The following is a 275,731-nucleotide window of genomic DNA, read 5'->3' on the forward strand; positions in this document are numbered from 1 at the left end:
AGTCCATGGGGTCACAGTGTCAGACACAGGTGAGCGACCGAGCACACACATAGTTACAGAGCAAGAGGTGACTGGATGACAGGTAAATGGGCCTGATGTCTGTGGAGCCTGTCCTATACGATAAGGTCACTGCAGTGATGGTCATTTTGACTTCTTAGAGAAACTCTCTGAAACAGAGAAACTGAGGCTCTGAAAGGAAAGATGGCTTTCTTGAGGTCCCAGACTTCGTAAGTGGATCAGCAGGGATTTGGATTCAGTCTGGGTAAGGCTTCCAATCCCCCTCAGTTCACTTAACCCCAGGGCAGTGAAACTGAGACAACTGCTCTCCAGCTCTCTGACTACTGGTCGGTAAAGAGTCCATCTGCAATGCAGGAGATGCAGGAGATGTGAATTCGATCCCTGGGTTGGGAAGATCCCCTGGAGTAGGAAATGGTAACTCACTCCAGTATTCTTGCCTGGGAAATCCCATGGACAGAGGGGCCTGGCGGGCTACAGTCCATGGGGTCGCAAAGAACAGGGCACAACTGAGCACACATGCATGACCTACCTTTTTCTAGCAAGATCCTGCATAGACTGTAAATGCAAAACAAATATACTGGACACCTCTTTGTATTTTCTGTTTCTTTTCATGAAAAGTCATTTAATTTTAAATATAGCAGTGTGTATATGTCAATCTCAAATTCCCAATCTGACAACCATTTTTATATCATATGATGCTTATTTTTGGTGTAAATTCCAGGTACAACTCCAGGGAACACCCTCTGGGGGCAGGGGGCAGATGAGCAGCTTCTGGCTATGTGACCTTGGGCTTAACATTTACCTTCTCTGAGACTCAGTTTCTCCTCATCCATAAGATAAGGACAGGCACATCAACCTCACAGGGTTGTCATCAGGATCTAACAAGGACGTGTTAGGTAAATGACTTCACACAGCATTTGTGTCTTAGTCACTCAGTCATGTCTGACTCTGTGTTATCCCATGGACTGTAACCCGCCAGGCTCCTCGGTCCATGGGATTTCACAGGCAAGAATACTGGAGTGGGTTGCCGTGCCCTCCTCCAGGGGATCTTCCCCACCCAGGGATCGAACCTGGGTCTCCTGCACTACAGGCAGACACAGTACCCGGCTGCAAAGAAACGTTCAATACATCGAGTATCCCTGACCTTGAACGTTTCAAAGTCAGAGGAGTTTTCTTCCCTCATCCCTCCTGACCCCAGAGACAGACTCCCCAGGGTCACAAGGAGACAGATGCATCCCACCCCCAAGCATCATTTATTTTCACCTCAAAGACTGAGCCCTTTATGCCGGCACTCCTGCAGCCCCTCCGGACAGGAAGGAAGCACAAGTCACAGCCAGTGAGCTTTGCTCACAAATTCCTTCTTCACGACTGACTGAGCCCCGATACCGGAAAGAAACATTCTGTTGAAACATGTAAATCCCCACTCATCTCCAAATTGGGTGCTGGAGTGCCTCGGGGAAGTGATTTTACAAGCTCGCTGACTCCAGCCAAGGTAGATGCCAATTGCTCTTGCGAGATAATTCAGCCTGACCTCCGCTCCCCCCATCCCCCACCCCCCGCCCCAGAAGCAAGATTGAGGGGCTCCCTCCCTTCTCACTAGAGGAATGGCCCCCTGAGCTGCTGGGGAACAGCACCTTCTCCCGGGAGGCAGAAGGAGAGAGGCCATAAGCCGCCTGCTTCTAGCCGCCCTCCCCCAGACTGCACAGCGGGAGTTCAGTGACTCCCGGCTTGCATTGTCACTTGAACAAAGGATCTCTGATACTGGTAGGGAGGGCTATCTTGAGAGAAGGTGTCTGGACTACAAGGTCAAGCTTGCCTGTGCTTTCTCTCATAACCTCCTGGATTTCAGAGGCAGGGGGATGCTATGGTGGACCCAGCCATCATTGCAACTCTGTGCAAGAAAATGCTTTCTAGCCTACTGTGCCTCTGGGGAGAACTGTTTTCTTTTCTTGTACTGCTGCCTTTTTAAAAAATTTATTTCCAGAGCTCACTTTCCCCAATATTCAACTCACAGCCAAGTGAGCTGCATGAAGTGCCCAGCCAGCCCTATGTAACTCAAGATGCTGTATCCACCTCATTATCAATAGCAAGACTACTCACATTAGTTGGAAAGATTATTTCCCTCCTAAGTCTTTGGGAGCCCAAGTCCAATCTAATATTTGGGAGCAAATATTAGAAAATCGGTCAGCAGTTCCACTAATACTCATAATCATAAAAATTACTATACACTTCTGAGAGCTCAGTCTCCAAGGACTTAATAACCACTCTATCATGGGCTTCTTGCTTCCGCTCCAAAAGGTAGCTCTTATTGCCTGCATTTTATACATGCAGAAACAGGTTCAATAATCAAGTAATTTGTTCAAGGTCACACAGCTCATATGTGGCAGAGCTGGGATTTCCATTCTGCCATTGTTGACACTGCTAACCCCTCTGGGGCGAGTTCTCCTCTGACAGCTGTCCACAGGAAAGAGGACCGCCTCATCCAGGCTGGCTAAGTGACAGAGCTTGACTGCCCCAGGCTCAGCCAGAGCCCTCTGGGATCTCCATCCATAGCTCACCTTCTCCAGGTTCTGAGTCAGTTTGGAACTGGCTCTGTCCTCGTGAGCAGATGGTGTCTGGGAATTCTCTTGCAGTCTCTAGGTCACAGTCTGGTTTGATGGGAACCAATGACCTCACCAAACCGCAGTGCCTTCTGTTTTGGTCCAGGCTATGTTCCCTCTGCTCTATGTATCCTGCCCTTGAGGCTGGAGTAGATCAGCAAAAGAATTCCTTACAGAGGATGGAGCCATAGCAGAGACTCCCAGGGGCCTGAGGCTACCAGAATCAACAGATGCTTGCAAATCATCCGTAGTCTCTTTATGACAAGCACAGATGAATGACAGCATTGCCCTTGTCCACAGCTCTGCCCACACACACCCAGCCCCTGAGCTGCCCTGTTCAGCACGAGACACCCTGGGAGCCTGTGACTGCCCTAAGAGCAGACACCTAACCAGAGGCCGGCTCTGATGTGGCCACACCTGGAAAGCTCCACCCAGAGAGAAGTGAGCTGACCAATCAGATTTTCACTCTGGGGAAGCTGAATTAAAAGATGTAAGGAAAATCCAATTATGAGTAGCAGAAACTCAGACAGGTGGGAAGCCAAGAGAAAGGCTGTCACGTAGAACAAGAGACCCTGAAAAACTGATATGACGTGCAGACAAAAGTCATGACGATGTGGAAGTCTGGGTAAGCAGAAGCTGTGAGGAAGACCATAGACAAGTGAGGGAGTGAATTGTTGGCAGAAAGAGAAGCAGAGAGAATCCAGTCCTTGGACACAGCTTAGCTGTGCTAACAACAGAACATAGTATGGACGCCAACCATTCCTTCCAGGAGTTTCTGCAGGGGCCCTGGATCCTGGCCACCACTGGGGGGCCCGGCCACACTCTGGTTCTTCCTCTTAGATTCCCAGGATATCTGCCTCTCTCTCACTGCCAAGCCCATCCTTACCGTGACATCCTGCCCGCTTCCTTCCCTTTTTGACGTTGTCTGCACAATCCTCTTTTCATTACAGCTAAGACAGTGCTGCTAAAACCCCTATCTCTACACACTTGTGTGTGTGCAGGGTAATTGGCTTATTTGTGTTTTATAAGCTTGGAACTTAATAGATGTGAGAATCTGTGGGCATTTGGAAACCAAGAGGCTGCATGTGTGCCCTGCGTGATCAAGGGGAGAGATTATTATGCATGCAGTTGCCTTAGTTTTATCTTTAATTCCAATGCACGCCCTGCTACGTGCTTAGTCGCTCAGTCGTGTCCGACTCTTTGTGACCCCATGGACTGTAGCCCGCCAGTCCCATCTGTGTCCATGGGATTCTCCAGGCAAGAATACTCGAGTGGGTAGCCATTCCCGTCTTCAGGGGGATCTTCCCCATCCAGAGATCGAACCTGGGCCTCCTGCATTGCAGGCGGATTCTTTACCATCTGAACCACCAGGGAAGCACATGCCCTGGTACCCGTGGTTTTTAATTCCACTTTTTTTTTTTTCCCATTTATTTTTATTAGTTGGAGGCTAATTACTTTACAATACTGTAGTGGTGATTTCATGTGGTATGTATCCTGATAAGCTCCTTTATAAAACAAGATAATGTACAAATAAATCTTCAGAAAGGGGTGATATATATACATCAGGGCCCTTGTGGAAGTCAGGATTCAGCTCAGGTCATTCAAAAAGAGAGATCTGAATGACAGGGCCTCTCAGGCAGGGGTGGACAGAGTTGAGGGAACTGATGAGGGTCCGTGAGGCACCTAGAGATTTGCAAGCGCAGGGAGCCAGCATCTCCCAGATGACTGGAGGAAGGGTGAACGCAGAGGGTGTGGGGCTAGGAGGAGGGCGGTGGAGTGCAGTGATGGCAGAACCCCGCTGCTCCAAGCGGGGAGTGGGTCAGGGGAGAAACGCCTGACCTCCTTCTCATCCCACCTCTGGTGTTCCCACTGGCGCTTTTCAACCTGACGATTCAGCCTGTGTAGGTCAGCCTCCCGGGCCCAGAAAAATGCTGAGGAATGCGAGAGTGGGGAGCGGGGGCTGATTCTGGGCAACTGTGACGGACATAAGTTCACAAACAGGAATGAGACCAGGAGGAGTGGGAGGGAATACAGCAGAGTGTTCAGGACCGGTTCTGAGGATGGGGAGCTGGCTCTGGGCTCTCCACACGGCGTGATGGCGGTCCCTGTGGCATGGGGCAACTTCCTCCCAGTTTTCTCTCAGGGCTGGGGTCCTGACCTGACTCCACCCCCACCCCCAACCCCCCCAGAGTCCTGGTGATCTCAGGACGCCTGCAATGCTCTCTCCTTCCAAGCCTACACTCGGCACGTCCAGTTCCCTAGATGCTAGCCGAGGCTCTCAGTTTCACCAGGTCCTGTTGTCGTGCTTTTCACACACTGGAGGAAAGGTGTCTAAGTAACAGCGGCAGCTGGTCCGGAACACGGGCTGTACCTGCTCTCATTGCCACTCTCTCCTTCTTTGGTCCCTGTGCTTGAGAAAGCCTTCTCAGCTCAGCCAAGTGCCTGGGTGGCCTGGAGACTGCACCCCCCAACAAATAGGCTGCATGGTCCAGAGCTGTGGAATTCAGGGAGAGAACTCCCCCTCAGAGAACTTCTGAGTAAGTTCTCCAGAATCCAGGTCCATAGACTCAGAATTTGTGGAAGTGTAGAACCAGGCTCCGTTTAGACTTATTTGTTGCCATCCTTAGGAAAACAAGGGGGCTTATCAGAGTAGAAAGCTGATATTCACTGACCACTCATGAGGTGATAGGTACTTATATATCCCATTTCATTTCATCTTTATGGTTATTCTGTGAGATGGGCTTTGCAGAAACTGAAGATCAGAAAGGTTAAGTAATTTGCCCAAAGTCTCACTTTTGCTGGCCCACAGATGTAAGAGTCAGGCTCTGTCTCTCTGGAGCCAGGGACCATGGTTGTCTCATCAACCCAAGCTGCTGCTTAGCCAAGTGCTGCTCAGGGGATTGACTGGAGAGAGCAGAAGGGCCTGTCTTCCCACGACAACCTGGTTTATGAAAGCAGGATCTTCTGAGCTCCATTACTTGGTATGAAAATAATAGAACCATACTTCCTAAAATAAGTCTATAATGTTCACTATTTAGTTGCTTGGATGAGATTATTCTACCCTACCTCCCCTGTGCTAGGGAAGAGTAAGTCAAATTCACTGTAGGCACACGTGTGCACACACACACGCAACCACACACACACACACATACACGCAACCACACACACACACAACCACACACACACACAACCCCCCCACACGCAACCACACACACACAACCACACACACACACAACCCCCACACACACAACCACACACACACAACCCCCCCCACACATCCACAACCACACACACACAACCACACACACACACATACACACACACATCCACACACAACCACACACACACAACCACACACACTTCCAGCTACCTCCCTTAAGCCCATCCAACGCCACTGCCTTCAGGGCAAATATCTCATGTCCACAAGGGCCAGAATTCACATCCTCTGATTTGAGTTTTGAAGACAGAGATTTACACAGGATTACAATCTTTTTTTTTTTTTTTTTTTGGATTATGGTTGCTTCCGATTTCTATTGTCTGAATCATAGCCATGGAAAAAATTGAATCTTTTCCTAGCATAGAATATATTACTCTTGAAATAGTAGGAAATGTTGATAATTGCCTTTTATTGGACTCACAAATAATTTATAAGTTGGTCCGATTTGAAAAAAAAAATATCATAGTCTTATTTCTTTGGTTTTTTTCCTTGAGGCTAGAAGCAGCCTCCAAAAATAGCTGCCTGTGAAGGGATGGGTCTAGCTCTCCCCCTTGTGGCGACTGTGTGGGATTGCGGACCCAGTAAATGGACCCAAAACTGCAGACACTGGCATATGAATAATTCTTTCTCCCCTAAGTACACACAGAAATCTGATTTATTCTTCACAGTCATGTCTGCATTACAGAGCACTTCTCCTTATAAAGTCCATCTGCTTTGAGGATAAGTAAATGATCAATCCCTCATATACATCATCATGCAGTGAGCACTTCTCTGAGGTAGTAACAGCTTCTGTGGTTTTACCAAATGTCAGGGAAGCTGAGAGTTTCTTCTTTCCTTAAGAAGATACTGAAAAGAAATACAAATTGACCTTTATGTAACTGCTTACTGAGGGAATTAACAAAACGCGAATGTGTATGAGGGGGGAGGGGTGTTAGAGGAGGAAAAAGAAGAAACTGGAGAAATAGAAGGCCATGGGAATGCATTGCTTAGCTTAGAATCCTGGCTCTGCTAAATGGCAACCCACCCCAGTATTCTTGCCTGGGAAATCCCATGGTCAATCCCATGGTCAGAGAAGCCTAATGGGCCACAGTCCATGGGGTCACAAAAGAGTCGGAGGCGACAGAGCAAAAGCTCAGAACCCCGCCTCTGCTTACAAACTGTGGTAGGCAGGGTCCTGAGATGGCCCTCCACTGGGTAACTGACAGTTACTCCCTTTTCCCTTCAGCTCGGAAGAAGACTATTTCCTAGCTTACCTTACGACTGGGAGCTACCCACTGAGTTCTGGCCGATGGGATGCAGGCAGAGTGATAAGCCCATTCAGACCTTACTCCTGAAGCTCCCTAGTGATTTTTGACACTGTCTCTGTATCTACACCACCGGAACAGAACATTCCAGGATGTCAGGGTTAGGGAAGTAAGCCAAAACCGGGAGGCATCTGTTAAGGACACTCACTTAGGAAGAGTACTTGATAGCCTTCAAACTGTGACGTGAGCAAGAAATACATTTACATATGCTAAGCAACCACAATTTGAGAGCTGTGACAACAGCCAGTGTTAATTATCCTTCTAAAGCAAGTCACCTCTTTCAGCCACAGTTTTGTCAACTAAAAATAAAGATAATGTGTGAATATTCAATGAAACAATGTATGTGAAAACATTTGGCACAGGCTTGAAGCTCAATAAATGCTGGTTAAAAAGCAGTTGTTTCTCACATAAGCAATATTTTCATTCTACAAAAGAATTTTTATTGTTATTACACAGGTTTCTATCACAGGCAAAAGATGACCCGACTCCAACTGGCAAGCCAAATGGGGATTTTATCACCTCCCAGAGCTAGAAATTTCAAGTGTAGATTAAGCCTTAGTGCTGATTTAATCTATCCAACAACTCGAGGACCTGTATTTCGTCTGCCTGGTAAATTTAATTTTTTGTTATTGAATTGCAATTGATTTACAATGTTGCATGAGTTTCAGGTGTTCTAAACCCGACTCTCCTGATGGTCAAAGATGGCTGTCAGTAGTCCCCACTACTACGTAATTCTAGTGTACTTTGAGAGCAAGAAGAAGTCTCATTCCAGCATTCTGAGAATCATCTGACTCCTCTGTTTGGACTGGTTTAGATCACATGACCACCACTGAACCAATTGTTGAGGTTAAGGGCATGTACTGATGACCTGTCAATCAAGACCCATACCTGGAACTAGAGGTGGGATCACCTCTACTTTTCCCTACATCACTTGGGCTTATGAGGGAAGAATGAGTGCATACATTTCTTGAAGGAATATTTTCAAGCACAAAAAAAGAGGAAGCAGGGGGAAATGAATGCTAGCTACAAAAAAGCGTGTGCTTAAATTGGTATATTTATTTTCCTTGAAGTAAAAAAAAAAAAAAAAAAGACAAGTTGTAGGAGTAAATGTTATTTTGTGATCACTCAAAGTGATCATCCAACCTTTCAGAAATCTGTAAGTTAACTGGATATTATGGTTTTCAACTTCTAAACCTCTGACAATGAGTTCCCTAAAATATCCTCAGATATTGACTTCTTGAAATATACTTGGATATTGACTTCCTGTCTCTCTTGACAGTGCAGTGTTAAAAAAAAAGTCTCTTAAGAATAATTTAGTTTCTCGCCCTTCTGCCTCCTTTTCCTATCTTTATTTCTTTGCACTTTCCTTTGATTTTGTGCAAGTGTTTTAGAAAGACTAAGATGCTATACCAGTGGGAGGGACTATCCTTTTCATCTGTTCCTCATGCCTAAACTAAATCATATGATGCTCAATCATAAAATAATGAGACTGACTTTTAAACAGACTCCTTAGATGTAAGAATGAGTACTGCACTTCTGAGCAGTCACCTAGAGAAGTGATCTTCACATTCCAGTGATGTAACCATAGCTCAGATTGCATTAATTACACCTCGGTTTTGGCCACAAAAGCACAGTGATGTGTCTAACCATACTCTTCCTCTGATTGGATTCCCAATCCCCTATGAGTTTTCAAAAAGGTGAATCTCTTGAGAGTCCCTTAGGCAGCAAGGAGATCAAACCCCTCAATCCTAAAGAAAATCAACCCTGAATATTCACTGGAAGGACTGATGCTGAAGCTGAAACTCCAATACTTTGGCCACCTGATGTAAAGAGCTGACTCATTGGAAAAGGCCCTGATGCTGGGAAAGATTGAGGGCAAGAGGAGAAGGGGACGACAGAGGATGAGAGGGTTGGATGGCATCACTGACTCAATGGACATGAGTTTGAGCAAGCTCCAGGAGATGGTGAAGGACAGGGAAGCCTGCTGTGCTGCAGTCCATGGGGTCACAAAGGGTGGGACATGGTTGTGACTGGACAACCACAATCCTCCAAAGCAGAGCTGTGCCTTTTCAAATATAGTATCTTGAGCTCTGAAGACAATCACCAGGCCAGAGCATTCCAACCTTATTTTGAATAAATGTAAAATATGAACATCCAGGAGGACACTGGAGTTCCCCACTGGCTTAGTAGGAGGAGAGAGGATCTTGGGGTATTAGACTCTTCCTCTACAATGGAGATCATCTGACTACCACCCTCTTTCAGTCACCCTACAGCTGAATTCCCCAGGCCTCCAGGCTACTCTGAGCTCAGCAGACCCTTCAGGCCTCGAGCTGCCGCTGTGTTCTGCTGTGGCCCCTCTGGTCTGCTTTTCTGCCCAGCCTCTTAGATTCTCTCTGCTCCCTGGGAACATCGGCCCCTCTCCTAAAGCTGAGGTCCGGTGCCTGCCATCGCCTCTCCTGGATGTCCTTTGCCTGCTTTCACTTCATTCTCTCAAGGCTCACTCAAGACCTGGCTCATCTCTCATCTCCTCCAAGAAGTTTTCTAACCCCTTCCATACACACAAAAAGGCACTTTGTTACTCTTTCTCTTTTTTTGATCTTGTAAAAAAAAAAATTGGCCAGTAGGAGGCATGACTGGAGATAGGATGGGAGGAAGGGAGAAACCAGGCTAATTGCCTCCTTTGTAGAGAAGCCCTAGGAGGTAAATGTGCCAGTGGCCATTTCTCTCTCATCTCCTCTGCCTGATCCAGCCCTGAGCCCTGATAACACCACCTCCTCTTTGTTATGACAGCCTAGCGGTTCCCCACTTTTGAGAATCTCTGGGTTTCCTTGTGGTCCTCATTTTGGTCCTATTTCTTCCATCCCTGGTATAACCAGTTCTTTGTGTTAAATCCCTTCTGTTTCAAACATTTAGAGTGATTTCATTTTTCCTAACTGGGTCCTGACTGATCTGAGAATGGTTGGTGAAATGAATGACATCAGTGAATGGATGAACAGACGACCATGTTTACCTGTCATATACAATGTTTACGTTTCTACTTTCTGAGCCACTTTTATGACGCTTCCTGTCACTCTCTTTTTCCTTCTGCCACCCCTAATATTTGTTTTCGAGCCCTATCCACTTTCCCTAGCTGGATTCCCCCACCCTAAACCCCTTGTTCAAGTTTACCCACACTCTAGTCCTGCACGGCCTCTGTGTCGCTGACAGATGGTGAAGACATCGGGTGTAGAGTGAATCATCAGGATGAGAACAGCTGCAGAATCCAGCAAGCCCAGGCTGTTGGCCGGGACCCACAGGACGACGGTGGAGGATTCATAATCTCTCCGCTCTTCAGGTCTGTCTGTGACTTCAGCCAGAGCCAGGCCAATTTACAGTGATTCCCAGAGCCCAGTGCAATTTGCAGATAAAACAGAAGATGCACATTTGTGGCCAAAGTGGAAGATTCAAGTATTAGCCTGGCTGCTAAAATGCTCCCCTGTGCGTGAGACCAGCACACAGCCGGATGGTCTCCTCAGCGCTGCCCAGACCATCATTTTATTGACATGGTCTGGAGGCCAAGTGAATACTACAAACCAGGCATTTGGAAGGGATCTGGGAGTGGGGCAGGTTAATGCTCCTGCTCCAGGAAGAGGCGGGTGCCACCCAACTTCTTGCCCCTTCCTGCCCCGCACAGCATCTCTCAAATCACTTTGACCCCACGTGACTTGGCTGTAAATGAGGCTGACCAGCTGTTGGGAAGAAGCTTAGCTCTCAAGGGAGAAAAGGAAAATAATACAATTTCATGACATCACCCCTGAAAGGTAACACATTTATGGAGGAAACACGTATTGTGGGCCCAGCATTCAGTTGGATACAGAGGATAAAAGTGAATCAGAAACAATCCCTTCCCTCGAAGGTGCTCCCGTCTACTCAGTGGAGACAGACCTGGGGAGAAATGGCCAAAGGCAGTTTATGGGCTGAGCTGTAGCCCCAACAGTCTATGCGGGTCCACACTCAGCACAGAGGAATACGTGCCCTGGGTGAGAAGACTGGGCTAATCCCAGCTCACACACCCCTCAGCCTGGTGACCTGGATCTGTGACTAACTTCACTGAGTCCCAGCTTCCTCATTGTTTTTACAATAAATTTAGTGAAGTTGGAAGAATGAGTTTACACGTGGAAAGTTCTTTCCACCTTGTCTGATTCAAGGTCAGCCTCAGGACACTCGTGTCCTCCTGGGTGGTCACCCTGGGTGGTGGTTCCTCTACCCATTTTATAGGCCCTGGACTTTGCAAGGAGGAGCCAGGGCCGGAAAGGGATCCCTCAATTGATGCCACGTGGTGACTGCAACTGACTCCATCCTGCTTAGTGGACACCTGAGAAGCCCTTTTTGAAGATTCTCAGACATCCCAGAGGGGTAGGGAGTTTGTAGTGGGCTCAGAGATGTTATCCCATGTTTCTACACAGGACTAGTTCTGTAGTCACAGCTGGGTTATAAAGCAAATGATGAGGGAACTGTGGGAACGGAGGTTGAGTATGTCACCATGCCTGAAGTCATCAGGAAAGGCTAGATGCACCAACTCTGGAAGGCTAAAGTGGAGGGGTGCCCAGGTGAATGGCAGGGATGCCAAGGATGGCATTCCAGGAAGAGGAAATGGATTAGGCAAGCATCCAGAAGCGAGAAATAGCTCTGTGGGCCCAGGAATAAACTCTGTATGGCAGTGTGTGGAGTCGAGTGACGGGGCCTGCAGAAGCTCCACGAGGCCAATTCTGAAGCCTGCATGTCCTGGGAGAGTGTCTGAGGCATCGAAGTCAGAGGAGGTTTTTGACGGTGAAGTACATGGTCAGAGGGGCTTCCTTGGTGGCTCAGATGGTAAACAATCTGTCTGCAATGCAGGAGACCTGGGTTCAGTCCTTAATGTTGGGAAGATCCCCTGGAGAAGGGAATGGTTATCCATTCCAGTCTTCTTGCCTGGAGAATTCCTCGGACAGAGGAGCTTGGCAGGCTACAGTCCATGGGGTCACAAAGAGTCAGACACAACTGAGTGAATAACACTTTCACTTTCACTATATGGTCAGATTTGTGATGGGGAAGACCACTCAAGTGCCACTAAGAAAGCTTATCTGCTGGGAGGTGGGATGTTAGAGGCAGTGTCATTAGATTAAGAGTCCTGCTTGTTGCTTGCTACTTACAAAATCAATAGAGTAAGTCCCCTACATACAAATGAGCTCTGTTCTAAGAGTGCATTCATAAGTCCAGTTTGTTATAAATCCAACAAAGTTAGCCTAGGTACCCAGATAACACAATTGGCTATATAATACTGTACTGTAGTAGGTTTATAATACTTTTCACACAAATAACACATAAAAAACAAGGAAGCACACAAAATATTTTTAATACTGAAGTGAAGTGAAGTTGCTCAGTCGTGTCGGACACTTTGCGACCCCATAGACTGTAGCCTACCAGGATCCTCAGTCCATGGGATTTTCCAGGCAAGAGTACTGGAGTGGGTTGCCATTTCCTTCTCCATACAGTACAGCAAACTTACAGGCCAACTAACTTACATGATTGGACGTGCAAACACATCTCTGAAGGTTCACAGCATCTTTTAAAGTTCACAACTTGAAGTTTTGTTTGTAGGGGACTTGCTGTTTTCACAAAAATTGGTAGCAAAGGAAAAGTGCCTTTAATCACAATGCAGGCAATGTGGGGAGATGGCGGACTCAGTGTCCCCCAAAAACTACCTCCAAAGATTCTGCTTGATCATGAAACTTTTATAGGGAAAGAGGAAGTAATCTCCGTTAAGCATTGAGATAGGGGGTCAGACTTATCACCATCCCCGTCTGCATGCAGACTTGTTGACTCCTTGTGATCTTTCTTTAGATGCTGTCTGTTCACACAGTTTGTTAGGGAGATTACTGAAGGGGAAGCTAGGGAAGCGATCTGGTCATTTGTTAACTACTAATTCTTCATTCCTCCTTCTTTCAGTCTATGGAAAGAACTGATAAATTGTTAGGCAAGGTATTATGTGATTAAAAGATTTGAAAGGTGTGCTTGGGCTGGAGATGAATAGAGCCTGGGAGTGCCTGGTTTAAAAGTTACTTACAATATAACTTTGCTAAAGTGACAGGAAAAAGGGCTTCTACAGAGAGAGATTTCATGTAAAGAGCATCTTACAGCAGGGGGACCACCAGCCTAAGCCTCCCTCCTCCCATAATAGGAAATCAGTCAGTTCAGTTCAGTCGCTCAGTCATGTCTGACTCTTTGTGACCCCACGGGCTGCAGCATGCCAGGTTGTCCTGTCCATCACCAACTCCTGGAGCTTGCTCAAACTCATGTCCTTTGAGTTGGTAATGCCATCCAACCATCTCATCTTCTGTTGTCCCCTTCTCCTGCCTTCAATCTTTCCCAGCATCAGGGTCTTTCCCAAGGAGTCAGTTCTTCCCATCAGGTGGCCAAAGTACTGGAGTTTCAGCTTCAGCATCAGTCCTTCCAATGAATATTCAGGACTCATTTTCTTTAGGATTGATTGGTTTGATCTCCTTGCAGTCCAAGGGACTGTCAAGTCTTCTGCAGCACCACAATTCAAAAGCATCAATTCTTCGGCACTTAGCTTTCCTTATGGTCCAAACTCACATCCATACATGACTACTTGGAAAAACCATAGCTCTAACTAGATGGACCTTTGTCAGCAAAGTAATGTCTCTGCTTTTTAACATGCTTTCTAGGTTGGTCACATTTTTTCTACGAAGGAGCAAACGTTTTGTTAAATTTCATTGCTGCCATCACCATCTGCAGTGATTTTAGAGCCCAAGAAAATAAAGTCTGACATTGTTTCCATTGTTTCCCCATCCATTTCCCCTGAAGTGATGGACCAGATGCCATGATCTTAGTTTTCTGAATGCTGAGTTTTAAGCCAACTTTTTCACTCTCCTCTTTCACTTTCATCAAGAGGCACTTTAGTTCTTCTTCACTTTCTGCCTTAAGGGTGGTGTCATCTGCATATCTGAGGTTATTGATATTTCTCCTGGCAATCTTGATTCCAGCTTGTGCTTCATCCAGCCCAGCATTTTGCATGATATACTCTGCCAAAGCCTTTGACTGTGTGGATCACAATAAACTGGAAAATTCTGAAAGAGATGGGAATACCAGACCACCTGACCTGCCTCTTGAGAAACCTGTATGCAGGTCAGGAAGCAACAGTTAGAACTGGACATGGAACAACAGACTGGTTCCAAATCGGAAAAGGAGTACGTCAAGGCTGTATATTGTCACCCTGCTTATTCAACTTATATGCAGAGTACATCATGAGAAATGCTGGGTTGGAAGAAGCACAAGTTGGAATCAAGACTGCCTTGGAAGGAAAATTATGACCAACCTAGATAGCATATTAAAAAGCAGAGACATTACTTTGTCAACAAAGGTCCATCTAGTCAAGGCTATGGTTTTTTCAGTGGTCATGTATGGATGTGAGAGTTGGACCATGAAGAAAGCTGAGTGCTGAAGAATTGATGCTTTTGAACTGTGGTGTTGGAGAAGACTCTTGAGAGTCCCTTGGACTGCAAGGAGATCCAACTAGTCAATCCTAAAGGAGATCAGTCCTGGGTGTTCACTGGAGGGACTGATGTTGAAGTTGAAACTCCAGTACTTTGGCCACCTGATGCGAAGAGCTAACTCATTGGAAAAGACCCTGATGCTGGGAAAGATTGAGGGCAGGAGGAGAAGGGGACGACAATGAGATGGTTGGATGGCATCACTGACTCGATGGACATGAGTTTGAATAAACTCCGGGAGTTGGTGATGGACAGGGAGGCCTGGTGTGCTGCAGTTCATGGGGTGGAAAAGAGTCTGACATGACTGAGTGACTGAACTGAACTGAACTCTTCATAGAAGTTAAATAAGCAGGGAGACATACTTTACGTACTCCTTTCCCAATTTGGAACCAGTCCGTTGTTGCATGTCTGGTTCTAACTGTTGCTTCTTGACCTGCATACAGATTTCTCAGGAGGCTTGTAAGGTGGTCTGGTATTCCCATCTCTTTAAGAATTTTCCATAGTTGTTGTGACCCATATAGTCAAAGGCTCTTTGTGACTCCATGGGCTGTAGCCTGCCAGGCTTCTCTGTCCATGGAATTCTCCAGGCAAGAATACTGGAGTGGATTGCCATTCCTTTCTCCAGGGGATCTTCCCAACCCAGAGATTGAACCCACGTTTCCTGCATTACAGGCAGTTTCTTTACCATCTGAGCCACCTGGGAGGTGATAATAGGAGATGGAGAGAAGAAAACTAGTTGAAGAGACGTTTTTGAGTAGTCTTGTCATTTTCTTAGGTGAAACTAGACTGTAAGCCTCCTGAGGGAAAGGACTGTCCACTTTTGTGCCAGAAAACTTCAACTGCCTCACACCAAAATGAGCACCAAGTAAATACCTGTGAATGTTGCTGAATGAGGCGCAATCAACTGCACTTGAAAAGTGAGGATTGATGGGAGGCAGGAATGGCAAGGTTTCATGAGCTGTTTGTACATTTTGGAGATTAATCCCTTATTGGTTGCTTCATTTGCAAATATTTTATCCCATGTAGCTCAATATTAAAAAAAGTAAAATAACCCGATCAAAAAATGGGCAGAAGATCTAAATAGACATTAAACCAAAGAAGACATACAGATGGCCAAGAAGCATATGAAAAGATTCTTACCATCACTAGTTATTAGAGAAATGCAATCACAACTACAATGAAGTATCACCCACACTGGTCAGAATAACCTTAATCAAAAAGTCTACAAACAATAGTGTTGGAGAGGGTGTAGATGGAATGTAAATTGACACAATCATTATGTAGAACATTATGAAGATTCCTGAAAACGACTAAGGCTTCCCAGGTGACTCAGTGGTAAAGAATACACCTGCCAATGCAGGAGACACAGGAGATGTGGGTTCCATCCCTGGGTCAAGAAGATCCCCTGGAAGAGGAAATGGCAGCCTGCACCAGTATTATTGCCTGGAAAATCCCATGGACAGAGGAGCCTGGCAGGCCACAGTCCATTTGGTCACAGAGAATCAGACATGACTGAGCATGAGTCCCTGAAAACTAAAATAGAGCTACCATATGACCCAGGAATCCTACTCCTGGGCATGTATCCTGAGAAAGCTCTAATTAGAAAAGATACATGTACCTCAATGTTCAGCACTATTTACAATAGCAAAGACATGGAAGAAACCAAAATGTCCACTGACAGATGAAGGAATAAATAAGATGTTACATATATATGTATATATATGTATATATATATGTGTATATATATATATACATATATATACAATGGAATATTACTTAGTCATAGAAAAGAATGAAATAATGCCATTTGCAGCAACATGCATGGGCCTAGAGTTTATCATACTAAGTGAAGTAAGCCAAACAGACAAATATTATATAATATTACTTATATGGGATATCTAAAAATTGATACAAACTTATTTACAGAACAGAAACAGACTCACAGACTTGCAAAACAAACTATTGTTACCAAAGGGAAAGGGGGAGAAGGATAAATTAGGAAGTTGGGATTAACATGTACACACTACTGTATATAAAATAATCAACAAGGACCTACTGTATAGTACAGGGAACTCTACTCAATAATCTGTAATAACCCAAATGGGAAAATAACTTGAAAAAGAACAGGTATATGTACAATTGAATCACTTTGCTGTAGACTTGAAGCTAACAAAGCATGTACATCAGCTATACTCCAATATAAAGTAAAAAGTAAGGTTTCTGCTTTGGGAAGTAGATGAACTTGATACCATTTGAGGGGTTTAGGGGGTCAAGTCACTGGCTTAGTTATGACTGTGTTGAGTATGGGGTGTCTATGGAATGCCCAGGCGAGCAGTCCAGCAGATAGTTGGGTAAGTGGGTCAGTGTTGAGTCCTCAGTATATAGAACAGTGCCTAGCTCAACACACTGAGGAGGTGCTCAATAACTATTTGTGGGGTGAATGAATGAGTGAAGGGGTCTGGCATTCAGTTATGACTTAGACTCTTTGACTACCGTCTGTGAAGTGGGGCTCCTTGTTATTGCACCCCCTGTTGTCTTCCTTCACAGCACTTACGGTGTGAAGCATCAGATGACGATTCACTGGTTTGTTAAATGCCTGACCCCCTCACTGGACTGTGTGTTTTCTTCTCCACTAATGTTTTGGCCTAACCTAGCTCAGAGTCAAGATGAGGTCAGTATTTTTTGATTGAATGCAGGGCTGAGGATATGGATGTGGACACAGGATGTAGGCAGAAGCCAAGGGAAAGGATGGGTCTTGGTGAGCTGGAGCTTCCAGGTTCCAGGTTCAAAGTTACTTGTTTGTAATATTTTTTCTCCAACCTTCTCAATTCCCTCCTCTTCTCCACATGCCACTCCCTCCCAATCTAATCCTGATCAAATCCTTTCAGGTTCTTCTCTGAGCTTCTGTTCCCTCATCTGTATAATGGGGATTTATTATGTGCCCTGGCTGTGAGCACTGAATGAGGTAATTCAATTCAACAAATGTTTATATAGGTGATTAAATGCCATGGTGAGAAGTGCCTTTGAATAAGCACACTGACCTTCATGCTCTGTTCCACCTGGCTTGGGGCAGCCTCCTCTGCTCTGGGAAAGAGTGGGAAACAAGTTCTCTTTGACACATGTCACCCTCCTCCCCAGGAAGCCCTTCATTTCAACCGCAAAAGACTCATCTTGCAACCTGAACAGGGGCCAAATGGCCTGTCCCATCCAACATCCTTGTTCAGACTTGATTGAGGTCTTTCACACGGGGCTGTGCAGGCGGGGGGCCCTGGCTGCAACCCACCTCCCTACAAGCTGCTGCACCAGCTTTTGGCAGCATGGAGCCTGAGGTTCTGGCCACGCTGACAATGTAGTTAGTGAGTGAGAAAATAGCATTAGAGCAGAAAAGAATGTGCCATCATGGGGCTGCTTTCCGGATGATGAAGGGTCAGGAACAGCAACTCCTGAACGTGGAGACCAAGTTTTTTAAGACTTTTCTCCCCACTAAAGGGCCTACTTGGGAGGCTTGATGATTGAAGCCAGGGCTTTGCACAAGGCACTCTCTCCCCCTGCACATCCCCTCCTTGACTACTCTAGGACTAAGATCAAGACTTAGTTTGACCCTGAAGCTTCTTTCCAACCTCTGGGCAGAGATAGATACCTCCTTCTCTATGGAGAGGGAAGAGGGGATGGAACCAGCCTTTACTGAGTGCCTGTTAAGTCTCAACTACTGTGTGTTATTCTTTATATTACCATGTACCATTTCATACCAGAACCATCTGTGGGAGTGAGTTTGTTAGACCCATTTTACAGATCAAAAAACTGAGAGTCAAAGACATGAGTCATTTGATTGAAGGAAAGCTTGTAATTGGCTGAGCCAGGATTGGTCAAAAATCAAATACCCAGTATATTTGCTTTCTCCATATTTCTAATGGGCTATAATTGTGTTTTTTAAACAATTATTTATTTATTTATATTTTATTTTATTTTTTGGCTATTCTTGGTCTTGGTTGCTGTGTGGGCTTTTCTCTAGTTGTGGCAAGTGGGGGCTACTCTCTAGGTGCAGTGCGCGGGCTTCTCATTGCCGTGGCTTCTCTTGTGGAGCATGGGCTCTAGGGCAAGCAGGCCTCAGTAACTGCAGCTTAATAGTTGTGGCACACAGACTTAGCTGCTCCACAGCATGTGGGATCTTCCTGGATTAGGGGTTGAACCCATGTCTCCTATATTGGCAGGTAGATTCCTTCCTTCTGAGCCACCAGGGAAGCCCTAGTTGTGTCTGGTGGATCTGTTCACAAGCGAGTGCCTCTAGGGCCAGAATCCCCTCTCATCCATCTCCCCTCCAGCCCCTGCTATACGCTGAGCAGGTCTAGAGGCCTTTGACCACCAGCCCAGGTCTGCTCAGACCCTTAGCATCTCCCAGCTAAGTAGGAGGCTGGTAGGGGCATCCACACCAGCAGGGGAAGGAGGGCTGGGGCTAATCCTGCTACTCTGGTCTCATGTCCACTGTCTCCTGGCATAGATTTTCTATCACCAGTGTGCTGTTGTGCCTCAGCGGTCTCCCAGCCTTTGCTGTGTGTATCTTCTTCCACTGATTAAACATTTGCCTCTATTCTTGATTTTTGCTCATTTTCTTTCCCTCTGTAAAGCCTTAGACCCTAGTCTGCTTGTCCACTGCCCTAATAAATTTTCTAGATGCTGCACCTTCTTTCCCTAGGTGCTGAAGTCTATCTCAGGATGCTGTCAATAATCCTTTAGCTAACTGATACAGTCCCTCTCCTAGAATCACAGTGATGCCACCTTTGTGAGCTTTAGCTTGGCTACTGCCTATAGCATTGTGATTAATAGCACTTGACTCCAATAGAACAGATGGATTTGAACCAAATTCTGCGTCTTATAGGCTGTGGAAAATAGAGGAAAAATTCTCAGTCTCTTGGTGCCTCAGTTTCTTCATCCATATAAAGGGGATAATGACATCTAACTCCTAAGATTATTGAAAAGACTGAATGGTATATATATTTAATGTACAAAGGAAATTTGATATATGTAGTGACCATTGTGCCTGATACAAAACAAGCACTCAATACATAAAGGGTGCCTGTTGTTATTTCTAACAACCCAGATCATTTAAGCATAGAAATCTGGTCTTCAATTCAATCCTCAAGAAGTTGGCTAAATCCCCCTAAGGATTCGTTTCCTTATTTCCTAACCCAGCTCTTGCTATGTTCTCTTCTTTCCCTACCAGCTCACTTCTGGTTTTACTACAGCTCACTAATAACTGCATTAGTCAGAATAAGATAGGTTATGCAATAGTAACAAATAACCCCCCGATTTTAATAGCTTTATACAGCAAAGGTTTATTTATATCAAAATCTGATGACTACTGGACAGGTCTCCTTAGAAGTTCTCTTAAAAGAACAGACTTTGGGATCCAGGCTCCTTCTGTCTTGTGATTCCACTCTTCTGAGATTACTGCAAAAGGAGAAAAGAGAAAGTGGACCACTGAGCAGGCAGCCCTACAAGTAACATCTACTACTCTACCCACATCCCATCGATGAGAACCTAGTCATCCACCCAAATCTAATTGCAGGGGAGGTTGGAAAATAGAGCTACTCAGATACTCAAGAAAGGGAGAAAGAATTGGGATTTGGTGAATACAAGCATTTTCTCGGCTCATCTTACTCCCTTAGTAAAATAACCTCCATATTATTTAGCTACCAGAAGAGGTAGCTCTATCTTAGAACCTTGAGTCTTCTGTCCCTCCTCCTCCAGGCTCATCAGCACCGTGAGTCTCGTTAATCAGAACTATAGCCGTGCTGACCTCAGTGGACAGTGCTCTTTATTTAACATTTCATCCCAGATGTAGACCAAAGGTGCTTCCTTTTTCACTATTCCAAATCTGAGGCTAAATATCAAATTATATTAGATTTTACCAAAGACTGGGGAATGATATATGAGGAATAAATACAGAGAAATCTACAATTGCTAATTTGCTTTTTTATAACTGGATTTTATGCATCTTCAACTGAGTCTTCCATAGGACCACCTGCCTGCCACACTCCTGTCCTGCAGCCACAGGTCAGGGGCCATCTGACCCATCCTATCCAGGAATGCCATACATGTGTTTCAAGTCCACAAAGTATAAGCCTGGCATTTGTGGGGGAGTGATTAGAGGCAGGGGGATGGGTACATGGGTGGAGGAGAGAAGCTATTCCTCCCTAACTCCTTGCAAGGAAAGCAGATCTATCTCTTACCCTCTGATAGAACTTTCAAATACATGTAAAATCAGCTAACCCAAATTATGATTCATGAGTCATATGCCAATTGACCTGTGACACTCCTAAACCTCAGTACTCCGAGCCTCCGAGTTGCAATCATGTGATAATCCTTTGCCACATGTGGTATTCCACGTGGTATTCCTATGTTTTCCAAGGAAACATGACTAAAGAGAGACAGAGGGTTTCCTGATAGAATTGCCCATCTGAAGAACCCCTTTTCTGGATGATGGGATATGGGCCTGACTGATATTGGGAACAATTTCCTACTTCCAGGCAACCCCTTCTCCTTCCTGCTGAGGAGTGGTATCCTTTGATCTCTACAAGATAAGCAGATCAGAAAAACATATTAATAATTCATCTGAGTGATGCATACATAATGTAACTGGCGTTAATAGAGGAAGATGGCTTCTTTACAAGAGCCTAAAGGGTTGCTATATCTCCAGCTCCAAGCAGAACCTGACATAAACTAGATGCTCAGATTCTTGATAAAATGCTGTTAAAGGGAAAGCAACTTGCCTTAGTCATGTTTGTTAAAGGGAAAGCAACTTGCCTTGGTTGTGTTTATTTAGCATCCTTCAAAAAAGCTCTTACTAAATTATGATATACTATTAAGATGATGACTTAGATAAGCACAAAATTCAGATGTGAGCTTCCTTCCAGAGAAAAGACAAACCATCTGGCTTGTACAGTTTTCACAAACTGGTAGGAAGGAAGCAGACCCTTTGTTGAACCCACATATCTCCTGACATAATTTGAGGTATTTTATCCTTAAATGATTTCCATTTAGATAATTGCATACCTTGTAGTAATCATCTCATAGTTCCACACTGTTCATCAATCCTTTCTGCCTTCCCATCCACCCTGTCCTCTGTATGGCTTTTATCTTTCTGTTTAATCTTCCTATTTTATTTGGCTCTGTATTGCCCAGTCCTTCAAGTCCTTCTGGACGCATCATGGAGGGGAGGAAGAAGCCATGGGTGGAGGTAGAGTAGAGTCAAAACAGAGTCAGACTTGGACTTTGCATGGCTGGGGAATTTGCCTTGACCTTCCTGAGTCTCATGTGCTTCACCTGTCCACCAGAGATAACCTCTCTTATCTCACCATTGTCCGGAGGAACAGAAGAAAATATACGCAAACCATGTAGCTTGTTACACAATGGATTCTCAATAAATTTAAGTTCCCTTCATCTTTCCTTCTCTCCCTTTTGAAAGTAGTCAGGATATAAATTATACATAAATAAATCACACATTGCACTGGAAATCCTCAGAAATGATTAATGTAACCAATAATAATTTTAATATTAATAATGGGTTGCTTCAGCAGTACATCCTGATTCTGACAATCAATCTATGCGCTCCAGCTTTGTCTTCACATCACGAACAGTGCTCAGAGTTTTACCCTAGGAAGAGGTGAATGCACAGCATTTCCCATTTGTGGATATTACTTAAATCTTCCTTTTTTTTTTTTTTTTTAAATATCACAGTATTCTGCTACAAACCATTACTTACAGTGCAAAGTGTAAGCAACATGTTTGCCAAGAAATGAAAAACTAAGACATGAATGGAAACACTAAAAAGCTACAAGCGGTGTCCAGGACTGAAAGTAAGGTTTGGAATCATGAAGAACGTGCTAGAGATACTGATTTCTACTGCTCAGTATGCCCAAGAATGGACAAGACCTCGTTGGTGAGTATGGTCCATTATCCCCACTACAAGGAGGAGCAAACTGAAGATAGGGGCTTGAAAGACAGCAATACTTATAAGATATGGAGCCTAACTTTAGCCCAAGGATCTGCTAAGCTTTCTCAGTAAATGATAAGAGGGTTCAAATAACCCTCCAAGCTCTCAGGTTCTGTGTTTATGAGTCTCTATTTCTCAAGGATGCAAGTGGAAGCATCCAGAGAGGTGGGTGAGTGAGGGGTGGTGAGTATGGGCTCTGGAGCCAGACTGCCTGGATTGCAGTATCTGCTTTCCCATTTGTTAATTGCCTTAGCCTGGATCAGTGACTTTCATCGATCTGTGGCTCATTTTCCTCCACTGGAAGATGAGAATCACAATAAAAAGTAAATAAGGTGACACTTGTAAAGTCTGGGGCACTGTTCTTCAGGAGAGTCTGAACTCGGTCAGTCATTTCCTGCTCCATGATTAAGTGCAGATCACAGTGGGCCACCCACCACCTTGTCGGTATAGGGGGACCCCACAGTTCTTTCTTCAGTTGAATTATTTTTCCTGAAGTGTTCAGTTCAGTCGCTCAGTCGTGTCCAACATTTTGTGACCCCATGGACTGCAGCATGCCAGGTTTCCCTGTCCATCACCAACTTCTGGAGCTTACTCAAACTCATGTCCATTGAGATGGTGATGCCATCCAACCATTTCATCCTCTGTCATCCCCTTCTTCCACCTTCAATGTTTCCCAGCATCAAGGTCTTTTCCAATGAGTCAGTTCTTCTCATCAGGTGGACAAAGTACTGGAGTTTCAGCTTCAGCATCAGTCCTTCCAATGAACAGCCAGGACTTATCTCCTTTAGGATGGACTGGTTGGATCTCCTTGTAGTCCAAGGGACTCTGGTTTTCTCCAACACCATAGTTCAAAAGCATCAATTTTTCGGCACTCAGCTTTCTTTATAGTCCAGCTCTCACATGCACACATGACTGCTGGAAAAACTATAGCCTTGACTAGATGGACCTTTGTTGGCAAAGTAATGTTTCTGCTTTTTAATATGCTGTCTAGGTTTGTCATAGCTTTTCTTCCAAGGAGCAAACAACTTTTAATGTCATGGCTGCAGTCACCATCTGCAGTGATTTTGGAGCCCCCCAAAATAAAGTCTGTCATGGTTTCCATTGTTTTCTCATCTATTTGCCATGAAGTGATGAGATCTAAACTTAGATCAAACCTCAAACTTCACATCCCCAATCCCCCTACCCACAGTGTCTCCACTATGAACCTTCTTTTCTGCCTCTCCCCTCCCACGTAAGCATGTGTGAGTTCTCCTACCAAGCTGAATGCAAGGGCCTGCTTACTCATGGGATGGGGGCTCCCGAGCAAACTGGGATGGTTATAGGGAAATAAAAGTGTTCCTTCATCAGTACATCCAAATGTAGCATGTGCATTTTGACAGTGACATAGCCACCATGAATTGAGGAGAAAAGAAACAAGGAAGAGAGGAACTTTTGGGGGCTTATTTAGCAGTAAGCGCTGTAGAGGTTTTTGCCTGGCACAGTAATCCTCAAGCCAACATTGTCAGCCCTCTTATCTAGTTGTACACACCAGGAACGTACATCCCAGGGGTTTGTTGAGAATCCCAAGGTCAACATCTAGTGGTGAAACTGAGTTTAGCACCTAGAGGATCGTAAGGTAATAACAGGGGATCCTACAGAGTTCCAAGAGTCAGTTCTTAAGCCCACTTCCAAAACACTCCTAACAGCTACCAATGAGTAGTGCCCAAGATATCCTTTGACCTACCACTGTAACTTGTCCTAAACCAAACCAGAAGTACAGAGCTGTCAGTCCTGCCAGGTCCAGAGAGATGAAAGCCCTTCTGACCTACCTACTCCATCCCTCTGTCTTTGTAGGCTGGCCTGAAGCCACCAGGGGGTGCCCTAGCATTAACAGCAAAAGGTATTTGGCAGCCTGTTTATCACCTGGGGTTGGGAGGAGGGTTCCCTTCCTGAGAGCTTCTGCCCATGGTTTCTCATCATATGGTGTAAACAAGTGTGCGAAACAGCCTTGCCTTTGACCTGAGTGAAGGCTGGGCTTGGAGGGACAGTGGCAGAGAACCTTGGGCTTGTACCTCATTTAGCTTGAAGGAGTGGTATCCCCATCTGCTGGTGGGCAGAGCCCACACCACTACAGGTGGAGCAAACTGTGAGTTGTGAAATCAATGGAGTGGGTGAGCTGACCGTTGATTTTTGTTAATTAAATAGCACATCGAAGTCCAGAAAATAGCAAATATCAGTGTGATAACACACAGCAAGAGCAATTATTGTTTTGAAAATTTTTAATTGTAGTGTGTATGTGTCTGTGTTTTGACTCATGAGCTAAAAGGTAGATCTGTGAGCCATTTATTATTAAAACACCTTAACCTAAAAATTTGATTAAAATTCAGATTTCCAGCCCCTAGACCAGAAGACGATGCTCCTGTCTTCCTGTCTGCACTGGGGCCTTGAAGCCTGTAGATTTAACACATTCCCTGGCAGCTGTGATGATCAGCTCGGTATGGGAGCCACCTGTTAGAAGAAAGGGCACTTAAGTGAGTTTTCTCACCTGCTTCCCCGCCCCCCTCTTCCCCTGGACAGGCCAGGACAGGCTTTTCATTTCTTGTGAACTTGGCCTAACAAAGCCAGAGGAGTCACACTGACTGCACTTGAAACAGGGAACAAGCTGCCGGCTGGCCCCCCAACTCCAGGACAGCTGTGAGCTCTGAACAACTAGAGATTGGGTTTCCAGCACCAGCTCTGTCAGAAAACAAACAAAAGCAGGATCACACACACACAAGAAGCCAGAAAAACAAAATCCTTGTAGAATTAGCCAGACCTGTGTTGAAACCCTGAGCCTTCTCCTTACCACCTATGTGACCATGGAGCAGGTTATTGGATCCTGTTTCCTTCCCTCGTTTTAAATGGAATTATGTCTGATTCATGTCAATGTATGACAAAACCCACTGAAATGTGAAGTAATTAGCCTCCAACTAATAAAAATAAATGAAAAAAAAAAATAAAAAAATAAAATGACCCAAAATAAATAAATAAATAAATGGAATTACAAGCCTTCCGAGGGCGGGTGGAAGTTTTGGGTAGAATAATGTATCCACACGCTCAGATAGGGTCTGACCAAAACTGGTACCCCACTCTAACAGCTCTCTTTCTGGCTCCCTGAAATCCCCTGTGAGCTTGGGCGGACTCTGTCCCCTTTGGGCTTTGGTTTCCCCGTTGTTAACCTGAGGGAAAGCAGCCATCCGCAGGGCCGGAGTGGGGCCGAAGTGGGGCCGAAACTGTGACCGAGAAAAATTACATTGTATGGCCTGAGCCTTCTGCCCTAACCCGAGCCCCGCCAGCCCCCTTGTTCACCAACTACTCCCACGAGGGCACAACGTGAACTCCCTGCAAGGCGACGGGCGGACCAGCCTGGGAGAGAACAGAGGGCAGAGACGCTGGCTGAGAAGCGCCAGAGTCTGCGGACCTTTGGACGGAAAGATCCCTCGCCCCCTGGCCCTGCCGGGCCTGCGAACTGGGCGGATGGAGGCCGGCGCGCGCCCCGCCGCGGGCGAGAGCGCTCCAAGCCCAGCCGAGGGAGGAGCCGCCGCCCAGGTGGGACAGGTGCGCAGCCTGAGCCCAGGCGTTTCCGCGGCGGCGGCCAGGGGAAGCGACTGCTCCCTGGCCCGCGCAGGCAGAGCCAAACGGACCCTGGGCCTCAGGATCCAGCTCTGGGAAGCCGGTTTTGTCTGCCAGACTCCACCTCGGAAGAAAGTCATGGAAGCGGTAAGTCGTGCTGGGTTTGGCCGCGGGCTTTCTGGGCGTCCATCTCCTCCCGGGAGAAAGCGTGGGGAGAGGCTGCCTGCGCACCCCGCCTCCTGGAGAGGAATACACTTGGATGCCGTCCAGCTCACACTGGCCTGGCCTGGCGCGGGTGGGGTGGGGGGACGGAAGAGGGGTCTGTCTACCTGTCCTGTGCCACCTTGGAGGCTGAAGGGCAGGGGTCTCAGGAGGGGTGGTGTGAGGGTCTCTACCTCCAGCGCTGTGAGCTAGGCTTCTAACCTCCGCTCCCCCAGCCCCCCAGCCCCCCAGCCTGGGTGACAGTGCGGTCGGTCTCTGTTTGCTTGTCCTTTTGCCCGTCCTCTCGACATTCGAGAGCTTCCTGGTCGGAGGCTGCAGGGGCTCTTCTGTGGCGTGTGGTTTTCCTGCGGGCTCTGCTTCTTATAAGCTGTGTGGCCTGGGGCCAGTAAGTTCATTTTCCTTAGCTCCTGGTTCTTCACTGGTAAAATAGGATTACTACTAGAATAACTAGTGAGATGATTGGAGGTGTTTGTTAAAAAAAAAAAAAAAAAGTGGGGACTTGCCCTGCACCGAGCAGGTGAACATCTCTTCTGCTTGGATGGATGGCCACGTCCTGTTTACATAGTTGGAGAGTTTTTTCACTTGACTGACCATATTTTCCTCTTTTCTAATTCTCCACCGCCTCCCTGCCTCTAAAATAAGTCAGTTTCTCTACAAGGGAGCAGAGCAATGATGGGTTTCACCTTCATTGTCTTCTTTATTATACATCTGGAGTCAAGTCATTTTCTTCTGTGAGTCAGGCGCTTCCTTCCCAGAGATTGGTTCTATGTGGGGACAGAGGACCCATTTTAGAGGTCACCGATCAGAAGAAGCTCCCCTTGGTCCCAGGGCAGTGGACACATGTCTCTCTGTGGTTGACCCTCCATTCCAGCTAGCTGAGTTTTGGAAGAGAGAGCAAAGGCACCCTGGTATGGTTTCTGTCTCCCCTCCTCTGAATTCTCTCCCTATCCTACAGTTTAGCAATTTCTGAGAAACTCCTAATTGATGGGAAAATGTCAGGCTGAATAGATCCAGTGTGGCTGTGAAAAAAAGAAAGAAACTTATATTTTGCCTTCTCTGATATGCCACTAGCTTCCATTGTTTCAGTTTATCTCTGTAACAACACGGTGAGGTCTGAGGTCGAGGTAACACGGTGAGGTCTGAGGTCGAGGTCAGCGCTTTCTGCCCCAGTTCTTACAGGGAGGAAACAGAATGTTGTTCGTTACTCAATATCACACAACTGATAAGCAGCAGAGCCAAAGCACGGGCTGTAATTTGTCAATAACAAATATTGAGTGCCAACTATAAGCCAGGCAGTGCCGGCAAGGATGACAACTGGAAAATGGGTGGAATGTTAGGAAATTGGAGAGAAAAATGTACCAAAGGGCATGTTAGCTCATGGCATTTTTATGGGATAAGATAATGCAATTATGGGATAAGCTGATGTGGTTATGCAATGTTTTCTGCTCAGAGAAAGAGGGGGAAAAAAAGATCAAAAGAGAAATATGGGTTATTTCTTATTTTAAAAGGAGGATTTGTTTTTTGTAAAGCTAACAAAATACCCACTCCGTATGCATAACTAAGCGCCTGCATTGTGTTGTTAGGCCTGTTTCAGGGGCTGCAGATGCAGCAGTGACCCAGCCAGAAATGCCTGCCTTCATACAACTTCTGCTGGTGAAGACACACACACATTAGGTCAAATGGCAGTGAATTCAATGTAGAACCACAGAGTAAGGCAGAGTTTAAGGACTTTGAGGCAGCGAGCAGGAGAGGCTGATATTTTAAATGGGATAGTTTCAAGAAAGGCATCATTACAAGGTGCCATTTGAGCAGAAGCTTGAAGCAGGTAAAGACATTGGTGCTGTGGATCTTTTAGGGAAAAGCACTCTGCAGAGGAATAAGAAAACAAGTGCAAAAAGGCCCTGGGGCAGAAGCTTGTCTGATGTGTTCAAAGGGTCAGTAAGATGCCCAGCATGGAGAGATGAAAGGAGAGCGTGGTAAGAAGAAGAGGTCAGGTCACTTAGGATGCTGGAGGCCATTGTAGGAATTCCAGGTGCTCCTCCGAGTGAGATGGAGAGCTCCTGAGTGTAATGAATGGCAGAAGAGAATGATCCAACTTGCTTTTTAAAAGGATCACCTAGCTGTTTAGAAACCAGATGGTAGAAGAAGCAGGATTAGAAGCTGGCTGACCAGTTAGCAGGCTCTTGCCTAAATTCAAGCAAGAGACTATGGAAGCTCAGGCCAGAGTCTTAGCAATAAAGGTGACTAGAAATGGTTAGGTTCTGGATATGTATTAAAGGTGGATTTAACAAGATTAACTGATGGATGAAACAAAAAATGTGAAAGAAAGTGACTCCAGGGTGTGAAGCCTAAGCACCTTGAAGAATGTGGTTGACATTGAATGAGATGATTTAAAGTGGAACAGGTTTGCAAGAAGACCAGGGGATCACTTTTAGACATAGTAAATTGTAGGTTAAGGGGCTGAGTAGACAGATATTGAGTTTAGAGTTTGAGGGGGAGGCCCAGGCAGGAATATGATTAACATAAAAAATTTTCATTGCTTGGCATAATGCTGGGTGCATAGCAGCATTTAGTATATGTTACTATGGTGGTTTTCAAACTTGGCTACACATTCTCTGACATTCCTCCTGTGAAGACGTGGAGTCTGTGTTCCCTTGCCTTGAATCTGGGCAGAATCATGACTGGTTTGGCCAATAGACTGTGACACAAGCGACATTATGTGACTTTAGAGGCTGTGTCATAAAGGACTATGCAGCTTCTACCTGGTTTGTGAGAACCCTTACTCTTGCAGTCCTTTACCCCCATGTAAGAGGTCTATGGGGACATCTGTCAACCAGCTGCTCTGGTTGACAGTTCACGCTAAACCTAGCCTTCTAGCACTCCTATGTGACAAAGAACCAGGGCTCCACAGACCAGCCCATTTGCTGGTGAGATACCACTGGGGCAATTTCATCACCACCCTGTGGAACAAAAGGGTCACCCTGCTGAACCTAGCCCAAATTCCTATCCCAGCTAAATTGTGAGATAAGGAAAAATGGTTATTGTTTTAGGCCACTCAGTTGTGAGGTGGTCTGTTTTGCAACAGTAGATACCAGAACTAGTAATTTTTTCATTCTTTTAGTTATAAAAGTATTATTCTCCCCCATGGATATAAGGCTCTAGGAAGTTCTGTAAAAATATACTTTGTTACATAGTTCAGAGGTTGATGAAGTTCTACCTTGGTGCCTTCCCTCAGTTGAGTAGTTCCCCAGTCTTGGCAAGAGAGAATCCTAGCATTTTTAAGCTGAGATTGCTTGTCAGTGGGGGAGCTTAGAAAGCGGTACTTGAATTCTTGATGAATGAGCATTGGCATTTGGAGTCCAAATACCTGTATTTATGTTTGCTTCTGCCTCTTACTAGCCAAGTGATTTGGGCCAACCATTGAATAATAAAATGTAGGAGTTGGGAGATTTCTCAAAAACCAGCCAGTCTAATGACTCCCATTTTAGAGATGGGAGACTCAGAGCCCGGGAGGGAAAGGTCACACACTTTGTAACTACTTCTCTGCTGTGCCTCATACAGTGGATGCTCTTAAATGATCTTGTTATTTTCTGAGAGTAAACTCTAGCATCAGATCATTAGGCTCTCCTCTTGCATTGAAGAAAGCTGAGCGCCAAAAAATTGATGCTTTTGAACTGTGGTATTGGAGAAGACTCTTGAGAGTCCCTTGGACTGCAGGGAGATCCAACCACCCATCCTAAAGGAGACCAGTCCTGGGTGTTCATTGGAAGGACTGACGCTGAAGCTGAAACTCTAGTACTTTGCCACCTCATGGAAAGAGTTGACTCATTGGAAAAGACCCTGATGCTGGGAGGGATTGGGGGCAGGAGGAGAAGGGGACGACAGAAGATGAGATGGCTGGATGGCATCACTGACTCGATGGACATGAGTTTGAGTGAACTCTGGGAGTTGGTGATGGACAGGGAGGCCTGGCACGCTGCGATTCATGGGGTCACAGAGTTGGACACGACTGAGTGACTGAACTGAACTGAACTTGCATTGTTCAGCAGAAAATCACCAAACATTTTCTCTGAGCCAGGACCTAGCTTAGAATTTCTGAGGGGGGTTCTATCATACATGTCCTCTAGTTGCTCAGTTTGGCAGGGGAGAGTGTCAAGAAAACAGACAATTGCAGTATTAATGAAAAGTAGGATAATGAAGAAAGGCTCAGGTTTTATCATAAGTACCAAGAATGGGGACCTAACTCTAAGTGGGACAATCCAGGGTCCGTTGGAGGAGCTGGTATCTGAGATGCATGTCAGAGGAAGGATGGAAAGGGAAGGAGGGAGGAGGGAGGGAGGGATGAGGGACAAGGGAAGAGCCAAAATCCCAAGAAGTAAATCGGAGCCAGATATTGAAAGTATCAATATCTGGGTAGCATCACCAACTCAGTGGACATGAGTTTGAGCAAACGCTGGGAGATAGTGAAGAACAAGGAAGCTTGGCGTGCTGCAGTCCATGGGGTTGCAGGGAGTCAGACATGACTTAGTGACTGAACAACAACTGAAGCCCTCAAACACAGATGTACTTCATGCTGGAGACCAAGGGAGCCACTGAGGGCCAACACCTCCCAGATGGGACTAAACCCAGCCCTGTAGTCTTGTCATGCTCTGACGTCATAGGATTGTCCCAAGGTCATAGGTGACTTATTTTTGACAGTTCTGTCTAGAACCCAGGTTCTGAATGCTAAGTGAGACCACTTAGCAAGCCCTCAAGAATGATTTCAGGGGTTTTTCCTGAGTATTCTGATTCTTAATAAATAGGTCATGAGGCAGGGTACCATCTGGAAAGGGATGGGCCCACTGAGAAACATATTGCCATGAAGATGGTCTGTTGTTAATGAGCTTGTCCTTGGACAAGTGGAGTGCACAGGGATTCAGATCAGATGGTTGGGTGAAGCTTCTTGGGAGTTCCAAGAGGTGGTTCCAAGACTGGTCACCTCCCTTCTATCTTTGCAGAGAAGCTGTGCTGCAGAGGCCTCTTGAACAGTGTTGCTTAGTCCTTGACCATGAGACATGAAGTGACCTGCCCCGCTGCAGGGCTGATGTTCAGTCTTAACCAGCAGCTTGTACCCTGGAGTTACCCACTGTTATCTTGACACTGAATCAAGCTTTCTCCTTCCAAAACTAGGCACCCACATCTCTTCACTGGAGACGTGGTTCTAACAGGCAAATTTGATCATGTCACACCCCTGCCAGATGCCCTCAAATTGTCCCCCATTGCCTGTGCAGTAGAGCCCAGGGGCTTCACCTGGCTGACAAGGTCAAGATGCTCCCACTCCAGCCTCCTGGTCCTGCATCCCTTATGCCCCAGCCTGTTCTGCACCATGCTCATTCCTCTTGCTAGAATCTTACTTGTCACTTCATTAATAGTCAGCTCAGCTATCACCTTCCTGAGAAGCCTTCCCTTACTCCTGGGTGGTCATGATTGGTTTTTCTCCAGCTTGCAAGTTCCAAGCCCTTTGACTAGCCCCAGGTCTGGACTGTGAGATCCCAACGGTAGCACAGCCTGAGGCTTAAAGGCATGGGCTCTGTGGCAGCCCAACTGATTTAAGTTTCTGGCTCCACCATTTACTAGCTGTTTGTCTTTGAGCAAGTTACCTATCTCTCTGTGCCCAGTTACCCCATCTGTAAAGGTGAGAATAGAATCTACCTCTCGGCACTCAGCTGAGTTTTATATAAAGAGCTTAGGTCAGCTCAGTGAGGTCACAGGGCAGGTAATTCTACAAGCTAAAATAGTGATATGGTACAGTAAAAGAATCCACCTGCAATGCAGGAGACCTGGGTTCGATCCTTGGGTTGGAAAAATCCCCTGGAGAAGGGAAAGGCTACCCACTCCAGTTTTCTGGCCTGGAGAATTCCATGAACTGTGTAGTCCATGGGGTCGCAAAGAGTTGGACATGAATTAGTGACTTTCACTTCACTTCACTTCACAGTAATAATACATGGACCATTATGAATTGAACTCTGTCTCCTCCCCCAGTCCCGTACGTTGAAGTCTTAACCCCCACTGCCTCGGAAGTTGACCTTATTTGGAGATACAGTCTTTACAGAAGTCACCAAGATAAAGTGAGGTCATTAGGGCAGGTCTAATCCAGTATGACTGACGTCCTTATAAAAAGGAGGGATGGACATGGAGATACACACAAAGGGAGGACAGTGTGAAGATAAAATGAGAACATCTTGTGAACATGAAGATGGCCATCCACAGGCCAAGGAGGAGGGAACAGACCCTTCCCTCGTATCCCTCAGAAGGCACCAAACTGATGACCCTTGATCTTTGACTTCCAGCCTGCAGAACTGTGGGGCAACACATTTCTGTTGTTTGAGTCACACAGTCCGGGGTACCTTTTCAGAGCAGGCCTAGCAAGCTCTTACATGGACCTGACTGGGAAATGAAGAGAACTCACTTGAATACTCAGTGCAGTGCCCTTCTCCCGTCAAACTGGGAAGGATTTTGTGCCATGTTGTTGTTCTGATGATCAAAAAAGACAGCTGTGCTTAGCTCTTCAAAGAAGAAATCTGAGAAGTATTTATTAGCACCTGGCTTGGGAAATGGAGTGAAATGATCTCAGGATCGTGGTCAGTATTCCTTTCTGATCACTGAGCCCTGGGTTTGGCTTTTCTCATCTGTAAAACTCTAAAATACCCAAGTCTTGGGGTGATTTTTCAGAATGAATACTCATGTTTTGTTAGGACATACTAAATACAGGCAAGTTACAAATGATGTGCTTCAGAAAGAATAAGCAGTTTTTGTTTGTTTTTAATTTTTTTTTTTAATTGCTAGATCTTCACTACTGTGCCCAAGCTTTCTCTAGTTGCAGTGAGCAGGGGCTACTGTTTGTGGTGGTAAATGGGCTTCTCCTTGTGGTAGCTTCTCTTGCTGTGGGGCATGGCTCTAGAGTACCCGGACTTCAGTAATTTGTGGCTCAGGGGCTCAGTAATTGTGGTATATGGCCTTAGTTGCTCTGAGGCATGTGGAATCTTCTCAGACCAGGAATTGAACCCATGTCCCTTGCATTGGCAGGCAGATTGCTATCCATTGCACCACCAGGGAAGTCCAGAATAAGCAGTTTTGGATTATAATACCGGAAAAAGTTAGTTTTTATTTCTTACTGTTCACTCTTACTGTTTTCATCTTCTCCATTTTACAGATAAGGCAGACTTAAGATTCAAACTCAGGTATATTTGACTCAGAGTCCCCATCTTGACCCTTGGTTTGGTTCAAGTATGATCATACTGAATGGTTTTTTAGACAGAGATATTTAGAAATTCTTAAAACAGAACCCTTGACCAATTCATGTTGATGTTTAGCAGAAACCAACAAAATTCTGTAAAGCAATAAAAAAAAAAGGAAACCTGAATTCAAGTCTAGGTCTATCATCCCAATCACTCTACTTCTCTGAGACCCAGTGTTCTTATCTCTGTGTCTAATACCTATTTGATATTTTGTCCATCTTTTGTCCATTACATAAGATAATGTATGTAAAGTACTATTGTAAATAATAGAATGCCATAAAAATATTCAGAATTGTTGATATTATCACAATTCCCCATTCCAAAGTTTGAGCAGAGGAAACAATAGAATTCAAAGCACTCTCTACTTTGTGAGAGCCGGTAAAGAGCTCACCTTAAAGATCAGTGTGTGATCTTCGGTAGGAATAAGGAAATCATACTTGGGAACAATGATCAACAATTCGAAGTTGATATACAAGAACAAACCAGCATTTTCCCTTAAGCACTTAAAGGATCGGACAGAGGTGCCATCTTCCACATCCTTAAAAATATCACCCCAAAGTCTCCTGTGTTTTATTTTTTACCCAATGCTGTTTCTGAGTACATGCCTAGGGATGTTCCCCCAAGCTGTGGTACCCAGGAAAGGGCACTGAATTGGGAGTCTGAAGATCATGATCTGAATTTAGTTTCTGTCACTCATGCCTGTGTGCACTGAGGCTGTGTGGTCTGCCGGGGGGGTGGGGGGTCCTCAGTTTCCTCACTTATTCAGCTCAGTTACTTAGTCGTGTCAGATTCTTTGTGACCCCACAGACTGCAGCACACCAGGCCTCCCTGTCCACCAACTCTTGGAGTCTACTCAAACTCATGTCCATTGAGTCGGTGATGCCATCCAACCATCTCATCCTCTGTCGTCCCCTCCTCCTCCTGCCTTCAATCTTTCCCAGAATCAGGGTCTTTTCAAATGAGTCAGTTCTTCCCATCAGATGGCCAAAGTATTGGAGTTTCAGCTTCAACATCAGTCCTTCCAATGAATATTCAGGACTGATTTCCTTTAGGATGGACTGATTGGATTTCCTTGCAGTCCAAAGGACTCTCAAGAGTCTCCTCCAACACCACAGTTCAAAAGCATCAATTCTTTGGCACTCAGCTTTTTTTATAGTCCAACTCTCACATCCATACATGACCACTGGAAAAACTATAACTTTGACTAGACGGACCTTTGTTGTCAAAGTAATGTCTCTGCTTTTTAATATGCTATCTAGGTTGGTCATAACTTTTCTTCCAAGGAGCAAGTGTCTTTTAATTTCATGGCTGCAGTCACCATCCTCACTTACTAACCAGGATTAAATGAATGAGATGACATATTGGAAAAAAAAAAAAGCTAGAATCAAATATATCCATGTGAAAAGTGAAAGTGTTAGCTGCTCTGTCATGTGTGACTCTTTGTGACCCCATGGCCTGTAGCCCACCAGGTTTCTCTGTCCACGGAATTCTCCAGGCAAAAATACTGGAGTGGGTTGCCATTTCCTACTCCACGGGATCTTCCCATCCCAGGGGACAAACCTGGGTCTTCCACATTGCAGGCAGATTCTTTACTATCTAAGTCACCAGGGAAGCCCAATATCCATGTACTCTTAGTCTAACCTGCTATTCACTTTTAAGCTGGGTGGTGGAGACCTTAGGAAGAACTTAAGATATTTCTGCTTCATTCTGGTGTACATGTCACGGACAAGGACCCCAATGCCTGGATCTATAGTTCTCAGAAACAAAGGAATTACCAGTTCTGTGCTAACGAGCTCTGTGCTCTTAATTCCCTTTTAGTGCCAACCCCCATCCCTGCTTAGTGACTATTTTGTTGACCTATAGTCCAGGAAGGAAGAAAGATAATAGTGGGGGAGCACTCACTCTGTGCCACTCCTTGCATCTAGGTGCATTGTTTTGTTCAAACCTCACAAATAATCTGTGAGAAATATCATCCCCATTTCACAGATGAGAAAACAGAAGTTCTCTGGGGTCACGTGGTTTCACTCTTGTCATGATCAACAGTAGCGGCTGACACTGACACTTAGTGCTGCTCATGTGCTTCCTCTCGGCCACTCTCGGATGGGCACTGTCATTAGGCAGGAAGGCACTCCCTGGAGGTCTCCAGTATTACGAGAGACCCAGAGAGGGTGGGCAACTTGCTGAAAGTCACACAGCCAGTTATGGTGGCACTGGGATTCAAACCCAGAAGCTGAAGCTTTGAAGAACACATTCCATAAGAGTTCGTCTCTCCCAGAAACTCTCTAGAATAGTGGTGTCAGGGTGTGAAAAGGACAGAGCTGGCTGAAAACGGGAAGGCCTCCCAATGCCAATGCCAGGAAACCCAAGGACACAAGTAGCCACATTCTCTGCTTAGAAAAACAAAAGCATGTTTGGCAGTATACCACCCCTAGGGGGAATGGCATAGTCGAAACATTCTTACCGTTCCTCCCCCCTCTCTTTCAGGCAAGACATCTCTTCATAGCATGCATTCACAATGAAAACCAGTAAGAAATCTCCTAGCAGAAAAATAGAACCTGGCTACACACTTCATCTGAAAAGTTGTTTCTGAATATGTTGTTTTGAGTGCTTTCCAGTTAACTCCTTAAAATATCAACTGGTGAGGGCGTTCATCTTTGCTTCATGGGGTATAAATCTCCCATATCTTTCCTACTGCCAAAGATAAATTTATATCGACTTTTGGCTTCACAAGTCTGATTTAGGAGAGAATATCCAACTTTTCGACTGTTGGGAACATTTCCTGTGTTTTCCTCCAATCCAGGAATGCAGCGTGAAACTGGGGACTGTATAGGATAAGGAATTCCATTATTGCCTTTCCATGCCACCAGCACTGATGAAGAGAGGGCTGCATCCTCCCAGTGGAGGTGGGGTAGTATAGGTTAAGAACCTGGGCAGGGTTCCAGAGGCTCAAGGCTAAGCTCTGCTCCTTGGGACACTAACTTGATGGACCCGTTTTTCTTCAATCTGAAAAGTTGGAATAATATCTGGATATATCGCATCCTCCACTCAGTTTGGGCTTCCCTGGTGGCTCAAATGGTAAAGGGTCTGCCTGCAATTTGGGAGATTTGGGTTTGATCCCTGGGTTGGGAAGATCCCCTGGAGAAGGAAATGGCTACCCACTCCAGTACTCTTGCCTAGAAAATCCCATGGATGGAGAAGCCTGGTAGGCTACAGTCCATGGGGCTGCAAAGAGTCGGACATGACTGAGCGACGTCACTTTGTTTTTCTTTCTATATCTTATGGAAATGATTCACAGACGTACATGAAATGTCTTTCTCTGCTTCAGTTCTCCCACTCAAAATGTTAGGAAACATGTTGTTTTGAGAAACAGCTTGGCCTTGGGAGGAAATCTATGTAACTGTGGACAAGTCTTCAGTATCTTCATCTGTAAAACGATGGGTGGAATCAGAGTCTTCAGTTACCACTTTGAGACATGTGAATAATTTCTGGTTCATGGGGGAGGTTAAGAGGATTAGTGATGTTTTTCTTCTTCATTATTGGTAAACCCACTGTTTTACCCCAAGTAGAATCTGAAGCAACTTAATGTTGTTTATACTTCTTTATGCTTTTGCATATGCTTTATGCATTTCTTTATGCTTCTCTGGCTAATGAACTCCAAATATAGGATTGTAGTCAATACTGAGCATCTAATAGCTTCAAGTGAAACATTCGGTTCAAATTCTGGCTCTCTGACTTTCAAGTCATGTGTTGAGAGGGTGACATCATGAGTGGTGGGTCCCTCAGTGAGTATGAGGAGCAGAGTCGTTAGCAGCTCTTGTCGAACATGTAGTGTGTGTGTATATGTGTATGTATGAGGGAGAGACCCACCCTGACCTTTATGTTAAGCCACTGAGATTGAGGAGTTGCTTGGTTACAATAAAACCTAGTCTATGCTAAGTGCTGTACACCCCCAAAGCCTTATTTCAGAGCATGTGTGTGTGTTTCCAGATGATAAGGTCGTGGAAGATAAGCATGAACACGACTAATAGCCACACTGGGTCTAGCTCTTCCTTTGAACGGGCTGCGCTAAGTCGCTTTAGTCATGTCCAACTCTTTGCAGCACTATGGACTGAGCCTGCCAGACTCCTCTGTCTGTGGGGTTTTTCAGGTTAGAATACTGGAGTGGGTGGCCATGCCCTTCTCCAGGGGGTCTCCCCATCCCCAGAATTGAACCCAGCAGTCCTACATTGTAGGTGGATTCTTTACTGGTTGAGGCGCCAGGGAAGCCCTTCCTTTGAATAATATAGTCTCATCTGCACAGCAGTCTGGCAAAGATGAGTACCATTACTGTTTCTGTCTTCACCTGGGGAGAGTGGGCTTCAGTGAGTTTAAGTGACTAGCCCCCCAAACCACAAAACTGTTAAACTGATCCCAGAGTTGAATCCATCTGACCCCAGAGATCTTTAACTTAACAGACAAGGTACTGAGGGACCAAAAAGAAAGTTGCTCAGTTGTGTACAACTCTTTGTGGGCCCAAGGACTATACAGTCCATGGAATTCTCCAGGCCAGAGTACTGGAGTGGGTAACCTTTCCCTTCTCCAGGGGGTCTTCCCAACCCAGGGATTGAACCCAGGTCTCCCACATTGCAGGCAGATTCTTTACCAGCTGAGCCACCAGGGAAGCCCAGAAATACTGTGGTGGGTAGCCTATCCCTTCTCCAGTGGATCTTCCCAACCCAGGAATCGAACCGGGGTCTGCTGCTCTGCAGGCGGATTCTTTACCAACTGAGCTATGAGGGAAGCCCGAGGGACCAAACACTCAAACACAATTTAGACCTTCTGCAAATTGCTCAGAGTTTAGTAGAGAAGATCTATAAAAATAGCATGTTTTTAATACAGTGTGACAGTTATAATATGAACAATGACATTATGTTCAAATAACTAAGGGAAAAGAGAGAGGATCTTTTAACTCGACTTGGATGAGGCAGAAAAGCCTCTCCCAAGGGAGGTAACTTCTGATTTTGGCTTTAAAAGATGAAAAGCATTCAGCAGGCAGTGGGATATGGGAGAGGGAAAGGCATTCCAGGCGTGTGTGCGTGCTCAGTCATGTCTGACTGCGCAACCCCATGGACTATAGGCCACCAGGCTCCTCTAGCCATAAAATTTTCCAGGCAAGAGCATTGGAGTGGGTTGCCATTTCCTACTCCAGAGGATCTTCCGACCCATTGATTGAACCCACGTATCCTGCATTGGCAGGTGGATTCTTGACACTGGGAAGCCCTATTCCAGGCATAGGGAATAGCATATATGAAAGAACTGAGGCAGAAAAATGGCATATTTGGGAACAAAGAGACATGAGGCAAAGGAAAACGTGGGGACCTGTGTGCCTCTGTTGAAGACTGCATCCTCCACACAGCGCTGGATAAATACTGGGTGAAGAGGAGGGTGGGGGGTGGGAGGGCAGCAGGAAGAATAGGGCAGATACTGAACTAACTAAGTCCTTCTCCCTTCCTCAAGTTGCTTATGATCCAGTGGGTACGTGGCTAGAGAACTGCTTGTTTCAAGGTTTCAGATAGAGCTTCAGAGAATCATTATAATGAGTCCTGCTTTAAGCCATTCCCCTCTTTTTACCCCATCCCCCCACCTTGAGGTTTATTCATCTGTTCATTAATTTAGTATCTAGTTTTGAGTATCCACCATGTGGCAGGTGCTGTATTGAACACGAATCCATGCTAATTGCTTCTTCTCTTTGGCAAGCCCATTCCAAGGGTTGACTGCTCTTTCTATCTGGAAAATCCTTTTGTGTCAGATCTATGACATTTATATATATTTAATGTCTTAAATCTGTGTTGCATTCCATTTATTTTTTACTTTATTCAAAGTGTCCTTATAATTCATTTTATATGATATTTATAAGAACTTCACAGGGTAGATAGGATAAATACAATTATTTATATTTTAAGTATCACCCCAAAAGGATGCAATTTTATATCTTTAATGGGTCAACAAGTGTTTTAACTAACTTCCTCAAGCCATGAGAAGTACTGTGAGAAACAGTTTCTATATGGTTGAATAAGATTATGATTAACAAAGTTCATGTATGCATATCCCTTTAGTCAATATAAATTTATTAACTGCTTGCTGTGTGATCAGCATCAAATGTTAGACTCGGGATTTCTAACCCTTACAACAAACTTTCAAAATCAAGGGTCCCATTCTGTAGATGAACAAATTGAAACTCTGAGAAACTGAGGGACTTCTCAAAAATCACGGAGTGACATATTCAATCCTAGGCTGATTCAGATATTATTTTTCTATTCAGTTTGACTTCAACAAGTCAAAATCTCACACATTCTTCATAAGGATCCATGGTGTTACACCTTAAAAATCAGCTAGACCACTTCTCTTCTAGTTATCATATTTCTTCTCTTGAAGTTAAGCAGTTGTCGATGATGATTTTTTGTTTGCCAGCATCATTTGTTATTAAAACCTTATTATGTTCTCTTGTCAATAATCCAAAGAAAAATCTCAGTTAATATTCCATTAGGTGCTACATTCCCATCATTCTGCCTTGCAGTTATTTTACCTGTTTCTCAAGATAGTATCCCCGAGCTAAGTGACAGTCTGACCCAGAAATCATGAGATCAGTACAAGGCTCTCTCCATCTAGTTGGCTTGTCATTTTTTTCCTTGCCTAGGTGGCACTAGTGGTAAAGAACCCGCCTGCCAATTCAAGAGACTTAAGAGATGCAGGTTCCATCCCTGGGTCGGGAAGATCCCCTGGAGGAGGGCATGGCAGCACACTCCAGTATTCTCCAGTGCCCAGAAAATCCCATGGATGGACAGAGTAGCCTGGCAGGCTACAGTCTGTGGGGTTGCAGAGAGTCAGACAGGACAGAGCACACACTTACTTACTAGAGAAACCTTCAGGACAGAGTGAAATGTGGATTGAGCATAAGTAAAGCCAAACTGAATATTTGAAGGGGGAGTCTTGTGTTGTCAATTGTTCTGAACTAGTGCGCTGGCTGGGCTGGAGCACAGGTGAAAAATTGTGAGGGATAAGGAGATTGGAGAATCCCATGGACAGAGGAGCCTGGAGGGCTATGGTCCATAGGGTTGCAAAGAGTTGGATACAGCTGAAGTGACTTAGCACACACACACATGGAGATTTCACAGAATGAGGAGAACTAGAACCAAGGGGTAAAAGCCTTGATTCTTCAGGTCGGTGAACAGAGAAGAAGAGGAAGGTCAAAATGGAAGCACTGTTGGAAATTAGAATACCACCTATCAGAAATAATGCAATTTTTCATCTGAAACCAGCAGGACGATTAATTCTGTACATATTTCTTAAGCATGTTCTTTTTGCCACAGACATTCATTTCATCATTGTAAAAATCACCACGATAATCATAGTCATCAACATCAGTGTCCTCTCCTTCCTTCTCTTCATCATCATCATTCTCTCTATTCACATCACAACCCTTCTCATCATAGTGTCATTACTGGAGGCCTCCTTTGTGTCAGGCCCTGGGCCAGTCTTGATGTCCATGGCAGTTCTATGATGTGAATAGTTGTATTTTCAACTTACTCATCCAGAAATAGGGAACAGAGAACTGAGATAGCTTTGTCAAAGTGACAGAGCCATAATTCATGGAGATAGGGTTTTAAGTTAAGACTCCACCCCAAGGCCCATGTGTTTATCCCTATTGCTGCACTTAAGGTAGCTCTTAGTCTAGGAAGGAAAGGGGGAATGTAGAAGACAGTAATTGTAATAAACACTGCAATTGAGAGAAGTACAGGGTTTCTTGGAGCAGAGAGGAGTCAGCACCCTCACTGCATACTTGTTGGAAGGCTTCCTCACGGAGTTGCAAGTGATCTGAGTCAAGCAATATATATGTTCCAGACAAGGAAAGGGGAGAAGAGAATTCCAGGCTGAGGATGAAATGTGTGCAAAAGCATGGATGCCTTCATTCTTTCAACAAATATTTACTGCCTTCTCTGCTTCAGGTACTGTTAGGAAACCCAAGGGTGAATTAAAAAAGAGAGAAATGTATCCAGTGCAATGGATGCACTGGAGAAGATAAGTCTGGAAGCTTCAAGGACAGTAAGAATTTATAGCGGAAAATGAGAAGAAAACAAGCTGTTGATAATATCCTATATTATGATGCCTACAATACTACCTAGTACATAATAGGCACTTGACTAGTGAATGACCGAATGATCTCTGTTGATCTTTACCACAATCCAGTTGCTTATAATAAGTCCCATGAGGACAGAGAACATTTGTTCACCACAATCACCATTTGGATCTGCAGTGGAGCCACTGAGTTGCACATCTCCTGGGGACTCTGTCCACAGGGTAGCCTTTGTGAATGGTCTGTGTGATCATAATGTGATAAATGCCTCTGGGAGTGTGCAGCTTGGCAGCCTGGGTTCACTTCTGCTCTGGGGGATTCATAATTATTGATTGAATTAGCTAACAAATGAAAAAGGCAGGCTCAACAGAGATTAGTGTTCTTCAGCCTCTTAGTTATGTAGAAGGCATTAGTTACCTCTCATGCTGTAAATCAGCATGTCTTATTTCACAGGTGGGGAAGAGATACAGAAAGCCTGTCTCTAAACACACATTTAGGGAGTGTAAGAGCCGAAAGAGGAACCCAGGCTTCCCTTAGTCAGTGTTTTTTTCTACTACAGCGTGCAGTTTCTCTGTAAATCTGTCAGTTCATGGTTTCCTCCAAGGATGCCTCTTTCCTGGGAAACAGCTGGGTTACAGAGAGCGTCCTTGGCCCCCTCCCAATGGAAAGGAAATTGGGAGCTGTGTCAGGAATCAGTGTGTAACTAATTGCTGCTGTAAACCTCTCACAAGAGGCTCTGACTTCGCTAGCTCTTTGAGTAAAGACGATCCTGAGGTTTAGTGAGCAGATTAGTAGAATGCATATTTAGAAAGCATAAAGACTGCTGAGCATCAGTTTGAATGAAGGAATTCTGCCCCAGATGAAGGGCCTTGCAAACCCCCAAAATATAAAGTCAGCCACTGTTTCCACTGTTTCCCTATTTGCCATGAAGTGATGGAACTGGATGCCATGATCTTAGTTTTCTGAATGTTGAACCTAAGCCACCTTTTTCACTCTCCTCTTTCACTTTCATCAAGAGGCTTTTTAGTTCCTCTTCTCTTTCTGCCATAAGGGTGGTGTCATCTGCATATCTGAGGTTATTGATATTTCTCCCGGCAACTCTTTGGTTGCATTTATCTTAACCGTTTTCAGACAAAAATTGAGGCTGCAGTAGTATGCTAGAAAGAACTGGGGGTTGAGGTCTAAAGGTCTAAATCAGTCTTTTATTAGATCTTTGATCTTCTTGGCCCCTCCAGTTTAGTTTCTTCATCTGTAAAATGAAGTTAACCATTTCTCCACTGCAGCATTGTGGGAAACTAAACAAAAGAATGTATGAAGAGGGTCTAACCCAATGTAGTGGAGTGAGAAGAACTTGAATTTTGGAATCAGACTTGATTTTTAAATCCAAATTTACCTCTTTTATAATGATGCAAACTCAACAACATCAGTAACAGTAATAGCAATCATGATAATAGCTAGCATTTATAGGAAACATGCTAGGCATCAGGCACTGTGATAACCTCTTAACAAGGATGGTCTAAATTAATAGGCAACAATAAGGTAAGCTCTACTATTGTCTCCATTTTATTGATGAGAACTCAGCTGATAAAGTTGGACATGGCCTCACTGAGAGTAAAAGGGCACAATCCAAAACAGATTCAGTTCAGTTCAGTCTCTCAGTTGTGTCAGACTCTTTGCGACCCCGTGAATCGCAGCATGCCAGGCCTCCCTGTCCATCACCAACTCCCGGAGTTTACTCAAACTCATGTCCATCGAGTTGGTGATGCCATCCAGCCATCTCATCCTCTGTTGTCCCCTTCTCCTCCTGCCCCCAATCCCTCCCAGCATCAGGGTCTTTTCCAACAAGTCAACAGTTCGCATGAGGTGGCCAAAGTATTGGAGTTTCAGCTTCAACATCAGTCCTTCCAATGAACACCCAGGACTGATCTCCTTTAGGATGGACTGGTTTGATCTCCTTGCAGTGCAAGGGACTCTCAAGAGTCTTCTCCAACACCACAGTTCAAAAGCATCAATTCTTTGGTGCCCAACTTTCTTTATAGTCCAACTCTCACATCCGTACATGACCACTGGAAAAACCATAGCCTTGACTAGATGAATCTTTGTCAGCAAAGTAATGTCTCTGCTTTTTAATATGCTGTCTAGGTTGGTCATAACTTTCCTTCCAAGGAGCAAGCATCTTCTAATTTCATGGCTTCAGTGACCATCTGCAGTAATTTTCGAGCCCCCAAAATATAAAGTCAGCCACTGTTTCCACTGTTTCCCTATTTGCCATGAAGTGATGGAACTGGATGCCATGATCTTAGTTTTCTGAATGTTGAACCTAAGCCACCTTTTTCACTCTCCTCTTTCACTTTCATCAAGAGGCTTTTTAGTTCCTCTTCTCTTTCTGCCATAAGGGTGGTGTCATCTGCATATCTGAGGTTATTGATATTTCTCCCGGCAATCTTGATTCCAGCTTGTGCTTCTTCCCAGCGTTTCTCATGATGTACTCTGCATATAAGTTAAATAAGCAGGGTGACAATATGCAGCCTTGATGTACTCCTTTTCCTATTTGGAACCAGTCTGTTGTTCCATGTCCAGTTCTAACTGTTGCTTCCTGACCTGCATATAGGTTTCTCAAGAGGCAGGTCAGGTTTCTGTTATTCCCATCTCTTTCAGAATTTTCCACAGCTTATTGTGATCCACACAGTCAAAGGCTTTGGCATAGTCAATAAAGCAGAAATAAATGTTTTTCTGGAACTCTCTTGCTTTTTCAATGATCCAGTGGATGTTGGCAATTTGATCTCTGGTTCCTCTGCCTATTCTAAAACCAGCTTGAACATCTGGAAGTTCACGGTTCATGTATTGCTGAAGCCTGGCTTGGAGAATTTTGAGCATTACTTTACTAGTGTATGAGATGAGTGCAGTTGTGTGGTAGTTTGAGCATTCTTTGGCATTACCTTTCTTAGGGATTGGAATGAAAACTGACCTTTTCCGGTCCTGTGGCCACTTCTGAGTATTCCAAATTTGCTGGCATATTGAGACCAGCACTTTCACAGCATCATCTTTCAGGATTTGAAATAGCTCAACTGGAATTCCATCACCTCCACTTGCTTTGTTCGTAGTAATGCTTTCCAAGGCCCACTTGACTTCACATTTCAGGATGTCTGGCTCTAGGTGAGTGATCACACCATCGTGATTATCTGGGTTGTGAAGATCTTTTTTGTACAGTTCTTCTGTGTATTCATAGATTACCTGATGCTAAAGTCCACTATGTGGCTTTTTATTGAAGTATAGTTGATTTACAATAAATATTACATTAGCTTCAGGTATACAGCATAGTGATTCTTTTGCAAATTTATTCCATTATAGGTTATTATAAGATATTGGGTATAATTATCCAGGTTATACAGTAAATCCTTGTTGCTTATATATTTTATGTGCAGTAGTTTATAAGAGTGCAGATAAATACACCTAATGTATCTGTCAGCCCTCCCTCTCCCCTTTGGTAACCATATTTTCTATGTCGGTAAGTTTATGTTTTGTGTATGAATTCATTTGTATTATGTTTTAGACTCTGCATATAGGTAAGTTCAGTTCAGTCGACCAGTCATGTCCTACTCTTTGCATCCCCATGGACTGCAGCACACCAGGCTTCCCTGTCCATCACCAACTTCCAGAGCCTGCTCAAATTCATGTCCATCATGTCAGTGATGCCATCCAACCATCTCATCCACTATCATCCCCTTCTCCTCCTGCCTTCAATATTTCCCAGCATCAGGGTCTTTTCCAATGAGTCAGTTCTTTGCATCAGGTGGCCAAAGTATTGAAGCTTCAGTTTCAGTATCAGGTCTCCCAATGTATATTCAGGATTGATTTCCTTTAGGATTGAGTGGTTTGCTCTCCTTGCTGTCCAAAGGACTCTCAGAGAGTCTTCTCCAATGCTACAGTTCAAAAACATCTATTCGTCGGCACTCTGCCTTCTTTACGGTCCAACTCTCACATCCATACATGACTACTGGAAAAACAATAGCTTTGACTATATGGAGCTTTGTCAGCAAGGTAATGTCTCTGCTTTTTAATATGCTGTCAAGGTTGGTCATAACTTTTCATCCAAGGAGCAAGCGTCTTTTAATTTCATGGCTGCAGTCACCATCTGCAGTGATTTTGGATCCCCTAAAATAAAGTATGTCCTTTGTTTCCCATCTATTTGCCAACTGTTTCCATTGTTTACCATCTATTTGCCATGAAGTGATGGGACCAGATGCCATGATCTTAGTGTTTCAAATGTTGAGTTTTCAGCCAGCTTTTTCACTCTCCTCTTTCACTTTCATCAAGAGGCTCTTTAGTTTTGCATATCTGAGGTTATTGATATTTCTCCCCACAGTCTTGATTCCAGCTTGTGCTTCATCCAGCCTGGCATTTTCCATGATGTACTCTGCATATAAATTAAATAAGCAAGGTGACAATATACAACCCTGACATTCTCCTTTCCCAATTTTGAACCAGCCTGGTTCTAACTGTTACTTCTTGACCTGAATAGAGGTTTCACAGGAGGCAGGTAAGGTGGTCTGGTATTCCCATCTCTTTAAGAATTTTCCAGTTTGTTGTGATCCATGCAGTCAAAGGCTTTAGCATAGTCAAGAAAGCAGAAGTAGATGTTTTTCTGGAATTCTCTTGCTTTTTCAATGACCCAACAGATGTTGGCAATTTCATCTCTGGTTCCTCTGCCTTTTCTAAATCCAGCTTGAACACCTGGAAGTTCTCAGTCACATACTGCTGAAGCTTGTCTTAGAGAATTTTGAGTATTACTTCGCTAGCATGTGAGATGAGTACAATTGTATGGTAGTTTGAACATTCTTTGGCATTGTCCTTCTTTGGGACTAAATTGAAAACTGACCTATAAGTGATACTGTATACTATTTGTCATTCTCTGTCTGACTTACTTTACTTAGAATGATCATCTCTAGGTCCATCCATGTTTCTGCAAATGACAGTATCTCATTCTTTTTATGGCTGAGTAACATTCCATTGTACATACATATCACACCTTCTTAAACTAATTGTATGTTGATGGACACTTAGATTGTTTCCATGTCTTGACTACTATAAACAGTGTTGCTATAAAAATTGTGGTGCATGGACATTTTCAAATTCGAGTTTTCATCTGTTCTGGATATATGCCCAGGAGTGGGATTACAGGATCGTATGGAAACTCTCATTTCTCAAGGAACCTCCATACTAGTCTCCATAGTGGCTGCATGAATTTACATTCCCACCAGCAGTGTAAGAGGGTTCCCTTTTCTTCACACCTTCTCTATTGTTTATTATTTGTAGACTTTTTGATGATAGCCATTTTACCTGATATGAAGTGATACTTCACTACGGTTTTGATTTGCATCTCTCTAATAACTGGTGATCACAGCATGTTTTTTAATCTCCAAACTGTTCTCTCCAAACCTCAGCTTTCTTTTCCATAAAATGGGGATAGTAACACCTGCCCAGCCTGGTTAGTAGAAGGTGATACCTGGAAAGCACCTGTTGCAGGGTTCCAAATAGCTTAATATGTGGTATGGTGATGGGGCCATGGTAGAGGGGATGGTGATACTTGTGAGGATTATTGGTGCTGCAGATCTTCAAGGTGACTTCTATGGCTGTTGTTGGAGAGAGAAGATCCTGGACAGACAGAAAACCAGATAGGAGCTGCTATCTCTTCTTTAAAAAACAAAACAAAATCAATGAACACCTGTAAAATTGCTCCCCGCCCCCCACCCCTCCGTTGCATAGAGAATGCTGTTTTTGACTGTTTCTTTGTGCAGCTGAGACTCTAATATGAAAAGCAAACCTAGGAACTAAAAATGGCTGCGTTGGCAAAGGAGTTTACATCACATGCTGTAGGGTGAACGCTTATAAAGTGACTCAAAGAAGTTATTCAGCCCTTCTCTTTTCGGTGTTCAGTAAATTGCTCCTTGAGTAAAACCATCACAATCCAAAGGACACTGAATGACTGTTCTGCCTGGGGCACGAGAGGGCAGCCCAGAGAGCAGGCGGTGCTCTCAAATAAGGACCCTCTGTGATGGATTTTTCCAACTTGCCGGCAGTCAGTTTCTAGGGAACTTTCCCTGTTCTTGCCCCAAGTTTGAGTGCCAGACGAGCACGGAGAGTGTAATGAGGAGGCCGTAATGGGGTCGTCCAAGGACTGGTCTGCTGGCAGGGTCATACATTTTGACTTCAGGCCCTTATCCCCAGACTATTAACTCAGTCATACATTAGCCCTTCTGCTGGCATCTGAGGACGTATGACCCAAGCTGTCCTCTGAGACCCTCGCCTCCACCACAAAATGCCATTAACAACATTTTGGTATCTTAAAGCAATCTCTAGCCCATTGCCATTTTTCTGTTTTGGTTTAGGTTATTCGTTGTTTTTTTTTTTCTTCTTTTCCTGATTTCCTAAAAGGCATCATAACCTTATTGGTTTGAAATGAATAGCTCTCTCCGTTTTCTTCATCCTGAAGGTTTCTGTTCTGCCGTACCTTGAATGAAGGTATGTGACTTGCAAAATTGATCTCTAACTCACTATTTGCCTGTATAGCCTGTGAAGGTATTTAGAACCATAACAATGCAAACGTATGTTGATGTTTGTTTTTAATGGCTTTCAGGGCCTTTCAGGATGCAGCCTCAGCCCCATTTCTTAACCCTCTTTGCCTCACCTTTCAGCCACGCTCCCCCTTTGGAAACCCACACATGCCAGACTCTCTCAGGCAGCATGCATGCATACCTGCTCGGTTACTGCAGTTGTGTCTGACTCTTTGCGACCCTAAGGACTGTAGCCCTCCAGGCTTCTCTGTCCATGGAATTTCCCAGGCAAGAATTCTGGAGTGGGTTGCCATGCCCTCCTCTAGGGTTTCTTCCCAACCCAGATGTCTAACTTGTGTCTCCTACATTGCAGGCAGATTCTTTACTGCTAGGCCACCAGGAAAAAGCCCTTCTCATGCCTCAGGTCTTATAAATGTGTCCTCTACCTAGAATGCCCCCCACCCTTCTGACAGTCATGCTCCTGTTTGTTCTTCGCACCTGGGTTTCTCCAGCAAAGACTTCATACTCATCAAACCTGGTGTGGTTGTCCCTCTGTCTGCCCTGGTACGGCCTGGTCACAGTGACCCTGGGTGCTGTTATCATCATTGTTTACTTGTCTATCCTTTCTAGAAGACTGTGAACATCATGAAGGCAAGTCCTGTGTCTGTCTTACTCATTTATGTTAACCATTGTAGAAGTGCAGCAAGTAATTGCCGAATGAATTTGGGGAAAGACAAATGAAAGCTTGTCAGAGAGAAAAGGCATGCTATAGCATTGAGTTCATTTGAAAACGTCACAAGGTTTAGCTATTTCCAGTAGACAAGACATGGAAACAAATGTCTATCAACAGATGAATGAATAAAGAATATGCGTACACACACACACAGGAATATTAGTCATAAAAGAGTGAAAGAATTCTATTTGCAACAACATGGATGGATCTAGAGGTTATCATACTAAGTAAGGTAAGCCACACAAAGACAAGTATTATAGGTTATCACTTATATGTGGGAATCTAAACTATGACACAGAAGAACATATCCACAAAACAGAAACAGATTCACAGATATAGTGAACAGACTTTGGTTGCCCAGAGCAGAGAGTGGAGAGGGAAGAACTGGGAGTTTGGGATTTAGCAGATGCAAGCTATTATATATTGGATGGATAAACAACAAGGTCCTACTGTATAACCCAGGGAACTATATTCAATATCCTATGGTAAACTTTAATGGAAAAGACTGAATACACACACACACACACACACACACACACATACACATACATACATACATACATATATATAGACTTCCCTGGTGGCTCAAACGGAAAAGAATCTGCCTGTAGTACAGGAGACCCGGCTTTGATCTCTGAGTCAGGAAGATCCCATGGAGAAGAGAATGGCTACCGATTCTAGTATTCTTGCTGGGAGAATTCCATGGATAGAGGAGCCTGGTGGGCTACAGTCCATGAGGGCACAAAGAGTTGGACATGACTGAGTGACTAACACTTTCATACTTTCACTTTCATGTATATGTATAAACTGAATCACTTTGCTGTACACAGAAAATTTTTTAACAGGGTATTGAGTTTTTTAAGAAACTGAAGGGTAGTTTCTTTACAATGTTGTGTTGTCTCTGCCGTACAACAGCGTGAGTCAGCTCTAAGTATACATATATCCGATCCCTCTGGGGCCTTCTTCCCACCCCCTTCCCCATCCCAGCTCTACAGGTAACCACGGAGCACCAGGCTGAGTTCCCTTGGCCCTGCAGCTGCTTCCTGTTAGCTAGCTGTTTTGCACATATATGTGTCAATGCCAGTGTCTCAGTCTGTCCCACCCTCTCCTTCCCCTCCTGTGTCCACTTGTCTGTTCTCTACATCCACACCTCTATTCCTGTCCTGAAAATTGGTTCACCATGTACTGGAGAAATTAATACAACATTGTAAATCAACTACAGCTCAATATAATTAAAAATAATAATAATGAAATATCATAGGCTTTAATGTCTGGACTGGGTTCTGCCGTTGGCTAAGGTACTCATTAGCTATGTGATCTGAGCCAGCTACCGAAGACTGTGATCCTTGAGTTTTTCCTCATCTTCAGGAGCACAGCTCAGAAGCCCATGATGAGGATTAAAATAATTGAGAGGAATACATGTTGTATGCACCATGCCTGAAAGCATGCTAACATAATAAGGATTCAGCACATCCTTCATATCCTTTTATCTGAAATTACTAACTTTCCCTCAGTTTCCTCCATCTGTAAATACATCTAAATGCTGTCAAATCAGCTCAGTTCAATTCAAAATAACATGTATTGTCCATCTAACCTCAGTGTGCCCAAGCGTAGTGAGGCAAGAATGAGTAGAAAAGAATACATGAAGTCAGGTCTGTGACCTTGAGGGCCTCACAGTGTGAATGGGATGTAAGTAAAGCAGACATAAATATGGAGGTTTTCTGGTTTTTAAAAAAAATAATTCCAGAATTGTTTATTCCTTCTTGAAATTGTTTTAATAAATAGCCTTCTGATTCACAAGTAAAATATCTGTGATTTTATTACTCCTTTCTTAGAACCTTTTAGGAGCTCTTAATAAAATTAAATGGGAAAACAGCAGTAAGCCCAATGTGCCACAGAATGTGGATCAGGTACTGCTAGGGCTTCCCTGGTGGCTCAGTGGTAAAGAACCCATCTGCTAAAACAGGAGATATGGGTTTGATCTCTGGGTTGGGAACATCCCCTGGAGAAGGAAACGACAACCCACTCCAGGATTCTTGCCTGGAAAACCCCATGGACAGAGAAGTCTGGTAGGCTGCAGTCCTTGGGTCTCAAAGAATCAAACATGACTTGGCAACTGAACAACAACAACAACTTCTAGCCTAACGTAAGAATTGGAAGGAGCTTTGGGGATAGATTGATAACTTGGCTAAATCTCAAAAGATGAATAATTTTAGCTGGATGAAGAAGTATTTGGAAGGCATTCCAAGCAGAGGGAACAGCATGGACAAGTGCACGGGGCAAGTTCCGATTTGCTGGAGGGCTTAGATAGAGACAGAGAGTAGGAAATGAAGCTGGTGATGGAGGCAGGAAAAGAACAGAGGGTGGTATGTGGATAGCTCAACAAGGTCTGACTTACCATGAGGACAGTGGGGAACCACTGAAGGATTTTAGCAGGGAGAGATATAATCGGAATTGTATTTTAGATGCATCATTAGCATGAACTTGATTTATAAGTCTCTAAGAAAGACTTTTTTAAAGAGCATCCCCTCTAGATGATTACTCCTGAAAACCTATTTTTTTTTTTTTTAACATTCAGTAGTCATTTGGTAAGTACTTAATGAGTACTTACTGGGAATAAAGTATCATGCTTTATTCCTGTGGGCTCTATAGAGGTACATATGGTTTTCTACCTGTTGTGAAGTTCACAGACTTTTGGGGAAGATGAGGCATCTACTTGAGTAATTGTGTAGTAGGACATGGAATGTAGTAAGAAGCATAAGACCAAAAGAGATATACAGGTAAAATTGTATATATGTTTCCTTGGACCAGATGTAGGCTTCATAATAAACCCTTTGAGATAATTCATAATATGTGGGCTCTCCAGAAATTGTTTTAGTGGGGTAGGTTTAGGATTCCCCAGGACATTCCAGTGCACTGCAAGATTTGAGAACCATTGCCAAAAGGGATCTGATGAAGGAGTGGTTACATTTTAAGGGGGGCCAGTGATGAGGGTTTCATGGCATAGGAAGCATTTGAGCTGTGTCAGAGAGCAAGGAGATGTGGGTTCGATCCCTGGGTTGGGAAGATCCCCTGGAGGAGGAAATGGCAACCCACTCCAGCATTCTTATCTGGAGAATCCCATGGACAGAGGAGCCTGGCGGGCTATGGTTCATAGGTCTCAAAAAGTTGGGCACGACTGAGCGAGCTTATCCTTTCCTAGACAGATGAGTAGAATTTGGACAGTAGATGTCTGGCAAGGCCTTGCCAAGTGGCAAATGAAGCATAGGTTATGGTGGGATTCAGGAAAAGAAAGCACCTGTTGGAAGAGCCCCAAGAGTCCTGCACAACTGTAACAAGAAGGGGTATGATGGTTGTTTGGGGCCAGATTAAGGAGGCAAAGGAGTTAATACTTTAATTGCTAGATAATTATAAAATATTACTAATTTTTCAAAAATGGAAAGGCATAACCAGAACTATATTTGAGATCTATCAGGTCACTGAAAAAGTATCTAAAGTGGCCAGATCACCTGTTAGGAAGTAATTGCAAAAATCTAAGTAGATAAAGATAACCAGCTAGACAAGGGATAATTGGTGGCTCAGTATTTTTGCCTGGAGAATCCCTGTGGACAGAGGAGTCTGGCAGTCAACAGTCTATGGGGTTGAAAAGAGCTGGACATCGCTGAGCAACTAGATGACCAGCTAGACAAGGGATAATTATAGTATCAGCTGCTATTCACTATGCTTGGAGTTAGGATAATTGTTGTGTGTTTTTCTTCTTCTATAAGCCTTGAAAAACTCTCAGAAATGAATAGGAACACGTCTATGATTTCTTAACCATAATTCCAAAATCCAATAAACACTAAAAACCAGTGTTTTTTTTTTTTAAACTCTTTTGGTGTCAGAAACCTATTTGAATCAACACAAGCCATTTTAAAGTCTTTATTTTTGCTATATTAGATGAACATTAATATGTCTTAACAGAGAAATAGTACCATGTTTGAGCACAGCCTGCTACCTCAGACCACATGTATAGAATTTGTAACATAAAACCTTTCTAAAATTGCAAATTTTCTGGATTCCAAAGTACACCTGGACCAAGGGTTTTGTTGTAGAGGGATTGTAGGCCAAATTAGTATTGTCTTATAAAGGTGGAAACTAAATCTGAAAGAACCCAAGTAACTTTCCAAGGAAAGAGAAAGAAAGGGGCCTGAGCTCCTATAAAAGGGAAGGCACAGATGAAAGGACCTTTGCAGAGGTGAGCTAACCTACAAGATTTCATGTTGAACACAAAGGAGATCATTATTTGTGTTGATTCCAAAGTACAATTGAGATTCTGGAATGAAAGGTCAGATGGCTCTGTAATTAGTGATGGTTGAGCAGAAAAGCTCTCACGAAGAAAAGGATGTAGGCAGACAAAGACAGGAAAGCAGCAAGTGGATTGGATATTAAATCCACCAAAAGGCTCTCTGCACCAACATATCATATCTCTCTTATTGTCCATCAAATGCAACTTAAATTGCTTACATCTTTGAGTGAAAACTTTGCAGCACTAAGTAAGAAGGGCTTCAGGGACAAATAATGACTTTCTCCTTCCACTTCACCTGCTCTGTCTACTGGCCTGAAGATTCCATGGCCCACATGCCTCCCGCCTTGGCCTATGCTGTTCCTTTAGCCTTGAATGTCTCCAGAGCCCCACCTCTCTCCCATGAACACCCATTTATACCCTTCAATCTTACCTCCTTGGGAAGGACTCCTTGAACGGACCAGTCCAAACTAATTTTTCACTTCACTGTATTTTCATGAATCGCATACATAGACTTTGTTAGGTTATTGTTTAGTAAGTGCCTTCATTATCCAATGATCGAATGTTTTGAATTGGTCTGTTTAGCTAGCCTAGCTATCAACAGAAGATACAGTGATGGGATGACATGGTCTTTGCCCTGGGAAAAGATTGAATTTAGTGGGAGAGACAGACCAGTAAGCAATTATGATAAGCTGGAGTGTGATAAGCACTGAGACAGACGTCAGCAGAGGGAGGCATTTGGCTTGGAACTGGGAGAGGACAGGAAGTTTGGGAAAACAGTGCCACGAATGAGACTTGAGTGCGTTGGGGTTACCTACTGTGTCTCTTTCCTGCTTGCAGTCTTTAGAGGCTTTCTAGTTCCTACTGAATAAAATCCTAAATCCTTAACTCCAAGTTTCTGCATGCACCCACTCTAATAGAGAATTCCAGTTTTTATACACTGCAAGGTAGGAGCTACCGTGGGTAACTCTAGGTAAAGATAAAGAGTAGAAAGAGAGTTTAACTCGGGAATTCTAGGCACAAATAATGTGAAACGGGAGGGAAGTAAGAGAGATAATATAATATACTCCAGAGTGATTATAGTGCCCATGCATGGGATCTAATTTGAGTATATGGGGGAAATGAAGACAGCAGGAATGACTAGACAGGGAAGAAATATTGGGGTATGAGGATTAATGTGCTGGGGTCAAAGAATTGCTGGAGTTGAGGTACCAGAATAGGCAAGTGGCTGAAATAGGAGATGGTGATGCAAGAATAGGATACTTGAAATTGACATGTTAGAGATGGCCCAGTTATTGGTAAAGACAATTGAAGCCTAGGGTGTATCCATGGAAACCAGTGGCTGAGGTTGGGTGGAGGACAAGGTCATCAGCAATGAATCCAGGGTATTGAAAGGATCATACGGATTCTAAATTTGCTTGTTGTCATAGCTGTCGTAGGGAAGAGAAAGGAGTAAGCCAGCTGCTAAAATCTTCAGTAAAGAAGAGGAATGGCCAGGAGCATTGTAAATGACTTCCATAAGAAGCAGTGGGTTTAGTTTCGTATCCTGTTAGGTGGAGTTGATATCTCTAATGAAGAAGAATGATCTGGAAGCAGCAGTGAGGCGCTAAGAGAACATTTACCCACCTCCTGGCCCAGGAGAAGAAGAGGGTGGCAAAAAACAGCCACACTTGGGAGGGCGTCAAGGGAAACAGGGGTTTGAGTTAGAGCAAAGAGGTGGAGAGCAGGTTCATAAATGAGACTGAGAACCTGAGGAATTTTCCTAACCACTGACTGTGATGTCCCCAGATTGCTTAATGAAAGGATTGGGGAGGTGAGGGAAGGGTGAGAAATGGGATTCAACTGGGGACATTATTAATATAAAGGTCTGTGGGAGATAAGTCCCTGTGTTAATGGACTAGCTTGGCTTTCCAATAATGACCAAGGTAAACAGGGATATAAGCCATGATGGCCTGTTGTTTTAGGAGAAGCTGAGTCATTGGCTAACTATCACCCACAACAGTTTTAAGGATGATGCTTGGGTATAGTGGGGAAGGAAGCAAAGCAGTCTTATTAGGACCCCATGGGACTCTGTGGACTGCTTTTAAAGGCAGCAGTGGGCAGTGTCATGGCTGAAGGAGGAGAGGTTTTACAGGTAGCCTGGGGGAGCTCTAGATGCCTCCTTTTTAGCATGCAGCATATGGGGTTGCAACCAGAGGAGGGGCAGTCTTACCAAGAGCGCCAGCCTGGGGTAGACATTTACCAGGCTCTGTTCCCACTTGACTGAAAGCTTACAGTAGCCCCATGTCACAGGCATTATTAGCCCCATTTTACAGATGCTGAGAGATTTAGTAGCTTACTCAAGATTACACATTAGCAGAGCTGGGCTTCTTGCCCATATTTAACCTGAAGGATGAAAAGTACTGACATTACCTATTGGATAATGAGAGGGTTTGTGCAGGTATTGGTTCTTGTACCTTTATGATGGAAGTTTTAAAAAATTTTTATTTTTTAATTGAAGGAAAATTGCTTTACAATGTTGTGTTGGTTTCTGTTGTACAACAACATGAATCATCTCTAAGTATACATATATCCTTCCTCTTGAACCTCCCCACCCTCCCCACATCCCATCCCTTTAGGTCATCACAGAGCACCGAATTGGGCTCCCTGTGCTGTTTAGCAACTTCTCACTAGCTGTCTATTTGACACCTGGTAGTGGGCATATACCCTGAGAAAACTGTAATTGAAAAAAGACACGTGTACCCCAGTGTCCGTAGCAGCGCTGTTTACAATAACTTGGACATGGAAGCAACCTAGATGTCCATTGACTATGATGGAAGCTTTTAACCTTTTTATTCTGGGTCTGTTCAGAGGGCAGTTGGGAGGACTTTATTTTTTATTTTTTTAATTTTTTCATTTATTTTTATTAGTTGGAGGCTAATTACTTTACAATATTGTAGTGGCTTTTGTCATACATTGACATGAATCAGCCATGGAGTTACATGTATTCCCCATCCCGATCCCCCCTCCCACCTCCCTCTCTACCCGATCCCTCTGGGTCTTCCCAGTGCACCAGGCCCAAGCACTTGTCTCACGCATCCAACCTGGGCTGGTGATCTGTTTCACAATAGATAATATACATGTTTTGATGCTGTTCTCTCGAAACATCCCACCCTCGCCTTCTCCCCCAGAGTCCAAAAGTCTGTTCTGTACATCTGTGTCTCTTTTTCTGTTTTGCATATAGGGTTATCATTACCATCTTTCTAAATTCCATATATATGTGTTAGTATGCTATAATGTTCTTTATCTTTCTGGCTTACTTCACTCTGTATAATGGGCTCCAGTTTCATCCATCTCATTAGAACTGATTCAAATGAATTCTTTTTAATGGTTGAGTAATATTCCATGATGTATATGTACCACAGCTTCTTTATCCATTCATCTGCTGATGGGCATCTAGGTTGCTTCCATGTCGTGGCTATTATAAACAGTGCTGCGATGAACATTGGGGTGCACGTGTCTCTTTCAGATCTGGTTTCCTCAGTGTGTATGCCCAGAAGTGGGATTGCTGGGTCATATGGCAGTTCTATTTCCAGTTTTTTAAGAAATCTCCACACTGTTCTCCATAGCAGCTGTACTAGTTTGCATTCCCACCAACAGTGTAAGAGGGTTCCCTTGGGAGGACTTTAAACAGCACTTTTATGCTCTGTTATCCCTACCCCTTCCTTGGGGGTTTTGGAATCAGTCATTGATATCAAGAACACAGGCCGCTTTTTCCCATTGTTAACAGCTCTTGTAGTATTGAATATTTAATTGAAGCCCTTCTATTTGTGAAGGATGATTCAGGTGCTAATATTAATCAACTTTTGCTTCTTTATTTGTTAGGGATGATTTGACAGCTCTTTTCTTGGGCTTATAATTTCTTGGCTTCTACTGCCTTCCCTGTGCTTCACATTTTGAGTTTGTGTTCTCCTTAAGGATCTTGCATGTGCTTACCAGAAGAATGTTCACTAAAAACTGTTGCCATTGATGTTGGTCACTGTTTCTCCCTGAGGAAGGCACTATTCAGCAGATTTGTAGAAATTGAGGAATGAGTTCACTTTTGTTTTTAAACCAGCATCAAAACTGCCTTCTCCTAATATCCTATGACATCCCTTATGTGTGGAATCTAAAAAGAAGTGATACAAATGAACTTAGTTACAAAAGAGAAACAGACTCAGGGACTTCCAGAAGGAGCTTTTGGTTGCCCTATGGAAGGAAGGGGGGAAGGATAGTTAGGGAGTCTGGGATCATCTTGTAAACAGTGCTGTATTTAAAATGGATAACCAGCAAGGACTGCATAGCGCATGGAGCTCTGCCGAGTGTTATGTAGCAGCCTGGATGAGAGAGGGCTTTGGGGGAGAGCTGATGTATGTATGGTTCAGTCCCTTTGCTGTCCGCCTGAAACTGTCACAACATTGTTAATCAGCTACACCCCAATACAAAATTAAAAAATAAAAAAATTTTTTTAAACCTGTGTTCTCCTTTGGGAACTTATGTATATTCTGATGGTGACTTCCACTTTCTGAGTGACTGTGAATTCACTGAGCACCTGTAGTCGTTCACTGCAGTTTGCCGTGTGTTGGAATGTATGTCATTGTAGATTAAACTCAGGGAGCTGTGATGCAGGAGTGGGTTACCAAGCAGCCTGCCATAGCAGGGCAAACTCCAGACAGGGTGGAGCAGCTCTCTACACCATGTTTTATAAATCAGAAGTCGAGACATGTGACTTGACACAGAAATTATTCTCATTTGCAGATCTCTTTTGAAAGGGTATTTAAATTGTATTTTGTTATCTGGTTCTGCATTTCCTTATCACCTTTTAAACTATGTTAAGTCAGGACTGCCTTGAAAATGCAAGATACATGGACATGGTGTGATATAGTTAAGTGGTTTTTTTATTTCATTGGAGTATAGTTGATTTATGATGTTGTTTTACTTCTGTACAGCAAAGTGATTCATATATATATGTAAAATTTGTGTATATATTCTTCTTCATATTCTTTTCCCTCATGGTTTGCCACAGGATACTGAGTATAGTTCCCTGTATACAGTAGGACCTTGTTTAACCACCCTGTATGTAATGGTTGACCTCTGCTAATCCCAAACTCCCATTTCTTCCCTCCCCTCCCCACCTCTCCCATTGGCAACAAGAAGTCTGTTCGCTTTAACTGCATTGTTGATTTGTATTGTATTTTAGATTCCGCACTTAAATAGTATCATATGATATTTGTCTTTCTCTTTCTGGCTTATCAATACCTAGTATAGTAATCTCTAGATCCTTCCATGTTGAGATATATATATCACGTCTTTTCTATCCATTCGTCTGTCAATGGACATTTACGTTGTTCCCATGTCTTGGCCATTGTGAACAGTGCTCTGGTGAACTCAGGGGTGCTTGTGTCTTCTTGGAGTACAGCTTTGTCTGGGTATGTGCTCAGGAGTGGGATTTCTGGATCATGCAGCAACTCTATTTTTAGTTTTTTGAGGACCCTCCATACTGTTTTCTATCATGGCTGCACTAGTTTATATTTCCACCAATACTGTAGGAGGGTTCCCTTTTCTTCACACCCTCTCCGGCATTGTTGTTTGTAGACTTTTTAATGATGGCCATTCTGACTCATGTGAGGAGGTACCTCTTTGTACTTTTGATTTGCATTTCTCAAATAATTTGTGATGTTGAGGATCTTTTCATGTGCCTGTTGGTCTTCTGTATGTTGTTTTGGAGAAACACCTATTTAGGTCTCCTGCTCATTTTTCAGTTGGGCTGTTTGGTGTATTGTTGTTGTTTAGTTAAGTGTCTAAACAGTGCCTGGCCCATAGTGATGTCATGTAAAGCATGTATACATCAAACAGGCATTTAATGGCTATCTTTGTTATTATTATTATTATTATTGTTATTCTTCCTTAGATTCCTGTAAAATAAATAGTGAGAGAGGTCTGTTTGGAGTTTTCCCCCCTAGTTTGGCTATACATATTCTTGTAGATATAATAATACCACATATAGAGAACTAGGGCTCAGACTTATAACCATCTCATTCTGTTCTCCCTATTCTTCTAGAATATCAAAGTCTTTGTTTTTCTTGGCTGGTGGCTATGTCCTTGATTCCTTGATTAATTTCCATATCAAAGGAATAAATCCCTTGTGTTTAGAGGACACCACTGTCTTTTATCTTAGGTTGTTCCTACAATATCTGGAATTGTTTTGGCTTTGCTTCCCCGGTGAGGTATTTGAGTCTTGTTCCATTAGATTAGAAGTGCCAAGGCTGTCTTCCATGGATATTTTTAGGGTTTTATTCTAACATTATAGCATATAGATAATTTATTTCTGTGTGCATTCTGAGCTGTCTGTGGGGGAAAAAAATAAAATGCTGTAAAGTTATAGTGCATGAATTATGTGAACCCACTAATTTTTCTAAATGTTCTTTTTTTTTTTTTTAAACTAATTTATTCATTCAACAGGGTTTCCCTGGTAGCTCAGCTGGTAAAGAATCTGCCTGCAATGCAGGAGACCCTGGTTCGATTCCCGGATAGGGAAGATCCCCTGGAGAAGGGAAAGGCTACCCACTCTAGTACTCTGGCCTAGAGGATTCCATGGACTTGCAAAGGGTCAGACATGACTGAGCAACTTTCACTTGTATTCATTCAACAAGTGTTTGGTGCTCCCTGGGGCTGGTACTGGGGGTACCAAAATAAATGAGAGACCTTCTCTTGAAAGGATTCTGAAAGACTTGTAAATCAAGAATTCATTCATTCACCTCGTTTTTATTGAGCACCTTATGGGTCAAATATGCTTTTGGCCACTGGTGTTATCGCAGTGAACGCTGACAAAGTGTGTGTGTGCACATGTGCGCGCATGCACGCATACTATAATGCCTGTTCTCAGAGAGTTTACATTCTGATAGAGGGAGTTATGGGGCTTCCCAGATGGCACTAGTGGTAAAGAACCTGCCTGCCAATGCAGGAAATATAAGAGATGCTGGTTTGATTCCTGGATTGGGAAGATCCCCTGGAGGAGGGCATGACAGTCCACTCCAGTATACTTACCTGCAGAATCCCATGGACAGAGGAGCTTGGCGCGCTGCAGTCCATGTGGTCACAAAGAGTCAGACACAACTGAAGCAACTTAGCACTCACGCATGCACAGAGGGAGACAGGTGGTATATTGGGCATTGATTGGCTCTATGAAGAAGCAAAAAACTAAGATGTACTGGTTAGTGGTTTTCATTGTAGACAAAAAAATCTCTGTTGCCATTCTGAGCAGAAAAGTTTTATAATGGGTTATGTTAGGAATCTCCAGAAGGGCCGAGGATGGGCTTGTATGCTATATCTAAGTGAAATGTCCAACATGGGACCGTTCCAGTGGGAACCCATCAATAACTGCTGCCCAGGGCACAACATGGGGATGTCTGTCACAACTCCACGGGGGATCCACTGAAACCCAAAGTGGATGTACTCTCATGTACTTGTTTCCCTTGCCCTGTGGGTGTCTGCGCTTGGCATAATTCAAAAAAAGAGAGCTCTTTGCTTTCCAGGATCTGTACTGGTAAGGCTCAGTAGGAAGAAAAATTAATTTAAAACCTTTGGTGGATATTGAATCCCTTTCTAAGTATTTCCCTCTCCTCTCTTTGCCATGCCTACTTCCTAAAAGAAAAGTTACAGGCTTTTATTTTACTCCCTCCCCTCCCATTCATTCTGGAAGCCATAGCAGCTTTGCTTCTGCCATGATATTCTTTTGCAGTGTCCATGCAGTGGTTTCCATCTTGACAGATTCCACCAGACGCTTTTTCATCTTTATCTTACAGAATTTACCCGCTGCACTTGCCATTGCAGGCACTCGTTCCTCAGGAATACTGCCCAGCCCTTCTCTTTCTCTCCTAACCTCCCACCTCTCTGCTTCTTCTTGGCCTCTGCCATTGTCCCTTGACTCTGATCTCACTGCACATTCTCCTCCATAATCCCCTCCAGTTTCATGGCCTCAACAACCACTTCTAATAGTAACAGCAAGAGTTAATTTAACACTCAATGAGTATTTATTATGCCTTCTAAATGCTTTTTATGTATTTAACAATTTAATCCACATAACAGGTGTGTTAATTTCCTAGGCTGCTTTAACAGATTACCGTGAGTTTAGTAGTTTGCAGTAACACAGAGTGATTATCTTACAGTTCTGGACATGAGATGCCTAAAATCAGTGTTTGCCAATGGCATTGTTTCTGGAGGCTCTAGAGACGACTGTTTCCTTACCTTTTCCACTTCTGGAGACTACCTGCTTTCCTTGACTCATAGACATTTCCTCCATCTTTATGGCCATACGTAGCGTCTTCAACCCCTACCTCCTTATGTCTACTTCTTCTTTTATGACTTTCCTGCTTCCTTCTTATAAGGACCCTTGTTATTACATTAGACCTATCTGGATAATCCAGGATAATCTTCCCATCTGAAGGCCCTTACCTTAATCACATCTGTAAAGTCACAAGGTAACATAGTCACAGATTCCAGGAATGAGGACGTGGACATTTCTGAGGTGCCATTGGCTTCCCTGGTGTCTCAGGTGGTAAGGAGTCCACCTGCAATGCAGGAAACTCAGGTTTGATCCCTGGGTTAGAAAGATCCCCTGGAAAAGGGAATGGCGACCCACTCCGATATTCTTGCCTGGAGAATTCCATGGACAGAGAAGCCTGGTGGGTTACAGTCCATGGGGTTGCAAAGAGTTGGATATTATGACTGAGTCACTAACACTTTCACATTTTCTTTCAGTTTATGTTACCTATGACATCTACCCTTTGAGGAATGCAATTATTATTTCAGATAAGGCAAAAAATACAGTGTAGTTAAGTAATTTGCTCTGAGTCATAAAGCTAATAATTGGCAGAGCTGGCATGTAAGCTTATTTGGACTTCAGGGTCCGTGCTCTTAAGCTCCATGTGAACCAATAAGCCAATAACTCCAAATCTAAGTTTCTATCTCCCTCATATTTCACATATATCAATGCCTATTAGATGGCTTCCCTAAAAATGCAAACCATCACATCCCAAACTGGGCTTGCCCTCTCCTCCCGTATCTGTATCTCCAGTCCTCAGTTTTAGTGTCAGATACTTGGTTCATCTCTCACCCAGTTTATTTTATTTTTTTTATTTTTATTATTATTATTTTTTTTTCCAGTGGGTTTTGTCATACATTAATATGAATCAGCCATGGATTTACATGTATTCCCAATCCCGATCCCCCCTCCCACCTCCCTCTCCACCCGATTCCTCTGGTTCTTCCCAGTGCACCAGGCCGGAGCACTTGTCTCGTGCATCCCACCTGGGCTGGTGATCTGTTTCACCATAGATAGTATACATGCTGTTCTTTTGAAATATCCCACCCTCACATTCTCCCACAAAGTTCAAAAGTCTGTTCTGTATTTCTGTGTCTCTTTTTCTGTTCTGCATATAGGGTTATCGTTATCACCTTTCTAAATTCCATATACATGTGTCAGTATGCTGTAATGTTCTTTATCTTTCTGGCTTACTTCACTCTGTATAATGGGCTCCAGCTTCATCCATCTCATTAGGACTGGTTCAAATGAATTCTTTTTAATGGCTGAGTAATATTCCATGGTGTATATGTACCACAGCTTCCTTATCCATTCATCTGCTGATGGGCATCTAGGTTGCTTCCATGTCCTGGCTATTATAAACAGTGCTGCGATGAACATTGGGGTGCACGTGTCTCTTTCAGATCTGGTTTCCTCAGTGTGTATGCCCAGAAGTGGGATTGCTGGGTCATATGGCAGTTCTATTTCCAGTTTTTTAAGAAATCTCCACACTGTTTTCCATAGCGGCTGTACTAGTTTGCATTCCCACCAACAGTGTAAGAGGGTTCCCTTTTCTCCACACCCTCTCCAGCATTTATTGCTTGTAGACTTTTGGATAGCAGCCATCCTGACTGGCGTGTAATGGTATCTCATTGTGGTTTTGATTTGCATTTCTCTAATAGTGAGTGATGTTGAGCATCTTTTCATGTGTTTGTTAGCCATCTGTATGTCTTCTTTGGAGAAATGTCTGTTTAGTTCTTTGGCCCATTTTTTGATTGGGTCATTTATTTTTCTGGAATTGAGCTGCAGGAGTTGCTTGTATATTTTTGAGATTAATCCTTTGTCTGTTTCTTCATTTGCTATTATTTTCTCCCAATCTGAGGGCTGTCTTTTCACCTTACTTATAGTTTCCTTTGTAGTGCAAAAGCTTTTAAGTTTCATTAGGTCCCATTTGTTTAGTTTTGCTTTTATTTCCAATATTCTGGGAGGTGGGTCATAGAGGATCTTGCTGTGATTTATGTCGGAGAGTGTTTTGCCTATGTTCTCCTCTAGGAGTTTTATAGTTTCTGGTCTTACATTTAGATCTTTAATCCATTTTGAGTTTATTTTTGTGTATGTCTCACCCAGTTTAGAACCTAGGCATCATCCTGGAGTCCTTCCTCCCATTCCTTCAGACCCAGTGGGTCTCCAGGCCCAGGTCATACCACTCTCTGCATATTTTTCTTATCTATTCCCTTCTTCCATGCTCACCAACACTGCCCAAGTCCAGCCTCTCATCATTTTTACTTGACCATTGTAGTGGCCTCCTAATTGGTTTCTGCTGTATAATCAGCATGAAATATAAGCCTAACCATGTCATTGCCCTGTGTAAAACTCATCAGTAGCTCCAGTTACTGTGTAAAACTCTTCATCCACTCTGAAAATTAAGCCCAACTACTTAGAGACTTGACCTCTACTTCCTTCTCCAGCCTTACATACTGAACATTGAGATTCCAATGATAAAGAATTCTTTTCATATATGTCCTCTTATTTCACATGCTCTGCCTCCTTTGCTGATGTCCTTCTCTCATCTTAACTGCCATTCCCACTGTTCTTTGCTTGACTGCCTGCTTTATCTGAGGAGTCAACTCTAGGAAGCCTTCTTTGTACCCCCACCCACCCAAGTGGCCTCATGATATCTTCTCTGTGTTCTAAGAGCAGACTTTATACCTTGTATCTAATAACTTTGCTTTATGCTAGAATGATCAATTTGTCCCTGCTTCCCTCATTCAGCAAGCTCTGAAGGGTCAGGGACTGTTTTTGTTCTTTTTAAAATTGTAGTACAATTGACACAAAACATTATATTAGTTTCAGGTATGTAACATAATGATTTGATAATTATATACACTGTATACAGTTTATACACTGGAAAATGATCACTTCAGTAAGTTTGGAAACATCCACCACCATGCATAGATACAAAATACTTTCCTTGTAATAAGAACTTTTAAGGTTTACTCCCCTGGCAACTTTCAAATATGCAATACAGTGTTATTAACTTAGTCATTATGTGGTACGTTACATACCCATGGCTTATTTACTCTATAACTGGATGTTTGTACCTTTTGACTCTCTTCACCAATTTCTCCTACCTCCCAGCCCCCACCTCTGGCAACCACCAATCTGTTCTCTGTATCTACAAACTTGATGGAGTTTTTGTTTCATTTTGTTTTCACATTCCACATTAAGTGAGATCATACAGTATTTTTCTTTCTCTGTCTGATTTATTTCACTTAGTATAATATCCTTAAGGACTATCCACATTATCAAAAGTGTTAATATTTTCTTCTTCTATGGCTGAATAATACTCCATTGTATATGTGTATATAAAATTTTGTTTATCCATTCATCTATCAACAGGCATTTAAGTTGTTTCCATATGTTGGCTATTGTAAATAATCCTTCAGTGAGCATGGAAGTGCATGTCTTTTTGAGGTACTGTTTTCCTTTTCTTTAGAGAAATAGTCAGAAGTGAAATTGCTAGAGATCATATGGTAGTACTATTTTTAATTTTTTGAGGTATCTCCATACTGTTTTCCACAGTGGCTGTACCAACTAACACTCCCATCAATAGTACACAGGGTTCCCTTTTCTCCACATCTATTCCGCCACTTGTTATTTCTATCTTTCAGATAATAGCCATTCTAACAGCTGTGAGATAATGTATCATTGTGGTTTTGATTTGCGTTTTCCTATTTATTAATAATGTTGAGCACCTTTTCATGTACCTGTTGGCCATCTGTCTGTCTTTTTTGGAAAAAGAGCTATTCAGATCTTTTACCCATTTAAAAATTGGTTTCTCTGTTATATTGCAGTTGAATTGTATGAGTTTTTATATATTTTGGATATTAACCCCTCAAGTGTATGATTTGCAAGTATTTCCATTCTGTTCATTGTCTTTTCGTTTTGTTGTTATTTCCTTGGCTGTGCAGAAGCTGTTTAGTTTGATGTAGTACCGTTTGCCTTTGCTTTTGGAGTCAGATCCAAAAAGGCTGCCACCAAGACTGATATCAAGGAGCCTACCATCTATGTTTTCTTCCGTGAGTTTTATGATTTCGGGTCTTATTGTCAAGTCTTTAATCCATTTTGAGTTGATTTTTGTGTATGGTGTAAGACCGTAGTTTGATTTCATTTTTTACATGTGGTTGTCCAGTTTTCCCAACACTGTTTATTGAAGAGACTGTTCTTTCCCTGTTGTATATTCTGGGTATCTTTGTTGTAAATTAATTGCCTGTATGTGTGAGTTTATTTCTGGGCTCTCTGTTCTGTTCTGCTGATTGAAATCTATGTTCTTATGCTAGTACCATGCTGCTTCGACTACTATAGCTTTGTAATGTTGTTTAAAATTAGGAAGTATGATACTCCAACTTTGTTGTTATTTCTCATTTACTTTAGCTATTTCGGGTCTTCTATGGTTCTGTACAGTCTTCAGAGTTTGTTGAAATTTTTATAGGGATTACATTGAATCTGTAGATTTCTTTGAAATTCTTTCCATTTGTTTGTGTCTTCTTCAATTTCTTTCATTATTAATGTCTTTTTTAAACCTTAATTCTTTTCAAAAAATTTTATTGGAGTATAGTTGATTTACAGTGTTATGTTTAGTTTCTGCTAACACAAAAAAGTGAATCAGTAAAGTCGATCAGTTATACACATATCTATTGTTTTTTAGAGTCTTTCCCCATATAGGCCATTACTGAGTATTGAGTACAATTCCCCATGCTATACAGTAGTTCCCTATAAGTTGTTTATTTTATATATAGTAGTGTGTATATGTCAGTTCCAATCTCCAAATTAAAAAAAAATTTTTTTTAATTTATTTAGTTTTGGCTGTGCTGGGTCTTTGTTGCTACACAGGCTTTTCTCTAGTTGTGGAGAGCAGAGGCTACTCTCTAGTTGCGATATACAGGTTTCTCATTGCAGTGGCTTCTCTTGTTGTGGAGCATGAAGTCTAGGGCATGTGGACTTCAGTAGCTGGGACACAGGGCTCAGTAGCTGTGGCTCCTGGGCTCTAGAGCACAGGCTCAGTAGTTGTAGTCCACAGACTTAGTTGCTCCGTGACATGTGGGTATTCCCAAACCAGGGATCAAACCTGTGTCTCCTGCATCAGCAGGCAGATTCCTTTCCATGAGCACCAGGAAGCCCCCAGTCTCCTAATTTATCCACCCCTCTGTTTTCCCCCTAGTAAACATAAGATTGTTTTCTACATCTATGACAGTATTTTGTAAATAAGTTCATTTTACCATTTTTTTAGATTCCATGTGTAAGTGGTATCATACAATATTTGTTCTTCTCTGTCTGACTTTGCTCCATATGACAAGTTCTAGGTCCATCCATGTCTCTGAAAATTGCATTATTTTGTTCTTTTTTATAGCTGAGTAATATTCCATTGTATGTATGTACCACATTTTCTTTATCCAGTCCTCTGTCATTGGACATTAAGGTTGCTTCCATATCTTATCTATTGTAAATGGTGCTTCAGTGAACATTGGGGTGCATGTATATTTTTGAATTATGGTTTTCTCCGGATGTATGCCCAGGAGTGGGATTGCTGGGCAATATGGTAGTTCTATCATTAGTTGTTTAAAGAACCTCCATACTGTTCTCCATAGGGGTCTACCAATTTACATCCCCACCAGTAGTGTAGAAAGGTTTCTTTTTCTCCACACCTTCTACAGCTTCTATTGTCTGAAAAGTTTTTTAATGATGGCCATTCTGACTGGTGTGAGGTCATACCCATTTTAGTTTTGATTTACATTTCTCTGATAATTAGTGATGTTGAGCACTTTTTCATGGGCTTTTTGATCATCTGTATGTCTCCTTTGGAGAACTGTCTACTTATATCTTACACCAAATTTTTGGCTGGGTTGTTTGGTTTTTGTTATTTAGCTTCATGAGCTGTTTGTATATTTTGGAGATTAATCCCCTGTTGGTCACTTTTTTGCAAATATTTTCTTGCCTTCTGAAGGCATTTGTTTGTGGTTTCCTTTGCTGTGAAAAAACTTTTAAGTTTAATTAGGTCCCATTTGTTTCTTTTTGTTTCTATTTTTATTACTCTAGGAGGTGGATCAAAAAAGATCCTGCTGTAATTTATGTCAAAGAGTGTTCTGCCTCTGTTTTCCTCTAAGAGTTTTATGGTGTCTAGACTTGCATGTTGGTCTTTAATCCATTTTGAGTTTATTTTTGTAAATGGTGTTAGGGAGTATTCCAAATTAGTTCTTTTACACGTAGCTGTCCAGTTTTCCCAGCACCACGTATTGGAGAGACTGTCTTTCCTCTGTTGTATATTCTTGCCTCTTTTGTTATAGATTAGTTGACCGTAGGAGCATGGTTTTATCTTTGGACTTTCTATCTTGTTATATTGATCTATATTTCTGTTTTTGTGTCAATGTCCTATTGCTTTGATTACTTTAACTTTGTGTTGTAGTCTGAAGTCAGGAGCCTGATTTCTATAGCTTTGTTTTTCTCTCTCAAGACTGCTTTGGCTCTTTGGAGTCTTGTGTTTCCCTACAAACCATGCAATTATTTTCTGTAAGACATTTGTAAGAAATTCTATAAGAAATTTGGTAATTTGGTAATCCCATTGATAATCTGATAGGGATTACATTAAATCTATAGATTGCTTTGTACAGTGTACTTATTTTGGTAAAATTGATTCTTCCAATCAAAGAACATGGTATATCTCTCCATTTTTTTGTATCATCTTTGATTTATTTCATCAGAATATCTTTTAATCCAGTGGTCCTGTAACTTTGTTTGACAATCAGTAGTTAGTTCTTATTCACATTAATTCTCTATAGATTTTTTAAAAGTGGTGACAGGCACATAGGTAACCAATATATAGAGCTTATTCAATGAATTTTCATCCTCATTACTATACTATGGACAACTATACCAAATTCACTGAGCTCTAGTAGTTTTCTGGTGGCATCTTCAGGATTTTCTATGTATAGTATCAGGTCATCTGCAGTGACAGTTTTACTTCTTTTCCATTTTGGAGTCATTATATTTATTTTACTTCTCTGATTGTTGTGGCTAGGACTTCCACAAGTTGAATAGAAGTGGAAAGAGTGGACACCCTTCTTTTATTCCTAATCATAGAGGAAAAACTTTTTCACTGTTGAGAATGATATTTGCTGTGGGTTTGTTGTATATAGCCCTTATTATGCCCACTTTTGGAGAAGTTTTTTTTTTTTTTTTTTTTTTTATCATAGATGGATGTTGAATTTTTGTCAAAAGCATTTTCTGAATCTCTTGAGATTTATATGGTTTTTATTCTTCAATTTGTTAGTATGATATATCATGCTGATTAATTTTCATATATTGAAGAATCCTTATATTCTTGGGATAAATCCCATTTGATCATGGTGTATGATCCTTTTAATGTTCTGTTGGATTCTATTTGCTAGTATTTTTTTGAGGATTCTTGTGTCTGTGTTTATGAGTGATATTGATCTATAATTGTCTTCTTTTGTGACTTTGGGATCAAGGTAATGGTGGCCTCATAGAATGAGCCTGGGAGTGTTCTCTGTAATTTTTTGAAAGAGTTTCTAAATGTTCGATAGAATCACCTGTGAAGCCACCTGGTCCTGGACTTTTGTTTGTTGGAAGTATTTAACCAGAGTTCCAATTTCAGTACTTGTGATTGGTCTGTTCATATTTTCCATTTGTTCCTGGTTCATTCTTGTGAAGTTGTATCTTTCTAAGAATTTGTCCATTTCTTCTAGGTTTTCCATTTAATTGGCATATAATTGCTTGTAGTTGTCTCTTACAATTTTTTGTACTTCTTGTTTCAGTTGTAACTGTTTTAATTTTTAATTTCACTGATTTGAGTCCTCTCTCTTTTCTTCTTGAGTCTTGCTAAAGTTTTATCTATTTTGTTTATCTTCTCAAGTAACCAGCTTTAACTAATTTTATTAATTTAATTAATTTCATTGATCTTTGTTGTTTTCTTTGTATCTATTTCATTTATTTCTACTCTGATCTTTATTATTTATTTCCTTCTACTAACCTTGGGTTTTGTTTGTTCTTTTTCTTTAGTTGCTTTAGGTATAAGGTTGGTTGTTTATTTGGCAGTTTTTCTTGTTTCCTGAGGTAAGATTACTATTGTTTATTTCCTCTTTGATTTCTTCAGTAATCCATTGATTGTTTAGTAGCATATTGTTTAGTCTCCATGTGTATCTGTTGTTTTTCACTTTATACATTTTTCCCTGTAATTTATTTCTAATATCACATCATTGTGGTCAGAAAAGAGGTTTGATATGATTTCAGTTTTCTTAACTTTTAATGAGGTTTGATTTGTGGTCCAGTATGTCATCCATCCTGGAGAAGGTTCCATGTGCTCTTGAAAAGGAAGTGTATTCTGCTGCTTTTGGATGGACAGTTCTATAAATATCAATTAAGTTCACATGGCCTAATGTGTTGTTTAAGACCTGTGTTTCCTTATTGATTTTCTGTCTGGATGATCTGTCCATTGATGTAAATGGAGTTTTAATATCCCCCACTATAGTTGTGTTCTGTCAATTTCCCCTTTTATGGCTGTTAGTATTTGGCTCATATTTGTGATGCTCTTAGGTTGGGTGCCTATATATTTACAACTGTTACATTTTCTTCTTGGATTGATCCCCTGATCATTATGTAGTGTCCTTCCTTATCTCTTATAACAGTCTATTTTGTTTGATATAAGTATTGCTGCTTCAGCTTTCTTTTGATTTTAATTTGTACGGGATACCTTTTTCTATCCTCTTACTTTCAATCTGTAGGTGTCTCTAGATCTGAAGTGGGTCTCTTATAGACAGTATAGGCAGGTCTTGTTTATATATGCATTCAGTTAGACTATGTATTTTGGTTGGCACATTTAATCCATTTATACTTAAAGTAATTATTAATATATATGTTCCTGTTGACATTCTTTTAATTGTTTTGGATTTGTTTTTCTAGGTCTTTTTTCTTGCCTTCCTTTTGCTCTCTTGTGATTTGATGACTGTCTTTGGTGTTGTGTTTGGGTTTTTCTTTTGTGTGTGTATGTATCTACTAGATTTTTTTTGGTTTGATATTCCCATGAGGTTTTGATATAACAGTATATGTACAAACATTGTTTTAAGTTGCTGGTCTCTTTCCACTTAGAGAAGTTCCTTTAGCATTTGTTGTGAAGATGTTTTGGTGGTGCTGAATTCTCTTAGCTTTGCTTATCTGTAAATCTTTTGATGTCTCCATCAAATCTGAATGAGACCCTTACTGGTTAGAGTATTCTTGGTTGTAGATATTTCCCTTTCATCACTTGAAATATATTGTGCCACTCCCTTCTGGCCTGCAGAATTTCTACTGAAAAAATCAGCTGATAACCTTATGGGGATTCCCTTGTATATTATTTGTTTCTTTTCTCTTGTTGCTCTTAATACTTTTTCTTTGTCTTTAATTTTTGTCAGTTTGATTAATATGTGTCTTGGTATGTTCCTCCTTGGGTTCATCATGTATGGAATTCTCTGAGCCTCCTGGGACTTGAGTGACTATTTCCTCCCCCGTATTAGGGAAGTTTTTGACTAATCTCTTCAAATACTTTCTCAGGTCCTTTCTCTTTTTATTCTTTTTTGGGGATCCCTATAATGCAAATGCTGGTGCATTTAATGTTGTTCCAGCGGTCTCTGAGACTGTCCTCATTTATTTTCTTTGTTTATTCTTTACTTTGTTCTATGGCAATGATTTCCATCACTCTGACTTCCAGCTTATTCATTCTGCTGCTGCAGTTATTCTGCTATTGATTCTTTCTCATGTATTCTTCATTCCAATTATTGTATTGTTCACTTGTTTCTTTGTTCTTTAAACCTTTTAGCTTCATGTTAAACATTTCTCTCAACTTCTCAATCTGTGTCTCTGTGCTTTTCCCCAAGATTTTGGATCATCTTTACTATCATTAATCTACATTTCTTCAGCGAGATTGCCTATCTCCATTTTGGGGTTGTCATGTTCCTTCATTCGCAACATGTCTTACCTCAATCTTTCTGTTTGTGGTCTCTTTTCTACATGTTGCAGGATCACAGTACCTCTTGCTTCTGGTGTCTGCCCCCTAGTGGTGAGATTGGTCCAGGGGCTTACGCAGGCTTCCCGGTGGAGGGGCTGATGCCTGCCCTCTGGTAGATGGAGCTGGATCTTGTCGGTCTAATGGACAGGGCTGTGTCAAGTGGTGTGTTTTGATGTAGCTGTTGGCTCAGTATGGCTTTAGGCAGCCTGTCTACTGATGGGTGGGACTGTGTTCCTGTCTTGCTGGTTCTTTGGCCTGAGGCATTACAGCTTAGAACCTCTAGGTTGTTGGGGGCGGCCAGGTCTTGGTGCCAAAATGGGGACCTCTGAGGGAGCTCATGCCAATCAATATTCTCTGGGGCCTCTTCCACCAGTGTCCTTGCCCTCACAGTGAGCTACAACCAAACGCCGCCTCCCAGACCCCTAGTTAGGTCTAGCCCCAGTTCATGTGGAGGTACTGCTTTGTGCTGGTTCCCAGTGTATGTGAGACCTTTGCTTCTCCCAGCCCTGTGGAGCTCCTGCATGCAGGCCCTGATGGCCTTCAAAGTCAAATACTCTGAGGGTTTTTCTTTCCAATCCTGACCCTCACACTGCCTTGGAAGGCTGTTTTTTTATATGGGAATGTCCCTGTGTAGTCTCTATGTGTTTTATATTTTTTGATGTGAGGACTGTTTTTAGTGTGGATGTCTACTACCCCTTTCCTCAGTGTATGCTAGCCATTATCCCCTTGATAGGAGATGTGACTGATGTTGTGGTGACCTGAGCCTGTGAGGGATATTGAGCAAAGCACCCCCCCCCACCCCCACTTTCTCTGTGTTGTTACTGCCCTGTCAGGGGCAAGTCTGCTCCCTAGCTTTTGGAGTAGAGGTACCCAGATCTGTCTCTGAGCTGTGTTTCTGATCTGCAGTGTGAGATAGGCAGAGTTGGAGCACTCCCACTGGGAGAAAAGTCACTGTGTTTTCCTCCTCTGGAGCTATTTACCTGTGTGCGTATTCTGTTGTGTCATTTTTCACTTCTTGTGCTGACTCACAAATTACACTATTGTTGGAACTGCTTTCAGCCCCACCTTAACCATGGTTATAGTGGCAATTGTTCCTGGTGTTTCTCAGGCATTGTTTTCACCAAGCCACCAGTGCAGATCCACCAAAGTCATCCTAGGACTGCAGTAGTCATGTGCCTGGATCCACTGTGGGAGTTAATGGAGACAGCTCAGATTCTGACCTGCTCCAGGCCCCTTGTGTATGTGCCCACAAAGCCCACAGCTGCTAAAGCCAGGCCCATCTCAGATGCAGGAGCATTCATCCATTCAGATATTCTGCAGGTGCTAAGTTTTCAAAGCCAGCAGCAGTGGTGTAAATCTATGGTTCTTGCAGCCATGACAAGAGAATCCAGCTCTTCTTCCTTCGCTGCATGGCCCCAGGGGCTTAACTGTGGTTTCAGTCCCACCTCTGCTTGTGGTCCTCCCACCAGCACCTCTACCTGAGACCCCTCTAGGGCCAGTGGGGGTGGAGGCAGCAATGGGCAGGGTGTGCAAGCTCACTGGGGCCAGCAGGGCCAGAGGAGGTATTGGCAGGAGGGAAGTGGGAGCCTGCTAGTGCCCACCAAGGCAGGGAGCAGGGAGGGGGGCACAGTGGTGGCCCTGCCTCTTGTGCACCACTCCACAATGGCATTTTGCTTCTCTGGTGGCCCAGGTTTCTCCCACAAACATTCCTGACTGTGGAACTCCTTATTCCTGCCCCTTCAGATCTGTCTCTTCACAGCCAGCAGCTGTTCTCTTCCTGAGCCCACTCTCCAAACCCTACATTCCAGCACCCAACCGCTTCCCCACCAGTGACTGTGACTCAGGCTGGGGCATGCAGAGCCGCAGCACAGACCATTCATGTAGGTCTTACACTGTCCTGCCTGCCACAGAGCAGTTTCTGTATTTCCTCTCTGTCCCAGCTCTCCCCGGGGGAGAGGGAATGGCAAACTGTTGTTTAATGAATACAGTGCTCCAGTTTTCAAGATGGGAAGAGTCCCGGACATTCACTACAGTGTGAGTGTACTGAACATTACTATACTATACTGTACACTTAAAAATGAGCTATGGTGGTAAATTTAAAGTTAAGTGTATTTTACCACAATTTAAAAAATATTAACCACTGACGTATATGCATCTGTCATCTCATGTGAGCCTTGCAATAACCCTGAACTGTTAGTAGTATATCCCTATTTTATAGTGAGGAGCTTAAGGCTCAGAAAAGTGAAGGAAGTTGTCCAAGGCACATGACTGGAGAATGGCAAAGCTGAGCCTCATCCTAGGATCTCCTGGTTCCATGCCCAATGCTGGCTGCTACCACATCAGGGGAGAGGAAGGTCAATGGAATCAACTCTACTGCTGGTTGAAATATAAGAGATTAACCCTTGGCAGTTTGTGAAGAAAGCTATAAATGTGTGTGTAGGGATATGTATGTGTGCGTGAGTGAAAGAGAGAGAGAGGAGGAAGAGAAGGAAGGGGATGGAGGGAGGGTTGAAGAAAGAGGGAAGAGCATGCAAGCAAGCTTCCAGACACCTGCTTCATAGTCCTTGTTCAATATTCCTCGCTTCCTAAATCTTCAGAGGGCATGTGTGAGTCAACTGTAAACACAGTGAGAAAAGGTGATCCAACAGTTATTCCTTCAGCAGGCAAAACTCCGAAGTTACCTGCATGGAGATTGTCTGTATACCTAAAATTAAGACCCTTAAGATGATCGGGAGAAGTTGGCGGCTGTTACTTTGGAAATGGCTCCATTAGATGTCCTTCTATGCTCTATCTACCCACCATCTCCTCTGAAGACAGAAAATGACAAAATGGATGTACAAAAGTAAATTTAGTGAGGGAAGGGAGGGGTGGGACTGGGAAGAGCACTGCACAGGCAGAGAGCCCAATCCCACCTACATAGACCACCCACTTATGGTATGATCCTGTGCGTGTCCCTTCCTCTGCTCCAAGGGTTGGCCTGCTGTTACTACCACCATTCTCATTCACTGGATTTGAGCAGAATTTAAAGTAGAACACAATCTCCCAAGGAGAGTCAAAAATACAATAGCATCATCTCATCCCTTTTAAGTAGCTTTTATTTACTATGTGCCAGGCACTGTGATAGACTCTTTACATATGGCAGCCCTCATCCTTCTACTGCTTGCAAGTTATTTTTATGATGAGACTGCATTGATGATACCAAGTTTCCCAAAATATTTGCCTAGATGATAAAGAGCGGAGTCAGAAATGGAAAACATACCTGTCAGGTTCCAAAGATTGCTCTTGTTGCCACCCTATGATATTAAGTTCAATAGCCAGGCAACTTGGAGCCAGGGAAGGAGTTAGCCTACCTGTCAGCCACAGGGCAAATCTTGTGGAGAAGGTGGGCATTATTGTTGCAAGAAAGCAGTTGACAAGTAGGTAGGGAGATGCATTGGGGGAGCAGGAACACATAAGCAGAGTCAGGGTGGTAGAGAGTATAAAGTTTCTAGAAACTTGTCAATTATCCTTTTGGTTTCAGTTCAATTCAGTTCAGTTGCTCAGTCGTGTCTGACACTTTGAGACCCCATGGACTGCAGCATGCCAGGCTTCTCTGTCCATCACCAACTCCCAGAGTCCACCCAAACCCATGTCCATTGAGTTGGTGATGCCATCCAACCACCTCATCCTCTGTCGTCCCCTTCTCCTCCTACCTTCAATCTCTCCCAGGATCGGGGTTAAGTGGTGGTTAAGAATCCATCTGCCAATGCAGGAAATGCCAGAGATGTGCGTTCAATCCCTGGGTTGAGAAGATCCCCTGGAGGAGAAAATGGCAATCTACTCCAGTATTTTTGCCAGGAAAATCCCATGGGCAGAAGAGCCTAGAGGGCTATAGTCCATGAGGTCATAGAATCAGACACAACTGAGTGACTAAGCACACACACACATGTTGATCTATGGCTGAGATCATAATCCCACAACTTTTGTTCTTAAATGCCGCATGAAGGGGTTTATTTGGACAGGCAGCAGAGAGCCACCAAAAGTTTATATCAAGGGATTTATCAGTAATTGTTAGTGCTATCTATTTTATAAGCATTCTTTGTATGTTGTGATGAGATTAAGCATAGCTGCAGTGTTTCAAAGAGCACATAGTTGTTTTCACTCTGCCTCACATTACTGATACTACTCAATAGATAAGCAATGGCATTATATCAGCCCCTAGAGCCACTTAGCAAGCACATGAAGTCAACTAATGGTGCTGCTTTTTTCTTTTCTTTTATGCTCTAGGAAGGATTAAGAAACTTCAAGGAACTTCGAGCCAAATTTCAAAATCTTGATGCATCATCTCTTTCAGGACCTATTAAATTCCCAGCAGATGTTTCTCAAAAGGGAGACTTTGGAAGCAGACAGTCCACAAAGACTTTGGCCAGTGGGAAACCCCCCTCATCCAGCCACAATCAGCACTCACCCAACTGTGCCGATGGTGATCCCCAGCCTCTTAAACCCCAGGAAGTGAAGGTGACTCAGAAGAGTGAGACTCAGAAATGTTCTAATTACCTGGAACCTCCAAGTTTTTCTGGTTCTGCAGTAAGTTCACAGAAGGCTTCTCCGCAGTTAGATGTGTATCAGTCAAATGGCGAGATAGCCAGTAAGAAGAAAGTCATGGTGAATGATAGCTTCAGAAACAAGCTCTGGAGCTGGGAGGTTTTATCTCAGAAAAGTGAGACACCATCCATCTTTCTCCCTGCCAGTTGTGGAAGCAGGGCCTTCCATCTAAAAGAGCAGAAAAGTATCAAGCTGACTCCAGAGGAGCCCAGGGAAAAGATGGAAATAAAAGAAGCCCAGTCCCTACCTTCCCACAGGCACCTGATGGCCCAAAGAAGATTGTGTGCCATCTCTGAAGATCCCACCGTTCGACTTTCTCAATGTAGCAGGGAGAGCGGAACAAACTCCAGTCCTGAGAGGAGCCTGACAGGGAGTATCTGTCACCCTGTCTATGACAATGAGCTCACCAGCCAGACCCCAGGTGAGAAATCAAACCCCCACAGGCCTGGGGGAGGGATCACTGTACATTTCTAATTTAGAGCTTACTGGCATGGGCGGTCTCATATGTGGCCTGGGCAGTGTTTGTCCCATACTCTAGCACAGATATTCTAAGCCCATCTGCTAGATTATAATTTCAGGCTTGGATTAAGTGATTAATCTCCTGGAATTATACGGAGAGACAGGTGGGACAAACCCGGATTTGAATCCTTCAGCTCTACTTCTTACAAGATGCCTGAACTGGGGCAGTCTGCTTAACTTCACAAAGCCTGGTTTCCTTTCCTATCAAGCGATCCATTGCCAGTATTCCTTGTCTTAGTAAGTAGCACAACCACCCTCCTATTTGCTCAGGCCAAAAATCTAGGAATCATATTCTATTCCCCTCACCCACCCCACCTCCCTGCCTCTTTGTTTATAATTAATCATTGTTTGCAGCAAGTTCTTGGCTCCGTCACCAAAATACGTTCTGCATCTCCTGACTTGCTTCCATTTCCGCCTTCTGCTCAAGTCTACACCACTATGGACCATCCTTTGCTTGGACCACTGCAAGGTCCAGCTGGTCCCCCTGCTTTCACAGTCTTGCCTTCTTATATTCTATGCTCCTCCTCGCAGGTACAGTGATGCTCTAAAGCATTAACCCAGTCATATCACTCCCCTGCTCATTTCAGCTTTAGCTGTCTTACTGTGGCTCATACAGTTTGCTCCTTGCCAACACCTCGTACTCTCTCCTCTCTCACCACATTGACCTTCTTTCTATTCCTTAGATAACCAAGCTAGTTCCACCCCAGGGCCTTAGTGCTTGCTGCTCTCTCTGTCTGGAACACTTTTCCTGTAGGACTTTGACATCTCACTCCTTCATTTTATCAAGGTCTCTGCTCAGTACCTCCTGCTGTGTGTGGACCTTGTGGATCACTCTATCTGAAATAGCCACCCACCTCCAGCAGTCTTTTTCTTACATTGCTTTCGTTTTCTCTCACTTACCCCTATCTAGTTTGTTATGTATTTGTTTACCTCAGTAAAGTATAAGTTAAGTGAGAATAAAAACTGTCTTCTTTACCGTTGTATCCCCAGAACCTAAAAGAACAAGGCCAGTTGCAATGAGTTCTCAGGAAAATATTTTTTTTGAATAAATGGCTGGCTCGCTGGCTGGCTCTCTTGCTTACAATCCTATTTGGTTTCTCTTTCACTCAGAATAGCATTTAAACTACTTACTACTGACTTCATGGCTCTGTTTCTGTTGGTCCCTGCTTATGTCTCTGACTTACTTCCTGCTGTCTTTCCCAGGTTCACTAGCCTATAGACAACATCCTGGATTTCCTTGCTGTTTTGTGAACAGACTTCATTATGACTCAGGACCTTAGGATTTCTGTTCCCTCTTCCTATACAATACTTAGCTTTGATCTTTCCTTTGTTACCTTCAGGTCTAAGTTCAAATGACACTTTCCCAGATAAGCCTTCCTTAGCCAAAGATCTCTATCTAAAGTCCATTACCTCACCACCAAGAATTCACATTCTTTCGTATCATCCTGTTTTATTTCCTTTATAGAATTAATAGGTTGCTGTGATTTTCTTTTTCTACTTTTTAAAAATTGAAGCATAGTTGATTTACAATGTTTTGTTAGTTTCAGATGTACAGCAAATGATTCAGTTATACATATATATGTATATATATGCTTCTATTCTCTTTTAGGTTCTTTTCCTGTATAGGTTAATACAAGATACTGAGTTTAATTCCCTGTGCTTTTCAGTAGGTCCTTGTTGGTTATCTATTTTATGTATAGTAATGTGTACATGTTAATCTCCAAATCCTTATTTGTCCCCCATCACTGCCCTATTATGGTTTTCTTATCTGTTTATTTGTTTGCATGTTTATCACCAGCCTCCTCCTATTGGAATGAAAATTCTTGAGGGCAGAACTCTATCTTTTCTTGTCCTTAACTCTAGTTCCAGCCCCTGGAACAATGCTTGGAATATAGTAAATAATTGTTGATGAAGGGATAGGGACGAAGAAAGGATGAAGGGGAGCAAGGAGAGATGGGAGGAAAGAAAGGTCTAGATAACCTACCTGACAGAGCTGTTGGGAGGATCAAATGGGATAACCCGTGTAAATTGCTTGGCACAGTGCCTGATAAAAATTAGGAGCCCAGTTAGTAAGTAACTGATCTTTCACTTTTACTGTCTTCTCTATTATTTGATAAAGACTAAAATCTCTGACTTTGAAGCTTATAATTCAAGTCTTAAAAGAAAGGAACTTTGGCCCTAACTATGTAACCCTTGCTAGTAGGGCTAGAAAGACACCAACCCGCCCCCCCCCCCCCCCCGCCCGCCCCCGACTGCAGAGGATAGCAGGGCTGTGAGGAGGTTGCCCTCATGTTTTTGTAAAACACTAGCCAACTTTCTCTAGTTTTACCATGTGGCCAGCCACTGTATTATGTCAACCAAAAGTCAAGACACTTGAATAGTATAAGATTTTGTGCTGTTTTCAGTGTAAAAAACATATGCAATATTTATATATAATGTTGGAATTTCTGTTGGTTGGCTCATCAGTGCCAGAAGAATAAAATACATAAAATTGGGACTATCCTGGAAAATTACAGGATATAGAATCCACAGGTACCCAGGTACCACAAAGCCAGCCTTGAAACCTGTTCTAGATGTTGGAGCCCTGGAAATCAAGAGACCAGTTGTTACTCCTCTTCATGTCCCCCATATTATTTGCCCATCATGAGCGCTTGAAGAATGCTTTCAGGAAATAGTCATTGTCATTGTCCATCTGTCCACTGTCACTGTGCATTTCTGCTGATGCTGGTCCTGTGCTTGGCACTGAGAGGAGATCACTAGGGCCTAGTTCCTTCCCTCTAGGAACCTACATTCAGTGGGAAGATAGACCAGCCCTGCTCATATGTCATAGCACTGATGGAGAGGTGGTAACAGTGTGCTGGTGATACTGAACAAAGAGTGGTTGATTATGAGCTGGTTTTCTGGTAGAAATCTGGACAGGTATCATTGGAGAAGGGTCTTAAAGAATGAGTCAAAGTTCACCAAGGAAGGAGTAAGGGAACAGCATACCAGAACAAGAATGGCATGAACAGTTCAGTTCAGTTCAGTTGCTCAGTCGTGTCCAACTCTTTGCGACCCCATGAACCACAGCATGCCAGGCTTCCCTGTCCATCACCAACTCCCGAAGTCCACCCAAACCCATGTCCGTTGAATCGGTGATGCCATCCAACCATCTCATCCTCTGTCGTCCCCTTCTCCTCCTGCCCTCAATCTTTCCCAGCATCAGGTGGCATAAACAAAATCTTGGATATTTGAGAGCTATTTAAAGCTTTTGAAATCAAATCTGGACTTGTAATAACCTAAAAAGGAATCAGAAAAGGATCTTATATACATATAAAAACTGAGTCATTTTGCTGTGTACCTGAAATGAACACAACTTTATACACATATACACGCACACACAAACGTATGACTCACTATGCCATAAAATTTGTAAAATAACTGTACTTCAAATAAAAAAGTGAATTAAAAATAGAATAAAAATAAAATTTAAAAGGAGAAAAAAAAAACTGCAAAAAACATTTATGAAATCTGGAAAACTGAGAAGCCAGTGGTATGAGCAAAAGATGTTGGGACTGAAGATTGGGGAAGCAGGATGGTAAAATATGGTAAGAAAAAAAAGTGTAGACTGAGGCTGTGTGGTGTTTTAACACCAGAGGATGGAGCGAGTGGACAACAGCTGAGGAGATCGAGCTTCATCCTCTGGGCAGCTGGGATGATGGCAAGCTTGGGTTCACATGTTGATCAGGACACTCTGGTTACTGGTTGGAGAATAGGTGGGAGGGGAGTGAGACTGAGGCAACCATGAGATGGAAACAATAACCTATATTTTGGACTCTTTGTCCCCAGAGGAACAGCCAGATGTCAGGCATCCACAACTCCCCAATATCAAGCCACTGCCTTCCGTCGAGTCCCTGGGTCCTCCTCCCCCAAAGCCGCCAAGGCCCCCAGTCGTGACCCTCCAGGCCTTCCAGAGGCAGGCAGCTGCTCTTTCCAAGCCCGATGGGGAAGGTAAGAAAACACACAGGGCCCGTGCACAGCCAGCCAAGGGGAGTCATGGCTCCCGTGCCCCCATCTCCCCGTCACCTCCCCCCGCTGCATCAACTCCCAGGGGATGGTGCCAAACTGCTTTTCTGTGGGGCTGGACATCCATCACTGCTTATTCTCAAATAGAGGCTGTGGCAGCTTGCCCGTGAAATGACAAATCTGTGGGAATTGGCCCCTTATCACTCCTGGGCCAGCCTGCTTCCCCTGAGAGCTTTGCGTTTGATCACTGGGAATCTGTCCAAGAGGAAGAAAAAGAAAAGTAGCTGAAGAGGGAGGCAGGGAGTCTTTGTTTTCCTACAAAGCCTGTGTTGTCAACACAACCAAGAGGAGTAGGAGAGGGGGAGGGAGTGGAGAGAGGAAACTCAGTGTGAACTTGACCTGGGATCATGATGGGAGTCTCCTGGGCCACTGTGATCCGTGTTCAGGAATGAAGTGAAGGGCCCCCACCCCTGCCCCCACTATCCTCCGTTCCATAAACTGCAGCATCCTTGGTGGGCAGCCTTCTTTCTCTCTCTTCTGTGTTTTCCTCTGCTATGTAAGGGAACCTTCTCACCCCCATCCCCCACCGTAGCCTGATCCCACTGACACTGTAAACACCTTAGCTTACATCTGCTCTAATGAAACACGAGGTGAACATACACTTTGGGGTGATGTGTGGTGCTGTGCTAGCATTTTTCTTACTGTGGCCACGCGCACCAGTGAATGTGCTAACCAGTAAAAGAGCTAATTCTTCATTCGTTTCTTCTTAGCTTGCTGATTGCTCATTTGACTGCTGTGGGCTACCTCAGGGTGAAATTTCTTTAACTCAGTGGTTCTCAAACATCGGCATGCATCAGAATCAACTGGAGGACTTGTTAGAATACAGCTTTCTGGGTCTGAACCCAGAGTTCTGAGTCAGTTGGTCTGGATTTCTGCTTAGTCGCTCAGTCATGTTCGGCTCTGCAACTCTTTGGACTGTAGCCTGTCAGACTCTGTCCGTGGGATTTCTCTGGCAAGAATATTGGAGTGGGCTGCCATTTCCTCTTCCAGGGGATCTTCCAGACCCAGGGATCAAACCTGCATCTCCTTTGTCTCCTGCATTCCGGGTGGCTTCTTTACCCACTAAGCCATTGGGGAACTCTGGTCTGGGTTTGGAGCATTTGAGAATTTACGCTTTTAACAAGTTCACTGGGAGACACTGATGTTGCTGGTCTGGGGGCCATGCTTTGAGAACCACTGTTAAAAGTTACATTAAGTCATATCCTAAAAGGAAATTCTGTAATGAGAAATCGAGCTCTTCTAAGTATACTTTGATAATATGGCTATCTCCATATCAAAGAGGGTGAAGTTTGATTTTTATAAACATTAAATAATTCAGGCCTCAAACCATCTCTCTGAAAGAGAAAAAAGTTGTCAGAGGAACAGAGGACTAAGTTTTGGGGAATAAAATGGGCTCCCCATTTTATTAAATTTTATTAAATCCCAGCTCCCCCATCACTGGCTATTTAGGTTTGGTCATGGGACCCACTGAGGTTCATTGTCCTTATCTGTAAAATGGGGATGATAGTAAGACTCCTCTCGTAGGATGGTTGTAAGGAGAAATGAGATGAGGCCTGGGAAGACTGGACAGTGGCCAGCACAACAGTAAGCGCTCAGTAGAGGCACTCTTATCATTACCTCAGGCATGCCTCGAGCAGCTGCACTCTTCTTTGCCAGACTCTGTGATAGAAACGAGATTAGTTAGAAGTGCTGTTAGAGATAGTGGACATCCGTAGGGCAAAGGGGAAACAAGAACATCAACCTAGGTCTCATACCATTGAGGAAACTGGGTAAAGAGTATATGAGGTCCCTCTGTATTATTTCTTACTACTGCATGTAAACCTACAATTGTCTCAAAGTGGAAAGTTTAATTTAAAATAAATTAAAGAAACAAGAAATTAAGAGATAAATCCCACAGGAGTTTCGGGGCCCAAGGAAGTCAAAGTCTAATATAAAGAGACTGCAGTCATAAATAAGCACCATGAAGTGTGCGTGAATGCTGCATGCAGTCCCTGACAGTCCCTGGGTGCTGGGGTAGGGCGGGTTGGGGCACAGGAGCGCTGCCTCGCTACATTTTCTCTGGTGATGGGAGGGGGTCAGGTCATGTACAAACAGTTCACTTAAACAGACTGCCACTAACATGTCTTTTTTTCGCCCTGCCTCTTGCTCTTACAGAAGCTGCAGAAGAAGGCTACCTGCCTCCAGCGAGGTGAGTACCCATTTCTTAATTGTGCAGCAGTGCAGCCCATCAATGGGGATGCTTAGCCTGCCCCAAAGCAGGCAATAAGCACAGGCCAGGTGTCTGTATTTCTCAGAAGAGTTGGGGGAAGAGGAGATTACAAACTGCAACCGACTGCAGCTTTCAATTAAATGAGAGATTAAATAAACTGCATTTAACAATCGTGCTGATGTTAAGTTGCAAAGATGGGTCTCTGAGGTCCTTTTATTTACGGTACAGTTGGGCTCAGTAAATTGAAACATCAGCCTCCTAGTAACAAATCAGATTAGAGGCTACAGAGTGCTGTGGGCAGCTAGTATGATATTAGGAATCAGTAATGGGACAAAGGACTTTCTGGCTTTGGTGCACTCATTGTAATACTTTTGCCATGGAAGTGTCAGTCTATGTATCATGCCCTCTGATGTGTCATGCGTTGAGCTGACCACTTTATACCAAGGTTCTCATGTCCTCTTCTCAAGAAGGCTGCAAAGTTGCTGGCTCTGTTTTCATTTTATGAAACAGCTAGAGATACTTGGGCTCAGAAAATTTGCCACTTGCAGAACCACAATTCTAACCCACGTGTTCCCAAACTATTTTTTTTTAAGCTGAGATATAATGGATATGTACAACTGTGTAAGTTCGAAATGCACAGTATGTTGGTTCAGTACACATATTTCACAATATTGTTACTGTGGTAGCATTAACTAACACTAGCTAGGACCTTTATCACCTTACATAATTATCATTTCTTTTAAAAACAGTTAAAGTTCTAGTCTCTCAGCAAGTTTAAGTTTATAATACAGCATTTTTTCTTTTACTATAGTCCCTATGTTGTGCATTGAGTCTCCAGAATTTATGTTGCAAGTTTGTACTCTTAACATCTCCAGTTTTCCCACTCCTCAGTCTCTGGTAACCGCCATTCTACCTTCTGCTTTTACAAGTTCAGGTATTTTATTCTTTTAAGATCCCACATATAAGTGATATTACATAGTAGTTGTCTTTTCTCTGACTTATTTAGCATAATGCCCTTGAGGTTCATCCATGTTGCAAATGGCAAGATGACCTTCTTTTTCAAGGCTGAATAATATTCCATATATATGTGTGTGTGTATATATATATATATATCTTTATATATACACATGTCACATTTATAATATATTACATTCATATATCTTTAACATTTGTTATCTATCACATTTACACACATATATATCTACTATATACACATATACATTATATATATATTATATATCTCACACCTTCTTTACCCATTCATCTGTTGATAACCATTTAGGTTGTTTCCATATCTTGGCCATTGTGAGTAATACTGCAGTCTACATAGGAGTACAGGTATCTGAGATCCTGTTTTCGTTTCCTTTGGGTGTATACTGAGGAATAGGATTTCTGGGTCATATGGCACTTCAATTTTTAATTTTTTGAAGAACCACCATGCAGTATTCCATAATAGCTGTACTAATAGCTATGCCCAAACTGTTTTAAGTGTATCACCTTAATTCCTTCACAAAGATGCTCCTGTTCTCAAGCAGGTCAGTCTTAGAAGGAAAACTAAACCTAAAAATTATCATACTACCTATTCACTCATTAAATGTTTATAATAGTAGAATGTATTACATTTTATAATAGAGAAAGTTTTAAGTTTCAGAGGTTGCAAAAATGTGGAGAGCACTTTTCCTTGGGAAGTTTTTGTAGAAAACATATCAGTTAGCTATTACTACAGTAGTACTACGTAATAACAGTATAACATCAATAGTATACACAGTGAGTATGGGTTCAGTTGATGTGGGCTAGGCTCAGCTGACTGGCTCATACGTTGCAGACAATCCAGGCGATTTTGCAAATACCGAGTTAGAGTAGAACAGGGACAGCTTACATGGCAATGGGCAGGGATCCAGGAAGGGATGAGGAGTAGAGGCACTAATTCAATCAACCGAACAGTGAAGATGCAGCATTTGAAATAAGCATTAAGGATAAACATCTGTCAGAAAACACAGGAAAAGACATCATCAGCAGAACCAGAAAGTGTGGCGTATCCTGTCTTCTTTTGGAAACTGAACTAGTTGAGTTAGAATATAGAAAGTATAATGGGAAATGAGAAGAAATGTGTTGTTTGAGGGAGATAGGAACCAAGTAATGAAGGATTCTGTACACCAAGGATTGGATGAGATGGTCTGGTTCAACAAGGAACAAACTGCATGGAGTTAGGTAAAATTCATGTGCTTTAGGAACCCCTAGTTCAATTGCCTATTTGAAAGAGTTCAGTGATGACACAGGGTAAGTCAGCTGCCTTGTATGTGCATTTGTGTGAAGGAGAGAAAGGATTAGACAGCCCAGGAGACGATCTGTACTATGTACTCTATGAACACGGGCCCCGTTGTCGCAGTTTGAGGGGACAGTGGACTTCTGCTGGGCTCTCAGTCAGTCTTGGTTCCCTCCTGCCTTGAATGCTGTGAGCATCTCAGTGTGATCATGAGTGTGCTGTATAGTAGTGTTCAGCTTAATATGCGTTTTCTCTACAGCTTGGCTCTGAACTAAGCTGACTTCTTCTCTGGCATTTTAACCATCCATTTCAACATGCGGGGCGGTGGGGCAAACTTACTGTGATAAGCAAGTATTGGGAAACTGTAGTCAGTCTCCGGAGTGACACCTTCTTGCTAAGGGATTTACAAGCACAGTTTCAGTTTGACTTTAAACAGTTTCCTTTGACTTTAAAACTTAATCTCATCTAAAATGAGACTTGCTATACCTCAGTGATGATATGGGCCATCGTGTCATGAGAGTGAAAGGCAAGAGATGAAGAACGACCATACTTAGGTGTGGCTTCATGGAAGTAAAAAGAACTTGAAACGTATCCTGTGATGATAGGTCAGGATCACATAGGCTTACTTATTTGTTCCCTTTTGTGAGACTCTGTAACTCAGACTGTAAAGAACCTGCCTGCAATGCAGGAGACCTGGGTTTGACTCCTGGGTCAGGAAGATCCCCTGGAAAAGGGAATGGCTACCCACTCCAGTGTTCTTGCCTGAAGAATTCCATGGACAGAGAAGCCCGGCGGGCTATAGTCCATGGGGTGGCAAAGAGTCAGACATGACTGAGCTGCTAGCACTTTCACTTTCTAAGGTAGGTGAAGGTAGAGTATTATTCCCAGAAATAATAACATTCTTGACTTATAGTAGGTAGATGGAAGAATGGATGGCTGGACAGACTGAAGGACAGACCTATGGATATTCACTATAGAGCTAGAACATGATTGAAAGCAAGGTGGTAGAGAAGAAGGTTGCTGATGTGGAAAAGTAAGACATGACATTGAATTCTGAAATACATTAAGTGCCATGCTAAGGGTTTTGAATTTTATGTTGTAATGCTAAGAAATTACTTTGAACAAGTAAATGCCATGATGCTGAGCATTCTTAGATACAACTTCCATGGAAACTGCTGCTTGTTTGGGAAAAACATCTTCCATGTTCATGGTATTAATTATCAATAAAGATATTAGATTAGAAATAGAGTATGTCAGATCTCATTACTGGAAGGGGACCTGGCAATTATTGATGCAACAGGCCATATAGCATAATATCAACAAAAATCTGAGCTTTTAATCTCAGTCTTGCCACTTAACATTTATGTAGTCTTGGACAAATGTTTCAACTTCTGAAAAACTCTGTTTTACTTATGTAAGATGGGATATCAATAGTTCCTAACACATGCAGTTGTGGCATGGGTTAAATGAAATAATAGTTGTAAAGTGTTTAGTGCCTTACCAAGTGTCTAGAGAGTGTTCAGTGAAGTTTGCTTAGCTGTTATATAACCTCTCACCAAGGGCAGGGATTCATGTTCAGAACCTTATTCTCTTCAAAAATCCTTTGATGGGGAGCTTATTGCATGGAAATTTCAGTGTTTTTCTTTTGGGGGGCAGATTTTATTCATTTAACACATATTGGTTGAGCATCTACCATATGCCAAGTCCTCTTATATTGAGAATACATTGAGAATACAGCGGTGTACAAAAAATGTCTTAATGTGCCCACACACACATTTGTTTGTTTATTCGAAAGTCCTTGAAGTTGGGCTGGAAAAGAAATGACTTCCTTATTCTACACACTCAACCATCCATCCCAGATCTATGATTGATACAATGGATGTCGTCTCTACTCCTTTCTTTTAAAAAAAATATTTATCTATTTGGCCACATTGGGTCTTAAGTTGCGGCAGATGGGATCTTCATTGCATCATGCAGATCTTTTGTTTCAGTGGATGACCTTCTAGTTTTGGCGCGAGGGCTTAGTTGCTCAGAGGCATGTGGGACCTTTGTTCCCTGACCAGGTATTGAACCTGCATCCCCTGAAATAAAGAGCTTCTCTTGGTTTTAGTGCCTGAATCAGAGATCCCCTGACTCAGGACTACCCTCTGACTGTTCTTAATAAGAAAAAACCCATAATTATAGCTAATGAGGATTAGTTATAGCTAACTATAACTATAGTTATTCTTAACCACTGAATCAGCAGGGAGGTCCCTTTATTTTTTTCTTTACACGATGTTTTTAAAAATATCTAAGGACTACGTTCTTCCCTAATCTCAAACTCTCATTGTTTTTAACCACTATTCACAAAACAGGGGTCTGTGTTTTTGCTGTATCTCTGTGGATATATTTTGTAATCCTCTTTTTAGGAACTCAGTGCATTTACAATAGCCATTTTTACTTCTAAGCCCCTTTATACTGTGTATTACATATAAGCGGCATTGTGTAATGGAGCAAGCACAGGCCCAGGGTCAAATTAGCACGGGTTCAACCCCGCCTCTAATACAAGTCATTGAACAGCTCAGAGCTTTGATATGCACATCTCTAAAGTGAACATAGTAATATTTACTTCATTGATTATCACAAAGACTAAATGATATAGATTATATAAAGCTCGGGAGTACACAGAAGATGATCAATGAGTCTTAGTTTCTTCAGCCCTTGGCCTCTCCCTTTCTTCTTCTCTCTAGAATATTAATATCACATTAATGAAATGACTCTTTGGAGTTTATTCTTTGTCATCACTCTTTCACACAAACCAAGCTAGCTGGCATGCCTCTTGAATAAGCAGCTTCTATTTGTGTGTGTGAGCAAAGCAGGTTAGTCCCAGGGCAGCAATCAGCCCTGGGTCTATGTCAGTACTTAGCAGAGTTGACTGTTGGCTGATATCTTATTCATTAGCTATAACTATGGGTTTTTTCCTATTAAGAAGAGTCAGAGGGTAGTCTGAGTCAGGAAATCTCTGATTCAGACACTAACGCAGAGAGAAGCTCTTTATTTCAGGAGAATAGATTCAGACAGTACAATGTTTCTCTCATGTGAGGGTCTGTGGGTAGATCTTAGGAGTCCACCATATTCTCTCCCAAACATTTAATTTTGATTTTCATTTTGACAATAGTCTTTAAAAGATAATATAAGCCTGTTTTCAATGTCTGGATGGCCTCCTTCAACCTAGTACTTTGGAACATACTTTTGTGTTTGTGTTTTGGTATTTCTACCCCTCACAGAGTGGGGAATACAGGTGTCTTCTAGGGTTGAGCAGATTATGTGATCGTGTCTAGGGCCTATGTTATGACTAGGAAGAATAGATCCCAGGGAATGAATGCCTTTCCTAAGGCACTCAAGTAAAATAATGATAACAGAGAAATGACACGGTGGTTAAATAAGATACAGCTGTAGTTTTTGAACAGTGGTAAATGCTATGAGGAAGAATATATATATGTAAGTTTTAAAGGTTACACTCCACTTACAGCTACTACAAATATTGGCTATATTCCCTCTGTTGTATAGTATATCATTGTAGCCTACCTTACATCCAATAGTTTGTACCTCCTTCTTCCCCACCTATATATCGACCCTTCCCCTACAACTGGTAACCACTAGTTTGCTTTCTGTATCTGTGAGTCTACTTTTATAAAGAAAAAAATTAAAGCATATTAGGATAATAAAATGGGATTGGAAATGAAACCAAGGAGGTGGAGGACCATCAGGAAAAGCCTTCCTGAGGTGGTGACATTTGGGCTGAGACCTCAATGATGAGGACCCTGTCATGGAGGGTCTAGAAGATGTTCCAAGGGAGAGACAACTGGGGTGCATTCTCAAGGAAGAACCACCCTGATGAGTTTCAAGAACCAAAAAGGCAAAGAGTAGAGCTAAAACAGTGTGCTAGGACAGTGGCGGAGGTGATTCTTAGAAGCCATGGACTGAGTCTGGATTTTGCTCTAAATGCATTGGGAAGCCAGGTAGTGAGCTGACATTTACCTGGGGAAGATCAGTCTGGATGCTGTATAAATAACATATAGTGGAGAAGCAGGTAGAAACAGGCAGATAGCCTAGGGAGCCATTGTGACAACAATGAAACAATGACAGTATTAGAAATAGCAGTCAATGCTGACATAGTGTCCGTTCTAAGTGTGTGAATGATTTCATTTGTGACAATCTTTAAGAAGTAGATACAACTATTATAGATTTTATAAATGAGAAAACTTGAGTCTCAGGCTAAATAACTTGACATGGCCACACTTCTAAGGTGAGGCCTAGTGGTTGAGAGGCAGATGGCCATACAGAAACATTCCAGGAAGCAGGAACAGCATGTGCAAAGTCCTTGATGTAGGAGAGTGGATAGCATCCTTGTAAAACAGAGAGGAGGCCAGTGTGGTTAGAGTGTAATGAGGGAGGAAGAGGGTCGTAGGAAGGAGTTTGGAGAGGTTGCTAGGGCTGAGATCATACAGGTGAGGCATTCAATGGTTTTGTTGTTATTTTTTGTTTAATTAGAAGATAGTTACTTTGTGATATTGTGATGATTTTTGCCATACATCAACGTGAATTAACATTGTTTTGTTGTTTTTAAATTAAGTAGCATAAGCCAGATTGTGACAAGGTCTAAAGCTATCTTTTTAAAAGATCGTCCTGGCTGCTGTGTGGAGAATAGACGGTTGAAGGACCAGAGAAAAATGATACTTAATTAGTGTCTTAAAGAATAAGTAAGAGCTACTGTATAGTAGAGAGAATGCTACTTGATACTCTGTGGTAACCTAAATGGGAAAGAAACCCAAAAAAGAGAGGGTACATGTACATGTGTAGCTGATTCACTTTGCTATACAGTAGAAACTAACACAGCATTGTAAAGCAACTACACTCCAATAAAAAAAGTAATGTAAAAAAAGACCTACCCACTTGTTAGTCGTCATAATAAAAGAAAATTACCAAGCTGGAAAAAAAAAAAAAAAGAATGAGTGAAAGTTTGTGGAAAGGACATTGGAGGTAAGGTTATTACAAGCAGAGGAATCACACATACAAAAGCACAGAGGCAAGAAGCATCCTGGTGTGCTGAGGAGCCACAGTAACTTGTCATAATTAGAATGTACAATGGCAGTCTGTGTAGCATGTAATAATAGTTCAGCCAGTACTGGCTGAATAATATAATGGACTTAGATGGTTCTTAGCTTGAGACTCAATTACTTACAGTCTGTTTTTGTTATTTTCTAGATTCTTGGGTGTAGTTCAGCTCCCTGTCTGAATTATAAATTCTTTGAAAGCGGGGAGGGAATCAAATACTTCTTTCTTACCAGCTACATAACTTTGAGGTTTGTTTAAATTGAACAACACAGCAATACTTGAAAACAAGAAGATCGATGGAATGTGTTCTAAGGAGTTAAGAGCATAGACTTTGCGGTCAGATAGCCTTAGGTTTATATTTTGAGCTCCACACTAGCTGTGTGATCTTAGAAGAGTTATTTAATATCTCTGGGCCTCCGATTTCCTCACATGGGAAAATGGAGAAATCAATAAATCCTACCTTTTTGGGTTGCTGTGAGGATCAAGATATGTATCTATAACTCCACAAAGTTCCCAGCAATGTTGTAAACATTTGATAAATGGCAGCATTTTGTCATGTGTTTGGAGTAGCAGGGTTTGTCTGTAACAAGGTCTAGGGCTGCAGGCAGTGGCTGGCTTCAGGAGGTCTGTTTCCTAGGAAAGCCTGCCAGTAGCTCAGAGGATGACCCTGCCTTTCACTTCTTAAAACAAATGCTCTCAGATGATATCCCACCTCAAAGCAGACACCCTGAAAATTGAAATTCAGGTATTTTAAAGCTTGACCTTAATAATAAAAATGAGGACTTGGGGTTATCTTTTATTCATGTGGCGAAAGTTGCCACTGGATTATTGAGAAATTGCTTAGTGGTTGCATTAGTAGAAGTCAGGGTGCGTTTAAAGAGTCATTCCTAAGTTCATCAGTGATTTCATTGATTCTTTTAAGTAATACTATTAAAGTTAAGTAATACTATTCTTATAAGTGATAATATCAGTCATAGAGAAATATAGTAACTGCCTTGTCACATGTTCCCCATATAATGGCTGCTATATAGAAAAATTGATCTGTAAAACCATTGGATCAACCTAACGAAATTTTGAAAAATATCATCTAAAACCCACTTTTAAGCTCCGTGACCTTCACTATCACTCTGGGCTTCAACATTTTCATTTCTCAGTTTTCCTTGTTCCTGTAGTTCCAAGGAAAAAAGCAATGGACTGGGAATTAGAAGGCCTGTTTTCCTGACCCACAGTGGTACTGTCTTGAGTGAGTTACTGAAGCTCTGCAGGCCTCAGTTTCCACATGTGCAAAATGCCTTGTCATGCTACTGAGAGGATTGAAGGAGAGAACATATATAACATTAGCATGAATAGAGTTTGGTCAAAGAGGGAATGAGGGCATGTGAGTTAGTGAGTGAGAAGTCTCAGCGCTTCTGTACCTCCCCATCTTCAGCACACACGATGGTCTCTCATCATGGCTTTGCTTCACAGTTGGTTTGGTCCTCTTGGGTCCTCTCTGTGGTGTGTGCCAATGACCTCCTCCCGTAATGACTTCCACTGCTGTCGGAGCTGTTCTTGTCTGTTTGACCTCAGCTGGCACTTCCATTTTTCCAAGAAATTCTACAACAGAGTGATTGGGACCCAAGATTCTGCACTCAAATATCTGGCTTCTAATCTCTGCTCTGCTGCTTACTACTGTAACCTAGGTGGTGCCTCAGTTTTCTCATTTGAACATGGAAAAAGTGATAGTATCTTCATAGGGTCAATTAAGAATCAAATAAATTGAGAAATATACTTGGAACAGTGCCTAGCACAAAGTAAGGGAATAAAAGTTATTAGCTATTATTATTGTTGACATGCCCTCCTCATGAATGAGATCAGTGGTTTCACAAAGTAGTTTCAAAGTTAATAATATTACTCCTAAAACTGAGATTACTGTAATAACATTTACGTGGTCATTGTATTAGTAAGGGTTCTTCAGAGGAACAGAACCAGTAAGATATGTATTTTATGTATTTATGCATTACATATTAGATTGCATATATTATATATATAATATTTCATTATTTATTAAGTATGAGGAATTGGCTCACACAGTTATAGAGGCCAAGAGGTCCCATGATCTGCCATCTATAAGCAGAAAAACCAGTGGTGTAATTCCAAGTCCAACAGCCTGAGAACAGGGTAGCCAATGGTATAAATCCCAATCCAAGGGCAGGAGAAGATGAGTTGACATGATCCAGATCAACAGATGAGCCAGGACAAATTGAGTGAATTCCTCTTTCCTCCTCCTTTGTTTCTGTTCAGACCCTGAATGGATTGCATGATGCCTAATTGTATTAGGGAGGGCAGTCTGCTCTACTGAACCCACTGACCCAAATGCTAACTTCATCCAGAAACACCCTCTAAACAGTTCTAGAAATAATATTTATCAGGACACTCTGTGGCCAGTCAAGCTGACACATAAAATTAACCATCCCTTTAGTCACTGTACTTTTGTGACCCTTACGTAAAGAGAGTTGAGTTACCCATTCATGAATTAGAAATAAATACCTAATGTCCAGGGCTGAATGACATTGTTTGTGGTTGATGCTATTGTAGAGTCATAGTAGAATCTGCAAAGTTATGAAACATGCAGGAGTAGGAATTGGGCATGCACACACACATGTGTATACATGTATATGTACATAAACATATATAGGATACATAAAATCATGTATAAAATGATAGTAAAATCAAATACAAAGATGTATACGTAGCGGGGTGTGTGTGTGTGTTCTGTAAAAATGGTAGAAGTGTAAGAACTGGTGGTGGAGGCAGTAGAAGCTGAAGTCCAGGTGGTTGATGTGCGTAGAGGGGGAAATGGTAGTAAGTATTACTGTAAATGGAAGTCGTGAACTCTTTGTACCAAGCACTGTGCTAAATGCAGCATAATGACAATCATCTCATCCTCATCAGAAAGAGGCTTAAAGGAAGAAGAGACTTGGATCCAACTATGTATGCAGGGTCACAGCCAGGTAAAGCTGGCTAGAGGTGTGAAGATTCCACCCTAAAAGCCTCTATTTCCAGAAGTGTGTCTCTCCTTATAGCCATTCTGGTCAACTACTTCATCTTTAACCATTATCTAATATTTAGAAGACAGAGCTTGGAATAGCTTATGAGGAAACATATATTTAAAATTTTTCCATGCAATTTTGTAAACCTGGCACAAATGCATTTTGAGATCCAGTTTAGATAAAATGGATGCCATTGTTTGTAGTCTAATTACCAGTCATTTGATCCAAGAATTAATTCTTTCATTCAGGAATTTCTTAGGGTAAAACCCTACGGGGAGGTTAGTCTTACAAGAAGTATTTATTGGAGATAGAAACTTTTCCACTTTGGGACTTTGGGTAATCGAGAGATCAGATGGTCTCATCCTTGTCACCAGGAACCTGTCTGTCTGTAGAGTGTTACAGGCAGCAGCTGCTGGCTAAGCTACAACTCCTCTTCCTATTTCCAGAACTGGTGGACCATCGAAAAATGGAATAAGTTGGATTTTCAGCTTAGGTCCACATCCCTAATAAACAGATGAAAAGTAGGGCACACTGGTTTTGTTGTGTAAATCTCAGTCTTTCTATTTTAATGCAGGTTCTTTAGATTTTCCAGAACTGTCTTGCAGTGAAAGTTTTTTGACTCATCCTCGTGCAGTGTAGCATAGGAGAAGATGGGCATGGAAATGTACCTGTCAGGCATTTCCCACATGTTAACTCAGTTATTCCACCACTGAACCGCTGCTGACCCGGTGAAGAAGTGAAGGCTCTGAGAAGACAACTGCTCGAGATCACATGACCAGTGAGAGGTGGATGGGATGAATCTAGGTACAGTGTCCAGCATGTCAACAATTAGCAGCTGATCCTGTCATGGAAAACTTCACTGTTTGACCAAGTGAATAGGTGTTTGAATATGCTGTGTGAGCTTCTTCCCTAGTATGTACAGTCTGATACAGAGGTTGCTTAATTATTTTCTTCAAAGGAGAGTGGTGGCCCAGGGGTGGACATGGCAAATGGAAACAACCATGAGAAGAAGTCACAAGTCTGTGTTTCATCCAGAGAGTCCAAAAATCTGTTTAGAAGATAGGTTTCTAAGGGTCCAAATACAGTTGGAAAATACTTGCTTTTATAAGTCATCTTTAACATTTACACTGCATTTACAGAGTTCTTGTCTCTCCAGGAACATAATGTTGAACGTATCATTAAGAAACATTCATGTTTTATTATGTAATATTTAAATTACTAGAGGTTTTCTATAAGAAAGGCAGAAAAGATAAAAACCTGATGCTAAATGCTAGTAATAAAAGGAACTTTCCAAAATGCAAACCTCAACACTTCTTTTTTAAAATACTGTAATTTTAATAGTATAATAAATTTGTAGCACAATTTTGGTGGAATGCCTATATGCAGAGGGCAGATATTTCATTCAGTATCTATAGTATACCTTTCAAGTAAATTTTATTATTACTCTTTTGTGGAGTAGGAAACTGAAGATTTAAGGTATTTATTCAATACTTTTAAAACTAGAAAATGGAAGAGAAAGGATTCAAATTCAAATCTGTCTGACCACGAGCTCCGAGTCTGTCAGTAATTCTGTGTTGCCTCCCAATGACGTCTAAAGTCCTAGATACAGACTGTACACAAATATTTTAATAAATGTGGAAACAAATTCAAGCATAGATATATTTAAATTATAGAATTATTTCTTCCAAGAAATCCAGGTTCATTATATTGACCCATGTCATATTAAATCAAGGTGTATCTCAGATCTTGTTTTAATGGACCAGGAAAAAGATAAAAGACATTCTCAGATGACAGAAAGGGAAGTTTAAATACATGTACAGTGTCATTTTCCCCTTTTACCATAAATCCTAGGACTGCTTCTCTATAATGACAACATCTGAAGATGACTTTTTTTTATGCTCTGTTGAAATTCTTTCTGATTATCTGAAGTCAGATATTTATTCATTTCTGACAAAAGTAGTCCAAGAAATTGATTAGATATCTTCTTTCAACATTTCCACAAATTGTTTCTAATTAATAAAGTTAATTTACCATAGACCCATGGAGATTGTTAGGTCACTGGAGCATAAGATGCATGGCATAGTCTATAATTTAAGAACATTTCTCTCGATTATTTTATGCAGGGAGAGGGGAACAAAATAGTGAGGGGAGAAATTACTGATGCATTAGAGTTCATAATTTTTCCTCTTCAGCAAAATGAACTGTTCATACATATTTTAAAATGTTATAGAGATTATGAGAGAAAAACCTGAAATAACCAAAGTGGTCAAACACAGATGGGGAATTGAGTAGAATATGCTTATAATATAAAATAAATGTAGGGAAACAGAGGAAGAGGTCCACCCTTTCCATTGTCTATAACTATAGGAATGGGGGGGGGAGGGAAACTGGAAGGAGACCAAAATGTGAAGAGCTCACTTGTGTGACAGTGGAAGGATTATGGATGATTTGTCTGTCTCTCTCCTATCCACAGTCCGGGTGAAGAAGTGATTTTCCGTTTGCTGTAGAAACAATCGAAGGAAGCCCTCTTCCTTTCACTCCCTAGTCCTGTTTCTTTCTTCCCAGAGCAACTCCAACTATGAATATTAGAGTGTATCCATTTGTATTTCTTATTCTTCAGCTACAAACTCAGATATCTGTTAAAGATACAGAATTTTACATTTTTGTATAAACAGCATCTTGTTTATCCTTCTGAAACTTGAATTATTTCAAAGCTGTTTTCATATTCTATCTATGCTGATGCATGTACAGCTAGTTTATTCTTTATAATTGCATGCTATATATATTTCATCATGTGAATGTGTCATAATTTGTGTATTTTCTGACTGAGGGACATTGAAATTGTTTTTTATCTTCACATTTTCCAATGATATTGCAGTGATCATCCTCATGTATTTCCAGGTGAATATAAGCAAGTTTCTCTAGGTTATTTACTTAAAGTAGAAATTGCTAAATAATAGTAAATAAGAAACTTCAGTTTTACTATAATAAGTATTTTATCTCCCAAAATGGTTGTCCTCTCAAACCAGTATAAAGAGTTTCTCCGTGTTCTTGCCAAATGTGATGTCCTTTTCCAGTTGGGGAATTCTTGCTAAACTGATGGATGTAAATGAAATTCTCATTGTCTTGACTCCATCTCCCTGTTGACCATAAGACTTCAAATTTACTTTTGTAAACGATTCAATTTTTTTCTTCTGTGATGTCTATCATGTCCTTTTGTTCAATTGTCTATGGATTTGACTTTTTCCTATTTCAGGCATTCCCAATAGAGTTTAGATATCAACTAAAGTTTATTAGACTTCATTTTTAAGTGTGGTATTTGTTGGCATTTAATCTAGTTATAGAGTTTATCTACATGGAAATTTTGTTTATATCTATTAAAATAATTATGAGTTTTTCCCTCTCATTGTTTCAATGTATTCATTGCAGTGATAGATTGTCTGATGTTGAACCGTCCTTGAAGTCTTGGAATAAATTTTAGTTATTCTTAAGTTGATTTTAATACTAATTTATTTAGTACTTAAGTGAGTTTGGGTTAAAGTTTCTTACACGAAACTGAGCTTTATTTTTATTTCATTGTTTGATCTTTTTGTGGTTTTCATATCAAAATTACACTATCCTCTGAAAATGAGTAAAGTAGTTTTTCTCTTTTTCTATCCTCTGAAACTTTGCTAAAATTTTCTCATAAAACATAGTGGAGGAAAAGGAGAGAGACGCATTGAGTGTGGAGGTGGGTGTGAGTACTACTGATTTGAGCCCTTTAATGGTTTGCTGGCCTACTAGTCTTTCTAGTTCTTCAGTCACTGTGATAATTTTATATTTCCCTACTAATTTGCCAAATTTCCCTAAAATTTCAAATTTATTGGCAGAGAGCTGATCTTAATATTTTCTTAGATTTCTAAAAATCTGAAACAAACTATAGTTTTGTCCCCTTTTGTATCTGTAATTTGTGTGTGTGTATGGATATGCATGTGCCTTCCCTCATTGTCTTGATCAGTCATGCTAAAATGTGGTCTGATATTAATAGGCCTACCTAAGCTTTCTTTTGGAAAGTTTGCTTTACACTCTTTCTCCATTGATATGGGAGCTTTGGTTTATCTGGTAGTTTTTAGCAGCATTAGCAAGATTTTTGCAACATCCAGTCAGATACTCTCCATTTTCTTTACAGTAGACTAATCTATGTGCATTTTTTGTGATTCTTGATCAGTCTGGACTTTTTCCTATTTTATGTTTTAGACTTACCATGCAACTCCCTTATGTGCATTCTTTCCTTTCCTGCCTTCTTAATATTTAAGCTTTCTCATTTAGTATTTTCCTTCTACCAGTTAGAAATAGAGAAAACAACAGAATGGGAAAGACTAGAGATCTCTTCAAGGAAATTAGAGATACCAAGGGAACATTTCATGCAAAGATGGGCACAATAAAGGACAGAAATGGTATGGGCCTAACAGAAGCAGAAGATAATAAGAAGAAGTGGCAAGAATACACAGAAGAACTGTACAAAAATGATCTTCATGACCCAGATAATCACGATGGTGTGATCACTCACCTAGAGCCAGACATCCTGGAATGTGAAGTCAAGTGGGCCTTAGGAAGCATCACTATGAACAAAGCTAGTGGAGGTAATGGAATTCCAGTTGAGCTGTTTAAAATCCTAAAAGATGATGCTGTGAAAGTGCTGCACTAAATATGCCAGCAAATTTGGAAAACTCAGCAGTGGCCACAGGACTGGAAAAGGTCCATTTTCATTCCAATCCCAAAGAAAGGCAATGCCAAAGAATGCTCACACTACCACATAATTGCACTTATCTCACACACTAGTAAAGTAATGCTCAAAATTCTCTAAGCCAGGCTTCAACAATATGTGAACCGGGAACTTCTAGATGTTCAAGCTGGTTTTAGAAAAGGCAGAGGAACCAGAGATCAAATTGCCAACATCCACTGGATCATCGAAAAAGCAAGACAGTTCCAGAAAAACATCTATTTCTGCTTTATTGACCATGCCACAGCCTTTGACTCTGTGGATCACCACAAACGGGAAAATTCTGAAAGAGATGGGAATACCAGACCACCTGACCTGCCTCTTGAGAAACCTATATGCAGGTCAGGAAGCAACAGTTAGAACTGGACATGGAACAACAGACTATTTCCAAATAGGAAAAGGAGTATGTCAAGGCTGTATATTGTCACCCTGCTTATTTAACTTATATGCAGAGTACATCATGAGAAACGCTGGGCTAGATGAAGCACAAGCTGGAATCAAGATTGCTGGGAGAATTATCAATAACCTCAGATGACACCACCCTTATGGCAGAAAGTGAAGAAGAACTAAAGAGCCTCTTGATGAAAGGGAAAGAGAGGAGTGAAAATGTTGGTTCAAAGCTCAACATTCAGAAAACTAAGATCATGGCCTCTGGTCCCATCACTTCATGGCGAATAGATGGAGAAACAGTGGAAATAGATGGAAACAGTGGCTGACTTTATTTTTCTGGGCTCCAAAATCACTGCAGATGGTGATTGCAGCCATGAAATTAAAAGACACTTACTCCTTGGAAGGAAAGTTATGACTAACCTAGACAGCATATTAAAAAGCAGAGATAGTACTTTGTCAACAAAGGTCCGTCTAGTGAAGGCTATGGTTTTACCAGTAGTCATGTATGGATATGAGAGCTGGACTAAAGAAAGCTGAGCACTGAAGAATTGATGCTTTTGAACTGTGGTGTTGGAGAAGACTCTTGAGAGTCCCCTAGACTGCAAGGAGATCCAGCCCGTCCATCCTAAATGAAATCAGCCCTGAATATTCATTGGAAGGACTGATGTTGAAGCTGAAACTTCAATACTTTGGCCACCTGATGTGAAAAGCTGACTCATTTGAAAAGACCCTGATGCTGGGAAAGATTGAAGGCAGGAAAAGAAGGGGACGACAGAGGATGAGACAGTTGGATGGCATCACCAACTCAATGGATATGAGTTTGAGTAAACTCCGGGAGTTGGTGATGAAAAGGGAGGCCTGGCATGCTGCAGTCCACGGGGTTGCAAAGAGTCGGACACAACTGAGCAACTGAACTGAACTTCTACCACTTAAGGAGTTAAATATTCTATTTCTATTCTTTTTGTGGTGACAAATTTTGACATCCATAGTTAACTAAGTCTAATGATAATCAAAATCTCTATCCTGCTCCTGAATGGTACCTGAGAATAATTCCCATAGCCCTGTTTCACAATCTTCAATAATTATTATTTAGCATTTTAATTCTACTTTATTCTTTTTTTAATTTATTTTTTAATTGGAAGGTAATTGCTTTACAGTGTTGTGTTGGTTCTTGCTGTAAAACAGTGTGAACCAGCCATAACTCTTTATACATATCCCCTCCCTTGTGAAGATTCCTCCCTTCTCCCTTCCACCCCTCTTGATCACCACAGAGGGCCTGGCTGGGCTCCCTGTATCATATAGCAGCTTTCCAGTAGTTACTGCCCAATAGCCCAGTTGGTAAAGAATCCACCTGCAATGCAGGAGACCCTGGTTCGTTTTCTGGGTCGGAATTTGGCAAATTAATTGGAAAAGATCTGCTGGAGAAGAGGTAGCCTACCCACTCCAGTATACTTGGGCTTCTCTTGTGGTTCAGCTGGTAAAGAATCTGCCTGCAATGTGGGGGACCTGGGTTTGGTCCCTGGGTTGGGAAAACCCCCTGGAGGAAGGAAAGGCCACCCACTCTGGTATTCTGGCCTGGAGAATTCCATGGACTGTATAGTCCATGGGGTCTCAAAGAGTCGGACATGAGTGAGCAACTTTCACTTTCTCATTAGCTATCTGTTTTACACGTGGTAGTGTATATATGTCAATGCTACTTTCTCAATTCATTCTACCGTCTCCTGCTGCTGTGTCCACAAATCTGTTCTTTATGTCTGCATCTCCGTTCCTTCCCTGCAAATATTTTCATCAGTACTATTTTTCTAGTTTCTATATAAGTGTGTCAATATATATTTGTTTTTCTCTTTCTGGCTTACTTCACTCTGAACAACAGGGTCTTCATTTGATCTTTTGACTACCTATAGTGGCTCATCTTCTTGTGTGATTAGCATTTTCCATTATAAGCCTGTTTTGAGTAGAAATTCTTCCTTTGGGGAACCATAGGCACTATTGGGAATGGGAGCATTTTTACAGAATGACTTCAGGTTTCCTTCACAGGGGAGCTGGTGGTGGGGATTTGGCTTCTAACAGCAGGTTGGCTTTGGGTCTCAGGAACACACAGGTAGTATGCATTTAGAGCCCCGTCCCCTCGGTGCTGGGCTGTAGATTTTTTTTTGCCTTCTCTTGGGTGACTCTTGGAGCTACAACTGCCCTCCTCAGATGGGAGGCTTTCCTGCTTGCTCCTTGGGAGAGTGCATGGTTATTACAATTAGTTTTACAGATGGGATGGTGTTTTGTGACCTTGGACCTTATTCTTTTAGCTCAGTTCCAGCTTCCCATTCAGTTGAGGCCTGTGGCTCAGACTGAATTTAAATCCCCAGCCATCCAGTCACTGGGATCTTTTTTTATTTGATCCCAATTTCCCATGGAGTCCCTTGGCTGCAATTCTCACTGACACGTTAATGGCAAATTTCCTCTCTATGTCTGGCACCTGGGGGGTTTTACCTTACTGATTTCTAGGTAAATTATGGGTTCTTTATATAATTCTTTACATTGTTATATTTCATCCAGAAACCTTCTGTATTGAAAGTGGGTATAGTGTGCCTTCCGTATTGGCCGTAGGTCACCACATTGGCCAGACTTACTTATATTACTTCTCTAATGAAGAAAAAAATACCCAGAGTTTGAAAATGTGTTTTAAAAATGTTTTGCTTTAAGTAACCTTTTTTTCTCCACACTTCTCAGTGCTGAATTTGAAGAACCACATAATTATGAGGCAACAATTTCCTATCTGAGACACTCCGGCAGCTCCATTAACTGGTGCACCGCAAAAAAAATTGCCGATTGTAAGTGTGCTAAGCCAATTAATATTGTAACCCTGTATGGTATGAAAATATGTCCAAAATGGTATTTCCCCCGGCTAACTCTGAGTTTAAAAGTTAACAGCCATGCTGCTTTACTGTCACATTTCTCTTCTTTCCCCCTCTTCTAGCCCCTTAAATATATAAATAAACCCAGCTGTGCATCTGTGCTATCTCCCAGCTCCTGGTGCTGCCTTCTCATTACTTTCTTTTTTCCTTCACCAATTTGCTTAGACGCTTTGCCTTTTGTAGATACATGGGAGGGAAAATCAAATTATGGTGATTCACTTTTCTTCCTTCCCCTCTCATGGAAACTTCATCTCTCTTCTCTTGGTGTCTGTGTGGAAGTCCCCTGGTACCTCTGTGTGTGGAGAAGGGAGATAGCTGACTAGAAGAATGAGGTCCTTGTGTTTAACCTGAATAGGAGCAGAGGATTCATTCAATGGATCTGACCACTGGTTCGGAGCTGGGTCTTCCTATCTCTGGTATTACTGACAAAGCTCAGACCTTTCCGTGAAAAAAGAGACTATCTCAGGCAAGATGGTGAATAATCAGAAACTCATAGCATTTCTTCAGGTGTCTGTGTCTTTGTTCTGCCTGTATCAATAGAATCAACCAGTTCTCTACAATAGGCATAAATATGAGTGCTAGAATAAACACTACTACTTACTGAGCTGTGCCGTGGGCCACAGTCCTGTTAAAGGTCCTCTGCGCACATGCCCTTTGATATGGCCATTGTATTCACCCACTCTGATAGACAGAAAACTGAAAGTTAGAGAGACTGAATTGCATAAGGTCACACAAGTAATATGTGGAAGGGCTATACTGTGTAACGGCTCAGACTGCCTCTAAGATCCATGCTTTTCCCAGTTTTATGCTGCTTCTCATTCAAGACTGTTTGACTTCCCTGAAAGGAGAGTTAGAGGTCCCCTGCTGCAACCTCTTTATTGTACAGACAAGAAGCCCAGGGCTCTGGGAGAGGAAGTAATTTGCCTGGGAACACATGCTTAGGAAGTTCATGGGTAAGAGTTAGAACCCACTGAAATTTCCATTCTCCCCCCAGGAAATAACGGGTCAAAGAACTATTGGAAAAACTTTCTCCTAGATTGGATAAGCTCTAGATTCTCCAAACTGGCTTGTGAAATTCTAACATAAAAAGTGGAACTCCTGTCAGCATCAACCCAAAAGGCAGCACTGCCTCGTAGTTTGGGTGCCTGGGCCCCTGCCTTAAAAGCAAGGCTTCTTAAACTCTAATGTTCACATGAATTTTCTGGGCATCTTGTTGTAACGTAGATTCTGGGTCAATTGCTCTGGGTTGGGCCAGAGAGTCTGCATTTCTAAAGGTGCCCTGATGCCACTGGTCCAGACTACACTTTGAATAGAAAGGTTATGAGCCCCATTTGGACTGCATTCCAGCTGCATGTTTTCCTACAAAGCTAAGTACTCACAGGGCCAAGGGGATGCTCCCCTGCAGCTTCCCTCTGGACTTCATGAGACCCCCAGAATGCCCTCCCGCAGGTGGGTCTCTAAGATGCTGCTTGGGTCTCTTCCCTGGGTCCTTCCATCTCAGGACAGATGGAGCTGCAGAGAGATCTGTTTGTGATGGGGCAGGAGAGGATGAGGATGACATAGGCAAGGTCCTTCGTGTGTAGGGTGAAGCTGAGGATTGGAAGGAAGGAAGCTGGACCAGAGGCTTGCATGTGTTCTCTCCAGGCCACAGATGTTCAAGGTGGGTCTGTTGGGGATATCATTTGGGGTACCCAATGAAGGAACCGCTAACCCAGGCCTCTCCTTAGTCTTTCACTAAGGAATCCTTTACATCCCTCAGTGCTGCTGAGGAGACAAGTGTTTATGACTGAAAAGAGAAAGGGCTCAGAAAGTAAGCCGCTGAAGCAATTGAGAGGTAACTGTGCAAAGGATGATAGGAAACGGGGAGAGAGGGAGACGGGCACGGATCGTGAGGCTTCCCCAGCCAGGATGGCATCCTGTGGGGGATAGGCTAGAAGCCTGCCAGGAGATTCTCCGAGGAAGCCAGAGAGCCTTAGGCTGGGATGGAAAGGATGCTGTTTTAGCCCACACTCCTTTTGCTGCTCCTCTCTAAGGAGGCAAGAGATGGTTAACCTATAGGCAAAAAAAGGGAAGGAAATAGGCTATTTTACCCCCACTTGTCCATGTTCATTTGACTTTTCCCCACGTGTTTCATCCTCTTTACACTTACTGTTTGAAAGATGTACAAATCTCAGTTTCTTTATCTACTAAATGGATATAATATCTTCTCTGTGTAACTGTTCCGTGTGTTTGAGAAGGTAATACATGTAAAGTCAAGAGAACTCTGTTCTGAGAGGATAGAGCACATATACTTTTCCCTAGTCCTCCTGCTAAGTACAACTAAAACCCCTAGATATTATATGTTTAAAACAAACATATACATGTATATTTATATTGTATATTTTTATATACAAACATAAGGAAACTAGAACACTGTGAAAAGGTGGAAGGGAGAAGGTAGAGCAGCTAGGCACCTCTGGACCCAAGGAAGGATACGTGGTGAGTTCACTGGGTTTTCTTCTTGCTTCATATATCCCAGCCTTGGAGCTGAAGAAGCTGGCAACCCAGAAACACCCCTGGGCACCGACAAAGCAGCTCCAACAGAGGCCTGCTCTTTCTAGCCACAGGACCAGTAAAAGGGAAGCCTAGAAAAACAGAAAGCCTCTAGACAACAACTACTTTATCCCAGCTAAATGTCACAGAAAATAATAAACTGGCCCCCCCGCCACCAGCCAAGGCTGAGTGGGGAGCCTGGACATCCACCCTCATCAGGCTGTGATGATGCACCCCAACCCTTCTGCTGGTCAAGAAGGTTAAGTAGGGAGCTGGGACTTTCATCCCTGCCAGGGTAACAAACTCCACCTACAGTGAAGGTCAGTGAAGACCACATGTGGGCATGGACTCCAGCCCTCCACCCAGCAATAACAAGGTGTCCCTTCCTCTCCCTGTTGGGATAGGACCAGAGCAGACCTTGTGGAGAGTCAAGACTTTCACGCTCTCTCAGCAAGAAGGTGCCCTCTCCCTGTGGGATCAGTAGAGGCTACGTTGGGAGTGATAACAAGCACTCCCACCCCTCCCAGCCAGAGTGTTCCCAGCAGAAGCTTAGCAGGGAGCCAAAGCACCCACTCCTGCTCAGAAGTGATGAAGAGTCCCTTCCTTACTTGGGTATCAGCAAGACCAAGAAGTGGGGCACCTACACTTCTACCCACCCCTGGCAGAAAAAAGGCAGTCTTCCCCACTCCTGCTACCATGCTAGCTAAAACAGAAGGTTTAAATAGTATCCAGAGTCTCACAACATAATACTCTAAAAGGTCACGGTTCAATCGAAAATCACTTATCATGTCAACAGCCAGGAAAGTCTCAACTTAAAGAGAGATGACTGACAGATGCCAACATTGGGGTGATGGAAGTGTTAGAATTGTCTGACAAAGGCTTTAAAGCAGCTATTATAAACATGCTTCAGTGAGAATTATAAATATGATTAAAACATTGAGAAAAAAAGTCTTATTCCAAAATAGGGGATGTCTCTGCAGAAAAATGGGAGATGTAAAGAAAACATAAATGGAAATTTTAGAACTAAAAAAATAGAGTAAAGAAAAAAAGCTCAATAGCAGAATGGAGGGAACAGAAGAATCAGTAAACTTGGGGGAAAAAATTTAGCTCAGAATGGATTTCTTCCTTCCTGTGCTCACCAAGGGTGAGGAATCTGTAAATACTGCCTTTCTAGGAAGAAGAGGGAGAAGGAAAGAAAGGGAAGGAGGAGGAGTCTTTTGCCATCACCTTTGGATGAGTCTCTTGAACAACGCCAATAAAAACAGAAGGTCACCCCCTCAGGGTGCACAACTCAGCACAGGTGACTTTCTGAAACTTCACCCTTTCATACCGACTGGGTGATGGTAAGCAGGATTTAGGCTGTTCTGCAATCTCTGTGGAATTGTCCTCAGAGCTCATCAGACCAGTGCCTTTCTGACTGTGCTTCCTAGGGCCGAGGGCTGTCCTAAGGGGTCCTGGAAACCCCTGGGAATAACTTCAACCAGAGAAGTTTCGTTTATGCTCCTGTAATATTCTGTTTAAATGAATGAATGATTCCATGGCTAGGAGACAGGTTGAAAGCCATTTCCTAACTGAGAAACCCTGAGCAAGTTACTTCACTTTTCTGAGTGTCTGTTCCTCATCAGTAAATCAGATATAGTAGTGATTATCGTGAAAACAACAACAACAACTGTCAGCTATTTTTTTAAATTATTGTTCTAATATTAGTAATAATTGTCTCACCTCCTGGTGTAAAACATGGGAAAGGGACTTTTCCAAAGTGACGCAGGGAGTTAGAAACTCATGCAGGGAATTTCCCGGTTAGTTAGTCTGGACAAAGAGCTGAGGGTCTGGAAGACATGACCAGGTGTGGTCATGTGTACTAGTGTACCATATTGGAGTACAGGTGGAGGGCTGCTGAAGACCATCTTCTGACATTTGTCATTTTTCTCCCAGATGGGACAAAGCTATTCAGTGGAAAGAATTATATAATTCCCTGTGGAAACTAAGTGAGGGCTCTGATACTTTGGGTTATATTCTCCTATTATAATTCCTAGTCCTTTCCTGACCCCCTGAGGTATGATCGTCTGTACTTTATATTCCTACCTTGGGAGCAAGTTTTGATGGCAACACTTACTGTTGAGAGAACCTCCACTTTGTTTAAATTAAAAAAAAAAAAACAGTATCAAGTTATGAATGCATTATTAATTGTATTATCTTTGTTTATTAGCCTTAGCAAGTAAGTTCTCTCTGGGCCTTGGTTTTCTCATTTCTAAGAATAATAAAATCTCCCTCCCTATCAGGTGATAGGTAGAAGCAAAGATATCGTGATTTATTAATTCTTTTAAAAACACAGAAGGGTGAATAAGTTGAAGGAGGGAGAGAAAAGGAGATTATCATTTTTTAAAATTGGAAAATAAATCCATACTTGAAAAGGATGAGGCCAACTGCATCATAAGCAGATATTCTTAAATGTTTTTAAAGCAAGTAATAGAATAAAATGTGTTGATTCAGAAATTGGCGAAAATAAGTGTATAATTACCAAAGTTGAAGTACAGGTTATTAATCTGCCACACAGAATTTTAGGTCCTTGTGTCAATAATCACATGCAGATAGTCCCTAAAGAGAAACTGATTTCATTTAAATAATTTATGAATGAATTGTATGTGTAGAGTAAAAGTGGCTTAGAAATGTGTGTTGTTGTTTGGTCAGTTCTACAAACTAAACCTTTAGGACTCCAGCAGCAAGAAAGAGAAAAGGAACAGGGTAAATCTTATTTATCATGTATGGGTATTCACTATCAGTAGGTGAAATGTTTATAGAAAACTTTTAAGCAAAGAAAAATTAAATTAGCAATTTTATTTAAAAAATATCATTTTCTATACAATGTCTGGTTCTCTGCTAGGTTTACATTTCTTACATCATCTGCTTTAATCTTCCCATGAACTCTGGAAGGCAGATACCAGTTGGCTCCATTTCACCGATAAGCAATCTGAGGTTCAAAAAAAGGAAGTAAAAGGAAATAATTTGTCTGTAATGCCACAGGTAGGAAGTGGCAGGACTGAGCTCTGAACCCCAATTCTTGCTACTACTTGTATCAATTAATGATTAGATTTGGCATCATGTCATTAAATAAAATCCACAAAACTTATGGAAAAATTGAAAGGTATTTGAGCCTTAGTTGACAGCCGGCTGTACTATAGAAACAAAATGCTTATGGAGCCACTTTTAGGCATACTGTGGAGTTGGGTTTGATGAAGTGGGACCTGGGCTTTTGTGGCCTTATTTCCTTTCCCTTTCCTTTCAAGTCTGCCTTCTGATTGCTACCACTCAATTGCAGTACTTCCGCTTCATAATGAAGTATGAATCTGTTTAACAAAAGGGAAACTGACAGTTCTTTCAAATGTTTTCACTGACTGTACTTTCCATCCTAAAAATCCCCAAAGGAAAGATACCATGATCAATGATCTGAGAATTTCCTAAACCTTGTGGACAAGTTTCCCATACATTGATTGTTCTGAGGGTTGAGAAGATTGAACTCTGCCACCGTCCATAATTGCTTTAATCTGGGGTACTGTATAAGAAATGAATGCTATGAGAAATTGCCTTGAAATAATTGTCTTATGTTTATTTTAGCAACTTATGAAGTCAGAATTGAAGAACTACAAAAGGTATAGTTTCTTTTCTTCTTATCAGCTTCATAGCTAAAGCAAGTGTGCAGAGTTGATTCTGAAGTAGTTTCTTTCATGAGGGAGGAAAGCTCTTTGTTTTGTGTTTCCCTGCAATTTCAGAGGCATTTTTAGACTTTACCTGCTAAGATTCTGAAGTCTGAGCCCTGTATGATCAGTGATAGAAAACGTGTTAGGATGGAGAAGGTGGTAGTAACGCATTCCTGGCACCTGATGTAAGGTGGTCAGTACCAACTGGCCTTTAATAACTGTCCCTTCAGGAGAGAAGAGTTCCTCATCACATGCCAAATTTGTATATCATGTGCTTCCATGGGAATGACCAGACCCTTGAAGGCATATTTTTTGGACTTCTGGCAGGCATAGTGCTAGCAACTTGATTAGGGCCCAAGCAGAATCACGGGCTTTGATTCTGGCTTCTGGCTATGTGAACTGGAGCCTCCATTTCCTCACATGTGGTCATAGGAACACCCCCATCAGAAGTCATTGTGAGAATGAAAGGTAAATTCAGGTAAACAGTTTAATAGTAAGTGCTGGAATCTATCCCAGGCACTTTACCTTTTTGAGCTTCAGCTGTGTCTTCTGTAAAATGGTGTGTTCTCTGCAATGGCAGGAAGCATAAGCCTTGTGCAGTAGTAGATGCTCAATAAGTAATGAGACCAACAGTTGTTTCACTGAATGAACTAAGCTGGATGAAGCAGGTGAGCACCTAGTCCAGCACTCAGCACACAGTAGGTACTTACTTATTGTTTAACTGGGTCAGTTAAGGTACTACTCCTTCCTCACTGGGTGCCTTTACTCGAGGTCCTTCATCTTTCCGCTTTGCATTTCTTATGATTACTGAAAAGGATTGTTCGTTTGTGATGCACTTTAGAGATAGAAAACTAGAAATGATTATTATTCCCATTAATGAAAGCAGAAAGATGCTTCACTTACCTGGCAGTATCATCAAATGTCAAAACTTTTCTGCATAATGGAGCTTTCCAAATGACCACAATTTTATCCCATTCAAAATTTAAAAAACATGAAAGTATTTTTCTTTCAACCTTCAGACATATATTATGTTCATCTCATGTTTTTGAGCTTGGTGGCTGGAATCTGATTTCTCCATTTCTTGATGACTTGGAGTTCTCTGAAACATAAGGGGCTGAATCGGCACTGTTCATGTTTTTCTTGAGATGCTCTTAGGCCCTTGTAGGTGTTCAGAATGAGTTGCCTTCACACCAAACTGCCATTGTCTATATGCTGTAGTTGTTTTATTTCTATCAATTGTTATTTCCTTCTCCTGTCAACCTCTTTGTGTCCAGCAGTGAGTTTCCATGTGGTCCAGCACACACCAGGTCCCTGTCTGGGGGCAGGTACCTGTGTATCTGGTGGCCCAGACGCAAAGAATACACCTGCAGTGTGGGAGACCCATGTTTGATCCCTGGGTGGGGAAGATCTCCTGGAGAAGGGAATGGCTACCCACTCCAGTATTCTTTTTTGGAGAATCCCATGGACAGAGGGGCCTGGTGAGCTACAGTCCATGAGGTCACGAAGAGTCGGACACGACTGAGCGACTAACACTTTCACTTTTTCATTTTTTCACCTGTGTATACCTGGCATCATGTAATCCTCACAGTCACCCTGTGAGCTGGCATCATTGCTTTTTACAGATGATAACTCAAGGCTCAGAGAAGTTAAATAACTGTAAGTAATATAGCAGAAATCTAAAGCAAGGTCCATCTAACTTGTCTTTCTACAAATGTTGCTATCCAATTTGTTAGAATTGTATGGAAGATGAGAGCCAGTCGTCCCTGAATGCAAACCGTGAGGCTCTCCCCACAGGAAGGGATATGAGCTCTTGGGCGTGGACTCTGTGGCAGCATTTTGGATGCTTATTTTCTGTTTTCTTCGGGTTCTTGGCTAGATTCCAGATTGTGAATGATATGTGACAAATGACTAAATGAGGGGCTAGGTTGTGGTCACTGGGGCCTAAGTTTAATGGTGCCAAATCTAGATCACACACGAGCTGATTTTCGATCAGGTGGTATGTGATCAGGAAGGGAAGAATGCCCAGCATGGCTTGCATACTTGCCTGTACCAATTTTGCTCACTGGAACATTGCTCAAATATCACAATTCCTATTTGCTCATGGGGTTTAAAAGTTCTTTATTCTACAGATGCATTCCTGGATGGGTGTGCAGAGGACAATTAAATTTTCTAAGTCAAATTATACATTACCTCTGGCATGTACCATGACTTTAGAAATGCCTGTTTTTTGTTTTGTTTTTTGATTGATCTTCAACTCCACTGGCAACAGTTCATGAAGCATTCTGTTGTCAGCATCTACTTTGCTCTGTACTGAGACCTCACTTGCCTCACCCTTTGGTCATGTCTCTAATGATCTGTAACCAAACAACAGAGGCCTGGTTGGGGTTTGACTTGGGTAGATTTATGAAAATGACCATTTTTCTCTTTAATTTCAGGCTTGGAAGAGTTTTTGCCATCAAGAACTTAGGTGAGTTTTATCTTCAAAAGGAAAAGCATTAATTAGCCACTGACCCTCTGATGACAGAACTGTTTTTCCTTAATGGGCCAGTTGTCTCTAGTGCCCGACCTGGTTCATCATCCCTTGTACCTTGTACCTAGGTACAAGGTGTACCTAGTACCTAGGTGTTTGGTACAGAGAAGGTGCTCAAGGGTCCTGCCTGGCCTTTTGGGTTCACCTTGTTCTAGCTCATTCTACACTCACTCAGCAAAGGCTTGCTGAGTTCCCAACATGCTGGCCATTTGCTAACCATATGGGCTGGGGGTTCCCTGGTAACTCAGCTGGTAAAGAATCCGCCTGCAATGCAGGAGATCCCAGTTCAATTCCTGGGTCAGGAAGATCCACTGGAGAAGGGATAGGCTACCCACTCCAGTATTCTTGGGCTTTACTCATGGCTCAGCTGGTAAAGAATCCACCTGCAATGTGGGAGACCTGGGTTCGATCCCTGGGTTGGGAAGATCCCCTGGAGAAGGGAACAGCTACCCACTCCAGTATTCTGGTCTGGAGAATTCCATGGACTATATAGTCCATGGGGTCACAAAGAGTTGGACATGACTGAGCAACTTTCACTTTCAAGGGCTGGGGCAGTGACAGAGAGCTAGCCACTACCCTTGGGGGTTCCCCAGTGAGAGAAATACAGTCAAACGGGCATATGACAATCACATGGGTCCCAAAGAACTGACAATTTCCAAAACACACTGTGCCGTTTCAGATCTCTTTGCCTTTGCTCATTTACTTCATTCAGCCCAACTTAATGATCTGGCAGACTTCTACTAACCATCAGATGACCCCTCCTATAAGAAGCCTTCCTCATTCTCCTCTAGTCCCTTCCCTGTGGTGCCACTGTAAGACACGCACACATTTGCATTAACATCATGTCCATCCTTTGTTTACTAAGATGCCAGTTCATCCTCACTCTCCCCTTCTCTGAGCTCCTTGTGGGCAGGGCCCGTTTTTCTCGTCTTGATCCAGACATGGGCTTGGCATATAACAGTGTTTTTGCCTGATCCTTCAGAGTCTGCCTATCTTTCTCACCACCTGCCCGTGGAAGTTATTTATAATGCATTAAAATAAACATGGCCTGTGAGCTCTGGAGGAACATGTATCACCATTTCCTGACTGAGGCTAAAAACACACAAGCTGGATCATGGAGGAAAACCCTGCTTCATCTCTGTCCTTGAGCTCCTGCTTGACCTTGAATTCATGAGTCCTGTTATTACCCTTTGGCACCTAACACAGTACTGGGCAGAGTAAGCACATGTCAGATGATTAGCGACTTAGTTCAACATTTACTGAGCTTTTTCTCTGTTCAGACACTTTTAGATTCTCAGGTACAGAAATGAATAGAATGTATTCCCTATACTTAGTTCAGCTTAAGAGTGAAGACCAGAGTGGTAGGGGTGAGGGGGTCACTTGGAGGGGAAAATGACCATGGAAGTAGGACTTTACAATTATCAGATAATCACTGTTCAAAGTTATGAAAACACAGAGGTGATGTAGTAGGCATGCTTTCTCCAAGAGTGACAGCTGAGCTGAATCATGAAAACATGTAGGAACTGGCCGGGTGAAAATGGCAGGATGCGTGTTCCAGGCAGAGGACAAGGTGAGGGGCAAAGACATAGTGTTGCACAGTGAGGCCAGTACAGGTGTCCACGAAGAGCTGGGTGATGCCTGGGCATAAAGTGCAGTGTGGAGCAGCAGGAACGAGGCCGGGGGTCATATGCAGAGCAAGATCCAGGAGGACCTGCATTCCCCAATTAATCATTCAGAGCAATCCTGTCCAGTGGAAATACAAGGCAAACCACACATGTCACTTAAAATGTCTCTAGTAGCTATCGTCTAAAAAGCAAAAAAAAAAAGAAAAGAAAATATTCTAATATAGCCCAAACATTATCATTTTACCATGTAATCAGTATTAAAGTTTCCACTGAAATATTTTAGATCCTTTTATTCACACCAAGTCTTAAAGATCCAGATGTGTTTTACATGAACAGCTTCAGTTTGGACCATACACATTTCAGATGTTCAAAAGTCACATGTGAACAGTGACCTCTTGGATGAAACATTTTTAAACCTTATTCTATAAGTCAGTGGAAGCCACAAAAGAGTTTTAAAGCGGAAATAATATACCCCTAGCATTCCTAGGAGTCACAACATTCAACGTAATTTGACAGTTGTTTATGGAGATCCAGCCACGTAGAAACTACCAGACAAAACCCGAGGGATAGAAAGATGGATTACAAAGGACATGTCCATCAGCAAGGCAGGTAAATGCCTTAGGAAAAATGTCAGCAATGGGAAGATAAGCCTTGGGTAATTCTAACTCAGCAGATGCTGTGATGAAGAAAAGGACACTGACAGTTATGGAGCCAATTACATGTTGTAAGCAGTGTTAGGCTTTCAACGTTTTTTATCACATTTCACTTTCATGGAAACTATGGAGACTAGCATTGTGACTTTTCAGTTATAGATGGAAACATTTGACTTTTAGAAAAGTTCATCTTAGGTTCTTGGAGGCAGAATAGGGGCTGGATCCCAGCCCTCCCTACACAGCCCCTGTTCTAGAACTAGTGGCCTTAATGGTGGTTAAGAGTCACCAGTCATTGGATGAATGAAACTCTTTAAAATTCTTCCCATTGTCACAGAATATTTCTCTCTCCTGGTGTTTCTCCTTCCTGTATGACCACCTCTTCTGCTTTCCTTTGAGGGCTCTCTGTCTCTGCCTTCCATGTCAAAGTGGTTGTAGAACTATCTGCTTCACTGTGTTGCCAGAAACAGACGTTCACATCTGGATGCTGGTGCTCCTCAGTGTTCTGTTCCCGGTCCTCAGCTTGTTGACTATACTCTTCACCTTGACTCCCTCCTCTACTCCTCCACTACAGCTATTGTCAACATATAGGTGTGTGGTAGTCATGCCTTTCATGAGGGAATACTAGCTGGAAGACTTTGCTACTGTGGGTTACAAAGCTTTAGTGCTGGGGGTACACACATGAATTAACAGAGCTCTGATTTTTAGGTAGTGTCAAGGAAAAACGGAAGAGCCAGAAGCAGATCGGTAGACTGTATATTTTAATATAAAATAGAGGGGTGAAAGAGAGTCAGGCAACACTTGCTTGTGAGAATCAGGCAGCACTTCTCAGAGAGGAGCTGATTTAGAGAGACTGGAAAGGGTGCTCTGTTTCTCTGCAGTGTAAGATGTGGAAGGCATGACTGAAAAAAGAACTAGCAAATATGAAGGAAGAGTTGCTCAAAATAAGATGGAAAGTTTGGGGAATTAGAGTGTAGATGAGCATAAACATGGAGAGAAGAAGCAGAGAGGATGGAATTGGAAAGAAAGGTGGGGCCAAATCACAGTGGGGCTGATATTTTATCCATCAGCCAATGGGAAGTTAGATTTTAAGCAGGAATTCACTCTGGCATTGGTTGGAACTGCCAGAAACTCGGGGAAGTTTTCTATGGTTGACTTGATCTTGGTCCTCTCATCTTTAAAGAAGAAAAGGAGGAGAAAGGGAGGGAGAAGGGAGGGAGAAAGGGAGGGAAAAGGAAGAGGAGGGTTCAGCTCTGTTTAAATTCATTGTCCTCATTCATTTCATTTAGGATTGAGGGGTACACTATCATCAAAAGTATCTCATCTTCACTTTTTCCCTGGTATTGCTTCACATTTCAGAACCGAAGATGAAGATAAACAAATGAAGGAAAAGGAACCATACCAATTGAAACTTCAAAACACAGAAGATGTACACTTAGACCATCTTTTCAAGGTATCTGTATTCCAGGGTTCCAGATCAAACAGTCCAGGTCATCCATATAATAGGTTCAGTTCATGGAGTGACTTTTTAGAGGCTGAGCCATGCAACTCTCCAGAAAGACAGAAGATCAAGTGGGTGGTGGGTGTCTTACAAAAGAAATTGATGGGACAAGAACACTGAACTCTAGCCTCTGATTTCTCACTTATTAGCTGTGAAGCAGGTCTCATAAACCAGGCTGAGATTAGTATGAGTTCAGTGAATTTGCCCAGAGGGCAAATTCAAAGAGACAACTCAGGTGCCCACCCTGCTCTTGCAGAACCTGATGGGAGGGCCTCCTGAAGTTCTGTGCTCTGAGACTCTGCTTAAGAGGGACTTAATCTCTGAGTTTAGGCATCTCATGTGTAAAATGAGAATAAATAATCCTATCCAATTACCATCCGCACTCCCATCCTAATTGTCTTATTTTTGATAATGAAATAATGTAGACGAAGCTGCTTTGTAAGCTATAAGCTACCATGAAAATGAAGTATATTGTTGTTAATTAACTGATCAGTTAACACTGTTTGTTGATATGAAACACTGTATATGTGTATATCCACATCCAATGGACGCTATCTCCTTCAAAACGGTCAGTGGCTTAAACAGTAGATACCACTGGGGCTATTACCAGGGTTCCAAACACCCGGGATGCCTGTTTGAGATGTGCCTATCACATCACATCAAATTGTTCCAGTGTCATGTGCAGGGCTTGGGTAAATCAGACATCTTGGTGGTGGCACGGGCCTGAACTGAGGTGTAGGCCCAGGGCCCCACTGGAATAGGTTGAGTGTTTACAGAATATGAAAAAGCAGCATAATTCAGAGAAGTCATTAATAATGAAAGATAGGGACCAGAGACAGGAGTGGCATGACGTGTTAAGATGGGTGATGAGACCAGAGATCAGGAAGGGGTTTATAGGGAACGTTTCATGATGAGAAAGGCAGCAGGGGAGCATGATTAAGGATGTGTGCATGCTCAGTCGGTCAGTTGTATCCGACTCTGTGCAACCCTATGGACTGTAGCCCGTCAGGCTCTTCTGTCCATGGGATCCTCCAGGCAAGAATACTATAGTGGGTTGCCATGTCCTCCTCTAGGGAATCTTTGTGACTCAGGGATTGAACCCACATCTCCTGCAGCTTCTGCATTGCAGGTATATTCTTGACCATTGAGCCACCAGAGAACTCTGATATGATTGAGGATACTGACCATGAAAGAGCAAAAGCATGGATGCGCCCTTTTTCAGTGAATCCCTGGTAGCCAAGAGCACCGGGCTCTGGGATCCAGTCCTGCCTGGGCAGATGACTAGCTGTGAGACCAGAGGCCAGTTATTTAACCTTTCTAAATTCTTTATCAAGAGAAATCATGGCATTTTTTGAATGAGATGTCATGAAGATCAAGTAAGATAAGATTAAGAGCCTATTCCATGGTCAGCCTGTCATTATATCCTGATTGCATCCTGTGGGCCTGCCTCCGAGCCAGACATCTATGGCTATTCAGAGGAGAACAAAAGATATTGTATGTGCCCTTGTGAAACTTAGAGAAATGAGATTGTGTTAAATAAAACAACAAACAATGGCTAGCTGGGAGGAATGAATGAATACAGAACAGCATTAGTAAGCGAAAAGTCAATAGCTAAGTCAAAACAGTGCAGGACTGTCCTTGTTGCTTGTGTTTAGGTGGATATCTATGAAGAGATGCCTGGGAAAACCCAGATGGCAGAAGACCCCAGAGGTGGGAGAACCTTGCCAGCCAGAAAGCAGAATGCTGCGATGGACATCATCCGGGTGGAGGCTTGCCCTGCGGACTTCCAGCTGGCCAGGCACTCCATAGACTACTGTGAGTTTCATTTTCTCCTGGTTCTTTTTACCCTTACTGAATTATTTTAAAGCTGTGTGTGACCAAGATTTTAATTGATTTTATGAATATTCACCTAGCATCTATTATACATCAAGTCACTTGCCTGAGTGAGGCAGCTATACTAGATTTAGAGGTAGAAGGCCTGAGTTCAAATAAAGGCTCTTATACTTATTAGCTGTGTAACACAATCCTTCATATTCCTCAATTTCTTCATTTATAAAAAGGGATTATAATATAGATCTCACTGGGGTTTGGCATGGACCAAATCTGACAGTATTTTGCGTAATAGGTACACAGTTGAATGTTTACTCATTTCTTCTTAATCTCCCAGAACCTGTTCTTTTTTGTAGACACAAGACATTGACACATTGACGACATAGTATGATACTATTATTTGACTTTATTCAGGTTGAATTTTAAATTCACGTGAGTCAAAACTCGTGATTGCAAGTAACTGTAGTAAAATCATACTGTGTTAAGCAGAAGAGGAGAAGGAGGCTCACCTAGCAGAAGGTCTGGACAAGGCTGGACTCAGGGACACAAACAGCATCAGTGTTCCTTTTTTTGCTCCTGGCTTTGTCCCCCTCCCTCTTGGCTTCATCTTCAAGTAACTCTCCCCTTGTGGAGACAAGTTGGCACCTGGAAGTGACAGATTTACATGCTATCTATCCTCTTAGGAACTCCAACAGAAAGCTGGAAGTGGTTATCCTCTCAACAGTTTCGAGAAAAGGCCCAGATTTGAGTCTTACTGGCTTGATTGTGTCACCAGCCAATCTCGATCCAATCATCATGAATGTGGGATAGGATGCTCTGACTGACCCAGGCCTATGTCATAAATTCACACCTGGAGCTGGAGGCAGAATTAGTTCTACCAAAACAGTATCATTTCAGATTGAAGGATTTCACAAGTTAAGAGCAGTTATCACGGGGAAAAAAGTAGACACTGGATAGACAAAACAGATGTCTACTCCAGTCCATTAAGCCACGGCAAACCACTGACATGTCATAACGTGTTACAATCAAAGTTATGAGACTGTATTACAATCGTAAGATTGACTCACTGTACCCCTGCCATGCGCCTCCTTCCCTGCACACTGTTTGTTCTGAGTTAACTGGCTGTCATGTGCGTAAGTGCCCCATCACTTTGCCTGAACTCTTTCCTGTGTCTGAAATGCCTTTCTGCCCACCCTCTACCTGCTGATGTCTTAGCCATCTTTCAGGATCTATCTCCAAAATCAGTTCTTCTGAGGCCCTCCTTACCTTCCTTATGTCTATACGCCACTTTCCCACTCTCCAGGGACCATCATTGCTCACTCCTCTGTTTCCAGGACACCAAAACAGCAATGGAATGACCAGTTTTCCATATTAGGTTTTCGTTCTTCAGTCACTAAGTCATGTCCGACTCTTTGTGACCCCATGGACTGCAGCATGCGATCCTTCCCTGTCCTTCACTATCTCTGAGTTTGCTCAAACTCGCATCCATTGAGTCAGTGATGTCATGCAACTATCTCATCCTCTGTCACCCCCTTCTCCTCCTGCCCTCAATCTTTCCCAGCATTAGGGTCTTTTCCAGTGAATCGTCTCTTTGCAAGGTGGCCAAAGTATTGGGGCTTCAGCATCAGTCCTTCCAATGAATATTTAATATTGATTTCCTTTAGGATTGACTGGTTTGATCTTCTTGCTTTCCAAGGGACTCTCAAGAGTCTTCTCCAGCATCATTCAAAAGCTTAAATTCTCCTGTATTCAGTCTTCCTTATGAGATCCAACTCTCACATCTGTATGTGACTACTGGAAAAACTATAGCTTTGTCTATACTGACCTTTGTCAGAAAAGTGATTGTATTTGCTTTTTTTAGATTCAAGCATTTCTGGGACCCAAAACCACTATGCATTAATCCTACAACCCTGGGAATTTCGCTTACTTTTATGTACACATGGGGACAGTACTATTTATTTCCCAGGGCTCTTTGTCAGTGCGTATAAAGTATCTGGTTCATTGCTAAATAACTGTCAGTTCTCTTTGCTCATTTGCTTTTCTAAAACAATTACATCATGCTTTACTTTATAACTCATGGTGTACACGCTTGTTTCCCATGGTTCACTGTGAACACCTTGGGGTCAGAGGCCATTTGACATTTTTCTCTGTATCTCTGCAACCTGCAACCAACAAAACTTTGTGAAAGGAAAGAATGAAATAATAAGTCAGACTTCAGTGAGGAAGTATGGTAGATCTGACAATCTTAATGATTCTTCTGACTAAAACAACTAAAGTGAAGAAGAAAATTGGGGGGAGGGGACAATTCATTAAAGCATCACAGAATTGACTTAAAAAGAAGTATCCACATGCCTGCAGGAACCAGGAACCCTGAGAAATGAGTGAGCGCCAAAGCTGCTCTTGCCCTGAGGCCTTTCACTGAGCTCTGAATCCTTGTTCTTCTGTTCTGACTGCATGGTGTGCAGAGGACAGGAGCTATATCCCAGGGCCTGCCCAAAGTGAGTGTATAGTAGGAGCGTGCATGTGTGCAAACCCAGTCATATCCGACTCTTTCGTGACCCCATGGACTGCACCTCACCAGGCTTCTCTGTCCATGGGGTTCTCCAGGTAAGAATACTGGAGTTGGTTGCCTTTTCCTCCTTCAGGGGATCTTCCTGACCCAGGGATCAAACCTGTGTCTCCTGCATTGGCAGGTGGATTCTTTAACACTGAGCCACCAGGGAAGCCCATACAGTAGGGGACTCCTGTATAAAGTTGGGACCTCAAAGAATTATGTCCACACAGAACGGATAGCACTATGCCTATTGTTAACAATACTATATTCAGTACTTATAAATTTACAAGAATAGACCTCAAATTCTCTTAAACCATAAAAAAATTTTTAAAAATTAAGAAATAGGACAAATAAAGACATTTCTGATGAGATAAATAACACATGAGAAAGCACAGAGGCAGTACTGAATCAAAAATCATGTCTTTAGATGAAAATGGATAGACTAATTTGGACTATAGAAAAAAAATGGAAGGGCGGAAAGGGAGGAAAACAAGCTAAAGTAAATAAAAGTTAAAGGAGAGGCCTAAACGTGGGGCTGAAAGCCATTTTCAAGCAATTATGTATTGTCCTTGAAGAGTCACTACAGATTTCGGGATTACACTATGTTGATAACAGTCTGAAGAAAATTCTGAGTAATCTGTGAAGTGAAGTGAAGTGAAGGTCGCTCAGTCGTGTCCGACTCTTTGCGACCCCATGGACCATACAGTTCATGGAATTCTCCAGGCCAGAATACTGGAGTGGGTTGCCATTCCCTTCTCCAGGGGATCTTCCCCACCCAGGGATCGAACCCAGGTCTCCCACATTGCAGGCAAATTCTTTACCAGCTAAAGCACAAAGAGGGTCTGTAATAAACTTGTGCTAACCACCCTGAATAGTTCTCTGCAATATTTGTGATGAGGAGCACAAAATGCTTAGTCAAGGAGAGTGGGCATGAAAACAGAGAGGAAAGTTTTGAGGAAAAAAAAATACAGTTGTTTTCTAATTCCTTCTATACAGATAGGTCTCTTTCGAAAAAAATGAACAAGATATTTTTTTTTCCTTCCATTAAAAAAAAAAAAAAAAAAAAGAACATTAAAGACAAACCCCAGAGAGCAGAAGCAAATTTGCTCATTTGCTCCTTGTGCTGGGCAAAGGGAAAAATCTGTTAGCAGAGCTGACTCTCATACTCACTGTGGGAAATTTACTGAGCTCTGCTCATGACTTGTGTCCTTTCCTCTCTGCCATGCTGTAATTTTACTAAAGTAATTGTCAAAAGAGAGACACAGAATGTGTACTTTCCAAACAAGCAAAAAAACAGGATGAAGAAAAACAGAAGAAACCTCAGTCAGTCAAACACAAGGAAAATGAGGGAAAAACAGAACAAATAAAATGTATGTAATAAAACACTAAATATATATTTCAAAATATCAGTAAACAGTATAAGCATAAAACTCTCTAATTACAGGGCATATGCTTTCAATTCAGTTCAGTTGCTCAGTCATGTCTGACTCTTTGCAACCCGATGAACCACAACACACCAGGCCTCCCTGTCTATCATCAACTCCCAGAGTCCACCCAAACCCATGTCCATCGAGTCGGTGATGCCATCCAACCATCTCATCCTCTGTCATCCCCTTCTCCTCCTGCCCTCAATCTTTCCCAGCATCAGGGTCTTTTCCAATGAGTCAACTCTTTGCATCAGGTGGCCAAAGTATTGGAGTTTCAGCTTCAACATCAGTCCTTCCAATGAACACCCAGGACTGATCTCCTTTAGGATGGACTGGTTGGATCTCCTTGCAGTCCAAGGGACTCTCAAGAGTCTTCTCCAACACCATAGTTCAAAAGCATCAATTATTTGCATTCAAATCATTCAATACTAAAAATATTTAAGGGCCTTTTATATCCCCAGAATTGTTCTAGGTGTTGGGGGTATACCAGTAAACAAACCAGACAAAAATTATGGAGGTTGTGTTCTGATCAGAGGAGACAGATGGTAGATATATAAACAATAAAATATTCACTATGTGGAATTTTAATAAATATAGAAAAAATAATAAAGCAAAAAAGAATTGGGGAAGTAGGTAGAGGAAGTGGATGTTGTAGTTTTAAAGGACTGACAGATGACCTCAAAGACACAAAGTAGTTGAAGAACAGAGACATATCTATCCAGTAAGCTCTAGGAGAGGGGGAAAGGAATGCAGCTATCCTGGGCAAGAGCCTATTTGATGTGCTGGTAGAATAGCAAGGAGGCTGGTGTGGCTGGAGCAGTGATGAAGGAGACTGTGGTAGGAGATGAGGTCAGAGATATAATCAAGGACAAGGGGCTTTTGTAGACCATTGGAAGAACATTGGCATTTATTCTAAGTAATATTAAAAAAAAAACAAAAAACAGTGAAAGGTTTTGAGCACAAGAACAGAAATGATCTGACTTGTATTTTAAAGAATCATCTTGGCTGCTGTCTTGAAAGAAGAATGTAGAGGAAGAACCTGGGACCTGTTATGAGTTTGTTGCAATAATTTAAGTGAAAGATAATGGTAACTTGGAGGAAGGTACCATGGTTGGGTTGAGATGTGTATTTCTGGATTCAGGATAAAAATGTGAAAGTCAAGCTGATGGATAGCTGTGATTGGAGGTGGGATATAAGACAGGAGTCAAGGATGTCTTCAAGGTTTTGGACCTGAGCAGCTAGAAAGGTGGGTTGCCACTCATCATTGAGATGAGCCTGACTTCAGGATGAGCACATTTGCAGAAAGTAAAGAGTTTGGTTTGGAACATAATATGTTGAGACAACCAAATGGAAGCAGTGTGAAGGGTGATGAGGTATCTAGAACTCATGAGAGAGATGTCTAGGTTAGAGATGTAAATTTGGGAGTTGTCTATGTTTTTTAAGTTGTCTATGTCTTTTTAAGGCTTCCCTGGTGGCTCAGACAATAAAGTATCTGCCTGCAATGCGGGAGACCCGGGTTCGATCCCTGGGTTGGGAAGATCCCCTGGAGAAGGAAATGGCAACCCACTCCAGTACTCTTGCCTGGAAAATGCCGTGGATAGAGGAGTCTGGTAGGCTATAGTCCATGGGGTTGCAAAGAGTTGGACATGACTGAGCGACTTCACTTTCTTCTTTCTTTATGTTTTTAAAATGAAGCCATAAAACTTTGCTTCAGCCAAAAGGAAAGATTAAGAAAGAAAAAAAAAATCCTGAAATACGAGCATCTTTGTTTATAAAATTAAAAGTTAAAAAAATAAGTGGATTCTTCATTTTAAAAAAATATTTGTGCTAGAGAGACTTACTGATAACTCTGTAAGGAAAAGCAGGGCCTTTGTGCCTCTGGGAGCTGACATTCATTGAGATGGTTTGGGGCTGATGTGCTAATTGACTGCTTATCAGAAGATAAAATCTTGTTGTCTGGTGTTTTTAATTAACAGACAAAATTCAATGTGCCTGTTGCTGTTTATCAGATATATTACTACTTATTTCTGATTAATAGTTCATATCTGAAAATGGTTCTGAATCACCAATGCTCTAAATATTAACCTATGCCAACTGATAAAAAGGTGGCAGTTTTATGGCTATGACAAGTTTACAGCCCTGTGAAATAAACCAACTTCTGCAGTTAACAGGCTAGCTACTTGTGCAAACAATCCCTAGACATTTTTCAACCTGGCATACTATCTCGCTGATGCTATCATTAATGAATAATAAATGTTGGCATGTACTCAATCAACCTAAGAAATTTTACTTTAAGGAAAAAAAATGCTACAAAACTGGATAAAGGCATCTAAATGTAGGAAGAGAAACCCCAGGGGTTGTACCTTGGCAGACTTCAATATTTGAGGTTGGGGATTAGAAGAAGAACCCTCCGAGAAGAAGGAGGGGTCATTGGCTTGCTGGGTAATTAGCACCGTTCATAAAAAATGTATTAATCCTTGCCACAGTCATCTAAGAGTAGGGGTTACCATCATTATCCCAGCTTGAGAGAACCATAACTGAGGCTTAGTAAGGTGAAGTGGTTTGCCACAGGATCATCCAAAACAAAGTTATAATCCAGTGTTAGCATATTTAATATGCCTTTTTCTATTCTTGATGTATGTGAATGCATTTGGGAGAGTGGTTGATAAAATATTCTCAGGGGGTTCTCTGTTTTCCTTGCAGGTGGTTATGTGAAGACCTTGGAGATGAATAAAGAAACCCAAGGCCAAGGAGCCATTAGGCCAAATTCCACTTCAGAGAACTATGATGATGTTGAGTGCTCTGGGAGTAAGAGGTAAGCATTTCAGCCCTGCAGCGAGATGAATGTGCTGAGACTTTAAAATACATGGACTTCTCTGGTGGCCAAGTGAATAAGACTCCATGCTTCCAATGCAAGGGCCATGGGTTTGATTCCTGGTCAGGGAACTAAGATCACAAATGCTGGCACGGCCAAAAAAAATTACAACACAATAGGTCAGTGGTCTTTGTATCTTTTCTCCCCATAGAGCAAACTCGGATTTCTCTAACTCATTTATCTCACATAATGGTAAGTATAAGAAGATATTTGAAACTGTCAGTAGGAATTGCTGAGTTTCTGTGGCACATTAGTAATAAGGTATATAATATTTATATACTTGTATTAATGCCATTTGGGCGAAGTGATGATAAACTAATAGAAGTGGTTCAAGGTATGTGTGAATAGGTGCATTTAGAATCAGGAAGATGCTGGTAATGGGTCTTTTGTGACAAGGAAGCAACTTTGGTATGAAATTTTCTGATCTCCTCACAATCCAAGACTGATGATAGAATGTGTTTTACTTAAAACACTTCTATGGATTCTCAATGTTTTTAATTGAAGTATAGTTGATTCACAATGTTAGTTTCAAGTGTACAACACAGTAGATTCAATATTTTTATAGATTATACTCCACTTAAAGTTATTATAAAATATTGGTCATAGTCCCTGTGCTATATATTATATCCTTTATCTTATATCTTATTTATTTTGTAGCTAGCAGTTTGTATACCTTAATGCTCTTCCAATCCTCCCCAGCCTGCCCCTTCCTCCCCTCTTCTTCCCTCTGGTAACCACTGTTATTGCTCTTCAGTCACTATGTTGTGTCCAACTCTTTGCAACACCGTGGACTGCAGCACATCAGGCTTCTCTGTCCTTCACTATATCCCAGAGTTTGCCCCAATTCATGTCCACTGAGTCAGTGATGCCATCTAACCATCTCATCCTCTGTCACCCCCTTCTCCTCCTGCCCTCAATCTTTCCCAGCATCAGGGTCTTTCCCAATGAGTCAACTCTTTGCATCAGGTGGCCAAAGTATTGGAGCTTCAGCATCAGTCCTTCCAATGAATATTCAAGGTTGATTTCATTTAGGATAGACTGGTTTGATCTCCTTGCTGTCCAAGGGACTCTCAAGAGTCTTCTCCACCACCACAATTTGAAACCATCAATTCCTCGGCATTCAGCCTTCTTTATGGTCCAACTCTCACATCCCTGGTGGCTCAGACAGTAAAGCATCTGTCTACAATGCGGGAGACCTGGGTTCGATCCCTGGGTTGGGAAGATTCCCTGGAGAAGGAAATGGCAACCCACTCCAGTACTCTTGCCTAGAAGATCCCATGAACAGAGGAGCCTGGTGTCCATGGGGTCGCAAAGAGTCGGACATGACTGAGCGTCTTCACTTTTCTCACATCCATACATAACTACTGGAAAATCATAGCTTTGACTGTACTGACCTTTGTCAGCAAAGTGATGTCTCTGCTTTTTAATATGATGTCTAGGTTTGTCACAGCTTTTCTTCCAAGGAGCAAGTGTCTTTTTATAATTTCATGGCTGCAGTCACCATCCTCAGTGATTTTGCAGCCCAAGAAAAGAAAATCTGCCACTGTTTCCACTTTTCCCCATCTGTTTGCCATGAAATGATGGCACTGGAGTCCATAATTATAGTTTTTTGAATGCTGAGTTTAAGTCACCTTTTTCACTCTCCTCTTTCAACCTTCACCAAGAGGCTCTTTAGTTTCTCTTCACTTTTCTGCCTTTAGGGTAGTATCATCTGCATACCTGAGGTTGTTGATATTTCTCCAAGCAATCTTGATTCCAGCTTGTGATTCATCCAGCCCAGCATTTCACATGATGTACTCAGCACAGAAGTTAAATAAGCTGGGTGACAATATACAGCCTTGATGTACTCCTGTCCCATTTTTGAACCAGTCCATTGTTCCATGTCCAGTTCTAACTGTTGCTTCTTGACCTGCATGCAAGTTTCTCAGGAAGCATGTAAGGTGGTCTGGTATTTCCATCTCTTTAATATTTTCCCACAGTTTGTTGTGATCCACACAATCAAAGGCTTTAACATAGTTAACGAAGCAAAAGTAGATATTTTTCTGAAGTTCTCTTGCTTTTTCTATAATCCAACAACGTTGGCAGTTTGAACTCTGTTTCCCCTGCCTTTTTAAAATCCAGTTTGAACATCTGGAAGTTCTCAGTTCACGTACTGTTTAAACCTAGCTAGAAAGATATTGAGCATGACCTTGCTAGCATGTGAAATAAGCACAATTGTGTGGTAGTTTGAACATTCTTTGGCATTGCCCTTCTTTGGGATTGGAATGAAAACTGACCTTTTCCAATCTTGTAGCCACTTCTGAGTTCCAAATTTGCTGGCATATTGAGTGCACTTTCACAACTCATCTTTTAGGATTTGAAATACCTCAACTGGAATTCTATCATGTCTAGCTTTGTTCGTAGTAATGCTTTCTAAGGTCCACTTGACTTCACATTCCTGGATGTTTGGCTCTAGGTGAGTGACCACACCATCATGGTTATCTAGGTCATTAAGAACTTGTTTGTACAGTTCTTCTGTGTATTCTTGCACTTCTTAATCTCTTCTGCTTCTATTAGGTCCTTGATATTTCTGCCCTTTATTGTGCCCCATCTTTGCATAAAATGTTCCCTTGGTATATAATTTTACTGAAGAGATTTCTAGTCTTTCCCATTCTACTGTTTTCCTCTATATCTTTGCATTATTCACTTAAGAAGGCTTTGCTGTTCTCTGGAACTCTGAGTTCAGTTGGGTGTATCCTTCCCTTTCTTCTTTGCCTTCCACTTCTCTTCTCTTCTCAGCTATTTGTAAGGCCTCCTCAGGAAACCAGTTTGCCTTGTTTCAGTTCTTTTTCCTTGGGGTGGTTTTGGTCACCACTTCCTGTACAAAATTATGAACCTCCATCCATATTTCTTCAGGTACTCTATCAAATCTAATCCCTTGAATCTATTTATCACTTTCACTGCATAATCATAAGGGATTTGATTTAGATCATACCTGAATGGTTGAGTGGTTTTCCCTACTTTTCTTCAATTTAAGCCTGAATTTTGCAATAAGGAGTTCATGATCTGAGTCACAATCAGCTCTAGGTCTTGTTTTTGCTGACTGTATAGAACGTCTCCATCTTTGGCTGCAAAGAATATAATCAATCTGATTTCGGTATTCACCATCCTGTGATGTCCATGTATAGAGCCATCACTTGTGTTATTGGAAGAGGGTGTTTGCTATGACCAGTGCATTCTCTTGGCAAAACTCCTTTAGTCTTTGCCCTGCTTCAGTTTGTACTCCAAGATTAAAGTTGAATGTTACTCCAGGTATCTCTTGACTTTCTACTTTTGCATTCCAATCCTCTATGATGAAAAGGACATCTTTTTTGGGTATTAATTCCAGAAGTCTTGTAGGTCTTCATAGAACCATGCAACTTCAGCTTTTCAGCATCAGTGGTTGGGGCATAGACTTGGATTACTGTGATGTTGAATGGTTTGCCTTGGAAACGAACTGAGATCATTCTGTCATTTTTGAGATTGCATGCAAGTAATGCATTTTGGACTATTTTTCTTGACTATGAGGGGTACTTCATTTCTTCTCAAGAATTCTTGCCCACAGTAGTAGATATAATGGTCATCTGAATTAAATTCACCCATTCCCATCCATTTTAGTTCACTGATTCCTAAAACATCAATGTTCACTCTTGCCATATCCTAGTTGACCACATCCAATTTACCTTGATTCATGGACCTAACATTCCAGGTTCCTATGCAAATTGTTCTTCACAGCATTTGACTTTACTTTCACCACCAGACACATCCACAACTGGGGATCATTTCCACTTTGGCTCAGCTTCTTCATTCTTTCTGGAGCTATTTCTCCGCTATTCCCCAGTAGCATATTGGATACCTACCAACCTGGGGGACTCATCTTCTGCTGTCATATTTTTTTGCCTTTTCATACTGTTCATGAGGGTTCTCAAGGCAAGAATACTGGTTTGCCATTCCCTTCTCCAGTTGACCACATTTTGTCAGAACTCTCCACCATGACCTGTCTTGGGTGGCCCTGAATGGCATGTCTCATAGTTTGATTGAGTTACACAAGTCTGTGATTCATGTGATTGTTTTGGTTAGTTTTCTGTGATTGTGGTTTTTGTTCTGGAGGCCATGGGATTATAGTTCTTCTGTCTGCCCTTTGATGGATAAGAGGCTTGTGCAAGCTTCCTGATGGGAGGGACAGGCTGTTGGGGAAACTGGGTCTTGCTCGGGTGGGCAGGGCCATGTTCAGTAAATCTTTAATCCAGTTTTCTGCTGAGGGGTGGGGCTGTGCTCCTTCCCTGTTAGTTGTTTGGCCTGAGGTGACCCAGTCCTGGGAGACTGCAATCTCTATGTTAGAGCTAGAGGCTCTATGGTGGGGCTAATGGCGACATCCTCCAAGAGGACTTATGGCAACATGCCATGCCTCCCAGTACTGCTGCTGCCGCTGACCCCATCGCAGGTCATGCCTCTGCAGGAGACCCCCAAGCACTCACAGGCAGGTCTGGCTTAGTCTCTTATGGGGCACTGCTCCTTTCCCTTGGGTCCTGGTGCACACAAGGTTTTGTTTATGCCCTCCAAGAGCCCCTGTTTCCCCCAATCCTGTGGAAGTTCTGTAATCAAATCCTGCTGACCTTCAGATTCCCTGGGATTTCCAGTCCCTTTCCCAGATCCCCAGGTCGGGGAGTCTGATGTGGTGCCTAGAACCTTCAGCAGTAGGAGCACTTTGTTATACTTCTTCTCCAGTGTGTGGGCCACCCACCCAGCAGCTCTATGGTAGGGCCAATGGTGACCTCCTCCAAGAGAATTTATGCCACACAGCGTGCCTCCCAGGACCCTGCTGCCAGCGCCCCTGTCCCTGTGGCAGCTCCCTGCTGACTCACACCTCTACTGGAGGCCCTCCAACACTTACAGGCAGGTCGGTAACCATTGGCTCTCTGTATCTGCAAGTCTGTTTCATTCTTTTGCTTTTTATTTCAGAGATTCCACATGTAAGTGATAACATACAGTATTTGTCTTTCTCTGTTATGTTTAAGCATAATATTCTCCAAGTTCATCCATGTTGCTGAAAATGGCAAAATTTCATTCTTTTTAATGGCTTAGTATTCTTATGTGTAAGTGTGTACCCTACATCTTCTTTATCCATTCATCTGTTTATGGATTCTGAGGTTGCTTCCATATCTTGGCCATTGTAAATAATGTTGCTATGAACATTAGGATCCATATATCTTTTTGAATTAGGTGTCTTCATCTTCTTCAGATGTATACCCGAGTGGAATTGCTGAACTATACAACAGTTTTAATTTTTTGAGGAAACTCCATACTGTTTTTCATAGTAGTGGTAGCAATTTACATTCCCACCAACAGTGTGAGGGTTCCCTTCCCTCCACATCCTCACCAACATCTTTTGCCATCTTTTTAACAATAGCCATTCTGACTGATGTGAGGTGATATCTCACTGTGCTTTTGATTTGCATTTCCTTGATGATCAGTGATACTGAGCATCTTTTCTTGTGCCTATTGGCTATCTGTTTGTCTTCTTTGCAAAGATGTCTATTTAGGCCTTCTGTTCATTTTTAATTGGGTTGCTTTTTTTTTTTTTTGATATTGAGTTGTAAGTGCTTGTTATATATTTTGGATATTAATCCCTTATCAGACATATCATTTGCAAATATCTTCTCCCATTTAGTAGGTGGTCTTTTTGTCTTGTTAATGTTTCTCTTTGCCATGCAAAAGCTTTTAAGTTTGATTAGCTCCCATTTATTTGTTTTTGCTTTTGTTTCCCTTGCCTGAGGAGACAGATCCAAAAATACATTGCTAAGACTTATGTCAAAGAGCCTATGTTTTCTTCTGGTTTTCTTAGCATCACTTATTGAAAAGACTGTCTTTTCTCCATTGTATATTCTTGCCTTCTTCATCATCAATTAATGGACCATAAGTGTGTGGGTTTGTTTTTCAGCTTTCAATTCTGTTCCATTGATCTGTGTGTCTGTTTTTGTGCCAGTACCATACTCTTTTGATTAATGTAGCTTTGTAGTATATTCCCAATACTTTTACAATTGACCTTAACATGGTATAGAGGACTTGAGTGTCCCTCTCGACCCTTCCAGCCTCTTCTCACACATACTCAGTCTTCATCTTTGAGATGCAGTCATGGTGACCATTTAACTTCTCTGACTTGCTAAGCTCCCACTGCAGAGTGTTTGCATATGCTACTCCCTCTTCCTGGAATGTTCTTTCCTCTTCTGTGCCCCCTTTAAGTGAGTCTTAATATTTCTTCTGATCTCAGCTCAATCATTATTCCCTAGGGAATATTCTCTAGGTATGTAGTCTTATAGTATTACCATTACCCTTTCTTTAATAGCACTTGTCAGAGTTTTTAATAATTCTATATTTATGTGATTCTTTATTAGCTGTCTTCCCTCTTAGATGATTTTCTTCTTTGCACTTACCACTTTTCCTGACCCATGTCATAATGCCAGGCACATGTTAAGATATTAAAAAAATATTTTTTAAATGAATGAAAAGGTAATGGAGGAGGGATAATCAAATGCTACTGTTTTTTTGTTTTGTCCTTCTTAGAATGTCAGAGATGGAGAAGCAGTCTAGAGATCATTAAACACAGTACTCTCATTTTTAAAAAAGGAAATTGAGGCATAGAGAAGTTAAGTGACTCTCCTAAACTCAATGTGAATCAAGTTTTGAACTTGAAAATCCTCCATTGCCAGGGTAGATTCAAAGTATATCTGTGTATTTTAAGCCTATGTGTTGGATTAGGTGAAAGCCATGCTATGAGGAGGAAGATTGTTCAAGATGTGTCTGGTTGTCTCCATTACTTCTCCAGCATTCAGCACAACGTCTGGTGCTTAGTAGACTGATTGTTATATGTAAAATATGCAAAGGGGGAGGGCCAAGGAAGGAATCTGTTAATAAATTAACTTTCTCTCACTAAATGAGAACAAACTTGGAAACAGGGTAAAAGCAAATATTAGTTTTGTTTATACACACTTTATAGAGTTTACTGAATTTTACCACCTGCTTGTAAAGACATGTGCCTATGTTGCCATAAAAACTATTTCACAAACAAAAGATCAGAGTACCCAGCACCTGGTAGGTATCCATAATTTTGTGTCAAGTATGAATCTGTATCACTACCATTATAAATATTTTTTAATTTCAAAAGAAAATAGTGAAGAAATCTATGAAGATGTCTACAAAACAAAGAGCAACTACCCAAAGATAGAGCAAGTTTCTCTTTTTGTTGACTTCATACCTAAGGGTATTTCCTGCTAGTCTAGGAAAACCAAAGTTTAAGAAATGACCTCTATCACTACCCACCCCATCTTTAGGAAAAATTTTCATAGAGAGTGGAGATAAGCTGTTGTAATAAAATACTGTTATCAGTAGCGTATTTGTAATTGTATATAATCATATCGTAATTTTTAAGCATGCTGCTTTTTCTTTTGAGAAAATGTACATCTCCCCAAGTAGAAGACTTTGATATTGCATTAGGAAGTAAGTGAGAAAGAATAAATAAATAGCAATAAAATGCTTCAGTTTTTTTCCAGGAAGAAATCAATGGTTATGATTTACCTGTGTCTTTTCAAGCTAATGAGGCTATCTCTGGGATTGGGGCTTAATTTAATATGTAATAATTCAGTGTTATCAATATTTGCCCAAATGGGGATTATTAATCAAATTCAGTTATTAGGGACACATTGTGGGAAGGAAAATAGCAGCAGTCAAAAGCAAGAAGTTTGAAGGCTGAAAGGAAAATAGGGCATTTATGCTGAGCGGGGTGATGTGGGTGTATCATCCACTTTCTCTAACCTTTCCCCCACCCCTGAAAATCAGGATGTATTTGGAAAAATTTTAATCATCAAGCAGGCAGTCAATGTGGCATCACTGTTATATTATCATCCCATAAGTTAAAGATCAGTGATATGAATTTCAGGAGCCAAGAATTTCACTAATGTATGGGTTCCTGAGCCATGACTTCTAAAAGGAAGACTTTGCTCCATAAACTCTATAAAATAAAGACCATTTGGAGTAGGTGGAAGTTTGTATTGAAATATAATAATTTCCTTCATAGCTGGTATGTGCTAATTCCTATCAGCATCTAAAAAAAGAACATAGCGGTTGACAAGGCATTTTCCTGCTCTTCCTTGAGTGGGTGTGTTTTATTAATAGTAATGAGGCTGAAGTCTCTGATCGTTTTTCCTACAGCAGCTTCCCATCCCCAGTACTCTCTCAGACAGTATTTATGTTTGTAAATATGTTTATGTTTATGTGTTTGTTTATGTTTATGTGTTATTTATATTTTCTGATTCCTCTTAGTTCAGATGGAAAAGCATCACTTAAAAGACTGCAGAGGTTCTTCAAGAAAGAAAAACATAGACTTAAAGTGAAGAAAATCAATTCAAGAGAAAATATAAGGTAAAAAGTCCGTTTTTATTTCTCCTTCTAGGAGAGGATTAGCAGTGCCAGCCTGGTAGTTACACAGCTGATGGTCTCCATCCTGTCCTTCTAGTGAAAGGGGTACCAGAAGCGAAAACCACAGCCCTGGGTATCACCTACCTCCTCCTTGCCAGTATTTGAGTGACTCACACACACACATATGCTAGTGAGAAAGTGACAATGCCCTTTTTGAAAAAATTGACAAGGGAAGATTGTGAACAAAGGTAGAGGGAAAGTCTTAAAAAGTCCAGGAAAGGAACTTCCTCATCATCCTTGGCATATATTCCTGTTGTTACTACTGAGCATTACGTTATTAATTACATTCTTTGATGCTTTCTCAGTCCTACAGGTTCCAGTGGTTCTTGTCTATACTTCCGTATTCTAATTTGCCTCTCTTGAGAGAGGTATTGTGTGGAGAAGGGAGATGAACTTTTCAGCTGAATGGTCCATGTGTCTCAGTCTTAGCTCTGGAAGGGACCCTCCAAGTTCTCCCTAGCTAATTACCGATGGGAATTGGGAAGGTTACAATTCACGGGTAGGAGAATGAGACTTGTCGCCTCAATTCTGGATTCTAGTTTCAGCTCTTCCCTTTATTCAGTGTACCACCATGGGCAAGTCACTTCCACTTTGCATCCAGAGGGACCAAGTTTCTTTTAGCATATAATAGGAGATTGTGTGGTCTCTGAAGGCACTTCAGAGAGGGAGGGAGAGAAACATAGACATAGATCTGTATTTTATGAGGGCAGGGGATGGTAAAATAATTTGCCCCAGGTCACTGCATATATTGACATGGAATTTGTTATTTTACCTTGAAGTTCTTTTCAATTATAAAACCTTGAAGTAACATGAATTTAAGTCTAATTGTATGTTGGATCTAGATCTACCAAGAGATTTTTATAGTATATGAGGTTTACAAATTCTAAACAGTCCTAAACATGGAAGACAGAGTCTAGTTCTAGTGGCTGGTGAGACCCTTAAAGTCATACCTTACTTAGCAGGTTAGATGTCTCTGACAAAAATTATTAGCATGGTGCCTGCAGCCCCTTAAAAATTAAATCCAGGTGAGAATGCTGATGTTTTTTACATGTAAATGTGATTTCCTTTTCCTTAGAACTATTCAGTGACTGCTTATGACTTTTAGAACAAATATCCAATCCTTTTTCATTGCAAGTAAATACTACTATGGCAGTCCCCTTCCTACTTGCCCAGCTCCATCTTACTCAGAGTTACTCTCAGCTCTACCCCATAACACACAGCCGATGTGTAAACCCTAGTGTTTCATGCCTCCTTGCCTTTAACCATGACATCCATAGGTCTGAAATGCATCTGCGCTTCTCTGTCTTCCTTTGTCAGAGTTCTAGCTTTCTCTTAAAATTTGGTCAGATATTATCCTTTCTGGGATGCATTCCGTGAATCCCAAACCTGTATTACCCCCTGTATTACCGGTTTCTCTTCTGTGTTTCCAAACATCCTGTGCAAATCTGGTAAGATCTATGACAAGAAATCCTTTTCCTTGCAGTCAGAGAATCTCAGGGTAAGAAGGGTCCATATTACCTAGTCCAACCTACTACACAAGCTTCTCTGCAGCTCTTCCTAAGAGGCCAAATCTCTGTGTCTGCACACCTCTATAGAGATAAATTCACTACATTCAGGGGAAAATCTGCCATTTTTAGTAAGGTCTGAAGAGATTTTTTTCCCCTTAAATTTTGCCAAAATTTGCCTCTTTGCCTTAAATTTTCAATTATTGCCATGGAGACATACTAAGATATCACAGAACTTTGTTTACCTTTTGTCCCCAGGCCTATAGGACTGAGCTTACATGAACTGCTTAAAACACATGAATTTTTTTTCTACCACGTCATACTTCCTTCCATGTGATCTCCTTAACTATGAGATTTGAGGAAAACTGGACAATCTACTTAGCCAAGTGTCCTCCCCTACTTGGCACATTTACCATCTTCCGTTTCCACCTGGCCTGGAATTCTCCCCTTAAGTCACCCCCCTGGTTAAACCTGTCCAGCGTCTCCAGAGGGTCATCTCACTTACCTTGTGTCCCACACAGTGGATGTATCTGATTGGCACCCTGGTGGGTTAGAAGGGAGAAACAGGATTCTATGGACAGAGAAGGGCTATGGGAGAGCCTGAGGCTGCCCCGTTAGGAAAGTGGGTAAGGACAGTCACTGGGGTAAATGAGCCCATTTACAGGAGAGGGAGAGGCGCTCAGAATAAATCTGCAGGGAAGGTTTGCTTCATATTGACATTTTCCCCCCAAAAGCATCCAAATCAAGAAACCTAGTCATCACTGTGTTGTTTGAGATGTATCAATGAACATTTTGGAATATGGCTTTTCCCTTAACCCTTTGTGTCTTTTGTCAATTAACAGGGCATTTTCCCTTTCGCTGCCTGATTTAGGTAAGTGACATTCGCTTATTGCTGGAACAAAATTACTCAGCACTGACATTTTCAGTCTGAGAAAGAAGTAGTAATCCTCCCTGAATTCCACATGTAATGAAAAACTGATACATTAAAATCAAGGAAGCTATTTTACATCATAGTATTACTTTGGGGAAGATGGGTGACATTTCTCAAGTGCCTCCTATAGACCAGGCGCCCCCTATAGACCAGGCGCCCATTAACATCTAAGAAATAGATGCATTATCCCTTTGTAGGAAGACTCTCGACTAACATCCATATTTTAGTGACCTGGGATTTGTACTCAAGTCTCCGAATACACAAAGTGTGTGCATTTTACATTTTACCACAGTCAGCTCACCCGAATTAAGACACAGTAATTTGAACATGAACCCTTTCCAGTATACATACTAATTGAATCAAGGGTGAGTCACTAGAATATTGTTTGCTTTGCTATAAAAGCAATAGTGCACAAATGAGCACAGTGCCTGATATATAATGTGCTCACTCTCAATCACATTCTGTAAGTTGAATGTGTCAATGAGAGAGGGCCATGTGTTTCGTTGTTTGTTAGGTTTAGTTTATGGGCTCCAGTGATAGTGGCTACTTTGATTTTACTCTGACTTGGCAATTAGAGTGTATTTTATATTCCACAAATATGAGCTTGCTGCACTAAATAACGAGTAATTGTATAAACCTGGTATAATTACATCTCCCAAAATAATCCTTGGTCTATTTTTTTTTTAAGTCTACTTAGAACAGACATGCATTTTACCTCCATCCAAATTTATGAATAATTGAACATGAATTGTGAATAATTATGCCAAAAGTTTTCTAACTAGTTCAAGTGGTGAGTCACTTGAATGTTATGGAGTTCTATGTAGAGAGCACCAAGGAATGTGAATATCCTAAACTGAAAATGTCTAATTATGATTATGTACTAAGTTAGATTCAATTTTACACAAGATTATTATAAAGAAGCAGTTGTCAATGGTTTGAAATAAAAACCATGGAAGAAAAATCAACATTACTATCTATTAAGTTGGTCTTTTCCCCTGAAATTCAGCCCTTTGTTCTAGCAGTTTAATGTCTTTGTCCAGTTCCAGGTTGATGGGAACCCAGTGTAAAATGATCCCTTCAGCAACTCATATTTTTTATAAATCTGCATGAAATGAAATTGATATAAATATTTATGCATGTGAGATACCAGGACATCTCTTTTTTAATCCTCAGTTGAATTTTTCCCAAATGGATTCTTTTTTTGTTTCTTGATCCTTTCAGCCTATCTATAGTCTATGATCAGATTTTGATAAAACAGGCTCAGAGATACATGTGGATAATTAATTGTGTATAATTTGGAAAGTCAGAGACTGTATAAACTGTATCAAATAACAGACTATTTTTATCCTATCTTGACCCTAGACCTTAGGTCTCAGGAAGTTATTATCTATGATGATGTGGCCATAAATGGAAAACAGCCAGAGTAAGTCAATTTACTGCATTGGTCATCTCTGCTGGTGTTTAACCCATTTCCTGATGTTTTGTGAACTATGGTCAGAGGGCCATCTCTTTAGATCCTTGGTTACTGGGTGAAAAGTCAAGTTGTAATATATTGCTTCCACTAGGAAGGGGAAACAATGAATAATACTGATGACCTAACGGTGGTAGGTGTTTCAAAACTCACTGGAGCTTTGTTTCTTACCTTTGAATCTATAGGCTTGAAACTCCTTTCAATACAACACTTATTTAATAACCTCCTATGGAGGATGGCAAGCACCGCCTGGCAGAACCAGTGTTCTCAAAGCCTAAACAACTCAAACCTATCAAAGTGTTCCTGCATCCCATCCTCACTGCCAGCCACAGGCAGGCACCGATTGTTTCTCAGCTGCATTACTGCAATGGCCGAATGAAATCCAAACTGCTTAAGAAAACATAAAAGTCATTATTGATGCAGCCCTGGCAAACTCTCAGCCTCAACTGTACTTGCCACTCCCCCATTATTCTTGTGCTGCATCCATACTGTATTCTCTGGGTGGTCCTTGAACTCATCACGCTATCCAGCATGTCTAAATTTTCATGTTTGCTCCAACTGCTTCAATTCATCCAACAAATATTTACTGAGCAGGTACTATATGCCAGGCACTGTGCTAAGTGGTGGGTATAAAGCAGTAGACAGACAGTTATAATTCCTATTCCTTTCTGATTGGAGAGAGAGATAAATAAATGATGGATAATTAAACATAGGAATTTGATTGCTTTGGATATTTTGAAAGAGACTGGGGATATGCTATGTGTATTGAGAGGAGGCTGATAGTCATTTTAGGGTAGATAGATATCTGGGGAAAGGCTTTCCAAGGAGGTTAGAATTTAAGAAGGAAAGAATTGTTCTACCCATAACACACTTTGCCATGCTTTTTGCTTGGCTGAGTACTTTATCATTTATTATTTACACCTGAATTCAAATTTTGCTTTCCCCAGGAAGCAAAAGTTCTCTGAGCTTAACCTATTTTGGGTTATGTACCTCTTTTTATCAGAACATTCTTTTCACAGTTGTATTGGTCTTATTTCTTCCCTGTCTCCTCCTCTAGATGGAAACTTCCTGAGGTGGAGCCTTGGCTTTCTAATCCAATGTATCATGTGGCCTCATACTGAAAGATAGTTTGTTAAATCGGTTAACAAAGAAAGACCTGCTTTCAAAAAATTTGCAAAATGATTTAAGGTCAAAATAGGCAGACATTTCCATTTTTAGGGGATCCGGAAAGTCTGTGCCAAGCTGAAGCAAGCAACCAAGGATAGGAAACATTTTGTCAGCTGGAGATCGGGGGTTGAGAGAGAGAAGTGGGGATGGTCTGCTGTGGGAGAGAGGTGGACAGCTGTGTAAATGGAAGACATGTGTGTTTGGAGGGCTTCACTGGACCATGAGTCACGTGATCAGGAAAGTGGTGTTATGAGCAGGAAATGTTAACTTGGCAGGAGATGGAGGAGAGCCCTGGAATATAAAATTGGAGTTGTAAGAAAACAAAATGTGGCCACACTTTTTGGTGGAAAGACTTCATATTAAAAGTGAATATTTTGAAAGCTTTTTTGATTGGTGAAAGAAACAAACTTGGAATAATGCCATCACAGACTGAGTGGGAATTATCCTTTCACAGGTGCCATTCTAATAAGCCAAGAATTTGGTGTTTAAAAGTTTATTTTGAGGGAATAACATGTAATATACTTTGAAATAAAGGTATAATAACCTTATGAAGAAGAGCATTTTAAAACTTATACCATTGTGAATGGGGTGAAATTATTAAAAGAATGACTTTAATAAAGCTTTTTCTTCTTTATATTTTATTTTTTTCCATTTATTTTTATTAGTTGGAAGCTAATTACTTTACAGTATTGTAGTGATAAAGCTTTTATACACAGGCAAAATGTATTCACTAGGTTTCTACATAGTGATCTACTTTCAGCTTGTAATTTGTAGTCCTCAAGACTTTTAACGAAAAATAGAAGTCCATCCTTACAAAAAAAAAAAAAAAAAAGAGGTGGAGACACAGAGGTTAGGTTATTTGCCCAAGCTCATAGCCAATAAGGATTCAAACCCTGGCAACTGGACTCCCAATCCATTTTCTTCACTGCAACACTAAGCTAATTTCCTAGTGATACTTTATCTTGATCTTTCATGATCTTTATCTTGATCTTTTAGTTAGTATTTCCCTAGTATACATTTTTTAGCTTCTTTCTGATTTCCGTATTCTTCTTCACCGTGTCTTGTATAAATAAAATATAGCTGAATTGGCTTTTAAAGAAAAATCTAATATAATGACCTGTCTTAACTCCTACCTTACTCTTGACGTAAAGTTTAATCTTCTGAGATATTGTGGTGCTGACAGCATTTTCCTCAGGACAGACTTGTCTTCTGTGCTTGCATATTGCTTACTGCTCTGTCTAGTTTCAATTTATTTGCTGGGGGTTATTAGAATATAGTATGCAGGACTCAATACAAGGGCAAAGTATAGCAATTTGTTAAACACACACACAGACAACCTTTATCCAGGACCTAGTAGTTTTGTATTGGGAGAGCCCTATTTATAGAAAATTCTTTTGCCCGATTGCCAGATAGGGCTTCCCAGGTGGCTCAGTGGGTAAAGAATCCTCCTGCTGCAGGAGACACTGGTTTAATCCCTGGGTTGGGAAGATCCCCTGAAGGAGGTCATGGCAACCCACCCCAGTATTCTTGCCTAGAGAATTCCACAGACAGAGGAGTCTGGCAGGTTGTAGTCCACGGGGTCACAGAGTCAGACACGACTGAGTGACTAACACTTTCACTGCCGAATAAGGGAGTCCAGAACTATGGTCAAGAGGACAATATAATTAGAGTCACACTTTAGGAAGAGTAACTCGACCTAGATCCTTCTGCAGAAAGCTTTAGAGGGAAGGTTGGAAGCAAAATATTTATTAGAATATTATTAAAGTCGCTCAGATGGAATAATGATCAAAATGTATTCTGAGATGGTGAAAAAATGAAGATACTTTATGATTAAATGATACTTACCAAGTCACTTAAGCCTATCGAAACCTGACCAATTTCTACTTCATGTGATAGAGTATATCTTCCGTAGTATGGCCTCAGATGAATCAATTATTAAAGACATTTGTAGCAGATGGAACACTGATGCTAAACAGCACAATTTGGGATGAGGAGGGAGACAGAAGATGATATCTGAGTTCTTGTAAGCTTGGGTAGTTTGTATGTCATGTCCTGGTAGGTATTAGGTTGAAGAGATGCCTAAACAACTCTGGATTAAATTGTTGCTAGATAATCCAGACCTCTGCTTTTCATCTTCTTTTGTTCACTAGAATTTCTCCTAGAGAGTCACCAAGAAAAGGAGGGAGAGGGGGATCTTGAAAAGGACACTGAAACAGCTTCTACAGTCTGGTACTAGTGGGGCCTATGGCATGTCATCTTACTTCTCTGAATCTTAGTTTCTTAACCTGTGATATGACAAAAAAGCAATCCTTGTCCTGTCAAATTCATTAAGCTCTCTAACTAGATCCCTATAAAAGCTAAAACAAGTTGCAGAGAGGCAAAGAGTTGACCATAATGGTCACATGGCTAGCAGGGGTAAAAATTGTTATGACTCTTCCAAAAGAACAATATGGTACTATGTATCTACAATGCCCAAACCCTTTCTGTAATTCTGCTACAAGCAATTAGCTCTAGTAAAAAATAAAGGAAACATTAAAATTATATATAAAATGTCTATCTCAGGGCTGTGTATAGAAGGAAATGTTTAATACAACCCAAATTCACTAGGAATATTAGTCAACATGACCACTTAAGTGTATGTAAAATAGTTTCCAGTGACATGGGTAAATGCTCTCACTATAACTGAAAAATAGCAGAATGCAAAATTATATATACAGTTTTGATCACAATTCAGTTTCTAAAAGTGCTTAGAAAATGTTCAGAAGGAAATTTGGACCTTTGAGAGGTCAGATTATGCTTAATTTGTCTTTCTTCTAGTTCTGCTTCCAGTTTTTTAAATACCCAGAATACACTGCTTTATAATCAGTAAAGAAAACAAACTGTTCAGTAGGTATTTGCTTTGCCTATTCCCTGCCCACATAGCTATGGCTCCTTCCTAACAAGTCCATGCATGAATTCTCACTGAATACTTCCTCTCTGCCTAGCATTGTGATGAGCTTGTAGTAGATACATCTGGAATGCTTGTTTGGATCCCATCTTTTGCGAACCAAAGTAACTGCTGAGCTCCTTGTTATAGACTCCAAAGGCAATGGACCTTGAGCAAAGAGTGATGGGAGATCCCTAGGCAAGTCCTGGAAAGCCTTCTAGGCAAGAGCCCTAGGCAAGTTCTTGAAAGCCTTGGCCAAGCTGCATCTTTCTATTTTATTGAACTATAGTTGACTTACAATATTGTGTTAGTTTCAAATGTACAGCACAGTGATCCAGTTTATTTTTTTCAGATTATGTTCCATTTCAGGGTATTATACGGAATATAATTCCCTCTGCTATACAGTATATCCTTGTTGCTTGTCTGTTTTACATATAGTAGTCTATATCTGTTAACCTCATATTCCTAGGCTGCATCTTTAATGCTGGTTAGATACTGAGTCCTTGGTATTCTGTTAGGCACTTGGACCATAATCTGAAGGGAATGGTGACACAGTGTCACTGAGAACTTTCTAAATTCCTGACATAGTAACCTTGGGGTTATAATTTACCCAGTGAAGAGTTACTGTGTTCTGATGTGCAGACACCACATACATACAAATGATCGATAAAGGGTCAGTTTTGCTCACATCAATGATGAACATATAAATTGCCAACATCCGCTGGATCATTGGAAAAGCAAGAGTTTCAGAAAACTCTCTATTTCTGCTTTATTGACTATGCCAAAGCCTTTGAATGTCTGGATCACAATAAACTTTGGAAAATTCTGAAAGAGATGGCAATACCAGACCACCTGACCTGCCTCTTGAGAAATCTGTATGCAGGTCAGGAAGCAACAATGAGAACTGGACATGGAACAACAGACTGGTTCCAAATCGGAAAAGGAGTACATCAAGGCTGCATATTGTCACCCTGCTTATTTAACTTATACGCAGAGTACATCATGAAAAATGCTTGGCTGGATGAAGCATGAGCTGGGATCAAGACTGTCAGAAGAAATATCAATAACCTCAGAGAAGCAGATGACACCACCCTTATAGCAGAAAGTGAAGAACTAAAAACCTCTTAATGAAAGTGAAAGGAGAGTTAAAAATTGGCTTAAAGCTCAACATTCAGAAAACTAAGATCATGTCATCCGGTCCCATCACTTCATGGCAATTAGATAGGGAAATAGTGGCAGACTTTATTGTTTTGGGCTCCAGAATCACTGCAGATGGTGACTGCAGCCATGAAATTAAAAGATGCTTACTCCTTGGCAGGAAAGTTATGACCCGCCTAGACAGCATATTAAAAAGCAGAGACATTACTTTGTCAACAAAGGTCCATCTAGTCAAGGCTATGGTTTTCCCAGTGGTCATGTATGGATGTGAGAGTTGGACTATAAAGAAAGCTGAGCGCTGAAGAATTGATGCTTTTGAACTGTGGTGTTGGAGAAGACTCTTGAGAGTCCCTTGGACAGTGAGGAGATCCCACCAGTCCATCCTAAGGGAGATCAGTCCTGACTGTTCATTGGAAGGACTGATGTTGAAGCTGAAACTCCAATACTTTGGCCACCTGATGCTAAGAGCTGACTCATTTGAAAAGACCCTGATGCTGGGAAAGATTGAAGGTGGGAGGAGAAGGGGACAACAGAGGATGAGATGGTTGGGTGGCATCACTGACTCAATGGACATGAGTTTGGTTAAACTCTGGGAGTTGGTGATGGACAGTGAGGCCTGGCGTGCTGCAGTCCATGGGGTCCCAAAGAGTTGGACATGACTGAGTGACTGAACCAAACAAGTGAAGAAACCTTTTAAAGCAACAAGCATGATCAAAGACTGTAGACTTTGTTGTCAAGCACACTTGGATACAAAGTCACTGGGTTCAAAGTACCCTTTCTGTGACCATCATAAGTTACAAAGATCATCTATTTCCCCCTTTGTAAAACTTTATGAATAAACACTGATTGTTGCAATGCTTCCTGTAAAAAGCACATTAGTTAACATATGTAAAATGCCAAGCATAAGACTTGACACACAGGTGCTCAAAAATACTGTTTCTTCCGTAATACCCTCTCCACTCTGTATTCTTTTCTGCTAAACATAATTGGGATAGTCCTGTTTCACAGTGAGGGTCCATTTTATCATTCATGTTCTATAGGTGAAGAAACTAAGGCTCAGAAAGGAGAGAAAGTATGATTATGAACAAGTTGATCTCTTGCTTCTGGGTTCTTATTTGCTTTTTGTTTTTTGATTTTTATTTTATATTGGAGTACAGTTGATTTATAATGTGTTAGTTTTGGGTGTATAGCAAAGCAATTCAGTTATATGTATATCTATTATTTTTCAGATTCTGGCTTCAAATTTGGATTGCCACAGATCAGGTGTTAGCAAACTATGGCCTGGGAGCCAGATATGGCCAGACACTTGTTTTTGTGAATACAGTCACAACGGCAATGTCAAATTGTTACAATAGATAGCATGGCTTGCACAGCCTAAAATATTTACTCTCTGGCCTTGCCATAGATTATCAAAACATGCTTCAAGATGACTTTCTAATTTTTTGGTAAAACACAGTTGCCCAAAAAGTATTGATGTTTCCATGAAGACTTTAGTTCAATCTTAATTTAGTTGCACAAAATATTTTTCTTCTCAGTGATGAAGATAAAGGAAAATCTTGGAAGCCCAAGTTTTTGGCATTGAAAGAAAAAAAGAAAAAAGGTGCTAAAGAATCAGAAAGGTAAGCATACAAATGCACGCACACTACAGCTTTTCTGTTGCAGTTTATACGTCTTACTAGCTGTGTGATCTTGGCAGTTTATTAAATTTGATATTTGGATCGTCATCTACTGAATGAGAATATTAACATCTATATTACAGTACAACAGAAAGGATTAAAAGAGAAAGAGAATATGAAAACGTAAAGTGTCACACACATTTATCATTCCTGCTTTTGGTAGACAGGGAGCAAGAAGAGAATTCTAGCCATCATTTTTTATCAAAGAATGAAAAATTTCCCATCTTCCCCTACACTGTAGGAACCTTTTCCCTGTAAGAATGAACTTAAATAATATACCATTTAGAACTTGAATGATGCCTTGACAAGAGAAACTGGGTATCATATAGCAAGGCTGATTTCCCTAACATATTGATAACAATATAGTTCTAGTGATCACTACATTAGTGTTAGAAATAAAACAATGTTTTATTGACTCAAGATCTATCCTTTATTCATGTGATTCAAATTCCTAGGTGGCTGTGGAGGGAGGTGATGTTTTTTACTATCTCTGATGATGGCTTCGTGCTCTGTGCTTCAGTCTTCTCAGTTGCTGGGATCTAGGGCAGGAGCTGAGGCACTTTAATGTTTTGGGGAAATCCTTGTCTAAACAGTCACTGAGCTGAAAACACTGTATAGTCTGTCTGCTCTGGGAAATCTGTCCAGAAAAGTCGAAATCAGACATCAGTCTGTACCAAATTTAAACTCAGAGGATGGCATAAGGGGAGGATGGTCCTTCTCTAAGTTTTTAAGTTTAGACTTGATGTAATTTACTTTTCCCAAGTTGGAAAGATGTATTCAAGACTAGAAAAGCATCTTTCTACCTTTAAACATCACACTTCTACTTTTGCATTTTGTTGTTCAGTCACTCAATCGTGTCCAACTTTTTGCAACACCATGGACTGCAGCACACCAGGCTTCTCCATCCTTCACCATCCCCGAGAGTTTGCTCAAACTCATGTCCATTGAGTCAGTGATGCCATCCATCCATCTCATCCTCTGTTGCTCCCTTCTCCTTCTGCCCTCAGTCCTTCCCAGCATCAGAGTCTTTTCCAATGAGTCTGCTCTTCACATCAGGGGGTCAAAGTATTGGAGCTTCAGCTTCAGCATTAGTCCTTCCAGTAAATATTCAGGGTTGATTTCCTTTAGGATTGACTGGTTTGATTTCCTTGCTGTCCAAGGGGACTCTTAACCATCACCTCCAGCACCACAGTTTGAAACCACTGATTCTTCAGCTCAGCCTTCTTTATGTTCCAACTCTCACATCTGTACATGACTATTGGAAAAACCATAGCTTTGACTATACAGACCTTTGTTGGCAAAGTGATGTCTCTGCTTTTTAATATGCTGTCTAGGTCTGTCATAGCTTTTCTTCCAAGGAGCAAGAATCTTTTAATTTTGCATAGCATAGCAAAACAAAATTCCAAGAAATGAAATATCAGTGAAATTTTTTACTTTCCCCATCTCCTGCCAAAAAAAAGCTTTCCTCAGTCCATGGGATTCTCCAGGCAAGAATGCTAGAGTGGGTTGCCATTTCCTACTCCAGGGGATCTTCCAGACCCAGGGATCAAACCCACATACCCTATGTCTCCTGCATTGCAGGCAGATTCTTTACCCACTGAGCCATTGGGGAAACCCACTATTTTAATGACTATACATAAGAAACAATCTTCTAGTGCTTTATTTCTTACAACAAACTGATATATTATAGTTGTTTTCCTCAACTGAGTAATTTGAAAATGCAATACTGAGTTTAACATTATTGATGTATCAATTTCTATGCATTCTTTGTTCCTTTTTATTTTTATCTTTATATATTTTTATATATTTATTTTTTTCTTTGTGGGAGTGAGAGAATGTGGTGAAGTATGGAAGTGACTCCTCTCTGATCATGTGGAACTTCCTCAGTTTAATGTAAAGTGCTCCTGACTCCCTGTCTGAGTCTTTGTTCCTTTTTAAATGATTTTTTACCATAACTTACTCTACCAATAAGTAAGGATTACTTTTTTAGTGTAATTTTAGTGCAACCCTTTCATTATCCCTTTTTAATCAGGATGATGGCCAGTTCTCAGAGAAGTTTGAGGGCGGTTTCCTGGTATAAAGGCATGGAAATGACAGCCCACCTTCTAAGATGTTCCATGTAGACTTTGAATGTTATGTGGAAAAGGACAGCTGAAAAGGGGGGTTGGGCCAGATTATAAAATGTCCTGTGTACAACACAATGGGATCTGACTTTATCTTACAGTAGAGGCAGCAGAGACAGACCGGAAGGTTTTAAGCAAGGGAGTGATATGATCAATTAAATTTTAGAAAGATGACTCTGGAGGCAAGTATGCAGATAGATTTGAGAAAGAAGAGGCAACAATAAGATGGTATAAAATTATACACATAATTATACCTGAATATATCCTGAAGTAGAATGAGTTTATAGCTTTGGAAGATTAAAGAGTTTTATTATATACAGTAACACTTAACCCTACCTGCACATTTCTTGCCATCTTCTAGGAGTTTCTTCAAAACCAAGAAGAAAAATTTAGAAAAGGACAGGATGAAAAGAGAAGAAAGACTTTTTAGAGAAAGATTCAAGGTATGTTCTCTGAAGGTTAACATTAACAGAGGAATTAAAATTTTTTTTTAAAGATTCTGTTAAGTGTGGTGTACATCTGCCTCTCTGGGACTGTCATGATCTTTGATTAAACATGTGATAGGTTAATTTTTCCTGATCCATTTCTGTATTATCATGCCTTTGTACATGCTATTTCCTCTGCCTGGAAAAACTGCTAAGTTGTTCTTTAAGACTCTGTTCAAATGTCATCTATTCTTCCCTGACTCCTTGAGCCAAAGTGTGTGTGTGTGTGTTTGTGTAGTCTGAACTAAAGTCTGAGTCACTTTTAAAGGACAGATTTTTGTCTTGTTCAAGTTTCCCCTTAGCTCCCAACATAAAAGTGGGTACACTGAATGATTAAACAACTCTGTCACTGAGTCCATGGAGCATTTTTCTGTAATTTCAAGGTTCAGACACACCTCCCTTTTGATTTCAGGTACTGTCACAGTGAGCATTATTAAGGAACATACATTGAACACCTCCCGCATACCAGACATTGGATGGAGAGAGTTACATAAAGCTCCTCACGTCATGACCTCCGTCTTTCTGGTTTTATTTCTCACCATTCTTCTGCCGTGCTCTTTGTGCCTTGGCAACAAATTGTTCGTTGTTCTGTTTCTTGAACATCCACCTCCATCCTCGTCCTGCTAGTTCCTTCCTCATACATTGACCTGAGCCCTTCCTGACACATCATCATGTGTGCCCTTGCTACTCCTCCATCTGACTAGCACCTGTTCATTTGTGATGACCTAGTCGAGGTGTCGCCTCTAGGAACTCATGCTTGCTGACTAAAGAAATTACTCTTCCTCTACAATACTTTATACCTGAGCAAACCTCTAGCTTATCACAAAACATTAGCATTGTTGCAATACATGTTCATCAGTTAAACTATGAATTCCTGGAGGACAGGGGTTATGTTATGTATCCTGTCCATGTAGCGAGCGTAATAGTAGTACCTGCTGCTAAGTCGCTTCAGTCGTGTCCCGACTCTGTGTGACCCCATAGATGGTAGCCCACCAGGCTCCCCCGTCCCTGGGATTCTCCAGGCAAGAAGGTTAGTGTAGTACCTAACACTGTATGAAAATGTTTTTGGACTCAACTTAGGAATAAGCACAAAAACTTCTTAATCATTAATAAGTTCTGCTTGAACCAAGCTAATTAGGGTTACTAGATCTATAAATTATAATATGAAATTACTTACTGTAAACCATGACATTATTTGATTAGTTGAAAAATGAGTGTGTAACAATTACTTGTTGAAAGGACCCTATGTTCCATCTAGTGCTTTTATTCCCCAGTGTATTTGTGACACTCTCATAGGCAGCAGAAATTCCCATTCCCTTGAGTCCATTCTTCCCAACCACCTGTGGTGAGTCTCCTTCATATATCATTAGGAAAACTATACAGTTTCAATAATTTTTACTCACCTCAAATCACACCCAACCAAAATATTGGGTACTTCATTTGTGTCAGGCACTGAGGGTGCAAGGATGGATAAAACTTCCCATTTTTATTTTACAAGACAATATGTTGATTAAACGCCATCATGGGGTACATACAAAGTACAGTTAAAACAGTAAATTATACAGGGCAGTCATGAAAGCCTTCATGAATAGTGCTTAAGAGGAAAAAAAAGCATTTCAGGCAGAGAAAACAGCAAGTGCAATGGCATGGAAATATGGAAGGTACACAGTGCGTTCAGGATTATATAGCTTGATGACGCTTCAGTGAAGGGAAAAGAAAGAGAGGGGGATGGGGAATGATGTTGTGCAAAGGACCCTAAATGTCAAACTAAGAAATCTGAGTTTGAACGAAGAGTTTTTAGAATTTTATCTTAAAAAATCAGATTTGCATTTTAAGAATCATTGTGAACAGTGATCTGGAAAGGGTAAGATCAGTTAAGAAGCTGTTACTCTAGTAGGCAAAAGAAAAACCTATCTTGTGGATTAGATCGCATTTGGTACCCGTCATAATTCATCATCCAAATCCAGGACACTTCTGAGGGGAAGGAGGAACACTTAATCATAGTAAGTATTTATAACTTGAGACATTAAATATAGAGACTATCCTGAGCAAAGGAAGACGTGTGGCTACCCTAATTTAGTGAAGCAGACATATGCAAGTATAAGCTACACATTCTAGAACTTTTTCCAATAAGTGGATTTCAATACATTAAAAGGTGGTGTACCTGTACATGGGTAGATTGGCTAGTTTTATAACAGAAAAAAAAAAAAAAAAAAAAAACCTCTCCTAAGGCCAGAAATCGAATCCCTCAGTTGTTCCACAAGTAATTGTCTAACCACCAAGGGAGAGTGGGACCTGCTCCCACACACCATTCCTAAAGTGGAAGTTGCTCAGTCGTGTCTGACTCTTTGCGACCCCATGGACTTAGTCCATGGAATTCTTCAGGCCAAAATACTGGATTGGGTAGCCTTTCCCTTCTCCAGGGGATCTTCCCAACCCAGGGATTGAACCCCGGTCTCCCAAGTGGGAGGCGGATTCTTTACCAGCTGAGCCACAAGGGAAGCCCAAGAACACTGCAGTGGGTAGCCTATCCCTTCTCCAGCAGATCTTCCAGACCCAGGAATCAAACCGGGGTCTCCTGCATGGCAGGTGGATTCTTCACCAACTGAGCTATTAGGGAAGCTACACACCATTCCTACCTCTTTGAAATATGTGTGCTGCTGCTATTAATACATGTATGCAAGAATATATGAGCCCACTAAAGAGGAAGGGTGGAAAGAGTGCCATCTAGAATGCTATATACAAGAACATTATAAACTCTAAAGCACTACTACACAAGAGGTTTTCTGTTTCCCTCTTTTTATAACTTGTCCTTTCCTGGGTTTACTGATTGACTTCATTACTGGAACAATTAATATACCATTCACAATACTTAATTTATCCCAATGTTACCACCTTCTCACCTCCCAGAATTCCTTCTACTACAATTAGATAATGGATATGAAAACATTTTGAAAATATCTTACCAAACAAATGTAAAGGTTGTGATAATAAATAAATGTACTATTATTTCTTTAAATAACCTTTCTTTCCCTAAATATCTTGCTATTTTCTTTTTCCTTAGACATTAGTTAACAAATATCTGGCCTCCTGAATTTATTTTAAGGTTACCATAGTATATCCTCCATTAATGTTGTTATAATGAAAAAGAATAAGTCTATGCAAGCATGTTCTGATTAGTAATTTTTTCTTTCAGTATGACAAAGAGATTACTGTCATCAACACAGCAGTGGTGTGTTCCAATAATTCAAGAAATGGAATATCTGACTTGCCAATAACCCCTGGAGAAGAACTGGACGTCATCGATATCACTGAAGAAAATCTAGTGATATGCCGCAATTCTGAAGGCAAATGTAAGTTACTAGGTTATCGCCCATAAGATTTCAATCACTGCTTTTGAAAAAAACTCAAAGCATTATAACTTTCAGATTAGTAATAGTGACTTTTATTTCTATAGATGGACATGTGCTAATTGAACATCTAGATTTCAAGTAAGTGGTTTGACTTTATACTTTAAATCAAATTCTGAATACTTAATACATTACTGTGTACATGAGTCTCAAGAAAAGACTATTGCATATATATACTTCAGGAAAAGTTTGTAAATATGCAATGCTCTATTCTATAAGGAGGACTTCCCTGGTGGCTCAGTGGTAAAGAATCTGCCTGCAATGTGGGAGACCCAGGTTCAATCCCTGTGTCAGGAAAATTCCTTGCAGAAGGAAATGGCAACCCACTCAAGTATTCTTACCTAGAGAATGCCATGGACAGAGGAGCCTGGCAGGCTATAACAGTCCATGGGGTCACAAAGAGTCGGACACAACTGAGCAACTAATTCTTTCTTTATTCTATAAAAATTACTTGGAAGAGTAATTTTTTTGCCTGCCACTTCTGAGTATGTTATCAGACTTCTCTAAAGAGCATATTTGTAAATATTTTAAAGGAGTATAAGAATATTAAACTGAATAAGAAATTCCCCCCAAATCTCTTACTCTTCCATGGCCTGTATTTCAAAGTGTTTATTTCTCCCTTTTTCCCTCAGGAAACAAGTTTGGTCACCTTAGAGAGATCAAGATCAAGTGGTATGGTCTGCTCAAGTGTGAACTGGTTCTAAGGTCTCAGCCCTGCTTTATATTAGTTTATGTTGCCAGCATGAGACGGTGGAATCTGTGGAAATTTTCGTTAACAACTTAGAAAAGAAAAATCCTCCACATTTAGATGTTGGTTTTAGTACTAAACAGTTATCTTTCAATGTCTATTTCAGTATGTATTTCACTGCTGGCTCAAAATGTGAAACAGTGTGTGTTGGCATTTGAGCACTTGTTTAATGAGCCATGTCCAAAGTTAGAAATCATGCCTTATGGCACCTAGTCAGTTGTGCAGATGGTTAGTTTGCTTCTAATGCTTCTAATATTAGTACACGAGTGTTTATAATTTCAAGATGATGTTGTGCATTTACACTGGGTGTAATTTAATTCTGATAAGTAAACAGTGTAACCAACATCTTTCAAATACTCCAATTTCAGGTATAATCCTAAAGCAGGAGGACATTTCTCATTGATTTTTATCATAAAACTAAAAATCTAACAAATGTTGCCAAAAATTAGTTTCTTTGGGAATAGGATGCTGGAAAGTAGTTTTTTCCTAAATTCACCCACCATTTTGAGAATTGCCTAAATATGTTTAATAACATTTAAATTATATACTGTATCTGTTTAAAATAACCATTTTTTACTTTAGACAACAGGATATTATTTTGTTTATGCCTTAATATGTATTAAAATAATTTATAAGTATTTTTTCTTACAGAGAATAAAAATCAGCTGAGCTGTAAATAACATTCTATTTTTCAAATGATGTACACGGCGTGTTAGGCGGGGTGACTCTGACCTTCAAGGGCATGATCCATGGCCTCATCCTCTATACTGTGACACTATTTTTTAAGCTTCTAGGTTCTTTTATCTTTTTTTTTCTCTTGTTCCAAATGGCATGTGCCAAGAAAGGCCAGGCTTATTCCAGATGAAAAGTATCAAAGGTATTCATAAGGCTTAGAGAGGAAAACAGGTGGAGAGATTATTACAAATAACAGTTATAACAACATATAGGTGACACCAAAACTTGGTCTTTAAACATAATATATTTGCTGGACAAGACACAGAGAAGTCGATGCCCTCCCTGGTGACCAGGGAGAAATTCAAAGTAGAAGGAGCCTAGTGTATCTGGTAGGAAGTAGCAAGAGCTGAAATGGAGTAAGCCAGGGCTAGAATGTAACAGAGGTCACTTGGACTTTTCCCTCTAGAGAGTAGGAACCATCCAGAGGTCTTAAGCAGGAAGACAACACCAGATGTCTGGAGAGAAAAGGGAAAAAAAAAATCACGGTAATATGGGTGACTGATTATGGATGACAGATAACAAGGAGAGACTAGTCATCTTTGCAGTATTCAAGGCAAAAGAGCACTAAACCTTAAGACAGCCACAACAGAAGTATATATAGTACAGGAGCCCCATTAGAGGGAGAGGTAAGAGAGAAACACGATTGAGACGTGATGATGAAATTTCTTTTTTGGGAGATGAGATTAAGGCTGACACCAAAGACTGGGAATATATTTCTGCGTGGACCAGGCCCCCCCAACCCCCCAAATTAAATTTACTACTCTGAGAGGCAGGGCAGCCAGGCAACTGCAGCCGTCTCCCACACTGCGGGCACTGTAGGAGACAAGGCCAGGTGTGGCCCAGGCTGAGTGAGAGGGAGTGCAAGGCTGTGCTGAGCAGAGACCACGCATGCAGTGCTCCTATACAAAGAGGACCAAAACCTACATATCACTCTTGCCACCTCACCAAAACATGACCTTAGATCCTGAGGTGACAGTGGGACTCAATTTTACCTGACACAGCTCTGTCCCATTCACGTTGTCTCGTGGCATGGCCTTGTATTCTGAGTCCATGACTTAGCTCTGAGTCTCTTATTTCCTCATCAGTAAAGCAGCGCTAATAGCACTCACCTTGTCTACATCTCAGGACTGTTGTCAGGCTGTAATAGAATAATATAGATAAATAAGTGTCCTAAAACCCTTAATACAAAATACTGTATAAGTGTGGTTATTTTAATACCTGGCCTTTTGTGAAGTTGGAAGATGTTGAACACAAAAACAGGTTTTTGAAATTAAGACTTGAGAGAATGGCTAGGATATCTTGACCTCTCAAATTAAGAAATCATCTGTAAGGGAGATCAAGGCAAAAAGGCTGATGTGTACATCACTGCATAAACCCTGTGAGTGTGATATGGCCTCATAATCAATCCAAGGTATCCTTAGGTGCATCAGGCCATCTGCTCTATTTCCTAAGGAGTGCAACCACTTCTGATGAATCCCACGGCTACCAGAAACATTGTTAGGGAAAAACTGTCATCATTACTCCCCAGAGAAGGAAATGACAACCCACTCCAGTATTCTTGCCTGGGAAACCCCATGTACAGAGAGGAGCCTGGTGGGCTGCAGTCCATGGGATAGCAAAAGAGTCACTATAATTTAGTAAGAAATCTTTTATGCTAGTAAATCTACTAGCCAAGAAAAGAGGATAAAAATCATATAATGAAAAAGAAGCATGTTGGTTTCAATGAATTGTTAAAATTGGATGTACTAAGATGTTAATAAAATAATCCAGTCTTTAAAAAAAAAATAATGGCTAGGATATAAAAATTTTACATAAATATACTTAACAGGTTTTTGAAACAACACTTTTCTATGTTTTTAAAGTATAAACCATTTGGTCTAATATAAACAAATACCTAATAACTACTGATATGGAATACATTTTTAGGAAAAACATTCCATCTATATCAAAGTAGTTATTTCTATTTCATGATCAGCCACATTCCTTCCATTCTTTAAATCAGTGTGTCAAGTTCAGTTTCAATGCTATTAATCTACATAGTCCCTTAATGCAAACATTATAATTTTAGTGATGTCTCAAGCAGATGTCATCTGTCTCCGAGAAATCCTAATCTAGCAAAACATTTCAATGGAAAGACTAGTTTCTATTTAACTTTTTAATTTTGTATCAAAAGATATCATTAGAGATGACAACACTCTGTCAGAGAAAAAGACAGCTTGCAAAGGGACCTGAACCTAACAGAGGTTAAAGACACCCTCGTTCACGTATAGGCCAGGCCACCGGCAACCTGCTAACATGCACCGACAGAGCCGTCCCTTCCTCCTTTCCAGAACCTCTGACACACGTGGTCTTCTAAGCCACCATAGCATCCTCTCCCACATATGTTCAGAACTTTTAAAACACAGGATTCTAGAGGGAAGCGGAGGAAGAGAAAAAAGTCAATACATAAAGACAAATTGCTAAGAAGTGGTTGTTTCTTGGTAACAGGGGTAAGACTTCAGGCTTTCAACAGTTTTTACACTGCTGGCTGCTGAGAACAGAGAACAGCAACGCAGATGTGGTCCTATGTGCTTATGATGGTCACCTCCTGTATACTTTCTGACAAACATCCAAGTTGAGATTTATAAGAGTTCCTTTTCTTTATCTAAAATTTGAAGAGAACATATTTGTTTTTGTTACTGAATATCTTTTCCCTTTATTTCCTAAATTGTATAGGTAATAGATGCTTATTGTAGGAAATCAGAAAAGTTTAGAAGTTTGAGGAAGCAAATAGAAATCTTATAAATCTCAACTTGGATGATTTTCAAAAAGTATATGGGAGGTGACCATCATAAGCACATAGGACCACATCTACATTGTTCTCTATTCTCAGCAGCCTTCAGGGTAAAACTCTGTTGTAAGCCTGAAGTTGTCTAGGCCCTTCCTTTCCTCTCCTATGATAAGCAGAATTTTGGCTTCAGTGATCTTCTTATCCTGATTTAATACCTATAAATATGTTATGTGACTTGGGGAAAAAGAAACTTTTTACATGAAATTAGGTTTGCTTACCAGCTGACCTTAAAAGAGGGAGATGATTCAAGTAAGCCCTATTTAATAGCATGGGCCCTGATAACCAGACCAGTCAGCCAGTCAGAGAAGTAGTGAAGAGGAGGCAGGAAATGTCTGAAGCATGACCCCTCTGTTACTCGCTTTGAGTATGAAAGAAGCCACGGACCAGGCAATGATGCTGGTCTCTAGAAACTGCAAGTGATTCCCGGTGAAGAGCCAGAAGGGAAACGGGCCTGCAGTCCCACAGCAGCATGGAACTGAATTCACCACCAACCTGAATAAGCCTTGAAACAGATTCGGCCCAGAGCTTTTCCCTACTGCTGCTCTGGTTGTCAGCCTGTGTTGACTTGATGCAGAAACACCAGCTAAGTCCACAGAACTTCCGACTTACAGAACTGTAAGATAATTAATTTGTGTTAAGTCACTAAGTTTATAGTAACTTCTTATGGCAGCAATAGGAAACTAATACAGTGGCTAAAGTTAGAAACTACAGTTCACAACAAGGAAGACAAAAGTGGACAAAGATGGTATGGAATCTCCAAGGGGTCAGAGGCAACCAAGTTCTACAACAGCTTTGTCTGCAACTATTAAATGACATGCAGAGTATCAATGACGGAATAGAAACAAAAGAGCTTTCAAGTTAACCAGAGACTTTAATTTGATTTTGTGAAAAAAGCTCGGAAGTAATCATTTCTCTTTTGTGTTTGTTACCTGTGAGCTTGTACAGTGCAAATATTAACTAGGGAGAACCTGTAACTATGAAATGCTGTGTAATTCAAGAGGACACCCATAGCACACAGTTGCTGGAAGACAGATCCTTCCACTGATTATTTAACATTCACAAAAAATATATATATATATAACAAAACTGAAATTTGCATCTATGGTTATTAAAACACAAAAGCACTAAGAGTCTGGTCTTTTTTTTGTTTGTTTCTTAAATGAATTATAAAACATGATCCCAATTTTAACAGTTAAAAAAATTATCTTACTAGATATGTAATCAAGTGCTTTGATGGGTAAATATATCAGCCTATGGAATATTTTTCCCAAAGATGTTCCTGAAGTTTTTTTGAACAATATCCAATCTTATATTTTCTTATGATTGTCACGGACACAACAACCTGACGGCTGTCAACTTTCAGTTTTGTTTGTTGCACTCCAAAGTCACTGTGTGATATTTAAGCATGTATGATACAGAACACAAGCATTCTTCCTAAAACAATATTAAGATTACTATGCTCAGAGTTCACAGTTCTATAACAATTTTACATTAAACACTCAAAACATTGTACAACCATAGATATTTGTGAGTAGTCTGGAGAGAAAGCTGTAATTTGGTATGTTAAGGCATCTTCAGCCAACATATTAAGAAGTTCTGAATATCTCTTGCAACAAAAGACAAATTTAATATTTGAATATTTGATATTTTTAAGAAATTTCAAAAGTCACTTAAAATAAGAATACCATAATTTGTGAAATTGTGTTCCTAAACATTTTTCTACTACGTTCTTACCACATAACTTACCTAAAATCAAGATACTCATCCTATTAGTATCAAAGGTATCTATTTTTAAAAAAGGGATTTACATTAAATATGATGATAAACCCTGTATTTAAACAAGGGCCTCCAAACAGTTTCTCACACATATCTGTGAGGTAGGTTATTACCCATATTTTATAGATGAAAACATTAAATGAGGTTAAATGACCTGCTGCTGCCACAGCAGCCAAACTGAGAATCAGATTCCAAATTAGATTTTGTTCTTTGCTCTGCATTATTTATTTCCCTTACAAACTTTTTAAAGCGTTGAAATATAAAGATTGCTATTCATCGCTTTCATTTCAAAACCATGAGAAGGCAGCCAAACATTTACCAAGGTGACTTAAAAAGTGAACGACATAAACAGACACACCTAGTGAACAATTTCTGACAATGACAGTGAGGTCTGGCCAAAGGAACCCAAAAACAAACAGGCAAAAGCAGACAATGTGACTGTGGAGGACAGACAAGTAAAAATAAGAAGAATTAGGGAAAAAACACAGTTTAAATAAGTTTTTAACTAATTATTATTCCTACAATTTAAGAGAGAAGGCACAATTAATTAAGGTGTTTTGCTTCTTTAGCGGGATCTATTTCTCTTTTCCACCTTAGGAAATCATTACCTGTCGAGAAAAATGGTTTTTCTTTGTAACAAAATTTAAAAAGGACTTTTACTTGTGAAAAATGCAAGCTTAAATTAACAGCAAAAAATTAACTGTGTAGTTCTCCTTGGGTAGAATGTTCCTATTCCTTCCTTGAAATTATAAATCAACACAAAGGAGCAAACCTTGAGTTAAGAAATTCACACTGTATGAACCTTGTCAAAATTCTATATATGTTTTAAAGTGTTGTCATGCTAGAATGTTCTATAAACACTTCACTTTTTCCTCCAAAGAGCTTTCTACTCTAGAATTTCCTTAATTGCACTTTTTCAAATGTAACTTAAATTTACCTACCCTGTTTGTCCAGATAAAATCATGAGCTACTTCCATAACATCTGAACTGCTTTATATATAAACAGTAGTTACAGAAAGTCACATACACAACCATGGCTACAAACTGGCATTGCTGTGCAAGGCTGGCAGTAAACACTGACTCACAAAATTAACACAGTCCCACAATCTGATCACTTCTAGACCCAGCCTAATTCTTATCAGGTTATGGCTGAAAAAGCTGAATTAAAACTTAATCTAGTCTATACTGTGGGTCCTGTTCTTCATGTTATTACTGTTCAGTGGCATCAAATGCATTATAATTCTATATGGAAAAGGCTGGTAAGGATGCCAGCAACTTGTGTAAATAAGATATACTCTTAAAAGCTCAAACATAAATTACATTTCAAATTTCTGTAAGGTCTGGAAGAATCTGTATCAAGCTGATAATACTTGGTAGTTTATGAATAGAAATATACTTTATGAGAGTAATATCTTGTCATCTAATATGCATATGAAATGAAAAATTACCAACTTGTATATGAAATTTAGATAAGCCTAATTTAGATTAGTAGTCAAAAATTATGATAATTTAAGATAGGAGTTGGGGCTGGTTTTACTTTTTTAAAAAGCACTGTGCTATAAGAATCACGTAAATAAAGGAAGAACCATGGCCTAAAAAATTTCTTCAGTAGTTTTAAGCACCCTCAATAACTTAGAAGTACTTAATAAAAATCAATATATAATCATAAATATATCTAGTTAGTACAATCAACTCATTCAAATAAACTAAAAAATATTAAGACTACTTCATGTCATTCTAAGACTTGAAAGCAATGCATCTATGTTTATCTTTATTACTTAGCTACTAAGATGTTTCAGACTGTTTCCCCCAAGGGAAGGGGGCACATAAAGAACAGTGATCATCATTGAACATTATATGGCATTAAAGCTTGTGAAAAGCTTTCTGGTCCTGCTTTCTCATCTGGAAAATCATTAACACACAAGGTGATTGTAATGTATTAAATAAGTTAATAGATATGGAGGGTCTGTGGATCTAAAGTGACATGAAAGTCACTCAGTCGTGTCCGACTCTTTGCGACCCCATGGACTATACTGTCCATGAAATTCTCCAGGCCAGAATACTGGAGTGGGTAGCCTTTCCCTTCTCCAGGAGATCTTCCCAATCCAGGGATTGAACCCAGGTCTCCTTCATTGCAGGTGGATTCTTTATCAGCTGAGCCACAATCACTATTAAAATGTATGGAACACTTCCATCATTCCAAATTCATCATCTTTTGCAGTATGGCAAATACACATACATGATATTAATATTTTAACATGTTTCGTTTTCTGGATGATTTTGTCATTTATATTGCAGGGGGGCAGCTGTGTTTAGAAAAACATTCAAGTATGTATCTTCAAAACACCTCGCCAAGCAAATATAGATCATTCACATTAGTATACAATCTCTCAGCATGTAAAAAGTGAATGCTAATACAAATCATATGAAAAGGCAGAGAAGAGACAATTTTAAAGCTCAAAGGTAACCCAGAGGTCTTTTAATCTATCCCTTCCACTTCAGAGGTTATAAAAATGAAGCCCAACACAGGATGTGACTTACAAATTGCACAGATCCCTCATCCAGAATTTTAGAGTCTCTGAGATCTATTATCTTAAAAAAGTACATTCTCTATTTAAAAAGTCACAGAGTGACAAAAGTATCAGGTAAAGAAATGCCAAACTGAAAATGTGGAGGTCTTTTAAAAAGAAATAAAAATAGACAAAACTGTGAGTATGTCTAGCATTTAGATACTTAGATTTCACAGTCATTAACAAGATTTTAATCAGTGAAGAGACAAAGATGCAGTGCCTATGGCAGGCAGATTCCACGATCATTTAGTTTATAAAATCGAAGGTACATTGCTTAGATTAATTCAATAAAATGTACATTTTCAGATAAATTCAAATAGTCAAAGAATCTGTAACAGTTGTCTATGATTATTTTCTCAATTATGTCTCATCTAATATAAAAATCAATTCGTATTCCCTGAGTACAAACTGGCTAGGGAATAAGAGAAAGCAAGCCCAGGATTATGTAACTGTCACAGGAAACCTATTTGCAGAAAGGAAAGGGGAGAACCGTCTGTCCTACATATAGCCAATTGGCTGACATGGAATACTGTTACTTCCGAATAATTTAGGCTCCTGGATTCTCTTTATGGCTAGCAAGTATCAAGGAATGCAAACACCAGAGGTTACAAAAGAGTCTCAAATGTCTGTTGATCAAAACAAAAGCCCAACTTGTAATCGTCTGCCTCCCACCCTACATACGTAATTTGGGATGTTGTTTGTTCCTTCATTGAAGAATAACCGGAATTAGATCTAAATTTGGTGTGTTCTTATATAAAAGTGTTCAGAAAATGTTCACTGAAATGTACACTTTCTGAAAGAAGGAATCAAAGCTATTGACTCATTACCCATTGAACCAAAGCATTAGTCACTAGTCTCTTACACCATTTTTACAAGTAATCTTATTTAAGGTTTTTTAATTATCCATTCAACACAAAAAAAGAATAAATTTTGCTCTCCACAAAATACCAAACCTGATTAAGACAATCAAAGTGCTATGAAGTAAGTTGTAGGCATGCAAAATTCCACTAACCCAGTGTTCGCCCAAGATGAATATGTATACAGATTAAAATAATTCTGATTTTGAATCAGATTCTCTCCAACAACTGATAAGGGCAAATGAAATCTTAGTTTTATTTTTATCTACCTAATTATGGCAACCTGGTAGATAATTTTCTTAAAATCTTATTTTCCAAATATGCTTTTTCCCCCAAGGGATAGTAAGTTTAAAACAATGTTTAAATTAATTTGGACAAAGCAGGATTAAACAAATTTAAATGATTTTCTTTTTCCACAGAAGGACTGGTCAAAGTCTTTAATGGTCACATCCTTTGTCATCTTTAAGCAGGAGAGTAACATGTTTCATTTATCAGACTTGCTCAATGAAACCCCCTTTCTGCAGAGCATCTCACAGAATGCAGTTTCAGAAATGCTGTTCTAGAACCATTATGGACTCCTTTTCCACGATATAGCTAAGACTTTATCTGTAGCCTAATAATAGAGTTCTCCTTCAAAATCATAACATGAAGAAAGTGTTCCTACCCCAGGTCTGTCTACCACATACCACATCCACACTCATCCAGGTTACAAGACTGAAATGTGGGAATTTAGCAACTGATTCTTTCCCTCATCCTGCATGAGCTGCAGTGAGACTCCTATGAAGATGTTCTAGACCTATCATGCTGGACTGAGCCTCCTGTAATCTTCTCTCTGCAGACCAATGTATCACATCAGCTACATTCACAGAAGAGCTGTCTCTAAAAACTTCAGCATACAAAAACCCAAACTGTGACCCTTGGTTCTCTGAAAACACGTAGCTATGGAAATGTAGATATTCATAAATACTGGCAAGAATGAAAAAATAGTAAATAATTTTTTAACTTTAAAAAACATGATAACCATATAAAGCAATTTTAATATGTTTCTAACATCTGATTCATTAAACTAAGGAAGTTAAAATGCCACTGGATTCCTTCCTACTGTTTCTCTGCCTTCAAAATTATTAGGGATTTTGTCATTGGGAGTAAGGAGTCACATTAATTTATTTTGAAGGTCATCCCATTAACAGGCAAGTATTATGAGGTGGCCCTGTGTTTCCCAGAAGAGGTATGTACACATTTGTTGGGGCCAAAATTTTGCCAGATGTATATACACATCGAGATTAATGCAGCAGGACTGCTTATCCCTATAAAAATATACACAAAAAAGTATACTTTGATGCCACTAGATGGCAATCTTCCAAAGGTTTAAATTTTTAAAACACCTTAACTGCAACCCCACTCTCTTTCTCAAATTGGCAAACAAGGATTCCTTGTATTTTGATATTAAGTCATACTTAAAAGTTATGTAATACCATTTTTTAAAGTTCTGCTAAACAATATTATGTGACAAACTGCAAACTCCTGACTCAACGCTCTTTAAAGACAGACGTACTTGTCCTTCCCAAACACAAGAGAGATTTGGCTTAACATTCTCATTTGCTTCTTGGTAGAAAACACGTTCTTTTTGGCAAAGAGAGAGAAATCTGTCAAGGAAGTGTTCACTTTTTGTTTTCAAGAGCTTAAACACTTAATCATTTCTAGGGTAAGTCAGGTGAATGAGACTGTTAATTACAACATATCAAACAAGATGAATAAATACAAATTAGATAAATTACACATAATTTAAAAATTAAATATTTTTTACTAAAACAGAATATAATCAATGGGCTATTATCTACCCTGCTTTTTATATAGGGTTTTTTTTAAGCCTTAAAAAACTTGCACAAAGCCAAAAAAGAAAAAAAAGTTTGGTTTTCCTTTAAAAGCACTGGTATACAAATACATATATGTATATATGTAAACAACACATATATTTATTCAAGAGAGATTTTTTTTGAATGTTTAAGGCTTCCCTGCCCTAACAGGTTCAACAGTGAAGGTCACAAGCCTACGAAGCTTTGGAAGTACACAAAAGCCCTTAAGGCCAGAACAGTGTTTCAAATTGGATGGCTAGCAACCAAGATGTAGAACAAAGACAGAGAACCAGAAAAGATTTCAAAACTAAGTCCATCAGCCACTAAGGGTCAAACAATAAGCAAAGACAAAGGTGATTAGGGAAGGTGAGGGAGTGGGGTGACTACAATAACAAACTTCTGATGAGTAATTAGCATTACAGGATGCAAAAGGACAGGTACACACTCCTCACCACCACACACAGTAAGAGACCAAAGGCAAGAGTTCTCCTTAAGGGACTGTTGACATTTTGCTTTGTTTCATTTAACTATTTTATCATGCTCGGTGGAGTACAAAAATAAATACAGTGAAAAAGAACTTGAGAAAGGTAGATTTTGAAGGCATGTTGTAAAATGATACAAGTTTATGAAAAAGACAAAAGTTATAATTCCAGATGTTCCAGTACTGAGTAGAACCTTGAAGGCTCTTATATATGTTATTCAGGAAAATCTCAAGATAAAACCTCTGGTTGGTTATAGCTGTTTTGAAGGAACCTGGAAATGACCATTACCTGTTTCAGGACCACAGCCCTTCTGTTGAACACTGGGCAATATCTGCAGAAACTGCTAGTAGAATTTGGTTCTAAAATTTGGGGGACGGGGAGCTGGCTCTTAAGATTTCAACATTTAAATACTATCTTACTAATATTTATGTTATTTTTAAATATTGTGCATAAACACAGCTTAAAGCCTGCTGAAATTTACGAAGCAAACAGGATTTATCTACACTAAACAGTAAAGCAAGATGTTGCCAAACTACCTGTTGACTGAGATAGTCACCAGTAAAGGTATATTAGTCATCTACAGTGAATCCACAATTTTAGGTTAACAATAATCTTCATAAGTGTTCACATATTAAAGACACTGCCTACGTGAATTTATAATAGGCAAAACAGAATTACAGATGTCTACAGTACATAAAATGTCAGACTTTTCCTTTTCAGTAAATTTCAATGGTACTGTGTCCCCTGAAGACAGTCACGGCTCTCAACCAGTACTTCAGAGTATGTGATAGCCATAAGTAAAATAATAATTTAAAGAATATATCTGATTTTCACAGTGCAGTAACAGAAAGAAAAAAACTAGGGAAAGATCATCAGCGTGCTAAAGTAGTGATCAGACTGGCACACATTTCAAAAAAATCCATGGTGTGACTGCCCAGGCGAGGTGAGACAGAGGACGACATGCTTCCGGTCAAGGAGCCCGTGAGAGAGCCAGAGAGTGAATGGCCCTCCGCAGTTACAGAATCCAAACTGGACCGTGGTCTGTGTAAGCCAGCAGCAGAACAGGACCGCTGAGGCGTTGAGGAACCAGACCTCTGCTCCACCACCTCATCTGAAATGGACCAAAGAAGAGCAATTTACATGAACAGTGTATTCGCCCCAGCCCTTCCTATGAAGGTATCTTATTCAGAATATTAAGTGAACACATCTGAGCTAGAGCATCCTGGGAGCCAATGTCATGTTGCAGTGTTTTAGGAGTAGGGGTGGCAAAAACTTTTCCCTCCCACAACTGTGAAGGACATCACTAACCACCTGTAACACTGCCACACAGTCAAAATGTGATGACTAAATCCTTCTCAACATACTGTTTGACAGCAACCTCGAAGTCAAAGGTTCCTGATACCCTTTTATCTGAAGAAAGCACACCTTTGGAGGATTATTTTCTTGCAGTATATCACAACAACAAAAAATAATTAATATAAAAACAGAAATTACAATTGCACAGATTCTTCAGAGCACACTGCAATTGCCTGGGGAAAGGGGCAAAGGAAATCTTGTAAAAAATGCTGATTCCCAGTTTCCCAAGGACCCATCTTCAGAGATTCAGATTTTCTAGGTTTGGGAGAGTTCCCAAGAATCTGCATTTTAATAACAACTCTGGATAATTTTGAAAAAGGTGTTCTAGGGACCATATAGACACAGCTATAGTTGATGGCAATTTAAGAATAAAGTTTAAACTGTTGAAAACAGCTTCCTTAACTCTGAACTCAGTTTTCCTCTGATTCCATCCAGCAGTGGATCCTCGGTTTATTCTGCTCACATCCCACTTGGGCCTCTGAGCAGAATAAGCACATTTGCTCAGCCAAGTATGACTCTTGACTCATACTAGATCCTTAGACATGACCACCTCCCCTGACTCCTTTGCCTCTTGGATGGCCATGGGCATAAAATCCAACCCAAATCCCAGGAGAGGACTATCTAGACACCATGGCTACCCAAGATAAAAGAAACTACTCAACAGGGAATTTTAGCTATTACAATGCTTACTGATAAAATATGAAAGAAGAAGTGTGACAACCTAATTCAGCTAATTGTAGGTAAAAATTATTTCCCTATTATTCCTTATTTTCCTCCACAGTCAACACTTCAAATGACTTTTTTTTAAAAATGAGGAAGCACCTCTCCAGAAGAAGTGCTAGATTAGAGATTTTCCTCATCTTCAATCCTTTTTGTTTCACTTACATTCTTAGTTAATTCTAAATTACTAAAAACCAGTATAGAAGACTACCCACCATGTCTTTGAGAAGATTTAACATCTTGTCAACTAGTGCCAAGTTTTATCTTCTCAGAGCTCATGCGTGCATGGCTTCCTTACCATCAATGCTTTTAAAGTCCAAAAGATAGCTTCTATTGTCAACCAGGTACAGCTGTAAGCTCATTTTCACATAATTGCCAGTCACTGGGTTTCTTCTTCTTACACGTAGATGGTATGCATTCACTACCTAAAATGAAAAACCTTCCTTATGAAAAAACATTCAAAATAAAAAACTATAAAACATTCCCATTATTTTTATTGCAAATAATAATATCTAAACAAATAATTGGAAGGGTTGGGGTAGAGAACAAATTTCTGAATGATTGTGTTTTTACATTACATAGTAGTTTAGTATTTATTTAATCCCCACTAACAGTACTGTGTGGGGAACTGCTGCCCGCTCCCGTATTCCTGCCTGGAGAACTCCATGGACAGAGGAGCCTGGCAGGCTACAGTTCATGGGGTCACAAAGGGTCGGACATGACTGACTGACTTTCGCTTTCAACAATACTGTGTACAGCAATTAAAATTGAAAGGGAACTCAGAGATTCTAAGAGTCTAGCCTTCGTTCCAGACACGCCTCCACTCTAAACCATATTTTGGTTGCCAAAATATTTTGGTTTCCCTGTCTCAATTTGAATACCTTTAACTTATGAATATAGAACAGACAGAAAAAGGAGATATAACATGTTAATGGTTTGAATCAGGCACTGTTAATAGGTACTGTCACAAAGTTTAAGTATCATAGTAATCTTGTGAGGAAGGTCTTATTTGCCTTTTGAGGATAATAAAACTGCAACTCAGATAAAGAAGATTCTAGTGTTCAAAATACCTTATCAAATTAGTTCCAAAAATTTCTCAATAAGGACTTCTAAAGACACTAACATGTCTTTTTTAACTAACTAAATAAAACTGTTCAGAAAAGGGAGCTCTTTCTTAAATGGTATTAAGGAAATATTATTGTTTATTCCCTCATTGTTCAGTTGGTAAAGAATCTGCCTGCGATGCAAGAGACCCTGGTTTGATTCCTGAGTCAGGAAGATCTGCTGGAGAAGGTATAGGCCACCCACTCCAGTCTTCTTGGACTTCCCTTGTGTCTCAGCTGGTAAAGAGTCCACCTGCAATGTGGGAGACCTGGGTTTGACCCCTAGATTGGGAAGATCCCCTAGAGAAGGGAAAGGCTACCCCCTCCAGTATTCTGGCTTGGAGAATTCCATGGACTGTATAGTCCATGGGGTCACAAAGAGTCAGACACGACTGAGCAACTTTCACTTTCACTGTTGTTCATTCATTCCATATACAAATAATGAAATAAAAACATGTCAAATGAATATTTACATGGTATGTTTGAATATGTTTTTCTTCCCTTAAAAGTACACTCACAGTCCTCAAGAAAGGAACAACAGTAAAAGATACTTGAAAATGAAAAACAGATCCCCCCAACATATAGTCAAATAGAACTGAAATAAATTTGAGTACTAATAAAAAACAAAAAAAAAATACTAATAAAGCAAAATATGGGATGAGAGTAACAAAAATACATCACAACTAAGGACTAAAAATACTAGCCAAATAAGAAATTTCCTCAACTTACAGAAAAGTATTTGTTTACTAAATAAACATGCCCTGATGGTATAATGTGTATCAACCACTTGTGCTACAGCTACTGGCAAAAAAAAAAATAAAAATAAAATCTGCCCTTAAAAAGGTAAAAATATACTATCTTTGAAGACACATGACTTGTTACTGTTATGATGCATGCTAAAACAGGTGGACTATTTTCTCAAGGGATTTCAAGTTGATTAAAACCATATTTCTCAGCCAAGAATACTATTCTCTATTCAAAAATATATAGGTCCCCAACATCGACAATTCATCCTTACAAAGATTTGTTTTGTTTTGAATGCACATGGTACATTATTGGAAAGAATAGGATTTATCAGTCCATTTATTTATTAAGACCACTAAATTCATATCAAAACCAACTTTTTATTGATCTTAGTACTCAATTCAGCAGCTCACACAGGCTTACTATACAGAAAATGGCTTCTACAAATGATTTTCATATACTACAATTTCCTACCTTCCATTCAAAATCCAGTTGCTTCATAGCTCGGTAAACTTCAGCCATAATGTCATATGGTTTGCTTTGACTTCGGATTCCAAGATGCCACTTGGCTTTTTTCACAGCTAAAGATTTGGGCTTAGTTGTATTCAGTGCATCCAGTGGACATCGTGCTTTAGGGCTGTCTGCTATAAGAGGTGGCATCCTTTCCGGATGAGGTTTCAGGCCTGGGGGAATATGCATGGTACTATCATCCATAAAAGAACCAGTTGGGGGACTAGAGGCGAGGTAGAACTCACTGGCTTGGTTCATTATTCTCCGATTGTCAATGATAAGATGATAAGCCACTGCAAGCTGGTCTTGAGGGTCACCACTATATAAACTGTTCATTACTTCTGATTCTGTACACTCAAATTTTTCACACACTTCTTTCACAGCCTCATCATCAATGACGTTAGCATCATAGGAGGGGTCTTCAGGAAATAAGTAACTGGGCAAATCTTGTTTAAACCATTCATGCTCTCTAGGAAAGATACCACAATACACTATTGTAAGAACATGCTTTGGCAAGTCCCAAATAATTTAGACATGGGGCAATACAATATAGCAGAATCAGAAAGACCTGGGTCTCTAGTCACTTACTAACTATGGGACCCTGGGTAAGTTCATTAACCCTTGCTCTAGAGTAACTATGATTATTCAGACTTGGGTATTTTGCTGACATTTTCACAAAAAAAAAAAAAAATAAGTCTGTCACTTCAAAGGAAACAACTGGTAGTATTTGGTGCCAGTGATGAAATTCAAGCTTTCAAGTAAAATGTTAGAATTCTGCTTATAATGGAATTCTATATATATACAGAATTCTATATAACAGAATAATTTATATGTTTCCATAAGTTTGACAGCTTCTCAATATTTAAGAGACTTTTCTACTTTTAGAGTGAAGAAAACAATGACGATGATTTGATAGTATATAACGAAATGTGTTACCATTCTGAACACCAGGCTATCTCACTAACCCAATATTTTCCATATGACCAATGCAAGATGTTACATAATCATACATGGGCAGAAGCTCCACTCAAAATGCAAAACAGACCCTGTGGATTTCAATGTAATAAAGTACAAAAGTTCACTGGTATGTTTTCTGATTTGATATTGCAATTAACATATTAAGCTTTGATTTAATATCAAAGAAAAATATCTGTAACTATCTGAAAGGTTATGAGAATGTTCCTCCCTTTTCCAGCAATATCTGAGATCAGATATGTTTCCTAGACTTCAACTAATACAACGTATTGCAACAGATGAATGAAGAAGTAGGTATGAAAACCTAGCTGCTGTCTCTGATTAAGAGGATTTGAAAAATGTAAAATAATGGTACTCTTGTCATCATATTTTGTTTTGGAAAATAAGGTTACTTTTCATGGGAGACATATTATTCAGAATAAAATGTAGTAGGTTTACTAATATTTTTAAGTGAATTAATGATTTAAAAATTTTTTCACTTTTGTTTTTTAATATGAAATTAATAAAAATAACCTGCATTAAAAAAAAAGACCCTCTGCAGTCCTCGATTTTAAGACTGTGGTGGATGGGGGGGGGGCAGTATTCAAACCAAAACATTTGAGAACCTAGTCTCCTAGATCTTATTTTCACACTATTCCAGGCCTTTACACATGATGTTGACTACTGACACCCTAGAATATCCCATCCCTTTTCATTTAACTAACATATACTATTTCTTCAAGACTGTGTAACCATTGCTACAGGGTAAACTGGGCACTCCCTAGGCTAAATTCAGATCAGTATATATTTTACCTGAATGCCTTCTACTGACTAATTCATTTATGAATATTTACTAAGGACATACAATGGTAAAAATGCACACTCATTCACACAGAGATTACATTCTAGCTGAAAACAGACTACACAAATACTCTCAAAAATAAACACAGAATTACAAATACACAAATATAAAAACCTGTGATAAAAACTATGAGTGAAAAGCACAAGGTAAAATGAGAGTACATAACTAAGAATGGGAGGCGAGCGCTTAAGGAAGCCACTCTCAGTAACATTTAAGCAGAAACCAGAATGATTAGAAGTCAGCTAAGCAGAGCTGGGGAATAGATATTCCCAGCAAAACAAACAATATATGCAAAGATTCTGAGGTTAAAAAAATGTTTCCTATGTTCTGAACTGAGGCCAGATTCATGAAATCATAATAAGTTACTGGTTGGAGCGGCAAAAGATATCAGGTTTTTCTGACAGCTGTAGGCTATAAAAATGGTTTTGGGACTGAACCTATGGTTGATGATAATAACAAAGATGTTAAAGAGGCAGGGGTGACATGATCTAATTTGCATTCTATGAAGATCATTCTGCTTGTGATAAAGTAACTGAATTGAAAAGATAAAACTAATAATGATGAGGAGGAGGAGGATGCTAGTGCAGTAGTCCAAGTGAGAAATGGTGGTGTGCCATGTCTTATGGATATATACAGAGGTGAAACTTCTATAGCTGCTAGTAAAGGATACTATTATAACACTCATACTTTCTCACAGTTGTTACAGATTTTTATACTAAACTGAGAGCTCCTTGAAACAGGGACCATGCCTTATTCACCTGCATTTCAGTAGCCAGTACAGAGCAAGTGCTCAATAAATGCAGAATGATGAATAGACAAAGAAGTAAAAAATGAATTCATTATTTAATTGCTATATCATGATAATAATAACCACCTACATAAACATTTGGGCTTCCCAGGTGGTGGGAAGATCCCCCGGAGAAGGGTATGGCAACCTACTCCAGTATTCTTGCTTGGAACTCCCATGGACAGAGAAGCCTGGCAGACTACAGTTCATTGGTTCACACAGAGTCAGACCTGAGTGAAGTGACTGAGCACTACTAGCACAAATAAACATTCAGTAATAAAATGTAAGTACCAGTAAGTACTAATTTTTTGAAAAGAAATAACATAAAAAATAAATTGCTACATATCTAGCATTTTTAAAACATCAAATTTTAAAATAGGGTAGATAAACACTTTCACATAAACTCCAAAAATTCATTCTTCTATTAAAGCAATGAGATTACTAGCAGAAACTGTCAATACTAACTTTTTTCAGAACTCTGGAAATTAACCAAAGGCTTGTAATAATCCGAGGAGTGTTTGTTTTTAAAAAAAATGGTTGTGTCTCAGTAAGAACAGTGAGATTTGTGACACTTTAAGTTACCCAATATCCATTTCTCTTCCCCATTTCTATGGTGGCCTTGAAAACCAACAGCCTCACAATCATTTTAAACCCCCAAACCAGCACCTAGAACCACTGGGAGGCAAATGGGGAGAACAGGCTTAGAGTTCTCCAAAAGTCCTATCTCCAGAGAACTGTCATTATTAGACAGGGCTGGCAGATCTCTGGAAACCTCTTCTGTCAAGCCCTGTCTTCATTTGACCTTAGAGTTCCATCTGCAAACAGCCTTTTGTCCACAACACTTGTCAGAAACAATCAGTGGCAACTGTCTATAACATCCCAGCTGCCAAAGCAGCAAAAAGAATTGGAGTAAACAAGAAGCTGATCAAAAACCTTGAAAGGAAAAGTTAGGGACCAAGTTCCATAGGAGTCCTTAAAATACTCTTAAAATCCTAGAACTCACAAATGCAGGACTGTTGTTCATGCCCAAGAAAGCCCCTGATTTCTCATCACTGATTGACTCTGAGGCTCTAAGCTAGAAGGAATCAAGACTAATGCAGAGTTATGGACTTATTAAAATGCTGAAGACACACCCCAACATGGACACAGAATCCCTCAGCAAAGGTTGGGAGACTGATTAGATCAAGGCCTTTAAGGAAATCTTTCTCTAGCAATTAGCTGACCATTAAGCTAAGGAAGCAGAGACTTCAGTGGCCACCCTTGACAAAGAATACAGACTTAACAGAATTAGTTAAGTAAAATCACTAAGTAAATTAGAGCAACAACAGTGTACAACAATTACAAATTCCAGGCATCTATGCAAGAGAAATAAAAACATATGACCCTTTAAAAACATATACATAAATGTTCATGGCAACATTATATGAACCGAAATTAGAAACAACTCAAATATCCATTAAGTGATAAATGGATAAACAAAATGTAGTTTATCTAAACAACGGAATATTTTTCAAGCCAAACATTAGTTAAGTACTGATATTCTACACCATGAAAGAACCTTGAAAACATGCTAAGTGAAAGAAGCCAGACTCAAAAGGCTATATGCTGTGATTCTATTTATATGAAATGTCCAGAAGTGGCAAATCCATAAAGAAAGAAAGTAGATGAGTGGTTGTCAGGGGATGCAAGGAGGAGGAAGTGAGTACAGAGCTTCTTTGGGGGATGAGAAAAGTGTTCTGGGATCAGAGAGTGGTGATGACTATACAACTTTGTGAACATACTAAAAACCACTTAATCATACAATTTAAAGAAACAAATTTATGGTATGTGAATTATATCAATAAAATAAATGTTTAAAAAAACAACAGAAATAATCTAAATTTTCATTTCTAATTAATTCAGAAAAAGAACCACAGTTCTTCATAATAATAACAGTGCCAATTAAAAAGCCATACCTTGGGATGGGGGGAGGATAAATCAGGTGATTGGTATTAACATATACACAGTACTATATATAAAATAGATAACCAACAAGAACCTACTGTATAGCACAGGGAACTATACTGAATATTTTGAAGTAACCTATAAGGGAAAAGAATCTGAAAAGGAAGATATATACATGTGTGTATAACCGAGTCACTGTGCGATATACTTGAAAGTAACACAACATTGTAAACCAACTATATTTCAATAAAAATTTTTTAAAAATTTAAATGATAATAAAGCAACCCCAAACATGTTAAAAAAAAAGTAATACACCCAGCTTTTAATTTTAAGGAGTCAATTTCTAAACAAGGTTAAGTAGTAACCAGGATGTTTATGAAGGTTCACCTGAAACAAAATCAATTCATTTCAGATGGGTTACTACACAGCCTCCAGAAACCATCTTTCTGTCACTGCTGCCTAATACCTGACTTTCATATAAGACTTAAGACTAAATGAGCTATAATGACTCCAATCAAATTGTATAAATTTCACAATGTGTGCAAACTTCTTTAAGCACAGCTAAAAGGTCCTTATAGATTCACTTTAGGATAGTATTAATGGCTAATACTATATGCTTGGCATTATTCTAAAAATGTGAATTATATTAGAATGAATATTTGTAGTTTCTAACATTCAACTGTGTCTAGACCTACAGAAGTAGTAAATTCTTATGTTTTAACCTAAGACTATCCCCCAAACAAATCCACTATAAATGATGTAACTAAAGCACAAAGAGGTAGGAAATATGCTAATAGCTAGTAAACAAAGAATCAGAATTTGTGATTAGACAGTTGAACTTCAGATCTTTCATTTTAACCATAACAACATTAACAGCAATACTAAGTTTTAAGCACTTCAAGATGTGAGTTTCCTGAAGACAATGTCTTTCTTGCCTACCAATATTCCCAACAATTAGCACAGGACCTTGAACAAAGCAGATGTTAAATAACTGTTAAGTAAATAAAAATGATTAAATGAACAAATAAATACAGATATATTTTCTAACCTCCAATAGCCTACCATCTTAACAGAAAAAAAAAGATGTACAAAAATAAAAGCATACCTTAGAGATATTGAGGGCTTGGTTCTAGAACATTGCAATAAAGTGACTATTACAATAAAGCCAGCCACCAATATTTTGGTTTCCCACTGCATATAAAAATTATGTTTATAGTGGGGCTTATTTATAGGATAAGGTCAAAATTGATGTGTGATCTAGTAGGTAAAGACTTAGGATTCTCTCCCTCAGTCCTCAGATTTAGGTAACTCATTGGCCTTTTCTCTGACCAACATAGCACATATCAAGGCAGTTAAAATAATATCCTTGAAAATACATATGAAGTCTCTTTTACCTGTAACTGTTTAAGCCAATGAAACCTTTCAAATTTTATTACTATGGGGCTTTTAGGTAGCACTTTACATTTTCATGTTGCTAATAGTTTTATTCTACTGAAATAAATGAATGTCATAAAAATTATGCTTAGAGTATCTTTAGACTATTAAGTTTGCAAAAACATTATGCCCAAAAAACAATGTATGTACCTTGATTAAAAAACATTTTATTGCTAAAAACTGCTAACCATCATGAGATTTGGATTCCACAAACCTTTAATTTGTAAAAAAACAACAACAAAAAAAAACCACAGTATCTACACAGTGCAAAAAAAGTGAAGCACAGTAAAGCTAGGTATGCCTGTAACTATAAAAAAGAACGTCATAGCATGGCAGAAATATAACATTATCATGGTATGTTGGAGAAAGGATGGATATCATAGGACTGGTGTAGCAATATGGATTAGTTGAATAGTTCAGGTTCTGAAATCAGGCAATTTCTGAGCCCTACTTTTATAAAATGAGAATAACAATAGCTACCTACTAAGACTTGGAACTTCTGTAGTGGTCCAGTGGTTAAGAATCTGCCTTCCAACGCAGGGGACATGGGTTCAACCCTTGGTCCGGGAACTAAGGTCCCACATGCCACAGAGTAACTGAGTCCACACATAACCAGAAAACCCGAGCACCACAACTACGGAGCCCTTGTGCTGCAACTAGAGAGAATCCTGCATGTCACGATGCAGAGCCCATGTGCCACAACTAAGATACGATGCAGCCAAGAAGAAAAAAATACGTGTATTTTTAAAAAAGGAAATACTATAAGCATTCAAAAGAAATAAGAGCTATCTATTAAGAATCAATGCAAGAAAATATGTCAAGTATCTAGCAAAATGCCTGTTATATAAAATCATTCAATTAGTAACTCTTTCTGTTAAATTGTATTTTGTCAAATGAATAATTTCCAAACATTAAATACAGAATATGAAAAAATTTTAAAATGATGAAAACTATAAATTCAAGTTACTACTGAAATTAAAAGACACTGTCTCCTTGGAAGAAAAGCTATGACAAACCTGGACAGCATATTAAAAAGCAGAGACATTACTTTGCCGACAATGGCCCATCTAATTAAAGCTATGGTTTTCCAGTAGTCATGTATGGATGAGAGAATTGGACCATAAAGAAGGCTGAGAACCAAAGAATTGACGTTTTTGAACTGTGGTGTTGGAGAACACTCCTGAGAGTCCCTTAGACTGCAAGGAGATCAAACCAGTCATTCCTAAAGGAAATAAGTCCTGAATATTCAGTGGAAGGACTGATGCTGAAGCTGAAGCTCCAATATTTTGACCACCTGATGTGAAGACCTGACTCATTAAAAAGACCATGATGCCAGGAAAGATTGAAGGCAGAAGGAGAAGGGAACGACAGAGGATGAGATGGTTGGATGGCATCACTGACTCAATGGACATGAGTTTGAGTAAGCTCCGGGAGATGGTGAAGGACAGGAACGCCTGGTGTGCTGCAGTCCATGGGGTCACAAAGAGTCACACATGACTGAACAACAACAACAATTTTAAGTACTGAGATGGTTGCCACTCTTTTATACCACCCACATATGTGTAAATTAACTTATCCTAGTAGATTTTTATTTACATTGTTCTTCTAAAGATTGTGAATATACAGGTACCTGTTCAATACAACAGAATCAGTACTTTTATTATTCTAAGTATATGTGCTGATGTGAACAGGTGCAAGTATATACACATATTAGCATATTTAATGCTCTAAGGAAAAGCCAATTAAGTGACCTATTTACTCTAAAGAACTATGAACACAAGAGTTTTCCCCTGCTAAGTTGTTCATTTCCATTCCAAAACTAAATATGGTACTAATATACAATTTTACATTTTTATGTATGAGGCCTGGAATACTAACAGAGGCTGAGGGAAGAAGACACAGGAATGCAAAAGAGATCAGCAGCAGTTACACAAACAACTGCCTCAGCCATCATTTAAATATTTCAAGAGTCATAGTCTGACTTAGGAAGACAAGGCAGAGTATTCAGGAAAGATGTTAAAAGAATGCATTTGCAAATAAATACCTGATGAAATGTTAGGTAGGAACAAAAAACCCTCTAAGAAATATGACTGATAAATAAAACACAGAGGGCGATGAATCATCCTGACTTGTGTGCGCTATATAAAGGTCATATTCACAGTAACACCAGCAACTGCACTTTCCAAAGTTTCTCACATAACAAGAAATCCTTCACAGCAAACCCACTAGCGGCTATTTTTGGATTCAAAATCTTAGCAAAACTCTTTATGGTTTATTTCATCAACTCTATGTAAAATATATAACTCTCACCCTGTTTTTTTCCATTTGAAATGTATTCAAATACTTTCTGAATGTTTACTGTATTTGTAGGCTTCTAGCACTGTATATACAAAGATGCTAAGACACTCTCTTACCCTTTTATAGTTACAAGAGAGGAGAAAGATACACTGAAAACAGCTAGATACAAAATGAGAATGAAAGCATGAACAAAATGTGGAAATCACAGACGTGCAAGCAACTGACAATGCCCTGGAGAATCAGGAGTGATTTCACAAGGAAGGTGTTAAGTGAACAGAATTTTAAAGGATGAATGGAAATCTTTCAGGTCCAAAAGGGCAGAAAAGGTATTAGAGGCAAAGGAATAATATAAACAAAGACATGAAGGCATAAAATATGCATCATTATATTTGAGGAACAAGGAAAAGTTCACTGTGTCTGGAGCTCTGGTACAAGGGGTAAGAGCAGGAAGAAGTAAGCATAGCCGTACTATGACAGGCCTTGTATGCTTTGCTACTTTAACTGAAAAGCTTGGGACACAATCTGAAAAAATTAAAAGTTGAATGACAGGGCCAGGTTTATATGATAAGGAAACTAAAATTCATATAATACTTTAGTGTTACAGTGCCTATCATAAAGCAAGCATTCAGTTAGTGGTACTAATATGAATACTAGAATATGTACTTAATAGTCACAAAAAGAATATTCACCTGATGTCTTTGATAGTTGCTCGTTTCAGGGGATCAACCTGCAGCATATGCATCAGGAGAGTGGCAACAGAACGATTGAGATATTCTGGGATGTAAAAAACACCCCCTCGGATCTTCTTAAACAGTGTAGGCACATGCTCATCATCAAATGGGAGGGTGCCACAAAGAAGAGCATACAAAATAACACCACAGCTCCAGATATCAACTTCAGGACCTGCATACAGCCTAGGGGAAGATGACAACACAAAACTGAAATGCAAGTGTCACTTCTCAACTGCATGTCCCCTACTTCTTCTCTGTGTACCTATATACACAGTGCAGACTCCAAATGTATTGCTTTCCAAGCTCTGTAGTGAAATCCATGGCCACTCCCCAACACTCAATGGTTGTTCCCCCGAAAGAACAATTGGTCTAACCCATTGCTATTCAAATTTCCCAAGAGAAAATAGTACTTATGTGTACTTGACACAAACTAAACTGAACTTACTAATTAAAAAGTATAAAACTTTCTATGGTTGATTTTTGATAGAAACATCAAAGTAGATGACCATAAACTTTAAGAAAAGCAATACTATATAGTGTATAGGCTAAATCTTCTTACATAAAGCAATTAAAAGACAAGACAATGCATAAAAAGTAGAATGTTTATGCCTGACACACCTATTTTAAAGAATATTTGAAATAGTAAAGTACCTAACTAGTTCCATAGCAATCTCTTTCATGATATTCATGCTGTATCACATTATCCTGCATGCCTACTACTTTCATTCAAATCACCTGGTAGCTCATGGGGCTAAGATGACCTTTATCCAGAAAACCTATGCCTAGAATGTTGTTCCTTTTCTCTCTCACCTTTCTACAGTGTTAAAATTCCCCTGATGGCACATTACCAAACTCAAACCTGAGCCTCAGGTAGTAGAGTAAATCTCTACAATTCCAATTAAAACAGTATAATCCATTTCAATATAAATCACTATCCAATGTTTACAGTATTTGCTATGTAGCCCAAGCTCCTATATATGCAATGATAACTGTTTTATATTTTCTCTCACAGAATTCTGTTAACTTAAGATCAGACACGGGTCACCAAAGAAGACTTGAGTTTATCACTGCAATCTGTATAAACATTTAAAAAATGTATCAATGAGTAAGTTACATGAATAATTAGTCTTCTCTTATGCAGTTTGCTTTCATGAAATGACAATAATGTCTCCCCTCAAAACCTCATTCTTCCAAAGACAACATAAATATATTCGGCATGCTTTATAAGAGTATATAAAGTATGATTAAAAGACTGTGTCTGATAAGTAAATAATGACACTAGCAAATGCTTGCTTTCCTAGCTGCAATTGCCTAAAATGAAAAAAAAAAAAAAAAAAAGAAAATCAAGATTTTTTTTCAATTTTAATGGAAAAACTCTTTAAATACATTCATAACAAAATCAAAATTAAATGTTTTAAAAAGTGTTTAATGTAACTCTTCTGTCTTCAATGACAGAAAATTAAAGGGACAACGTGCTTCTATTAAAAACCTTATCTTCCAAAGAGAATATACTAAAGTTAAATGTAATCAGAATGAACAAAACATTACGAAAAGCTTACTCTTCACTGATATACTATATTACCTGCCTGAGATGACTTCAGGTGCTGCATAATTTGGGGATCCGCAGCTAGTTCGCAGAAATTCACCATCAGACATCATGTTAGATAATCCTAAAAATAAGAGTAGTATGTTTAGCTGGTGCTAGATATGTTTAATGTAAATATGGATATATGCAAAAGGAGTAACATCAAGTCTGTAGTACCTCAAATATCATAACGTTTACTTATTTTAAAAAGCAGTATAAAGTATTTGTTAGACTAGAAAGAGACCATTTCAGAGTGCTTATACATGACAAAAAAAGCTAAAGCACATCACACATAAGACTGAAATTCCTTTCCTAAATAAGAATGTTGATTCACTTCACAAATATGAGGTTATTCTAAATTATGCATACTTTTTCAAACATAAAAGCATCAAAATATTACTTACCCATTTCTCCAAGTGAAAGAAAACAGAGATTACTATCACTTTTTCATACTCTGCTTTCATAGGCCTTTTAAAAAAATCTCTAGTAGAAATCAGATAGGCTCCAATTTATAAATATTATGTTCCAAAAGTTTTTAATTTGGAAAGCTTTAACTCAACATAAAAAAATATCCTATTGAACCAAAATCTAGTTGAATTACAGCACTAAATGAGCTTTATGATTTAGAGAAGAAAGAGAAATAGGAAAAGGAATTTCCTGACTTTTAGATTAAAGACAAGGTACAGACAAAAATGTTAACTAAATAACGCTGAACTCTGGTACCTTTTCATCTCTTTCTATAATCTCTCACTTCCTAAACCCTTTCCCCTACTATGGCACCCTGTCCAGGTATGTTGATCCCAGAAAATGTTTGGTCATAAAAATTACATTTTATCCTTTATTTTACCCCCAACAAAAACTCCTATTCTTTTATCAACAGCTGTTAGATGTTACTCCGCAGTCTACTGACATTCCTCTTCCATCAGTTCAGAAGGATTACAGTGCTCCACAACTGCATGGAAAGTTTCACAAACCTCCGTTTAAGTGCATTTATCAGGGAAAAAGCCTGTATTTTCATTAGATTTTCAAAGGGGGTTTGTAACTCTCACAAAAAACAGTCAAGTCTCATTTCCTCAGGAGGGAATGCAGATTGAGTAGGTTTACCTTGATACCAGCTCTCTAACTTCTCTAGATGTACTTGCATTTTTAGAAAGTGGTTTAAATGAACAGAACAAGCTAGTGTGCAGACTGTGCAACTAATCCCTTTTCACAATATAGGATTTACATCCTTGAAATTGAAAGTTTTAGCTCATTAAGAATTGGTACTGTCACACTTGCAAAGGCAGCTAGTACACTTCTGAACAACTCTGGAGTTACATACCAAAATCAGCTATCTTGGCATTCATCTGTGCGTCCAATAGCACATTCTCTGGTTTCAGGTCTCGATGAACAACCATATGCCTATGACAGTAATCCACGGCAGACAGAATCTGCTGAAAGAGCCGCCGAGCTTCCATCTCTTCAACCTATCAGGTATAAAAGAAAGTATACCAATAACATTTGGGACATCTACATAGCAAGTTTTAGTTTCACAATCAACCTAAATATAACTGAGTAATAAGCAATTAGAATTGTGTTAGAATTCTCAACAAATCAGACAAACAAGCCAAAAACTTGCATTCAAGCTCAACTTATCAATCGACAGGCTTTTCTTTGCTGCTAGATGTCACAGTTCCTTTTCAAATAATATTACTAAATGTGCACAATGTTTCACAAGTAAAACAATCTAAAACAGAATTTACGTGAAACTGCTAAGAAAAGGAAACATCTGAAGCTTCAGCATGATGTTATGGAACTGATTTTGCACTTTGAAAAGCATAGGCTTTTCATGTTGGCAATTAAGTGGAATATATTTCCTAAAATCAGTATGTCATAAAGTGCATGTTTTAAGAAAGAAAATACATCTAATACTCTGTATGTTTAGTCAGACATTATTACAGAAACAATCTCGACTTTGAAGATATCTTTGTGGTTTGCTATTTCTTACTACTTCCCTCTTTTTTTTTTTGCTTAAGGGCTTATTGAACTAGATAGAATGTTACTCACCCGTCCATGTTTACAGATGTAGTCAAACAATTCACCACCAGACACATATTCCATGACCATAAAAAAGTCTGTTGGAGTGCTGATCACCTGGTATCTTTTTATGTTAATGAAAAATATAATAAAAATATTACTTTAACCAAAATCAGCCTAGTATGTTCATTCCTACTATAAATTGATATTCCAGTGTTTTATAATACCTTAAAATACTTTTTGATGTCAACAAACTATATAATATTATCAAAATAATCACAGAATTATAAACATGGAGGTTCATAAAACTCAGTTAGGTCCTGGAGCTTACAGACTTCCCTCCAGATCCTGCCTTACATGTTTACAAAATCTAGGAAATCATCCATTCCTCGACAACTAAATTAAGCACTAATTTTTCCATTTAAGCAAAAATTTGTTTGTAGTCTATGGAGATGGACTATGACCAACCCAGACAGCATATTAAAAAGCAAAGACATTACTCTGCACACAAAGGTCCGTCTAGTGAAAGCTACGGTTTTTCCAGTAGTCATGTATGGATGTGAGAGTTGGACTATAAGGAAAGCTGAGTGCCAAAGAATTGATGCTTTTAAACTGTGGTGTTGGAGAAGACTCTTGAGAGTCTCCTGGTCAGCAAGGAGATCAAACCAGTCAATCCTAAAGGAAATCAGCCCTGAATATTCATTGGAAGGATTGATGGTGAAGCTCCAATACTTTGGCCACCTGATGCGAAGAACTGACTCATTAGAAAAGACCCTGATGCTGGAAAAGATTGAAGGCAGGAGGAAAAGAGGACAACAGAGGCTGTTGAGACAGTAGGATGGGATCACCGACTCAATGGACATGACTTTGAGAAAGCTCTGGGAGTTGGTGATGGACAAGGAAGCCTGGCATGCTGCAGTCCATGGGGTCACAGTGAGTCAGACACGACTGAGTGACTGAACTGAACTATGGAGTTGAGGTGTGTTATATTTAAATAACAGTGAAAAATACTCTTCGAAAGGAAAATGTTATCAACATAGATACATAATCATCAAAATCTTAAAGTTGACAAATGAACCTGTCTTCAAGATATAAAATGCAAAAAAAGGGAAGGAAGGTATAGATTAAAAGTAAATTAAGAGACATGTTGTATAGACTAGTTTTGATTCCAGTTCAAACAGACCAACTTTAAAAACTATTTATAAAATAAGAAAGTCTGAATGACTGGTTGATAATATTTTAACTGTTTAAAATATTAGATGATACTAAACTGTGCTAATTTTATTAAAATATAGCCTTTATCTTCCAAAGTAGATATTGAAGAGATTACAGATTAAAAGGTGACTCAGACTTTGTATCTGCCTGCAATACAGGAGACCTGGGCTTGATCCCTGGGTCAGGAAGGGAATGGCTACCCACTCCGGTATTCTTGCCTGGAGAAGTCCATGGACAGAGGAACCTGGCAGCCTACAGTCAGTCCATAGTTCACAGGGTCAAAAAGAGTTGGATACAACTGAGTGACTAACACTTTCACACTTTCACTTACAGATTAAAAACATACTATTTGGGATTTGCTTCAAAATAATTTGCGGTGGGAGAAGTAGGAAGAAGCAGATAAAATAATACACTGATAACTGCTGAAGTTGAATGACAGACATATAAGGCTTCATCACTTTACTTTTTTTTGTATGTATTATGAAACTTCCATAATACAGAATTAAACAGATGTATGTATGTACATATGTGTGTGTTTATATGTGTGAAAATATATATGTTGTAGGCACTCAAAGCTGGGCACATAAAACAATAAAGAATCTTAGCTCTATTTGTCAAAATTTTTCCTAAAAAATTATAACTTCCACATCCACACACAATTTTACCAGAGTTTTGAAAACTTTAAAAACATGTTAACTATAGTATTAATGTTTTAAATGATGGTTGCATCTGACACATATAAATGAACAATTGTTCTACTCTGCTTTGTCTCTAGAGGATTAGTTATATCCAGTTAATTATCAGAAATATCTAAATTACACTGAGTTTCTATTAAGAGCTGCTATGTATAGCTGTGTGGTTGTGCATGGCTTAAAGGCACCCAATGGAAGGCACAAGCAGGGGCTAAGAAGTGGCCCAGACGCCACCCTGTAGGCAGGACACCTGGACACAGGATGTGTCAGAAGCAGGGGAGGCTTTTGGTTATTAGTCCACCCAGATGGGCACTGTTTATTATTAATGTTCAAAAAAGAAAGTTCTAAATGGTGGTCCTGGTAACTATTCTTCTTTAAAGGGAAGGAAAAAATGGTCAGGAAATTGGTGATATAACTACATAGTATATATTGTAAGAGAGGACACGTCATATATAAATTAGTACCTGCAAAAAGTAAACTTGTTAACAACATTGTAAACCAACTATACTTCAATTTTAAAAGAAATAGAAAAAAAGTAAAATATAAAAGCTATACTACTGAAAATGATTACAGATATTCATAAGAAATATTTATAATAGCAATCACTAGTCTTTGGGATGAAAAAGGTAACCCACTTTCTATAGATTAATATAACTGGCAAATAAGGTTGAGTCTTCTCAAATGAACTGTGAACAGGGAACTTACTCTAAGAACTCTAGGGGCATAAAAAGGTTCTAAAGAAGCAATCCTAACAGGCACCAAACTCTAATAGAATAAGATGAACAGTAAACAGCAAGAGCACCCATGGTGTAACCTCACTGTAGGCTGATCTGATTTATCAACATAAGTCTCAGCCACTTTTCTGCTCTGTACATTTTTTGGGTATAAGAGAAAAGCAGTGGTTCCAATAAATTTACCTTCTGATTCCTCTGAGTATATCATAGGTCTTCAATAAATATTGTTGGACCCAGAGACTTGATCAGATACCAGTTTGATTTTTATTTTTTTTCTAAAGACTAGATGGTGGTGTGTGCTTCCAGCCAAAGGTGTATGATGTCTGTCTCTTTTCTGAGATATTAGGAGCCATTACTGATCACAGCATAGATCTTATTAAGTCACAATGAAATTTTAAATGCTGGCCAATTTCCATAGTCTAATAATGAAATACTCCCTCAAAAACCTCCATTGTCTCTGAAGTGCAGGCCATCAGGTAACACTGCCTGACACTTTCTCTTGTTATATTCATCAACCAATCTCCTTATCATCTTCCTGTCATTCTGACTTAATGTCTTTTTCCCCACTACTAACGTTGTCAATATGCCAGCAAATCTGGAAAACTCAGCAGTGGCCACAGGACTGGAAAAGGTCAGTTTTCATTTCAATCCCTAAGACAGGCAATGCCAAAGAATGCTCACACTACTGCACAATTGCACTCATCTCACATGCTAGTAAAGTGATGCTTAAAATTCTCCAAGCCAGGCTTCAGCAATAGTGAAGCCTGACCTTCCAGATGTTCAAGCTGGTTTTAAAAAAGGCAGAGGAACCAGAGATCAAATTGCCAACATCCGATGGGTCATCAAAAAAACAAGAGAGTTCCAGAAAAACATCTATTTCTGCTTTACTGACTATGCCAAAGCCTTTGACTGTGTGGATCACCACAAACTGTGGAAGATTCTTCAAGAGATGGGAATACCAGACCACCTGACCTGCCTCTTGAGAAATCTGTATGCAGGTCAGGAAGCAACAGTTAGAACTGGACATGGAACAACAGACTGGTTCCAAATAGGAAAAGGAGTACGTTAAGGCTGTATATTGTCACCATGCTTATTTAGTTTACACGCTGAGTACATCATGAGAAACGCTGGGCTTTATGAAGCACAAGCTGGAATCAAGATTGCCCGATCAATAACCTCAGATACACAGATGACACCACCCTTATGGCAGAAAGCGAAGAAGAACTAAAGAGCCTCTTGATGAAAGTGAAAAAGGAGAGTGAAAAAGCTGGCTTAAAGCTCAACATTGAGAACATTAAGATCATGGCCTCCAGTCCCATCACTTCATGGCAGACTTTATTGTTTTGGGCTCCAAAATCACTGCAGATGATGACTGCAGCCATGAAATTAAAAGACACTTACTCCTTGGCAGGAAAGTTATGACCAGCCTAGACAGCATATTAAAAAGCAGAGACGTTACTTTGCCAACAAAGGTCCATCTAGTCAAAGCTATGGTTTTTTCAGTGGTCATATATGGTTGTGAGAGTTGGACTATAAAGAAAGCTGAACACTGAAGAATTGATGCTTTTGAACTATTGTGTTGCAGAAGACTCGAGAGTTCCTTGGACTGCAAGGAGATCCAACCAGTCAATCCTAAAGGAAATCAGTCCTGAATATTCATTGGAAGGACTGATACTGAAGCTGAAACTCCAATAGTTTGGTCACCTGATGCAAAGAGCTAACTTATTTGAAAAGACCCTGATGCTGGGAAAGATTGAAGGCAAGAGGAGAAGGGGACGACAGAGGATGAGATGGTTGGACGGCATCACTGACTCAATGGACATGAGTTTGAGTAAACTCTGGGAGTTGCTGGTGGACAGGGAGGCCTGGCGTGCTGCAGTCCATGGGGTCGCAAAGAATCGGACATGACTGAGTGACTGAACTGAACTGAACGTTGTCATCATTCTGGGTGAACAAGATATCCATGTAGATGATCTGTCCAATACATGCCCTCTAATTTCCTTGACTCCTTAGTTTTCATTCTCTTTTCCTCTACTACACACAGCCACTTACTCCACGGTCACATGCTAAGACTAATTCCTCTGATTACGCACTGGATTCCTTTGTCCCACCTACTGAAGAACTTGGTTTCTACAATTAGCTATTCTTTCTCCTGTATTAATCCCTCCCTCTTGACTGTATTGTCCTCTCTGACACACAAGCATTCTATATCTTCCATCTTAAAAAACAAACAGTTTAGATCTCACACTTCCCTCTAGATACCACTCCTATGTCTCTCCTCTCTAAAATCCCTGAATGCTCTGTTGTTACTATCTCCCCTTCTATATCTCAGATTCTTTCCTAACAGGTTTTTGTCTTCACAATTCCAACAAATTTCAAAGACACCAGCAACTTCCACCTTGCCAAATCTAATGGTCAATTCTCAGTCTCATCTTACTCAATATTCAACAGTATAAGGAAAAGTTAATAATCTCTCTTTCTTCAAATATGTTTTCCAATTGGCTTCAAGACACCAAAAACTTTCTTGGTTTTCCTCCAACCATTTTAATTGCTCATTTTCATTCTCTTTTGATGGTTCCTCCCCTTCTCCCAGACATCTTAGCATCATGGTGCCCTAGAGGTCAATCCCTTGAATTCTTATGGAGGAAGAAGTGAGTGTGGAATTCACACTCCACACCCACATCCTTGAGGATCTCATCTCGTCTTTGGGCCTTAAATATCTTAAATACCATCTATTTGCTGATGACTTCCAAATTTATCTCTAGTTTACAGCGCTCTCCTTAACTTCAGACTCACATATCAAATAAACTACTTACATTTCTACTTGGATAACTAATAAGCATTTCAACTTCAAAAAAAAAATCAAATTCTTGATACCTAAAACCCCACTTCTGGTCATAGCAAACACCCTCTTCCAACAACACAAGAGAAGACTCTACACATGGACATCACCAGATGGTTGACACCAAAATCAGACTGATTATATTCTTTGCAGCCAAAGATGGAGAAGCTCTATACAGTCAGCAAAAACAAGACTGGGAGCTGACTGTGGCTCAGATCATGAACTCTGCTGCTGCTGCTGGCTGCTGCTGCTAAGTCGATTCAGTCGTGTCCAACTCTGTGTGAACCCACAGACAGTAGCCCACCAGGCTCCGCCGTCCCTGGGATTCTCCAGGCGAGAACACTGGAGTGGTTGCCATTTCCTTATCCAATGTATGAAAGTGAAAAGCGAAAGTGAAATCACTCAGTCATGTCCAACTCTTCAGGACCCCATGGACTGCAGCATACCAGGCTCCTCAGTCCATGGGATTTTCCAGGCAAGAGTACTGGAGTGGGTTGCCATTGCCTTCTCTGGATCATGAACTCCTTATTGACAAATTCAGAGTGAATTGAAGAAAGTGGAGAAAACCACTAGACGATTCAGGTATGATCTAAATCAAATCCCTTATGAGTATACAGTGGAAGTGAGAAATAGATTTAAGGGACTAGATCTGATAGACAGAGTGCCTGATGAACTATGGATGGAGGTTTGTGACACTGTACAGGAAACGGGAATCAAGACCATCCCCAAGAAAAAGAAATGCAAAAAAGCAAAATGGCTGTCTGAAGAGGACTTACAAATAGCTGTGAAAAGAAGGGAAGCAAAAAGCAAAGGAGAAAAGGAAAGATATACCAATTTGAATGCAGAGTTTCAAAGAATAGCAAGGAGAGACAAGAAAGCCTTCCTCAGCGATCAATGCAAAGAAATAGAAGAAAACAATAGAATGGGAAAGACTAGAGATCTCTTCAAGAAAATTAGAGATACCAAGGAAACATTTTATGCAAAGATGGGCTCAATAAAGGACAAAAATGGTACGGACCTAACAGAAGCAGAAGATATTAAGAAGAGGTGGCAAGACTACACAGAAGAACTGTACAAAAAAGATCTTCAGAACCCAGATAATCACGATGGTGTGATTGCTCACCTAGAGCCAGACATCCTGGAACGTGAAGTCAAGTGGGCCTTAGGAAGCATCACTACAAACAAAGCTAGTGGAGGTGATGGAATTCCAGTTGAGCTATTTCAAATCCTGAAAGATGATACTGTGAAAGTGCTGCACTCAATATGCCAGCAAATTTGGAAAACTCAGCAGTGGCCACAGGACTGGAAAAGGTCCATTTTCATTCCAATCCCAAAGAAAGTCAATGCCAAAGAATGCTCACACTACTGCACAATTGCACTCATCTCACACGCTAGTAAAGTGATGCTCAAAAGTCTCCAAGCCAGGCTTCAGCAATACGTGAAGCCTGAACTTCCAGATGTTCAAGCTGGTTTTAGAAAAGGCAGAGGAACCAGAGATCAAATTGCCAACATCTGATGGGTCATCAAAAAAACAAGAGAGTTCCAGAAAAACATCTATTTCTGCTTTACTGACTATGCCAAAGCCTTTGACTGTGTGGATCACCACAAACTGTGGAAAATTCTGAAAGAGATGGCAATACCAGACCACATGACCTGCCTCTTGAGAAACCTGTATGCAGGTCAGGAAGCAACAGTTAGAACTGGACATGGAACAACAGACTGCTTCCAAGTAGGAAAAGGAGTACGTTAAGGCTGTATATTGTCACCCTGCTTATTTAACTTCTATGCAGAGTACATCATGAGAAACGATAGGCTGGAAGAAGCACAAGCTGGAATCCAGATTGCTGGGAGAAATATCAATAATCTCAGATATGCAGATGACACCACCCTTATGGCAGAAAGTGAAGAAGAACTAAAGAGCCTCTTGATGAAAGTGAAAAAGGAGAGTGAAAATGTTGGCTTAAAGCTCAACATTCAGAAAACTAAGATCATGGCATCTGGTTCCATCACTTCATGGCAAATAAATGGGGAAACAATGGAATCAGTGGCTGACTTTATTTTTCTGGGCTCCAATAGCACTGCAGATGGTGACTGCAGCCATGAAATTAAAAGACACTTACTCCTTGGAAGGAAAGTTATGACCAATCTAGATAGCATATTAAAAAGCAGAGACATTACTTTGTCAACAAAGGTCCATCTAGTCTAGGCTATGGTTTTTCCAGTGGTCATGTATGGATGTGAGAGTTGGACTATGAAGAAAGCTGAGAGGAGAAGAATTGATGCTTTTAAACTGTGGTATTGAAGAAGACTCTTGAGAGTCCCTTGGATTGCAAGGAGATCCAACCAGTTCATCCTGAAGGAAATCAGTACTGAATATTCATTGGAAGGACTGATGTTGAAGCTGAAACTTCAATACTTTGGCCACCTGATGTGAAGAGCTGACACATTGGAAAAGACCCTGATGCTGGGAAAGATTGAGGGCAGGAGGTGAAGGGGACAATAGAGGATGAGATGGTTGGATGGCATCACCGACTCAATGGACATGGGTTTGGCTGGACTCTGGGAGTTGGTGATGGACAGGGAGGCCTGGAGTGCTGTGGCTCATGGGGTTGCAAAGAGTCAGACACGACTGAGTGACTGAACTAGACTGAAAATCCCACTTCAAATCTGTTCCTTCTACAATCTTGTCTGTTTCAACTAATGGCAGCTCCACTTTTTTATTTGTCCACACCAGCAAACCTTGGATTCATCCTTGACTTCTCTCCTCTGACAACCTACTGTGCTGTGTTTAGTCACTCAGTCATGTCTGAGTCTTTGTGACCCCAGGGACTGTAGCCTGCTAGGCTCTTCTGTCTAAGGGATTCCCCATGCAAGAATACTGGAATGGGTTGCTATGCCCTTCTCCAGGGGATCTTCCCAACTCAGGGATTGGACCCAGGTCTCTTGCATTGCAGGCAGATTCTTTACCATCTGAGCTACCCAGGGAAGCCCACAACCTACATCTGTCAGCAAATCCTATTCTCTACCTTGAAAATGTATATAAAATATGCTTACTTCTCAACACTCTCCACACTATGTTCTAATCCAGGCCACCATCTCTGTCACTCAGAACACTGCAACTGACCCCTAATCTGATTTCTCTGCTTCAACATAAGTCAGATAATATCACACCTCTGGTCAAAACTTTCCAGTGGCTTCCCTTTTACTCAGAGTTAAAAACCAAAGCTCTTACAATGGTCTGGTACAACCTGACCCAATCTGGCTCCCCTGTGTCTCTGAGTGCACCTCTTACTCCATTTCCCCCAGATCACTCTGCTCCCATGATATACCAGCTGTAGCAATTTCCACCTCATAGCCTTTGTATGTGCAGTTGTCACCATCTGTTATTTCCTCCTTCCAAGTACCTGCATGCATGTTTCCTCACCTCTTTACTGTCTAATACATATCATATTTTACTAATATAGGATTTATTGTCTGTCTATTCAATGCCACAAGCATACAAGTGCACACACACACCCACACACAAATATAAGCTCCATAACAGCAAGGATTTAGTTGTTGACATCTGTTGGTTTGCTGATGTATCCCCAGTGCTATCTGCTGAATGAATGTATCAACAAGCTGACTTTCTGGCCTTATTTTCCTCCATGTCCCTATATAACAGCCTGTGCATTAGACAAACCAGACTACGTGTTTCCACCATACCATGTTCCTTACACTTTCATTCTTTTGCTTCGCTGTTTTTCTAGAACCATCAGGACCTTGTTCATATGTCACTTCTTTATACACAGAGCAACCACTGAACACCTACTACTGTACTAGGTGCTGAGGTGATAAAGATGATGCTGACGGCATGAACCTTCACTATCACTTAGATAACTAATGGGATGCTCAACGTAACACAGCTAAGGCAGGTCACTAACATTCACTTGTACCCCCAACATGGTTCTCCTCTAGTCTTCCTATTTCAGAAAACGGTATCATCATCTAATTGCTCAAGTCAAAACCCCAAATTCCAGTTGCTTAGGCAAAAAGAGAAGATTCCTCATTCCCTTTCTTTTCCTCAGTAATTTATTAGTTTTACCTCTAAAATATACATTGAGTTGACAGGTTTATCTCCAGCTAGACCAGTGCCATCAAACAGAACTTTCTACAGTGATGGAAATATTTTATCATACTGTCCAATATGATAGCCACTAGCCACACGTGGCTATTAGAACACCTGAAATGTGGCTAATATGACCAGAGAACCAAAACTTTTAATTAAAATTTATTCCACATATGGCTAGTGGCTACTGTATTGGACAGCACAAATCTATACTATCATTTTGGCTAAAGCCATCATTAATCTCCCAGCTGGACCATAGAAACAGCTTCCTAACTGGTCTCTCTGCTTCTACTTCTGCCTCTGTACCCATTCTACACTACGGCCATGTCACTCCTCCAACGTTCTCACTCCCTCAACTTCTTGAACAAAATCCAAACCTCTCAGCAAAGTCTTTAAGATCCTATGATATGTGGTCCATGTCTACTCTCTGACCTCATGAACTCTCTCTCTTTCCATCACTCACTCCATTCTTGACATTAGAGCTATCTTCTTTTTCCTACAATACTCAATTTTTCTTTCACCTCCCTGAGGTTGCTTTACAAATACTGTCCCCAGATTTTCAAATGGCTAGATCTTTATAATCCTTAAGGTCTTGGCTTAAGCCTTATCTCTGCTCAATGAGGCTTTCCTAACAGCCTAAACTAAATTAGCACCTCCTCCTTCCCTGTCACACCCTAGGACAGCACCATGTTTCACTCTCGATATAGCACTTATCAATGTCTAAAATAGTCTGGTTAATTTGTTTACTTACTATTGCAAACTGCTAGATAAGGCCAACCATAAACGTCACAAGGACAGAGAGAGACCCTGTCTTTTACTACTGTACCCCCAAAGCCTTAGAACAGTGCCTATCAGATACTAGGTACCCGATAAAAATTGGCTGAATAAAAGAAGAAAACAAATATTGTTTTTGCACCTAAAGAATTCAATCTTGTGGAGATACTAAAAAGAAAATGAGCAATTACAATGTAATGTCCACTCTGTATAATGGGCTCCAGTTTCATCATTATACAGAGTGAAGTAAGCCAGAAAGATAAAGAACATTACAGCATACTAACACATATATATGGAATTTAGAAAGATGGTAATGATAACCCTATATGCAAAACAGAAAAAGAGACACAGAAGTACAGAACAGACTTTTGAACTCTGTGGGAGAAGGTGAGGGTGGGATGTTTCGAAAGAACAGCATGTATATTATCTATGGTGAAACAGATCACCAGCCCAGGTGGGATGCATGAGACAAGTGCTCGGGCCTGGTGCACTGGGAAGACCCAGAGGAATCGGGTGGAGAGGGAGGTGGGAGGGGGGATTGGGATGGGGAATACGTGTAACTCTATGGCTGATTCATATCAATGTATGACAAAACCCACTGCAATGTTGTGAAGTAATTAGCCTCCAACTAATAAAAATAAATGGAAAAAAAAAAAAAACAATGTAATGTCCAGGGCTTTGGAAAAGCTGAAATTCTGGGTGCTCTAGGAACAGAGAGGATGAAACTTGACCCAGTGTGTTACGGCTAGGGCAAAGTAGTTTTTCCAGAGTTAACTGTATTTAAAAGCTGGTATTTAAAGGACAAGTTGAAATTGGAAGCCTAGAGGAAGGGAGATATAGATAAAGTTTTCCAAGCAGAAGCAACACTTGAAATACAACAAGTAAGAAAATGGTAACAATAAGGGCAGAGAGAAATGGGCAGATTTAGGAGACACTTGAAAAAAAGTAGTAGAACTTAATGATCAATTGTATGTAAGGGGTAAGGGAAGAGGAATTAAATATGATGCTCAAGTTTTAAGCTTTGGAAATTGTGTGATTGGTATTTTCATTCATGTACACAAATATATATACACTAATATTCATGCACGCAAATTTATTTCATTCATGCACACAAACATATATATAAACTAAGCTGAATTATATACATATATAAACTAAGCTGAACTCAATAAACTAATATGAATTTTTCATATACATATATATGAAAAAATTCAACTTAGTTTCAAATGGCTCTTTGATTTCAGAATGGAAACACTCAATAAATAATTCAATGAATATGTTCAGAATTCAGCAGAAACATAGATTTGTAAACTTTTAGGACAGCGATAACAAATCACACAATGGTAGCAGATGAGGTCACCCAAAAAGGATTCACTAAGATTACAGTAGCTCGGAATGCTGAAGTATATCAGTATCTAATGGCCAGGCAGATAATGAAGGGCCCATAAAAGAAAGTTTAAAGAAAAGGCAAGAATGTAAAAAGAAAATCAGAAAACCATGATGCCATAGAAACCTAGGGACTACAACATTTTCAGGTGGTGCTCATGAAAAATGTTAAAAGTTGTCCATGGGGTGGATAAGATAAAGATATTTAAAAGCTGGCAGACAAAAACCTGCTTTGCCAAATTAGAAACTATTGATTCTTTGACCAGTTAAAGTGAAATTTCCCTAAGAACCATGGGGAAATGAAAAACCAGGACAAAAACCAATTCAACAAATTCTAGTTTATGGGAAGTTTGGAGTTTCCTTTCAATCCTTTTATTCCTTTTAATTTTCTCCCTGTGGGTTTTTTCAATTTGAGTTAATAGAGAAATTGTGCAACATACAAACTTCATTTTCAGTATTTAGTTTTCAAACTTTCTTGCTTATTCTAGAAGCCCATTCTCTAGCAAGGAAACTATTCTTGGCTCACTTGCATAGTCCAAGATTGCAGAAAACAAACAAAACCACTAAAAGGATCAGGTCTCTCTCCCTGTTTAAATCACTAACACTGTTAGAAGGCTGTGTCAGCAAGTTTATTCTGAAGCAAGAATACATGATTGCCTTTTTAAAACAAAAAATCAAATCCACAATTAAAGAGGCAATGTGGTTAAATGGACTAAGCTTAGGCTGGTAGCCAAAAACTTTAAACATTAAATTCACCTCTGTCAGTTACCTTCTGACCAATCCTGAGAACATTCTAGTACTCCTTCACAAAACAGAACACAATGAAATAATTCTGAAACAGAATGGGGTAAGTAGTCAAACCAAGGTCAGACAGCTATAAACAGTTATAGAAATGGAAGCAAGAAAACACTAGTAGCTATAACATCAAAAATAAGCTTTTAAGTCCTTTTGACAACTGCAACTGCTTACTGACAAAATGATTTATTTATAGGAACAGAATAGCAACTAGAACTCATGCTCTAAATGAACAAAGTTTCCTTGGCACCTTTCAGGGTTTGCATTATATAAGTGATGAGGTCAAGAAACAGCAAGAACATAGAGATCTCTCCCTTCTCCACTCTCACCTTGGCATGTGACAGTTTCAGCCTGACTTAGCAGCTTTCCCCTCTTATAGGAAGTGACCAGTCAGTAAGGCAGAGCAAAGAGATTTATCTCAGAAGCTAAATTCATCCACTCAGTTATTCATTAACTTGAATAAAATAATTATTAACATGGAGTTGAAGTCAGACATGAACTGGTTCAGTTAACTGAAAATCATTTGGAATCATGAGAGGAGTGAAATCACTGACCCTGCTTCTGGGTCAATGCACTTCAACCATCAGGCATTATAACAACAAGAACGCGATAATTCTCAAAGAGCACCATGAGGTATCCCCATTTTAAAGTTAAGGAAACAAAGAATAGAAGTGAGTCATAGGTGATATTTTAATTCCTATGATATCTTTATTTTTTTTATTTTTTTTTTCATTTATTTTTATTAGTTGGAGGCTAATTACTTTACAATATTGTAGTGGGTTTTGTCATACATTGACATGAATCAGCCATAGATTTACATGTATTCCCCATCCCGATCCCCCCTCCCACCGCCCTCTCTACCCAATCCCTCTGAGTCTTCCCAGGGCACCAGGCCTGAGCACTTGTCTCATGCACCTGTGATATCTTTAAAAACCTGTATATACAAATTTTGGATCATCTAGACCACAGGTCCTAGATAATATAACCTTAAAATCAAGTACAGCCATGCAATTTCAGGGACCTCATTTCTTATTTATGCTTATGATCAAGTGAACTTCAAATGAAGATCAAATGACACTGAAGCTTATTGTTAGAACGAAGTCTTCATCATAGTGATGAGAGAACTGAATCATCACAGGTCATCCAATGGCACACCAAACCCCTGTAAAAGCCTCCTCTGAACAGTTAGTGGCATATTCATGCTGTTAGTAAGATACACTGAGGGGGCCCCCCTCATTTAAGATACCAATTTGCACTGGTTCCCTAGCAATAAATACATCTAGTTAGAGAAAAGACTAAATGCGTGTCCTAAATCCTAGCAATAACTGGATCAGCCATTCACTTAAAGATTTCAAGAATGCTACTCTATTGGTTTTCTATTGCTGCCATACTAAGAACTTAGTGTGCTTAAAACAACACAAATGTATTCTGTATTATGTCACAGTTTTAAAGGGAAAAGTCTGATACATGGCTCTCTGGGCTAAAATCAAGGCACAGCAGGGCTTCATTGCCTTCTGGAGGCTCTAGGGGAAATCTATTTCTTTGTATTTAGAGATCACCTGCATTCCTTGGCTCATGGCCCCCTTCCTCCACCTTCAAAGCCAGGTACAGCCAGTTGAATCCTTTTCATATCCCTTCTCTCTGACCTTGCTTCCATCTGAGATCTTTTTCTCTGGCATATGATTCCCTTGTCCACTTTTAAGGGCCACTGAATTACCCTGGAACCACCCAGATAACCAAGGAAAATCTTTCTATTTTGTCGGCTGATTAGCAACATTAAATCCATTCATAATCTTAATTCTCCTTTGCCATATAATATACTCACTGGAGATTAGGACATCTTTTCTTTTGGAGGGGGAGTGTTTGGGGGGCACTACTGTCTACCACAGCTGTTATGCAACCTTGTTACAGGTAAACAAAGTACCTCTACAGGGTTATCAGATTGTTCCTCATCAACGCTGATACCTAAAGACAGCTAACTAAAAAAGTTGAGACTAAATATAACCTCTAACTATAACAAACTAGCAAAGTCTCAAGGACATTAATACGCCTTTTCTTCTCCGTTTTTTCAGTCCTGGAATAGAGACTAATAGCATGGCATTTGAAATCAGATATGAAGTTAACGACTAGCTCTGCAACTTACTAGCTATTTGACCTTGGTCAAGTTGCAGATACTCTTTAAACATGTGATTTTCTTATCTGTATAATGAAGATAATAATATCCCTTATACATTGATCGAGAGGATGAAGTGAAATTATATATGTAAAATGCTCAATACAGTTTCTAGCCATTATCAGGTACTCAATAAGATTAATATTTACTTTATTAAACCCTGTCCAAGCTTTAAGATAAAAAATAAAGATAGTCTTCAGTGTTTTAGCATATTACATTTTCACAATTAATATTAAACACAACTTCAGTCTAACGCTCTCCCAACTGAGCTACTTAGGCCACTTTAAACACAACTTCAAATGATGTAAAAGAATAATGCTGCATACTTAATGTCTAAATTTTCTATGGGTCTAGATGATGTTAAATTAATTATATTTCAAATTAATTACTTATTTATTAAACTCTTAATTTATTTATCTTCTAAGTTTGTAACTTGCTTTATCAAAAAAAATTAATTTGCCTTCCTAAGGACTTTACAGTAATTAAAGTAGTGATGGCAGTTTTGCAAATAATATTATGGCAGATAATCTTTAACAGTTACTTTCTACCCTTTCCAAAAAGAAAATACCCTGTTCATTAAAAGTGACTAGAAAACAATTATAAAATAAATCTAGAAATAGCAAAGTCCCAAATTACCTTCAACATGAATACTAAAGATAAGAGTCAATTTACAATTAGACTTTTAATTCTAGACTAGAAGCATGCAAAAAAGGATAATGAGGTTAAATGAATTACATTTGTTAAATATAAATATGAAAAATTGTATATTTATAAATGTTTAACTAAAAATAAGTAATTATTTATAAATTCAAATATGATATTTTGAAACAGTTTCTCTTATGTAATCAGGTGTAGAAATACTTACAGTTTGATAATATGAGGATGACGAAAGAGTTTTAGATTTTGAATTTCTCGTTTTATTTTTCCAACAACATCTAAACTGCGAATCTTCTGTCTATTTAAAATTTTAACTGCCACTTTATGGCCTGTCAATTGATGCTCTCCAACTAGAGAAAAGAAAAAGGAAAATAACTTTGCCATCATAGCAATGTAATCATTTATTCATGCTTCCTTCCACTGTAACCCCAAATTTTTTTCCTCATATTTACCACTTTGATATCACTTATTGCATAGAACAGAAAATAACCTCTTTTCATGTCTATCTATTCTACTGGAGTATGTGCTCCTGAAGGACAGCAACTATATCTTAGTCTTCTCTGTATCCTCAGCACCCAGCACAGAGATGTTAATTAAGTATCTGTGAAAAGGATTACTGAATTCCATTTTCATACCTAAAACTATAGGTATGAATTTGAAACATCTTTTGGATAGAATAGAATTACTATGTTTTGTTCCTCTCTTCCTCTTCTCTGGTTAATTCAATCACTGTATTATGAAAGAATAAATAATTGCTATAATAAAGTAAACCTCATAACCAGTTTCAATACCATTTCATCAGAAAATTCACATGCAGCCCTTTTTCACCTTTTCTATAAAGGTTTCCTGTTTTCCCACATTTGATGGAATCTCTATTTCTTTCAAACCTTCACAGTATACTGAAAAAGTTCATGTTCCTTCACCATTTTTAGGTTGTTATATATATTTGTGTTCTTGAAAAATCATATGGTAAGAGCTACCAGCTCTAACCCTCCTCAAATAAGACAGTCAGTATTCATCTGAAGCTGCTAGGAAGTGTCTAGCACAGTATTTTGCATATACTAGATGTATCACACTTCTTTATTTCAAACTATCTTACAAAGGTGTAATAACTAAAAGAGCATAGTCTTGGCATAAAACTAGACACAGAGATCAAGGGAATAGAATAGACAGCCCCAAAATTAACTCATGCATAATGAAGGTCAATTAATTTATGACAAATGACTCAAAAACATACAATGGGGAAGGGATAATCTCTTCATAAATGACAGTAGGAATATTGGATAGCCACATACAAAAGAATGAAAATAGACCCTATCTCATATATTATACAAAAATCAACTCAAACTGGATTAAAGACTTAAATTTAAAACAAAAACTATAAAACTTCCAGAGAAAAACATAAGAGGTAATCTCCTTGATATTGACCTTAGCAATAAGTTTTTGAACTTGATAACAAAAGTAAAGGCAACAAAAGCAAATATATATGAGTAGGATTAAATCAAACTAAAAAGCTTCTTCATGGCAAAAGAAACCATCAACAAAATGAAAAGACAACCTACCGAATGAAAGAAAATATTTGCAAATTACACATCTGATAAGGGGTTAATATCCAAATTATGTAAATTATCTAACAATTGAATAGCAAAGAAACCAATCTAATTTGAGAAATGAATCAAGAAGCTAAATAAACTTTTTGCCAAACAAGGTATACAAATGGCCAAATACAGAAAATCTTCAGGTAATCATCAGGTAAATCATGACAAATTATCAATTAAATGCAAATCAAACCTACAATGAGCTATCACCTCACACTTGTCAGAATAACTGTCATTAAAACTGAAGAGACAACAATGTTGGTGAAGATGTGGAGAGAAGGGAACCCTTGTGCACTGTTGGCAGAAATGTACATTGGTGTAACCACTGTGTAAAACAGTACAGAGGTTCCTGAAAAGCTAAAAAATAGAACTACAATATGATTCTGCAACCCCCTTGTAGGTATTAGAAGGAAATAAAAATAGGATATCAAAGAAGTATCTACACTACCATGTTCATCACAGCATTATTCACAAAAACAAAGATATGAAAACTACCTAAGTGTCCATCAACAAATGAATGAATGAATAAATAAGAATGGTGTGCATATTTTCTCCCTCCACCACACACACACCACCACCACCACCTACAGAAGCTCCAGGGACAGGCACAAGCCATCACTACCATCCTGGGCTTTCAGGGGTCCCAGAAGGAGAAGAGAGAGAGAAAGGGCCTGAGAAAATATCTGAAGCTATTACAGACAAAACCTTCCCTAACCTCAGAAAAGAAACACTCACTTAAATCCAGGAAGCACAAAGAGTCCCCTATAAGATAAACTCAAGGAGGAACCTGCTGAGACACATATTAATCAAACTGACAAGAATTAAAGACAAAGAAAAAATATTAAAAATAATAAGGGAAAAGCAACAAATAACATACGAGAGAATCCCCATAAAGTTATAAGCTGATTTTTCAGCAGAAACTCTGCAGGCTGAAGAGAGTACTACAATATATTCAAAGTGCAGATGGGGAAAAACCTAAAACCAAAAATACTCTACCCTTCAAGGCTATTGTTCAGATTTGACAGAGAAATCAACAGATTTTACAGACAAGCAAAAGTTAAAGAGAGACTTCAGCACCATCAAAACCAGCACTACAATAAATCCTAAAGGTACTTTTCTAGGTAAAAAATAAAATGCGACAACTAGAAACAAGAACAATGCAAATGAGAGCGATCACTGGTAAAGCAAACATAAAACAAAGGTAGGAAATTACCCACACATAAATCTGATATAAAAACCAGGGACTGTGAGTAGAGTACAAATGCAGGATATTGAAAATGTATTGGAGATGAACAGACCATCAATTTAAAACAATCTTGTACATATACAGACTGCTATACTAAAACCTCTTGGGAATCACAAACAAGAAATCTATAATAGATACACACACAAAAAAGAAAAAGCAAACACAACACTAAAGACAGATATCAAATCACAAGGAAAGACAACAAAAAATAAAGGGAATAAAAAAGACCTCTGGTGGCCCAGATGGTATAGAATCTGTCTGCAATGCAGGAGAGCTGGGTTCAATCCCTGGGTTGGGAAGATCCCTGGAGAAGGGAATGGCAACATACTCCAGCATTCTTGCCTGGGGAATTTCATGGACAGAAGAGCCTATCAGGCCACAGTCCATATGGCCACAAAGAATTGGACACAACTGAGTGACTAACACTTTCACTTCCAAAAATAAAAGCTAAATCACTTAACAAAATGGTGGTAAGAACATACATTATCAATAATTGCCTTAAATGTAATTGGAATAAATGCTTCAAACAAAAAACACAGACTAGTAGAATGGATATAAAAACAAGACCTAAATATATGCTGTCTAAAAGAGATCCACTTCAGAACTAGGGACATACAAACTGAAAGTGAGAGAATGGAAAAAGATATTCCATGTAAAGAAAAATCAAAAGAAAGAGAGTAGCAATACTCTTATCAGACAAAACAGACTTTAAAATAAATACTGTTGCAAAAGACAAGGAAGGACAAGGATCCATAATGATCAAAGGATCAATCCAAGAAGATGTAACATTTATAAATCTATATGCACCCCCCATAAGACTATCTCAATGTATAAGGTAAATGCTAACAGCCATTAAAGGAGAAATTGCCAGTAACACAATAATAATAGGGGGCTTTAACACCTCACTTTCATCAATGGACAGATCATCAAAACAGAAAAATCAATTAGAAAACAAAGGCCTGAAATGACACATTAGACCAGATGAACTTAACTGATAATTATGGGACACTCTATGCAAAAGGAACAGAATACACTTTCCCCCCAAGTGCAGATGGAACGCTGTCCAGGATAAATCACATCTTGGGCTACAAATTAAGCCTCAGGAAATTTAAGAAAATTAAAATCATATCAAGCATCTTTTCTGACCACAACACTATGAGATTAGAAATCAACTACAGGGGAAAAAAAACTGTAAATAAAAAAAAAGACATGTTCATATGGAGGCTAAACAATATTACTAAACAACCAATCAATCATAGCAGGTATCAAAGAAAAAAAAAAAGCCTAAAGACAGGTGACAACAAAAACACCATGATACAAAACCTATGGGATGCAGCAAAAGCAATTCTGAGAAGGAGGTTTGTAACAATACAATCTTACCTCAGGAAACAAGAAAAACTTCAAATAAACATCCTAATTTTACACCTATAGCAACTAGAGAAAGAAGAACAAACAAAACCCAAAGTTAGCAGAAGGAAAGAAGCCTTAAATATCAGAGTAGAAATAAATGAAACAGAGAAGAAGAAAACAAAAGAAAGGATCAATGAAACTAAAAGGTGGTGTTTTAAAAAGATAAACAAAATTGACAAACCTTTAGCCAGACTCTCAAGAAAAAGAGAGAGGGCTCAAATCAATAAAATTAGAAATGAAAAAGGAGATGTTACAATGGATACTACAGAAATGAAAAGAAAAAGTCATTTAGGGAGACTACTACAAACAACTAATTATATGCCAGTAAAATGGACAACCTAGAAGAAATGGACAAATTCTTAGAAAGGTATAAACTCCCAAGACTGAACTAGGCTGAACCAGGAAGAAACAGAAAATGTGAACAGACCAATTACAAGTAATGAAATTGAAACTGATTAAAAATCAGCAGAAAGAGAGTGGAAAGAAAGAAACCCTCTTACATTGTTGGTGGAAATATAAATTGGTACAGCCACTATGGAGAACAGTATGGAGGCTTCTTAAAAAACTAAAACTAGAGCTACCATATGACCCTGCAAGAGCTTCCCAGGTGGGGCTAGTGGTAAAGAACCTGGCTGCCAATGCATGAGACTTAAAGAGACGCAGGTTCAATCCCCGGGTTGGAAAGATCCCCTGGAGGAGGGCATGGCAACCCATTCCAGTATTCTTGCCTGGAGAATCCCATGGACAGAGGAGCCTGGTGGGCTACAGTCCATATGGTTCCAAAAAGTCAGGCATGACTGAAGTGACTTAGCAAGCACATGACCCTGCAATCCCACTCCTGGGTATGTATCTGGAGAAAAACATGGTCCAAAAGAATGCATGCACCCCAATGATCAATGCAACACTGTTATGAAGCAAGACCTGGAAGCAACCTAACGTCCATTGACAGAGATGGTACATATATACAATGCAATATTACTCAGCCTTTAAAAAGAATGAAATAATGCCATTTGCAGCAACATGGGTGGACCTAGAAGACTGTCACATTGAGTGAAGTCAGTCAGGCAGAGAAACAGAAACATTGTATTGCATCCTTTTTACATAGAATCTGAAAAGACAGGATACTAATGAACTTATTTACAAAACAGAAACGGGACTCACAGACTTAGAGAATGAACTTATGGTTGCTGGGGGAAGATGGGAGGATGGAATAGTTAAGAGAGGAAGAAATAGCACTGTACATACTGCTATATTTAAAATGGATAACCAACAAGGACCTACTATTTGGCACAAGGAACTCTGCTCGATGTTATGTGGCCTGGATGGGAGAGAAGTATGGGGGAGAATGGATACATGTGTGTGTGTGTGTGTGTGTGTGTGTGTGTGTGTGTGTGTAGCTGAGACCCTTTGTATGGGGGAGAATGGATACATGTGTGTGTGTGTGTGTGTGTGTGTAGCTGAGACCCTTTGTCACCCACCTGAAACTGCCACAGCATTGTTAATCAGCTATACTCCAAAACAAAATAAAAAGTTAAAAAAAAAATCTTCCAGCAAATAAATGTCCAGGACCAGATGGCTTCACAGGCTAATTCTACCAAACATTTAGAGAAGAGTTAACACCTATCTTTCAGAAACTCTTCCAAAAAATTTCAAGGGAAGGATCACTCCCAATCTCATTCTATGAGGCCACCAACACCCAGATATCAAAACCAGACAAAGATGCCACCAAAATAAAGAGAAAAATTGAAGGCTATCACTGATGAACAGAGATTCAAAAATCCTGAACAAAATACTAGCAAATCAAATCCAGCAATACATTAAAAGGATCAAACAACATGATCAAGGGGGATTTATCCCAGGAATGCAAGATTCTTCAATATATGAAAATCAATCAGTGTGATACACAACATTAACAAACTGAAGAATAAAAACTGTATGATCATCTTAACAGATGCAGAAAAAGCTTTCAGTAAAATTCAGGAAATGAAAAAAATTCTTCAGAAAGTGAGCACAGAGCAAACTTACCTCAACATAATAAAGGCCATATATGACAAACCCAGAGCTAACATCATTCTCAATGATGAAAATCTGAAGGCATTTCCTCTAAGATGAGGAACAAGACAAGTATGTCCACTGTTGCCACTTTTATTCAATAGTTTTGGAAGTCCTGGCCACAACAATCAAAGAAGAAAAAGAAATAAAAGGAATCCAAATTGGAAAAGAAGTAAAACTGTCACTGTATGCAGATGATATGATACAATACATAAAAAATCCTAAAGATGCTACCAGAAAACTACTAGAATTCATAAAGTTGCAGGATACAAAACTAATACACAGAAATCTGTTGCATTCCTATACAGTAACAACAAAAGATTAAAAAGAGAAATTAAGGAAACAATACAATTTATCACTGCATCAAAAAGAATAAAATATCTAATAATAAATCTACCTAAGGAGACAAAAGACTTGTAGTATGTAAACCATAAGATACAGATGAAATAAATCGAGGATGATGTAAACAGATGCAAAGATATACTATGTGCTAGGATTGGAAATATCAATATTGTCAAAATGACTACACTGCCCAAGGCAACCTAGAGATTCAATGCAATCTCTATCAAATTACCAATTGCATAATGGCATTTTTCACAGAAATAGCAGAAAATTTTAAATTTTTATAGAAACACAAAAGGTCTTGAACAGCCAAAGCAATCTTCAGAAAGGAAAATGGAGCTGGGGGAATCAGGCTCCCTGACTTCAGACTATACTACAAGGCTACAGGAATCAAAACAGTATGATACTGGCAGCAAAAAAACCAGAAATACAGATCAAAAGAACTGCACAGAAAACCCAAAAATATGCCCATGCACCTATAGTCAATTAATCTATGTCAAAGAGGCAAAAGAATACAATGGAGAAAAGACAATCTCTTCAATAAGTGGTGCTGGGAAAACTGGACAGCTTCAAGCAAGAGAATGAAAGCAGAAAATGTGCTTATATCATTGACAAAAAAACCTCAAAATGGGTCAAATACCTAAATGTAAGACTGAGCACTATAAAACTCTTACAGGAAAACATAGGCAGAACATTCTTTGACATAAATCATAACAAAATCTTCTTTGATCCACCTTGTCGAGAAACTAAAATAAAAGCAAAAATAAGTAACTGGGACCTATTAAATTTAACTGCTTCTGCACAGCAAAGGAAACCACCAACAAAAGACAATGGGAGGAAATATTTGCAAATGATGTGACTGACATGGGATTAATCTACAAAATATAAACAGCTCATGCAGCTTAATATGAAAAAAAATTTTTTTTAATGGGCAGAAGATCTAAATAGACATTTCTCCAAATAAGACATAGAGATGGACAAAAAGCACATGAAAAGGTACTCAACATCACTAATTATCAGAGAAATGTGTATGAAAACTACAATGAGGTATCACCTCACACTGGTTAGAACAGTCATCATCATCAAAATGTCTACAAATAATAAACACTGGAAAGGGTGTGGAGAAAGGGGAACCCTCTTACACTGTTGGTGGGAATGTAAATTGGTACAGCTATGGAGAACAGTATGGAGGTTCCTTATAAAACTAAAAATGGAACTACCATACAACACAGCAATTCCCACTCTATATATCTGCAGGAAACAAAATTAGAAAAGATACATGCACCCCAATGTTTGCTGCAGCACTATTTACAATAGCCAAGACATGAAAGACATCTAAGTGTTCATCAACAGAGGAATGGATAAAGATGTGGTACATATATACAATGGAATATTACTAAGCCATAAAAAAGAACAAAATAATGCCATGTGCAGCAACATGGATGGACCTAGAGATTATCATACTAAATGAAGTAAGTCAGACAGGAAAAGACAAATATCATATGATATCACTTATATGTGGAACCTAATTTCTTAATGACATAAATGAACTTATTCACAAAACAGAAAAACATCTATAGATACTAAGACAAACTTACGGTTATCAAAGGGAAACCTGGCAGGGAGGGATAAATCAGGAGCTTGGGGTTAACATACATATACTACCATATATAAGATAGACAACCAGCAAGGAACTAATATGTAGCACAGAGAAATCTACTCAATATTCCATGATAACCTAAATGACAAAGGAATCTGAAAAAAGGAATATATGCATTAATGTAACTAAATCACTGTGCTGTACACTGAAACTAACACAACACCGTGAACCAACCATACTCCAGTAAAGAAAGAAACAAAAGGAAAGAAACGGCACCGTCACTTGAAAGAGTTAAGCACAATGATAAGCTAATTGGTTATCTGAGGTCAAAAGATTCAAACGCATTAAGAATGCCCCCTTTTTTTGCTGAAATACAATAGCCTCTATTACATTATAACTTAAGTGAATTAGTACTTAGTGATAATTAAATAGATAGTTCTCTCATCATCACATCCCACCAGAAAGCTGAAAGAATATTTCTTAAAATCTTGTAATATAAACAGACTTAAGACCAAGAATTTCTTTTATGTGTATTACAGCGGTAAACTTTTCTAGGGAAATAACTGAGAAGAAAGGTTTGGATTCATTAGCATTTAACATCCATTTGGGCTTCCCTCAGTGGTTCAGTGGTAAAGAATCCACCTGCACTGTAGGAGATGCAGGTTTGATCCCTGGGTTGGGAAGATCCACTGGAGAAGGACTAGAAACCCACTCCAGAATTCCTGTCAGGAAAATCCCATGGATAGAGAAGCCTGGTGGGCTACACTCCATAGGGTCGTAAAGAGTCAGACATAACGGAGCACAGTAACATCCATTTATTCAATCTAAATACATTTACTGAGCACCATTCACATGGTAGGACTATGCTGATCAAAGACACATGCTAAGAGAGATTCAATAGGTTTCCAAGTTTTAGTGAGAAGAAACATCAGCAATAAAGGATTCTGTATGGTAGCAAATCTACATGAAAACTCTTAGGGATACCTTAATTATGAAGAAAGAACATAGATGAAAAAAAGCAACACATTTTTAAAAACCAAGGGTGAACAAATTTGCCATAATTTATCGTGAATATCATGTATATAAATATCCAGATCAATATCTAGTTTGACAGAAGCAATAAAGAACACTCATCCATGGAACAACTATTTAACGAATGCCTACTATGGTGCACTCTGTATCAAGTGCAATTACAAGCACTTGGGATATAAGTGGTGAACAAATTCTGTCACATCGCGAGGTATTCCCCAATATCTATTCCAGTCTTCCTTCCCAGACATGACTCCCAAATTACACCTGAATATATATCCACCTAAAGTAGAGACTGCCTCCAGTATCTCTTGTAACTAGATATGGCCATGTGACTATGCTCTGGCCAATGACATGCCAGCAGAAATGTCCCTAGCAGCAGCTTCTTCAGATCCTTCCACCATCCTGAAGCCTGGAACTACCTGCTCAGACTGTTAAAAGAGAGTAAAACACTGTCTTGTTTAAGCTGTTCTTATTTTGGAAATTCCTGTCATTCACAGCTGAGTCTCAATAATACTTTGTCTAGAATATTTTTTTAAACTTTTTATTTTGTATCGGGGTATAGCTGTTTAACAATGTTGTGAAAGTTCCACATGAACAGCTCAGGGACTCAGTCAACACACACATTTATCCATTCTTCTCCAAACTACCCTCCCATCCAGGCTGCAACATAACATTGACCAGAATTCCATATGCTATACAATAGGTCTTTGTTAGTTATCCATTTTAAATATAGCAGTGTGCACATGTCCATCCCAAACTCCCTAAGTCCCCCTTCCCCTCAGCAATCATAAACTCCTCTGTGAGTCTCTTTCTGTTTTTTGTAAGTAAGTTCATTCATAAAATGCCCATTGACAGAGGAATGGGTAAAGAAGTGATATGTATCTACAATGGAATATTACTTGTCCATTAAAAAAGAATGAAATAATGTCATTTGCAGCAACATGGATGAACCTAGAGACTGTCATACTTAGTGAGGTCAGTCAGGCAGAGGAGAAATATTATATGGCACTCCTTATGTGTGGAATTAAAACAGAATAATATGTAAAATGTTTTAACTTATTTTAAATTTCCAATTTTGCTGAACTGCCATCCATGAACTAATGGAAATGAACCATAATTTATAGCTCATACAATTTCTTGGATTAAAGGATTCTACAAAATTATCACTCAGTGGTCCATTTTGTTTTCCCCAAAGTCTAGCCTAATTATACAAAATTCTCTCTAAAGCAACTGAAACAGCCAGACTTACCCCATGTATCCTTTTAGAATTTTGCATTTGATAAGGTGAGCAGCTGTTATACAGAAGAGTGAAACTGTTTTATATTGTTCTGGGAGCAGAACTGGGAATAATCAGTACAAATTCTATTAACTAACAGAGTCATCTGCTCCATGAAGCCCCTCTCATCTCCACCTTTCTCACCATTCAAGCCACTGAAAATTTCCTTTTTAATATTACTACTGTACCCTGAGTATACTTTTTTGACAGGATGTGTAACACTAACATCGATTGATTTTTTTCAGTTCATCTCTCAATACTACAGGGGAAGAGATTGGAGGTCAGGCCCCCTGTAGTGTTTTCCTATTGCCAAGGCTGGAAATAAATGATAAACCAAGACAATGGGGCACAGAGAGGTTAAGAATTTGCCCACAGACGTTCAACTATGAAGGAGCAGGATCAAGATTAAAACTCAGAGGCATGCACCATCCGATATCCAATCAGAGAAAGCTCAGCCATTTGTCAAGATCATCATACAATAAATTCCTGCACTAAGTAACAGGTTGAACTAGATCAAGTCTAATTCCCCTTCGAAGTCTAATATTTTTCCAATTACACCCCCAAAATCACTCCACACTAAAGGGTGTGAGTCTTTTGAGCCACTCTAGCCTCTTGACTTTACTTGTCATTTTCTGGAGGCTTTCCAGTTTTTCTTGATACACAAGACCCAGGATTTTATATAACTGTATTATGGAATTATAAATACATGATTGTTTTCCACAAAGACTATACATTTTCAAATGTCCAGTATCACCTCCACTGAAGTCAAGCATTTTTTACCAGAAGCACAGATCCTATAATTTTACGAAAAATAACTTGAAACACTTCTCTTCCTATACATTACTCCTTATTAATTCATTTAAATACTTCATTCAACTTTAATATCATATAATTTAGAACATTAATATATCTAATGAAGTAAAGAAACAAATCTAAGATTTATTAAAATTATACTAAAATTCTTATAGAAATCCTTTATTAAAATCTAATAAAGGAACAATTAAAAAACTATTGTATATTTTAGGTCTAAATTATAATCTATTTGTCTTTGAGGCTCAAGCAGAGCAAAGAACTGTCAAAATGTCATTCTGCTGTAAAGGTTACAAACACATTGTATAATATGTATAATTTGAGTCATATTCTTCTCATACAGTATATATAATGTATAGTCTTAATGTAATACTATACAGCAATGGGAATAATGAATTACAACTATATATAAATGATGTAAGTAAATCTCACAAACAAAACCTCAAGTGAAATAAATGAGACAGATATGCCTATATTTCTATGAAGTTCAAAAATAGATAAAACTACAATCCATGGATAGTGGTGACCATTGATGGGGGCAGAAGATGGAAACAGTAACTAAAATGGGACACAAAGTGGGGGGCTTGTGGGAAACTGGTCATTTTTTGTGCTTTTAAGTAGCAGTTACATGGGTACGTTCAGTCTGTGAAAATTCACTGAGGATTTATGTAAGAAATCACTTAGAATATATGTACTGCTTCACATATATGGTACAATTCAATTTAAAAAGTTAGGAAAGAATGTTTGGATGACACTATACCTGCTAGGCTTTACAAGCCAAGGGACACCACGCGCCAGCGAGCAGGGCCGTGAGGCGGCATTAGCCGCCCCTTACTCATTGTATCAAGAGTCTTCACTCTGGGAATCAAGACAGTCATCTGACTGCACACATGTCCTGACCCCTACTGTCACCAGACTTCTGCCCAAATAACATACGCCTCCTTTCTTCTTCACCTGTGGTAAGACAAAACAATCTCACTGCTCTCCAAATTTCCTTTCCCTCAAAGTCCTGTAAAATTCTATGAAGGACAGTTCTGAACAGGAAGCAAAAGACTTCCTGTTTTGATATAGCACTGATTAAGCAAGTACTATGAGCACATTATATACAAATCTTATTTATTCCCCAGAACTCTAGAAGTAAACATTACCCCAAGTTTACAGATGAAGAAACTAGAATTAAAGAACAATGAGGAACAAAATGGTTCATCTGCCTCTAACACACAAGCTCAAAACTCATATTACTTCACTTTCTAATAACCAGGTTCTCTTAATTACAACACATCAAGAGTGCTTACTTGCATGTTTATCCTTTTACGTCCAGCATTTCAGCTGAGAAATTTGGGCACAGTGAAGGGATGGAGTAAGAAAAATTAAGGAAGAATTGATATGTTCAGGTAAAATGGAGGCTGGAATAGGGCTGTGGCCTTTCCTATGGATCAGAATATATGAAAGTTGACTACCTAATTTCGAGAAAATAGAACATGGACTGAAACAATACCACTATACAATATATAACATGCACTAAATTTTTACTGAGAGAACAAACTCATATTTCCTTGAAGACCTTTTTCTCTTATTTTTACTCCCTGTTGGCCTGAACATTCATTTGTTCATTCATTCAAGAAATATTTTCTGAGTGTCTAATGTGTGCTAGCCACTGCTCTAAATGCTGAAAACGCAGGTATAAATGAAACTTGCATTCTGGAGGAGAATATAAACAATAAACAAATATGATATAATGGTGATATAATGACAAAAAATGAAAATCATGCTGAGTACTGGAAATAACAAGAATGACTGGGGTTAAGGTGGGAAAATTATTTTAAATAGATCAGGAAAGGCCTGAGGATGTGATTTTTTTTTTAAGCAAAGTGATCAACAATAAAGTGAAAGTTTACGCTCAGTCATGTCAGACTCTTTGCAACCCCGTGGACTATAGCCTGCCAGGTCATCTGTCTGTGGAATTCTCCAGGCAAGAATATTGGAGTGGGTAGTCTTTCCCTTCTCCAGGGGATCTTCCCATCCCAGAGATCGAACCCAGGTACTCCACGTTGCAGGCAGATTCTTTACCATCTGAGCCACCGGGGAAGCCCTTTTTTAAGCAAAGACTATTCTAAAGCAAGTTTTCCCAAGTGGCGCTAGTGATAAAGAATCCACTTGCCAATGCATAAGACATTGAGATGAGGGTTCAAACCCTGGATTAGGAAGATCCCCTGGAGGAAGACATGGCAATCCACTCTAGGATTCTTGGCTGGAGAATCACATGGATAGAGAAGCATGGTAGACTGCAGTTCATAGGGTCGCAAAGATTGGACACAACTAGAGTGACTGAGCACACACATGTTCTAAATCTACCTTTGAGAACTGATTACTGATGATGATATTCTGTATTCTGCTTCATTTTTAAAAACATGTTGGCTTGGATTATAAATTTAAAGTACTTCTTTAAAACTTAAGTTAATCAAAAATTTCACAGGAGAATCAACTTTTTATAGAATCATTTAAGATGAATTATCTACACAGATCCAGGGAAAAAAGTTTTCCAGTATAGAAGAGATTATTTAAAACTGATGGACAAAGTACTGGGTTGGCTAAAAGTTCATTTGGGTTTTTCCGTAAGATGTTGGGGGAAGACTCACACTTTTTGGCCAATCAAGTATTAGCATTCAGGTCAGAGATAAAAGATTTGAAAAAATGTTTACGTATGTAATCACTCCAGATGAAAAACAGAATCCAGAAACATTCCCAAAGCTTCTTAAATCATCCCCTCTTATCTTTCCAACTCTTGTCCTTACGTGTCTCCTCTCTTCCTGTGCATCTTATTTTCCATGCTTTGTCTCTCTCCTGTTTACTCCCCTTTCATTTCCTGCCTTCAGACATCTCCCCTTCAAAGCCCCCAACTGAATAATTTCTGTTGTTGAACATATTTATTTAACATAATTTTATGTTCCATAGACATATTCTAGAGACATACTCTCTCAGTTTATCCTTACCTGAAAACATATTATGTCTTTATTTTTGAAGAATATTTTTGTTAAGTACAAAATTATAGGTTGGCAGTTTGTTTGTTTCACCTCTCTAAAGATATCACTCCACTATTTCCTTGCTTTCATTGTTTTTGGTTAAAAAGTCAGGTTATTTTCATTCCTTGGAAAATAATATGCATTTTTTATCCTGTGGCTACTTTTAAGATGTTCCCTTAACATTTTCCCCCATCTCTGCATACACTGAAGACCACTCCAGTATAGGAAAGTCTCAAGGGAAAAAAAACAAACAATCTTAACCCATTTTCCAATGATATACCTATGAATGGTTTTCTTGTATTTATTCTGCTTATGGTTCATACATCTTCTGAATCTGTGGCTTGATGTGTTCATCAGCTTTGAAAAGTTTTCTCCTACTATCTCTTCAAATATTGAGTACAAAATTATAGGTTGAAGCTGAAACTTCAATACTTCGGCCACCTGATGTGAAGAGCCGACTCATCTGAAAAGACTCTGATGCTGGGAAAGACTGAAGGCGGGAGGAGAATGGAATGACAGAGGATGCCCTGTTATCCTCCCTCTGCCCTCCTCCCTCTCCCTTCCTCTTCCAGAATGATCATCAGTAGTACTGGGTTCAAAATAACATTCAAACTCACGGGACACAACAGGTAGTCATCTTATCACCAATTTTACTTAGCTCTTTGGAAGGACTTAGCATTGGAAATATAGCCTGTCAGTATGACAAAAATCAAACACATCTTTATCCAGAGTCCTTAAAATATCCAGTTGCTGCTTCCCAGACCCTTAATCAACCACACAGACTCAGAGCATTCGTAAATTTCAAATATTAACCACATGAAATAATAGCCCATGCATGCAACTTCTAATCCCTGCACAAAGGGTGCAATGAGTTAGAAGAGACGCCATAAAGGGGAGCTGGAGGTCTATTTCCCTACAAATTTTATGCTAGTGAAACAATAAGGCAGTGATGTAGATCCTTAGAGTATAATATGTGTTTCCTTAATCCTCTCAGCCCATATGTAATTCACCAATCACAGATAATTTTCACCATAAATACTGCTGGTTGGTAACAGAACTGAAATATCGCATTTATCTTGGTATATGTGCAAGAGAAACTGTATCAAAAGAAGGTAAACCTAAGGTCATCTTTCCACAAGAAATCTGGATGCTTTTTATTTCTTTGTCTTGCCTAATTGCTCTAGCTAGAATTCTAGTACTGATTCAGTCTTGGTCAGTCAGTCAGTCAGTTCAGTCGCTCAGCCATGTCAGATTCTTTGTGACCCCACGGACTGCAGCATGCCAGGCCTCCCTGTCCATCACCAACCCCCATAGTTTACTCAAACTCATGTCCATTGAGTCGATGATGCCATACAACCATCTCATCCTCTGTCATCCCCTTCTCCTCCCACTTTCAATCTTTCCCAGCATCAGGGTCTTTTCAAATGAGTCAGCTCTTCGCATCAGGTGGCTGAAGTATTGAAGTTTCAGCTTCAACATCAGTCCTTCCAATGAATATTCAGGACTGACCTCCTTTAGGATGGACTGGTTGGATCTCCTTGAAGTCCAAGGGACTCTCAAGAGTTTTCTCCAACACTACAGTTCAAAAGCATCAATTCTTCAGCTCTCAGATTTCTTTATAGTCCAACTCTCACATCCATACATGACTACTGGAGAAACCATAGCCTTGACTAGATGGACCTTTCCCAGTATGAAAAGGCAAAGATACTACACTGAAAGATGAACTCCTCAGGTCAGTAGGTGCCCAATATGCTACTGGAGATCAGTGGAGAAATAACTCCAGAAAGAATGAAGAGACGGAGCCAAAGCAAAAACAACACCCAGTTGTGGATGTGACTGGTGATGGAGGCAAGGTCCAATGCTGTACAGAGCAATATTGCATAGGAACCTGGACTGTTAGGTCATGAATCAAGGCAAATTGGAAGTGGTCAAACAGATGATGGCAAGAGCGAACGTCAACATTTTAGGAATCAGCTAACTGAAATGGGTGAATTTAACTCAGATGGCCATTATATCTACTACTGTGGGCAAGAATCCCTTGGAAGAAATGGAGTAGCCATCATAGTCAACAAAAGAGTCCAAAATTCAGTACTTGGATGCAGTCTCCAAAATGACAGAATGATCTCTGTTCGTTTCCAAGGCAAATCATTCAATATCATGGTAATCCAAGTCTATGCCCCGACCAGTAATGCTGAAGGAGCTGAACAGTTCTATCAAGACCTACAAGACCTCTTAGAACTAATACCCAAAAACAACAACAACAACAAAAAGATGTCCCTTTCAGTCTTGGTACGTTCTGTGTTTCCAGAAATGCATCAGTTCCTTCTAGGTTATACAATCTGTTGGCATGTTATTCATAATAGTCTCTTATGAGTCTATATTTCTGTAGTCAGTTGCAATGTCTCCTTTTCTTTTCTAATTTTACTTATTTGAGTCTTTCTTTTTTTTCCTTAGTTCAGCTAAAGGTTTGTAAATTTTTATTTTTTTCAAAGAACCACCTCTTAGTTCCATTGATCCTTTCTGTTGTTTTTCTGGTCACTATTTCATTGATTTGCCTTCTGATATTTATTATTTCCTTTCTTCTAGTAACCTTTGGCTTAATTTGCTCTTCTGTTTTGAATTCCTTGAGGTATTAAGTTAGGTGGCTTATTTGAGATCTAATTTCTTAATACACGTGTTACTGTTGTTGTTCAGTCGTGTCTGACTCTGTGACTCCATGAACTGCAGCACACAAGGCTTCCCTGTCCTTTACTACCTCTCAGAGCTTGCTCAAACTCATGTTCATTGAGTCAGTGATGTCATCCAACCATCTCATCCTCTGTCACCCCCTTCTCCTCCTGCCCTCAATCTTTCCCAGCATCAGGGTCTTTTCCACTGGCTGTTCGCATCAGGTGGCCAAAGTACTGGAGCTTCAGTTTCAGCATCAGTCTTCCAACAAATATTCAGGACTGATTTCCTTTAGGATTGACTGGTTTGATCTCCATGAAGTCCAAGGGGCTCTCAAGAGTCTTCTCTAGCACCATGATTCAAGTGTCAATTCTTTGCTGTTCAGCCTTCTTTATGGTTCAACTCTCACTTCCACACATGACTACTGGAAAAACCATAGCATTGACTAGATGGACCTTTGTTGGCAAAGTGATGTCTCTACTTTTTAATACAGTGGCTAGATTTGTTATAGCTCTTCTTCCAAGGAACAAATGTCTTTTAATTTAATGGCTGCAGTCATCATCTGCGGTGATTTTGGAGCCCAAGAAAATAAAGTCTCTCACTGTTTTCACTGTTTCCCCAAATATTTGCCATGAAGTGATGGGACCGGATGCCATGATCATAGTTTTCTGAATGTTGAGTTTGAAGCCAGTTTTTTCACTCTCCTCTTTAACCTTCATCAAGAGGCTCTTTAGTTCCTGTTCACTTTCTACCACTAGGGTGGTGTATTTCCTGCATATCTGAGGTTATGTGTATATATTACTATAATCTTTCCTCTCAGATATACTTTTGTTGCCTCCACAAAATCTAATATATTTCCACTTTCATTTGTCTCAAGATAATTTATTTCCATTTTGATTTCTTGACTCAATGGTTTCTTATAAGTGTGTTGTTTAGTTTTCACATGGTTTCAGACCTTCTTACTATCTTCTTGTAAATTTCTAGTTTCATACCATTGTGATCACAAAAGATAGTATGATTTCAATCTTAAATCTGCTAAGACTTGTTTTCTAGCCTATCATATGATCTATCCTGGAGAATGTTCCATATGTACTTGAGAATAATATGTATTCTGTTGGACAGAATGTTACATATGCCCATTTGTTTTCAAGTGTGATTCAATTCCAATGTTTACTTGTTGAATTTGTTTGTATGATCTATCTACTCCTGATAGTGGAATGCTGAAATAACCTACAATTACTGTACTGCTGTTTATTTCTCCTTAAGATCTGTTATTATTTGCTTAATGCATTTTGGTGCCTCTGTGTTGGGAGCATACATACTTATGATTGCAGGGAAATGGCAACCCACTCCAGTATTCTTGCCTAAGAAAATGCTATGGACAGAGGAGCCTAGCAGCATACAGTTCATGGGATCACAAAGAGTCAGACACGACTGAGTAACTGAGCACATAATCTCTTGACACACTGATCACTTTATCATTATACAATGACCCTTTTTGTCTCATTATACTTTTTGACTTGAAGTCTACTTTGTCTGATATGTGTGGTTATGCTCACCTTCTTTTGGTTTCCAATTACTTGAAATATCATCATCCATCCTTTCCTTTGAGCCATTCTGTGTCTTTAAAGCTAAAAAGTGTTCTATAGAACACATATAATTGGGTCTTGTTTTTTTTTTAATCCATCCAGCCACTCTGTGCCTTTGGATTGGTGAATTCAATGCATTTACATTTAGGGTGACTATTTGACATGTAAGAACATACTACTGCCATATTGTCCTTTATCTTGTATTATTTTACTGCTCCACTATTTCTTCTTCTGTTTCTGTCTACCTTTGTAAGTTGGTGGTTTTTCATAGTGATTTTCTCAGTCTCCTATTTTTAAAAAATATTTCATTCTCCACTCTAGATTTTTTTATGGTTACCATGAAAGTTATATAAAACTTTTCATAGATGAAAATTATTTTTCTGATAGCAACTTATCTTCATTTGCCTATAAAGGTTCTTTAGCTTTCCTTTTTACATTTTTGACATCACAAATTACCTTTCTTATGATGTGATTACAAGTTGTGGTAGCTATACTTCATTTCTTTAATTTCTGTGCTATAATTAGGATAAATATATTAAATATTAAATTATATTAAAATATTAAATATATTATTGCAAAAAGTTACTTTTCTATCATCATAATCAGAGTTGTGTACTTTCATCTTTTGTGCACTTTCAACTTAAAGAGCTCTTCTCAATATTTCCTATAAAGCAGGTCTATCAGTGATTAACTCAGTTTTTGCCTGGGAAAGCCCATATTTCTCCTTCATATATGAAGAATAATTTTGCCAGATTGAGTATTCTTGGTTGGCAGCTTTTATCTTTCAACATTTTGAATATTTCATTCCACTCTCTCCTAGCCTACAGAGTTTCTCCTAATAAATCTGCTGATAGCCTAATGAGGGTAACTCTGTAGGTTACTATTTTTCCTTGCAGTCTTTAAAGTTATCATTAACTTTTGTCAGTTTTAATATAATATGTCTTGGAGAATGTCTTTTTGTGTTTAAATAAGTAGAGGTTCTATTAGCTTTGTGGATGTGCATATCCAGTTCCTTCTCCAGGTTTGGAAAGTTCTCAGCTATTATTTCTTTAATACACTCTCTGCTCCCTTTTCCGTCTCTTCTTCCTTTGGCTCACCAGATGAAGTCAGAGAGTTTTTGCAATTTCTTCACTTTTTAAAAATCTTATTTTTCTTTCTCTCTCTGCCATCTGAATCATCTCTAGATCCTGCCCTTGAGCTTGCTAATTCTTCCATGTGACCTGCTCTATTTCCATTGCATTGTAATTCTTAATCTAATTTATTGAGTTCTTTAGCTCCATAATTTGTTTGGTTTCTTTTTAGAATTTCTATCACTTGGGTAAAGCACTCCTTCCATTTATTAATTTATTCCTGAGATCACTGTATTGCCTAAGTTTTCCTGCAGCTCACTGAATTTCATTTTAATAGCTATAAAGTTAAATCACAATATTTCAGGTCTTTGGGTTTGGTTGTGGGAAAACTGTCACTGTCTTCTTGTGATAACAAGATTACAATGATATTTTCCCATGGTGCTTTATGAAATGAGACTTTGCTCTCACATTCGAAGTAGCAAAAGATTTTTCTTTATTTAGGCAAGGTTTTGCTTACTTTACTCCTAACAATTCAGTAGGTTGGCAATTAGAAGTCTTCCTTTTCTTTTCCAGAAGGTAGTGGTATAGCACAGGTTATTATTATTTTCATTTCTCTTACCAGTACAAGGTTGGGAATTGGGAATGTGCATCAACAACAAACATAAGTTGGCAGAGAAAATAAAAGAGGAGAGGATAGCTGGTGGCACACTGGAGGAGATGTATGTTAATCTTTGGGCTCTGGGTGTGCCCACAATCTAGTAGAGGGATCCCCAAGTTTGGGGTGAGGGTCCCACCAGCCCATGGGTAGTCCTATGGCCAGAATCATAGGCCCAGTGGACAGGAGATGCTTTCTTTCAGTTCTCTTTGCCTTTTTCTCTTTCCTTTCGCTCTCTCCAGTCACTGAGCACTCTCCACAGAGACAGCAACAGGTCCCTCCAGCTGCGGCATGCACAGCTGGGCCGACCCCCACTCACCACCATCACCCTCCACCTCCTTTGCCAAAAAAGGTCTGTGCTGACCCACTGCAGACCCACTGGCAACATTCCCTCACTCCACAGCCTTTTCTGCATTCCAATCCACCCACTTTCAGGTACAAAGATGGATGGATCTCGAGTGTCCTGGCATGCTATGCAGAAGATTTTTTTTTTTTTTTTTTTTGGTTATGCATGTCCAATTAGATGTACATTGAAGGGGAGAGGAAAAAAAGAAATAACTCATACCATCAAGATACTGACATCACTTCAATCGTAATTATTTTAAAGCCCATGTCTGATAGCTTTAATATCTGAATTCCTACGAGTTTTTTTCTATTGTCTTGCCCTTGTTTCCTAGAATGTTGAACACTGTGTGTGAAAAACTATAGAGGGTCCACTTGATTTTATTATCCTCCAGAGAATAAAGACAGGAGGCAGATAATCTTAATATGTCTAGTATTAAGCTGATTCTAAAGATTTCAGTCTTCAGGGGCTTGCAACCAAAAACCCAACTGCTTACCTGCGACTCTCCTCCTTGATAAGTTATGAACTCCAACTGCTGTCTCCCCAGGATTCAAACTCTGCCTAGCTTTTCTGCCTTTTTTACCCACTGTTCTCTGTTTGGCTTCTTACACTTACTATCTTTACAAATAATCAAATGACTCAAAGAGAAAAGCCAAACAAAATGTCAGACTCACTCCAATGCATTTTTCTTCTCACAGGGATATCAACCACTCAAGTCCTGGCTGCCTTCAGATTTTTAATTTTCTCCAGATTTTCAATTCCACCTTAACTAGAAAGTTGATGTGATGCAAGTTAGAAATCGTAGCCAGACAGGGAAGACAATCACATTAAAATATACAAGTGTGTGTGTGTGTGAATTCATTCACTGGCTCAGTCATGTCCGAATCTTCAGACAGGGAAGACAATCACATTAAAATATACAAGTGTGTGTGTGTGTGTGTGTGTGTGTGAAGACAATCACATTAAAATATACAAGTGTGTGTGTGTGTGTGTGTGTGTGTGTGTGTGAATTCATTCACTGGCTCAGTCAAGTCCGACTCTTCGGGACCCATGACCTACAGCTCGGCAGAATTCCCTGTCCATCACCAACTCCGGGAGCTTGCTCAAACTCATATCCATCGAGTCGGTGATGCCATCCAACCATCTCATCCTCTCCGGGAGCTTGCTCAAACTCATATCCATCGAGTCGGTGATGCCATCCAACCACCTCATCCTCTTTCGTCCCCTTCTTCTTTTGCCTTCGATCTTTTCCAGCATCAGGTTCTTTTCCAGATTAAATCTAGATAAATTCCAGATAAAATCTAGAAAAATATTCTTTACCATACCTCACATGGCATACTTTCTGAACTCCCCTAGTTATAATGATCATTCTCTGAATGAAATATAAGTGGCTAAGATTTTTTTCCAAATTGTGGAACCAAGAACTAAAGCCAATATTCAACATTTAGCTTAATACAAAGTACAGAACTATACTATTAATACCTCTACAACTATCTATTAACATGGTTCATCAATATCAATCTATATGTCTATTTTCTACCCAATAACAATCTTTACACTTAAGTATTCATAATATATACTTCCAAAATTCATGGTCAGATAAAACTTCAATATCTTAGAACTGCTATCAACTGTTCTACTCTCTTAAATACCTGCTTTTCAGTTTTGTTCTTACCCTAGATTTGACACTTATCCCTATCAAATTCTACCTAGCAATTCAAAGAGTCAATGCAAATTTAAATTCTCATTCTGTGATTTGTCTATCAATGATCTAATCTAGCTTTGTACTGTCCTAAATAGGAAATCTTACTAGACGTATTAAATAGAGTAAAGGACCAAGATTTCCCTTAGAATGACACCTAAGTTCTTTGGGAATAGTTGTTCAGCAGCAGTAAGCCCTCTAAAGCACATTTCTTTATCTTAACCAAAAAGTTACCATAAGACACAAAGCCAAATTTCTTACTAAAAGCAAATTTATAGTATATAGTATAACCATCATACTACTTAAACTGTGAATTAGTAGAGCACTGAGAAGGCCTGGTATAAATCTGAGTAAAAGGCAGATTCATTATCTCATATTTGACATAGAATTCTAACATGAGAGAAGAATCATTTAAGTAAATTCTGTTTTGAATATTTCCCTCTTCCTTCTTTCCAGATACTCCCAATTTGTAGTATCATTGCCACATTTTTGACAATGACATAAACAGTTTGCTTAAAATCTTGTATGACTAAACATGGTAGGTCCTTAAGATATAATTGGTTCCATTATCTCATTAACTAAGTCTGGCAGAACTCAACTCAATTATGGAATACATATGGTATCAAGTTATGCTCCAACACATTAAAAATAAAAATTAAATAATATTTATGGTATTTATCAAGTAAAGTAAGAATTTAGAAAAAAAATTATGGCATACTTAAAACTTTAATTCCATTATTTTCAATTATGATAGCTATATAGCCATCTTATAACTAATTTATAATTTAGAAATTGAGATATTAAATGAGAATATATTGCTCACTATGTTTTTAATAGTGCATAAAATGTAAATACAAAATAATATGAAGAATAAAGATTCCAAAAGAAAGTATTTCAATAAATTAATACACTAACATTCAGGATAAGAGATGTTATAGCAAGATTTGATGATTCTATAAAAGCCGTTTAAATAAACTAAGGGCAAATTTAAAAAAGGATTATTAACACTCAAAAATAAAAGCACTACCAAAAGAAATACAGTAAAATTTATCGGAGGCAAACACTGTCAACCATAAGACACCACTTAAGCAAGAATACTGTTCCCTTGAAGGGGTGCAGATTTCTATTATTAGCAGAGATAAGAGCTGCCTCAAATTCTTTCCTTAATAACACTATACTAAAAATAAAATGGTTGCCACATTTCAAAATAAACACATTGCTTTGCATATGCATTTCAATGGTCTAAATAATAGATAAAAATCTATTTAACCTGATTCAAAGTGTTTTCTCTTACATTTGCAACTAATAAACACACCAGGGAGACCGGCTCTCACTTTCATAACACATTCAATATTTTAGGGGTCTTCTGCCACCCACTTTCTCATTTGAGATTAGATCTTCTGTTAGATCCAATTAAATTATCTACCTGGCTTCAAAATATTAACTACTTTCTCTATAAAGTACTTTCCCTATCATAAGGAAACCACAAGAATCTCAGAAGAGTAAATGCAACAGTATAATCACTACAAAGCAGTACAAACGCTTTAAGGAATGCTAACATGGACTACAAGGTAAGTGACTATTTTGGCACATTAGAAAAAAAAAAGTACAACTAGATAAAGCAGTGCCGTGTCAGCATGGGAAAGGGAGAAAGTCCACGGAATTGAAGTAAGTTCTCAGTATATGATCAACTACAAAAATCCTTTCTAACTCACATAGGTATGTGTGGAGAAAGAGTGCAGAAAGGCATTTTTAGCTCAGAGTCTGCATTTACGAAGTTTGAAAAATATTAACTGTGTGTATTATTTTGGTTCTACTGCAATAGAACCTTGACAACAAACTACACATAAAAACTGCCAGCTGCCGCTCACATTCTCCTCCCTTCCCCAGCTTTGCCTCCTTTATCCAAGAGTTCTGTGATCACTACCATGAGACCTGGAATAGATATCTGTTACCTGTTTGCATATATACATTGCATACATATACATGGTATACAGAAGAGGGTGATAAGTGAGCAGTGTCTGGAGAATTAGATTAATAAACATACACAAATGAAATATGAAAAAAGGCCAGAGAAAAATAAAACAGAACATAGTAAACCCTTTCTTCTCAACATCAAATAAATCCTGATCTCAGAACCAGATCACAGATTATTCTCAGAGTTCAGCTAATTACAGGTTTAAGGCCATAATAGGGTCCAAGTATACAAGTACATAAAAGTTAAGTACTTGTAATTTTCACTTACATTTTCTCCTGTATTACTCTCAAAAGTATAAAAGAACATATAAGTCTTATTCTCTTTTTCAGAGATCAAGTGACTTTGACTTATAACAGCAAACTTCCACACAGGAGGCCTTCTAAATCCAGTATTCTCTATACTGTATAACATCCTGTCTTTGTGGACTTCCTCTGAATCTGTCCATCATTTATAACATTGTTTCCTATGGAAAAGTGTCTTTCAAGAATCAATCCATTATACAAAATGAACAAAATCCATTCAGCATTAAGGACAAAACACTGAAATCATAAAAATAAGGTAAATCAGGTGCAAAAAACCCTAAATAGCACACTATTTACTTGATTATTTAAGAAAGATGATGAATTCATTTTCATTCCAACATTAACAGTCTAGTATTTCAGAAAATATATAGCTTCATTAGTTGGAAGTATTGCTTAACAGCTGTTTAGAATTACATATCTTCAGAAGTAAAACCAGTTCAGCTAGCAATTTATATAAACATCAACAGTTACTCCCATTTCATTCATTTTCCATATTTGTGAAAAAACACATTTCATGACTTAACCCAAAAAGATACTGGATTTTTAATATAAATACTAAAAACTAAATATCATATAGCACAAATGAGTTAATCATTAGGAACCTTCCAATGCAGGCAACCAAAACAATTGGGGCAAATTATTAAAGTTAAGTCTCAATGTTGCAATCAGAATCGCAATCAGTAAACATTTACTATTAATAACGCCTCACACAGGGTACAGGGTTCACTCGAAATGGCCATGTATCTAGTCATCTCCACAACAGCCATCTCTCTGCAAAGTAACTCATCTTCTCTTAAGCCATTTTATGTGCCTCAATTCATGTAATCCTTAAAAAAAACCTAGAATGTAGGTAGCCAAGTATTGTTACTGTCATTTTACAAAAGAGGAAACAAGCTCAAGGAAGTTTAATGGTTTCCCAAATTCATATAACTGGCAGTAGCATGAAATGAAAATCCCCAGCTAATGCCTTCCAAAACCAATGTTCCTTCATCCTAGGACATCGTTATTTTTAACAAATTCTCTTTAGTCTGGTTACTGAAGGCCACTGGCAATCTTTAGTCAAAGTTATTTTCATAATGGGGATGGGGGAACCCTGAAATACCTGGTATTTTAAATAAATTTGGGTTAAAAGTGTCAGAATTCAGTAAATTTATCATATAAAAAATGGAATGGACTGAGACACAAGTTAAAATTTATATGAAAATATAATTTTTAATCATCCATCTGTAATTTACCTGCCTGCCAATGCAGGAGACTTATGAGACAGGGGTTCAATACCTGGATGGGGAAGATCCCCTGGAGGAGGGAACGGCAACCCACTCCAGTATTCTTGCCTGGAGACTCCCCATGGACAGAGGAGCCTAGCAGGCTACAGTCCATTGGGTCGCAAAGAGTGGGACAGACTTGCATCAGAGAACCCTAAATTTGCCACTTCTGCAACTTACTAGCACTGTGACCTTAGGCAAATTAAAGTATCTAATTCTCAATATCTACATTTGCAAAATGGACATAACATAAAATCCAAGATTACTTTGGGGAATAAATAAAACCAAGTGCATATATAGTAAACATCAGTCAGTCAGTTCAGTCACTCAGTTGTGTCCGACTCTTTGCGACCCCATGAATCGCAGCACGCCAGGCCTCCCTGCCCATCACCAACTCGTGGAGTTTACTCAAACCCATGTCCATCGAGTCGGTAATGCCATCCAACCATCTCATTCTCTGTCGTCCCCTTCTCCTCCTGCCCCCAATCCGTCCCAGCATCAGGGTCTTTTCCAATTGAGTCAACTCTTCTAGTGTCAACTTAATCAAGTTGTAGCTTTTATCACTAAATTGTTACAAATATGTTTCCCTTTTCTTTTGTTTTACATCTTTATTTCAGCTCTGGTCTTCAGTAATTCAAACTTCTACTAAGCCAGAAGGAACAATTAAACTTATCTATATTTTGAAATTAAATCTCCAAAAATCGGTTGCAAATAAATTTCACATTCCAGTGTTGTTGCTAAGGAGAAGAAAACAAAGCCCAGAGAGGTTTCAAGTATTCTTTAGGGCCTTGACACCACAGTTCAGTTCAGCTACTCAGTCGTGTCTAGTTCTTTGCGACCCCATGAACTGCAGCACGCCAGGCTTCCCTGTCCATCACCAACTCCTGGAGCTTGCTCAAACTCATGTCCATCGAGTCCGTGATGCCATCCAATCATCTCCTCCTCTGTTGTCCCCTTCTTCTCCTGCCTTCAACCTTTCCCAGTATCAGGGTCTTTTCCAATGTCAGTTCTTCACATCAGGTGGCCAAAGTAATGGAGCTTCAGTTTCAGCATCACTCCTTCCAATAAATATTCAGGACTGATTTTCTTCAGGATGGACTGGTTTGATCTCCATGCAGTTCAAGGGACTTGACACTACATGAGGGTCAAAAACAATGCCAGTGTGGGCCAGAAATACCACAGGTATAACTCTGAGGTCCACCAACTGACTGTAGTTGTCTGACATCTAACTTACCACTTAGGACTTGGTATTTATATTTATAGGGCTTCCCAGGTGGAAGAGTAGTAAAGAATCTGCCTGCCAATTCAGGAGACACAGGAGACAGGAGTTCAGTCCCTGGGTTGAGAAGATCCCCTAGAGCAGGAAATGGCAACCCACTCTAGTATTCTTCCCTGAAAATTTCCATGGACGGAAGAATCCGGCAGGCTACAGTCCATGGAACTGCGAAGAGCCGGATACAATTGAACAACTGAAAACAAGCTCTACATTTGCTTATCTTTCCTGTTATCTTACACAGAAGTGAAGACTTAATAAAATATTTACTTAATTTCTTGACAGTCAATTCTGTGAGCCATTCACATAACTATTCGAAAAACAACAAAAAACAAAGCCTTGATGAGACCTTTCTGACTAGAAAAGGCTACTTTGACTGAAAGCATCCTATGAGATGGTTGGATGGCATCACCAACTTGATGGACATGAGTCTGAGCAAGCTCTGGGACCTGGTGATGGATGGGAAGCCTGGTGTGCTGTAGTCCATGGGGTTGCAAAGAGTCAGACACGATTGAGCGACTGAACTGAACTGATCCTATGGTGCACAATCTAATGAAGAATAATGATTTCATAAATCAAATCTGTCAGTTCTCACCCTGAAAATACAAGCTTCTTTTTAAAATATAATTACCATTATATTTAAAACACTTTTTTTCTTCAGCTGGTCTTTGTAAAACACATACACAAGATCTATTCTTCTAGAATTTCTATGACATTATTTAGGTAAGAACTAAGCAAGTCTAATTACAAGAGCTCTTAAGCAGCAGTTATACCTTACCTGGGAAAGAGTAAGAACCAAAACAATACAAAGAAAAACATTCAAGTAGATAAAATGCACTACTTCAAACTCTGACAGCCAACATAATCTGTTTCCATAAGCACTCCCCTAGTACTCTTACACTAGAACAATGGAGAAAAATCAAGTCAATATTTTAAATAAGGTTTCAATTATTTATCAACAATTAGAAGGATTTCCACGTTTTTAAAAGTAGCTTTAAACAAATGCTATTAAGTGAAAACTAGTTATTTCCATTTTTGTTCATTGTACCTAACTTTGATCTGTAAATTGATAAATCAACAACTGAAGTTAAATTTTCAATATCTATAAATAACATAATAGCTAAAGAGAGAAGGCACATAAAATATTCAGCACTTCTCCATTTCCATGTTTTTATAGCCACATAAAACTAAACCATCTACTACTGTTTTTTAGTAGAAATTAAATTTATAAAGTCTAAATCAATAGCAAATCAAAATGTAAGTATTTTCTTTCTTTTTTTAATGTAAGTATTTTCAATAAATGGTTCTGGAACAATTGGATATCCATATTCAAAAAGTTGACCTTAGAATCTCAACTTAGACCATACTCAAATGTTAACTCAAAATGAGTCCTAGATGTAAATATAAGAGCTAAAACAATAAACCTCTATTTTAAAAAAGAAAAAATGGGAAGAAATCCTTGAAACCCAAAGCAAAGATTTCTTAAATATAACACCAAAGGCATCATCCATAAAAGGAAATAGTCAATAAGCAGGACCTCATAAAAATTCAAAACACTTATACATGTCAGACAACTGACGTGAAGAAAATATTTGCAATAAGGGACTTGTATCCAGAATTTATTTAAAAAATTCTTATACTCACCTTAACCAATCCAACAAATGAACTAAAGATATGAAAAGACATTTCACCCAAGATACACAAATGGTTATTCACTACATGAAAAGATGTTCAGTATCATCACTAGGAAAGCACAAATTGAAACCCCAATGAGTTACCATTTCACACCTACCAGAAGAGTTTTAAGAAGACAATGAGCAAATGTCAGTGAGGATTTGGAGAAACAGGAATGCTCATACATTATTGGTGGGATTGTAAAATGGTACAACCACTTTGGAAAAGTGTGCAGTTTCTCCAACAGATAAAAATAAAATTATGATACAAGCCAACAATTCTACTCTTAGGTATCTACCCAATATATATGAGAACATATATCCACAACAAAGACTTGCATACAACATTTGTGGTGGCATTATCTGTAACAGTCCCAAACTGAAAACAGAAGTCATCAACAGGTGACTGCATAGGCAAAATGTGGCATGTTCATGAGGTGGAATATTATTCAGCAATGAAAAGGAACCATGCTGTGTCATACATGAACATCAAAAGCCTTGTTAAAGGAGTCAGACATGAGAGACATCATATTCAATGATCTCATTTATAAGAAATGTCCAGAGAAAGCATATTTATTCAGACAGAAAACAGATTAACAGTTTCCTAGGGTTAAGGGTTAACTATAAACGGCATGAGGGATTTTATTGTGGTGATGAAAATGTTATAAATCTATAAAATGGTTGTACCATTCAATAAAGTCACTAAAAATCACTGACTTGTACTACGCATGATACATTTAGAATGGGTGACTTTTATATGTTAAATATGCTTGAAAAAAAAGTTGTGTTTAAAAATAAACATGCTTTTGTTTCTAGTCCCTTAAAGAATTACAATGGACCCTTGAACAACACTGGAGATAGGGGCACTGGACTCCAGGAAGTTGAAAACTTGCGTATAACCTTATATTCAACTCTCAGTATTCATGGTTCCACATTTTAGGATTCAACCAACCTGGCTGTATATACTGCAGTATTTATTTAGAGGAAAAAAGTAATCTGTTGTAAAAGTAGACCTCTGAAGTTCAAACTCATGCTGTTCAAGGGTCCACTGTAAATGAGTAAGTTTAGACTGCTGCAACTTACATAATTTTTATTAAGCAATTGTACTGATTCTAACTTTGGATGGGAGAGCACTGCCTAACTTTGGAGAGGAGCTCATACAGTGTTAGGAAATCACCCCAGTTGGTTGCTCACTGGGAAGGAGTCTTCCAGGAAAAGGATTTCTCATAAATCCAAGTACCTTCTGTTGGTTTATATTTTAAGTCAGTGCCTAGAAGCAGTTCAAGGATATATACAAAAAAGAGATTTAAGCTGTCCTGTGACAATGGACCAAATGATCTATCTAATGGGTATTTTAGCCAACATTCAGATTACACAAGAATTTTTTAAAAAACAACAATTTTTAACACAATCTGAAAAAGAACAGTATACATTACATAACCTGGAAAGTGAACATGCCTAGATGGTGAAGACTTGAGTGTATAACATCAAAACACAATAGTCCTTAGTAACGTCACAGCATGAATCCAGTTCCTGAATCTCCATATATTCACTCTAAATATATTCTCTTCACTTACTACTTTATGAGGTCTTGCAAACCTAAGCCAGGACTTCACAGCCCTCACAGGATGTGAACGGATTTTACAAACCTGAGGTCTTTACACAAATACCAGCCTATCAGTAAGGCCATGCCTAACAATCTTACTGAAAAGTACTAACTGCACGAAACTCTGATTCATTTTTCTCCACAGCAATAAAAACTACACACACACATAAACACACACACACACATATATATACACATAGTGATTACTCTCTTCCCCTACTAGAATATAAGCACCACAAAATGAAAATTTTACTGATTTTGCTCCCAGGGTGTCCCCATTACCTAGAACAGTGCCTGGTTCACTGTAGGCACTCAGTAAGTGTTTACTGAACAAAAGAAAGGGTATCAGTAAATAAAATAAAATAAAAGTAAATAAAAGCTGATCCCTGCCATCCGAATGAACGAGTCTCTTCTATCCACTTACAGCCTGGATTCAGGGATAAAATAGGGTTTTTGGACGAACTGAAAGAGTAGTATTGATATATACACTACCATGTGTCAAACAGCTAGCTAGTGGGAAGCTAAGGTATGGCACAGGGAACTCAGCTGGGTGCTCTGTGATGACCTAGCAAGGTGGAAGGGAGGCTCAAGAAGCAGGGAATACATGTATACTTGTAGCTGATTCACAATGTCATAGAGAAGAAACTAACACAAAATTGTAATTTACTCTCATTTTAAAAACTTAAAATTTTTTCACTATGATATTTTAAGGGAATAGGGGCCTCAATAAAATCTTCAGGCTGCCTACCCAACATTTTCCCAGCAAAACGAAAAAAGAAAAAAGAACCCAAAGAAGTATTTTTAATAAGTTGATTCTAGTTCTGGAGAGAGGACAAGTTAATTAATCCCACATGACTCTTATTAACAAGAAAAACACGAAAGTTCAATACTTAACTAGTAACCAGTTTAAAAAAAAAAAAAAAATCAAAGCAGTCTGTTTTTCTACACCCAAAATGGGATCCCATCACCTAAGAATACAGAGCTCAGCAGAGCATGTCTTAGCAGTTCTGGCCTCAGCCCTACATCCTCCAAGATCCAACACCAAAGTCCCTTTTTCCTCTCCCTCCATCCTAGAAGCCTTCCTAGAACCATTTTACACACACCAACCAAACTTCAGACCTCCCAGTTCTAACTAAGCCCTGACCCAACCCAGCTGCATCCCAGCGTTTCCCACGGCCAGCAGAAAGACCCACCTACCTCGCGCCCCGGGATCCCCCCCTAGACTACCAGCCCCACTAATCCAGAGTCAGGGAGAATGCAAGAATCCAGACAGCAGGACTTCCCAGCCTGGCCAAAATTGGAAGACATTTTAGACCTTCATCCCGGTTCTGCCAATTTCGGTGTGACCTTGAACACGTCCCTCCTAGGGGGTCCCCATTTTCTCACGTCAAAGGCGAAGATAACACCTGCACCTGCTGTAATCACACGTGAAGCGCTAACGGGACACCTGGCACGAAATGGGAACTCCACCATCAGGACCGTGGGTCATTCCCCAGCCCTATCCTTACAGCCTCCCAGCTGAAAGGCATCTCGCCCAACAACCCAGTCTCCGGCTTTCAGAGGGGGGCACTGGGGTCGGGCTGTAGAAGCCTGCTGGACGCCAGTCCCAGGTCCCCGCGACGCCCCCGCCCGAGCCCCCTCGCCGGGCCCCCGCCGCTGCCGCGGGGCGAAGCGGTACCCACTGCCTTCTCTGGGTCCCCAGGTTCCGCGCGGCCCGGGCGCGGCCGCTCCACCTGCCGCCAGGCCCCGCCACCCGCTGCCCGCTCGCGGCCCGGCGCCCCCGGACTCCGGGGCTCGGCCTCCCGCGAGGCGCGGCGTACTCAACTCTTCACTTTGCCGAAGGTGCCGACGCCCAGCGTGTCGCCCAGCACGTAGTGGCCGATCTTCACCCGCCCGTCGTGCTTCTGCTTCTCAGCCATGTTCGGCGCGCGCAGCCTCGCTCCGCCGCCGCGGGATCCTGTGTGCGGCGGCCGCCGCCGCCTACCCACAGTGCAGCGGGCCCGCGGGGGGCGGGGGCCCGAGACTTGGGGACCAGGCGGGGCGGGGCGGGGGGAGGGGGGACGCGAGCAGGTCGGGGTCGGGGCGTGGGCGTGTGCGCGCCGAGGCCCCGTGGGCGGGCGTCAGGCCGGCGTGGGCCCGGGGCCAGGGCCCTGGGGGCGCAGTGCAGGGAGGGTGGGCGCTGGGTGCGGGGGAGGTCGGAGGCCCACAGGTGTGCGCGGAGCGGGGTGGGGGATGGATGTCACCTCGCTACCTGGAGGAGGGGCCCGGGGGTGGGAGCCGGGTTAGGGGGCCCGCGAGCAGAGCCTGTCAGAGTGGAAATGAGAGGGTGAGATTTGGGCCGAATCTTGGCGAGTGGAAAGAGATGGAAGTATTAATAGAACCTGGAGAAGAGAAACAGGCCTGGAGTGTAGGGAGAGAGAGGCGTGAAGAGCCGCGTATGGGTCTGAGGGAAGTCAGCGCTGGCGGCAGTGGGGAAGGGCCGTGATCGAAGGTCAGTCGGAGGAGAGTCACAAGGAAGTTTTTGGAGTCACGGACTGTTTTCATACAGGTCACCACGGCACAAACAGAAAAAGCCAACTCTGTCCTGGCTTCACTGGTCCTCCCCCACGTACTGTCTAATTCTCAGTTATGGAGAACAGACCCTCTCCTCTAGAGCTCCCGGTTCTGACTAGTTTGCACAAAGTTCTCCGATCAGTCCCAATATTTGCTCAACTGTATTTTAGACATACTTGCATAAATATATGGGCTTTCTAGGCGGCTCAGTGGTAAAGAATCCACCTAGGAGACAGGGGTTCGATCCCTGGGTTGAGAAGATCCCAGGGAAAAGGAAATGGCAATCCACTCCGGTAGTGTTGCCTGGGAATTCCCATAGACAGAGGAGCCTGGTGGGCTGCAGTGCATGGGGTCGCAAAAGAGTCAGATAGGACTAATCAAGTATATATAGCGTAGAAATTGTGGTAGAGCGGCACAAGAGGGAAGGGGGAAACTGAACGTAGTGAGCTTGGGGGGGTAAGCTACCTAAGGAACAAGGGCAATGTAAGGGCACAAATTAAAGGTAAAGATTGAAGAGGCAGTGAGGAAACGGTGAGAGGAAACTAGAAGAAGGCAGAGCCTTAAAAACTTCTAAGATACAGTAAGTACGGTGATTATGGCTTCCTCCTCCCGCCCTCCCTTCTCCTCTCTTTTCTTCTTTCTTTCGTTCCTTCAGTCTCTTGGTTTCCAGTGTTGCCTGTCTTTCAATGCTTAAAAATCATTTGCCTATTGGGAATAAATGTTTAAGGATTAGTTGAACATCTTTTACCTTTGTGTATGACGGTAGAGTTTCAAGGTCACATTCCTCAAATAGTCTCATTGCATTATTTATACGTAAAGAGAGAAATGTATTAAAAAGGATAAGACAACAAAAGTTCCTTTTCTGAGAAGTGATGAATATGCAAATGGAAAACTTGCATCTATTCTGCACACCAAGCCAATCTGATGAGAGATGATCATGGCTTATAAATTATAGACATCACAGCTGTTGAACAGAGGCTATTTCTGTTCATTCTTGGGATCATCTTTCTTGCTGACAAGAAGTATCATTTAAGAATCACTCTACCTAGCTGGCAATTGGGAAAAAATAGACAGTTATTTTGATACTGGTATTTGGTTAAGGATCACTCCTTCGGTATTTATTCAAGTAAGAAAAAATATCTTCTGTTTTTGAGAAATAAGATGAATGTGTCACTTGTTTTAACATCCCAGTAAAAGATGTTAAAGACTATTAGATTGCTTTTTTGAAGCTTTATGAAGACAGCCTATAAAGAAATTTTAAAGCATTCTGCACTGTCTTAACTATTGATGGATAATTAAACTTTAATTATTATATGCCACATAACTATGATCCTTACCTAGCAACTATGAACTACTTTGTAGTTTTATTATTATACCAAACAAGTAGATGATACTTCATAGATTAAAAAGCTCATTTAAATGCAATTATCTCAGTTAGTTATCATAAAAGAAACTTATTATTATCCCCATTTTATGATGATAAAACCTAGATTTTCCCTTTCTGATTTGCCCAATGCTAACCAATTAAGTGGCAGACTCAGAACTCATATCCAGTTCTGACCTGTCCTTTTGTGTTTCTACTATGAAACATCTGCCCATATAAAAAAGAGTATGTGATGCTCTAAAAACATAAATTTTTTACAATTATGGTTCCATTGTCATGTTTTTATTATTTTTAGGGAATGTCAACAATATGTACTTTAAACTTGTATTTTTATCTGTTTTCATGACTTTCATTTAGAGGCTAGATGGAATGCTAAGTGGGTGATGACAATGGGAAAGGACAATTCTTTGTGGCATCACTCAGCCTTCTGTTGCCTGAATAATTTTAACTGTGATTCCTTATTTGCCTCTCCTACCCAACAGTACAACATGAGAATTCATCAGATTGAATCTCCTTAAAGAGCCATGCCACTTGGGGAGGGTCTTACCAGCCCCCAAGAAGTCCTAGTAAATACAATAGACCCCATTTTATTGTTTTCAGTGATGTTTTAGTGTCCGTTTGTTGTTCAGCGCCAGTCTCTAAGATTACTGTCCCCTGGGAAGCTATTCAGTTCTTAACCAGGTCCAGCTATTACTGCTTTACCCTCATATTACGGTGACTTTGGAGTTACTTGACTTCAGATCCTCTCTACTGGGAACCTGAGTGAGAGAATAATGGAGCACCACCTAAACAAATACACTTAACTAGATTCCATTGGTATTATAAATAACCACTTTCTTCTATTCTTTGCTTCTCCTTGAGGCTTACCTACTCTGACCACCCACCTGCACACTCTATTCTGCATTCTCCATTCCCCTAGCCCTTCTCTGCTTTTTCCATGGCACTCACTTTCTGACATACTGTTGAATTTACTTGTTTATTACACTTTTGTTTTGTCTGTCTCTTGCAACTAGAAGGTAAGCTTCACCAAAGAGTTTCTTCCCCTCTCTTTTTATTCACTGATGGATGTACCCTCAGCACAGATGTACCCTAGTAAGTCACAGGCTCCTTCTTCAGTGGATTAAGCTTGTGTGGCACCTGAAGTTAATATGATAAGGCAGAACATCCTTAATGAAAAAATACAAAGTTGGGGATGTAAGTAAATATTTGAAATTAAATCTACAAAATCTTTGTAGTTAACAAACAACACAAACTTAGCAAATCCAGAAAAATAACATTTTTATAAATTAACTATTCATCATCTCTGTAATACTTGCTTTCCACATATTTTGGCTGTGTATTCTTTGATTGCCTCTTCATATTTTATATTCTTATGGAGAGAATAGAAAGATAATTCTGACCTTCCTCTAACATGATTGATCAAATTTATGTTCACATCTTCCTCTTCAGGATCCGCATAGCACTTTTTTCATAGAATTAATATAGCATCTATCAATTCTGTTATTATATATGTGAATATTTCATATACCTTTCACATTTCATATACAAACTAATATTTCATATACATGTGAAAATAACATACCCTTTCTGCTGCTACTGGGGCTTGACAGAACCTAGTATATCATTCCTGAAATATTTATTGAATTGGATTAAAGAAAAAGATTACCAAAATGCAGAACCAAGGAACAAGAATACAGGAAAGAGCATTTGAAAAATAAGTCAAACAATATCAATTTGATTTCACACAGACATGTATTAAATACAAAGCAGAATTTTTGGTATAGCAGTCATTAGTGAGATTGGAGATGGGCAGAACCCAGAACATATAGGACCTTAGAAATTCATGATAAGGTATTCTTTCCTATTATTGTTCTCCAATTTAAAGTAAAAAGAAAGTTGGACACTCACTGATTAATAAAATGTGCTGATGGTGTCTTATAGGTAGTATTAGTTCAGTAATTGCTTCTTTTTTATTTTTATTATGAAAATTTCAAACATACACCAAAGTAGGATAAATAACTCCCATCCTTAATGATTATCAGTATTATTATCATTTACCAATCTATTTTTTCACTTTTTTTTGTTTCATAGGGTGTTTTATTAAAACTATTTGTTTGCTGTTTTACTGGTAAATACTTTAGTATACACTGCTAATAGATAAGGACTTCTTTTTAGCATAACAATGCTACCATTATCATATCTAACAAAATTAACAATAATTCCTTACTATTATAAACCACCCATTCTGTGTTCAATTTCTCTTGATTGTCTTAAGAATAACTCTACATCTGGTTTATTCTAATCAAGATTTTTGAATAGCATTTTATTGAGATGCATCTTATGTTTCTTTTAATCCATGACTTTTTTCCTCCCTCTTTAAAAAGTGTCATTTGTTTGTTTAATAAGTAGGTCATTACCTGTTGAATATTCTAAACCCTGTTGGATTTAGTTTAACAATTATTCTTGATCATCAAAGGTAGCATGGTGTTGTAGGAAGCATAGTGTTTAGAAACAAAAATCCTGAATTCATGTCTCAGCTTAATCACTTAGTGTGTCCTTAAATAGATCGATTTACATCTCATTGGTAAAACTAGTAGTGTTAGGAAATTCAATGCCCAAATCCAATGCCCATTTCAGAATGAAACTATCAAAGGAAAAGGGAGATTACTATGAAGTACTATAGACTATAGTCCAATGTATCTCAACAAACTGATCTTGGTACATTATTTTCCCTACACATGTTTTACCTCTTGACATTTATTATTATTGGTGTGTAAGGTTGAGAGGATAATATTACCTGGCCCAACAGTCTTCCAAAAAATAAGTATATACAATACATGTGACAACCGTTAAAACCCTTTAAAGGAAGTGTAAAACTTTGTGATGTTATTTTTAGCAGGTATTCTAATAACAAATATTAAATTTAATGTAATCCATTTTCATTTTCATCTGAGTATGTTTCTAAATTGCTTCAATATGGGTCAACATTTTTTTCAGTGTAGTTAAGAAAAATATAAAACATTTTGGATCAGATTTTTCTCCATGGCCAGATGCATTAATTGGAAAAACAAAGGTTGTTTGCTTTGCTGTATAAACATTATGGATCTAACAGCATTTTTAGAATCTTGCTTTCATGTGTGTGTTGACAGCTTGTCTGAAGAAAAAAAAAAACAACAAACTCAAACATACTTTTAGATCAATTAAATCAATTCTTTCCCCCCTGGTATGGATTCAGTGCCTAGCTATACTGTGCTTTTAAACTAGTGAGGTTTGAATAAAGTGATACCAATGTCACCTTGACATGATTATCATCTATATTATAGCTGTGTGTTGGAATTAAAACAACCCTTGACAGAACTATAGCATACACACATTATTTGAATATAATTGATTATAATATTCAAATATAAAGATCTGGACATTATTTGAATATAATACACTTTTAATGACCCCCAGTGGGTGTTAATGCTTTGGCTTTTTGGTTCGATCCTGTGAACATTAACTACAAAGCTTTAACATGATTAATTAGTGCAAACTTAAGACCAATTAGCTAATTTCAAAATTTCCTAATGCTCCATATATATTAAAGTAACTGTCTCTCCAAGATTAAAGACATAAAAAAAATAGCCAAAGATTTCTATTTCTTTTCTGTGGGCAAGCACTAGGTGCCCTTCAAGGGCTCTTAACTCTGAGGTTCTGATTCTATGAAATTAACTGTATTACATTCATTAAGGGGCTTCCCTGGTTGCTCACTGGTAAAGAATCTGCCTGCAGGGCAGGAGACTTAGGATATGTGGGTTCGATCCCTAGGTTGGGAAGGTCCCCTGGAGGAAGGAAATGGCAGCCCATTCAAGAATTCTTACCTGGAGAATCACATGGACAGAGAAGCCTGGTGGGCTACAGTCCGTGGGGTCACATAGAGTTGGACACAACTGAAGTGACTGAGCATGCATGCATTCATTAATAAACTTTTCACCCTTTGTTTTTTAAATGTTGAAATGTTTTTAAAGTGGTATAAAACTAGTGATCTTACCAAGCAAAGATTCCCAGATTCTTTGGGTATATTGCTCCTTGTTCTAAATATATGCATTCATTGAAAAAAAGATGTGCTAAGTGCCGACTGTGTGCTAGATACTGTTTTAGGCACTGGGGATATAGTAGTGAATTAGACATCTGCTGCTTGTCTCATTTATCACTCATAGTGTTAGCATTTGTTAAAGGAAAGCTGTTCACAGCAGTTTTAAAGAAGCAAGGTTGACTATATTTGTAGGGACTACTCTAATGGGGTATTACAGGAGGTGAGAGAGATTGTCTTGGTCTCCATTCTGAATACAGCAAAGAAAAGTGGGGATTTGTAGCCAAGGAGCTGTGTGACAATATTGGTGAGTAGAAAATTACTAGGAGGGTAGGGTAATTCTTTGTTTGATTAACCTAGCAGGATCCTTGCTGAAAGAAGGCCAAGGTGATGGCGAGGATAAGGAATTTTATTGAATATTGAGGATGATTATTCTGGCTAAACCAAACTTAACAGTGTGTGTAGGTGTATATGCTTAGTCACTCAGTCCTGTCCAGATCTTTGCAACCCCATGGACTGTAGCCTTCCAGGCTCCTCTGTTCATGGGATTCTCCAGGCAAGAATACTGAAGTGGGTAGCCATTTATTTCTCCAGGGGATTTTCCCAACCCAGGTATTATACTCTGGTCTCCTGCATTGCAGGTGGGTTCTTTATGACTAGTGCCACCAGCTTAACAGGATTCTTGCTAAATCTGGGCTATTGAGGACATGTCCAACGATTGGGCCTAATTGGGTTCAGAGGAGCCTGACAACAGTTAGGTCAAAGAGAGAGTCTTTTTCACATTCTAGTGGAAGAGGCAGACTATAAACAAGCAAACAGATGTATCATATAATATACTGTTAGTGACAAGAGCTGTAAAGGAAAATAAGCAGAATAAATAGATAGAAAGATGAAAGTGGGAAAGGGGGAAGGTTGAGTATGCATTTCATATAGATTGTCAGAGAAAGTCTTGCTGAGAATGTAGAGAGCAGGGACCTGATAAAGAAGGAAAGAGTCATTGAAATATCTGGGATAAGAGCTTTCCAGACAGAAGGAAAAGCAAGCCCAAAGGCCCTGAGACAGTACAAATAACATATTGGAGGAATAGTGAGAAGGTCAGTGTGTCCAAAGTGGCAAGTACAAGAAAGAGAATAGTAGGGTTTGCAGTTAGAATGCCTGGAGCCAAGTCATCTGGGGTAGGCTATGGTAAAAAATTTGAGTTTTCTTTCAAAGTGTAATCACATATTTTGGGAAGGTTTTTGAACAGAAGAGCGATGTGATATAAATTATAAATGTAAGGGATCTCTCTAGATGGCTGTGTGGGAAAGAGTCTAAGGGGACAAAGTGGAAGAGAAGCAACTAAGAGGCCATTGTAGTAGAACAGATGAGTGGTGATAGTAGTTGACACAATGGTAGTTACAATGAAGGTGGTGACAAGCATTCAGATTTGGCATATATTTTGATATTAGCACCAAAAGAATTTGCTAATAGTTGGATGAGAGGTGTAAGAAAAATCACAAAAGAGGGACCAAAGACTTAGGTTTGGCGGTCCACGCAAGTAGACAAACAAGGGTGCCATAGACTGATGTGCGGAAACCTTCATGAGAAATTAGTTGGGAAGAAGGGAAGGATGACGGACAAAATTCTGCTTTGATCATGGTGAACATGAGATGTTTAATAGACATTCTAAAGAATGTGTCAAGTAGGTATCTGACCACAAGACTGAACTTCCAGGGACAAGTCCAGTCTGAAAATGTTTCATAATAGTCAGCTGAAGATCACTTAGGAAGTAAATATAAACAGCAAAAGGAAGATGTTCTCAGACTGAGATATCCCAGGTTTAGAGATATGTAAAAGGAAGAGAAGCTAGCAAAAGATGCTGAAAAGAGGAAGGAAGGGACTTCCCAGACAGTCTGGTGGTTAAGGTTCTGTGCTTCCAATGTAGGCGGCATGGGCTTGATCCCTGGTCAGGGAACTAAGATCCCACATGCCATGTAATCAAAAAATAAAGTGGGAGGAAATTTAAAAAACTATCATCAACCATTTCAACAAACTTATCAACCATGTCTGGTGATACCAAGAGATCAAGTGAAATGAGAATGAAGAGTTGCTGGTTGGATTTGATGACCTTGACAAATGACTTTGCAGCAGAATGCTGAATAGTAAAGAATGGAGTGAGCTTATGAGAAAGTTGAAGAAGTGGAGAAGGTGATTATAAACAATTCTTTTATCTTTTGTCATGAAAAAGAGCAGAGAAATTTTTGAGTTTTGCTATGAAGGGGCCATAGCAAAGGCGAATTTGGATACAAGGGTGGGTTTTTTTAGGGTGAAGAAAAATACAACATGCTTATATGTTGATAGGAATGATCATGTAGAAAAGGAAAAAATGATGGTGTGTGATAGAGTGAATAATTATAGAATATTTATTAGTGGATCCCATGTTGGCAGTCCTTAAGAAACTTCCATACCTGCTTTCAGGAACTTATACTCTAATGGAAAACATATACACTTAAATTAGTAAATTGCAAAATGTTAAATTAGTAAATTGCAAAATGGTGAAATCAGTTCAGTTCAGTCGCTCAGTTGTCTCTGACTCTGCAACGCCGTAAACTGCAGCATGCCAGGTTTCCCTGTCTATCACCAACTCCCGGAGCCTGCTAAAACTTATGTCCATCCAGTCGCTGATGCCATCCAGCCATCTCATCCTCTCTTGCCCCCTTCTCTTTCTACCTTCAATGTTTCCCAGCATCAAAGTCTTTTCCAGTGAGTCAGTTTTTCACATCAGGTGGCCAAAGTATTGGAGTTTCAGCTTCAGCATCAGTCCTTCCAATGAATATTCAGGACTGATTTCCTTTAGAGTTGACTTGTTTGATCTCCTTGCTGTCCAAAGGACTCTGAAGAGTCTTCTCCAACACCACAGTTCAAAAGCATCAATTCTTCAGCACTCAGGTTTCTTTACACTCCAACTCTGACATCCATACATGACTAATGTAAAAACTGTAGCTTTGACTAGATGGACCTTTGTCAGCAAAGTAATGTCTCTGCTTTTTAATATGCTGTCTAGGTTGGTCATAGCTTTTCTTCCAAGGAGCAAGCATCTTTTAATTTCATGGCTGCAAAAATGGTGCAATAAGTAATAAAAAGTTGTGGATAGGATTGACTGAAGAGTGTCAGACAGTTAAAGGTTTTTGTGTTTAACCAGAAGAAAACTAATGGCAGTGACAGTTCCAGTAGGAAAGGAGAGGAATGGATGAATTGTATAGATATTTAAGAAAAAGAATGAATAGGATTTAGTATGGTTATTTATAAATTAGAGAAATGGGACAGTTCTGGATGATGAAATTGTGATGGCTGAATCTTCTAAAAACTTTCTTAGCTTATCACTTCCTTCCTTCAAAATATTCAAACACATTACGTTTGTCTAAAGATTAAATGTTTAAAACTCTATACTAGAATTCATGGACCCCTAAAATCTGCCCTTTAGGGGAAGTACCTTCATCTTCCTGAGATATGTCCTTGGAACTCAAGGACTTCGTGAAATCCAGTTTAAAAAGTACTGGTCTCCAGTATCAAATTCCAAGTCTTTACGTCTGCATTCAAGGCCCTCTGTCTGATCCCTCGCAACCTCCTGGTCCTTACCCAAAGCTGTATTTGTATCAGATTTCTTTCTGTTCTTTGCTGTACACCAAGCTGTAGTAAGACCATACCCCTGCTCCCTTTGTTCTCTGTGTCTGGAACCTCTTTGGTCTTTGGTATTCTAAATCACAGTCTGCCTAACGTAATTTCAACATCAGAGAAGCCAATTCTGACTCCGTGTTGGAACTGTTCACATGACTTGCTTTTGGTTGCTTTTGTTATTGTAATCATACAGAATGGCCTGGCCTCAGAGAATCCTGCCCCTCTGCCTAACTGTTTAAAGTGACTTTGTTCAAAACCCTGTCCACCAGTGGATGGCAGGAAGGAAGAAATTAACACAGTCCCTGCCTGAGGCTTGCCATTCTGGGAGATGTTTGCAAAATTAGTGGCCTTTTTGCTTTGCTTCCTCACCTGCCCCCATCTCTGATCTATAAAAAAGTCTGGCATTCAGCCCCCATAAAATGGTTATTTTGAGGTGCTCTCCTACCATTTTCTCAGTCAGCCAGCTCCCCCAATTAGTCTCTTCCTTACCTCAACCCCTTTTCTCCCAGGTTCATTGGCCTGTTGTGTGGCAAGCAGAGCTAGTAAGCTTGGACTGTGTATCAGCAACACATTCACTTCCTCTATTCAAAATTCATCTTCTCTTGGTAGGCTTTTCTCAGCTTCCCAGATGCATTTGACCATCCTGCATCTTTTAATAATAATACTAAATTACACTTAATTAGATCCATCACTGTACTTATTTATATGTCTGGGCCACTATTTGACTATTAATTCCTTGAGAGCAAGCATTGTGAAAATCATAGGTGCTTCATGCATATTAGTTGAACAAGTAACATATGAATGACATCTTAGTTCCTGCATAAGTTTATCTCAGTTTGCCTGTTCCCTCCTAGAAGCACTAAAGGCCGCTTTTTGTTTATCCCTGTGAAGCCCTCTGTCGTTTCTCTTCCGGCTCTGTGTTCTGCTGTAACATTGCGTTTGTTTTGTGGCACTGGAAAACATTTCTCCCTGCCTGAAATAGTCAAGGGTGTGGGTTCTATCCTGTTTAATCTTTGTATCCCAAGTACCTAGGTTCTCAATAAATGTTTTAAGAATGTATTGCTCAATAATTAAAGAGTTATCTTACCTTTTAAAGTCTTATATCATGTAATCATGCCCATCTTTTTCCACCTTCACAAAGAATTCCCTAATCACTCTTGGCTAGAATTAATCTTTCACTCTGGCATTCTATTACTAGGGCTTTTAATATATCTCTTCTGTGTAATTATCACTTTTGGGGATGTTATTGATACAGAGTATCAACAAAAGCCTAAGAACAAGAAAAGTTTTATTCTTCATTGTTTGCCCATGTGTTGTGATTCGCAACTTTTCTATGTACTGCTGCACTTGGGTAGCACACACCACTACCAGTTCCTAGATCACTTGGCATAACTCTACCCTTTCCCACTGGCGAGAGCTGTCAAGCAACACTCTCCTATTTGTTATGGTTTATCTTATTAAACAATTAATCTACTGCATTTGCACAGTATTTGCATAAATTAATAACTATTTATGATGATCCTTTGCTCCACTGAGTCTTATTCACTAGGTATTATTTAAATATTTCATGAATGAATAACAGAAGGAAGGAAGGAGCATTATTTCCACTACCAAGTCTAAAGGGAATTCAGACTTGGCCTTTTGTACAAAGTAAGTCCACTCATTTAATCTATTACTGTTTACAGCCAGAAATAACTATTTGTGTGAGCTAGAGGAATAAAATAATGTCCTTCATAAACTAAATTCTAAAGAAAATAATAGTTTTACTTTTAAAATGATGCGCATTTCCTCAAGTCATGCTCGTCTTGGAAGCAAACAGAACTATTTCAGGAACTCCCTGAGATTTTGTTGAGTTCTGACCTCTGTGGCGCTCACCTGACCCACACTTGTTTTCATTTCCCAGTGATGCTCAGCACTGCTTGCCCGCCTGGCACCCCCTACTGCCATCCTGGACCTCCAAATTGAGGAGGAAGAGTTTTGTTTTTAATTTCTCTTCCCAGCCACAGCTCTAATAATTGAGAAGGTGACTTTGTTCTCTTAGTCTGTAGGCCCTTGTTACAATGCAGAACTTGCAATGGATGTCTCAGGGAAAGGACTGAGCAACATCCTGAGGACAGCAACCCCACACAGTCATAAGCAGTATCCCTCTCCCTGCACATAGTAGTATGTAAATGAGTGCATGTGTGTGTGTGCCCAGGGGCTCAGCCGTGGCCAGCTCTTTGTGACCCCATGGACTGCAGCCCACCAGGCTCCTCTGTCTGTGGGATTCTCCAGGCAAGAACACTATTAAGTGGGTTGCCATTTCCTCCTCTAGGGTATCTTCCTGACCCAGGGCTTGAACTTGCCTCTCCTAAGTCTCTTGTATTATTCTTTATCACCGAGCCACTGGAATACCCCATAACTGAGTAGCTCAAGTCAATTGTATGTGTCTTTTCTGCTTTCTTATACCATTTGAGTTACCTTCACTGGGGACATCTTCCACTTTTCCAAAGATTGGAGGCAGCTTTAATTTCCCCCCTCTGTAGGAAAAGAGCAAATTAGCCACGATGGCCTGTGTGGTCAGGCTCTCTCAACCCACAGCTTCTCGCTCTTTGGAAAAGTGGAAGATGTCCCTGGTGAAGGCAATCCAAATGGTTACGAGCTGGTCACGAGCTGCTTTGTGCGGTATGCCTGTAGGAGTTCCACCATGAAAGCCCTGGCTGCTATGGCCTTGGGGCTACACTGGAGTGGCGTCATGGTTATGTTATATGAGCTTATGTTAGGGCTGCTGCGACAGCTGTTGCATCAGCCATGAGAGAGGCTGTGTTATGGCTGCCATGCCAGGCAGGAGAGAATAAAAGTGTCTGCAGTTCCTACGGCTCCTCGAGTCTCCTTCGAGCCTCTCAGCTCACACCTTGCCTACCCTGGGTTCAGTGGACAGTGCGGACAGTGTGAACAGTGCAAGTCAATTGGCGTCACAAACAGGATCAGTGATACATCCACTTTGTGTTTTCTCTTTGTGTCATCATTCTAGAAGGCTTCTCCTGTTACTAGGAGAAAGGAAGAAGGGAGAACAAGGCATGTTGCAGGGAAGACTGCCTGCAAATTGGACACTTTGGTACCCTTGCCAGAATTCGAAAAGTGAGCATGTGGTTGGCGTCTCCACAGTGATTCTGCTCCTTTACTCTTTCATTACTTGATCTATCTGATATCTCACATAGATTATGTAATAAGTTGTATAGAATTTCAGGCATGCTTAGCTACAGACATAGGGAAATCCTAACAGTTATGATGTATAATGAAAAATATCACAGCATCTCTCATGAATTTTTCCAGAAAAAAAAAAGAATTCAAAACTATCTTTTACCATATTCTTAGAAATATGGCTTTGAGTTTACCCTCATAAGGAATTTTAAAAAAGCACTTTAAGTATCTTCCTAATAGCTCAGTTGATAAAGAATCTGCCTGCAATGCAGGAGACCCAGTTCGATTACTGGGTCGGTAAGATCCCCTAGAGAAGGGACTTCCCTGGTGGCTCAGACGGTAAAGCATCTGCCTACGATGCGGGAGACCCAGGTTCGATCCCTGGGTCAGGAAGATTCCCCTGGAGAAGGAAATGGCAACCCACTCCAGTACTCTTGCCTGGAAAATCCCATGGACAGAGGATCCTGGTAGGCTACAGTCCATGGGGTCATGAAGAGTTGGACACAACTGAGTGACTTCACTTCATTTCAGTTCACTTCAGGATTCCCCTGGAGAAGGGAAAGGCTACCCACTCCATTATTCTGTCCTGGAGAATTCCATGGACTACAGTCCATGGTGTCGCAAAGAGTCAGACATGACTAAGCAACTTTCACTTTTTTCTTTTTAAAAAGTACATTTCAAGCCCTTTTCAAACTATTTCAAAGGTTTGTTTGAGGAACAATGAAGTTTTCTTTTTTTAATTGGAGGGATTTTTTTAACTGATATAATTCACTTGTCTCAAATTTACAACTACTTTTAACATGAGTTTTTTTCCAGTTAATTGTTTTTTGGCTTATTATAAAATTGAATCAGAGGACCTTTTGGAGTAAGTTAAATGCTGTTTTTCAGAATATAATTCAAGCCTCAAGGGTTTTTGAATGCCTACCCTGCTAGATATAAAAGAACTATCTCATGAATAATGCCCTGAAGGCTCTTACCTTCTCAAGGAAATTTGTACTCTGGAAACAATTTAGAGACCAGTAACTTGTTTTTTAACTCACGGATTAAAACTGCTCATGGATGAAAACAGAAGCTCATTATATTTCTTTCACCAAACTCTCTTTAGTTACATAGGAGAGAAGTTACATGATTTTTGGTACCTACTTTTGTTAGGTTTAATATAAATACCCTCAGAAACATAGACTGTAAAAAAAGAAAAGACCGTGATTATACATTTTTTCCTGCCCTTTTCTTTCTTCAATTTAAAATCTAATGATGGTTTTATGATGCCCACAGAACAAAAGCTGGCCGGTATGATGATTTCTTAGTGAAAACAAGCTGGAAGGCAAAGAAACTTTTGTTTAGACAGAATCAATCAAATCTGTCTGTAATAAATCTAAGTCACAACATTGATTATGTTCCTTGAATCCAACATTCAGTTTCAACCCTGAGTTATTGCTGGAAGTGCTGTCTGCATCAGTCGTAAATCCAAGCTCACCAGTGGTTCCTTACTTTCCTTCTTAGTTTGCCAGTAAATTCTACATTCTTGATGTTTACCCCTGTTTTCCATTCCTGTTTAATCCAGAGTCTAAAGGTTTCAAGAACAGTTTCAAGAGTGTAAAGGTTTCTGGCTTATCTTCACAGATTCAAAATTCATTCTAAAAACATGGGGCGCGCCCTAGCAAACTCCAGGTTTTCACCTGAATAAAAGGTTGCCATAGTGTCGAATAAGCCAGGAACATGCCAATCTGGCAAATTTCTTGTCACACCAAATGACCCCCAACCTTGTCACTCATTAGAATCTATCAGCTTTGAAAAGAGATGGCTTTTTGTCTCTTCTTCATGCAAGAAGATGCCAAAAACATTTATTTTTGAGCTTGATTAAAGAGTCCAGCCTACTGAGAGGTATCAGATGAGAAAATGTTTGGACTGTTAGTAGAAGCAGTGAACAGCTTTTATAAATTGGAGAAATGAATTCTTAGTTTGGTTAAAAGTACATTGGACACCTTATTTCCTATTCAATAAATGGAGCATTTTCATGGGAATAAGCCAAAGCTTATTTGACTAGCTCCTTACTTTTTCCCATCTGTTAGAAACATTTTTCAAGTATAAATTAAAAAATAAATCCCTTCAGGAATTTGTATGTTCTCACTCCTTTATTGTTGGGAGTCCTATATCATGAGTTTATGTCATGAATCTTAGCTGAGTTTATATTTGATAACATCCTTAGAATAGAGTCTATGATCAAATAAAAACAAATCTTTCTTGTTTACAATCTTACTGTATTGCAAATATTTCTCAACACCCACCAAAGAATTTTGAGATTTCAAATGTTAACTATTTTTAATCACTTTACTATTCCTGACATGATATGTCCAAGTTCCAAAGTTAAAGTCTTCTTCTGAATATTCATGACAAATCTGATATTTCATGGGGCAAGCTGGCTTTGCTGTGTGATTTTGGATAATTCATTTAGTCTCTAAAATGTTATCACATTTTAACTTATGCGGGAAAAAGAATAAGGTCACTTGAACTGAGAAATTACATCCCTTTGAGTCCTCAAAAGTTTTGTCATGAGCAATTAAGTTTTCTGTAGATATACATTTGTAAAAATCATGAGCAAATTCTGTTTCCTTTTGTGTAGCTACATTAAAATGGTATTCACATACATAGTCTATCTAAAACGAGCTACAGAATTGGAATGTTGTAGTTTGGGGGAACTATAGAGGTGATATCTATATTATTTCTGGATGACTTGCAAAGATGGGAATTTTATGAACTTCACTTGAAAATACTTCCATGTGAAGTTTAAATCATGAAAAGTACACAATTTAGCCAAGTGAATTTAACAATACTTTTAAAGAGATTTAAAGGTTTGTTATTTGTGTTGAATGGTAATAGAAACCAGTTGGCATTCTGCTATTTCCATTTTCACTTTTTTCTGAATTATCATCAGCTTTCTCATTTCTTTATGTTGCCTGCTATTTACTATGAAGACACTGCATTATACGACCTGTTTGAAATCTTTTTATCTGTATGGTAATTGTCCACCTGACAGGCTCATAACTACATAATGTGAAGGTTATGAGGTTTTCCCAGTAAGCAAATCACATAAGAAATAAATGTCGCAAGAGTTTGGTTTAAGAATTGATTTTCATCGATAGTATAGTGAATACTCTAAAGTTATATCCTGATTATGTAAAAACTTCACTGATCTCTCTCTCACACACATACATACACGCTCATACACACCCAGGTGCACACATGTGTATGCACAAAGTTTGTCGGCAAGAAAACACTTGAGATATATCAAACCAAGCATGTTCAACTTATTTTATTTAAAATAACCTCCTTGAGAGAAGGAAAAATAAAAAGTCCCAGGTAGGAAAAGAAAACAGGGAGCAGCAAAAAAATTATGTCAATTCTACAATGTTATAAAATATAAATAATTTCACATAAAAAAAGAAACAATAGAACAACATAGTCTGGGTTACGTATGCATAAATTCGTTTAGTCATTCAACAAAGAGTCATTGAGGGCTTACTCTATGCCAGGGATTTTAGTAGGTATACAAAGATAATCAATAATGCTCTGTCTTAGAAATGAACAATCAGAAAGCAGAGTGATAAGCGACATGATAGAGGGAAGCACAGGTATTAAGGAAGCCCCAAAGAGGAAAGAATGTGTTTCATTTTGTACTTTTATAGATTTAATTAGTTATTGGACTTTTTTCTCTCACCTTCTACTCTGGCTCCCAAACAATAAGGTCTCTGGTAAGTAGCTGTTTAAAGAGATGTTAAACTTTTACTCACATTTGTGATGATATTTTAGTATTTACCTCTTTTTGTAGCTCAGGGATATGATTTAACTTTATAATCTGTTGTCATGATAGAGTGTGTTAATATTATTTTAACTCTCCAGTTCCCCTTCCCCCACAATGGGAGGAATGTACTTCCCCAGAGACTTGCTTTGGCCAATGGAAGATGGGCAGATGTGACCCACATCCCATCTTTGCAGAGGTATTAAATATACTTGCACAGTTTGACAAGGCCTCTTGAATTTCTTACCTCTGCCAAAAGAAGAGTTGTCCTCAGATATCCTTAGACTGAAAAAATAGAGAGCCCATCAAAGCTGTAGGCATTATGTAGTGTCCTTCCTTGTCTCTTGTAATGGTCTTTATTTTAAGGTCTATTTTATCTGAGTCTTGCTACTCCTGCTTTCTTTTGACTTCTGTTTGCATGGAATATCTTTTTCCAGCCCCTCACTTTCAGTCTGTATGTGTCCCTAGGTCTGAGGTGTGTCTCTTGAAACCAACATATATAGGGATCTCATTTTGTATCCATTCAGTCAATCTGTGTCTTTTGGTTGGAGCAGCAACCTAGACATCTATCGACAGATGAGTAAGTAAAAAAGTTGTGGTACATACGTACAATGGGATGTTATTACTCACCTGTAAGAAGGAATGCATTTAAGTCAGTTCCAGTGAGGTGGATGAATGTAGAGCCTATTTAAACAGAGTGAAATAAGTCAGAAAGATAAAAATAAATATTGTGTATTAATTTATATAGAGAGAATCTAGAAAGATGGTACTGATGAACTTATTTGCAGGGCAGCAGTGAGTTGGCAATGTTAGTGGCTCAGACGGTAAAGAATCTGCCTGCAATGCAGGACACCTGGGTTTGATCCCTGGGTCTGAAAGATCCCCTGGAGAAAGGAATGGCTACCCACTCCAATATTTTTGCCTGGAGATTTCCATGGACAGAAGAGCCTAATGGGCTACAGTCCGTGGGGTCGCAAAGAGTTGGACATGACTCAGTGACTAACATTTTCACTTACTTTCAATGGAGATGCAGACATAAAGAACAGACTTCTGAGCACAGTGGGGAAAGGAGAGGGTGGGATGAACTGAGAGAGCAGCACTGAAACATAAACATTACCATATCTAAAATAGATAGCCAGTGGGAATTTTCTGTGTGACGCAGAGAGCTCAAATCTGGTAACAACCTAGAGGGGTGGGAGGTGGGAGGGAAGTTCAAGAGGGAGGGGAAATATGTATACCTGTGACTGATTCATGTTGGTTTATGGCAGAAACCAACACAATATTGTAAAGCAATTATCCTCCAATTAAAAATAAATTGTTTTAAAAAGCTGTAGGCAATTCATAGGCGTATGACTATGAAATAAATATTTTCGGTTCAGCCGCTCAGTTGTGTCCGACTCTTTGTGACCCCATGAACTGCAGCACGCCAGGCCTCCCTGTCTATCACCAACTCCCGGAGTCCACCCAAACCCATGTCCATTGTGTTGGTGATGCCATCCAACCATCTCATCCCCTGTCGTCCCCTTATCCTTCTGCCCTCAATCTTTCCCAGCATCAGGGTCTTTTCAAATGAGTCAGCTCTTCACATCAGGTGGCCAAAGTATTGGAGTTTCAGCTTCAACATCAGTCCTTCCAATGAACACCTAGGACTGATCTCCTTTAGGATGGACTGGTTGGATCTCCTTGCAGTCCAAGGGACTCTCAAGAGTCTTCTCTAACACCACAGTTCAAAAGCATCAATTCTTTGGCACTCAGCTTTCTTTATAGTCCAAGTCTCACATCCATACATGACAATTGGAAAAACCACAGCCTTGACTAGATGGACCTTTGTTGACAAAGTAATGTCTCTGCTTTTTAATATGCTGTCTAGGTTGGTCATAACTTTTCTTCCAAGGAAAATTCTAAAGGACAGCAATTCATTTTTACAATGAAATTTATTGCCATTGATCTAATGCAATGCAGAAAATTAAGTGAAGTAAGGGAGCTTAACGGCTTCCCTGGTGGCTTGGATGGTAAAGGATCTGCCAGCAGTGCAGAAGACCTGGGTTCAATCCCTGAGTCAGGAAGATCCCCTGGAGAAGCAAATGGCAACCCACTCCAGTATTCCTGCCTAAAGAATTCCATGGACAAAGGAGCCTAGCGGGCTACAGTCCAGGGAGTCACAGAGTCAGATACGACTTAACGACTGAACAATAGCAACAAAGGGAGCTTCACCCTAGTAAAATACAACTTTAAATTTATTACATGCTTCCGTTTCACTATCCACCAATGATCACAGGAAACAAAGCAGCCACGTTTATGAATATAATGTCATATAATTATACACTTGTATATGTGTGATAATAAAACTATCAATAATCATACTAAACATTAGCAATTTTCTCATTTGGAGTGAGGTTCTAGTTCTAACACTGATAAAGAGTTCTTTAATGCTGTGCATTAGAAAACTTGAAAATCATCTACAGCTCATTTATGACACTCATTTATATTTCTGCTATTCTCACTACAAAGTATTTGTGTATCTTAGTTATGTGGCTATCTCAAAGCAATCTCCCTGTTCCAAAATTAATTATAATGTTGACAATTTAGATGCATGAGTGGAGATAATGTAACCATATAAAACATAATGATATTATGCCATTTCCAGTATGAGTATTTTATATCCTCTAAAATCATGCAAGGAAGCATATTTTTAAAAATTGAGAAATGTTTTATGAGCTCCAGTGGGATACAAACTTCCTTCACAAAGACACATATTGGCTAATTCCTGAGCTATCTGGTATTTTTCATCTAAATGAAGATTATTTTTATAGCGATTTTTGCAGTAGTTTTTCATTGTACCCTGCAGATGTTTTAATGTGCTTTTATCATGTTGACATCTTATTATAAACAAATCAATTTTAAGTTAAGCTTACGGTGTTTCCCTTATGTTTATATTAAGAGGAAGTAGGGGACTAGTTTCAATTCAAGAAGTATCTGATATGGTCCTTCCAGGAGTCCCTAGTCCCTGTAGACCCTTGCCAGCTTTAGGCTGAGTTTTGTTTTTTTTGTTTTTGTTTTTTTTTAGAGTGAGGGATAGGGGGAGTTGAACACAATTATGTAAAATACAAACAAATGGGTTTTCCCAAAGTTCCTTGAACCAGAAAGGAAAAATATGTTTGGGATACACCACACAGATTTATTTGAATTCCTTTGCCCATTTCAAGTGAACCTATAGCCAAACAAATGAAGCTTATGGTTGCATAGCTGGAGACATATTACCTCCTCATTTCATAAAATAAAACCAGAAGCGATTGTGTACCATTGGTCTGAAATCGTACATGTAGCAAATCGGTAATGAATTACTTCCTCCATTTTCTCTAGGTACCGAATGGGAGCTTTTATCATAAATATGTCATATACTGAATGTAGGAGACTGGATAGTAAGACTGAAAATTACTTTTTGAGCAGTCATTTTGTCATTTCATTCCTTGATTTGTTCCTTTGTCCTTTTCTTCATTTATTTATTCATTCATTTAACAATAAATACTTGAGCTCTTCCTGTGAAGTAGTCACTGTGGGAAGTTCTGGGAATACAGTGGTAAATAAACAAACACAGGAGGAGCTCAAAATACAATTCCAGATCCTTCTCAAATTCACTCATCCATTTATTCACATTTATTTCCAACACACAGTACAATGGAAAGAGTCAAACAAACATGGATTTAATTTACAATTAGCTGGGTGATCTCGAGCAAGTTATTTAAATTCTCAGAACCTCAGTTTTTGTATCTGCTATCTACCTCACAGAAAGATAGAGTGGGTAACAAGCATAACATATAAAACTGCTTGACATTTCATTCTCCCCTACACCCACACCAAATCTCACCTGTTGCCGATATGTTAGGTCCTAGGGAAATAAACTGGATGGTTAAAAAAAAATGAGTGGGTGAGTTTCCTATGTGCTTATCTGTAGCTAAGAATAAAGAGAAATATAAAATGTGACCCCTGCCTTTTAGAAAATTAAATTTAGAATAATAATGATTAACATTTATCAACAAAACAGAAAGATACCCTAAGGATTGGGAGAAAGTATTTATAAACAATGCAATCGACAAGGGCTTGGTTTCCAAAATATACAAACAACTCAATATAGGAAAAAACAACCAAACAACCCAGCCAAAAAAGTGTGGAGAAGATCTAAACAGAATTCTCCAAAGAAGAATATTCTTTGTATTTCTCCAAAGAAGACATGCAGATAGCCAGCAGTCACATGAAAAGATGCTCAACATATAATTATTAGAGAAATGCAAATCAAAACCACGCTGAAGTATCAACCTCACACTGATCAGAATGACCATCATCAAAAAATCTACAGGGACTTCTCTGGTGATCCAGTGGTTAAGAATCTGGCTTGTAATGCAGGGGATGCTGGTTTGATCCCTGGTCCCGGAAGACCCCACATGCCTCAGGGCAACGTAGCCCCTGTGCCACATCTGGAGTCCTCGAGCCGCAACTGCTGCAGCGCTTGTGCCTAGAGCCTGGGCTTCTTGAAAAGAGAAGCCACTGCAAACAGAAGTCCTAGAGAGTAGCCCCCACTCTCTGCAACTAGAGCAAGCCCACATGCAGCAATGAAGACCTAGGGCAGCCCAAAAATAATAAATATAAAAAAATTTTAGGTCTACAAATGGTAAATGATGGAGAGGGTGTAGAGAAAAGGGAACCCTCCTACTCTGTTGCTGGGTATGTAGATTGGTGCAACCACTATGGAAAACAGTGTGGAGGTTCCTGATAAAAACTAAAAATGGAAATACCATGTGATCCAGCAATTCCAGTCCTGGGCATATACCAGAAAAGACAAAAATTCTTATTTAAAAAGACACCTGCACTCCAATGTTCATAGCAGCATTATTTACAATAGCCAGGGTATGGAAGCAACCAAAGTGACCACTGGCAGATGAATAAATACACAAGATTTGAAATGCACACATACACACACAATATTACTCAGCCATAAAAAAGAATGAAATAATGTCATTTGTGGCAACATGATGGACCTTGAGATTATCACACTACCTCTCAAGGGGAGGCTACTGATACAAGAAAATAAATGATAAGCATCTTATGAGTAGTTTAAGCAATAAGTGAATGGGGGGAAAGAAGTCAGGCATATATAGGTCGGAACTGTAAAGACTGATAACATATTAACAGAGGCATGAATAATGTTAAAGAGAGAATACAGGACATTTCAGAAGGGTTTATTTTATCTCTTGGGAAATGATTCTTATATACATCTAACACAAATATATTATGCTGGAGACTAAGCCATTGTAATTAGCTGTGATGAAAAACATATTGAGAAAAATAAAGTATTTATTGTTTCTGATTTATAAAATATATGCTAATCATAGAAAAACTAATAAAAATAGCAATGTACAAAGAAAAGCACTTTAAAAATTATTCCTAGATTCACCCACAAAAAAGATAGTCACTTTAATATTTAAGAATATTTCCTCTGATTCTGTTTTCTATGCACATTTGATAAATGTATTTTTATATAAAATAGGCAATGTACTTACATGTGGTTTTCAGTCCTGCTCATTTCACCTAATATTTAGCCTAAGCAGCAAATGTTATTTTTCCTTTGATGCCCCAAAAGTGTCTGCCTCCTTTCCTGCTTAACTAACTCAGTAACACCACACTATTAGCACACTGCACTTTTTTTACTTCTTTATTTTGTGTATCTATCTTCTCTTCCTCCTCTCCCCTGCCTCATATACACAGGAGAAAGTAACCTCCATGAGGATAAGAATATATTTATTTTGTTCGCTACTGTATCACCAGTGCCTGGAATGCTGCCTGGCACATAGTGGGTGCTCTATTTGTTGAATAAATGATATCAAAGAGGAAAGTATGGAAGCAACCTAGATGCCCATCAGCAGATGAATGGATAAGGAAGCTGTGGTACATAAACACCATGGAATATTACTCAGCCATTAAAAAGAATTCATTTGAATCAGTCCTAATGAGATGGATGAAACTGGAGCCCCTTATACAGAGTGAAGTAAGCCAGAAAGATAAAGAACATTACAGCATACTAACACATATATATGGAATTTAGAAAGATGGTAACGATAACCCTATATGCAAAACAGAAAAAGAGACACAGAAATACAGAACAGACTTTTGAACTTTGTGGGAGAAGGTGAGGGTGGGATGTTTCAAAAGAACAGCATGTATATTATCTATGGTGAAACAGATCACCAGCCCAGGTGGGATGCATGAGACAAGTGCTCCGGCCTGGTGTACTGGGAAGACACAGAGGAATCGGGTGGAGAGGGAGGTGGGAGGGGGGATTGGGATGGGGAATACATGTAAATCCATGGCTGATTCATATCAATGTATGACAAAACTCACTGCAATGTTGTGAAGTAATTAGCCTCCAACTAATAAAAAAAAATAAATAAAATAAAATAAAATGAAATAAAAAAAAATAAATATTGTAAAAAAAAAAAAAAAGAGGAAAGTATAAGAGCACCATCACGAAAGTTCATTCCTGATGTAAAAGCTGATCAATACTAAGACTATGAAAAGAGATATTCATGCACAATGCATAGTGAATCATTCTTACCTCTTATATCAGGTGGCCATTTCTAGTTATTCAGACTAACAAATGTGGGTACTTGGATGGACAATTCTTCACAAATAATGAATTAGTAGTAGTTTTGTTCTCAAGGAATTCTTAAAACTCTTGTTTTTTTCAGGCTTTTCTCAAGTATTATCTTTTTTTGTCCTATCTTTGTATACCTCATGCATTCTCTATAATCCCATGTCTCTAACTTCACTGTTGTCTGGTTTATTTTCACAGATGATCTGCAATGTGTCAGGAATATATACTTTATTTTTGAACTTGATTTCACTCTGATGGATGTTTTGTTTGTTTGCTTAGCTAGCTAAGTCTTACAATACATACCTCTGCCTTCAATTAATCAGTTCTCTACAGAGCCCAGATGTTAGGTGGTCAGGTATGGGGGCCCATGTGAATGCCCATCTTCCTACCTAGTTAAAATTTGGTCACTGGACATGTTTGTATTCAGAGGCTCTCTTCCTCATTTTTATCAGTAATGTTTTTTTCTAGTATTTTACATATGTATATAACAAAGTATATCTAACATTGACATTTTTACCTTGACTCAGTATTATAAAAGTTATTAAAATGAAGTAACGCATACTAAAGTGCTTGGTAAGATTTCAAGTGCTGTACAAGTGATACTCCAATGCAATCACCATGAACTCGTACTAGTTCAGACTATATGGTGACATAAACACATCATTCTCTGTGTGAACACCCTCACATGCTAGAAGGTGTTTTCATCATCAAATCCTCATCCTGAGTTTTAGGCTCAATAACTATGTTTGTTTAAAATTCCCTCCCACAAACTCTTTCTCAAACTTTCAGTGATCTTTGTATTTTGTCACTTTGATCTCTCAACTGTTCTATTTTTCTTACCCTGATGATCTTACAGTTGAACTTTACCTTATAATGTACAGCCATGTGAAAATAATTTTTTTAATAGATTGTGTCTTTTTACAAATGCGCTAAGAATGCTTCCCTGGTGGTTCAGTCAGTAAAGATGCAGGAGACTCGGGTTTGATCCCTGGGTCAGAAAGATCCCCTTGAGAAGGAAATGGCAATACACTACAGTATTCTTGCCTGGGAAGTCCCATTGATAGAGGAGCCTGATGGGCTACAGTCCATGGGGTTGCAAAGAGTGGGACACGACTGAGTGACTAAACAACAAGAATGCTTAAGTTCCCCTCTGCGAAGAGAAAGGTAGGAGTTAGAAGAGACTCGTGTGCACTGAGCACCTGCTTTTCTGTAACGTGAACTTGTCAGTTAGCTTCTCTGAGCCCTGGTCTCCTCATCTGAAAAGTGGGGACTCACCATCAACACCTCCCATAGTGATTCTCAATGGTTGAGGTCCCGGGGCACATTTGAAACTGCGGGAGAGTGCTTTTAGTCCTCACAGTAACTGGGGGTGGTTACTGCTATTAGTAAGGGGGTGGGGTGGGGGGAGGGACACGGATATTCCCAAATGTGGATGACTCCTCATAACTAGAAATTGTCCTGCCACCAAATGTTGTTAGGACTGCCTTTGTGAAACAGATAAAGCCACTCCTTACAAATTTGATAAACTAGTGAACACTAGTGTTTACGATTAAGGGGGTCTTCAGAATACACAAGACTCTTCTGCTCTATTAAAATAATAGTTATAAAGTTGTTTCCTGCATAAGCCTGCCCAACGCAAATCTGAACCTCCCGCTATGTTGAAAGCATCTTAAAAATCTCTAATTGGCTCACCATCCAGATTAGAGAGTTTTAGTATGACAGAGACAGACTAGTTGATTTGCATTTTTGTCTGTGATTCTAAAGTAGTAGGCAAGTTTAGTCAAATCAAGGAAGCTATATTCTTAATTGTAAGTTGTATCATTTCCTTCTTTGGAGGTACTTGTCTCTCATTCCGGTTGCTGTGGGGTCAGCCAGCTCTGCATGGCTCTGACAAAGTTCAAAAAAGCCGACGTGGAAAGCACTTCGCTTCCTGGACTTGCCTGGCACCTCTCTCTTCCCATCCCAGGGTTTCCTTGTGTTACAGCCCCTTCTGGCCCCTTCTAGGGACTGATACCCAGACATATGCATGTGTACGTGCTCAGTCGCTCAGTCGTGTCCAACTCTTCGTGACCCCATGTACTGCAGCCCGCCAGGATCCTCTGTCCATGACGTTTTCCAGGCTAGAACACTGGAGCGGGTTGCCATTTCCTGCTCCAGATAACTTGCTGACCGAAGGATTGAACCCAGGTCTCCTGTGTCTCCTGCATTGGCAGGAGGATTCTTTACCACTGTGCCATCCAGGAAATCCCAAGGGCTGACACCCAGACATATGCAACCTGGAGGCATAGTGGTGAACCAAGGATCTCACAGATTATAGTCAATGGCCAAAATCTTTCTTGTACCATATTCCCTCCTAGGTAGACAGCCCTGAGACACACTGTGTCCTGATCCTTAAGAGCATAGTCTTTTGAAACTGGCCATCAAACATACTTTGCAGTCACTAACATACAACATCCTCACATCGGCTTCCTTGTCTTCCTTGCTGCACTCTGCTTGTCTTCACTCTTCTTCCCTGGAATTGTACTCATTAATAAAATAAGAGCACTTAAGCCCTCTGCTTCAGGCTCTGCTTCTGGAAGATCCAGGCTAGGACATAAATAAAGGGGAAAATTGAAATCATCATCTGGTTAATTCAGACCAAACTCTTTTAGAGATCAATTTGGATTCATTTTACAAGCTAGGAAGTTAAATACAGAAGAACAGTAATGTTGCTGATTGACGAGTAAAGTGATCTGTCAGCACTGTCCAACCATCAGGCTATGTTTATCTCATAAGCTCTCTTTCATATTGTCTGAGATATTTGTTTCATAGACTACCTTCAAACTTCCCATCCCCATCGCTGTCATCTTCAACTGATGACTACTCTTCATTTTGAGTTGGGAAAGTAGAAACCATCAGATGGACACTCTTCATAAGCTTATCACTAGATCAACAAACCCATCTGTGTTTGTCCACCTCACCTCCTTCTCTTCTCTTTCATTTGATGAAGTCTCCCTTCTGTTGGTGGCTGTTTCCTCAGAGCACATCTGGACTTCTCCAGGGTTTGGTTCCTTGTTATTTCTCTCTGCTCCTTGCAATGATCACCTGTCTCACTCAACTGCCTTCAGAATGTGCTTCCATCTTTAAAGTGCTAGTCACTCAGCTGTGTCAGACTCTTTGTGACTCCATGGACTGTTAGCCAACCAGGCTTCTCTGTCCATGGAATTCTCCAGGCAAGAATACTGGAGTGGGTAGCCATTCCCTTCTCCAGGGGATCTTCCTGACCCAGGAATTGAGCCCTGTTCTCCTGAATTGCAGGCAGATTCTTTACCATCTGAGCCACCAGGGAAGCCCCTCCCCCCTTCAAAAGACCTCCCTTTACTGTAAATTGTCCTCAGCCAATCCCACAGTTAATGTACTTCCTTTCCCAGTCTACAGAGAAAGCTGATTCCATTTTTCACCTTCCATCCACTCCTCAACTCACTTTAATTGGGCTTCCACCTCCACCACGTCACTGAAACTGCCCTTATAGAAGTTACTAAGGAATTCTCTGTTGCTCAGTGTAATGATTATTTTTTATGGTTTTACTTTAACTCAGCCTTTTAGGCAGCAATCAACACAATTCAGCCTTCTGTCCTTTAAACACTCTCTTTTCCTGGCCTCCTTTTAACCCCACTTACAGGCTGCTATTTTTCTGTTACATTTGTGTGCTCCTCCTCCTTTTTCTGGCTGTGAATGCTGTTAGTTCTCAAGATTGGCCCAGGCTTCTTCCCTCCTCATTACACTCTTAGACATTCTCATATACACCCATGATGCAAATTATGTTATTTGCAGATGACTCAGAAACGTGTCTCATCAACCAAGACCTTTCCTCTGGCATTTATTTTGATTCTGTGCTTACTATCTTGGAGTCTCAAATGCACTGCAGTCTCAGTATATCCAAAAAACCAACTCACTATTTCTAACCCACCTTTCACTCTGCTCAACCTGGTTGTCTTTTGGTGTTCCCTGTTTTAGTGATTGGTATCACTGACATCAAGTCTAAGCAGCAACACAGTTAAGGGGGAAGGACCCACTTAACCAGTTCATCACTAGACATGTCTATTTGTAGAGTTTTTAAATATTTTTTAATTTTTATTTTATATTGGAGTATAGTTGGTTTACAAGGTTGTGTTAGTTTCAGATACACAGCAAAGTGATTCAGTTGTACGCATACATGTATCTGTTGCTGTTGTTTAGTCACGGAATTGTGTCTAACTCTTTTGCTACCCCGTGGACTGTAGTCTACAAGGCTCCTGTCTCCATGGGATTTCCCAGGCAGGACTACTGGAGAAGGTTGCCATTTTCTTCTCTAGGGGATTTTCTTGAACCAGGGACTGAAACTGCATCTTCTGCAATGGCAGGCTTATTCTTTACTGCTTAGACACCAGGGAAGCCCATACATGTATCTGTTCTTTTCTTCAAATTCTTGTCCCAGTTGTTTCTGTTGTTCAGTCACTCAGTCCTGTCCAACTCTTTGGACCCGGTGGACTGCCGCATGCCAGGCTTCCCTGTCTTTCACTATCTCCCAGAGTTTGCTCAAACTCGTGTCCATTGAGTCGGTGATGCCATCCAACCATCTCATCTTCTGTTGCCCCCTTCTCCTCCTGCCCAATTTAGGTTATTACAGAGTATTGAGCAGAGTTCCCTGTGCTATAGAGTAGGTCCTTGTTGGTTATCTATTTTAAACATAGCAATGTGTACCTGTCAATCCCAAACTCCCAGTGTATCTTCCCCAAGTCTTCCCTCCCGGTAGCCATAAGTTTGTTCTCTAAGTGTAAATCTGTTTCTGCTTTGTAAATAATTTCATTTATATCATTTTTGTTTAGATTCTGCATATAAGCGATACCACATGACATTTCTTTCTCTGACTTACTTCTTTAAGTATGATCATCTCTAAATCCATCCATATTGCTGCAAATGACATTATTTCATTCTTTTTAATGGCTGAGTAATGTTCTATTGTATATATATATTACATTTTCTTTATCCATTAATCTGTTGATGTACATTTAGCTTGCTTCCATATTTTGCTGAATTTAATTTCCATTAATTCTATTTAAAAATGCTCCTTGAATCTGTCTACTTCAAGTTTTTTTCACCTAGCAGCCAGAATGATGTTTTAAATCTCCAAATCCAATTGATTCACTCAGTTGCTTAAAATCTTCAAATGGTTTCTGTATATTTTAGGATGAAACAAGGAGTCCATAATCTAGTCTACAAATTCTGCATGTTCTGGCCTCTAACTACTTCTCCAGTTTATTTTCTTTTGCTTTTTGTGCTTCTAACTCATTGGATTTCTCTTAGTTCCTCCCAATCTTCATTCACTCTTCTACTAAGTACCTTAGGATATGCCTTTCCCTCTGCATGGAATCCCCTTTCTTGCTCTTCCTCTAGCTATTGCCTATTCAGTGTTCAGGTATAGAAATCATCTTTTCAATGCAAGTATTCTTTGACTTTCCAATGAAGTCAAATTTCTATTGCACACTCTGTCCTAGGCACCAAGAAGCCAATAATATGATGTAAGAGACAGCATGTCTAAATAGTCCACAGAGTTTGGCGGAACAACCAACATCCAGAAAATCCTTACTATACTGCAAAGACTGTATTAATGTCAAAAAGCACAAGAGGAAATGTAACCCTGGGGGAAATGTGAGCGTATCTAGTTGTCTATTCCATGTGAAGCCTTCCAGTCCTTTTTCTTGACTGAAATAGAAAAGAATATGTCCTTTAATTTAGTGATCAGGTATCATATGTTTTAGGCCATAATTAACCTGCTCTCATAAATGTTCAGTATGCTGACTGAAATTGGGGTTGTAACTTGGTTGAGCTTGCAGTGATATGCTATCATTCTCCAGAACCTGACTGGCTGGACACATGGAGGTCTGGGGGACTACCACTCCTGCATCCTTGAGACACTTCGGAGTGGTATTAATCCACTCAGTCTTCCCTGGGATGCAGTGTTGTTTCTATCTAGACTGGTGGATAGAAGTGGGGGAACTTTAGAGACCTCGACTTGGCCCTCCCTACTGTCGTATTCCTTACCCCATGTGCCAAGTGTTATTCCAAATGTCAAGTATGTCAATGCCAATTATCCATTCAGGAAGTGGGGCAATAACTACAGGGTGGGTGCACAGACCTTGTATACAGATTTTAAGTCAGACTGTGGCCAAGAAGGTTTCCCTGGTGGTTCAGATGGTAAAGTATCTGCCTGCAATCCAGGAGACCTAGGTTCAATCCTTGGGTTGGGAAGATCCTCTGGAGAGGGAATGGCAACTCACTCCAGTATTTTTGCCTGGAGAATCCCAAAGACAGAGTAGCCTGGTAGGTTACAGTCCATGTGATCACAAAGAGACGGACACGACTGAGTGACTAACACTTTCACTTGGCCAGTTCAGTTCAGTTCAGTTCAGTTCAGTTGCTCAGTTGTGTCTGACTCTTTGCAACCCCATGGACTGCAGCACACCAGGCTTCCCTGTCTATGCGATGCCTGGCCAAGAATCCACTTATTGCTTGACTACATTTTGTATTCACTCTATAGAAAGCTGTGATGATACTGGATTTCTAGGTATCCATATTAGTCTGGATTTTCCAGAAATAAAAGCAATAATGTGTAAGTGTGTGTATATATAGAAAAAGATTTGAAGGACTAGGCTCATGTGATTATGGGGACTGGCAAGTCTGAATTCTGCAAGGCAGGCTGGCATGCTGGAGACCTAGGCAAGGGTTGATATTGTAGCTCTAGCCCAAAGACAGTCTAGAGGCAAAATTCCTTTCTCCTACAGATGACCCCTCTTTTTATTCTTAAGGCCTACAACTGATTGGCTGAGGCCCACTCAGGTAATCTGCTTTGCTCAAGGTCTTCAAATTTGAATGTTAGTCATATTCAAAAAAATGCCTTCACAGCAACATCTAGACTAATATTTGACCAACGACCTGGGCGCTGTAGTCTTGCCAAGCTGACATAAAAGAAAATATTACAGTATTGATGCCAAAAGTCAGATCCTATTCCAATAGTTTTCAAAATGTATTGCTATTTCTCTTTCCTCACTGTACAGTCACTCAAGCAAATGGCCCAAGATCCCTTTGGGAAAGGTCTGGGGAATTTGAGTATGTATTTTGTGTGGTATTTCAGGTCCTTCTTCCTGAAGATAGCCACCTCTTTATTCAGTGGTGTACTAGTTATCAATTTATTACCTCTCAGCTCTAAATTTACACATTAGTACTTATTCTATGCAGCCTGGCGTGCTGCAGTCCTTTGGGTCACAAAGGGTCAGACATGACTGAGCGACTGGATTGAAGTGAACTTACTCTATGAAATTGGATGGAAAGCTTCCTTTTAAGCATTTGTTCTTTACAGGGAGAAAATGCTAAGTTTTCTCGGTAGAGGGCGTTAGAGTGACACTGCAGGAGAAGGGCTTCTCTCACTAGCTCTAGCTGCTATGCATGGGTCAGTGTCTTGCTTTGCCCCAGTCTACTCCCAGAACGAATTGCCCCGGCCGAGTCTGATGCTCTTCCTGTGACTCTCTCAACACAGACACTGTGCCCTCCAAACATCTTACCTACACCAGCCCCTCAGTCCTGCTGGCTTCTACCCCTTCCCCAGAGTTTGTCTCCTACATCCCTGAAAAATGTGTGACTTTCCTGATATATACTGTGGTCTCCAGACATCCCACCTTCACACTCCCTTTACAGGCCACTCTCACTCCCAAATGGTCGGGTCCCCGTTTGCCCAGAAACTGGACCCGTTCTGGCCTGGGAAAATCAGCACACGCCTCTGCCACTGAGTGTGTTGCCACTCTACCTTTCCCAGTCTTCAGGAGAGGACGCCCTTTGTACAAGTTTGTCTTTTCTTGGGTACCTTCCCTCAGCTCTATGGTACTGACATCTTATATTTAGTCTTTTATCATAGCTTGATTATTCTTAATATTGAACCTCCCCTTTTCAAGTCAGGGCCTGGTTTCTGTCTCCTAATTGGACTTAGACTGATATAGAATGGGAATGGTCCCAGAAATTCAGGATTTGGGGATTGGATTGATCATGGGCTTGAGTGCTAGTGCTGAGCATGCGGCTGATGGAAAATGGGATGCTAGTAGCCCATGACATGCTGTGGCATCACAATTAATCCAGGTGTGGTTGATTGTGATGAAAGGCCAGAAAGAGCACATGCCTTGGAAACTTGAGTATCTACTGTGCTTGACCATTGTGGCAGTCATGACGATTAGAAGGACTGTTTTGGTATGGGATGGATTCTTTTGAGAGCACGTCAACATTTATAGAAGAAAAGTGACAAACTCAAGCTAACTCTAATCTCCCTTACTCAGGGAAGCAGCTTTCTGCTATACCCTGTGCATGCCAACTGTCTTGCCTATGCCCCAGAGGGTTACTTCCTGCTTTCCCAGGGACTATGGACCAGCTGGGTCTGGGAAATCAGAGAATTTTTCATCTAGTGGACTGCTGCTACACATTCTCCAGTGAGGTAGGACCTCCTATACTTGTTTGTCCTTTCTTGGTTACTCTCCCTCAGCCCCAAGGTAGATTTATATCTTATACTTACTGTTTTATGATAGCTTGAAAATATTTTGTATTGAACTTTTCTTGTTTAAATCACACTGATTTAAGGACTCAGAATGAAAAATCAGACTCCAGGTTTGGTATCTGCTGCAGGTCCAGAGACTGATCAAAGAATCACCCACTTTTACTGAGGCCTTGTTCTCTCAACTCTGTTTATTCATGCTTGCTTTCTTTTGATTAGAAGCATAAAGAACTGTGACAGATTTTCTTTTCTTGGGTTCCAAAATCACTGAGGATGGTGACTGCAGCAATAAAATTAAAAAAGATGTTTGCTTCTTGGAAGAAAAGCTATGACAAACCTAGACAGTGTATTAAAAAACAGAGACATCACTTTGCCAGCAAAGGTCTGTATAGTCAAAACTATAGTTTTTCCAGTAGTCATGTATGGATGTGAGAGTTGGACCATTAAGAAGGCTGAGTGCCAAAGCACGGATGCTTTCAAAATGTGGTCCTGGCAAAGACTCTTGAGAGTCCCTTGGACAGCAAGGAGATCAAACCATTCGATCCTAAAGGAAATCAACCCTGAATATTCATTGGAAGGGCTGATGCGGAAGCCAAAGTTCCAACACTTTGGCCACCTGATGCAAATAGCTGACTCATTGGAAAAGACCCTGATGCTGGGAAAGATTGAAGGATAAGAAGGGGGCGACAGAGGATGGGTTGGTTGGACAGCATCATTAACTCAATGGACATAAGTTTGAACAAACTCAGGGAGATAGTGAAGAATGGAGAAACCTGGCGTGCTGCAGTCCATGGGGTCACAAAGTGTCAGACATGAATGAGTGACTGAACAATGACAACAACAAAAATTGATTTGAATGCTATAATTTCTTTAAAATAATTATAATTGTGAGTGGAGTACCTATAATACATTAAGTAAAAAAAAAAAAAAACAGGGTAGAAACTTACATTCATATACATCCTATGATAATTATTTTTTAAGACTCAAAAGCATAGGAAATAATATTAGAAGGAAATACTGTATACTAAAATGTGAAAAGTGATTGTACTTATGTAGTGGGAAATGGATAATGTTTCTTCCCCCTATTCAATGTGAGTGCTTTCACTGCCCCAACCCAGCCCCAATCTCTGGCTGGGAACCCAAGCCCCATTCCAAGCCATTGCAGATTGAGGCCATCGGAGATCAAATGTTTTTGAACTGTGGTGTTGGAGAAGACTCTTGAGAGTCCCTTGGACTGCAAGGAGAACCAACTAGTCCATCCTAAAGGAAATCAGTCCTGGATGTTCATTGGAAGGACTGATGTTGAAGCTGAAACTCCAATACTTTGGCCACCTGATGTGAAGAGCTGACTCATTTGAAAAGACCCTGATGCTGGGAAAGATTGAGGGCAGGAGGAGAAGGGGACGACAGAGGATGAAATGGTTGGATGGCATCACTGACTCAATGGACATGAGTCTGAGTAAACTCTGGGAGTTGGTGATGGACAGGGTGGCCTGGCGTGCTGTGGTTCACGGGGTCACAAAGAGTTGGACACAACTGAGCGACTGAACTGAACTGAACTGAGAGCAAATGTTCCAGGTAATCTATACTTTGATAGTATATAAAAGCCAACATGTAAATATACACATGCATACATATGGGTAGGTCTTCCCCTCAGTGCCTTGGTCTCCTACTGTGTAAAATGAAAATTTTGATAGTATCTGACATACTGATGTGGGTTTCTCAGCTGGCGCTAGTGGCAAAGAACATGTCTGCCAATGCAGGAGATATAAGAGACACGGGTTCGATCCCTGAGTCAGGATCCCCTCGAGGAGGGCACAGCAACCCAATCTTACTATTCTTGCCTAGAGAATCCCATGGACAGAGGATTCTGGCAGACTATAGTCCATATAGCCACAGAGTTGAACCAGACTGAAGCAACTTAGCATGCATGTATGCACATCATACTAATACATTGTATGAATTAAATGGGATAAAGTGTATTTAAGCATTTAGCAGTCTCATGCCTTAAACATAGTCAGTACTTCCCCCCTGCCCTACCCCAACAGGACCACTGTTGCTCTTGTGCGGAACAATTTATTACACTGTATTAAGAAACACTCCTGAGTACCACTCATTAAATACATATAACAACCTCTAGTCATAGTAACTACTAAGAAATATTATTTCATGTTTCTAAATATCTCTAGTTGAAAACCACATGTATAAGAGTTATGGATCTGGAGGCACAGGAATAGATACGAATGTAAAGGCTCTTTAAATCCTTTACATTCAAAACCAAACAGGAACAAAATCAATGTGGTTTAGTGAAAAATCACAGGACTAGAAGTAAGAAGATCTGGGATTTTTTAAAAAAAATTATTTAAACTAAGAAACAAAAACAAACAAAAACCCAGACAAACAAAAAACATAATCTCAAATCTGGGATCTTGGTCTTCCTTTATTTTAAGCAAGTTCCTTAGTGTCTCTAAAATACTTTGCTTCTTATAAAATGAGGTCCAAACTACAAGTAAGAGCACTTCTGACTCCAAGATTTGATAATTTTTATTCATTAAAGGAATAATTCTGCTGAGATACCTTTTTTAGTGTGGCAAAGGTAGACACTCAGACCAGTTTTGCAACTTGTAAATTACAGAGGGGAGGACTGTAGATTTTATCACCCTTCCTCCTATTTAGACATAAATAATCTAGAGGTCAGATGACAAAGCCTAGGAAGAATGTCAACAGCCTCCCCAGCCTTTTCAGATGAAGATTTTTATTGGTCTGCATGAACTCACAGTCTTGTTTTCCTCTTTAGCTCTCTTTTTGTTTGGATGACTCTGTTTGCCTGGTTTAGAATACTAAGCTTCCTTTCTCATTTTCCTATGCATCTTAGAAATCTGAGCATTTCAGTTAGTTATTGAATGTGAAGCGTTAATTCTTCACAACAGCATGTAGTTTCTAGGGAGTTCTCTCATTATGTTGCTGAAATGTAAAACTCTTACTATGAATTGATTGTCTTATTTGAGACTTCATATACATTCCTTGGAGGGCTTCCCTGGTAGCTCAGATGGTAAAGAATCTGCCTGCAATGCAGGAGACCTGGGTTTGATCCCTGGGTTGGGAAGATCCCCTGGAGAAGGGAAAGACTACTCATTTTAGTATTCTTACCTGGAGAATTCCATGGACAGAGAAGCCTGGTGGGCTATAGTTCATTGGGTCGCAAAGAGTTGGACATGATTGAGTAACTAACACTTTTCCTTTCATGCATTCTTTACTTAATCTGCCCAGGAATAGAGCAAAGCAGAGCTAGTCTCATTCTATGGACCAGGAAACAGGGACAGGGAGATGAAATAACTTGCCCATGATGACACATGCTAGTAAATAGCTCAGTCTGTCTGACTCTGTATAATCCTAATATTGACAGTAATCAAATGAATCATTTAGGTTGTTCAAGGTAGACATCACTAATCCTCCAAATTTAAAAATAAAATAGAAATGTGTCCTATTAAGGGTTAAGAAACTTCCTCACACCTTAGTCCTAATATTTTCTCCTGTGTCTCCTGCCCTATTATAAGAGAATCTGTATCAAATCTTAAAACCTAAATAACTACTGATTATCCCAGGAGAATGACCTAAAAAGAATACTCAAGAAAAGACACAAACTTTTATGTGTGATTACCTTGAGGCAGTGACTTTATCTTTATGCCAGCTCACAGGTTAAGGCAACAGACAAAACATTTTGCCCAGATTCAGTCGTAAGATGAATCTTCTTTATGACTACATTGCAGTCTGGGTTAAAAAAATGGTAAAATGAATTTAATGCTGTTAAAAAAAAAAAGACCTGAAAAATGATAAATAGCCTCGTCTTTCTCATAAAAGATCAAGTGACTGTAAAGTGACTTTGTGTAGACCCTTCCTTCTTGTTACTATGGGACCACCACTAATATTGTTAAGCTTTCTCAGTGGGCTCACCAGGATCCCTCGTCCCCACGTGTCTGCCTTCCCATGGGGATCCTAGATGAAGTTCTTTTCCTGGTGCTCCAGCTGCTCCAGGCATCCCTGCTGTTTTGGCACTTGCTGGGCTCATTCTGAAACTGCTGTTGCTTCCCTTGCTGGTATCATCAGTCATGCCTGGGAATGGAAAAGGGGTCCTCTCCTTCCAGCATTTATGGGTTTGTATTTGGCTCACAAGGGGCTTTATCAGTTTTTCTCCATTGGCTGGAATGAAACACATTTGACAGTAATTCAGTGTCCTTTTTTTTCTTTTTATTTTGTTCAGTCTCTCTGTTGTGTCCAACTTTGTGACCCTATGGACTGCAGCACGCCAGGCTTCCTTGTCCTTCACCATCTCCCTGAGCTTGCTCAAGCTCATTCCATTGAGTTGCTGATGCCATTCAACCATCTCATCCTCTGTCATCCCCTTCTCCTCCTGCCTTCAATCTTTCCCAGCATCAGGGTCTTTTCTAATGAGTTGACTCTTCCCATCAGGTGGCCAAAGTATTGGAGCTTCAGCTTCAGCATCAAGTCCTTCCAATGAATATTTGGATTGATTAAAACCATTCCAAATTGAACCCCAACCTGTCTTAATTTTTTCTGACTTCAAGTTGATTTTACCCCATAGAAATTAGAGACGGTCTTTATCTCCCCTCGCTCCTTTTAGCTTGAGGTTTAAACACCCTCATGCTGGATTTCATGCAATTACATTTAAAGTTTACTTCATGCTTTCTCAAGAGCCCTAGGATCCACAGCAAATATCTGTGAGCATCTCAGGGAAAGATTTTTTTGTCACAAAATCTACCAAGAGTCAATGTTCAACTGATGTTCATTTTAATGAATAAATGATTTGATGAAACATAGCTGTTAAGTAAGCATAGTAGTTAGGCTACGTAAGTGTGGGGAACAGTCCATGGGTGCGAAAAGAGTCATACGTGGCTTAGCAATTAAACAACAACAATAGCAATTTGTCTTAATGATAGTTACTTCACATTTTTAGTATTAGTAATGATAAAGATCAAAACCACTAGTGGCACTAGTGGTAAAGAACCTGTCTGCCAATGCAGGAGACATAAGAGATATGGGTTTGATCTTTGGGTTGGGAAGATCCCCTGGAGGAGGGCATGGCAACCCACTCTTGTATACTTGCCTGAGTATGGGCAGAGGAGCCTGGTGGGCTACAGTCCATGGGGTTGCGAAGAATCGGACACGACTGAAGTGACTGAGCACAGCACAATGGTAAAGAGTGACATATACAGTTTAAGAATTCATTATAAATATATTTCTGAAAATATTCTCAGAATTTATCTGCTGCTCCATGCTAAGGCTCTCCATATTTTTAACCACATGGCTGCCTACTAGGACTGCTATGCTTTACAAGCCCAGGAGCCTTGATGTGTATCCATGTGGATGGAGACCCTGAGATTGTGTGGCCATGTGTGGTAGCCCTAAGGTTACATACATTTCCAGAATTTTTATGGACCTATTTCTCTGTCCACTTATTTGAAAATTATACAACATACCTCTCTAGTCCAATCCCTATCAAATTTTAGCATTTACTAGAACTCAGTTCAACTATTCCATCAAAGCACTTTGATCATTTTAACAGTAAAAATAATAATAGACTGTCTTCTCAGAAATTAGGTTTTTGAAAAGATGATTTCTTTTTAATGTGGTCATTTTAGTTTGCAAATAATTTCCACATTCATTATTTCATTGTATTTCCACATCAACCCAGCATGTAAGATCTGTAACTCTCACTTAATCACACTGGGAACTAAGGCTTAAGAAGAGACAGCAATTTGTCCAAAGCCACGCAGCTACTTAGTGACTGATTTGGATTCAAACTACCATGATATTTGCTATGCTATTTCTATTATTCTAGTTTTTTCCAATATCAGAAATACCTTACCTATGCCAGAATTCCAATGTTCTCATAGGTATATATAAAATCAAAGGGTGTAGAATGATAAAAACTCAAAAACAGCAGAAAAACTACTCACAAACATCAGAAGGGTCTTCCTGGGAAAATTTTATTTATTGTACAGTAAATGTTTTAAAATTCATTTTGCTATAGATAGTTGATTGACTCATTCATTAATTCAGTATAAACTTTGGGGATATCTGTTATCGACAAGGCAATGAATTGAACACTATGAAAACTGTAAAAATGTGTATGACACAATCACAGACCTCATGAAAATGTACAATATTCTAGTGCACAAATAACAATAATAGCAGATAGGATGTTACAGATACTACCAGAGATATGAGTACAGTGTTACAAGAAATTAGCAGAGGAAAAGGGGAGGCAACATAATTTTAGATTTTAACTTTCATCTACATTGATATGTATTTCTTGTAATAATAATCAAAAGATCCACTTTAAAATATTTATTTCTTTTTTCCGCTGCACTGGGTCTTTGTTACTGTGTGTGTGCTTTTTCTAGTTGTGGCAAGTGGGTACTGTTAGCTAGCTGTGGTGCGTGAGCTTCCCATTGTGGTGGCTGCTCTTGTTGGAGAGCACAGGCTCTAGGACGTGAGGGCCCAGCAGTGTGGCACATCGGCTTAGTTGCCCTGTGGCATGTGAAATCTTCCCAGACCAGGGATTGAACCCATATCCCCTGCCTTGGCAGGTGGATTCTTAGCCACTGGATGACCAGGGAAGTCCCATTTGCTTGTTTTTTAAAGAAGAGATTGTCACATTCATGGAAGAGAAACAAAGGTATGAAAGTGACCATATAGTCCAACTTCTCTTATTTTTGCTCAGTGAATTAACAGGAGAAGGAAAAGTAGCTTCCTTCCTCAGCAAACTTTCAAGGAAATGATGTAAACTGGGGGAAACTAGGTTTCAGTTAAGATAAGCAAATGGAAAATACTTTTAGAGCTGGGAAAGGGATCTTGGTTATTATCTTGCACAACCTCCTCCCCCCTCCGTTTTAAAGATGAAGAAATTGATGAAGAAACTAACGAAGATACTTACTCAAAATCATATAACCAGTTGGAACTGAGACAGAACTAACATTCATGTCTTCATACCCCTTGCTGTTTTCACTGATTCATTGACAGTATGTAAAATACTGTCAGAGACATAAAGAGAGTTAGATTATCTTTATTGGATATTTACAGGTGCACCTTATACATACTAGGCATTCACTAATTGTTCACTGAATGAATAAAAAATTGGTAATATCTTATTTGATGTTATAAGGACAAATAAGATGATATCTATGATATACATCTGTCTACTTGACATCCTGAATAACTAATAGGTTATTAAATAATAACCATCCTGAATAACTAATAGGTCGTTGTTGTTGAGTCACTAAGTTCTGACTATTTGCGACCCCATAGACTGCAGCAGGCCAGGCTTCCCTGTCCTCCTCTGTCTCCCAGAGTTTGCTCAAGTCCTAATTGCTCAAGTTACTCTATTTATCCTGAGTAACTAGAAGGAGGGGGCTGTCATCCATAGGTAAGAAGAACTGAGAGGAAGCAGGTCTCGGGAGCGAAGACCAAGAGTTCAGTATTGGACATGGACCTATTAGTTAGTAGTTAATAACCTATTAGAATTTGAGCAAACTAGTTACTCAGGCCAAAAGTCCTACGTCATCTTTGATGTCTGTCTTTTTTTCCTCCTACACATCCGTCTTGTCAACAAATTCTGATGGTTCTACCTTCAAAGTATCTTCAGAATTTGACCTCTGTCATCACCTTTTATTCACTACTGCCTTAAATCAACCCACAACTGCTTTCTCTTGGATTACTGCAATAGTCTCTGAACTAGATTCCCTCCTTGTACCTTTGCCCACATCCAGTCTACTTTCAAACAGCCAGAATGAGATATATCATATGACATCCCTTATAGGTAGAATCTAAAAAAGAAATGATACAAATGAACTTATTTATAAAACAGGAAGAGATTTACAGACTGAGAAAGTAAATATATGGTTGCCAGGGGGAAAGATGGGGGGAAAGGATAGTTGGGAAGTTTGGAATGGACATGTACAAAAAGCTATATTTAAAATGGATAATCAACAAGAACCTCCATGGGTATAGCACATGGAATTCTGTTCAATGTTATGTGGCAGCCTGGATGGGAGGGGTGTTTGGGGGAGAATATACACATATGTGTATATGTATGGCCAAGTCCCTTCGCTCTTCACCTGAAACTATCACAACATTGTTAATTGGCTATACCCCAATACAAAATAAAAAGTAAAACAACAACAACAAAAAAAGCAGCTAGAATGATTCTTTAAAAAATGAAGTTAGATCATCACTCCTCCAATTCCAGCTCTAAAATAGATTTTCATTTCACTCTGAAAAAAGGCTAATGTCCCTTTCATGAAACAAATGTTTAAAGCAGCTTTAGTCATAATAACCAAGAAGTGTCACCAAATAAAATGCGGTGTACCCCTAAGGTGGAGTAATAATTGGAAAGAAAAAAAGTGAAAGATTAATACATGCTACAACTTGGATGAACCTTGAAAACATTGCCCAAGTGAAAGAAGTTAGTCAAAAAAGACAATTTCCTTTACATGAAACATTCAGAATAAGCAAATCCATAGATCAGTGACTGTTTAGGGCTGGAGGGATTGGAGGAAATAGAGATGACAGCTAAAGTGTATAAGTCTCTTTTAAAAAAATTATTTTATTAAAGTACAGTTGATTTACAGTGTTATGTTAATTTCTGCTGAGCAGCAAAGTGATTCAGTTGCATATGTATATTTGTATATATTTTCAAGTTTCTTTTGAGGATGATAAAAATGTTCTAAAATTATGGTTATGACTGCTCATCACTGTGCATATATTAAAACCATTGAACTGTACACTTTAAATGAGTATATTTTATGGTGTGTAAATTACATCTCTATAAAGCCATTAAAAATAGAAGTATTAAAGGGTGAAAGAACATAATAAAAGGGGCAGTGCATGTAAAGACCCCAAATTGGGATGGGACCTAACATCTATAAGGAATAGAGGGAAAGCCAATGTCCCCAGAATGTATGAACAAGGTGGGGAATACGCTGGAGTTAGTTAGGGACCATATTAGGCAGGATTTTAAATTTTATCATAAGCCTCAAAGTTTAAAAAGCAGGTAAATGACACAATCAAATTTATGTTAAAAATATCATTCTGGTTGTTGTGTGGAAAATTGTGTGTGTGTGTGTGTGTGTGTGTGTGTGCTCATTCATTTAGTCATGTCTAACTCATTGTGACCCCATGGACTGTAGCCCGTCAGGCTCCTCTGTCCATAGGGTTTTCCAGGCAAGAATACTGGAGTGAGCAGCCATTTCCTTCTCCAGGGGATCTTCCTGGCCCAGGGATGGAACCCATGTCTCTTGTGTCTCCTGCATTGGTAGGTCGATTCTTTACCACTGAGCTACCTGAGAAGCCCAAAGTGGGCAAATGTAGAAACAGAGCAATTAAAAGGTTATTGCAATTGATTAGAAAGAAAGGATGGCTGACATTGAGACAGCGATAAGAGACAGATTTTGTGATCTACTTTGGAGGGAGAATCAATGCAAGTAGGTGACTGAATGGATGTAGGGCATGAGGTAGCTAGAGATTCTGTTTACTTAGATGGAGACTCCTAAAGGTAGAGTGGTTTGGGATAGTGTATTTCTGGACATGCTTAATTTGAGATGCATTTGAGAACAACCCAGTGTCTACGTACATGGGTAGTTTGATAGATGGTTTAGATTGGGTTCAAATATAGACTCTGCCATTTACTAACTCTGTGACATTGAGAAAAATTACTTTTTTTCCTGATCCCTTCACCTGTTAATGGAGATAACAATAACCTCTAATAGCCAAATAATAGCATACTGGGTTATTAGAGCTTGTTGGTTAAGAGCACAGATGGTGGACCCCAACTCTCTGTTTTGGATCCTGACTCCACCATGACGATTGTTGGGCAAGTTATTTAACCTCTTTGAATCTCATTTTCTTAAACCCCAAATGAGGTTAATAAAAGCCCTTGTCTTTTAGGGCCATTAATTAGTATATGCATTAGATAATGCCAGGCAAAGTGCTTTGGACTTGGCATATAGCACAATGTAAGCGGTAGCTATGTCTATTATTTCACAGGGTTAACATGAAGAGTTGAGCTAATACATATGAAAAATACTAGTGTATTGTCTGAAGAATGGGACTAAAATTTCTTTATTTGTCCACCTGAATTTTGTCTTAATCAAAATTTTAGTTTTATCCTGATTCGATCAACCCAAGATATTCTCTCCTAAGGGAAAGCCCACTACACTGCCCAACAATTTAAGATGGGAGAGAAAGGCCAGTTAACATTGTTGAAGAGGAGACAAAAGATGGAAAAAAAACAATGTCTAAGGGCAGAAACAGTCTGGGCTGGGGAGACAGAATGCCAATAGCAAACTTGGAATTCATCTTAAACAGCGAAGCAGACTGTAGTTCCTAAGGAACTGTAGTTTGTGAGAAAAGGAGAGTTGGGCTGGTCTGGGACACTGCTGCTAAGAGATGAAACCCCACAGCTGTGTCTTGTACCTAATAAATATCAATAGAGCAGGCTGCCTCCAGTGAGGACTCTGACTTGACTATTTAAAATTATCATTAACTCTTCCTGAAGTGTTCATGGGTGCCATCCCAGGTAGTCATTCATTCATTCACTTGCTTGTTTGATTATTCACTAATTCAATATTTACTAAGTTAGTTGTTTACTAATTCACACAAGTATTTGCCATGTGCCAAACACTAAGGAGACACAAGGCAAAAAAAAAAAAAAAAGACATAAATTCCTTACAGAATTTGAAATCTACTGGAGAAAGATAGGAAAGAAAGAGCATAAATTCTATGGAAAAAAATTAAGTAATGGCATCAGCAGAGATGCAGATATGGTAAATAAAGCAAAGGGCTGAAGGAGGGCAACATTTCAAAAGAGAGATCACTCAGGGCAAAGGCCTCACATTATCTTGCCTCTACCATTCTGTATCCCATTTCCCTACCCTCTAACGTTTAAGGAAAGAAAAGATTTTTTGGACTGAAGAAAGTAACGTACTTAGTAAATTAAGGTATTAGTTTCTTAGGGCTGCTTTGAGCAGCCTTTATTTTCAACACTTTGAGAGATTCATCCATTCTCCTCTGTGTAGACGCAGATCATTCTTTTTCATCACTGAATAGTATTCCACTGTATAATGTATACTAATTCATTTAGTCATTCTATTTTTGATGGTCACTTGTGTTGCTTCCATTTGAGAGCTATCATGAATAAAGTTGCTTTGAACTTTCTTGTGTAAGTCTTTTGATAGACATATGCCTTCATCTTTGTTGGGTCATAGGAGGTATATATATATATGTATATATATATATATATATATATATACATTTGAAAGTCAAAGTGAAGTTGCTTAGTCATGTCCGACTGTTTGCATGAACTATAGACTACCAGGCTCCTCCGTCCATGGAGTTTTCCAAGCAAGAATACTGGAGTGGGTTGTCATTTTCTTTTCCAGGGGATCTTTCCGACCCAGGGATCAAACCTGGGTCTCCCGCATTGCAGGCAGATGCTTTACCATCTGAGCTACCGGGGAAGCCCTATATTTATCTGTATATGTATATATGTATGTGTGTATATATATATGTGTGTATGTATATACATATTTATATTCAATTTTAGTAAATATTGTATATATATAATTATTTTATATATATAATATATAAAACTATTGTATAATATATAATATATATATGTATAATATATAATATATATATTATAAATATAAGTAAATATTGCCAAAGAGTTTTTCAAAGCAGCTAGCTGTACCAATTTTTCACTTGGTCCACATCTACCAACACTCAGTTTTGTCAGGATTTTTAATTGTAGCCATTCTGATAGATATATAGTGGTTGATTTGCATTTCCCTAATGACTAATTATGTTGAGCACCTTGTCTTATACTTATTGGTCATTCATATATCCTCTTTTGTGAAGTGCCTGCTTAAGACTTTCCCCTTCTTTAAAAGTTGTAAGTGATGTCTATATTTTTGATTGATTTATAGTTATTTATACATTCTGAATATGTCCTGTTTGTGGATATATGTGTTTTCCTAATCTGTCCTAATTGCCTTTTTACTTTCTTACTTGTATTTTTTAGCTGTCAGCAAACTTTTTCTGTGAAGGGCCAGATAGTAAATACTTTAGACTTTGTAGGCCATGTGATCCCTGTTGTAATTACCAAACTTCACCTTTGTAGCATAAAGCAGCTGTAGAAAGCCATACATTAAATGAATAAGCATGGTTGTTCCAATAAAACTTTATTTACAGATACCAAAAATTTGCATTTCATATACATTCCATATATCACGAAATATTATTGTTCTTCAAAGTTTTTTCAACCATGCAAAAATGTAAAAACCATTCTGAGCTCACAGACTGTACAAAGACATGCAGTGGGCTGAATTTTAGCCCATGGTTTGGTGACCTCAGGTGTATTTTATAAACGTAAGTTCTTAATTTTAATGAATTCCAATTACATCTCTTCTTTTGTCATTATTACTTTTTATTCCCATGTAAGAAATCTTTGCCTACCTTTGTCATGAATATATTCTTCTTTGTTCTATTCTAAAAACTATATTTTATCATTCATGTTTATGTCAATTATCCATCTGGGATTAATTTTTGCAAATGTTTTTTTCTCTTTTGTTTCTGTATACTCAAGCTACATATCTTTTCCAGGTTTTTTTCATAGCCCTTCCTCTTCTGCTTTGTGAAACTTCCCCTGATTGCCCTATGTGGAACTTATATCTCTCTACTAGCCTTTCATTCAATGGCTACTTTTTGATGACTTATTATGTACCATGCTAAGCACAAAGGTTTGGCTTTTGTCTAAAGAATATAGATTTTTGAAGAAAGCAATTAAATTTTTACAATAAAACATGATAAGTGTCAGGATAATACTGCAAGTATTTATGTTTTTTTTTCTACTAAGAATGAGTCATTCGAAGAAAGACTTTCATTTGATTATCTCTAGCATCTAGCATGAATTCTAGTATAGAATAGATGCTCATGAAAATGTGTGATTAAATTAAAAATACCCATATATATACAGTGAATAAATGTACATATATGTATACAGTGAATACATATATGGAATATGTATACACATGAATTCAGTAAATAATGCACACAGATGTGTATGTATGTGTATATGTGTGTGCTAAGTTGCTTCAGTTGTGTCTGACTCTTTTGACCCCATGGACTGTAGGTTGTCAGGCTCTACTGTCCATGGGATTCTCCAGGCAAGAATAATGGAGTGGGTTGCCATACCCTCCTCCAGGGGGTCTTTCCGACCCAGGGATTGAACCCACATTCCTTGTGTCTCCTGATTGTTAGATGGCTTCTTTACCACTAGCACTACCTGGGAAACCCATATGTATACACACATACACACACCCAACACCTTCACACATTCCATTCTTTTTCCAGACACACACAGCTGAAGTGCCACTAAGGAAAACCTCTAATCTCTCCCTTGTATACCTAGACAGAGGACAAATTTATTCAGATTGATAAGTGTCTCAATGACTCATGTATCAGATGGCCCAAGTTCAAATCCAGGGTCTACCACCTTGTAATCTCAAACCAGTTTCTTAAATTCTCTGGGCCCCAGGAACCTCATCTGTAAAATGGGAACACTTTCCTCATAGAGTTTTTAATGAGTTCGTACGTATAAAATAACTAGAGGCCAACAGGCTCAACAAGGACAGGAATTTTTGTCTGCTTTGTTCATTGCCATATCCCTAGATCCTAAAAGAATGTTTGGTACGTATCAGATGCTCAATAAATCCTTGTTGCATGAATAATAAATACTGTACCAGGAAAATATCAAAAATTCTTGACCATTATCATTTAATGTACAATATAAAAATTCTGTATTATCCTTAACAATTATTCTACCAGCTACAATTTTCACTTTGGGAATCCTAGCATTTTTCTAAAATGACACAAGGTGGCAGCATCTGTCACCTTTTGAGGTAGCAGCCATGCTCCAGTTTTACTTGGTCTAGAGACAAACTGCCACATCTTACATTTTGCAAGTTCCTCTGTCCATTCTGGATTTTTAAAAAAAAAATTTAATGAACAGCATTGATTGTTTGAATTATTATGAAGTTAGTTCTTAACTGTGTAGTTTTAGCTAAAGAAAAGATTATTGCTGGTAGAAAGGTAAAAATACTGACATGAATTGAGGCTGCTTTACGGTAATACTAGTGATTCGTGTTCTCAAGCTTCCTTTTGGTAACGAATAACTGCTCCACAAACTCTGGACCCAAATGTTCCTTTTCAGTGACACAAAGTGCAACAATGTCGTTCCTTTCCAAATCTATAAGAAAAGACAAAACAGTGTAAAACTGTTTCTAGTTGTTCTTTTTAATAAAGATGTGAGACTAATTTTGCACTCCCTATAACATACTCTGAAACCATAGTTGAGAAGCAGAAATTTCTGATCACCTTTGAGGGTGTAAAGAAAAGAATCTTGATTTAGAAATTAAAGAGTGCTTCAGGAATTCTAGGGATTCCCTGGTGGCTCAGCCAGTAGAGTCTGCCTGCAATTTGGGAGACCTGAGTTTGATCCCACGGTCGGGAAGATCCCTCAGAGAAGGAAATGGCAACCCATTCCAGTATTCTTGCCTGGAGGAACCCCATGAACTGAGGCGCCTGGGGTGCTACAGTCCATGGGGTCGCAAAAGAGTCGGACGTGACTAAGCGACTTCACTTTCACTTTTCACTTTCAGGAATTCTAGTGCTTCAGGAATCCCCTTACCTCCAACTTTAAATAAATCTCTTATCTTTCAAAAATTCAGTGCCTTCATTTCTAAAATGAAGATAATGATCTCTGCCTTACCTACCTGAAATGAGATCAGTGAATGTAAATACCTTTATAAACTGTAAAGGGCTCTATTTTACACAGCATGAGCTAATGTTAGAATCATTTCCATTTTAGCTTCCGGGAAAACCATTCCTAGCCAGTTAAATGGGCTTGCCTCAGTTTTCTCATCTATAAAATGGTCTAATGATATCAACCCCACCTACTCTGGTGAGCTGTAAGAATAAAATAATAGATGTGAAAGTGCTTTTAAAATGAAAGTACTCCCACTTGTACAAGATCATTAGTTTAAGCAAATAGCTTTTCTTGAGTTTCACAAACAATCCTGAAGAAAACCATGTGTAACTAAATTGTGTAAAAGCATGCTTGATTTAATATCTTCAGAATTCTAAAGAAACTGCACATTTAAAAACATATAGAGATGCTGAAAGTGTTATTTCATCTAGGGGAAAAATAAATAAAATTAAATGATACATTCAGAGTTAGTACCAGATGGGTGTTAGTCACTCAGTTGTGTCCAACTCTTTTTGACCCTATGGACTGTAGCCCACCAGGCTCCTCTGTCTATGGAATTCTCCAGGCAAAAATGCTGGAGTGGATTGCAATATCTCTGTCACATCTTTATTTGCATCCTAGGCAGTCTGATACAAGAACCACAAAGACTTTAACCCTTAATCTATACTGGATAACTTTTAAAATCTGAATTTAAAATAGGTATATTGTAGAAATAAAGTGCTCATTTAAGATAGTAACATTTAATTAACATTTGTCAACTATCTGTTGTATGTAAGCGTGCGTGCGCATGCTCGATCATGTCCCACTCTGTGACCCCATGGACTGTAGCCTGCCAGGATCCTCTATCCATGGAATTTTCCAGATAAGAATACTGGATTGGGTTGCCATTTCCTACTCCAGGGAATCTTTCTAATCCAGGGACTGAACCTGGGTCTCTTGAGGCTCCTGCATTGGCAGGCGGATTCTTTTACCACTGTGCCACCTGGGAAGCCCATTTGCTGTGGTGTACTAGGTATTTTCAAATATCATTTCATTACTAATGTTTTAGTCCCTGGAACCAGAGAAAAATGTCAGTTCCATTGAAAAGTTGAGGAAATTAATGTTCAGAGAGGTTGTTGAGTGTTTCTCAAGTCAAACAGCACTCCCAAGATATTCAGACCTTAAATCCTCTGCTCCTTCCTGCCTTTCCTCCAGAGTGTTGCTCTGGAGGCCTCTGCCCAGTCCAGTGGGAGCTCTTGTGCTATTGAATCCAACACTCAGGAGCAGCAAGCCAACAAGTTTTGTTTAGTAAAAACCAGAGATGGAATGTAACACTTTAAAAGAACCTGGATAAATGGGTACTTGTTAGCCAAAACTTAGGTCTCCTTAAGTGAATTTCAACGACTTGGGAAATTTGGGCTCTGACCTTTTGACTACACAACTTTATGTAAAGAAACCCAGTTACCTTTCCTTTAAATATTTCCAGAGCCAATTCATGCCTTTTCAAAAAATAAAGAAATGATTAATTATTAAATGTTAGGGGTTAAAAAGAGAGAGAAATAAAGTTATGAGGTAACGAGAGATCTTAGAAATGAAGGCCATTTAAATCTCTTGGGAGGTATTAGTTATTTAAGAATGATGTGCTGTTGTTGCCACACATAATAAGTTAATCTTAAGAAGGCATTTATCCCCGCTGATGTTATAGTCTTTATACAAACTAGTTTAGTGAACTGAATGTCATTTTCAGGTGTGCATTCTGGTAGGCTATGTTTACCAGGAATTTAAATTATGTAATTACTTTGAAATGACACCACTCTCAAGTCTGTTCTGTTGCATTTTACTTGCTAGTTGGTTTGTCCAATTTTAGGATTTAAAGCAAAGAGGCCTTCAAATGTATGCATCTGGGAAGGCTGTTTTATATCCTATTATCTAAAGAATGATACTGACACTATGCTTATGGCTTGTTCAAGTCCATTTTAATGAGTATTTGTAGTGTTCTGCTCCTTTGAAGAGTTATCCAAATGTAATAGTTGTTTGCACCCAACAACATGCATCAATTAGCACTATGATCTCTTTGTTATGGAAAAAGTAGCCCACAGAGCCTTGTAAATGGAAATATAAAGCTCTTATTTAAACATTCATTTATTTTCCCCTTTTTTCAACTCCTGGAATAACAGATTTTTATCCTTCTTAATAAGTAGCTGAATTTAATCCAGGGAACCTTAAATCCAAAAAGATTCCTGGTATTCAGTGTAGTGCTGAAGTTTACCATCAATCTTACTCAGTAACTTTAAAGAGCCCAACAGCGATTGCTGAGTTATACCATTTAACTACAGTAAAAGTCTCGCTTTTCAAAATGTGTATTCTTAAATTAATAAAAGTCATTCCATAGAGAGGGAAAAACAGACAGGAGATATAAAGGGAGGTAACTTAAAATTCAAATAATAGAACAGAGAACTCTACAGTGGGATTTAAGTGGCTGTGGCACTTATGATCCTTAGAGGACTTTTGATGCTCAGAGGAGGGAAAAATCAGAGAGGGCTGCTGAAGTCTCAGAGGCTTGTTTTTACTTTTCATCTGGGATTCCAAAATGTAGTTTGGTGACTTAGAACTTCAAGGATGATTGTCATAACAAGGAGAGTGGGGTGGGCAAGGGTAGACACCAGAATCCCAGAGTTCCTTTTAGAATGTTAGTAATGGTGAAATTGACTTTGTATTGTTTCTGCTATTTTAACACGTCAGGAGGAAGCATTTCTCACTGTAAAGGTATCTAAGGGATTGGTTCTCTTAATTTCCCTGACTTTTACTTGCTGCTATTTGAATGGAGAATGCTGGGTCTAATCTGCAGCTAGATACCGCAGCTCCAAAACTGTCTTGGAGCTTCAATTACTCTCTCTTTCAGAAGACAACAATTTTGCCTCTCTTTGCCAATCTACTGGTTGCTATGCAGTCTAGACTTGAGCTTAATTCTGCAGGCACCAAACTCTGTGCGAGGTACCTGGGAGATGCTTCAGAGCTGATAATCTACAGAGGGCACTAGTCTTTACCAACTATAGCATCAAATCAGATTGTGATAAATGCTACGAGAGTGAAGTATTGAAGGAGAAGTTAATTCTATCCAGGGGTCAAGGAAGTGCTCAGAGAGAAGATGACATTTCAGACCCTAAAACAAGAGAAGTGTTTTGGTAGTTAGAGAAGGGATGGATGTGTATTACAGGCAGAAGGAGAAGGACAGTGCGTGGAGTGGGAAATGACAATTGGAGAAAAGGCAAGTGGCTGGTGGTGGCTGGATATAAGGTTACTGAACCCCATAACAAGTCAGTATAAAAAAGAACATGATCAATATAATGTATAAAAAAGCTACAATATTTCTATTTCTGGATGTACAAAAAAAAAAGACACCTGGAAGGAATACCTATTTATGGTACTGTGTGTCCAGTTTTCCTATAGGCACTACAGAAGTTAAAAGGAAAGGCCCTTGCCTTGGAAATGTTTGTACTCTACCTGTAAGAAAAATTAAGAATTAAATAAATTTTAAAGTAAAATTAAAAATAATTGAAAAGCATATAACAATCTCTAAGGCAAAGTATTAGATCACCCTCAAACTACCCCCCACCCCCCCACTCCCCCACCCCCACATAGTGGTACACGTAGGTAGGTTGGGGGGCCAGCTGATGTAGTGGAGGGCTTAGAACGCCTTCACCCTGGAAACAGGAGTAAAAATCACGATTAACACGTATATCTGGCACTGTTCTAGGCCCTGAGGTAGATTAGCTATTTAAGTCTTCACAATTCCTCTATTTTGGAGAAACACATTAACTTCAGTTTACATATCGGGAAATCGAAGCACAGAGCCGCGGCCAGGCCAGGATTTCAAACCACAGGTCTAATTCCAGAGTCCTGCAGTTCTTTTCCTGTTTCTATCCTCGGAATCCTGAGCTTCCCTGCCTGCAATGCAGGCGATGCAGGAGACGAGGGTTTGATGCCTGGGTCAGGGAGATCCCTTGCAGGAGGAAACTGGCTATCCACTCCGGTATTCTTGCCTGGAAAA

General features: G+C 39.8%; 2 protein-coding genes and 1 non-coding gene across 4 annotated transcripts; 2 read left to right on the forward strand and 1 right to left on the reverse strand.

The window, feature by feature from the left end:
• Positions 1–3,229: 3,229 nt before the first annotated feature.
• FYB2 (FYN binding protein 2) lies at positions 3,230–149,887 on the forward strand. Its single transcript, XM_061119748.1, has 22 exons — positions 3,230–3,243; positions 4,524–4,814; positions 7,061–7,139; positions 10,319–10,473; positions 25,970–26,402; positions 76,083–76,821; positions 80,748–80,909; positions 83,139–83,172; positions 101,465–101,565; positions 107,797–107,831; positions 110,315–110,346; positions 114,044–114,137; positions 115,841–116,000; positions 122,700–122,811; positions 131,209–131,307; positions 133,712–133,740; positions 135,163–135,223; positions 142,058–142,141; positions 144,683–144,764; positions 148,003–148,159; positions 148,264–148,297; positions 148,849–149,887. Exons 1-22 carry the CDS (start codon positions 3,230–3,232, stop codon positions 148,868–148,870), a joined length of 3,009 nt encoding a protein of 1,002 aa, XP_060975731.1. The 3' UTR covers positions 148,871–149,887.
• A 3,511-nt stretch (positions 149,888–153,398) lies between these two features.
• On the reverse strand, positions 153,399–224,974 carry PRKAA2 (protein kinase AMP-activated catalytic subunit alpha 2). 2 transcript variants are annotated; one of them, XM_061121787.1, is made up of 9 exons: positions 224,828–224,974; positions 192,699–192,840; positions 177,145–177,238; positions 176,420–176,564; positions 175,096–175,183; positions 173,472–173,696; positions 164,468–164,972; positions 162,445–162,571; positions 153,399–161,181 (listed from the first exon to the last, which is right to left on the reverse strand). In XM_061121787.1, exons 1-9 carry the CDS (start codon positions 224,919–224,921, stop codon positions 160,943–160,945), a joined length of 1,659 nt encoding a protein of 552 aa, XP_060977770.1. In that variant the 5' UTR covers positions 224,922–224,974; the 3' UTR covers positions 153,399–160,942. The 2 variants fall into 2 exon arrangements, with proteins under 2 accessions (XP_060977770.1, XP_060977771.1); XM_061121788.1 differs by lacking the exons at positions 153,399–161,181; positions 162,445–162,571 and having other exon boundaries at positions 164,491–164,676.
• Positions 224,975–238,175: 13,201 nt separating this feature from the next.
• On the forward strand, positions 238,176–238,248 carry TRNAR-ACG (transfer RNA arginine (anticodon ACG)). Its single transcript has one exon. It is a non-coding gene; the product is annotated as a tRNA-Arg (tRNA).
• Positions 238,249–275,731: the final 37,483 nt, after the last annotated feature.

Source organism: Dama dama, chromosome 20, assembly GCF_033118175.1.
Source record: "Dama dama isolate Ldn47 chromosome 20, ASM3311817v1, whole genome shotgun sequence".
Classification (NCBI taxonomy): Eukaryota; Metazoa; Chordata; class Mammalia; order Artiodactyla; family Cervidae; genus Dama; species Dama dama.

Coding starts and splice junctions, on each gene's coding strand:
- FYB2 (XM_061119748.1), top strand. Junction 107,832..110,314: donor GAATTGAAGAACTACAAAAG/GTATAGTTTCTT, acceptor CTTTAATTTCAG/GCTTGGAAGAGTTTTTGCCA. Junction 131,308..133,711: donor AATTCAAGAGAAAATATAAG/GTAAAAAGTCCG, acceptor GTCAATTAACAG/GGCATTTTCCCTTTCGCTGC.
- PRKAA2 (XM_061121787.1), bottom strand. CDS start 224,921: ATGGCTGAGAAGCAGAAGCACGACGGGCGGGTGAAGATCGGCCACTAC. Junction 176,565..177,144: donor ACATCTGTAAACATGGACGG/GTGAGTAACATT, acceptor TATACCTGATAG/GTTGAAGAGATGGAAGCTCG. Junction 173,697..175,095: donor CCTGAAGTCATCTCAGGCAG/GTAATATAGTAT, acceptor ATCTTCCCCTAG/GCTGTATGCAGGTCCTGAAG.